Source organism: Serpula lacrymans, assembly GCF_000218685.1.
Source record: "Serpula lacrymans var. lacrymans S7.9 unplaced genomic scaffold SERLAscaffold_5, whole genome shotgun sequence".
NCBI classification, from domain to species: Eukaryota; Fungi; Basidiomycota; class Agaricomycetes; order Boletales; family Serpulaceae; genus Serpula; species Serpula lacrymans.
Window position 1 is genome coordinate 2123536 of NW_006763294.1, and position 227983 is coordinate 2351518.

A 227983-nucleotide genomic window follows, 5' to 3' on the forward strand; every position below is an offset into this window, starting at 1 on the left:
CCCAGAAGTTCTCAATTGAACAGAGAATCCATCAGATGGCAATAAAATCAACACACAGGTTGATGTCAGCCATGTGAACTTCTGAAATGTTGCACTCCGAGGGCAGCAGACAATAGTGTCAATAGTAGGACAACATATCCATCAATTCAAATGTTCCGAGCAAGGCTTATCAAAACTGAAGACAATGTTGGAGTTGAGGGGAAATTCTGAGGCACTATCCCATAAATGCAAGAGAACTTAGGATAGAGCACTGTATCAATAGCAAAAAAATGTGTATTTATATGTAAATCCAAGCCCGTTTTCTCCACGAGCAAAAAGCGACCTTGGGACTGCCCCAGACCCATTACACTGTAAGGGACCATTGCTACAACACCCAATATTGTCTTCACATCAATCACTTTGAGAAGACAATTGCCTTGTGGCTCAGACAACCAGACTGATCCTGAAGACATGTGGAGTAACTGTTGGTCTGGAGGTGAGTACAGTGACACCAATGCAACACTTTTCTGTATGCCATTGATCTTAAGCTGGAAATAGAATAGAACTTCCCCCACTTCTATATGATCACCCGAGTCAAACTAATGAGAAGTTGAGTGAAATCTTCTAGTAGGATTAAACAGGTGTATACCTTTACATTGCGAGAAACCCGTACAATTGTCATTCTATCCTCTTTCCAAGATGAACAAGCAACTTGGCCATTTGGTAATTGGATGTGTGCCCAACGAGTAGCTTTGTGATTAGCTAAAAACTTGTGGTTGAATGCCTCCAGTGTATACTTATTTACAACTTCAACTTGGTTTGGACAGAGTATATGTGGTGTTCATTCCATAGCTTTCAAAAGAACATACTGATCTCCTAGGTCTTTTCCACCTCTGGGTATCACTAGAAAATCCACTTCAGGCGGCCACTTTGGGGGGGCTCTTAGCTTGATCATCTTCACCAAAAGGATGGGGCTAAGAGCCCTCAATACCTTGGTTCTTAGAGGTGTTTAGGGTATTGGTCCATAGTTTAGGTCTATATAGTGGGGACTAAAACCAATTAAGGATAATACCTTGGTCCTTAAAACTGATGGGGGATTGGTCCATAGTTTATGACCATGTTCTAGGGTCTAAAATATATCAGTATAATACCTTGGTCTTTGGAGGTGAATGAGGGATAGGTCCATGGCCTGTAATTGATAATAAAACTATGTGAAAACTCAGCCGCTGCCCAAGAGGCTATAGAAACGACTTTATTATTTACCTATGTGAAAACTACAATGGATGTTAGTTTAAGGTGATCTCTAATAAATGTAATGTAACATACCTCAGCTGCTGCCCAAGAGGCTATAGAAATGACTGAGGTATTTCTATACTAAACCCCCTACTACTTATAGTCGGAGGTGCTACTCACTATAGTATAATGACTCCTAGGAGAACAATGGTGACTCCATGGAGTGGTGGCTATGCTCCATGGGGAACAATGGCTGCTTCGGCAGAGACCGGGGTTTATCCGGTTTTGTCACTCCCACTTGAGTGCAACCGTAGTCCCATAGCTTTAGAGAATTTCCAGTGTTTTTCATCAGTGAGGGGTTTAGTGAGAATTTCGGCAACCATATCTCCTGTAGGAACATATCTGATTACTGCCTCTCCCTTTGATACTAAGTTATCTTGGATAAAATGATATTTCCGTTGAATGTGTTTTGTGCGAGCACGGAACTGTGGATCTTGTGTAAGAATAATAGCTGCTTGATTGTCACAGTGCAATGTTTTAGGTCCATTTTGAGCATGTCCAATTTCTTCAAACAATGTCCGAAGCCATGCAAGGTGTTGTCCAGCATTGCTCAATCCAATGTACTCTGACTCCGTGGAGGATAAAGCTACTATGCTTTGTTTTTTGCTTGTCCAGGAGATTGCTCCTCGGATGGTGATAAAAACAAGACCTGATGTTGATCAAGACGTGTCTGGGTCTCCAGCCCAATCTGCATCCGAATATCCATAGAAATCCATGTCCATGGAGACATCTGTGCCATTATATCGTAGTTCCATGTCCCTGGTTGCTTTCAGATATCGGAGGACACATTTTGCAGCTTCCTAGTGATGGCTCCTTGGAGCTGAGCTATGTCTGCTTAGTATTCCAACAACGTAGGCAATTTCTGGGCGGGTTCCGAGCATGACATACATGAGGGAGCCTACAATTGAGAGGTATGACACTTGACGCCCTTCAATATGCATCTTGTGTTGCACAATATCTTCCCCTGGAGCATTTGCAAGCAGTTTTGATCCATGGGCCATTGGTGTCCATACTGGTTTGCAGTTTTTCATTCCAGTACACTCCAGGACTGTGTCAGTGTATTGGCGTTGCAATAGGGATATTGTTTTGTTTGAATAATCACAATGGATTTCTATTCCAAGGATGTATTTTGCTTCTCCAAGGTCCTGCATTTCGAATATGGATTCGAGTTTGACTTTTGTGATATCCATGAATTTTCGGGATGAAGCTCCTAGGAGGAGGTCATGTACATAGACAACAACAAAGCATATTTGTTTGTTGTCCCGGAATACATAGAGACATGTTTCTGCATTTAGTGTTGTGAAACCGAGCTCTTGGAGCTTGTGATCAAAGGTTTTGTTCCATGTACGACCAGCTTGTTTTAATCTGTAGATGGATTTCTTCAACCTCCAGCAGTATCCAGGTTGGATAGGAACACCCCCTGGAGGAAGCATGTACAGTTCTTCTTCAAGTTCTCCATTGAGATAAGCTGTGGAGACATCCATTTGATCAAGTTCTAGGTTGTACTTTGCTGCCAGGGCTAGAATAATTTGGATCAACTCTAAGTTTGCATCCGGAGCAAAAACTTCCTGGTAATCAATCCCCTCCCTTTGAGTAAAATCTCGTGCAACAATCCGGAGTTTGTATCTCTCAATGTTTCCGTTTTGATCAAACTTAATCCAAAACACAGGTTTTGATGTAATGGGTTTCACTCCCTTCGGAAGTGAAATAGTGTCATATACTGCATTAGTATTGAGACTTAGGAGTTCCTCCTCCAAAGCAGACTTCCATAATTCTCCATCCGGACGTGATAAGGCTTCCTTTAGTGTCCTTGGAAGGTCTGTGTTAGATGGACCGGTACTTGCTATTCCAGCAAAGAATGTCTCCTATGTATCAGATGTTTCTTCATGAACCTCAGGAGTGTTAGGTTTCTCCATGGAGTTGTCATGCTGCTCTTTTTGAGACTGTTCCTCATCTAGAGTCCTTTGATAATCCCAGTTTTTGTCTGCAGGACGGGTCTGGCAACTGCTTCTGCGTACTCCTAGGACTTCAGCAGGCATGACTGCTCTTTTAGGAACTTGTGCAGGTACTCCAGGGAGTAGACACATTTGTGTGTGTGTTGCCCCACTCACTCCTGAAGGTGTTGAATCACTCCTCGGAGGTGTTGTATGCCTTCCAGAAGCTGATCCAATGGACAGGCTGTCTAGCTGTATTCGGACTTTTTCCACATCAGCTGGCTGTATGTTGAGGGGCTGTCCTCCCACTGACTGTGACTCTACTTTGGGTTTCCGTTCTGAAGATGGCCAGTGTTCAGGTCTTGGTTATAGAGACTGTTGTGGAGGGTGTCTTAGCTGATCAGGTGCTCCCACTGCTCTCGGAACGTCTCCACGGAGGTATTGCCCCACTGCTCTCGGAACATCTTCATGCTGATATGGTTCCATTTGCAATTCATTTGGATCTTGGATCCGAGGGTCAGGATCATCCTCCTCCAATGTATTTTGGTCTGGATAGTGAGCATTCTCTGGAATGAGTCCCTCCCACTGATCTGTGCTAGTGTCTGTGTTCCAGGGAGCAGTGTCGTCCTTTTGTACCTTTCCGGATTCATTGAATATGACATGCCGACTGGAAAACACAGTTCGTTTTTCAGTGTCTAGGAGTTTGTAGGCTTGCTTTCCATGTGTGTAGCCAATCATTATGGCTTTGCATCCCTTGGAGTAAAACTTCCCTTGCCTTTTGTCTTTCGGAATCAAGGCATATGCTTGGCATCCGAAAGGGCAAAACAAAGTTGGATCAGCTCTCCTTTTAAACAGTATTTCATATGGGGTTTTTCCATGGAGTCCTGATTCTGGGCTGCGTGTTGTGATATATGCAACTGTTTGCATGGCATCTACCCAAAATGACTTTGGGAGCTTGGAATCATGGAGCATAGTGGTTGCTAATGTAGCCAATGTCTGATTCATGCATTCTGCAATGCCATTTTGTTCCGGAGTATCTGCAGCTGTAGTTTCTTGGATGACACCATCTCCTCGGAGTTGATTTTTTAATGCATTGCCAGTATATTCTCCTCCCCCATCACTCTGGAGGAATTCTGTGTACAGTGGAGTGAAGTTTTCTTCTCCGAAATGAGTCCAGAAGAATGTTTGGACATCTTCTTTCCATTGCTTGTATTGTTCCAGTGCTTCACTTTTATGTTTTAGGAAATATATCCATGGAAATTTGGAGAAATCATCTACAATGACAATCCAGTACCAAAAACCCTCCCTGGAAGTTGGTTTGATTTGTCCTCCAACATCTGTGTGCACAATTTGTATGGGGCGCTTGGCTCGGTTTCCTCCAGTGGACTTGAAAGGTAATTTCTTCATCTTTCCTAAAGCATAAGGTTCACAAAACTCTGGGGTTCCGGTAAGGGTGTCTATGTCCTGGAGCTGTCCTTTTGTAACCATTTGTTGCAAGCGGTCCATTCCAATGTGTCCCATTCTCCTATGCAATAAATTTACATCTACTGCTGCAAAAGCTGACTCCGGGTTGATTTTGGGTTTTACTTGGATGTGATAAAGTCCTCGCTTGTGTAACGCAGTGAGGATAAGTTCCTCCTTTTTCTGAACTTCACAAGTGTTTGACCCTGCTGGAAAAAGTGTTGATAACCCCGTTTTAGATAATTTGTGGACAGAGACGAGTGCTAAAGTGAAGTTTGGCACAAGTAAGACGTTTGACAGTGCAATATTGTAGTCCTTTTTGCCAACAGTTGCTTGTAGGATTACTGTTCCAATGCCAATGGCATTTATAGAGGATTCATCCCCAAAACTGATTGTCCTCGGAGGATGCGGAACATGGTATGTTCCTGGCTCAAACCAGGAGCGGTGAGGGACCATGTGGGATGTTGCTCTGGAGTCAATAATAATTGTTGTTTTGTGCAATATGACTCTGTTCCTCCTCGGAGTCAGATCCAGATGATTGCTCTGCCGTGTTTGCTTTTTCCTTCTCTTTTCCTTTATCCTTGTGTCTTTCCTTTCCCTTCTTGCTTTGACCTTTTCCAGCTGACTGAAGTGTTCAACACTCCGAGGTGTTGTGTGATTTGGCTTTGTGGAAGTCACACCACTTCTCCTTGGATTTGAGTGCTGATCCAGAACCTCCAGGGGCCTTCCCTGACTGTTGTGCAACTTTTGCAGTGATCCGGATCTCAACTGCATCAAAGGTAAGTTTATTTTCTTCAATCGTGTTGATGTTACAATAACACAATTTTTGGACCTTTTCTTTAATTTTCATTCTCCGCTTTAACCTTTTTACTATAGTTCACACTCCGTGCCATGCGGCACTTTCCTTTTCATTCTAAACTCCACCTTCTTGCGCAGCGCTGTTTTCATTCTTCTTTTAGACACAAACTCTCTCACGCAGTGGAGCTGGTCACACGGGCTGCACCCTCTGACATCATCAGCCACTGTTTTTATTAACTATACAGTATATAAGTACAAACACTCTGTATTAGTATAAATACCCCAATAAATCAAGGAGACTCCTCAGCGAGTCCTCCTGTTGTATACCAACAAACTCTCTGCAGCTTAAGGGGTAACCACTCCCTCATCACTACCTTTATAGTGTGTTCTTGTGTGCGCCAGAGTAACTAACTCTTGGTTGTAACATTAGGACTTGCTCTTCTACTCTCTTGCACGTTGTGCAAAAAGTCCCACTGGGCACCCGGACTCCAGGGTGAAGGAGATTTGGTTATTGTTTGGGAATATCCCGCATAGCAAATAGGTGCGCTCCTAGCGACGGCCTTGTAGTGTTTTGGGAGAAGAAACAAAACCTTTGATACGTGGCCCCCAGCGTTAAGGGGAGTACTATAGCTCAGCAGTTGGTGTGGAACCTCTGTTGATTAGATTTAGAAATACAAATTTTCCTCTTTGAATACCTCTGACCGGGCCGGGCACTTGCCTCTGCCACTCTGGAGAAGGGTTGACAGCTTAACAAGCGGACCACCCCCTGACAACTGTTCGGACCAGGGTTTATTACAAATACTTTTTATATAAATTTCAAATACTATAGTGTGGGTAATCGGAGATTGAGATCCAATACTCAGCTGGGAAGAGGTTGATCCGCAGATAGCAAGCGGGGACCCCCAGTTACCTTTTTTTTACATTACCAAAGAAAACAAGTCGACATGTCGTCGCAACCAGATATGAACACTTTGTTGCACAACATATGTGCACAGATCTTGGCGTTAACTACGCAAGTCGCCGAGCTACAGGCAAACCCCCCTGCAGCAACCCCCTCGGTAGAGAAAAAGTTCAATAAGAAAGTCGAAGTCGTTGCTGATCCTGGCGCCTTTGAGGAAGACAGAGCGCAATTTGCTGAATGGTGGATCAAATTCCTGATTTGGGTTAAGGCAAACTGGGACGCATTTGCCGATGACTTTGAGGTAGCCACTGTGGTGCTATCTCGACTAAAAGGACCTGTGGCGGGTCAATACGCCCAAGTTAGATTGCAGGAGTGCTACACCGCGGGAGTGTGGCCCACCTGGGACAATCTCAAAGTAGAGATCAAAAAATACTTCAAACCGCAAGCTGAGCGTGACTGGGCGCGTCAGCAAATCCATTCCTTTAAACAAGGCAACATGAGGACAGATGATTTTGTAACCCGGTTCCTGGCCCTCTCCATCCAAGGGGGTCTTGGTAATGAACATGCAGTAGAGCTGCTGGAACACAATGTGAACCCCCACATTGCAGAACAGCTTTATCTGCAGGATATAAGAATTTCTCTCAAGCAGCAGAGGAGGTTCGAAAAATAGGTAGGGCCATAGAGCTCTACAAAATGAACCAAGGTGGCGAGACCACCAAAAACAACCAATCCCAGAGGCGCCCTGGGTCATCAAACCACCATAATCACTCTCACGGGTTCAAGCCGTTCAGGCTGCAACCAGGGCAGGGAGCCCCTATGGATATTGGCGCGGTCCAGGGCGGACAGATGCGCAGATTCAAAGGGAACTGCTACAATTGCGGCCAAGAGGGACACATGTCCCGAGATTGCAGAAACAGGGTGCAGGCCGCCCAACAAAAAAATAATCAAGGGCACCAGGCACGCCAACTAGAAACTGAAAAACCGGACGATCGGCTCCAGACTCTGGCCGTTTGTTCGTACGATGTAATCCGGGCCTTCTTTTACAACCAGCAGGTCACTGAGATGAAGGTTCAGGGCAAAGAGTTCGGAGCTTAGGTCACTTGGGTGCCTTCGCTCCTATAAACAATGAAGTAAACCACAATAAGGTGGCCCCTGCTCCGGGGTGATGCACGAGCAATAAAGGAAAGATGGGGATGGCTCCCCAATTTGTAAATAGATTTAAAAATTTGTTACCGGAAATATGTACTTGTATGAAAACTTGTAACTGTGATATTTATAATACTACCGCTGCACCAGTGTCTCCTTCAAAGTGTGGCCCCAGCGAGACAAACACTAGGGTGCTTGATTGTGGTAAAAATAAAATAGAAAAACATGTTTCTTTTGATACTTCCTCTTTTTTGGAGCCACCCTTTCCCGGAATCCCAAGGCATGTGTTGATGCGCACATATTTATTCCAAAAAGAGATCCGCTTAGATGTTGGTGTGGAGGGACGCAGAGAACGAGTCACCGCCGAAGCTACCCAACTAGGGAAGATTAATTTAATATTGGGCTGGACCTGGCTATTTAAACACAATCCTGAGATCGACTGGCAGACAGGGGTTGTCACATTGTCACGTTGCCCTCAGGAGTGTGTGAATTTGGGTAAACTGAATCACATCCGTCACAATGAGCATCTTGAAGAAATAAATGCTAGTCACATCTATGAGCTCAAATCTCTAGAAAAGATTGATGATGACGATGACGAGGTAAAACCTGAGGAAGAGGTTAAGAGGCTGGTACCTCCCGAGTACCATGACTTCTGGAAAGTCTTTTCAAAACATAAATCAGAGCGCTTCCCAGAGGCTAAGCCTTGGGACCATGCTATAGACTTGAAGGACACTTTCAAACCGAGGGACATATGATACCACTCTCTGCTCCAGAAAGAGATGAGGTTTCTAGCTTCATAGATGAGCAGCTTAGGAAGGGTTACATCAGACCTTCCAAAAGCCCTATGACGTCCCCAGTGTTCTTCATTCCCAAAAAGGATGGAAAGAAGCGTATGATTATGGACTATTGTTACATGAATGAGCACACGGTTAAAAATGTTTATCCGCTGCCTTTGATCAGTCAGCTAGTAGACAAATTGGCTGGTGCCAAGATCTTGACAAAGATGGATCTCAGATGGGGGTACAATAATGTACAAATCAAAGAAGCAGATGCTTGGAAGGCCGTGTTCACGTGCCACCGAGGATCCTTTGAACCCCTTGTTATGTTCTTTGGGTTGACCAACTCACCGGCAACCTTCCAGAGCATGATGAACGAGATTTTTGCGGATATGGAAAACTGTGTCGTCATTTACATTGACAATTTGTTGATATTTACGAAGTCGGATGATGAGGCTGAGCATGACAGGATTGTGCAAGAAGTCCTTCGACTCTTACAGGAACGGGACTTATTCGTCAAACCCAAAAAATGTAATTTTAAGGTGAAGGAAGTAGACTTCCTTGGTATGATCATAGGCCAGAATGGAATCAGGATGGATCCTGAGAAAGTTCAAGCTATATTGGACTGGCCAGAACCTACTCACGTCAAAGGAGTTAGGGCCTTCCTTGGCTTAGGAAATTTCTACCGAAGGTTTATTGAAAACTTCGCAAAAATCACGAGACCGTTGAACAATCTCACTAAAAAAGACATTGTTTGGCACTGGGGCGCCAAAGAACAAGAAGCTTTTGATAAGCTTAAGCAGGTGTTTAGGACAGCGCCCATATTAGCATTTCCAGAATTAGACAAAGAGTTCCAGTTGGAAACCGACTCTTCTGATTTTGCTACTGGGGCTGTTCTATCCATTAAATGCCCTGATGATCTTTGGAGGCCTTGTGCCTATTTATCACATAGTTTGTTGCCTACGGAGCGCAACTATCAAATTTACGACAAAGAGATGCTGGCCATCATTAGAGCCTTAGAGCACTGGCGACACTACTTAGAAGGTGCTAGACACCAATTTGAAATTTGGACCGATCATAAGAATCTGGAATATTTTATGACGGCCCAAGACTTGAACCAAAGACAGGCTCGCTACACAGTGTACTTGTCAAGGTTTGATTATAAATTAATTCATAAGCCTAGAAGCTCTATAGGGAAAGCGGACACTTTGTCCAGAAGAGAGGATCATGCCAACGGTATCGAAGATGACAACAAAGGTGTTACCCTGATAGACCAATCAAGGGTTGCCAATGTTGGAATCGGGCAGGATTCCGATCTTCTGGAAGTTTTCAAGAAAGACATCTCCTCAGAAAAGAAGGCGCGCCTTGACAGCAATGAAAACTATTTATGGGAAGACGGGCTCTTTCATTTTAAAAACAAATCTATGTGCCTGAGTCCGCAAGGATCAAGGCAATAGATAGACATCACAACACTCCAGTGGCTGGGCACCCTGGGTGGCAACAAACAATGGAGTTGATCTCCAGAAACTATATGTGGCCTGGCATGGTCAAAGACATACAGGAATACGTAAAATCCTGTCTGAGATGCGCCATGGCTAAAAATTCTCATCAACCGCCGGCCGGTAAACTTATGCCAAATCCAATACCAGCTGGTCCCTGGCAGGATATATCGGTTGATTTCACAACGGATCTGCCCGAGTCAAATGGGTATGATTCAGTAATGGTGGTAGTAGATCACTTCTCCAAAGAAGTGGTATTTATACCCACCAACAAAACCATTACTGCTGCTGGTACGGCAGATTTATTTAAAGGTTTCATATGGTCCATCCATGGATTACCAAAGACGGTTATTTCCGATAGAGGGCCACAATTCGCTAGCGAATTTACAAAAGAATTATGCCGGATGCTGGGCATCAAACCTAAATTATCAACGGTGTTCCATTCGCAGACTGATGGACAAACGGAGAGACTCAACCAGGAGTTGAAACAATACCTCCGTATATTTATTAATGACAGGCAGACAGATTGGGCCAAGTGGCTAAAGATAGCCCAGTTCTCATACAATATCAAACAGTCGTCGGCTACAGGAAAGGCACCATTTGAGGTTACTAGATTGTACCTCCCCAGAATGGGTGTAGAACCTAGCAAAAGCAAGAACGAGGCTGCTGGGAACATGGCCAAAGACATGAAGTTTGTCTTAGACAAAACACGCAAGGCGCTATTCAAAACTGCAGAGCAGATGAAAGACAGGGCAGAGCATAGACGCTCTAAGGCCCCTGACTACAAGGTCGGCGACCTGGTTTGGTTAGATACCGACCACTTAAAGTTAAAAGATCGGCAGTCTAGAAAACTGACCAAAAAATGGATTGGCCCTTACCGGATTAAGGAAGTCAAACCCAACGCAGTGGAGCTGGAACTCCCAAAACAAATGAGGGTAGTACCCACGGTCAATATTAGCCGTGTGAAACCCTACAAAGGACCGCTGCCGGGACAGCGCGTAGACCGGCCCGGTCCGGTGGTAGTCACCCAGGAAGGTGAAGAAGAGTTCGTAGTTGAACGGGTGGTGGATGCACGCTTGAAGCATGGCAAATTAGAGTTCCTAGTCCTATGGAAAGGCTATGGAGACGAGGACAGAACGTGGGAACCAGAAGCCCACCTGGATAACTCCCGTGACGCTGTTCACAAATTTTATTCTAAGAATCCCTCAGCTCCTAGGAAGCTTAGAGGCATGGATTCAAAACTTTTGTAATTCTCTTTTTCAAACTATGCCCGAAAATTTAACTACCACCGCCGGTATTTGGTCTCGCCTCGAAGTCGAGCCTTAGAAGGGGGGTAGTGTTACGATAACACAATTTTCGGACCTTTCCTCCATTTTCATTCTCCGTTTTAACCTTGTATACTTTAGCTTTCACACATGGTGCCACGCGGCACTTCCCCTTTTGTTCAAACTCCTCTTTCTTGTGCCGCATTGCTTTCTTCTTATTTTTAGATACAACTCTCTCACACAGTGGAGCTGGTCATGCGGGCTAGGCCCCATGACATCATCAGCCACTGACTTTATCAACTGTACAGTACATAAGTACAAACATTCTGTATTAGTATATATACCCCAATATGTGAGGCAACGATAAACTATAACAAAAACAAAACCTGTCTCCTTCTGCACTTGCAGGGAGTAAAGGGTTCGATGAGCTTGAGGTTGACAGATGCTAGTATGTATAGCAAGTAGAGGACTTTGAGAGGTAAGCTTCAAAGGTTTTCGTTGAGGAGTAAAGCGGGTAAATTCAGTAATAGAAAACTAAGGAGCCATACATGAATAGGTAAGGCTTTATATAGTGAACTGTTTGTTCCTCAGACCGAAAGGAGAATATATGAAAAGTGGTCTGAGGAATCAATCGACCAATAAGAAAAAGGGAGAGTAACTATTGTACGACTTTTAACTTGATTAATCAGCAGGTGAGAGACTTGTACTAATAATAGAGGATTGTCACGTGTGTTCAGGAACCGTATCCTCATAATGAGGTACGATCCTGAATAAGGCGTTATTAGTATAACCAGGCTTTACTGAGGCTTGGAGCTGGTTGGCGAGATGCCTACTACCAGTCCTTACTCCGTGTGCTGGCTGGCTGGGAGCAATACCCAGTCTCTGATCTGTGATATAAAATGGTAGCAATGGTTAAGAAAGCCTGTGAGGGCTATGAGAAGTAAAACGGCAAAGGATACCTCTAGCCCTAGAGCCAGAGGTGTAACGGGAAAAGCGTTCGAGAACCAAGACATAGCGAAGATAAGAAAATAATGAAATGGTCCTTACACAATAGATCAAGGAGACTCCTCAGCGAGTCCTCCTGTTGTATACCAACAAACTCTCTGCAGCTTAAGGGGTAACCACTCCCTCATCATCACTACCTTTATAGTGTGTTCTTGTGTGCGCCAGAGTAACTAACTCTTGGTTGTAACAGCTATAGAAACAACTGAGGTATTTCTATACTAAGCCCCCTACTACTTATAGTCGGAGGTGCTACTCGCTATAGTATAATGACTCCTAGGAGTACAATGGTGACTCCATGGAGTGGTGGCTGTGCTCCATGGAGAACAATGGCTGCTTCGGCAGAGACCGGGTTTATCCGGTTTTGTCATGTACTACCTCAGACTCTTCTATGAGATCTGAGGTGAGACTCACTTATTTCCCCCCTTTTGAATACCTATCTGATCCCTAGTATAGACATCTTATCTTATTAGGTACTTACTTTGAATATAGCTCAGACTCTTCTACAAGACCTAAGACACCTTATTGTATTAAATCAAACCCAAACAACTTGGTATACTATGGTGTGGTGTTTTATTTTCTTATATGGTTTGTAGGGATAGCATGCTCAGAATGTCAGTACTGTTGCCACTTTTGCATGCATTTTATTATCTAAGACTTTGCAGCGGGCCGTACCACCCTTTTGGTGGTAGGCTGTACACGTCTATTCCGCTGGAAATTTGTCTGGTATCTGATAAATAATAAGAGGGCATGGCTTGGTACGTGTCGGGTTGGATCTAGGAGAGCATGTAACGAGAGGGGAGGTTGTTAGCCCCCATCACAATCACAATGCGAAGAGAGGAAAGTGTTGGGGGAGGACTTACCGTGGATGTGCATCCAGCCGATTTGGAGCTGCAAGGCTTCGTTGATCTGGATGTCGTCTGCTCCCTCCCGCAAGCCGGTCTGGATAGCCCGATGGAGCACCGCGCGGAATTTTGCTGTGATATTTGTGGGGCATGAAAAAAAGTGCATGGAAGTCGAGCAGAGATTAGAATGCAAGTCGAAGTCAGCCATATACAAAGCATGACAATATCCATTTTCCAGGGAGAAGTATTCCATTAGTCGGTAAATATTCACAGAACTACGCCATCATGAGATAGCACACTAACTTATGGTGAATGGGTGATAACTTAGCTTGACAGCACTGTTTCAGGGAGATACATTAGCCCCCGATAAATCACGCTGTCCACCCCTGCCATGATAAAGTGCTAAACAGTAAAGCGTCAGTAGAGAGCTTCTCAATTCCACGATGTGCTGGTTAAGGCTAAAACCTAGTACGTGCATCAAAGTTTTAGGGTGTGTGGAATTGATAGGTTGAACAAATCTTACCCTGTTCAAACTTGACTTCAAATCTGGAATGCTGTTGATACAGGCTATACGTTTATGCGAGGCTACGCTGATGAATCAAAACGCGTCATGATCCCAGCTAGCGGCACAAGCACAGGTACACCAAGCTGACGTCTCGGCGTATTGCGACAATTGCTTTCGTCCATTGACAGCTGACATTGCTGACACTGGAGTAGGATATTTCCATGCGCAATGAACGGTAGGGGAGTAACCGAAGTGAAATACACGTTGCTTGGGCCCTAAGGAGATGACCACGAACCGTCATCAGTGATAGTGTCCATCATGATAATGAGAATCTTCCCCTGATTTGGAAGGAGAGATACTTACGATTGTGACTCATGCGATGTGAGGGTGAAGGGCAAAATATTCCCTACATTAACCGTGATTTGACACGTCCGAGTCATACCTTCCCGCAGACCCCTGACTGGCTACGATGCTATTTGTTCACTGAGGGCCTCTGTAAACGAATCAGTGTTCTATGACTATAAGTTGATGTAATGAATGCTCGACTATTTCAGTCCATCGAGTTGATTGAGATGTCTGATGATGGTGACGTTATACGAGGGATTTGCTCTGATATGTATACCAGGCCACTTGTTCAAAAGCTGTGTGCCGCTCCATTGATTTACAGGTGACCGGTGAAAAGTTCAAGGTTATTTTTTTGGTAGCACGACCCAAGCACTACTCGGTTGATAATTTATCTTCTGGGTTTGAAGTGCACTGGCCATTGAAAGCGAGTATTCAGACTGTCATTCAAGCATGGACCCCAGGAGAATGATTGGTGTAGGGTGTACTGGATTACTTGCACCGAGTCCGAACAGGATGTTCAAGTTGCCCATATGTAGACATCGTGAACATTCTCACGGCAATTTACTGGACGTTTATGGGTGCTTATGGGCGCTTATGTACGAGACATGTGTAGTACACGAGCTTGTTAGAAGTTTGATTTGATAGACTGTCATATCATAGCATTGCCAGCGCCATTGAAGACGGTCAGACCCTCTGGAACTTGAAACACCCTCAGCCCTTACAGCCCTCACCAGCTACAGATTAAAGATGGGTTCAGGTCGTTTTTCTCTTATTCTCCATAACATCTACTCGACTCTTTTTCGACCACACATGCCTTATCCAAACGACATTTTTGGCATATTCCAGGAGGGCGTCATCGGGCCTATGGGACCTGAGTCATGGGAGCGGCAGCTTTGCGTAGACGATAGGTCCACAAATTGTTATATCGACCACATCGTGTTTTGTAAATGCAAAGACGACAAGAAACACGAATTCTTGTTGATTTCCGTTTGCTACCCGGACCCAAACATCACGGCCAAGGCACTTGTGGTCGTCGACCGTTCACCCTCCGCTCCGTCACCCAACTCGTCTGTTCATACCCCTCTAGGCTCTGCCATTGTGTCACCGTCAGTCTCCGATACTCCTGCCCATGATCGTATTGTCATCACCAAAGAAGACGATAAAACGGAGTTGACTAAACCGTATAAACCATACAGGGAGCTCTGTACCCTTACATTCTCCGAGTCTTGTCCCTCCAATATCACCGGAAATTATTTATCGCCTTCTGTTCGGCAGCTATGCATCCTGTTGAAAGTCATCAACAAACACGCCCCGCTCTACAATCTTTATGAGCACCAGTGCTACTGGTTTGCCAATACTGTGTTCGACATGTTGAAGAAACTATTTCCAAATGCAGAGGAGAAGTGTACTTCACACGACATACGCGGCAACTATCACGGGTTGAAATTCGACCATCGTAACAGTATAGAGACGATAACTGAAGAATATGACAGGTCATGGATCGAGGCATGTAACAGGGTGAGGGAGGAACGGATAAAACAAGAAGAAACTCGACGTAAAGTAAGTAAAATCTCGCTGCTGTTTTTTGCTGTCTATTAATCATTTTTTTAACTTGTCAAAAGCATGTTGAAGATGGGATGAAGATAGGTGAAGAAAACGGGATAAAGATAGGTGAAGAACGCGGGATAAAGATAGGTGAAGAACACGGTCGTGCGGAACGAGAGCAACTCAAGGCTGAAATGGAACAACTCAAGGCTGAAATGGAACAACAGAAGGCTGACAGTGCCCGACGCGAGGCTGAAAAACAGGCTGAATTGGACCAACTCAAAGCGAGAATGCATGAAGACGAAAACCGTCAGTCTGACAACGCGGCAGTCGCAGCCTGAAGAAGAGATGGAAAGTTTGTTCGTGAGTCCATTTGAGCATTACTACTTTCAAAACTAACAAGGATCTGTATGACAGTCCTAGCCAGGACGACAGCAAAGCTGTCAAACATGCAATATCTTTCCTATTATCTATTTTCACGGAGCAGAGCGTCTATTACTCGTCATCCATGTCTATGTATATTCTAGTACACTGTTTCAGGGGTAAGTACCATGCCGGGCGTCTACTGTAGTTATTTCATCGTGACGGTTCGGCGGTTCCAAAGCGGATAGTTTGGTGCGATAGTGCCACTGTACTCAGACTCTCATGCTGCTATGTTGTAATGATCCCCAGATAGTTGCCAAATGATTATGGAGAATGTCGCTGCGAATGATGATGAAGAAGTCTATAAGCATGATTCCGACAGCCTCACCGTGGTCCGCAATAACCGTTTCCCGAGTCCTGTGGAAGATCTTGCGACTCTTTTCTTCCATCCTCGTGAGCATCGTAGGCTTCGCTGCCAAAAATTCCATGGAATATATCGTAAATGCATTCTATGACAAGGCCCATATGATGCCTCGTGATCTCCATCCGAACATACACCGTGATCATCCAGTACTTGTGATCTCTTTTTACCTGCCAGCTATATAAATGGAGGTGGAAGGAGCGGCAGCGTTCTCGAGGGTCTCTCATCTGCTCTCTTCTGAAATGCTCAACGTCGCCCTTTTTCTTCTGGGCTTGGTGTTCAGCAGCGACGTGCTCGCGTCCTCTTCTTCGTCCGGATCAGCGCCCAACATTGTCGATGTCGGCTATGCGAGCTATCTGGGAAACCAGTCGTATCCCAACACGGTAGCCTACCTGGGCATTCCCTATGCCGAGCCTCCCCTGGCCGAATTACGATGGCGCGCACCGCTGCCTCTGAACACGACTCGCATCTCCCAAGAATCAAACAGACAGGTCATCAATGCCACCACGTACCCCATGTTCTGTGTCCAAGGTTCCATCGGAGGTATGTCCTGACGCGCCGCGTTCCCGTGTGTGTGGTTCTTGACCGGTGGCAGGTGGGGATCACGGAGGAGCTGGCTCGGAAGATTGTCTCAAAGTGAATATCTACGCACCTGCTGGAGCAAAGGAAGGAGATAACCGTGCGTGCGTCCTTGCCGTTCGCTTCGTCTCCGATGCTTAATCCAGAGGGCATACCGTAGTGCCTGTCCTGTTTTATATACATGGTGGAGGTACGTTGTATTGCTCGCATCGATGAGGCAGGTTTAATGATGTATACATTGAACTAAGGCTATGTCTACGGAAACCCACGCAATTGGCCATTTGACCCCTGGATCAACCAGAGTCCAAACATTGTCATCGTGTCCGTCTACTACCGCCTCGACTCCTTCGGCTTCCTGTCCCACCCCGACTTCGTGGACGCCTCCATAGGCGACTTCAACGGCCAGAGTGCTGGAGGGAGTTCTGTGGAACTGCACATGGTGGCTCATGAAGACGAAGGATTGTTCTCTGGTGCCATCGCACAGAGCGTGTTTAGGGGACCCGTGTCCACCCCCAAAGAACAACTGGTAAGCTGACAGCGCTCTTCCAAAAACAGTACACAGGAATCCTCATTGAGCATGCGAATATTAGCCCCTTTTTGATTTCTATTCCTCCTATGCAGGCTGTGGGGACGGGACAACCGCAGCGCAGATGACCTGTTTGAGGAATGTGAGCCAAGAGAGTCATAGATACTCTTGCACATATGGGCATATCAACATCTATGAATGCAATTCACACCACTATTTGATTGCTATCAATGGAGTCTCATCAAGCCCTTCAAGATCTTGGCCAAACCCTTTTTGCATCGTACACATATGACAATTTTGACGTCGATCTCAAAACCAGAGCTTCCACTATTGAACTTTCTACAGACAGTCTGAAGCACCTCACGTCTGGCCTGTTATTTCCGCTGCAACATGGGGTTTCTCAGGTCGACCTCAAGTGCTCACATGCCCTTTGGAAATAGTGGCACCTTAACCCACAGCTTCGTACCAAAGACCTTCCACCCAAGAAAACATTCAAAGATTTACTAACCCTCCATTCACAACCAACAGACATAGCTGGACTTAGCCCACGACAACAGTTCATCGCATGGAAGTTCCTGAGCGACCTCTTGTACTTCGGAGCATTGTATTTTTCAGGTTTCAAATCTCAGCTTGAAAAACCTTCTGTTATAGAACAAATTCCTCTCATCAAAACACCTGTCATTGCTGCCCGAGTAATGGATGTGAATAACTCAACCATTTCAGGTAACGTCCATGCTGTATCCGAGCATGTAGTCCTATTCCATGGGGATTTGGGCATAGGAGAGCGGCTGCAGGCCATTTAGGAGCAAAGGGCAATTGAGGAGACACCCTAGAACTGTTTTCAACACCTCATTTTTGTACCAGGTCTCTTCCATCTTCAAATGACTTGTGCTGATGCATTATGGCGCACATTCCTGCAATCGGCAACAGCAAGACAAGATGAAATGAGCTTGATGCACAATGTGTCCAAGTTGCGACCTAGAGAGACAGGTATATATGGCAGTAAGCCAGGGTTTAGGCGTATACATCAGCTGGTCAATCACGCTGGAATATGCCACCATCTTGATTGCTGGAGAGTTGAGGTGAAGACTCATAATTCAGCTCATTCTACTCTTGCCCTATTTGCGGCTTCAGCACCATTGTTTGATGAACTCAAGGCTATAGCTGCCTATCTAGCCAAGGCTTGTATTGCCAATCACAAGCTCACCTGACTATGCCAGCATCCTCCAGCATTTTGAGACCAATAATATGAAAATGGGCTACTACTCAATAAATACTTGCTACTCTATGATGAACTGTTGTATGCAATGAACAAGGGGGACATTGCACGCGTTGAAACATGCATTGTGTATTGGATACCCATTTTTAGGGCGACGGGAAAGCACAAGTACACTATGCATATGACCAATTTTTTGGTGGCTGTTCATTTTTCATACCTGATGGTTTAAAGTAAGTGCAGCGGTTTTCTTTGATTGATGCAAGCTAAAGCTATCCCTGTCATGTCCATACTAGAAGACAGAACTCCAGCAGTTCTGAAGGAGTTATGCTCCGGACCCAGAACCCCAGAACTGTCGGTATACTCAGGATTACGTTCCCCGGACCCAAAACCCTCAAACCATTGGTATGCTCGGGATTACTTTCCTCGTGGTCTGCCAATAGGCATAACTCTACGCTCCATTCCCACATGGTACTCCGGTTGACCGCTCCAATACTCCTGCACCAGACTTCTAGTCTGCCACACATTTCTCCTCGCACGTTCTAGTATTCCTCATGGACTCTGTAGTTAGATCTTATGATACACTCCTTGCGCATACATTCTTGCTAAATAATTGTCTGCATGGAACTCTGTACCTACATTATGAGTTACTCCTTACAAGCTCCTGCTCCCCCAACAGTATATAAGCTGTAACTCCTGTACTCCATTGCTTTCTTACCAGTCCTTTTTTAAGTCCTTTCCAATCCTTCTCTGAAGTATCTTTACTCTGCTCCCTTTCTTCCTCTACTTTTCCTCCGTCCACTTCCAACTTCCAACAAGTTAGGGACCAAGGTCTGTGGAAGGGTCTAGCACACAAGCTAAGCCAATTCCCCATCTTGTCCTCTGTACTCTGTTACTCCGTCCTTATACTTTGCAGCTCTGTTACTCCAAAGAGGCCATGGTTCTGACAATCCCAGACAAGCAGTTTGGTACCATACACTTGTTAACCCTACAGGAAAGCCAGGTAAATTCCGTGGTGTTGACTGGTGTATAGAATTATTCAACTTGTTCATCAAGGCTCAGATTTTACAATTTATCTTGTCTCACTTGATGAGCTCTCACCCATAGGTCATTAATGGAGGTGATGATCCCAATAGAACAGTGTCGAAGATGAGAACTGTTGTTAGAAAAAAACACACACAAAAACAAACTAACACACAATCCTCCCAGATTCCACGGAACTTGTGTATGGGCTTTGCATCCTAGAACAGTGGAGTGGTCTGGTTGTTCGTTGGGTGGTATGTATGACGATCTTTCAAAGTAAAACCCAGAGATGTATGGGTGTGGGTTTTGAGGAGGAGGGATAGTTGGATGATAAAAGATAGGGGCTTTGTGATGAGTATGAACAAGCACTACCTTGCTGATTGTAGCACAAGGTAGGTTTGAAAACAACAAGATGACAAGGTGACGAGGTTCCCAGTGATAGCAGGTTCCTGACGCACAAACTGTAGTGCTCAGAAAAACTCTAATCAAAAGGGATGGCAGTGACTTTCAAAAATAACAAGTGATGATGACAGCAGATAGCAGTGGTAGCAGTGAGAAGTATTGTGACCACACTGGATCACAAGTAGTAGTGAGTAGTGAACTTGAGATTAGAGAAGAAGTCTGGATTCGAGTTCTTGTTGTTTTTACAAGGTAAAATACAGGGGTTTATATAGTAAAAGAAAAGTAGGCTATGCACAGTATAGCTGTGCAAAAAGAATGAGAAAGAACATGAAGGAAGGAATGTACACTGACAAATCCTGCGTAGGTAGCACAGGATAAGATTGTCAAAAAAAGGAAAAGAAAGGGATAGAACAATGAATGCTGTGAGTAATGTCACAGGTTTGTACAGCCATAAAGTAAAGTCCAATAGCAAAAAGAGAGCAGGAAAATCATGATGTCATAGGAAGATGCAGTAAAAAAAGGGCAAGGCAAAACACTATCAGTATCAACACAGTTCCTTTATTGTCAGTCAGGCATTCTAAAAAAATATGTGTCCATAAAAATGATTCAAAAATCAAAAATAATTGCACTGCAAATGAATGTTCTGCTGAAAAAAAAGAAACTGGAGCCACCAGTCCACCACCTAGTCCAAATCCAACAGTTCCATGGCCTTACCAATGGACTGGTTGTGTTGGACCACCTGGTCAAACAAGGGAGGGAGAGGAGTAGTCCCAATTTGGAACAAGTGAGTCCCAGGCAGTGTGTGGTAGGTGTAGCTGTAGTGAAGACGATGGACAAAAGATAAGTGTACCCAAGTGAATGGAACAGCGATGAACATGGGCGACACAAGGGGATGAACCTTCTCCAGCTCAAAAACTACCCACCCACGCTCTAACCAGGCAAGATGAGCAACCGATGTTTTGATAGTATATGATAGTAGATCGACGTCATAAAGATGGACCTGTTGCCCTATTTGAACCGGCCACCGGGGCTTTGCTGATATCAGCAGTGGCACATGGTAGTTATCACAACACAATGGGATCCGCACCTGTGTACAGTGATTCTGGACCTTCTGGGCATGCAACCAATCAGTATGCTGTCCAAGTACGCCTTGGTAGCTTAGTTGGTAAAGCACCAGACCATGAAAGCTGGAGTCCCAGGTTCAAGCCCTGGCCAATGCATGTTTTCTCATACTATAAACAAATGTCATAATTTGTCAGTAGTCGACGGATCGGCAACGGAAGCGGATAGGAAGTGGTGACATCAGAAATGGTGGGGGAGCAAAGAAGACGAGGAGGAGGAGGCTGGAGGTGATGAGGAGGTGAACTAAAATGGGAATCCAGAAACGACCATTGGGTGAGAATAAAAACGAGAGTAAGGGACCCATGGTGGGGCTAGGCAAAGGAAGGGAAGTGAAGGAAACAACAAAAGCGAGGGCGCAATGCAATGTGTAGCCAGTGGCGACGTGGAAATTTGCCGAAATGCTGAAATGCGGAAAGTACCGAATGGAAAAGCAAAGGTGAGCGTGACTGGATTGCCTAATAGAGGTGGTGCTGATCAGCCACAAGATTGAAAAAGGCAATATTAATTACTATTCCATGTGCCACTGTGCCTGTGTGGCGCAAAGGCGAGTCTTTTTGAATATTCGCTTTGTTATTGACACCTGTTCATGCTACTAATCAACTTTGGTGCATGACACCGAATCGGTTGAAGTTGGCAGTGTGGGAGTCCTAGTGGCTATGCTAGCTTGAGTGTTCAATTGATGTCAACATGTACAAAGAAAGCAAAGAAGAAGATGAGACTAATATTGATATTAACACAAATAACAGTTTCAGTGATTGCGAAATGCAATACTCAAAAGAATATCTGTTTTTCAAATGAACTTATTATTGTTGGATATACATGGCCTGAAGTGTAACTAGATTCACTCTGTTGGTTTTACATTAATAGTTAATTTCTATCATATCAAATATTGATTCTACATACAGACAAGACTTACTTACAAGTATTCCTACACTGAGTTTTTGGATTCTCAACTATGGAAATCACCTTCCTTTTTAGTATTAAAACTTTGGAATCTTCCATAGATATTTTATGCTCGTTTTAGCTCTTTGACACCTCAGTCTTTTTGTTGCTAAACTGAGGTGAGTATTTACAGTAGACATCATTTTCCATTACTGACAAAATACCTAGACTTATCCTATTAGTGAAGAGAATAAGTCTAATACACTCAAGCAAACATAGATTATTTCACCAAATTTTGGCTTAGTCCCTTCTCATGCTTGGCAGTGAACAACTGTGACCTGCTATTGTGATGTCCACATTTCTCAAGCTCACAAAATTGTTAATAAGTTGAGCTTACATACACAGCTGGTCACGAGTCTAGGCTTGTCCCCCAGCCAAATCACTGGGCTTAATTTTGGTTTTTAGCCAAAATTGCCTTTGAGCAAGCCCAGTGAACAGCTGGGACCACTTGTTGCCATTTTGTGAGGACGCAAAAATCCTCACCAAAGATGAGGTGGGGACTTCATAGGGACTCAAAAGCTATAAAAAATATGTCCCCAAGTTAGTATACAAAAAGCAATTTTGTAACTAGTAGAACACATTATGTACAGGAAATTTTGGGGTTTTTTGCAAACTTCACCAGAAACTCTTGGTGAGAGCGACGACAGCCTCAGCTCAAAATGTTTGAAAAAAAAAAGTCTATTAACAAAATGTAATCTGCTGGTTCCAAAAATGCTTTTATGTATACTAAGTTTTTCACCCTTTTTTTTGACCTCCCAGTCCCTACAACAAAATCCCCACCTCATCTTTGGTGAGAAATTCATCCTCCTCACAAAACAGCAACAAGTGATCCCAGCCTGCTCAAAAAGCACCAAAATTCATATCGGCAAATATGATAAGCGCAAGCTAGCCGAGCAAGTTGGGGACAAGCCTAGTGCAGCAGTCACAAAACTGAAGCAGACTGAGCAGAGAGGATGTATTGTGAGTCTTCTATAAGCAGACCATCAATCTGAAAAGGAGATGTTCCAGAAAAGAAGATCTGCCACGGTTGGCGAAGGTGCAACTGTTGTTCAGGCCTTTAGTCTTGAGCTGTTGGCGATAACAGTTTTTTGATGTACTTTACCTTAGTTATACAATCACATGCTGAAATTTTTGATGTGGAACTGTGATAAGATCAAGAGATTAAGCTCCTATTGAGAGAATCTACTCTCTTAAAGAAACATGGCAGATAGTGCTCATTGCCTTGGTCGTACAATCTCAGTCTTTAATTTTTCCAGTATTCCACCATTCCCTCAGACACCATTATCAACCCCTATCAGCTTAGCTCGTAGCCACTCCGAGTCTCAATCATTGCCCCTATTCTTTCAATCAACTTCCCACCCATTCTTTTACCCATATATACATCCAGCAATCCAAAGACTTGCTCTCGTAGAGTTGAGCTCTATCAATGGAGAACATAAGTGTTATAATGTTCTCCTTCAATTTCCCTGGCCTGGTAGCTTCAATGTACTTGTAAGGACCATTTATTATTTTCTTATCTCCTCACTCTATGTCTTGGTTCTTGAACACTTTTCCTGTTACACCTCTGGCTCTAGGGCTAGAGGTATCTTTTGCGATCCTTCTTCTCATAGCCCTCACAGGCTTTCTTAATCATTGTTACCACTTTGTATCACAGATCAGAGACTGGGTATCGCTCCCAGCCAGCCAGCACAATAGGTAAGGACTGGTGGTAGACATCTCACCAACCAGCTCCAAGCCCCATCAATGCATGGATATACTAATAGACACTTTAGCCAGGATTGTACCTCATCATGAGGATACGGTTCCTGGACATGCGTGACAACACTTATTGTTAGTACACTTTCTTACCTGCTGATTAATCTTCAAAGTCGTACAATAGTTGTCCCTTTTTTTCTTATTGGTTGATTCTCCCCTCAGACCACTTTCCTTTTACTCCCATATCCTCTATCTGCTATATCCACTAGCATCTGTCGATCTTCAAGGCTCATTGTACCTTTTACTCCCTGCAAGTGCAGTTGGAGACAGGTATTGTTTTTTTTATAGTTTATCGTTGTCTCACAGTACTCTTCGCCATCAAGGAAATTGTTATGTGTCTGCTTGATACCATTGGTTTGTGTCAGCTCTTCAAAAATCTCTTGAGTTTTCTGGAGACAGTATCACATATTTTTTGCATGTCCAGGATCTCGATAGAGAGCTTGTAACTGTGATCCTATTGGTATTGTATGAAACTGTTGACAGGGTGTCTTGATTTTTCCTCCACTTGCTTGAAGCTTGACTTGGTTGTATCTTGATTCCCTGCATAATAGACATTTATTGAGGTCTGCAAATGGTCCTGTGTATGCAATACATGTATCAATATACATGTCATGGGGCTATAGATTCAACACATGTGAGTTCTGCTATCCTATTTTTGACTTGCCATAGCATGGGCAGGCCAATATCTGGAAAATGTTTTTGAATCACATGGCAAATGTCTGTATAGCTTTTCTCAGAAGAGTTACTGAGGGCCAAATAAAGTTCAACGGCAAGCTTGAGATCAGGATCTTCTATAGATAGCATGGCCTGAGGTGGGTTTTGAAGGTGGTAGAGTGTATTGTCATCAAAACCAGAATGAGGATTGTCAAGAAATGCAGCTTGGAGGAGATTGATGAACTGCATAGCAAGTTTGAGGTTGTCAAGGACAGCACTAACAGTAAGTTGTTGCAAAAGCTGCTCTTTGTGTGATATATGTGGTTGTTTGGGTTTGTTTAGCCCTGGTGATCCTGAGCCTGGTTTATGATTTGGGTGGCCAAGTGGTTTGGATCTGTCACAATTATAATTTACATTTTTTACAATAAAGTAGTAAGCAGACATAGCTCTAAGTCAACCATATTCACATTGCCTTAGTGATGAAGATCATGTTGATTTTGACTAGATCCTAGCTGAGGCTGCCGACTCGATGATGAAACTGGATTAAAGGTATTAGGCCATATTTTTTGAACAGTGACGTACTGTTGATAGGAATAAAAGCCTTTTTGTAGGATTTCTGTGGATTCTCTACAAGAAAGGCAATGTCGACTGTTACAATACACAATTTTGGGATCTTTAAATTTTATTCTCCACCTTAACTTTCTTTTGTAGTTTTCACACACTGTGCTATGCGGCACTTTCCATTCTGTTCACACTCCACTTTCTTGTGCTACACTGTTTTTCTTTACTCTTCAGTACAAGTCTCTCATGCAGGGGAGCTGGTCACACGGGCTGCGCCCTATGACATCATCAAGCCACTGCCTTCATCAACTGTATAGCACACATGTACAAATAGTCTGTAGATGTATATAAACCCCAATAGATCAAGGAGAATCTCCTTAACTGGTATTTTCTCCCACTCCACTTAAGTCCTTTCCCACAATTCATGAATCCCATTTTCATATCCTAAAAGCCTCTTTTTGAGATAACCCCAGAGATGTTTAATAGGGTTTAGGTCAGAAGACTGTGCAGGCCAAACCATAGTGTTGAATGCTTGCTCCTTTAGCCAGTCCTTGACCTTCCTGCAGGTGTGCTTGTGGTCATTGTCTTGCTGGAAAATGATGTCAGGAGGATTGAGACCATAAGGCTCCAGGGTTTGCTAGAACTCATCCTTCAAAATCTGTAGGTAAAGGTCCCCATCTATTTTACCACCAACCTTGGTAGCAAATCCAACTCCTTTCCAAGTCATACAGCCTCACATTATTAAGGAACCTCCTCCAAACTTGAGGGTTCCATCTACCAGCCTATCACTAAGCCCCTCACCTGCCTTTTTTCATGCCCATTTGCATCCATCTGACCCTAGGCAATTGATTTTAGTCTCATCAGACCATATTACTCTTTTCTAGTCCTCCAAAGTCCAACCCTTGTGGGCATAGGAAAAATACAAACGAGCTTTGCGTTGCCTAGTAGAGAGAAGGGGGTGTTTGGACTTCACCACAGCGTTCATACCAGATTTCTTCAAATGAGACCAAATAGTATTGGATAAGAGGGGCTGGTTGATGATGCTGGTAAGGGCTTTGGTCACTTCAACAGCATTTTCAGCTTTGCCAGAGGTAATAAGATGTTGGGCATGTCGGATATTGGTGGGTGAAAGCTTGGAAGGACGACCTCCAATAGCTTTAGGTAGGGTAGAATGCTCTTTGGAGCAAAGTTTGGATGTAGTAGAAGGGCTAACACCAGTCTGCTTGGCAATGGCTTCACCAGAGTAGCCAGCATCAAGCAATGAAAGGATGGAGCTTTTTTGAGTAAGCAAGAGGGATCTGACCATGATGGTGGTTGAGAATCAAGAAGTGTGTGAACTTTTTTGAGCTCAGACATACTATTTGTATATATATCTTTGTTTGTACCAACACATAATGGCAAACATTCAATGTTTCAACTAAGATTCTAGTCATCAGCTCAAAAGTGAAAAAGCCCTTTCCATGGTGTTGCTGTTTTAAGTTAACTGTATCTCTATAGCATGTGAACCAGATCACATGACCTATGGGGCAATTTTATAGCCAAGAGTATGTACTATTTATAATTCCACCAAAGCTAAGTGTAATACTCAAGCTGTTTGATGGTATGCTTCATGCATAACACACAGCATAAACATGGAAAAGGTTTTTGGAGTCACTGTATATCCAAAGATACTGATCTTGATCACACACTGATAGCCTCTGATGCCAGGCACATTTGTTATTTTAATTGACCACATACCAATATACTTTACAGATTGATTGACTATGAGAATGTTAGTTTTGGTGATTCTGCACCTAGTTGTGCTATCTATTTTCCCTTCTTTATAAATCACTTTCCTCTTTATTCTTTTTGCTGTATTGTTCAGTATTCACTGAGCATTCTATAATTTCGCCTTTGTGGCTGATTTGTTTACAAAACTTCGGACTAGTATTGCAGAGTCCAGTATTCCTATTCTTTAGTTACTCATACTGGACTCTAGGTACTGTACACATTCTGTACTCTCTGATAATATAGTTACTCATACTGGACTCTAGTTCTGTCCCTGTTAGCTCTCAGCAAGTGGCTAGATGTTACGATAACACAATTTCCGGACATCTCCTTTCCTTTTTATTCTCCGTTTTAACTTTATACTTTAAATTGCCACGCGGCATTTCCCTTTCTCACGCCGCGTTGCCTTTCTTTTACTTTTAGACTTAACTCTCTCACGCAGTGGAGCTGGCCATACGGGCTAGGCCCTATGACATCATCAGCCACTGCCTTCATCAACTGTATAGTACACAAGTACAAACAACCTGTAGTAGTATATAAACCCCAATAGATCCAGGAGACTCCTCAGCGAGTCCTCCTGTTGTATACCAACTAACTCACTGCAGCCCAAGGGGTACCCACTCCCCATCTTCCACTACCTTTATAGTGTGTTCCTGTGTGCGCCAGAGTAACTAACTCTTGGTTGTTACACTAGACACTTCCCAGAAGTTCTCAATTGAACAGAGAATCCATCAGATGGCAATAAAATCAACACACAGGTTGATGTCAGCCATGTGAACTTCTGAAATGTTGCACTCCGAGGGCAGCAGACAATAGTGTCAATAGTAGGACAACATATCCATCAATTCAAATGTTCCGAGCAAGGCTTATCAAAACTGAAGACAATGTTGGAGTTGAGGGGAAATTCTGAGGCACTATCCCATAAATGCAAGAGAACTTAGGATAGAGCACTGTATCAATAGCAAAAAAATGTGTATTTATATGTAAATCCAAGCCCGTTTTCTCCACGAGCAAAAAGCGACCTTGGGACTGCCCCAGACCCATTACACTGTAAGGGACCATTGCTACAACACCCAATATTGTCTTCACATCAATCACTTTGAGAAGACAATTGCCTTGTGGCTCAGACAACCAGACTGATCCTGAAGACATGTGGAGTAACTGTTGGTCTGGAGGTGAGTACAGTGACACCAATGCAACACTTTTCTGTATGCCATTGATCTTAAGCTGGAAATAGAATAGAACTTCCCCCACTTCTATATGATCACCCGAGTCAAACTAATGAGAAGTTGAGTGAAATCTTCTAGTAGGATTAAACAGGTGTATACCTTTACATTGCGAGAAACCCGTACAATTGTCATTCTATCCTCTTTCCAAGATGAACAAGCAACTTGGCCATTTGGTAATTGGATGTGTGCCCAACGAGTAGCTTTGTGATTAGCTAAAAACTTGTGGTTGAATGCCTCCAGTGTATACTTATTTACAACTTCAACTTGGTTTGGACAGAGTATATGTGGTGTTCATTCCATAGCTTTCAAAAGAACATACTGATCTCCTAGGTCTTTTCCACCTCTGGGTATCACTAGAAAATCCACTTCAGGCGGCCACTTTGGGGGGGCTCTTAGCTTGATCATCTTCACCAAAAGGATGGGGCTAAGAGCCCTCAATACCTTGGTTCTTAGAGGTGTTTAGGGTATTGGTCCATAGTTTAGGTCTATATAGTGGGGACTAAAACCAATTAAGGATAATACCTTGGTCCTTAAAACTGATGGGGGATTGGTCCATAGTTTATGACCATGTTCTAGGGTCTAAAATATATCAGTATAATACCTTGGTCTTTGGAGGTGAATGAGGGATAGGTCCATGGCCTGTAATTGATAATAAAACTATGTGAAAACTCAGCCGCTGCCCAAGAGGCTATAGAAACGACTTTATTATTTACCTATGTGAAAACTACAATGGATGTTAGTTTAAGGTGATCTCTAATAAATGTAATGTAACATACCTCAGCTGCTGCCCAAGAGGCTATAGAAATGACTGAGGTATTTCTATACTAAACCCCCTACTACTTATAGTCGGAGGTGCTACTCACTATAGTATAATGACTCCTAGGAGAACAATGGTGACTCCATGGAGTGGTGGCTATGCTCCATGGGGAACAATGGCTGCTTCGGCAGAGACCGGGTTTATCCGGTTTTGTCACTCCCACTTGAGTGCAACCGTAGTCCCATAGCTTTAGAGAATTTCCAGTGTTTTTCATCAGTGAGGGGTTTAGTGAGAATGTCGGCAACCATATCTCCTGTAGGAACATATCTGATTACTGCCTCTCCCTTTGATACTAAGTTATCTTGGATAAAATGATATTTCCGTTGAATGTGTTTTGTGCGAGCACGGAACTGTGGATCTCGTGTAAGAATAATAGCTGCTTGATTGTCACAGTGCAATGTTTTAGGTCCATTTTGAGCATGTCCAATTTCTTCAAACAATGTCCGAAGCCATGCAAGGTGTTGTCCAGCATTGCTCAATCCAATGTACTCTGACTCCGTGGAGGATAAAGCTACTATGCTTTGTTTTTTGCTTGTCCAGGAGATTGCTCCTTGGATGGTGATAAAAACAAGACCTGATGTTGATCAAGACGTGTCTGGGTCTCCAGCCCAATCTGCATCCGAATATCCATAGAAATCCATGTCCATGGAGACATCTGTGCCATTATATCGTAGTTCCATGTCCCTGGTTGCTTTCAGATATCGGAGGACACATTTTGCAGCTTCCTAGTGATGGCTCCTTGGAGCTGAGCTATGTCTGCTTAGTATTCCAACAACATAGGCAATTTTTGGGCGGGTTCCGAGCATGACATACATGAGGGAGCCTACAATTAAGAGGTATAACACTTGACGCCCTTCAATATGCATCTTGTGTTGCACAATATCTTCCCCTGGAGCATTTGCAAGCAGTTTTGATCTATGGGCCATTGGTGTCCATACTGGTTTGCAGTTTTTCATTCCAGTACACTCCAGGACTGTGTCAGTGTATTGGCGTTGCAATAGGGATATTGTTTTGTTTGAACAATCACAATGGATTTCTATTCCAAGGATGTATTTTGCTTCTCCAAGGTCCTGCATTTTGAATATGGATTCGAGTTTGACTTTTGTGATATCCATGAATTTTCGGGATGAAGCTCCTAGGAGGAGGTCATGTACATAGACAACAACAAAGCATATTTGTTTGTTGTCCCGGAATACATAGAGACATGTTTCTGCATTTAGTGTTGTGAAACCGAGCTCCTGGAGCTTGTGATCAAAGGTTTTGTTCCATGTACGACCAGCTTGTTTTAATCTGTAGATGGATTTCTTCAACCTCCAGCAGTATCCAGGTTGGATAGGAACACCCCCTGGAGGAAGCATGTACAGTTCTTCTTCAAGTTCTCCATTGAGATAAGCTGTGGAGACGTCCATTTGATCAAGTTCTAGGTTGTACTTTGCTGCCAAGGCTAGAATAATTTGGATCAACTCTAAGTTTGCATCCGGAGCAAAAACTTCCTGGTAATCAATCCCCTCCCTTTGAGTAAAATCTCGTGCAACAATCCGGAGTTTGTATCTCTCAATGTTTCTGTTTTGATCAAACTTAATCCAAAACACAGGTTTTGATGTAATGGGTTTCACTCCCTTCGGAAGTGAAATAGTGTCATATACTGCATTAGTATTGAGACTTAGGAGTTCCTCCTCCAAAGCAGACTTCCATAATTCTCCATCCGGACGTGATAAGGCTTCCTTTAGTGTCCTTGGAAGGTCTGTGTTGGATGGACCGGTACTTGCTATTCCAGCAAAGAATGTCTCCTCTGTATCAGATGTTTCTTTATGAACCTCAGGAGTGTTAGGTTTCTCCATGGAGTTGTCATGCTGCTCTTTTTGAGACTGTTCCTCATCTAGAGTCCTTTGATAATCCCAGTTTTTGTCTGCAGGACGGGTCTGGCAACTGCTTCTGCGTACTCCTAGGGCTTCAGCAGGCATGACTGCTCTTTTAGGAACTTGTGCAGGTACTCCAGGGAGTAGACACATTTGTGTGTGTGTTGCCCCACTCACTCCTGAAGGTGTTGAATCACTCCTCGGAGGTGTTGTATGCCTTCCGGAAGCTGATCCAATGGACAGGCTGTCTAGCTGTATTCGGACTTTTTCCACATCAGCTGGCTGTATGTTGAGGGGCTGTCCTCCCACTGACTGTGACTCTACTTTGGGTTTCCGTTCTGAAGATGGCCAGTGTTCAGGTCTTGGTTGTAGAGACTGTTGTGGAGGGTGTCTTAGCTGATCAGGTGCTCCCACTGCTCTCGGAACGTCTCCACGGAGGTATTGCCCTACTGCTCTCGGAACATCTTCATGCTGATATGGTTCCATTTGCAATTCATTTGGATCTTGGATCCGAGGGTCAGGATCATCCTCCTCCAATGTATTTTGGTCTGGATAGTGAGCATTCTCTGGAATGAGTCCCTCCCACTGATCTGTGCTAGTGTCTGTGTTCCAGGGAGCAGTGTCGTCTTTTTGTACCTTTCCGGATTTATTGAATATGACATGCCAACTGGAAAACACAGTTCGTTTTTCAGTGTCTAGGAGTTTGTAGGCTTGCTTTCCATGTGTGTAGCCAATCATTATGGCTTTGCGTCCCTTGGAGTAAAACTTCCCTTGCCTTTTGTCTTTCGGAATCAAGGCATATGCTTGGCATCCGAAAGGGCAAAACAAAGTTGGATCAACTCTCCTTTTAAACAGTATTTTATATGGGGTCTTTCCATGGAGTCCTGATGCTGGGCTGCGTGTTGTGATATATGCAGCTGTTTGCATGGCATCTACCCAAAATGACTTTGGGAGCTTGGAATCATGGAGCATAGTGGTTGCTAATGTAGCCAATGTCTGATTCATGCATTCTGCAATGCCATTTTGTTCCGGAGTATCTGCAGCTGTAGTTTCTTGGATGACACCATCTCCTCGGAGTTGATTTTTTAATGCATTGCCAGTATATTCTCCTCCCCCATCACTCTGGAGGAATTCTGTGTACAGTGGAGTGAAGTTTTCTTCTCCGAAATGAGTCCAGAAGAATGTTTGGACATCTTCTTTCCATTGCTTGTATTGTTCCAGTGCTTCACTTTTATGTTTTAGGAAATATATCCATGGAAATTTGGAGAAATCATCTACGATGACAATCCAGTACCAAAAAACCTCCCTGGAAGTTGGTTTGATTTGTCCTCCAACATCTGTGTGCACAATTTGTATGGGGCGCTTGGCTCGGTTTCCTCCAGTGGACTTGAAAGGTAATTTCTTCATCTTTCCTAAAGCATAAGGTTCACAAAACTCTGGGGTTCCGGTAAGGGTGTCTATGTCCTGGAGCTGTCCTTTTGTAACCATTTGTTGCAAGCGGTCCATTCCAATGTGTCCCATTCTCCTATGCAATAAATTTACATCTACTGCTGCAAAAGCTGACTCCGGGTTGATTTTGGGTTTTACTTGGATGTGATAAAGTCCTCGCTTGTGTAACGCAGTGAGGATAAGTTCCTCCTTTTTCCGAACTTCACAAGTGTTTGACCCTGCTGGAAAAAGTGTTGATAACCCCGTTTTAGATAATTTGTGGACAGAGACGAGTGCTAAAGTGAAGTTTGGCACAAGTAAGACGTTTGACAGTGCAATATTGTAGTCCTTTTTGCCAACAGTTGCTTGTAGGATTACTGTTCCAATGCCAATGGCATTTATAGAGGATTCATCCCCAAAACTGATTGTCCTCGGAGGATGCGGAACATGGTATGTTCCTGGCTCAAACCAGGAGCGGTGAGGGACCATGTGGGATGTTGCTCTGGAGTCAATAATAATTGTTGTTTTGTGCAATATGACTCTGTTCCTCCTCGGAGTCAGATCCAGATGATTGCTCTGCCGTGTTTGCTTTTTCCTTCTCTTTTCCTTTATCCTTGTGTCTTTCCTTTCCCTTCTTGCTTTGACCTTTTCCAGCTGACTGAAGTGTTCAACACTCCGAGGTGTTGTGTGATTTGGCTTTGTGGAAGTCACACCACTTCTCCTTGGATTTGAGTGCTGATCCAGAACCTCCAGGGGCCTTCCCTGACTGTTGTGCAACTTTTGCAGTGATCCGGATCTCAACTGCATCAAAGGTAAGTTTATTTTCTTCAATCGTGTTGATGTTACAATAACACAATTTTTGGACCTTTTCTTTAATTTTCATTCTCCGCTTTAACCTTTTTACTATAGTTCACACTCCGTGCCATGCGGCACTTTCCTTTTCATTCTAAACTCCACCTTCTTGCGCAGCGCTGTTTTCATTCTTCTTTTAGACACAAACTCTCTCACGCAGTGGAGCTGGTCACACGGGCTGCACCCTCTGACATCATCAGCCACTGTTTTTATTAACTATACAGTACATAAGTATAAACACTCTGTATTAGTATAAATACCCCAATAGATCAAGGAGACTCCTCAGCGAGTCCTCCTGTTGTATACCAACAAACTCTCTGCAGCTTAAGGGGTAACCACTCCCTCATCACTACCTTTATAGTGTGTTCTTGTGTGCGCCAGAGTAACTAACTCTTGGTTGTAACATTAGGACTTGCTCTTCTACTCTCTTGCACGTTGTGCAAAAAGTTCCACTGGGCACCCGGACTCCAGGGTGAAGGAGATTTGGTTATTGTTTGGGAATATCCCGCATAGCAAATAGGTGCGCTCCTAGCGACGGCCTTGTAGTGTTTTGGGAGAAGAAACAAAACCTTTGATACGTGGCCCCCAGCGTTAAGGGGAGTACTATAGCTCAGCAGTTGGTGTGGAACCTCTGTTGATTAGATTTAGAAATACAAATTTTCCTCTTTGAATACCTCTGACCGGGCCGGGCACTTGCCTCTGCCACTCTGGAGAAGGGTTGACAGCTTAACAAGCGGACCACCCCCTGACAACTGTTCGGACCAGGGTTTATTACAAATACTTTTTATATAAATTTCAAATACTATAGTGTGGGTAATCGGAGATTGAGATCCAATACTCAGCTGGGAAGAGGTTGATCCGCAGATAGCAAGCGGGGACCCCCAGTTACCTTTTTTTTACATTACCAAAGAAAACAAGTCGACATGTCGTCGCAACCAGATATGAACACTTTGTTGCACAACATATGTGCACAGATCTTGGCGTTAACTACGCAAGTTGCCGAGCTACAGGCAAACCCCCCTGCAGCAACCCCCTCGGTAGAGAAAAAGTTCAATAAGAAAGTCGAAGTCGTTGCTGATCCTGGCGCCTTTGAGGAAGACAGAGCGCAATTTGCTGAATGGTGGATCAAATTCCTGATTTGGGTTAAGGCAAACTGGGACGCATTTGCCGATGACTTTGAGGTAGCCACTGTGGTGCTATCTCGACTAAAAGGACCTGTGGCGGGTCAATACGCCCAAGTTAGATTGCAGGAGTGCTACACCGCGGGAGTGTGGCCCACCTGGGACAATCTCAAAGTAGAGATCAAAAAATACTTCAAACCGCAAGCTGAGCGTGACTGGGCGCGTCAGCAAATCCATTCCTTTAAACAAGGCAACATGAGGACAGATGATTTTGTAACCCGGTTCCTGGCCCTCTCCATCCAAGGGGGTCTTGGTAATGAACATGCAGTAGAGCTGCTGGAACACAATGTGAACCCCCACATTGCAGAACAGCTTTATCTGCAGGATATAAGAATTTCTCTCAAGCAGCAGAGGAGGTTCGAAAAATAGGTAGGGCCATAGAGCTCTACAAAATGAACCAAGGTGGCGAGACCACCAAAAACAACCAATCCCAGAGGCGCCCTGGGTCATCAAACCACCATAATCACTCTCACGGGTTCAAGCCGTTCAGGCTGCAACCAGGGCAGGGAGCCCCTATGGATATTGGCGCGGTCCAGGGCGGACAGATGCGCAGATTCAAAGGGAACTGCTACAATTGCGGCCAAGAGGGACACATGTCCCGAGATTGCAGAAACAGGGTGCAGGCCGCCCAACAAAAAAATAATCAAGGGCACCAGGCACGCCAACTAGAAACTGAAAAACCGGACGATCGGCTCCAGACTCTGGCCGTTTGTTCGTACGATGTAATCCGGGCCTTCTTTTACAACCAGCAGGTCACTGAGATGAAGGTTCAGGGCAAAGAGTTCGGAGCTTAGGTCACTTGGGTGCCTTCGCTCCTATAAACAATGAAGTAAACCACAATAAGGTGGCCCCTGCTCCGGGGTGATGCACGAGCAATAAAGGAAAGATGGGGATGGCTCCCCAATTTGTAAATAGATTTAAAAATTTGTTACCGGAAATATGTACTTGTATGAAAACTTGTAACTGTGATATTTATAATACTACCGCTGCACCAGTGTCTCCTTCAAAGTGTGGCCCCAGCGAGACAAACACTAGGGTGCTTGATTGTGGTAAAAATAAAATAGAAAAACATGTTTCTTTTGATACTTCCTCTTTTTTGGAGCCACCCTTTCCCGGAATCCCAAGGCATGTGTTGATGCGCACATATTTATTCCAAAAAGAGATCCGCTTAGATGTTGGTGTGGAGGGACGCAGAGAACGAGTCACCGCCGAAGCTACCCAACTAGGGAAGATTAATTTAATATTGGGCTGGACCTGGCTATTTAAACACAATCCTGAGATCGACTGGCAGACAGGGGTTGTCACATTGTCACGTTGCCCTCAGGAGTGTGTGAATTTGGGTAAACTGAATCACATCCGTCACAATGAGCATCTTGAAGAAATAAATGCTAGTCACATCTATGAGCTCAAATCTCTAGAAAAGATTGATGATGACGATGACGAGGTAAAACCTGAGGAAGAGGTTAAGAGGCTGGTACCTCCCGAGTACCATGACTTCTGGAAAGTCTTTTCAAAACATAAATCAGAGCGCTTCCCAGAGGCTAAGCCTTGGGACCATGCTATAGACTTGAAGGACACTTTCAAACCGAGGGACATATGATACCACTCTCTGCTCCAGAAAGAGATGAGGTTTCTAGCTTCATAGATGAGCAGCTTAGGAAGGGTTACATCAGACCTTCCAAAAGCCCTATGACGTCCCCAGTGTTCTTCATTCCCAAAAAGGATGGAAAGAAGCGTATGATTATGGACTATTGTTACATGAATGAGCACACGGTTAAAAATGTTTATCCGCTGCCTTTGATCAGTCAGCTAGTAGACAAATTGGCTGGTGCCAAGATCTTGACAAAGATGGATCTCAGATGGGGGTACAATAATGTACAAATCAAAGAAGCAGATGCTTGGAAGGCCGTGTTCACGTGCCACCGAGGATCTTTTGAACCCCTTGTTATGTTCTTTGGGTTGACCAACTCACCGGCAACCTTCCAGAGCATGATGAACGAGATTTTTGCGGATATGGAAAACTGTGTCGTCATTTACATTGACAATTTGTTGATATTTACGAAGTCGGATGATGAGGCTGAGCATGACAGGATTGTGCAAGAAGTCCTTCGACTCTTACAGGAACGGGACTTATTCGTCAAACCCAAAAAATGTAATTTTAAGGTGAAGGAAGTAGACTTCCTTGGTATGATCATAGGCCAGAATGGAATCAGGATGGATCCTGAGGAAGTTCAAGCTATATTGGACTGGCCAGAACCTACTCACGTCAAAGGAGTTAGGGCCTTCCTTGGCTTAGGAAATTTCTACCGAAGGTTTATTGAAAACTTCGCAAAAATCACGAGACCGTTGAACAATCTCACTAAAAAAGACATTGTTTGGCACTGGGGTGCCAAAGAACAAGAAGCTTTTGATAAGCTTAAGCAGGTGTTTAGGACAGCGCCCATATTAGCATTTCCAGAATTAGACAAAGAGTTCCAGTTGGAAACCGACTCTTCTGATTTTGCTACTGGGGCTGTTCTATCCATTAAATGCCCTGACGATCTTTGGAGGCCTTGTGCCTATTTATCACATAGTTTGTTGCCTACGGAGCGCAACTATCAAATTTACGACAAAGAGATGCTGGCCATCATTAGAGCCTTAGAGCACTGGCGACACTACTTAGAAGGTGCTAGACACCAATTTGAAATTTGGACCGATCATAAGAATCTGGAATATTTTATGACGGCCCAAGACTTGAACCAAAGACAGGCTCGCTACGCAGTGTACTTGTCAAGGTTTAATTATAAATTAATTCATAAGCCTAGAAGCTCTATAGGGAAAGCGGACACTTTGTCCAGAAGAGAGGATCATGCCAACGGTATCGAAGATGACAACAAAGGTGTTACCCTGATAGACCAATCAAGGGTTGCCAATGTTGGAATCGGGCAGGATTCCGATCTTCTGGAAGTTTTCAAGAAAGACATCTCCTCAGAAAAGAAGGCGCGCCTTGACAGCAATGAAAACTATTTATGGGAAGACGGGCTCTTTCATTTTAAAAACAAATCTATGTGCCTGAGTCCGCAAGGATCAAGGCAATAGATAGACATCACAACACTCCAGTGGCTGGGCACCCTGGGTGGCAACAAACAATGGAGTTGATCTCCAGAAACTATATGTGGCCTGGCATGGTCAAAGACATACAGGAATACGTAAAATCCTGTCTGAGATGCGCCATGGCTAAAAATTCTCATCAACCGCCGGCCGGTAAACTTATGCCAAATCCAATACCAGCTGGTCCCTGGCAGGATATATCGGTTGATTTCACAACGGATCTGCCCGAGTCAAATGGGTATGATTCAGTAATGGTGGTAGTAGATCACTTCTCCAAAGAAGTGGTATTTATACCCACCAACAAAACCATTACTGCTGCTGGTACGGCAGATTTATTTAAAGGTTTCATATGGTCCATCCATGGATTACCAAAGACGGTTATTTCCGATAGAGGGCCACAATTCGCTAGCGAATTTACAAAAGAATTATGCCGGATGCTGGGCATCAAACCTAAATTATCAACGGTGTTCCATTCGCAGACTGATGGACAAACGGAGAGACTCAACCAGGAGTTGAAACAATACCTCCGTATATTTATTAATGACAGGCAGACAGATTGGGCCAAGTGGCTAAAGATAGCCCAGTTCTCATACAATATCAAACAGTCGTCGGCTACAGGAAAGGCACCATTTGAGGTTACTAGATTGTACCTCCCCAGAATGGGTGTAGAACCTAGCAAAAGCAAGAACGAGGCTGCTGGGAACATGGCCAAAGACATGAAGTTTGTCTTAGACAAAACACGCAAGGCGCTATTCAAAACTGCAGAGCAGATGAAAGACAGGGCAGAGCATAGACGCTCTAAGGCCCCTGACTACAAGGTCGGCGACCTGGTTTGGTTAGATACCGACCACTTAAAGTTAAAAGATCGGCAGTCTAGAAAACTGACCAAAAAATGGATTGGCCCTTACCGGATTAAGGAAGTCAAACCCAACGCAGTGGAGCTGGAACTCCCAAAACAAATGAGGGTAGTACCCACGGTCAATATTAGCCGTGTGAAACCCTACAAAGGACCGCTGCCGGGACAGCGCGTAGACCGGCCCGGTCCGGTGGTAGTCACCCAGGAAGGTGAAGAAGAGTTCGTAGTTGAACGGGTGGTGGATGCACGCTTGAAGCATGGCAAATTAGAGTTCCTAGTCCTATGGAAAGGCTATGGAGACGAGGACAGAACGTGGGAACCAGAAGCCCACCTGGATAACTCCCGTGACGCTGTTCACAAATTTTATTCTAAGAATCCCTCAGCTCCTAGGAAGCTTAGAGGCATGGATTCAAAACTTTTGTAATTCTCTTTTTCAAACTATGCCCGAAAATTTAACTACCACCGCCGGTATTTGGTCTCGCCTCGAAGTCGAGCCTTAGAAGGGGGGTAGTGTTACGATAACACAATTTTCGGACCTTTCCTCCATTTTCATTCTCCGTTTTAACCTTGTATACTTTAGCTTTCACACATGGTGCCACGCGGCACTTCCCCTTTTGTTCAAACTCCTCTTTCTTGTGCCGCATTGCTTTCTTCTTATTTTTAGATACAACTCTCTCACACAGTGGAGCTGGTCATGCGGGCTAGGCCCCATGACATCATCAGCCACTGACTTTATCAACTGTACAGTACATAAGTACAAACATTCTGTATTAGTATATATACCCCAATATGTGAGGCAACGATAAACTATAACAAAAACAAAACCTGTCTCCTTCTGCACTTGCAGGGAGTAAAGGGTTCGATGAGCTTGAGGTTGACAGATGCTAGTATGTATAGCAAGTAGAGGACTTTGAGAGGTAAGCTTCAAAGGTTTTCGTTGAGGAGTAAAGCGGGTAAATTCAGTAATAGAAAACTAAGGAGCCATACATGAATAGGTAAGGCTTTATATAGTGAACTGTTTGTTCCTCAGACCGAAAGGAGAATATATGAAAAGTGGTCTGAGGAATCAATCGACCAATAAGAAAAAGGGAGAGTAACTATTGTACGACTTTTAACTTGATTAATCAGCAGGTGAGAGACTTGTACTAATAATAGAGGATTGTCACGTGTGTTCAGGAACCGTATCCTCATAATGAGGTACGATCCTGAATAAGGCGTTATTAGTATAACCAGGCTTTATTGAGGCTTGGAGCTGGTTGGCGAGATGCCTACTACCAGTCCTTACTCCGTGTGCTGGCTGGCTGGGAGCAATACCCAGTCTCTGATCTGTGATATAAAATGGTAGCAATGGTTAAGAAAGCCTGTGAGGGCTATGAGAAGTAAAACGGCAAAGGATACCTCTAGCCCTAGAGCCAGAGGTGTAACGGGAAAAGCGTTCGAGAACCAAGACATAGCGAAGATAAGAAAATAATGAAATGGTCCTTACACAATAGATCAAGGAGACTCCTCAGCGAGTCCTCCTGTTGTATACCAACAAACTCTCTGCAGCTTAAGGGGTAACCACTCCCTCATCATCACTACCTTTATAGTGTGTTCTTGTGTGCGCCAGAGTAACTAACTCTTGGTTGTAACAGCTATAGAAACAACTGAGGTATTTCTATACTAAGCCCCCTACTACTTATAGTCGGAGGTGCTACTCGCTATAGTATAATGACTCCTAGGAGTACAATGGTGACTCCATGGAGTGGTGGCTGTGCTCCATGGAGAACAATGGCTGCTTCGGCAGAGACCGGGTTTATCCGGTTTTGTCATGTACTACCTCAGACTCTTCTATGAGATCTGAGGTGAGACTCACTTATTTCCCCCCTTTTGAATACCTATCTGATCCCTAGTATAGACATCTTATCTTATTAGGTACTTACTTTGAATATAGCTCAGACTCTTCTACAAGACCTAAGACACCTTATTGTATTAAATCAAACCCAAACAACTTGGTATACTATGGTGTGGTGTTTTATTTTCTTATATGGTTTGTAGGGATAGCATGCTCAGAATGTCAGTACTGTTGCCACTTTTGCATGCATTTTATTATCTAAGACTTTGCAGCGGGCCGTACCACCCTTTTGGTGGTAGGCTGTACACGTCTATTCCGCTGGAAATTTGTCTGGTATCTGATAAATAATAAGAGGGCATGGCTTGGTACGTGTCGGGTTGGATCTAGGAGAGCATGTAACGAGAGGGGAGGTTGTTAGCCCCCATCACAATCACAATGCGAAGAGAGGAAAGTGTTGGGGGAGGACTTACCGTGGATGTGCATCCAGCCGATTTGGAGCTGCAAGGCTTCGTTGATCTGGATGTTGTCTGCTCCCTCCCGCAAGCCGGTCTGGATAGCCCGATGGAGCACCGCGCGGAATTTTGCTGTGATATTTGTGGGGCATGAAAAAAAGTGCATGGAAGTCGAGCAGAGATTAGAATGCAAGTCGAAGTCAGCCATATACAAAGCATGACAATATCCATTTTCCAGGGAGAAGTATTCCATTAGTCGGTAAATATTCACAGAACTACGCCATCATGAGATAGCACACTAACTTATGGTGAATGGGTGATAACTTAGCTTGACAGCACTGTTTCAGGGAGATACATTAGCCCCCGATAAATCACGCTGTCCACCCCTGCCATGATAAAGTGCTAAACAGTAAAGCGTCAGTAGAGAGCTTCTCAATTCCACGATGTGCTGGTTAAGGCTAAAACCTAGTACGTGCATCAAAGTTTTAGGGTGTGTGGAATTGATAGGTTGAACAAATCTTACCCTGTTCAAACTTGACTTCAAATCTGGAATGCTGTTGATACAGGCTATACGTTTATGCGAGGCTACGCTGATGAATCAAAACGCGTCATGATCCCAGCTAGCGGCACAAGCACAGGTACAGGTACATCAAGCTCATGCTGACGTCTCGGTGTATTGCGACAATTGCTTTCGTCCATTGACAGCTGACATTGCTGACACTGGAGTAGGATATTTCCATGCGCAATGAACGGTAGGGGAGTAACCGAAGTGAAATACACGTTGCTTGGGCCCTAAGGAGATGACCACGAACCGTCATCAGTGATAGTGTCCATCATGATAATGAGAATCTTCCCCTGATTTGGAAGGAGAGATACTTACGATTGTGACTCATGCGATGTGAGGGTGAAGGGCAAAATAAAAATATTCCCTACAGTTACCGTGATTTGACACGTCCGAGTCATACCTTCCCGCAGACCCCTGACTGGCTACGATGCTATTTGTTCACTGAGGGCCTCTGTAAACGAATCAGTGTTCTATGACTATAAGTTGATGTAATGAATGCTCGACTATTTCAGTCCATCGAGTTGATTGAGATGTCTGATGATGGTGACGTTATACGAGGGATTTGCTCTGATATGTATACCAGGCCACTTGTTCAAAAGCTGTGTGCCGCTCCATTGATTTACAGGTGACCGGTGAAAAGTTCAAGGTTATTTTTTTGGTAGCACGACCCAAGCACTACTCGGTTGATAATTTATCTTCTGGGTTTGAAGTGCACTGGCCATTGAAAGCGAGTATTCAGACTGTCATTCAAGCATGGACCCCAGGAGAATGATTGGTGTAGGGTGTACTGGATTACTTGCACCGAGTCCGAACAGGATGTTCAAGTTGCCCATATGTAGACATCGTGAACATTCTCACGGCAATTTACTGGACGTTTATGGGTGCTTATGGGCGCTTATGTACGAGACATGTGTAGTACACGAGCTTGTTAGAAGTTTGATTTGATAGACTGTCATATCATAGCATTGCCAGCGCCATTGAAGACGGTCAGACCCTCTGGAACTTGAAACACCCTCAGCCCTTACAGCCCTCACCAGCTACAGATTAAAGATGGGTTCAGGTCGTTTTTCTCTTATTCTCCATAACATCTACTCGACTCTTTTTCGACCACACATGCCTTATCCAAACGACATTTTTGGCATATTCCAGGAGGGCGTCATCGGGCCTATGGGACCTGAGTCATGGGAGCGGCAGCTTTGCTTAGACGATAGGTCCACAAATTGTTATATCGACCACATCGTGTTTTGTAAATGCAAAGACGACAAGAAACACGAATTCTTGTTGATTTCCGTTTGCTACCCGGACCCAAACATCACGGCCAAGGCACTTGTGGTCGTCGACCGTTCACCCTCCGCTCCGTCACCCAACTCGTCTGTTCATACCCCTCTAGGCTCTGCCATTGTGTCACCGTCAGTCTCCGATACTCCTGCCCATGATCGTATTGTCATCACCAAAGAAGACGATAAAACGGAGTTGACTAAACCGTATAAACCATACAGGGAGCTCTGTACCCTTACATTCTCCGAGTCTTGTCCCTCCAATATCACCGGAAATTATTTATCGCCTTCTGTTCGGCAGCTATGCATCCTGTTGAAAGTCATCAACAAACACGCCCCGCTCTACAATCTTTATGAGCACCAGTGCTACTGGTTTGCGAATACCGTGTTTGACACGTTGAAGAAACTATTTCCAAATGCAGAGGAGAAGTGTAGTTCACACGACATGCGCGGCAACTATCACGGGTTGAAATTCGACCATCGTAACAGTATAGAGACGATATCTGAAGAATATGACAGGGCATGGAGTGAGGCGTGTGACAGGGTGAGGGAGGAACAGAGAAAACGAGAAGAAAGTCGACGTAAAGTGAGTAAACTCTCGCTGTCGTATTTTGCTGTCTATTACTTAATTTGTTTAAACCCATCGACAGTTGATTCAAACTGGGAGAGACGAAGGTAATGCGGAACGAGAGCAACTCAAGGCTGAAAGTGCGCGCCGCGACGCTGAAAGACTGGCTGAAATAGCCCAGCTCAAAGCCAGACTACGTGAATACGAAGACTGTCAGCCTGACAATGCGGCGGCCCCGGCCTGAAGAAGGGATGTCAAGTTTGTTCGTGAGTCCATTTGAGCATTACTACTTTCAAAACTAACAAGGATCTGTATCACAGTCGTAGCCAGGAAGACAGCAAAGCTGTCAAACATGCCATATCTTTCCTATTATTTATTTTCACAGAGCGGAATCTATGACTCGTCATCGTTAACATGTCCATGTATATTTTAGTACACTGTTTCAGGTGTAGGTACCGTGCCAGGCCTCTAGTGTAGTTAAATCATCGCGACGGTTCGAAAGCGGGTAGTTTGATAGTGCCACTTAGACTCCCATGCTGCTATGTTATAACGATCCCCAGATAGTTGCCAAATGTTTATGGAGGATGTCGCTGCGAATAATGACAAAGAAATCTATAATCATGATTCCGACGGCCTCACCGTGGTCCGTAATAACCGTTTCCCGAGTCCTGTGGAAGATCTTGCGACTCTCTTCTTCCATCCTCGTGAGCATCGCAGGCTTCGCTGCCAAAAATTCCATGGTTATATCGTAAAATGCATTCTATGACAAGGCCCATATGATGCCTCGTGATCCCACCCGAACATGCACCGTGGCCATCCCGCAACTTGTGATCTCTTTTTACCTGCCAGCTATATAGATGGAGGCGGAAGGAGCGGCAGCGTTCTCCTCGAGGGCGTCTCATCGGCTCTCTTCTGGAATGCTCAGCTTCGGCCTTTTCATTCTGGGCTTGGTGTTCAGCAGCGACGTGCTTGCGTCCCCTCCTTCGTCTGGATCAGCGCCCAGCATCGTCGACGTCGGCTATGCGGGCTGTCTGGGAAACCAGTCGTATCCCAACACGGTAGCCTACTTGGTACCGTTATTTCAGCATATGTAGGTAGTGTTTGAATCGAGTGGAGCACAAAGGCATCTGGCGTAAGCGGTTTGACTGTGAGATGCGATATCTGATACAAGCAGCGTGACGCCCTGAATAAAGAATGAGAATATCCTGAAAGCCTCAAAGTTCGAATAAAGTCTATAATGTGTATACAGTACGGTATGATCACAAGGTGAATCGAATGCACGTATGAATAGGACTTGAGCAGAGGGGCGAAATGGGAACAGCAACAAATGCCAAACGACATATCAATCATGGTTATTGCTCGGTGACTGCGTTTGTGACCGCGCGCTGTAGCACCTGCTGGCACTCGAGGCCAAGTCACAAGGAGCATGGGTGAAACGTAATGCATGATCATTGAAGATATATAGCCACTGGCCATAAGTACATTCAACGAGCGTATGAAATCTATATTAAATGCGTATGTCTCGGCAGGTTAGCTGCGCTGCTCCACTGCTGCCGTCTCCTCCAGTAAACGCTTTAGCTTGAGTGCCAGTCCGTCAGTGAGTTGAGTTGGGCCATCGACGGTGCATAAACGATAAGAGGGCATGGATTGGTACGTTTCGGGTTGGATCTGGGAGAGCGTTCAACGAGAGGGGAGTGTGCTGCTTCGAGGAAACTTGCCTTGCTGTCCTCTACTAAGACGGAAGCCAAGATGTCATCCGGGTCGCCGACGCGTCCGAGTGCTGGGACGTTCCTTTCGTCTTTCATCACCACGAAAAAAAATGATGAGGGTTGTCAGCCCCAGTGAGACTTGAAGGAGAGGGAGAGAGGGGCGTGTTAGGGGAGGGAGGACATACCGTGGATGTGCATCCAGCCATTTTGGAGCTGCAGGGCTCCGTTGATCTGGATGTCGTCTGCTCCCTCCCGCAAGCCTGTCTGGATAGCTTGGTGGAGTAGGGCGCGGAATTTTGCTGGGACACGGTAAGGAACGAGTTGGTGTACAGCGACGAAAAAAAAGACTAGCCGACTCACGGTTCTCCTGAAAGTCATTCAATCCCGCCTCTTGGTCGCCCCCGTCTGCAACTGCGGGTAGCCAGCCGAGGACGGTGCTGGAGTGGGGTGAGGGGGGCGGTGTGGGTAGGAAGGAGATGGCGTATGCGGGGACGGAGGGCGAGGAAGAGGGGGGGAGGGAGACGAGGTGGTAGAAGATGTCGGGGCGGGTGGGGTCTGAGGTGGTTTGGCCTGGGTCGTGTGGCGCGGGTGTGTCGCTGGCGGAGGAGTAGCATCGGGAGATGTGGGAGCGTATACAGATCTGGGCGGTTGTCCGAGGTAGTAGTGGGCGTGCGTGGTTGCTCAGTATCGCGGTGGGACGTGACGAGGTGGAAATGGAAATGGCACGCGCGGACGGGGATGCGATGCGAGACTTGGATAGTTTTGAGAGTGCAAGGCTGGATTTGAGTAGTTGCATCGTGACAGCGCCAGAGTCGGAGTGGTTTTGACCTCAATTCATGCGCTAGTTGACGGTCATGTGATAGCATCTTCTCGATATCGATGGCCAGTCCAGCCATTCTTCTCACAAATCCACCACCTCCCTCAGCTCCTTCGCTTTCTGACGACCCCATCTGCGTGCTCAGAGAATATAATGATCCAGAACCCATGCGCGACATTTTCTCAACTCCCCTTCACCGAAAGTCTTTTACTGCAGTGAGGGTGGTCAACGTTCGACGAGGGGTGCATGGTTGTTAATTGCAATCTTGCACCACTCGTCAATGTTAATGACCACCAGAGCTACTCTTTTGTCAATACCATCTTTCACTCCTTGAAGAAACTCTTTCCAGCTGCAGAGAAGAAATGTACTTCACTAAAGGCTCATCACACACGTTCACAGTACTTTGGAGACAAATTGGACCATCTGAACAACGTAGAGACCGTATCCGATCAATATAACTGTGCATGGCGCGTGGTGTGTGAAAGGGCGAGGCAGGAAGAGATACTACGAGAATACATGGAGACTCGACGTGTAGTGAGTACAACCTCACTCTTTTCTTTTGTTGGCTATCAGTGTCAAGCATGTCATATCCTATGTACAGTGCATCAGTACCATCTCAACATTATTTAGATTGTATCAAGTTCCGTGGATTGACACATGGCCGCTCATGAACGCGAAGTGTTGTTCTCGGGCGCCATTAGGACACCTGTGGTGGTTTCTGTAATACAGCGTTACACTTGAGAAACTTGAGGTCGGAGTGGTTTTTACGGCATCGAGACGTCATCTCATAAGCGATGTTCATGCTTCACTGCCATCATGAGTTCATCCCAGGCCACATCCAGCTTCAACAAGACTTGAAAACTCGCCTGCAGTATGCTAACGCTTTTTCAACATGATCCCATCATTATATGTTAGATCACGACCGATCTCAAGACCGGTGCTTGTGGAAGTCTTCAAGTTCATTTATCTCAAGGCTGGATCTATGAGGGTACGCATTCAGATTAGTTACCGTCTTTTTCGATTGTAACGTTACTATTCCGAAGCTGCATGCAATCTACCCTCCGCTTATACTCTCAGTGTGACACTGGGATATGAATGTAGCACATTTGGATCGCCGTTGTCCGTTGCGGTAGGTACTATGAACCCTGTCTATCCGTGAGTCACTGTATTCGCTAACGGGACGATCACCATGCATACCCCTTAAGAGTTACATCGTGTCCCGGACTCTGCCGCTTGCCTCATGGTTCACAGCTGGCAAACCACGTCGCAAGTTTGGCATCAAAGTCCTAATGTCCCTATCCAGCGTTCCCCCCCTCCCGTCATCCTTGCTTATAACCCCATGGCTCATCCACTAGTCTGGCCCGGCAAATACTTCTTCTACGCTATAGGCAATACTAGCGCTACTTGCTTAACAAGGGACCTTCCCCCTGAAGCGCCCGCCAATATCTTACTGCTAGGTTGTGGTGATGCACGCAACGTCTTGTACACCATTTATTGTGACACCGCGCACCGTAAGTGATAATAGAGAAGTCCATAACAGAAACTGACTCAGATACAGTCAGTCGTAGGCTTGACTTCACCTGCTGTGACATAGATCCAGCTATATTGGGTACATGCAATGCTCACACTCCATTTTGTGCCCTTTGACACGTCTGTCCATTTTAGCCCGCAATGTTATCCTATTGACGATGGTGGTGGATAACCAACCTTGCACTATCATCTGGAACATATTTTTCCACTTCCGTTTGGACAAGGACTCGCACTCGACTCTGGTAAAGCAATGCAAGAAGCTCTTGGGACTTTCCAGCACCCTCAAGGACTGGAATGCTTCCTCTTATGGTCGTTGCATCAAGATGTGTACTCAATACACCCTCAAAGAACTTAGGCGTCACTGGTCGCTCTATGTCCAGATGCAGAATTTACCGCGAAAGCGAACCCAATCCATCAATGACGCTTTCACCAGACAATCGCAGAAGATATTGCGTATGAGCGGAAGGCCTTGCAATGCAGCACGTTCTTCGGGCCCGCTGATGATGAAGGCGACCAAGACCATGTCTGACCAATTCCAGAACTATTGGAAAACAGGGGTCACGTTCACCCATGCGCAAGCGATCGATGCGGCCACGATAATCAACCCCACCTTTGTCTATTCTTTAGCTGGGGAGGGCTGCTCTGTTCACTATGGAACTGATCCGTTGACTCCTTTTCATCTTGCCGCTTTGTTCGGAAGCGCAAATGACGAGGTGGCCGTCGAAGATGCTGTCAAAGCTGCCAAGACTGAATTCAGTGATTGGTGCTTCACTTTCCTCACGTCCACCTCCTCCGCTTCTTTTCCCGTCATTCGCTTTATTGTCGGAGATGCCACGGTAATATGCCGTGCCCTCCGAGCTTTTGCGATGACAAGCACCTGCGACCTAGACATTCCCCTTGCGCAATGGACAACGCAGCACATCGAGCTCAACAGAGACGAATACATATCTGGCGGTGCTCCTTCCACTTTTGATGTCATCGATACCTCGAACATCGAAGACCATGTGGGACTTTTGAATATTCTAGTTGCTTCCGTCCCTTTGCTATCTTCCGCCCCTTCTAGCGTTCTTTACACCGAGTCTCTTTTTTCTCACGGAGATGGCTTGGAGAAGGACTTCAGAGAGCGTTTGTATGGAGATATAACGGTTATGGGCCTTCTCCTTGGGTTGTGCCCCTCTGACTATCTTTCAGGCTTCACTACTCGATATAACGCCCAACAGGTGGGCCAAGTAACAGCATGGAAGTCACCTAGTTCCGTCGATCGCATCGCCTCTTCCCAAGATGCAACTGCCCCACCCGTCTTCGACCCATCCCAACTGGGGACCATCCTCTACGACATCTATCGCAGCATGTTCGAAAAAGAAGACTCTGGGCATTTTTGGAGACTGAATCAGGGGAATCTGGCAGAGGCGGTCAGTGGCTCGAACATCATTCATTGCACACGGGAGAGCTTCGTGTTGTTCCTTCGCCTCGTTCGAGACAGGCTCGGCGTATCTGACGGAGCATGGCTACAAGTCATGGATCGTTTTTTCGTCTTGGAGGACGCGGACACCTCGCTTAAAATGGACACGCTTCATTATCAAGACTTGTGCGGGCTGTTGCACCTCCATGGGGTATACACTGTTCCCATCTATCACAACACAGTCCCGAGTACCGGTCGGTTCTCGAGTTGGGATACCGTCCCTCCTCTCGTCCGCATCATCTTGATTATCCCGAGGGAGAGGATATCTGCTCTAAAGAGCTCGCTGGACGACGCTGGCACGCCTTTATTGCAGTGCGACATCCAGGGAAAGTGGTCTCAGAACACGTTCACTGCCGTCCACGTCTCGTTTGGGAACGTCGTATCATCGGGCAGCGATGCCCACCCACAGGTGACCATAGAGCAGGACCCGAAAGGCTGGACGGGAAGCTCGCCGCTCGTGGCTTCGTTTACGATACCCGCCAGGCTACTCACTGATATCGAGTCCCCAGACGCCCTCAGCGTGTGTCTCTCGGTCAGAAGCACGCCCGCGGCGGTGCTTCTCATGAGCAAGCTCGGGATGAGGCTCGTCGTGTTCAGTGCGAAGCTGCTGGACAGGCGTCAGGTGCATGTCTTGCCTGGACGACCCGTGTCGCGCGTGAGGCCTGCGTCGCCTCTGCCCCCTCCTTATCCCGCGGTCGCGGGTGTTGTTGATTCAATCGGGCTGTCCGGCGCCATATCGGTTGAGTTGGACGAGCGGCGCGGGGTGGTTGCTTTTTTGACGTGTAGGATGACAGTTCAAGACGAGGAAATTAAGAACGTGTTGGCGTTGGGAGCTAAACCCCTCGTCGTCCAGATTTCGCCCTGCGTTCTGAGAGTCACCGTCGGTAGCGGTATACAAGATATCATATATCCATTCCCAGTCGTAGGGAGTGAGCATAAGCTCCGAGTCGGGTCTCCATCGTATATCGAGGTAAGTGGAGTTGAGCCGCCGAGTTTTTTTCCAATATCTGAATATGTGTATGCTCATCCTTGCAGGTTGCGGTTCCTGCGTCTTGCTCGTCCAAGCCCGATGGTATAGGGTTTGATCTGCTTCCTATGATTCAGACAGGAGAATGCATCAGTCCCTGGAACGTCCATCGTCTTGATCTGGCCCGTCTTCCCAGCCTCGACGTGTATGGATCCAAGATTGACCAATGGCTGCAACCGCACATCGCTTCCATGGCATCTCCTCGCGAGAAGTCGCCAAGGCTCACTTGTGCGAGGGATGCCCTACAGCTCCTCAACAACACCCTGCACACGATGCTCGTCCACTCGAGTGGTATCCAGGGCAAATCGGTGCAGCGGCTCTTTGCATGGCGAGACAAGGGCGCAGGCAATCGTGATCAAGGAATGGTTTTCTTCATCGACGATCTGAAATACGACCTAGGCTCTCATACGGTAGTTTGTGACGGATTTGTGCTTCCGCTAAACCCGACAATTTCGAAAGAGCTCGCAAAGCCCCTCGCAGAACTGACAGCTCAAGGAAACATAGAAAACATATCAGTCTCCCCGCATGAAATGAAGATCTGGAGGCAGGCCCTCCCAGCCTTTGTCGAAAGATGCCGCTCGTCGTGGAAGCACGCAGACCATTGCGAGTATCAAAAATCTCAAGCGAAAATCCCCCCTCTCGGAAACGCGGATGATGCCGATTCCGATCCGCTGTGCCATTGCGGAAGAGGGCAAGATGTGGATGGCATGTACAAGATGGTTCTGTGGAAACCGCTGGCGCCGTATGTGACGAGGGTGGCGTTGTCCCCGCTGTTTGCGGTTTCGTACGTGGACAGGACGGCTGGTGAGCCGGCTGCCTATGGAGGTTTGCAAAGAGTAAAAGTGGTTTGTTCCACTTCGCTTAAATTGGCATTTTTGGGAGGAATGTTGTATTGTCTCTTACGAGCTGTAGGATGATAAAAATTTGGCATGCTAGAGTACATACCTGACAAGTCTGCTGTTTGTAACGATGCATCGACACATATGATATACTAACTTATAAACGATCCAGCTGCTCTGGGCTTGTGACCAACCTCGAGTCTGAACCATCTTATGATTGGAAACAGACATCCTAGAATACACTGCGCATATCATTAGAAATACAGACAAGGGGGCGTTCTATGTCAACGGAAGAAGAGGTGGTCTAGTACTCACACTGAAACTAATAAATTATGAGAAATATTAGTGCTATGTTAATTCACCGTCTATGGAGGCCAAAGCCTCGTTCCTCTCTTTGGCACTGGGTCCAGATTCGTCGATGGTCGATACTTCCATCACTGTGTCTATCCATGCAAGTGCCCATGCACCATTGCCAGCCTTGGTACCGCCTAGCACACGTCGTTTCTCAGAAGAATCAGGAAGAGCTTCCCAGCGACATCGAGATGGCTGCGTGTCTCCGCGATCTACAAACCATAAGTGACATATTAAGATTGATGAAATCAGCAAACTCACAGTGCACTATCCCAGAGTGAGGTTCGTAGATGCCCATAGGCAAGTCATCTTCGTCGCTTCGCACTCTCTTCTTCTTCCTTTCCCCCTCAGTCTCTTCAGTCGCAGCCCTCTTAGAGGTCTTGTTTCCGTTTCCATCATCATCAGGCTTCTGCTTTTCCTTGCCTTTACCCAGAGTCTCTGCCAAAATTCCTCCGCACACCTTGAGAGTTTCTTTCCTTATCTTTGCCCACTCCTCGCTGGCCTCCAGCGTTCTCTGGGCAGCGATGAGCATCCAGTTCTCCTCGTTGAGTCCATCCCTATTCAGGACCGACTTTCGTACCGCATTCAGCGGACCATCGCTATACGGCCCCCAGCCTGAGCCACCGAATATCGTCGTAGGTCCTCCTGCACGATATATACCCAGTCCACCACCTCGGTCAACCTTCGCTTGCATAGTCGCAGCGAGCGTAGCAGCCTCGTTGGTGTTGGTTTGGGGTTCTGTCAAGTCGCCCACCAGATCACCAGGTTTAAGACCCCTCTCTGTGATTTCTTGCAGTACTTTTTCTTCGTAGTAATCGTCGTCGATCCATTTGCCCTCTGGCCACATTGGTGAGTACAGAGGCGCATACATGCACGACATGAATGATTGACATACCTAGAATCATCTTCGCGCCGTGTAGCTTGTATGCACTTCTGGCAGTGATGAGGGTGACGCTTCTCGTACGTAAATGTGAGCCTAGTTTTCCTGCCTCGATGAGGTATTCCTTCTCTGGTTGTGTAGCATTGAGCTTGAGCGCAAGCAGATTTCGACGGAAGTAGTACAGAGAATCGCGAAAGCCAGAAGACCGAGCAGCATCGATAGCTAACATGTATAGTCGATCGGGATGGCGACCTGGAAGACTAAATGTCTGTGCTTTGAATCGACGTCCTGTGACACGAGATTTACCGTTAGAAATGGATCATATAAAACGCGCTGTAGTAAGAAGCGTCAACCCACCTCCCAATAAATTGCCATTCACGTCGATTTTCGTATCGCCCTTGGGGTCATCTTCTGTGACGATCTCGTCATTATCGATAATATATATTTTTCCTTGTATCTTTTTGAAAGGCTTTCCACCGCCCATGATTTCGCGCTCTTCCGCTTCAAGAGCCTGGCCTTCCTCTCCGATGTCCTCTAGACCGTCTCCTTCACCTTCACCCTGTCCGTCTTCGTCCCTCCTTGGAAGCTTAATCGTGAGTCCACCTCGCCCACGACCCCTACCCCTTCCTCTCCCTGAACCGCGTGGGCGGCCCCGCGCTCGAGGAACAGTTGGCGCCGCTCCCTTTCCCCGTCCTCTCGGCCTCCCTCTCGGTCTCGGCGCCGTTGTTCGATCCACACCATCCAACTCACCCTCATCCCCAGCCTCAGTAGCGTCTTCATCCTCTTTCTCAGCCTCACTCCCCTCCATAACATCATTCGTGCCCGCAACGCTCTCAGCGACATTCATTTTATCGTCTTCTTCTGCGTCATTGGATGGGGAGTTGCTAGCTGTGTCGGACGGGTTTTCGTTCTCTTGGATTTCTCCTTCTTCTTCTGAGGAGCCTGGTGGTGGGGCTACAGGGGTGCGTGACTTTCGTGAGACCCCCCCTCCTCTCCCGAGGCGAGGTTTGATGATGATTTTGGGTCCGGCTCCCTTCATTGTGAGTGTGTCGCTGGCGATATCGAGGCAAGGATGTTCTAAGTTTCAAGCGTAACCCCAGACTCTGCTCTTGAGATGATATGTATTGAACTGGAGGATTTGTTGAAAACTCGAAGCCGCTGGTGCGAGCGATGTTGAGCGTGAAGAACTGGTTCAGCAACAACTTATGCAAGGTGCTGTTCTGGCCAGCAAACAAAATAAAGAGAAATAAAAAGAATAGAGAATACTGGTAGCAAAGCGCGCTATGAAGCTCTGGTTCCGAGTGAAATGTATTGAGGACGCGTCTCGGATAGCTATCGAGTCGGATGTCGGATATACTACGGTCACGCTTAGATATCCAATATTCAACTGAATATACACATTGTATTTTGCACTAACAAGTGTACTACGTGCTATAATCACCTTATATTTACGACGACCATTAACGTAACACAGGGAGAAAACTCAAGGGACAATGATCGCCAAGGCTCAGCTAGTGGAACACTGGAACGAAAGAAGCGATATTTGTTGTGCATTTTTATCAAGTACATGTTACTTTGAGACCTAAAGGTAGCTTCAACAACGGAACAGTTGAAGTACATGCACCCCCACGGCATGGGAGAACTGCACGAGGCTTTGCAGCCGGCCAGCGATAGTGCGGAGATGACAATGTCGTACGGCGCATGAACATTGCATCGTTCCTGTATTTTAAGACATCCTGGCTTTCGCAAGCTCGGCAACCAATAGGGCGTTTACTCTGCAAAAGCTATTCTCAGCAAGGCAAGTACAAAAAATAAACTGAAACTGAGTACGCACTGGAACGGGCTCTCATCTTTCTGCGTTTGCGTCTGAGCCTGCGAGACCTCTTTTTCTTCCACTTCTCTCTCATACTGCATGAACAGATTAGATTAACCAACCGAAACGATATCTATCATTTCAACTCACCTGTTGTATCGTAGAAGTGACTGAGAGATTCTAGGGAAGTGGTGTGCAGGTAATGAGGCTTGGTGGTGCTGTATAGCAGGTTATGTAATCAGTCCCACGATTTAATAGGTCCGTGCACATTCTATTTCTGAGGCTGTGCATCTTCCGTCCCGTGCGATGGCAAAGCGCAAGGTTGTGCCAGTTGCTCTTCATTCAGAGCTTTCTGAATATTCGTCCCTTCTGCGCGCATTACGGACAGAGAACACGCTCGATATCGTCTCTCACCTTACAAAAGACCATTCATCAGTATCACCCTACGACAAAGGCGACGAAACTGATGAAGATAGCCCAAGTAACACCAGTCGCACTCCGGTCGAAGGTTCCTCTCGTGGCCCGACTCGAAGTGTGTCGCCAAAGTCCGGGGAAACGAGAAATGGCCCTTCTACACAGACGACTGGGGATACGTGGACTCGATGGCCTATGCTTGCGGGTGACGTGCATGTACCAGAATGGAGCTTCCAGGATGAAGTCAAGCTATTAGCAATACAGGCACTTCAGCAGCAACGCAAAAGTGGTTCCGAGGGCGACCAAAGCCCTTCAGACGAAGAAGTAAAAGAAGAAGATATCTTTGACTCTTCCTTCTTGAACGCCCTTACAGTGGCATCTTCAACGCATTTGTCACAAATACTCTCTCTTCTAGCCGCTCATATTCCCCAAGCCGAGAAAAGCATGCAGAACAGGATAAAGCCATTACGATGGGAAAACGTTCTCGACATAATGGCCACCAGTGGATTCGTCGATGAGAAGTCGGTCCATCCTGTATATAGCCTGTTGTGGTATATTCAATTCATTTTGTGATATCATTTATGTAGAAGTATTGAAAATATTCAGAGCCGACTAGAGGCTATCTACGGCCCATCTGAGAGCGCAGGTTCGTGTCTTGGGTATTATATTGTTATGCAACTAATGAGTTTGTGATTAAGCTGTTGAAAGAGCGCGCCTGAATACCCTCATGAAAGATAAACTCGACGATATGTTTTCTGGAAGTACCTCTAGCTTACTGGAACCTCCACCGTCTCCTCCACCGCGCCCAAGGAGTGAGTCACATATATTCCTGGCATTCCAGTATATTTGCTGATACCTATACATTCAGAACGTCGGAAAAGGACTGGAGTTGAGGTCAAGATCGAATCATCAGGTGATTAGGGATGTGCGTGATAACCAACGTGCGTGTGACTCTGGTTTTGTTGTATATTTGTGCCGCTGATTTTTTTGCATCTAGCTTTTACATCGTTGTGTATATCATTTAAACACCGGAAACATATCTGTGAATAGGAATAGGCTGATATGGTTATCTGCCCAGGACACTAGTTCTAGTTTCGTTATATAGCTTTTCTCTTTGCATGCGAAACCCCAAGTAAGGTCTATCAATTTGCATTGTTAATGGCTAGCGTATTGAATATCTACAGTGCATATAGGCCGGCCGAACACACATTAGGATTTATGGTTTATGCACTTCTCCAGCAACGCCTGTCATTACTTCATATAGTCCATTCCCCTGCCTTCTACCAAGCTGCTCGCTCCAAAATCGCATAATGGGCTCCCACTCATCTCTCGACCGTGGCATACCTTCACCGCTCATTTTAACTTCCTTAATACGACCAAACGCCCTCCCAAAAGCGGTCATCGCACTGCTCGGCAACGCTGATTCAGATGGCGCAGGACGGTGGAACACTAGCACCGGAGTAGAGCATGCTTTTGATAATGTCGGATAAGATAATAGAGGCCCTGACACTGTGACGAGGGAGCCTAGTGCTCGGATAGGTGTTCCAGGGGATTTAACGTGTTTCTCCGCCTCCTGTTTCCACCATTTGATGCAAAGTTCTGCTGCTACGCTTCCACCCTGTGCAAATCCGAATAGATGTATTCTATGAGGGGGCCACGAGCAGTCTTGGATGAGATGGTTGAGGACCTTCAGGGTTAGATCGAGAGCAGGGGTAGGATTAGGTCTGTCGATGAGTTCTCCAAGAGGGTCGAAGGATGGGTACCACTGAAATGCTTGTTCGTACAGAAAGGGGATCCTGGAAATGTTCACTTTGTCTGTCACTCAAAAATATCATTTTTATGGGATAGACTCACTGTTCTGGTGCTTGCAAAGCTAGCGTCGCTGTCTGAGGAAGCTTTAACTGACGACCCAGCTTCCCAAAAGGTACATGAGAGTCTCCTGTAAATCAAGATCAGAATTAGAGAATCTGGTGAGATAACGATAATATTAAGCAGGCATACCAAGGCCATGGAACAAAATCAAGATATTCTCATCTGTGCCATCGTCGCTGGGAGTATAAGAAAATGGTACTGGGATTAATGACTTCTTGGGCGGTGGTTTTGTCTTTCCAGTGGACGGGTCAGATGTATCCCGAAGATGTATGTCGACGCCAGACTCGCCTGGGAACATCGCGACTTGGTCGTCTGAGTTCAAGCGGCACTTCACTATTTCTTATTCCACATTCAGAGTGACCCAGAGTCGCAACAATTCGTAGATATATCCTGGGTGATCGATTTACTTTACAAACTTCAAGATGCGTCTCAAGGTTGTCAAAGATGGCTCATCTGAACCTCAGACTTGGCTAATATCCTGAGGTCAGATGTTCAGATAAGGATGTGGCAAAACCTCGATGACCCGAAGGATTACGAAGATGCCACGCGAGGTATGTCTTTTGAGTTTATCTTGACCTTCAGGCTATCGTCCTGATCTTGAGGCCTTAAGGTCCCTCGTACAAGGCTTTACCCTCTTTGAGTTCGAACGCTGAAATTCAAATGGGAGGGGGTAGAATCAATTGCACAACGAATGCGCTCAATAGGAAACCGAATGAACTTGCACTCAAGCTTGTTTCTCATTGTTCAGAGGTATCGTCGTTCGTTTGAATACCGCATCTGCATTCGAACGTAATCGGTGAGATGAACAAGGAAGGTTATGCATATATTTCTGTTTCTTTCAACATATCCAGGCAGCTGCGGCACTTACCATATACCATATTTCGAACGTTGCCTGTAGCATGATAAGATTGCACTTGCCAAAATTTAGGTCTAGGCTATGAGCAAGATATAATAAATAAATAGAGTACGAACGTAGACATTTCAAGAAATATAACAACGTCCTCTGGAATGTGTATAAACTGGATATAACAAAAATAGCAAAAGAGCGGAATATAGGATTATCATTGGTGAAGGAACATCTCTACTTCTAGCAGGACCTTAAACTTTAGGATGAAAAAGATATGTCAACCTTGCCACTCAATCTTCCGTCGAACTTTGAGACAGGATCGGGGGTGGTTTGATTATTATGACTTCAGATGCCTGAAAGGCCGTGCTTGCATCTTCGGACTGGTTTTCGTGGTAAACAAATCCTATACCCTCGTTCTCTGGGAAAGGGACCAGCTCATATTCTGAGCTTGGGTTATAGGTGGTTGTCCGACTGCGGCACTGTTGTCCTTCCGATCGAAAGTGTAGTGATGAAGTGGCGGTTCGATCTATGTGTGGAGGCACAAAGAGTGCTGTTGCAACTTGATCAGTCTTGTCGTCACCGTGTAACACCAGTCGAGTGTTCAGGGTGGCCATCATACAGTTGGCATATCTACACCGTGACACAACATTAATGAGTTTGCTCATAACGATGAATATATTATCATACAATTTGGAAAGCGAATAAAATCTGGAAGAGCAGTAAGAGATCAGCAAGAACTTGATTAAATTTGAAAAGAAATGGTACATTAGCAAGTGGTAATATTGGGGTAGTGTTACCGCCATTATCAACTCTACCAGTGTGGCTACACTGGTGACCATTCCGGTTTCAAACGTCAATTTAATAAGCTTGGACAGAAGTGATTTTGTGTTCTTTATTCCTGAAGCGGATTTTAATTTGAAAAGCTGGAGATGATTGCATAAATTAGAAGTTGGGGAAGTATGTAAGGAATGCACTGACAAGACGGGTTGTTTGCACAGTGATTATTATGTCGCACACAAAACTGCTACCTAGCCACAACTGGTGTAATGAAGATGTTTCTTGTCAGAATAGCATATCAATAATGCGCTTTGACACATACATAGTCGCTCCAGGCAGCTGAATCTCCACCCAAAGAGATTGCTTGTGGGTTGGCGGACTGCAGGATACAATTCCGCTCAACAGCCTCCATAAGCAAAATAAAGGATACTAACATATTCCTTTTGTGCTGTAATATTGCCAGTGGCATCATATATCACTATTATACATTGAAGCAAGGATATCTAAAAGCTTCATCATGAGGAAGGCGACGTTGATTTTGTTAACCGCTCACCATCATGACCACACAAGGTACAATTAGCGACTTATTGATGACCCAAAGTCTCCAGCAAAAGAAGCCATGTACCATAGATGAGACTAGCACCATTGATGGGTAAGCATGCCACATATTGTAGGAGCGACATACTCAGCCCTGTGAGAATTGAAAGGACCAGGAAGGACCAGGCAGGTGGCCCCTCCCCTACAATACCGGGGGGAAGTATACAGGAGAAACCCATATACAGCGGCCACTGTGTCGGATTGACGGCACATGCAAGACACGCAAGAGACAGCCCTTTTCCAAATGCAATAAGAGTAAACACGCAGCTCAATGCTTCTAAAAGTAAGACTGCCCAGACTAAAAAAGTTCATTCAAAGGGAGAGAATATATTCGGAAGGGAACACCTACTAAAATACCTCATCACCATCCTATCATTGGGAAATCTTGTTTGATAAATAACTGTGACATAACATAGTTTAAAGCAGGTAATGGGATATAGGAGTGATATCCTTACAGGTCTGAACGACGAGGACTCCAAAGAAAGCAAAGCTGAGCACATAACCGAAACCCTGCATATCCAACTTCATCAGTTGTTCAATTAAATTCTTAGATGGCTGTTAAGGCCGCTTACAATCAATATATCCCTACATTTTTAAAATTCAGAAACACGTCAAAAGAAGGCAGAAAACAAGCTGATGTACGTACGCATTTCTTGGAACGTTTCCAGAAAAATAATAGAGTGGTGAGGAATAATTGAGGAGAAGAATTTTTATGTTTATGCTGCCACTCATGGGTTGAATAGCGTCGAAGAATTTGGTAGCGCTTGAAGACATGAGCACATGATTCCATTGTGTAGAAGTTAGAGAGGCTTACTTAGTGATACATAGCACCGCTAGTGATGAAACATCCATCGTAAGCTTGGTTTCAGGTGGAAGTGTGGGGAGGAGTGATAGAGTAAAGGACCAGTCCAACGTGTCGCATTTTATAGCTGAATTGGCGCCAGTGTATTTATCGCAGAGCCAGTGATGAACTGTACTCGTTTGCCGGATCAGAAGGACTTGACCTTGAGAGTATCTGTAAGTTGGTCATTCAAGTTTGCCCATCTAGATGTCATGATCTTCACATTAAATGACACTGTCTCGCGCTCAAAAATTACAGCCACTGAGAACATATCACAAGATCGTATCTGTTGCCAATGAAAACCGTCAGCTCATCAACAACACTGGGAACATGAACTTGAACTAATTATATACGATCAAGGGGTCACAAGGCATGATTTCCGGCATATTTCCTGAGACATAGGAATAGGAGTCGGCCGTCATAGCCATCATTGTGAGAAGCTTTGAGATGAGATAACGGTTGACTCGGAATTAACATCAGGGGCGCTCGGACATCACCTATCACTTTTAGCTACGTTCACTTGTCACCGCGGTCTTGTCTGAGCCTGCGTCATCCTCACTCTTATTAGTCGTTAATGCACGAAGCATGTAACGCTTGAGGTAAGACAATCTTGAAATGTACTTGGATTTGCATAATTATCTGTACAAGTGTGTGACAATGGCTTGATGCAAACTCGACCTCCATTGTGGTCGCCTGCGCTTATCCAGTGAATATTATGTTGGGAAGATCACTAAGAAGCGGTATGGCTTACCGTGTTTAGGAGTTCGGGCAACATTGCATTACGCCAATATAATAGGATAAATGCAATATGTCAGAGTGGGGGACATTATTGACTTCAAGCATAGTAGAACACTGGATTTGAGGATAAAAGAATATGTCAACAACATCACTCAATCTTCCGTAGAGTTTTGGGCCAAGATGGGGAATAACGTGCTTATCAAGACTTCAGATGCTCGAAAAGTCCATCTTGTATTTTTCGAATCGGTTCCCCGCTCTCTGACAAAGATTCAGGACCTCGAGGGCTAGATCGAGAGCGGTGTAGGATTGGGTCTGTCGATGAGTCCTCTGAGGGGGTCGAAGGATGTGTACCACTGATTAGCTTCTTCGTACAGTAAGGGGATCCTAGAAAGGTTCACTTTATCTATCGCTCAAAAATATCATTTCTGTGAGATGGGCTCACTGTTTTGGTGCTTGAAAAGCTAGTGTTTCTGCCTAAGGAAGTTTCAATTGGTGACCTGGTTTTCCAAAAGGTACATGAAAGTCTCCTGTAAAACAAGGTCAGAGACTCAAGAGTTCGAGAATCTGGTGAGATAATGATATAACATTGAGCAGGCGTACCAAGGCCATGAAACTATATCATTGTTGCTGGGAGTAAGAAAAAGGTACTGGCATTGGTGACTACTTGGGCGGTTTTGTCTTTCCAGTGGGAGGTCAGATGCCAGTGTACCCACAGACTCCAAGCCTCAGACTCGCCTGGGAATATCGATCGAGACTGGGTTGTCCGTCAAGCGGTACTTCACACTATTTCTTGTTCCACTTCAACGCATTCACAATGACAGCCGCGACAGATATCTAAATCTCAGGCTTGTCCAACCTCCCGAGGTCAGATGTCCAGATAAGAATGAATTAAAACCTCGATTAGTCTGCTCTTTCTTTTCCTCTTTTGAATCATAGGACATGTCCCACATGCCCGGGCCTATACATAGACTCCTATATATCTGTTCTCTGTGGCGACCAGCTGAACCATGACCGCTCGAGAGAGGCGATACCATCATGTCCTTCGATTATAGCTATCTGAAATTCTCGCAACCTGCAAGTCAGGTCAAGACTATCAACGTTGAGCCTATTCCACAGCGTATATTCAGTGGTATGAAGGATTACGAAGATGCTGCGCGTGGTATGCCTTTTGAGTTTATCTTGCCCTCATGCTATCGTCTGATCTTGAATTCCCTCTCACAAGGCTTTACCCTCTTCGGGTTCGAACGTTCTGTCGAGACTGCGGATGGCCAGAAAACCCCAGACCATCTCCTCGTATCGCACAGGCCAGCAGATGCCCAAGTTGAGCAGATATATCGAGTGCCCACAGACACACAGAGCACCGACTTACAACGTCTCACACACTTTGATATTGGTATTGGAAGAAACATATTCGACTTTTTTCCGATTAAGGGTGATGATTGGAGAGGCGTATGGAGAGGTGGGGGAGCTTTGATGGTGATGGATTTCGACGGGAGTGAAGAATACCAACTCTGGTATGTATCTACTCCATGCAAATGAAGTTTCCTGCTTAAACTGTTGCCTCGTCGTTTAGGCGTTACTGGGAAGATGCTTATTCTGCGCATACACTGCCAAAAATCGAAGGAGAGCTTGATAATCACCCTGGCACAGGACGTATCGAACGGCTAACCCACGATGGATTCAGGTACAACAATCTCATCATCTCTCAATCTGACAGGTGGGGTTTCTTGATAACACAAACATGACTTGCCATAATTTACATCTTTTTCTAGGATCATGGCATTTTCGTCTAACAAAGAGAACAAAACTGATACTTTGATTTATATAATGGATTTGATTGGGTCAAAGACAGGAGCAAATGCAGACGCTGCTCCATTTCATTTACCTTCAAAGTTAATCACCCCCACTACCGGCCAAGGCACCTCGCGCTGGGTTGTCGAGAGCATCTCAGTTGATGATCGATACATTCTCCTGACAAAACAAAATAGCTCAGCTTATCGCCCTTTATACATCGTCGATATATCTGGTCCGGGTCCATACGCACCCGACCTTATCACTCTACCTCAGTCGACGGAAAAGGAAGACGAGACGGCCTATACACGGTCTCTTTTTTCGCGTGACCCAAGCAAAGCCTCGTCAATTTTCATGATCACTAATGCCTATGGTGATTATAATGCGGTTATTATGTACGACATTGAAACAGGTTCGGTCACGCATGTTACTTCACCTGAGCCCCACTTGTACGCCCTGCGGCCTATTTCATGGGAAATATCAAGTATCGAGGTCACGCGAGACAGGATATTCTTTTGTGCCAATGTAGAAGGCTGGAGTAAGCTCTATATGATGCCTTTGAGCGATGCTCATAAGGATACTGTCATCGAAGTTCAGTTGGAATGGGAAGGGGGTGGAATCAGTTTCACAACGAATGCACTCAATGAGAAGCCTGGCGAACTCGCGCTCAAACTGGTTTCTCATCGTTCACGAGGTTTTGTCGCTCGTTTGGATATCGCATCTTCACTCGAACATGTTCAAAGAGATGAACAAGGTAATGCATATATATCTACTTCTTTCTCAGAATACAGCCAGGCAGCTGCAGCCCTCCTCAAGTTCCGAACGTTGCCACCCAAGTTGATCAAGTTCAAGAGCTTTGATGGGCTGGAGATTCCTGCGATGTATTATCATCCGTCTGAAGAACAGTCTGTGGCCCCGGTCGTCATCGGAATTCATGGAGGCCCAGAGTCCCAAGCTACGGCACAACACCGAGTGTTTGTGAAAATCTATTGCATGCTTATCTTCTGCTGAAAGTCTTTAAAATAGCCCTATCCACGGATACTTGCTCAACGAGTTAGGCTGCGCTGTTATTTATCCAAACGTGCGGGGAAGTTCGGGGTATGGAAAGAAATATATGGCAGCAGACGACGTTGAGAAGCGAGAAGATTCGGTAAAGTATGTCAACGAACTGCTTTTCTCCTTTCCTGTTCACTCAGATTCATGATAGGGACATTGGCGCGCTACTAGATCACGTCGATAAAAATATGAAATGGCTGGATTCTAAGCGGATTGCTGTGATGGGTGGATCATGTAAGATTCGCTAGGTTTAGCTGTGGCCATTTCTCACTGATAACCCTTGTTTCCCTTGCAGACGGAGGTTATATGGTGTTCGTGCGTAATCTCACTCTACTCTTGAAAACTATCTCAATAAAATGTCTATTCTTATAGGCTAGCTTAATACATTTTTCTTCTAAGCTTACTTGCGGCGTTGCAAACTTCGGTATTGCCCATTGGCCATCTTTTCTCCAGAATACCGCTGCTGTTCGTCGCGCTGCCCGGCGACGCGAGTACGGGGACGAGACCATACCGGAGATCAGAGAGTTCCTCGAAAGAATATCTCCTTTGAATAATGCATCAAAGATCACGGTCCCTCTTTCGATCGCACATGGCGACAAGGACAGTCGCGTCACGGTGGAAGAAGCAATCCGCATGTGGGAGATTGTATCAGAGAATGTTCATGCAGAGCTGATGGTCTGCGAGCAGGAGGGTCATGGTGCGCTGTCGTCTGCTGCATGTGCTACGAACTGATTACTGGAAAGCTGATTTTGTTTCTCTTCGTAGGTTTCAAACAGAAGAGTGTTATAGAGTATACAAATGCGGCGAAAATATTTTTCTTGGAGAGGTTCCTCCTTTCCCGGCCGAGTTGACTATCCAATCACCTATGATAGTGTGGATGGTGATTAAACAATGCAATCGCCTTGGGTATAACTTATTCTCTTCCAGAAAAACCTAAGTATGAACGGCTGAGTCATCGGTAAGATGTGAAAACCTATAAAATCCAATACTGCAGCAGCTAGATGGCTAATATTCGAAAATAAATCATCATTTGGTTGGATTGCAGCGATGTGCCAACACTCATGGTATCCCGATTGTGGTGAGTTTTGTATTTATCTAGCATGGTGAGGTTCAACTCTGTTGCTGCCCCGTATCCTACTAGGTCAACGTCCCCGTGAGTTAACTATACCTGCTTCCCTGTCTTTTTTCATCCATGTTAGATGCAACACGAATTCAACCAACCTCTTCTATCCAATACTATACTATTTCGTATTAAGTTCGGTCAGGTGTGGCACTCTGGTTCATCCCAATTTGGAAGGCTACCACGAGCGACGACAATTAGGAATATTGGCTATAGTGAAGAGATTGATCGAGGACATAGTATGGGCAGTGAACTACGATTCTTCCTATTACATCGCTGTACTATCTACAGCGATGGTTTTGCGTCTGCTCTCTTGGCTCTGTTCCTTATTTTGGTGCGTAAAAACATGTTATACCAACTTAGGACATAAGTGTAACCAATTTATAGGGCCCAGTCAAACCATGTCGTACGCCATTACACTGTCTTCCAACTTGTTGTATTGTATCATACTTATCAGTGGGTTATGTGTCAATAAGTTTGTATCGTATAGAAGCCATTGATTTTATCTTCCAGAAATGGTAGCGCATTAAAGGCCATCCAAGCTAGTACTGCAATAACTGCAATAACTGCAATGACTTGGTGCAATGACAGCAAAAAAAAAAAAACAAGCTTCCTCGCCCGCCAATATTACTAATTCAACGTCTTCATCAAACGTTGTGGCCCAGGTGCTAGCCATGCTATTCTTGTTACACCACACGAGTGGCTGCATACCTCATGAAACTACGATTCAACGCTCCCTCCCAGAAGTGTATTGGAACAGCACTTATCATGCACGACTTGACATTTTCAGACTTCAAATCGTTCTATTCCTTTATGTGCTATGGAAATAACCAGCGTTCATTCATTTCTATGTCAGTGCTACACGCGGAAATAGTATTCCGGACCTTGGCCTACTTTAAACTCCATGCAATCTGGAAGAAGCAGGACGACAACGTGCAGCACACACCAGGAACTAGGGTTCAATTTGCATCAAGTCCATCACGAGGCTGCGCAGTTGAGCGTTTATTAAAACACTATTTATGACCCATGCATATTCCACCCACACTTTTCTTCCCACTTCATCGTCTTCTTCGACTTCTCAGCTCGCATGTCCACTCACAATCGACCAAGTACCCATAACACACGAACTGCAGCCGTAACTTTCGATATCAGATTTGGAGGTGCCATGCCCACTACTGGCGTACTCAATGGGGCCAGTAACGCCGAAAGCAGCGCGTTCAGCGATTTTTCTGGAAGTTTTGAGCGCGTTGAACAGTACACTAACGTCATTGATAGTATATTTTACCGTCTGTGATTTTCACCTGTCTTCGGTCATCATGGTCTCAGTTCTTTGTGATTAGCCGGGCCAAATTTACACCAGATGCTACAATCAGCAAACGCTTCTTACAAAGACTGCTCAGGGGAAATGGCTCGGTGCTTGGTAGCCACTCGAAAGGGGGTCTTGAATGAGCTCAAATTACTGGGGATAGATAGTACTCGCCCAATTTTCTGGTTAAATGGACCGGATGGGAAGTCTACCCTGGCTCAGACCGTAGCAGAATGGCGTGCAGATGAAGGGAGGCTTGTTGCCAGCTTTTTCTTCTTCCGGGGAACAGGAAACCGAGACAAAGTATCTCGCTTCATTCCTACGTTGACATTTCAGCTGTCCATCACTATCGAAAATATGGAGCCATTGGTTAAAAACTTCATTGCTAGAAAACCCTTCCTCGCCGATAAGGATGCTCGACTCAGTTATCGATTTGACAAGTTAGTCGTGCTCTCCCATGCATATTCAACCTTCACATACAGTGCTGCCGTACGAAAACCGACGGTGATACTAGTAGTCATCGATGCTTTAGACGAATGCGAAATTAGGGACGGAGGATCAATAAACCAGTCCCCCAACGCTGCAGTTGAAGCATGCATAGTTAGAGGAGACCAGGTCCCATTTCGTCTATTCATCACAAGCAGAGTCGAAGAACATCTTCGTACTCGGAACTATAGATGCCAGGCAGGTCTCGCTTCAGTTGAAGCTAGAGCAATATAGCGCTACAGAGGGTATTCGCATGCTTTTCCAGTCCGAATTCAAAAAAATATATGCAGCCAATCACCGACTTATGATTATAGATGGTATACGAGAGCCTTGGCCTTCGTCGAAGGTCCTTCGAGTCAACACTAGTTAAAGTTGTTCAGGAAGAAGAGGGCATGCCGCATCAAATGCTTCTAGGTGCATTACAGACACATGGCCTGGATCCTCTGTATATATGTAAGTAATTTCGGTACACTGTTACATAAATGTCCAACCACAAAACCTTGTCAGGTCTTTCCTCGTCATTCAATCCATTCTCCTTATTCCCGAAACCAACGACAGTCCGGTTCACTTAGTCCATAAATCGCTCCGAGATTTCTTAACGACACAATCACGCTCAGGTCTCTATTTCACAGCCCTCCTAACTGTCACGCTTCCATTGCAATTGATTGCCTAGAAAATAATGCAAAACAGCACGTTCACAAACGGGCTGCACTGCCTTCAAGTTCAACAGGCTGTCGATGGTTGAAACGATCGTCATCCAGATCCATTCCTATACGTTTCTTCTATGGTGGACTTCACTGGCAGCGTCTGTGACTCTCGGGGTACATTCTGTAATCCGAAATGGGTCTCTCAGCAATGATGACGCTGTTAAAGGTAGGCTGGAATAGCGATGTGAAATGCATCTAACATAAAATTCGTGTAGGCTTTGTCGCGATGCCCCAAGATTTACGGTGGGCACTACGTAGTCTCAATATCACACATGCGATATACTCTATCAATAGCGAGTACGTGAACTATATTTTAATTTTTTCAAACGACATCTCTGATATTTCCTGTTACTCCAGCAAGAGCAGCAAACGGAAGAGACAACAAATTGAGCAGTTAAGAACTTCAAACCGTCGCGTGCAAAACTGGCCAGGCTTTGATGGTTGATTTCCAGCATCAGCCAAGTGCTCACCTAACCCTCACAAACATCCACAGGAGGGACTTGACGAGTTTTCAAGATCCTCGTCTTGGGCCAGAAGGACGTTTCAAGGTACCTACTCACTGTAAGCAGGATGTGGAATACGACATTTACATGGTCATTTCCGTATCTTTAGGCTTTATCATCTTGCCAGTGCCGTTTCGTGAGGGGGCCGGGTTGGGTTCGATGGTCTTGTCTGGTTGCTGGGAGTTTGGGTGAGGTCAAAGCTTGTGTACAATGAGTGATTGGATGGAAGGGAAGATCAAGTAGGGCGAGAAGGAGGGGATGAAGGGTATAAGGAAGGGATTGGGGACTGACTTAGGCGTCTTTTCTTTGCGCATTTTTGAAATATATTCCTCAGGCTCATGCCACGATGCACGTGACTAGCGTCAGATATGGGTGATTGCATTTCTACTACTTCTGAAAATTCACTCAGGCTTTTCTCGAGAAATCATGATGTCCCAATCAGCAGATGCAAGGAAAACTTCACTTTATCACGAGCTTTGCGCTTTGCACGCTCAATTACAAGAAATCGGACAAAACATGGCGTCCTACGAGCCCAGAATACCCAAGTTGCCTATCCTCGACTCAGCTGTAGAATGCGACGCAAAACCTCGCTCCCAGGAAGGAATACCGGGTCTCAGAATTCTAAGAGAAGAAATAAAACGGGACTTGGATGTACTAGGAAAGGTACGGTTTCTTCATTTGAATTCTTGAGCTACTGTCCGTCAATGCCTAAGCTGAACTCTGGCGTCCAGTAGTTTCTCGAGGGCACCCAATCATCGTCTAGTCCTGCAATTTCCACCAATGCACCCTATCTGATAGCAGTATGCCGCGAGGTCTTGGCGGCTCCTCCGCCATTAAGTTCAATCTACCGAACATTTTTTGTGAGCCACGGAGGAAAATCAAGTACGTCGCGTCGAGCGAAATCTCAAAAAGTTCCAGGTACGAAAGTCGATGTAGTTGCCGACAATGGCCGGCGATGGATCAGAGTCAACACGTACGCCCTACAGAATTCGTCCCATCTGCGCTATAGGAATGACGTTGATCCATCAGCATAAAGAACTCACGAATCCTTGCAGAGTTTCGCGAAATTGACTCATACTTTACGAGCTCTGAAGATGACTCTGACGTTTCTATGGAAAATAGAAGACCGAGTTTAGCTCAGAAAGAGTTTGACAATTCCGTTTTACGGATGGGCAGAGCACTGTTAGCAGCAGCGCGTGATAACCCCGTCTCTGGCTCGAGCGATGCACCTCAAGTAACTCTACGTTTGACTCGACTCGATCCTTCTGAAGTTAACGAATTTGGAGAAGAAAATGATGAACGAATAGCTAAGACTATTGCTGCTTTACGCGAGATGGGTTTGGACGTAGAGCTAGGAGAAAGGGATGACATACAAATCCCAGCATTGCCGTCTCCAGAACACGTATTCACTACAACGACTTGCATCAATCTTGACCTATCAGCGCTAATAGCGCTCGTGTCCGACATTACGCATTCTCCACTTCCAAAATCCATTGAAGAAGCCAATGCCCGTTTTATCCCTTCCTCGCAATATCTCGAATGGAAGAAACAGAGAATGCAACATTTATCGAGTAAAACTTCTTCTGCAGCTGATAATGAAGAAATTTGGGAAGATTCTGGGCAACACTCTAGAGCCCTGGCCAACCAGGTCATGCAAGAAATGAGACAAGGTTTATTACAGGAAACGTTCGACCGACTTTCTTCGCTGTGCCCCACGCCTGCACTTGAGTTTTGGACGACTCCAGAAGCTCGAGATCGCTGTCTCCGCATTATATCAAAGATAGGAGGTCCGCGAGAACGTCAACGTGCCCATGCATTATTCTCGGATTCTCAGAGGCAGCATCCGGCGTTATTCTGGGAGCATTCCCGGTATCCCTCGGGATTTCTTCCACTATTACCTGTTCGCGTGTTCCCGTCCCTTGAGCCGGACGAAGGCTCCCTGAAATCTTTCAACAACATCTCTCTACCACCTTTCTTCACTGTACTTGCTTCCACAAGTAGAGAAGTCCTTTCACAGGATGTAGCGATGTATCCCAGAGCTATATCCACAGAGACTGATCACGACGGCCAAGAAATACAACGTGCAGCAGTCACGAAGGCAAATCCGAAGCTCACCGCTCATACGGTACAAAGTTTGCTGTGGGGAGCAAGTCTTGGGTGGACAACGTTAACGGCTAATCGGTCTAGTGTGAAAGCGATACTGAAGGAATTGAAAACTTCTGCTCCACTTTCTTTTCTCCACGATCAAGACTCGTCTGGTGGACTCGATACTGGCAAAAAAAAGGCAGCGATCTGGATCGTCGACCCGAGGAGTTTGGCGGAAGGGATGAGGTCAGACTACAATTATTAAAACTGATTGTCCATGCATATAATCACTATACCCTTGTTTCAAAACTTCGCTACAGGGACCGTAAAGACGATAGCGAATTTTGTGTGGATGAACAAGAACGAATTGTACTGTAGCGTCCCATGTGTAAATATCAAGATACGACGTGTAAATAACAAAAAAAATAGTAAGCCTACAAGCCCAGCGGTTCATCAAAAAGCAACCTTGATCAAGACGCAGACACAGCAGAATCGGGAGGAGAGTTCGTAATCGTGGGAATAGTAACGTCAGTATTTTTATCTTGAAGGTGGTGCCCTGAGGGCGTTCGTGCAGTTGGGGTCGGTGGTTCGAGCTCAGCATTATCTGTCCTGTCATCCAGATCCTGCGATGATGCCGCCGTTTCTACGGCCGAAATAAACGACATGGCCGAACTAGCTCGGGAGTCCGGGGCGGCATTTGATTGCTTGAATGACGAAGGAGGATATAAGCCCGCGACGGTCGGTATTTCGGCGGGCTGCACTGGCGTTTCTGTAGGCGATGATGACTCTGGAGCTGACTCTGGGTGGGTTTGTATAGAGTCAGGCTTATGTGTGTCAGACACTGACGAAACTGCGGGATCGTGTCCTTCTTGTTCCGTCGGGGTCTCTGCATTGGATTGATGCTCTGTAGTGCCGGCAGATGATGGACTGTGGCTGTCCGATGCCGGGGACTCCCCAGAATGGCTTTCAGAAGGACTCGCATCTGTTTGCAGGGGACCGGGCGTCGACGTGCTGTCGAAAGCGGGCGGTGGCTGCATGTCAAGTCTTGACGCTGAGAACGCTACCGCATCGGGACCATATGGCATACCAAAGCGTCCAAATGTGTCTCTTGAAGTGATGAGCTTAATTTGTTCAGCTGTGAGGCCCCCTTTTGGAATCTGAAACTCTGAACGCGTCACGGTGTGGGTAAGTGGCGCAGAGATGGAGTCGAGGGATATCGTGGACGGTGAATTCATGTGGTTCCTTGAACGCGAACGCGTAAGGGCCCGGAAGGCAGAAGGAGTAGCTGATATCGACCCGGACGCTGAATGGGATGTACCATGCGACGCCGTGCGGCCGTGCGTACTCTGAGCCGTTGACACAGCCGACAGGTTACGACTGTGCGTAGGATCATTACGCGGGGCGCTGCCTTGTTGAGCTGGAGGTTGTGCCCGGGATGTAAAGACACTGAAGAAACCCGATAGCCTTGACTGCCTTGGGCGTTGACTTGCATCCGCGGGAGGTGATGAAGTAGCATCATTTTGTGGTAAATTTGAAGTCCCACTGCCTCCGACTGCGGACCGTTGGGGGTCGTTTCCATCAAATGCAACAACCTCAAAGTATGGGGGTGCCTCCCCTCTCGGATCCTCCAGAGTTTGCTGCTGATGAGGCGGCAACAACGATGTACTACTTTCTTGGGAATTATTCGTCGAGTCCATGCTTCGCACATCCACGCTTCTCCTCAGTGGCATATCTCTCGAAGCGGTAGACATGAGATGTGCCATTGAAGGGTTAGCTAGAGTGTCGTTAGATTCAGCTCTGTCGAGAGGTATGTCGTGATGTATGTCGTCGTGCGGAACGGGTGAATAGAGCGAAAGTTGCGAAGGACCTCTATCTAAAGATTCTTCGCCATGCTCGTCGAGGACAGGCATAGCCATTGCTGCATCCTCCATATCTGAACGTCCCCTGCATAAATGATAATCTGTGAGACGAGGGACGCCTGAGACTACTGAGACACACACCTGAAGATGACCAGTTCTTGTTCACCCGGTTCCTTCATGTATGGAGGCAAGGAAGTGGTTGAAATCTGACTGGGTGTTCGCCTGGGCCTGCGAGGTCTGCGAGTCTGCGAGGTCGTATTGGTAGTGCCCTGGGCGCCAGCTGCCTGACTACCAGAGTTCAGCGCTGTACGACTAGGCATGGCAGCATCCTCGCCGACCAAGGCTAGGTTTCGACGAAGACGACGCCTGGCGCATGTCACGGACGCAACTGCGATCAGGACTACAGCGATAACTAGTATAGGTATCTATAAAATTGCCCTGTCGATTGAGACTCGAGCTGGGTGAAAGTAAAAGCGACAACCACATACCCATGTCGAAGAAGGAATACTCGGTCCTGCGCCGTCGCCGTCTTGACCGATACTTCTGGCTACGTGCGTATAGTCATTAAGAGGCCTCGCAGAGACCTTGGTAAAGCATGCTGCCTGCGCAGTAAACAGGAAAGTGAAAAAGCGGAGGTAAAGGGAGAATATCGTTCGAGCCACCGCAGGATGCTGGTAAACCTCGTTGGTCATGATGGCAAGTCTTTCAAAACTCTTCAGAGTCTCCGCACATAAGACTCACAGCAAGAAGAAATATAAGGACGTGCAAGGTTTTGGAAGGATAACAAGAGCGTGAACGAGATGACCAAGGATCCGGGGAGGCTGTACTGGCTGCCGCCCATAGCGAGGCCAATTTGACACTTGCCCCTTGAGGAACATCTGACGTTATTTATTATTGTCCTTATATCTTAGATCCGCTCCAAGCATCATCCTTATCCCCTTCCCCGCTTTTTCAAAAGGCTATTGTGTATTATACGCGGCCGTGTTTCTAACGACGTGCACCACTATTGTCAGAACATGCAGCACAACTCGGTAATATCTAACATCATAACTGAGCCTTCATACCAGTAGTTTTATACTTTCGTCTCAAAAAATCTGAAATATCTTGCGCTAGTCAAACACGCTGCGTCAGCTAGAAGCGCAAGGAGAAACACATAGGAAGGCACCTAGCTCCTGTGGTGATTCCTGTACGACCTATTTGTAGAAGCGCAGTGAACAATAAGATCCGCGACAATTATGCACAAAACATACAAGGTGTCCTGCAGAATGTATCACAATATTCGACGAGTTTGCAGGCCTTCGCCACACCCTAATTCTTGTCGCTTCTGGACTTTGCATACTGCTTAGAGGACATTAATAAACGAGTTCACCAAGTAGATTAGCCCCGACGTACCTCTTATCAGTCGGCCTCCCAGGAACAATCCATCTCAGCTCAATTTTCTTATCTAGCTTCTCGAGCAATTCCCATGTTTCATTCGAGGCCAGGTCGTTGGCAAAAGAGAGTGCCTCATGCATGCCAGACATCTTCAGCTTCACCTCGCCTTCTGGAGTATCCGTTAGTCCATAATCAACGTAAAGCTGTAAAACATCAGGATGCCAGGCGGCAAAAAGGGGGCTTGCTTTAAACGTCCGCAATGCCTCCTCACTACGGATACTCAATAAACTGTACTAGGTTAGGAGGGTAACTTACCGAGATGACCACCTGTCTCGTCTTTGAATAGCACCGATCACGTATGCACGAAAGTTGTCGCCACGGTATTGGTGTGACTGAACGATAACGGGATCTATGAGTATCATCGAAGAGAACAGAGCTGGAAATTTCAATGCTGCCATGACCCTATTCATGTAAACAAAACCGATGAGCATTAATGTCAAGTGCAATGAGGACAACCGACTCACGACGAGCAGCCTCCAAAAGAGTGGCCTACAACCACCAATGTGCGATGCGTGAAACCATCACGTGTGCGCGTCTCACTCACATCATTAGAAACACGAGGCAGATGAGTGGAAAGGACCGTATTGGAAACTGCGGAAGGGATATAGTTCAATAAAAAATTTGCTATATCCCGTGCATTGTCCATCCATTCGTCTACAGTACTGCCATTAGCCATTGGCACAGAAAGCTCAGAAATAGCATCGTACATATTCCACTGAGGCTACTGGCGTTCAGGAGCGCAGAATCGCCGTGTTGCACAGCTTCAAAAGACCAATCTTCATCTATCGGAGGTCCTTCCGAAGAGGAGAATAGACACCGTAGAGTTGTCTCCCATATCTATGTATACATATGAGGACACCATATACACGTGTCGTACTTGTCGATCACTTACTTCCTTGGGGAATCCATTCGCATGGGCAAGAAGCAAAGTGACGCCCTTTGATTTGTTGTCTGTGCTGTGTGTATTCTTCACGTAGCGATTGATACAGTTCCAGAGAACCTTCCGACTAGGTTCGCCTGGTAGCTGACCGCGTCCGAAGAGCTCCTGCCTCTCTGCTATCTCACCTCCCAATCGTTGGACATGGCGTTTACGTTCCTCTTTATCTGTATATTGAGAGGGTGCCTCTGGAATTGGGATATCTGGGACCACCCGTGGATATGCTGCTGGGATGATATGAGTGCTGAGTGTGTACAAGTCATGAAATGCCGGCGGTCGAGGCGATGAGGGTAGTTGAGGATACGCGAGAGATGCTGGGTGTTCATGCAGAGGATAAAATGGCCTGGGATGCACGGAAGTCCATTGAGGTGAGGGCTGGTATAGATATGTAGAGGTCATGCGAGCTAGTGGGTATGAATGATGGCGCCTCAGCCATGGCATGGCTTTAGTAGTCTCTTCATGTGAACCGGTTTTGAGTGAACGCCACGATCCGCCAGTGCTATCACAAGCTTCAAGCGGTGGGAAAATAATCCTTTGACAGTTGCGAGAAGTCGGTCTGTACTATGCCTGGACAGAAGTTGATGACGGTATGAGTTCATAATGTCCTTCCACAAGCTAAAACAACAAGCCCCACCAACCTAGATTCTACTGGCAGCAAGAATAAATATATATAAAGTGATCTGTCAAAAAATTGGGGTGAAACTGCACCTGCAGCGGTGGAGCCAGACCTGACACCATAAAGTTGAGGTCAGAGATGGTGATTTTGGAGGTAATGATGGGCAGATCTACCCCGATCCTGTGATTCCAAAAACCTCGGCTCAACTGCACCATAAACTCAAGGTATCTCCCCAGGATGCCAGGGACTTATCTGACTCTTTGGTGGGCTTCAACGTCTGGGGAAAGGAGGACAAGGATGCAGGCATGATGGCATTGTCGAACTGGCAGAAATAGGTTTTAGCATATATGGCCATGTCGCAGCCTTTTGCACCTTTGACGAGTTCCATATATGGTAGAACTGATTTCTTGCTACAATGCCTCGGAAATCACGCTCAAATATTCATCCAAACCCCGCACCCTCCGCTTCGGCAACTGCCTTAGTTGTCATTTGATGACCCGTGCAAGAACCGTGCCCACATGAGGGATTGTTCGATGGGTCTGATTAGATCCAGGCACAAATTACAGCAAGCATGTTGTAATGTCTACAGGTGGGTGGGTCTCTGCCGACCATTGTTCGGCATGCCCCACCGAGGGGCTGCAAGCCGGGCAAAAACAATTTATTATATTCAAAATTCAGTATAGTATTTTAGTAATTTAGATAGTGTTACAATCACACTAAGGTTCAACGGACTTGCTATCTCTCGTAAATGCTCTAACTGTCAATAGCTAGTTTCAAAATTTTTTGAGATGCACAGTTGTGAGGGATGTCCTTCCAAAAAGCCCAGTGGTGGACCCAGTATGATGACATAGACTTGTAAAAATTTCAACCTGCTGAAATATATAAATGATTTATGCTTAACCTCAAGAGCTTCCAATACCCACACATCAATCTCTGCAGCATGAACAACTTGGATCTGAGCCCTATCAATACTGGTCGAGTTTCTGCCTTCAGTCTAGCTGTTACAAACCTCCATGCGACCTGTGCCTGCATCGGATTCTTGCACTTTCCTGCCGATGATAAGCGTGTATGGCACCATTCTGGGGAAGAGAAGTTGGTGTAACAACCAAGAGTTATTTACTCTGGCACACACTATGAAGAAGATGATGGGGAGTGGTTACCCCTTTGGCTGCAGTGAGTTAGTTGTGCTAGACAACAGGAGGACTCGCTGAGTCCTTCCCCATGTATTGCTCTTTGTATATATACCAAAATACATGAGGTACTGTACAGCTGTAAATAAAGTTCAAAGTCCGATGTCTAGCATGTGACCGGTCACATGATGAGTCTAGACACTGGTCAGGTGATATGTCACATGACTGGTCATGTGACTATGAAAAGTTGAAAATGTAAAGTGAAGTAAATGGTCACATGACTGGTCATGTGACTTGGAAAATAAAAGTAGAAGTACAAAAGTGAAGCGTAAGTAGATGCTGGTATGTCAATTGTAACAGTTGGTCTTCCACTAGCTGCCAGAGATTCTAGAGGTAATATGGGAGCTAGCTCATGCAAGGCATTACTGGATATAATGAGGTAGATTCATGATGCAGAACTATGCTACATACATGCGGTATATATACTGTTAGTCTACTTCAGGGGAGGCTCGTAGATAAGTTAAGAGGAAACGGGTGAATACAAAAAAGGTAACATAATGAGCCAATAGTGATAAAGGCTGTTGGTCATGAGGTGTCCATGAGGTATGATATAAATAGATACCAATGGCAATAAGGGCTTATAGTCATATGATGAGCTATAAGGAGAATCCTAGGAGAAATGGCTAAAGATAGATCAGAGGGTGGTCGGATGATCTAGTAGAAGCGCAGATAGGAGAATCCTTGGAGAATAGCTAAAGATAGCTGATAAGACGATAGTGTCCAATAGGATAGGAGGTCTAAAGATAGAATGTCTGTGTGGCAATGCAAGGTAAGATAAGATAAAGGTAAAAGATAAGAAAAGATAAGATGAAAGAAAAGAAAAGAAATAAAAGGTGTAGATAAAATTGTAACACCAGCTGTGTTACAACTAACGTACCAGTACCTACTTACACTTTACTTTTTCATACTTTTACTTTTATCTTTCCAAGTCACATGACCAGTCATGTGACCATTTACTTTACTTTACATTTTCGACTTTTAATAGTCACATGACCAAGTCATGTGACACAACACCTGACCAGTGTCTAGACTTAGCATGTGACCGGTCACATGCTAGACATCAGACTTTAAACTTTATTTACAACTGTACAGTACCTCATGTATTTTAGTATATATATCCTGTTGTCTACCAACTTGTTGAAACCTAATGGGTAACCACTCCCACCTCTTCCTCTACTTCTGAGTGTTGTTTTTGTTGTGCTCCAGTGCCCCAAGACTGTGACTTGTTGGTGTTGTCACAAGCTGACCCATATGGGTTCCTTCCTCTTATGTGCCGCATTTGTCAGTATGCCTCAAAAGGTATTATTCTGAAATATAATCAAGCGGAACGGAAACTTTAAGTATGGCACTGGTAAGTCAATATTTTTACTATGATACAATTTAAATAATTATCTTGAATCAGGCCTATGAGTGAAACAGAAGAACGGGTGGTCCCATCTGCTCTTGAAGATCACCAAAAAACCCATCATATTCAGGCACCAGTCTGCGTTTGTGCATTGCAAGACTCTGATAACAGGACTTTCACTGAGGCTGCAATTTTTCAAGTCACATTTGGCTGATTTTCTGGTGAATATGTTGCAACATGTGCTCAAAAATGGTGCAAGTATTGAAGTGAGCATTTTTCTTGAAATATATATATATAACATTAATATTGAGGTGTTAACTGATTGATTCCAGTTTTCATAGAGCATCTTTACAGTAAGATTGGTATGCCTCTCAAGGTATACCCACAATGTGGTATAGTTACTGTCATTACTGCTCTGACTGGCTTTCAGCACCCGATGAAGTATTGCCTAGGCCCATACTCTATGCAGATACTGCAGAAGGCCCTCCAACTCAACCCAATACTCCAAGCTTAAGTGTGCTTTCAAGTCCCTCTCTATGTGGAGCAAGACACCTACATTAAGATTTCAATTTACTGGATTTTCAACATGTTGTTAAAAGGAGACAGGTTAGTGACTTTTTCATGCTGATAAAGTTAGACACTCTTGATGCTGGAGGCCTCACTGCTGAGGAACTTAAGTGTATTTTGGTGCAGTGTGAATGTAGTTTGCTCATGACTCGGTGGGTTTTTGATCACCACACTTGTACAATTGATCTTACTTCAGAGCAAGAAGTTATTGATCTGTCCTATTCCCTAAGGTACATCTATTCTTCATCCATTGTCTTCACTACAGCTACACTTACCATATGCTGCTTGGGACATACTTGTTCCAGATTGGAACTACTCCTCTCCCTCCCTCATTTGACCAGGTGGTCCACTACAACCAGACTATTGGTAAAGCCATGGAACTGTTGGATTTGGACTAGGTGGTGGACCAGTGGCTCCAATTTCTTTTTTTCAGCAGAACATTCATTTGCAGTGCGATTATTTTTGATTTTTGAATCATTTTTATGGACACATATTTTTTCAAAATGCCTAACTAACAACAAACAAACTGTGTTGATACTGAAGTTATTTTTGCCGTGCTTTTTTTACTGCATCTTCCCATGACATCATGATTTCCTTGCTCTTTTTCTGCTATTGGACTTTATTTTATGGCTATACAAACCTGTTACATTACTTACACAGCATTCATTGTTTTATCTCTTTCTTTTCCTTATTTTGACAATCTTATCCTGTACTACCTAAGTACTGTATGATTTGTCAGCATACATTCCTTCCTTCATGTTCTTTCTCATTCTTTTGCATAGCTATACTATGCATAGCCTACCTTTCTTTTACTATATAAACCCCTGTATTTAACATTGTAAAAAAAACAAGAAATTCAATCCAGACTTCTTCTCTAATCTCAAGTTCACTACTCTCTGCTACTTGTGATCCAGTGTGGTCACAACACTTTCCACTGCTACCACTGCTACCACTGTTAACTGCTGTCATTATCACTCATCACTTCCAAAGTCATTGTTATTCCTTTCAATTAAAGTCCTTCTGAGCTCTACAGTCTGTGCGTCAGGAGCCTACTATCACTGAGAACCTTATCACCTTGTCACCTTGTCGTTCTCAAATCTACCTTGTGCTACAATTAGCAAGGTAGTGCTCGTTCATACTTGTCATAGAGCCCCTATCTTCTATAATCCAACTATCCCTCCTCCTCAAAACCCACACCCATACATCTCTGGGTTTTACTTTAAAGGATCATTATATGTACCACCTCATGAACAACCAAACCACTCCACTGCTCTAGAAGGCAAAGCCCATACACAAGTTCCATGGAATCTGGGAGGATTGTGTGTTAGTTTGTTTTGTGTGTGGTTTTTTAACAGCAATTCTCATCATCAACAGCACCAGAGTATTCAAACTTTGGTTATAACAGTGTTGGAGAATTTGCAAGACATTTTGATCCATAGGCCATTGGTGTCTATACCAGTTTACAGTTTTTCATTCCAGTTAACTCCAAGACCATGTCAATGTATTGGGGTTGCAAGAGGGAAATTGTTTTGTTTAAATGATCACATTGGATTTCTATTCTGAGGAAGTACTTTGTTTCTCCAAGGTCCTGCATTTTGCACATGGATCCAAGTTTGGCTTTTGTGATATCTATGAATTTTGAGATGAAGCTTCTATGAGGAAGTTATTTACATAAACAACAACAAAACATATTTTTTAGTTGTTCCAGAATACATAAAGACATGTTTCTGCATTTAGTCTTGTGAAACCAAGCTCCTAGAGCTTGCAATCAAAGGTTTTGTTCCATGTACAACTAGTTTCTTTTAATCCAGAGATGGATCTTTTCAACCTCTAACAGTCTGTGAGGCAATGTCAAACTATAACAAAACAAAACCTATCTCCAACTGCACTTGCAGGGAGTAAGAGGTATGATAAGTCTCAAGATTAATAGATGCTAGAGATGAGGAGTAAAATGGGAATTCCAAGTAACAAAAAGCTAAAGAATTATACATGAATATGTAGGGTTTTTATAATTACATAACTGCCTATCTCTCCAGACCAAAAGAGGAATAAAAAAAAGTGGTCTGAAGATGGGACTGACCAATATGAAAAAAATAACTATTGTATGACTTCAGAGATTAATAAGCAGGTGAAAAAATGTGCTAATAATAGGTTTGTCAGGTATATTCAGGAACTGTATCCTCATGATGAGGTACAATCCTGACTAAAGCCTCTATTAATATATTAAGGCACTAATGGGCCTTGGAGTTAGTTAGCAAGATCTCAGCCACTAGCCTTTACCCATTGTATTGGCTGGCTGGAAGTACTACCCATTCTCTGATCTGTGATATGAAGTGGTATTGATGATTAAGAAAACCTATTAGGGCAATGAGAAGGAGAATAGCAAATGACACCTCCAGCCCTAAGGCCAAAAGTATAACAGGAAAGGTGTTTGAAAACCAGGACATAAAAATGAAGAAGTAAGGAAAAGTAAATGGTCCTTACACAGTCCAGATTGTTACGATAACACAATTTTTGGACCTTTCCTTTGATTTTCATTCTCCGCTTTAACCTTTTACTGTAGTTTTCACACTCCATGCCATGCAGCACTTTCCCTTTGTTCAAACACCACTTTCTCGTGCTGCGCTGCCTTTCTTCTTATTTTAGATACAACTCTCTCACACAGTGGAGCTGGTCATACGGGCTAGGCCCTATGACATCATCAGCCACTGCCTCTAACAACTGTATAGTACATACGTACAAACCAACCTGTAACAGTATATAAACCCCAATAGATCAAGGAGACTCCTCAGCGAGTCCTCCTGTTGTATCCTCACAACTAACTTGTTGAAGTCTCAAGGGTAACCGATCCCATATCATTCTCCTTATAGTGTGTTCTAGTTGTGCGCCAGAGTAACAAACTCTTGGTTGTTACATCAGGACTCGCTCTTTTTACTCTCTCACACATTGTGCAAACCCAGATCCCAGGGTTAAGGGAATATAATTGTTGTTTGGGAATATCCCGCATAGCAGATAGGTGCGCTCTTCGCAACGGCCTTGTAGTGCTTTGGGAGAAGAAACAATAATTATTGATATGCGGCCCCCAGCGTTAAGGGGAGTACTTTAGCTCAGCAATAGTGTGGAACTATTGTTGATTAGAAATTATATACAACTTCTTCTTTGTTTTCCTCTGACCAGGCCGGGCGCTTGCCTCCGCCAGTTGGAGAAGGGCTGACAGCTTAACAAGCGGGCCACCCCCTGACAACCGTTCGGACCAGGGTTTCAATACAAATACCTTTTATATACAAATATCAAATACAATAGTGTGGGTAGTTGGAGATTGATATCCGATACTCAGCTGGGAAGACATTGATCTGCAGATAGCAAGCGGGGACCCCCAGTGACCTTTTTTTTACTTTACTTTACAAGAGAACAAGTTGACATGTCGTTGCAAAGTCAACAACCTGACGTCAATACTCTGTTGCACAACATGCGTGCACAGATCTTGGCATTGACCACACAACTTGCTGAGCTGCAGGCGAACCCCGCCGCAGCAACCCCCTCGGTCGGGAAAAAGTTCACAAAGAAAGAAAGTTGAAGTCATCGCTGACCCTGGCGCCTTCGAAGGAGAAAGATCACGATTCGCCAAACGGTGGATCAAACTCCAGATTTGGGTCAAGGCAAACTGGGATGCGTTTGCCAACGACTTCGAGGTAGCTACTGCGGTGCTATCTCGGCTAAAAGGACCTGTGGCGGGTCAATACGCCCAAGTTAGATTACAGGAGTGCTACACCGCGGGTGTGTGGCCTACCTGGGATGATCTCAAGATAGAGATTGAAAAATACTTCAAACCACAAGCTGAGCGCAACTGGGCGCATCAGCAAATCTGTTCCTCCAAACAAGGAAATATGAGGACTGACGACTTTGTAACCCAGTTCCTGGCTCTCTCCATCCAAGGGGGCTTAGGAAATGAGCATGCAGTAGAGCTGCTAGAACAAAATGTAAACCCTCATATTGCAGAACAACTCTATCTGCAAGATATGAGAAGCGACAACCTCTCCCAAGCAGTGGAGGAGGTTCGGAAAATAGGTAGGGCCATAGAGCTCTACAAGATGCACCAAGGTGGCGGGTCCACCACTAAAAATAACTTTTCCCAGAGGAGCCCTGGGTCATCAAACCAAAAATCACATCATTCTCATGGGTTTCAGCCTTTTGGATTGCAACCAGGTTGGGGTGCACCAATGGATATTGGTGCGGTCCAAGGCAGACAGAAGCACAGATTCACCTGCTTCAGCTGTGGGCAGGAGGGGCACATGGCCCAAGATTGCATAAACGGAGCGTGGGCCGCTCAACAAAAAAATAACCAAGGGCGCCAGGCGCGCCAACTAGAAGCGGAGAAACCGGACGATCAGCTCCAGACTCTGGCCGGTCGTTCATACGACAAGATCCGGGCCTTCTTTTACGACCAGCAGGTCGCTGAAATGAAGACTCAGGGAAAAGAGTTTGGAGCTTAGGTCACTTTGGTACCTTAGCTCCACAAAACAATGAAGTAAACCACAACAAAGTGGCCCCTGCTCCGGGGTGTTGCATGAGCAATAACGGAAAGAAGGGGATGGCTCCCCAGATTGTAAATAAATTTTTGAACTTATTATCTGAAGTATGTACATGTATGCGTAGTTGTGACTGTGGATTTAACCTGGACACATCCAACTATATAGCTGCTTTGAGCGCTGATTCAGTGGGTCAGGATAATAAAGGAGTTAGTACTAGAAATACGTACAAAACCACCGCTGTACCAGCATCTCCTTTGGAGCATGGCCCCGGCGAGACAAACAATAGGGTGCTTGATTCTGGTAAAAATAAAATAGAAAAACATGTAGCTTTTGATATTTCTTCTTCTTTGGAGCCACCCTTTCCTGAAATCCCAAAGCATGTGTTGATGCGCACGTACTTATTCCAAAAGGAGATCCATTTAGACGTTGGTGTGGAAAACCATGCCTGGTGTCATGCACCAAAGTTGATTGGTAGCATGGACAGGTGTCAATAATGAAGCAAATATTCAAAAAGACTCGCTTTTGCGCCACACAGGCACAGTGCCACGTGGAATAGTAATCAATATTGCCTTTTTCGAACTTGTGGCTGATCAGCATCACCTCTATTAGGCAATCCAGTCACGCTCACCTTTGCTTTTCCATTCGGTACTTTCTGCATTTCGGCATTTCGGCAAATTTTCGCGTCGCCACTGGCTACACATTGCATTGTGCCCTCGCTTTTGTCGTTTCCCTTACTCCCTTCCTTTGCCTAGCCCCACCATGGGCCCCTTCCTCTCCTTTTTATTCTCACCTGACAGTTGTTTCTGGATCCCCATTCTAATCCACTTTTTCTTCACCTCCACCCTCCTCCTCCTCCTCATCTTATTTGCACCCCCACCATTTCTGATGTCACCACTTCCTATCCGCTTCCGTCGCCAATCCGTTGACTACCACGTGCCACTGCTGATATCAGCAAAGCCCCGGCGGCCGGTCCAAATAGGGCAACAGGTCCATCTTCATGACGTCGATCTGCCATCATATACTATCAAAACATCGGTCGCTCGTCTTGCCTGGTTGGAGCGTGGGTGGGTAGTTTTTGAGCTGGAGAAGGTTCATCCCCTTGCGTCGCCCATGTTCATTGCTGTCCCATTCACTTGGGTACACTTATCTTTTGTCCATCATCTTCACTACAGCTACAGCTACCACACCCTGCCTGGGACTCACTAGTTCCAAATTGGAACTACTCCTCTCCCTCCCTTGTTTGATCAGGTGGTCCAACACAACCAGTCCATTGGTAAGGCCATGGAACTGTCGGATTTGGACTAGGTGGTGGACCGGTGGCTCCAGTTTCTTTTTTTTCAGCAGAACATTCATGTACAGTGCAATTATTTTTGATTTTTGAATCATTTTTATGGACACATATTTTTTTAGAATGCCTGACTGACAATAAAGGAACTGTGTTGATACTGATATTTTTTTGCCTTGCCCTTTTTTTACTGCATCTTCCCATGACATCATGATTTTCTTGCTCTCTTTCTGCTATTGGACTTTACTTTATGGCTGTACAAACCTGTGACATTACTTACACAGCATTCATTGTTCTATCCCTTTCTTTTCCTTTTTTTGAAAATCTTATCTTGTACTACCTACGCAGGATTCATCAGCGTACATTCCTTCCTTCATGTTCTTTCTCATTCTTTTTGCACAGCTATACTGTGCATAGCCTACTTTTCTTTTACTATATAAACCCCTGTATTTTACCTTGTAAAAAAACAACAAGAACTCCAATCCAGACTTCTTCTCTACTCTCAAGTTCACTACTCTGCTACTTGTGATCCAGTGTGGTCACAACACTTCCCACTTCTACCACTGTTAACTGCTGTCATCGTCACTCGTCACTTTTTGAAAGTGATTGTCATCCCCTTCGATTAGAGTCCTTCTGAGCACTACAGTTTGTGCGTCAGGAGCCTGCTATCACTGGGAACCTCGTTATCTCATCATTCTCAAACCTACCTTGTGCTACAATTAGCAAGGTAGTGCTCATCTATACTCGTCAATAAGCCCCTATCTTTCTATATTCCAACTATCCCTCCTCCTCAAAACCCACACCCATACATCTCTGGGTTTTACTTTGAAGGACCCTTATACATACCACCCCACGAACAACCAGAGCACTCCACTGTTCTAGGAGGCAAAGCCCATAAACAAGTTCCGTGGAACCTGGGAGGATTGTGTGTTAGTTTGTTTTTGTGTGTGGTTTTCTAACAGCAGTTCTCATTATTGACACCGGCAAGCCGGGAAAATACCGCTTGATCCAGAACCTATCATTTCCTCACAAACCGGCAGCAGGCACCACCTTTGTCAATTCTTACATAGATTCAGATAAATTTCTTTCCACATGGTCAACATTTTCGATATTTTCCCTCTTAATCGTGTGTCTCCCACCAGGGACTCAAGCAGCTGTTTGCAATGTTGCAGAAGCTTACCAAACCATCCCCATCACACCCTCCCAGTGGCCAGGCCTCGTTGTTCGTCTGGCAGGCGAAGATTCATTCGCAATTCACACATCAGCGTGTTTCGGCCCCACTTTTTCCGTAGGCATCTACGGTATTATAGGAGATGCCAGGACCAATATTTTCCGTTCCAAAGGAATCAGCCCAATCTCTAAGTGGGTCAACGACCATGTATTCATACGTGTGCCTGTATCTTACCTAGAATCTTACAATATATTGTGTTCTTCTTGGAAAGAAGCCATAGTGAGTAAAGGAGGCCGCATACAGAATGAAGGACAATTCTTGTACTTTGGGAACACTCATGCTAACAGAAAAACAGAAGAATTTGACGAAGACATGTGTTTTTGTTCAATTGAGAACTTCTGGGAAGTGTCTAGCCACTTGCTGAGAGCTAACAGGGACAGAACTAGAGTCCAGTATGAGTAACTATATTATCAGAGAGTACAGAATGTGTACAGTACCTAGAGTCCAGTATGAGTAACTAAAGAATAGGAATACTGGACTCTGCAATACTAGTCCGAAGTTTTGTAAACAAAGGTAAACAAATCAGCCACAAAGGCGAAATTATAGAATGCTCAGTGAATACTGAACAATACAGCAAAAAGAATAAAGAGGAAAGAGATTTAGAAAGAAGGGAAAATAGATAACACAACTAGGTGCAGAATCACCAAAACTAACAGTTTTCATCTCAGAGATCTTTCTGACGCTTCCCCCTGTGCAGATGACGACAAAGTCTTTGCATATAACTTACAAGACATTGACGCCATCTCATCTCAACTAGGCATTCCATGGGAATGTTCAAAAGACCTACCCTTTGCTGATGAATTCCCATTCATCAGTTTCATGTGGTCCATCAGTCGTTGCACAGTATCAATCCCACCCAAAAAATGCAAAAAATATTGTGACGCCATCAATTTCTGGCTATCCTCCACCCAACACACACTTGAAGAGGCCCAATCACTATTGGGCAAACTTCAACATGCGGTGTTAGTGATCCCCACCGGCTGAGCTTACCTAACTAGTCTTGAAGCCTTCACTGGAATCTTCCATAGCGAACCTTTTAAACCCCGCACTCCCCCACGAGACATTCTTAACGATGTTCACCGGTGGAAAGAAAGACTTACAGCTGAGTCCCCCTGGCGCTACATCCCATTTCCCCAGCCAATTCTAGATGTTAATATATTCTTTGATGCAAGCTCGGGAACTGGCCTCGGGATCGTTATCGGACACCATTGGAGAGCTTGGTTACTCAAGAAAAACTGGCAAATACCAGGTAGAGATATTGGATGGGCGGAAGCCGTTGCCTTTGAATTGGCTGTTTGATCCACACTCCCGGTCCTCCCTTGACGCACTCATATTCTCATCCGCAGCGACAACAAGGGTGTCATCCAAGCCTGGCCCAAAGGCAGGAGTAGGAACAAACAAACCAATAGAGTATTCCGCAGGATTAGCAAGTTTGCAGAGCCGTACCAATGTGTCATCCACATGGAATACGTCAACACTCACATCAATCCTGCAGACCCGCCTTCCAGAGGATTGTACCTGGCTTGCGAGCTCACTCTCCCTAGATTCAGCATTCCCGACGAGATCAATCAAGTCATCTATGAACCACATGACATCAGCAGCACTGGCTTTTTCCCTCCAAAGCTTAGAAGCACCATCCGCGACCACAATGTCTTTTTCCCTGACCCTTTCCAGAGCAGACTCATGTAATAGCAACACCCGAGCGCTCCCAGACAGTTCCCGCCCTTTCAGCCCTTGCTTCCTACCATTAAACCCGCCCAATCCACCGAACACTACAAACCTCCACGCATCCCATCGCCCCAATTGCCTCGCAAAAGACTGCCTCACTGCTTGGACCCCCATTACTACCCGCCCTCATCCTAATGCGCCTTCACACTGTTTCATCACCCGCTAAGACTTTGAACGCATCACTTCGGTAATAGTCAACGCATGGTCATCTTCCATGCGCAAAACTTATGGCTCAGGACTTCTCATTTTCCACACATTCTGCAATTCACAAAACATCGCAGAGGCAGACTGGGCGCCTGCTCATTCAGATCTTGTCGCATCCTTTATTGCCGCGCTTGCAGGCCAGTATTCCAACAAGACAATTTGGAACTATATCTACGGAATCCGGGCTTGGCATATACTGCATGGCCTGGAATGGCGCATGAATGAACCAGAAATTCTTGCACCATATATTCAAGACAAGCCAGCTTTACATGCGGCTTTCATTCACTTTACGTCCCGGAAAGAGGCGCCAGCAGTTTTTCAACCTTCTTAGTATGGTGAGCACATTGTTGCGCCTCCTATTTTTGCGGGTTAGTGATGCTCTTGCATTGTCGCTCCTACCTACCCTGGGTATGCAGCTCGCTAACCATCAAAACATAGGTCCCCCATTCTTTTTCTTTTCTCTCCCCGTTCTGCCTAGGGAGGGCAGCATGTTACGATCTCTATTGGACATTTAAGGACTACTCATTTCTTTTTACTCATCGGTTATACCATCGGACCAATGACTCATTTCCTTCACGTACACTTCCGTTCCTCTTGCATTCACAGTACCTATTATAGTACTTAGTCCTCAACGGACGGACCTGCCCTAGATAGGGCCTAACTCCTATCACCGATTCCTTTCCATTATAAATACCATGTAACAGCAGTAGTATTCTCCAATACGATTCTACGCAGTTTATGCTTACAAAGCTAGACTCCTAAGATCAAGACTTCTATTCAGAAGAAGACCAACCCCCGACTCCTCGAAACCGTCAAAGATTGCTGCAGACGCCAGCAAACACGCCACAGGAGCTGTACTAATGCAACCCGATGACCAAGGACAATGGCATCCATGTGCATTTTTCTCCAAAACTCTATCCCCCGCTGAAAAGAACTACCAGATCTACAACAAAGAGTTATTAGCGGTAATGAGAGCTTTGAAAGAGTGGAAACACTTACTTTTGGGAAGCCCCCACACGATCCAAATCCTGACAGATCACAAGAACCTGACGTACTGGCAAGAAGCCAGGAAACTGACACCGCGACAAAGAAGATGGCAGCTGGAACTGTCACAATACAATTACACCTTGGAACACGTACCAGGAACCCACATGGTGGTACCCAACGCACTCTCAAGAAGACCTGATTTATACGTCGAAACAGAAGGAGACGACGATGACACGCCAATGATACCCACGTCAGCGTTCCTGTATCACACACGAACGATTAAAAACATAGTTGAGCAAGCCATGCTCACAAACAATAATTATCCAGGAAGAACGAAGAAAGACGATTGGAGAAAAGAAGAAGGACAGTTCTTTTATCAGAATAAATTACTGATTGACAAAGCAGAAGAACAAAAGACGATCATCAAAGATCATCACAATTCCCTGTCCGCAGGACACCCAGGAAGGCTCAAAACCTACCAGTTGATCAAAAAGGCCTATTGGTGGCCAGGAATGATGAAACGGAAGAATACGTGAAAGGATGCGCAACTTGTCAACAAGCGAAAGTAAGCACGCATCCCACCACCGTACCATTAATCCCAAACCAAACCCCAAAAACCGCAGGACCAATGAAGTACCTATCCGTAGACTTCATAACTGATTTACCAGAATCTTCAGGATACGACAGTATAATGGTCGTGGTAGACCAAGGACTTAGTAAGGGGGTAATCCTCTCACCTTGTCATAAAACCATCGACGCACTTGAAACCGCACGAATCTTTCACGATTCCATCTTCAAATGATTCGGATTGCACGATAAACTCATATCCGACAGGGGACCACAGTTCGCCTCTGAAGTATCCAAAGAACTCCACAAACTCCTGAACATTGAAACCGCACTCTCCTCTGCGTACCATCCCCAGATGGATGGACAAACAGAACGATCCAATCAAGAACTGGAGATCTACCTCCGCATATTTTGCCAGAACCAACCACACAGCTGGGCAAAATGCCTTACTACCACCGAATTCTGTCACAACCAAAGACCACACTCCACAAACAACCAATCACCATTCTACCTCCTCATGGGATATGAACCCCGAGGAATCCCGACTAAACACAGATCCACAAATATCCCATCAGTGGAAAAACGATTATCCGAACTACTTAGGGCAAGGGAAAACGCCCTAAAAGCACATGAACTTGCGAGAAGCAAGATGATGAAACGAAACAATGGAAAGTTCACGCGATTCTCCGAAGGACAAAAGGTGTGGTTAGAGAACACCAACCTGCGAGAAAAAGCCACCGAATACAAGAAGTTCAACATGAAACGCATCGGACCTTTCCGCATCCAAGAAAAGATTTCCCCGGTGAACTACCGACTATTACTGCCTCCCCATTGGAAGATACACAATGTTTTCCACGCATCCCTTCTCACGCCGTATACGGAAACCAACACTCACGGCCCGAACTTTATCCGACCACCACCTGACCTGGTCAACGAAGAAGAGGAATACGAAGTAGAAAGTATTCTTAGACACAAACCCTGGAAATGCGGGCGCCGCTACCTGATTAAATGGCGCCATTACCCTCATTCCAAAAACTCATGGGAACCGGAAGAACATTTAACCAATGCTGCGGAGATATTGGAAGCCTATAAGAAGGACCACAAGCTGCGTGGAAGAGACAATCACCCCACTACCAACAATCCTCTGTCTCTCAACACAAAACATGTCTACTTCTAACTCCACCGGCTTCCCTATCACCACCTACTCAATACCCGGCGACGCCAACTTGCTAGCCGACGAATGAGTGTCTTTTGCCTGTGGGCAACGACACAACCAAGCCGACGTCACTGACGCCATAGAATTAATGTCAGCAAAAAACGCCTATACCTATCTCTTTTACGAGACCGAAAAACGCTGCCCCCATGCGTACCACACTCTTTCTTCCATGCATACCTTCCTTGCCATAGACCTCATAGCTGACAAACTCCTAAAAGCCATAGACTCAATACATTCGTTGGAAAACGAGCATTCGTGGCTCAACAGTCAGGACTTGAGTATCTGTCGGGCACTCCGGATGGAAAAGTTAGTTTTGGAATCTTTGGAACGACACTTGAGGATGAGCTCCTCGAATGGGCAGATGGACTCGGCAAAGGAATGTTTGGAATCAGGCGGGAGGACATTGCTAAACGAAGCTTGCACGTGGATAGAGCGAGACGGTTGTACGAGTACTCCTCCACCCGGTTTGTCCCTCCGGTCCCTGTCGCACCCAGACCAGACCAGTGTTACCCCGGAGTGCACTTACCACATCATCACCCGTCGACCTACGCCCATCCCGTCGGGGGAAAAATATATTCCCACTGTCCCAACCAGCCCGATCTCACAAGAGTCGAGCCACTCCAGTCCCCGTTCCATTGGGTCGAACCCAAAACCACTGTCTCCCCCATCATCTCCACCTCGACCAGTACCAAACGCCCAAACCCGTCGCCTGACGAACCGACGAGGAGCCCGACGCGGCCGGCAAGAGATGATACTCCAGATCCCCGCCGCCAGAACTCCATCAAAACGGCAGTCTCGTATGTCGAAGGGACAGAAAGACAGTCCGCCTGGCGCAATGCACAGGCCTGAGACTGACTCTCCCTCTAACCCAATCAATGTAGATGACGACGCAGCCATGATCGATCAGTTGTACGCAGGAACGTACGACCTGGGAGATGACAATCCAACCACTCCCCAATCCGACACCTCATCCAACACCCGACGAAGATACCATGAAGGTGTTCGTAACAACGCTCCATACTGCCAAAACTGCGGTTGGAGCGATCATCGCACATACTATTGCAAAGCCTACTATTGCCCCGACTGTGACCGTTGTGCACCGGGACATAGTTTCAATTGGTGCCCCATCCGTAGGGAAGACGAGGATAGGATTCTGATGGAAGGATTACATGGAGATGTCAGCTAGGACGACAGTTACAATATGGACGGCGAAGGTACCAAATTTTGGTGAAACTCGGAGCAAGTAAGGGGGTAATGTTACAATCTCTATTGGACATTTAAGGACTACTCATTTCTTTTTACTCATTGGTTATACCATCGGACCAATGACTCATTTCCTTCACGTACACTTCCGTTCCTCTCGCATTCACAGTACCTATTATAGTACTTAGTCCTCAATGGACGGACCTGCCCTAGATAGGACCTAACTCCTATCACCGATTCCTTTCCATTATAATTACCATGTAACAGCAGTAGTATTCTCCGATACGATTCTACGCAGTTTATGCTTACAAAGCTAGACTCCTAAGATCAAGACTTCTATTCAGAAGAAGACCAACTCCCGTTGGAAAACCTCCACTCAGAACTACGTTCTTGAACTTGTCTTTGGATAAGTCTCTTTACAAAACTCGACGAACCCTCAGACTTTGTTAAGCACTTCGTGCATAACACAGCACGTTCTTGCCGTCACCCATTCCCGCGTCGGATCATTCAGTTTGCTTTTTTGTGCACGATTGTTAAATCTGTCTGTAGTGTATCCATACATACATCAATCAACTTTTTGCGGTTTATTCGAGTGATTTAGACAAAGATTGGACATCTATCATGTCACAGCTCACACATGACACAATAGAGGTAAGTCTTTGGTGCTAGCGAGAAATGCAGCTAGCACCTTTTTCTCCTTCTGACTTCAACAAGTACAGATTCTATACATCCGTGTTCTCTCAATTTCAGTACATCGAGTACATTTTTCGCACCCACCCACCCTTCCCTATTGAGACACCTTTTTGTTTCACCGAAAACTCACTTCACGTGCGGTAGAAATTCTCAAATTATGTACCCTTATGCCATTGCGTTTACCATACTTAATCATCACATGGAAGAACCAAAGACTTCTTCTCACTAAAATTAAAGCGCCTCCTCAACACTTTTCTATAATAAGATAAAAATCCAAAGCCCAAGGAATTGCCCCAGGATAGTTCTCTATCCACTTGATACTTTCTGTTTTGTCTACCAAACTTGTCATACAATGTCATCTATGTTGGAATAGTCAAGGTCAAAGCCTGTTAGCCTTGTTAGACAACACATGTCATGAGTTGACATTAGTACAAGGGCTGGTAGCTCAGTTGGTTGGAGCACCGCCATATATAGGCAGAGGTCCTGAGTTCAATACCTGGCTGGTCCACTTTGCTTTTATGCACTCCCTGTGGTCAGGTGGCTATGTGAGGTCACATGGCTAAATCCAATAATCTAACATTCCTTTGTTCAAAATCCACACCAACCCCTCTTTGCAGACCCTTGTCCCAAGCGCCTTTGATCTACAAGATCAAGAGGATTCCTATCCCAGAGAATTCCTCAATCTCATACACAACCCTCTCATTGCAGTTCCCAACCACCGGCACTGCCCCAACCTCTTTTGCAAAATCCCTTGTCCTCATACATTTGAACCTCTCCCTGTCATTGCACCACCATCAGACATTCCAATCATTATTATAGAATGCGACATGAAATTGGATGCATGCCTTCCAGGGCTAAACATCTGGATAGTACAATCACAACCAGAAATTCCCATTTCCAATGGAGTATTCTTCTGGATGCGTCTCTTCAGACTCGTAACTTTCGTTACATCCCCTACCCTAATTAATCCCATGACTACCCTGGTTTGCTGGAACGCCTCTTCTGAATTGGTAGCGCTCGTTTTAACTCCAAACAAATGGTACGGAGAAGAGCTTCCAGTGAGGGAGAGTGCTTTACCCCAAAAATCATTTTTTTAACGTGTTTTCGAAAACAATTGATGGCATTGATCTTTTGATCGATTACCGGTTTGGCATTACTTCACTACCGGTCAAACCTCGTACAAGAAACTCTATCATTATAAATCTGAATTACCTCATTGACAAAATATTCCCTTCAGAACTCTAACAGACCTTTCTATCGCGCTGCAAAGTGGCAGTCGTCCCACCCACCCTATGCAGCTTGCTAACCATCAAAACATAGGTCCCCCATTTTTTTTCTTTTCTCTTCCCGTTCTGCCCAGGGAGGGCGGCATGTTCTTGCCGTCACCCATTCCCACATCGAATCATTCAGTTTGCTTGTTTGTGCACAATTGTTACAGCTGATTTCATAACGATAGACCTATTTTATGAGTTAGTGTGCAGGCGGACTTTAGCGGAGTGTATATTTTTGGGAAGAACCCGAAGTGTCTGGGAGAGACTAGTCAACCCTCAACCAACATGCGGCGCCATATTCCCAAGGAGCAGAAGATACTAGTGTACAAATTGTCTTGCATCCATGGCCTCTCGGACAGACATGTTAGCCATTACCTAGGAATCAGTCAACAGACCATCAGGCGCATCCGGAAGACCTTCCGGGACACTGGTGAAGTGGGACACCAACTAGCTTGTCAAGGACAGTCTTGTGCCCTTGATGGCTTGGAAGCGAGTGTCAGTCTTTTCTTTTATTCTTCTGATGTGCTGATAAAACAAGTTTTTGATTAGTTCCTTGAAGGCTGCATTGAAAGACAGCCTGATATGATCCTCTCAGAGTTTCTAGATTCCATTTTTTTTCTTTGGCGAGCACTCCACCGAATAGTCTACACCAATTTTTTCAAAGACTTGGGCTATCACACTTATCACACCAGCCACACTCGGTACTGAGCCAAATATTCTAGTCTCCCTAAATTTTAGATTTACTACATTTTAAGCTCATTTGTAGTTCCGCTCATTCTGTACACTAACTCATTGGATAGGTCTATCGTTATGAAATCAGCTGTAAATCTGTCCGTAGTGTATCCATACATACATCAATCGACTTTTTGCGGTTTATTCGAGCGATTTAAACAAAGAATGGTATTCTCGCGGTTTTGGGGGTCTTCATACACATACATTTTCGGGCCGGGGTAGCCCCTCCCCCGCTTTCTCACAAGACGACGTGTATTATACGCGGCTGTGTTTCTAACGACGTCCACCATGAACCCTGTACTACTTAACATCACAGCTGAGCCTTCATACCAGTAGCTTTATACTTCCGTTTCAAAAAATCTGAAATGTTTTGTGCTAGTCAAACACACTGCGTTAGCTAGAAGCGCACAAGGAGAAACACATAGTAAGGCACCTAGCTCCTGTGGTGATTCCTGTACGACCTATTTGTAGCAGCGCAGTGAACAATAAGATCCGCGACAATTATGCAAAAAACATACAAGGTGTCCTGCAGAATGTATCACAATATTCGACGAGTTTTCAGGTCTTCGCCACACCCTGATTCTTGTCGCTTCTTCACCTTGAATGCTACAGTGAATCAATAAACGAGTTCACCAAACAGAGTAACCCCGGCGTACCCCTTATCCTTTGGTTTTCCGGGAACAATCCATCTCAGCTCAATTTTCTTATCTAGATTCTCAAGCAGCTCCCACGTTTCATTAGAGGCCAGGTTGTTGGCAAAAGAGAGGGCCTCATGCATGCCAGACATCTTCAGCTTCACCTCGCCTTCTGGAGTATCCGTTAGTCCATAATCAACGTAAAGCTGCAAAACATCAGGATGCCAGGCGGCAAAAAAGGGGCTTGCTTTAAACATCCGCAATGCCTCCTCACTACCGATAGTCAATAAACGACAGTACTAGGTTAGGAGGGTAACCTACCGAGATGGCCACCTGTCTCGTCTTAGAATAGCACCGATCACGAATGCACGAAGACTGTCGCCGCGGTATTGGTATGGCTGAACGATAACGGGATCTATGAGTATCATCGAAGAGAACAGAGCTGGAAATTTCAATGCTGCCATGACCCTATACATGTAAACAAAACCGATGAGCATTAATGTCAAGTGCAATGAGGACAACCGACTCACGACGAGCAGCCTCCAAAAGAGTGGCCTACAACCACCAATGTGCGATGCGTGAAACCATCACGTGTGCGCGTCTTACTCACATCATTAGAAACACGAGGGAGATGAGTGGAAAGGACCGTATTGGAAACTGCGGAAGGGATATAGTTCAATAAAAAATTTGCTATATCCCGTGCATTGTCCATCCATTCGTCTACAGTACTGCCATTAGCCACTGGCACAGATGGCCTCGCAAATAGCATCTTACATATTCCACTGAGGTTACTGGCGTTCAAGAGCGCAGAATCGCCGTGTTGCACAGCTTCAAAAGACCAAACTTCATCTATCGGAGGTCCTTCAGGAGAGGAGAACAGATACCGCAGAGTTGTCTCCCATATCTATGTATACATATGAGGCTACCATATACACGTGTCGTACTTGTCGATCACTTACTTCCTTGGGGAATCCATTCGCATGAGCAAGAAGCAAAGTGACGCCCTTTGATTTGTTGTCTGTGCTGTGTGTATTCTTCACGTAGCGATTGATACAGTTCCAGAGAACCTTCCGACTAGGTTCGCCTGGTAGCTGACCGCGTCCGAAGAGCTCCTGCCTCTCTGCTATCTCACCTCCCAATCGTTGGACATGGCGTTTACGTTCCTCTTTATCTGTATATTGAGAGGGTGCCTCTGGAATTGGGATATCTGGGACCACCCGTGGATATGCTGCTGGGATGATATGAGTGCTGAGTGTGTACAAGTCATGAAATGCCGGCGGTCGAGGCGATGAGGGTAGTTGAGGATACGCGAGAGATGCTGGGTGTTCATGCAGAGGATAAAATGGCCTGGGATGCACGGAAGTCCATTGAGGTGAGGGCTGGTATAGATATGTAGAGGTCATGCGAGCTAGTAGGTATGAATGATGTTGCCTCAGCCATGCCATTAATATTGCTTTTGTCTCTTCATGTGAACCGGTTGGTATCCGCTAGCGCTATCACAAGCTTCAAGCTGTGGGAAAATCCTCTGGCAGCCGCTTTTGGTGAATTTCTATCACACATACTAGTACTGGCCCAAAATTTGCATCAAATGTAAGCTCTATATTGTCTGCAAGGTTTTCTACGGCGCATAACACACTCTGGCGAGAGAGTCCTAGATGTGCTGCGCTCACGGATCCATTGACATTCAAGGCTTTGCCACTCGTAGCCTTGGAGAGAAATGCCACTGACTCGGAATGTACGATACCAAGCAACAGTTTCAAGCTTTTGCTGTGATATTGCGTGCTGAACAGGGCCAAGAACTTGAGGCTTGTTGTCGTGCTGCATGGCATTTCTGCCTTTTCGGTGTCGATTGTCTTCTGCCCAATCGCTCCTCGCCGGACCATAAGGTACGTCGGTTGCAGGCTGTTACGAGTTGCATAGCCTTTCCCGTACTTTCGTCTCCCTGAAACCGTTCAAGTTGGGGACGATGTCTGCAACTTATTTTATGGTGTTTTAAGCCCCTCATGCGGCGGCTGACACAGTATTTCTTTTACGGTTCCGAGCTGAAGTGGATTCCAGGTATGTTTTATCTCGTTACATGCTTGGGATAGTACTCAAATTTTTATCTGATTCCGGTCGGTATCTCATCTAAATAACCTTTCTCCAGGATTGTCAGCAGATCTTGAATAATCTCAAGAAAATCTTGGAAGTTTGTGCCGATCATCGTGGCTATTCGCTGTTCGACAAACGTAGCCGCGGTATTCACACATAATACTCACTTACACAGCACCTCGATCCCGCGAATCATTAGAATTATCAGCCCATCGTCAGGCAGCCTCGAGTCTCGCAAAGCTGTCCTCGCTTGGCTGGGTCGGATCCTCATCCTCGTGCAAGAAATACCAACTGTAGGCCCATCATGTTAAACGCTACCGGCACCGAACGTCACGTCCGACTCGTCATCGTGATCGCTTCAGCTCTAAGGGGTTCCAGCTTTCTTTCTTTCTTGTCCTCACCCTCAATTCATCGTTGCGGTACTTGGCTAGTATCCAGGGCGTACTAAAATAAGCCAGGTCCACCAAGTTGACAGTGTTACGTTCCTTAACAGCTCGAATTCCGAATACAATCCATTGTCACAGTACTCGATTCAATGAATCTGATATATTTCTGACGATCGCCCTTTCGTCCGTCTTTGGATAATATAGCCGCAGGGTCACTGCAAAGTCTCGCATTAGATCATGTGTCGGTCACAACATCAATAGGCACATCCAAGCAAATATGGAGGAATTTGAAGATCGTTGGATTGCATAGTAGACATTGAAAAGTACGTGGGTTACGATTGCATTATTGCGATGCCCGTACCACGGTTGTCATAGCTGTCTTCCGCATGCAAAAAGAAAAGGCTCTTGTACTTTAGAGTTGTGGAAACGGAACTGACGCGACTACTTGAAACTTACCAGACCACCCGACTGCGATCTACTGACGCAATTCGTATCAATTACTGTACTACAGCGAAGATGCGTCCCACCGCCGTATAACCAACGGTACGAACCTATACGTACAGCATATGGCGGCGGCCATATTCGGTTGCGAGGTCGTAAACCTGCCATATCAACTGTATATCACCGCTGTGGGTTGAGGCCAGGCCAAGTGGGTGGTAACCCTGTCTTATCTGCGTTAGAGGCGCAAGAGCAATTCGTGGAAACTGTAGAGTGCACTGAACGTCTTCACTCTTGAGATTGTCGATGGTTCGGAATTGGAGGCAAATAGGCTCTGACATAGGGAGATGAGTCGGCCAATAGCGGCAAAGTCCTCCCTTTCTACCTTTCTAACCTTTCAGTTCCTCTTTGGGTTTGAAAACAAAGGAATAAGACAGTTGCAGGTGTTTCCATTCAATGTTTTCATTCCGAAGTTGTTGTGCAAACCCGCCTTTTTTGTAGCGTGAAGCCCAAGGTTCCACTTGCATGATGAGTAGGAAGCCCATTGTGATGAGCTTGATCGCAATTAGCGTATGATCATTAACACTTTCCTATTTAGGTTGTCTCCAAGGGAGGCCAAGGGTCGGCAATTGAAGCGGTCTGCCCTTTTTGTCATTTGTCGCCTCGAGTGTCTTATTGAAATCGCAAAGGCTTTATATGAGTAATGATGCGACCAAAGGCCCTATCACGACGTTCATGTCTCCCTTAGCCGACCGTATATGATACGACAGTCGATATGATGAGTATACTGGTTGTTCATCCCACTTCATCCAGCTCAATAACCCATCCTTTCTTTACCACAACCTCTTACCTCCAGTCTGACTTGACGCTTGCGCATCGGGTGTATCGGTGGGTCCTCCCAGAAGTTTTATTCATATAAGTTCGCTTCTCACATTCGTCCATATCCTTCCTCAGGCTTAAGATGTCACATTCTCACTCACCTTCCTACGCGGAACACTGGCAGGAGAGATCATATCACCTGTCTGGTCAAATATCCCAAGCCTCTAGTTCTACACATGGCTGCGGTTGCTGCGGCTGCGTAGCAGCTCCAGTTGTCCTCGTCTCTTCAGTTATCCCTTGTGGCGAGTGTGCAAGACCATGTCATCCTTCTGTCCACCGAAGCTTCAGCTGCGATCACATGCGCCCCATAAGCTCAAGCTCGTACACCTCTGCTCCTTTTCGCTCTCCCTCCACATGTTCTCTGCCACAACAAAGTAGAAAATTCCGACCGTTGCCACTCGTTCCAACTCCTTTGTCTATAGCTATAGCCACTGAGGATAGCGATTCATCACGCCCCTCCTCACCACGGCCCCTCCCTGTACCTCCCACCTATTCCTCACAACCCTCCTCACCTTCACAGTCACCCCTGTCATCACCCCTGACTCCATATAGTTCGCGTTCACTCTCGCTCTCGTCTAATACACCCCGTGGGCCCAATTCAACACGTTCCGACCTCCTCACTCCGCTAAAGATACCTGTGCTCTGTCGTTCGTCTTTATCATCTGTATCCACTGGCCAAACGCTGGTCACCCCAATCAGTCCCGCGTGTCCTTCGCCATTCACGACGAAGCGCAGACGGTTCTCCAAGCTTCGCCGGCATTTTGGCGAAGCACCGCCTTATGACCTTGTTTTTCCGTCCGATGGCGGACCCGCTGGTGTCTCTTGTCCTGATACAACGTCCGAAGGCATCGTTGACATCAAGCCTCCATCTCATCATCCATGCTATGAAGGAGGGCAGAACATTGATGTGGGTAACGATGGATGTGAGGGCGAGAGCGAGAGCGGGAGTGGGAGTGACGGGGGAAATGACGAAGAGCACGGGGACGAGTGTTGTGAGATGGGCTATGTACTGGAATGTGCGAACGAAGCACCGCAGTGCACGACTAAACGGTTCAGCGCGAAATGGGTGCAAGAAAAAAAGGGACGACGTTATACGGAGAAAGACTACGACGGTCTCCTTCATCGCTTGAGGAAGCTCTGAACCACGCCAGTGTCGTGGCTACGACAGCCACGATTCCCTCACTCCTTTTCAGATGGCTATTTCGTATGGTGTTTATATATGGTTCTGCTTCGTTCCCTCGTGTGTATGCATGTTCGCTCTGCTTTCAGTTCTCACCGTTCTGCACATATTAATTATCATAGCCCTCTGGTTGAAGGCTCATATATGCATGTGTATGTATATATTGCTTAAACCCTTATTTCGAGCTATAGAACGGCTTGTATATTACATAGTATTTAATTGTATAGTTTATGTACTTTCCACCAGTCTATAGCTATTCAAGCTAGGATTATTAGATGCTATTTAAAAATAATTATTTGTTGATATGATCATTCGCCGAGATCACGCATCGTTTTTGGGGAAATGGACTGTCGAAAACGTTGCAAGTCGACAGATGTGAGGTTACGATCCTCAGGATGATTGCTGTGTAGGTGAAGCCATGAAAAATTCAAGGTCTGGACAAGGGCTCACTGAAGGAGTTGTCTTATTACTTGATGCCATGAAAATACGATACAAAGGAAGCGAACCTAGCAACATGGGGAGCGTCGTCGAAATAGAAAAGGTACTCACGAACTGCGATGATGCGACCGTAGAGAACATAGATTGCAATCGAGGGGGAACGCAGACTCTAGAGCTTGATGCCGATCTTGACTCCTGAGTGTAGGGCTGATGAGTTGTTACAGTGCAATCGAGAATGTTTTGATCGTTGATGGTGAGGGACCAGGAACAGCGAAAATGACAAGGAAGGTGATAACAAATCCCGACTTTTCCGCAATAGCGTTGGCATATGATTTCGATGCAGGCCCAATCCTAAATGACAGCGTGGAAGACATCGGAACATGTTGAAATGAAGGGGTGAATGTTGGATGTACAAGGAGGAGCATGAGCCACGCAGTAAAAAGCCGAAAGCCTCGAGGGTAAGCTCGTCTGCCACCGCCACTTTGCTGGTAAACTCCGAGCGCTTTTCTCTTCCCCCACAGAATCATGTTTGCGGAAACCTTCCATCGATAAATGGCGCTGTAGTTCCTGGTCAGATTGGGGTAACCTAGGTGCGAGAAGAGATAATACTGGAAGCGTAGAACACGATAACCTGGACAAATGTCGATGCGTTCAGCTTCAACTTTCTTATGCAAGTTTTCTATGAAACCACTCGCAACGTTGGCATTCGGGATAGGACTGGGTGAGGGTGGGGGTGGCCATGAGAGTATAAGCTGTAGTAGAGGTTCTGTAGTGATTGTCGTCGTCGTGCTAGCGAAAAAGAGGAAAAGTGTGAAAAATGAAGCTGGATTGAGGTGTGTTTGTCCGAGTGAAATAATCGAAGGACCGCCACGCGTGTCGCCGTCGTCTCCCTCTTCTGCCATCGTCTCCCCCGTCTCCTGTCCACCCTACAAATATCTCTTGTCGTCGTCGGCACCGTCGTCGACAACGTATTTTATGTTGTTAGCTTCACAATGTCTGGTAAAGCTCCCCCTCGCGGGCCTAGGGCGTTATTGAGCTCGTTGACCGCCGGCTCGCCAACGCCTGTTTCACCACAACCATCTTCCTCCATCCTCCCAACATCCTCTTCACCAGGCTCTGTGAATAACAGGTTAGGTACTGCACCGCCTACAGGACCTCGTAGTCTTTTGAATGGTTTTCCAAGTCATACATCTTTCAGACCAAAATCGAAGTCTTTTGTAAACGGTCACACCCTTCCATCGTCTTCTGCGCCCACTTCGATACATACACCAACAGCCCCTAGTGCCCTCCAAGGAAGGTCTCTCCAAAAAGGTAAACAAGTAGAAGGAGGATGGCCAGATTCAAGTGGTGTAAATGATGTCTTTACAAGTCGCGCGAATATCTAGCTTACTCTCCATCTTCCTTCACAGTCGCAATTCTTTCAGCCCAGTCCTCCACATGCCCACACAAATGGGTTTTCAGAAAATCAAGCTTCGAGTAATGGTGCTACATCTGCTAGTTTAGCCTCTACTTCTGATGGTCGAACTATTGCCGGCGGAGTCAGACCTCATGAACCTGTGAAGATATCTTTTTCAGTCAATCGAAGATCGTCTCTAACGGAATCTCGACCACCACCACCTCAACCGTTATCTGAGCCGCCTCCACCACCACCGCCCTCACATACGCCTCCTCCCCCTCCCCCTCCTCCATCCGAGTCACCTCCGCCACCTCCTCCACCACTGTTCGCTACCCCTCCTCCAATACCTTCAGATCCATCGATAACTACTACGGTGATAGAGTCGTCATTTTCTCGTCGTTCAGACGTAGATCTACCATCGATACTACGCCCTCCATCACCGAAATCACGAGCGTCTCCTTCGCACTCGCATCCTCCTCAATCGACACCACCACCATACCCTCCACCACCGCCTCCCTCAGAACCGCCGCCTCTTCCATCTTATCACTTCAATGCTCATGCTTCCTCCTCCTCTCACCCTCCAAGTCAGCCAGCGGAAGCTCCCCCGCCCCTTCCTTCAGAACCTTCACCACCACCCCCAGCACCACCACCGGAAAAGTTGTATTCCCTCCCACCTCTTCCTCCATGGCCAACTTCTCGCTCCGAGTATCCACCAGAGCGAAATTTCAAGGTCATTTTCGACCCTCTCGTCGATAAAGATCGCGATGGTCGGATACGGCAGTTGATGCAGAAAGTTCGTGCATCATCTCCATCACCTGTTTCTTCTAGCAAAGAGCCGCGGATTAAAGATACGGGAAAAGGGAAAGAGATTTTTCTGAGATATGATGGTGAAGTGGTGGATGGCGAGTCAGAAGTGGTGATCAGTGATCCCAGAAAGGCCGCTGGATTCAAGAAGATGGTAAATCTAAGACCAGCGAGATCAGAGTTGTATGAGGTCAAGTACGAGGTGCGTTCGATACTCAGATATATCTGACTTGTGTATTGACCGAGTAAATATATTCAGTACGACGTTAACTCAACAGGTCCACCCCCGCCGACTGCTGTCCTCATCACCCACATATCTCCACTCATGCCTCATCAGCAGATTCGTCGACATTTTAGTTCCCATGGAAGCATCAAATCTTTTGAGCCGCAAATTGACAAGGAGACTGGCGGTGCACTTGGGATTGTGTTTATCAAGTATGGTACGCACGAAGAAGCCAAAAAATGTGTCGAGCGAGAGAATGGTAGGAAGCTCGGTGCAGGCATCGGCTTGGGTATACCTGCTGGGTTGAGCGAGGAAGAGGAGATCAGGGTGGTATTTGATGGAGAAGCGCTGAAATTGAAGGCGGTGCTGAAAGAACTAGATGAGCGGAAAAGAAGGGAGTGGGATGAGAAGAGGCGGAAAGAGAAGGAGGCGAAGATGAAGGAGACAGCTTCGGCGACACCCAATTCGTCGAATACACCACAGCAGTCGTGGCGGGCGCAACATCCTACACAGCATTCACGGCCCTCGCAGGGCCCCAATGGATCTCAATCGCATGGCGGACGTCCATCGCATCCACCATCGTCTGATGGTATGCCACCGTCAGAGCAAGGACGCCCTTTGCCTCGCCTCAAACGTCCACATCCTTCCTCATCGAAACCGCGGCCGATGAACTCCAGTTTATCGAATAGCTTCCCTATGTCTCATCCACTCCCTCCACGACCGATCACCCAGTCATCGTCTTCTACCCCAATACACCCCCTTAGCCGTTCATCACACCTTGCCAATGGCCACAGCCATCCTTCACCAATGAACCCGCCCTCACGCTCACCATCTCCCATACTCCGTCGGCCTGGGCAATCAAACAAGCTCGCGCGGCAAAAAGAACATGATGCTGTCGTCGAGGAATTAAGAGCCAGCGGGTTCGATTATGTCAGGATTGATAATAGCGACTCGCTTGGTTCCGTTAGAGAGGAAGACGTACGGTTCTTTTTCAAGGATTTTAATGTTAATAAAACTTTGCGAGATCACTCTGGCTGGTATGTCACTTTCAATGCTGCAGACTCGGCTAGACGGGCAGCTATGGTCCTGAGCTCTCGTACTCTGGCATCCTATTCTGTGGTTTTGTCAGCGCATCCGGCACCTCCCCGTGCACCTCCACCCGTTCCAGTGAAAACGGCAGAGGCGCAGGAGACGGCTGAGGAAGCGAGCGTGCATGAGTTGAAAAACCTGTATCAGATGGATGTCACCGAACGCGCGGCAGCGGAGGATATGCGCAGGCTGGTCGCTGAGCAGAAGGCGAAGATTGCGGAGGCGAGATTGAGGGAAGGTAGAGACGGCCAAGATGCAGAGAAGAGAGGGTTGAAAGGACTCTCGTTCAGGAAGCCAAATAAGCGTGTGAGGGAGATGGAAGAGGAGGAGGTAAAGGAGGAGGATGTAGAATCCCAATTGGCGGAGGTGCACGCTACAGATGAAGTACAGGAAGAGGTTCAAGTGGACCCACCAAAGAAGAAACGGAAGAAGGAGGCTGTCAGGAGAGTTCGCAGGGTTGTTGAGGAGATGCTTGAGTCGGAGGATGAAGATGTTCCGGCAGCTGATGTCGTGCCTTCCGTTCAGATACAGAAACGGTCTGTGTCTATATTAGAGGACCAGGTTGAGGAGCCTCTCAACAAGAAGGCCAAAGTTGACAGCTTTGTCGAAGAAGAGGCACGCCCCAAGAAAGCCCCTGCGAAGAAGAAACCTTCGAAGAAAGCTTCGCGTGCCAAAGCTGCCATCGTTGTGGAAGAGGAAGTACTACCCGTTGACTTGGACACCTTGGACCCTAAGGCCCCAATAACGGAGGAGATTCGTGTGGATCAAGGCTTGGGTTTATCACTTTCACGATCGCGGTCGCCTGTACTGGGGGCGAAGGTGTCCAGATCGCCAAGTCCACCGCTTGATCCAATAGCACTAGGTATCTGCAAGGACGAGGAGGACCTCTACTTCGCTAAGATTGTGTTGCAACGCATGTTGAACATACAGGATACATCGCGTGCACCCTCTCCTGTTCCTGATGCACCAGCTCCCATTCGAAAACATATAACAGGTTCCGCACGGACAGAGGGTTACTACAAAATATCCCATGCCGAGAAATCTGCTTATGTTGCTCAGTATGCTCTACGCTCTACCAACGCCGAGTCAACGGTTGCACATGAAACTCCCCAGCCTCAGCATGTCACTTCTTCACGCTCAAATCGTGCTAACGCTCGACGGCGTGCCCAAGGACTGGAAGAGATTAACCAAGTCCAACGTGCAGTGGCACTTTCCAAGGGCGAGACTGCTGCAGCGGAACTGAACCTAAAATTCAATCAACTTCAGACCAGGAAGAAGCACCTGCGGTTCGCGCGATCTCCTATTCACGATTGGGGGTTGTACGCAATGGAGAGGATCTCTCGTGGGGAAATGGTCATAGAGTACGTTGGCGAAGTCATAAGGGCCCAGGTTGCAGATAAGCGAGAGAAAGTATACGAGCGACAAGGTATTGGTAGTAGTTACCTCTTCCGGATCGATGAAGATCTTGTCGTGGATGCTACTAAGAAAGGCAATTTGGGGTAAGTGATCGTCGTGCCTGAGTCAGATATGTTATACTGACCTTTCCCGGCAGACGTCTTATTAACCACTCCTGTGATCCGAATTGCACAGCGAAAATTATTACGATCAATGGCGAGAAGAAAATTGTAATTTATGCCAAACAAGATATCGAACTCGGCGAAGAAATTACTTACGGTCAGTCTTCTTGTTTCATGAAATCCCGTTCTGCCCACTTAAGTATTATATCCTACAGACTACCACTTTCCCATCGAACAAGATAAAATTCCTTGTCTCTGCGGTTCTGCTAAATGTCGCGGTTATCTCAACTAGATCGTTAAATCCGTATTTTTTATCCCGTGTTACATCCTTGTTCCTCATAGTTGCTCATACCCTCCCTCAACACCAATATTGTTGTCATATATTAATCATTGAATCCCCCAAACTGCACTCTACCCACTGACGCTATGTATTAGTTGATCTTGTTGCACGTCCTTCCCCCTCGCATCGCATTGTTTAAATATAACTTGCAGGATTTGTGTTATGGACATTGGCACTGCAGCACCGTCCACATTTCTTCTTTATGGAGTCCTAACATACATTCTGGGAAGAATTCGATCTGGTTTAATGGGCGACCCTATTTCTGTTTTCCTTCTAAACAAAGCACCGATGTTGTAGTGAATCTAACATATAAACAGAAAATTACATCCTGTACAGCAGACTTCCCGTTCCATTATCACCTAAGATCTCGGCCATCCTTCTCACATCTCGAACCTCTATGCTTGCTTTTTCTGCAATCCTTTGGGTAATTCCTTGACCCATGGCAAGAAGTCACGACCTTGCATATACGGCCGAAGGACCTCGGGTATTACCAGCCCCTGAATCCAAGTATGGTGATTAGATAGAAGATAGTACAACAGAAAGATGATCACGTACATCAGGAGTCTGATAGTTCTCAACGAGGCAGCATAAGGCACGCTCAGTTGCGCAGAGCGTGCCGTTGAGCATATGAACGTACACTTTCCTTTGTTGATCCTTCGACTTGAGTCCACACCGAACTTCAAGCCGTCTGCTCTCTGCTCACATTCCAAAAATCAGTGACTATTCGTCCAAGAAGAGCAGCTTTCGCTCACGATAATCCGTGCAGTTCGAGCACGACACCAGCTCCTTATATGCGCCTTGGAATGGGAACCAAGCTTCCAAATCATACTTCATCGCCGCCGCCAAGTTCAGCGCACCACTGACTATCGCCACTACGCGGTAGGGTAGCCCAAGACTCTGATAGAATGCTTCGCTGTTCCCCAACATCCTATCGAGCATCTCCCAGCTCTCCTCGGGCGCCGTCAGCACAAACTGCTCAATCTTCTCAAACTGGTGCACACGGAAAATACCCCACATATCCCGTCCTGCTGAGCCTGCCTCTTTTCGGAAACAAGTCGAATAACCGGCGTAAAGGAGCGGAAGTTGCGTTTTTGGGTCCTCGAACCACTCATCCGAGTGGAAGGCCGAGATGGGTTGTTCCGAGGTGGCAATGAGGTACTTCTCGTCTTCGCTCGCGATGACCTGTGGGGAATGGTTTCGTACATATATGCGATAATTGACAATGCTCATACCTTGTACAACTCCTCATCGAATTGGTCGAGCTGTGCGGTCTTGGCCATAACGTCCTTGTTCATCATGAAAGGTGGCTGTATCTTTTTGTACCCGCGCTTTCGAAGAAAGTCGAGTGCATACATGATCATGGCTTGATTTAAGTCAATACCGTCATCGGTCAAGAAGTAGCCTCTGTGTCCCGCGATCTTGGCACCTATGGAAAGAGGCGGTTAGGACAGGGCATCCCGGCAATCAGAAAAGACATACCTCGATCAAGATCCATCGCATCTAGTCGTAGTAGGACTTCATGATGGGGCATTATGTCAGTCTTTTTCTCCACTTGTTCATTTGGACCAGCGGGATGCCACGTTCGTATCGTCACATTATCGTCCTATTATTGCTGTCAGTTTCCGCTTGGCAAAGGTTGTGCAAACCATGCTGACCTCTGTTTGGCTGACGGGGACGTTCCTGCCAACGATGTTGCCTACAGTACTTGCTTTCTGTCGCATCCGTAGTTCGAATTCCTTCGCCTCGCGACGTCTCGCCTCTACTTGCGCGTCCAGTTCTTTTTTAGCGGCTACCAGCTCATCTGCAGGTTCTTTTGCCTATTATTACGATAGACAGATTTTATTAAAGGTGCCAAAAGCGAACATATACACTAGCCAACCTTCTTCTTAGCAGCGATATCTTTTTGTACTGCATTTATATTCTTTCTTAGTGCATTGGTTTCAAAATCCACTGTTCAACGATCGAGGCTAGTCAGCAAATAAATGAAAGTGCAATTGAACTGAAAGGTTGAACGCAAAGATACATTCTCCTCGCTGGACAGAGAACTAACCGCAAACCAAGGGAATATCAAACAAAGTAGATACGCACTCTTGACCCAATCTGCATACATTTGTATCACTTCATCGACAAGCTCGACCGATTCGCCGCGTTTTCTCTGCGATTCCCTAATCTCCTCCGAGTTTCCACCCTTGCCATCTATGAAACTGGTCACGTCGAGAGTCATTACGCTTTACTTAAATGTGTATCGCGATATCCAGGTTTACTTCGAGATCGAATACACTTTCAAAGCCGAGATTGTTTTCAGGATATTGTAGCTTTGGACCGGGATAAAGGATGACTGATGGTTCTGAGGATTGCTTGACACAAAAAGATAATCACCTTGAAACTGACTTTCCGAGTCATCGATAGGTATGCTTACGTAATACATATAATAAAAGACCTTTGGACTCAGGAAGACTCACGCCGACTCAGTGTGTCCAAATTCAGCTCTCAAACATATCTTATCGCCCTGATGTCCGTCTCAAGGCGCGTTAGCATGGCATGGGGCGAAGGGCCACCATACGAAGACACTGACACAATTGTCCTCACTGGACACACATACTTCGTAGACGTACGCGTAAAGAAAAACAGCGTGCCAGACGAGTTGGATTGGGCATCTGCTGGTATAAAGACTAGCAAAGACCTTGGGGATGGATCAGCACATTGTACATGGAAACATTTCGTGGACTCACGGTCTCGTAATCCTGACGTAGACGAAGGCATCGTTGTCATTCGTCCTGAAGATCCTTTGAGATGTGTCGAGCGAGGACGCATGAAGAATCCTGACACAGGCTGCGTCGAGGAGTATGAGGAGATCTGGTTGGACGAGTCCATTCGGAAGGGAACACGAGTCGCAATTTTGGAGAGGGATGATGGGGATGCATTTGTGGCTATAATCGGACCGTGGAAATTGGGTGTAGGATGGGACTGGGCATGGAGAACTGATGGGGGTAAGGTGATTTATACTATAGGTGATAGTCTGGAGGGTTCAGAAATCAAAGTGGAAGGGAACGTACGTGTTGGTGATAAGATAGGCAAATGGGTTATCAGAGAATTCTGGTCAACATAAAGGACGCGAACCTCAGGGGCTTAAGAGAATGTACTGATGGAAGGCCAAAGCTCCTTGTTCCAACTTTTTACATGTATTCTCTGCATAGAATTTGACGTGACATCTGAGTCGGAATCCTGGCAGAATCCCAACGAGTCGTGGTCAGATAGAATATCATTATCTACATGTCCTTGAGACGTATATTAGGGCTTGACTTCTATTGTATTACATCCAGGTGCAAAAATGGTAGGACACTCACATGGAAAAGTACTGGATAGTTATACAGTGATAATTCAGTCTATGGTGGTTCATGCGTTGATTGAGCCCAAAAGATCCTAGAGAATAGACATAAAAGAGTGGTTGGCCGGTCAAGTTTCATCACCGGTCTAATGGCTGAAACCGAGTGTAGTATTGCTTCGTCTGGGCTTCTACCATCTCTTGCGTAGATTCGGGTAAATCTTCCATAAAGCGACCTGCAAGAGACCAAGAAAGATTAGCCGCCACAAGCATTCTTAGATCTCGGACAAAAAGGTGACCTGGTGAGCCTGCAAAAAGCGACAATGCAGGGATGACTGTGTTGGGGGGTACGATTGTGTTGTCCGCGATCTGCGCGCAATCCTTGATGATCGTAAACTTTCCCTGCGAGAGTTTTCGGCCTTTGTCAAATGCCAAATACATCGGATACACAAAAGCGAGAAACTGACGATGACACAGTTTTTACCAATGACGACGTGACTCCCAATAGTTGCGGCTTCGACGATGGTGCTAGTGCCGATATGTACGTGGTCTCCAATTTTCATGGGATAATAGTTGAAGTTACCGCGATATGTTTTGTACGGAGGTCTACACACAGCATTTGCTGGGCAGGACAGGTTGGAGACAAACGTAGCATACCTGACAATGCATCCCTCTCCCACCAAACAATATCTGCCTAGAGAGATTACAACTGCATGACCTGGACCAGTTCGTCTCAAGTCTCCCCTTATGATAGCCCCGCTGGATATGATAGTTTTGCCTCCGAGTATGATATTCTGAGGACCAGCTATGGTAGCACGTCGTGAAACTTTGTTGCCAGTGTCCTTGGGTGTATGTCAGATATGCTGCAATGGTGTGCTTGTGAAAATTGTACCGTTTCGATAAACTCTGCCCTTGAATAATACACTGGAGGCTCCATGCTGGACAGCGCCGGACAGAGAAAGAATAAAAGGATAAGTTCGGGAATTGCCATGGGTGTGGCAGTGAACTGCTGATTGGCTCTCGGTAAAGTATAACCTATTGACGCCTTTATCGTTGTCATTCTCCACACGCACGTATGTTATTCCATGAACATGCATGTTCAGGCATTCCCCGGACCTGCCCCTTTCGCTGAATGTTTAAACAGCCAATGATGTTGAGTTCCATCTCGACAAGACGTCAGCATTCCTTTTTATTCATACTCCGGCCTTTGGCATTCACAATTGGTATCCTATATTTTACATATAAACAAGACCCCTTTGTAACTAGAACCTCAGCGATTCTGTCACCGCTGAGATCATTCTCGTGACTCTCTACAGGTTATGAGCCTCTTTGTACACGATTGAACTCACACGTGACCTGATCAGCTACATTATCTTATCAGATGGGCAAGTACAATCATATCCCTGAACTCGCCGGTTCCGATAATTACCTTGGATGGAAGCGCGTCATGTTCCTCGCCCTCTCAGGCGAGGGCTACTGGCGTCTCATCTCCTCTGGTTAGGACCCTTCCAAACCTCGTGAATTTGCCAGTTATTGTCCCGTCGCTGTGGATCCACTTCGTCCCACTGCCTCAGAATCCAAAATCATGGACGATTGGATTCTCCGCGACTGTGCTGCCAAATCCCTTATTAGTCGGAAAGTTTCGTCAACTGTCTCCAAATTACTTCCCGATGATGTCAATTTGACTGCTCGGGATTGTTGGAACACTTTGGCTGCCCATTTCCATCACAATGCCTCTTCTCTCCAATTTGAACTGCACTCTCGCATGTCGCTGCTTCACATGAAGGATCTAGATGACGCCGAGCGTTTCCTTTCTGAATGGAAGGACATTGCCCAATGCTTCTCTGACCTCTCTGCTGATTCTTTATCTGATGAAGAGGCCATTTTCAATTTTGTGGGGGGCCTTCCTGCCACTCCTACTTGGGACACTTTCAAATCTCATCACACCCGCTCTCTACAACGCGCTTCTCGCGGTATTGTTGATATTGGTGGTGTCTCCACCCCATTCTTTGTCCTCGCCATTGATCCTTCTTTTGATCTTGTTCTTCGCAATTTCAGCTCTGAGGTCTCCCGTCTGAAAGGGGAGCGTCTCTACCATCACTCTACACCCAAATTTGTGCACACTGGGATCACCCACACCTCCAAACCTTTCCCTTCTCACTCTTCTCAGCCCCGCATCCATAAAAACAACCCTTCCCTGCACCAACCCCGCCTGTGCTTCTAATCCCAGGCACAATGGGCACGACCTCTCACACTGTTTCCAAATTGGTGGTGGTATTGCCGGACAGGCCCCTTGGCTTCAACGACCCCCCCTCACCCCTTCCGTTCTTCCTCCTGTGGCTGTTCCTCCTGTTGTTGCCCAGTTGGCTGTTGCTTCCTCCCCAGCATTTCCTCCTCACTTTGGTGATCTCTTGTGCGCCGTCATCCAGTCTCTCGACTTGTCTCACCTGTCCTCCAGCACTATTCTAGATTCCGGCACCACTTCCACCCTCATTATGGACCGCTCAGTCTTTTGGTCCTACCAGATTGACCCCTCCATCAGCATCAAGACTGCAAATGAGGGCACTCTTGCCTCAGCCGGGCGCGGTGATTGTCTTGCCATACTCACTCTAAATGGCACTCGTCATCGTCTCCGTCTTCGGGACTGCATTCACGCCCCCGGTGTTGATGATGAGAACTGCAGTTAGAAAACCACACACAAAACAAACTAACACACAATCCTCCCAGATTCCACGGAACTTGTTTATGGGCTTTGCCTCCTAGAACGGTGGAGTGGTCTGGTTGTTCGTGGGGTGGTACGTATAAAGATCCTTCAAAGTAAAACCCAGAGGTGTATGAGTATGGGTTTTGAGGAGGAGGGATAGTTGAATTTATAGAAGGATAGGGGCTTTGTGACGAGTATAGACGAGCACTACCTTGCTAATCGTAGCACAAGGTAGGTTTGAGAACGACAATATGACAAGGTTCCCAGTGATAGCAGGCTCCTGACGCACAAACTGTAGTGCTCAGAAGGACTCTAATCGAAAGGGATGACAATGACTTCAAAAGTGGGAAGTGACGATGACGGCAGTTGACAGTGGTAGAAGTGGGAAGTGTTGTGACCACACTGGATCACAAGTAGCAGAGTAGTGAACTTGAGAGTAGAGAAGAAGTCTGGATTGGAGTTCTTGTTGTTTTTTTACAAGGTAAAATACAGGGGTTTATATAGTAAAAGAAAAGTAGGCTATGCACAGTATAGCTGTGCAAAAAGAATGAGAAAGAATATGAAGGAAGGAATGTACGCTGACGAATCCTGCGTAGGTTGTACAGGATAAGATTGTCAAAAAAGGAAAAGAAAGGGATAGAACAATGAATGCTGTGAGTAATGTCACAGGTTTGTACAGCCATAAAGTAAAGTCCAATAGCAAAAAGAGAGCAGGAAAATTATGATGTCATGGGAAGATGCAGTAAAAAAAAGGCAAGGCAAAACACTATCAGTATCAACACAGTTCCTTTATTGTCAGTCAGGCATTCTAAAAAATATGTGTCCATAAGAATGATTCAAAAATCAAAAATAACCACACTGTAAATGAATGTTCTGCTAAAAAAAAAGAAACTGGAGCCACCGGTCCACCACCTAGTCCAAATCCGACAGTTCCATGGGTGCAAATAAGATGACGAGGAGGAGGGTGGAGGTGACGGAAAAGTGGATTAGAATGGGGATCCAGAAACAACTGTCAGGTGAGAATAAAAAGGAGAGGAAGGGGCCCATGGTGGGGCTAGGCAAAGGAAGGGGAGTAAGGGAAATGACAAAAGCGAGGGCGCAATGCAATGTGTAGCCAGTGGCGACGCAAAAATTTGCCGAAATGCTGAAACGCAGAAAGTACCGAATGGAAAAGCAAAGGTGAGCATGACTGGATTGCCTAATAGAGGTGATGCTGATCAGCCACAAGTTCGAAAAAGGCAATATTAATTACTATTCCACGTGGCACTGTGCCTGTGTGGCGCAAAGGCGAGTCTTGTTGAATATTCGCTTCGTTATTGACACCTGTCCATGCTACCAATCAACTTTGGTGCATGACATTGGGCCACTGCTATGCCTTGCATGAGGATCAACCAGAAGTCAATGTGGCTGCACCAGGCGAAGAGGCAGCAAATGCCTCCATGCATGATCAGCAAGCCCAAGGATATGTGCCTTACGTCTGCCCTGCAAGTGCTGCAAGCAGCAATTGTATGAGTATGGATAGTGTCCGCTCACGCGCGTCCTACAGGTTGTATATGATAAAACCGGATAAACCCGGTCTCTGCCGAAGCAGCCATTGTTCTCCATGGAGCATAGCCACCACTCCATGGAGTAACCATTGTTCTCCTAGGAGCACAATTGTACTCCTAGGAGTCATTATACTGTAGCAAGTAGCACCTCCGACTATAAGTAGTAGGGGGTTTAGTATAGGAATACCTCAGTCGTTTCTATAGCCTCTCGGGCAGTGGCTGAGGTATGTTACATTACATTTATTAGAGATCACCTTAAACTAACATCTATTGTAGTTTCACTTAGGTAAATAATAAAGTCGTTTCTATAGCCTCTCGGGCAGCAGCTGAGTTTCACTTAGTTTTATTAGTATAATGGACCGGTGCCTCCCTCTTCTATAACCTCTGGTGGGAGGCGAACATTTACTGAACATTCCATGCCCTTCCTTACAACAGGTAGTTGCCTTGACACATTTTCACTGGATTATCTTATTGCATTGCCAGCGTACAATAATGAACCCGGACACAAGGCCTCTATCATAGATTATACCTGTGTCATGCCAATGTCGACCCATGGAATTTTCAGATACCAACCAAAAAAAGTGTCATGTACGTACATAACTCTGGTTTTCTGCAGCTTCTTCTAAGTAAATTTCAATCTGGGGATTGCAGATGGAAGGACATATTTAACCACATGGTACCTGCACTTATTATTGAATATCCTGCTCACGAGTGAGTCATCTTTATCAGGAAAACTCAACCTGCAGAATAGTTATGCCTTTCAGTGATTCAGCACCAATCCCTGTTGGCTGGACTGCGCCATTTCATCCAGAAGGCTCGTTTTATTTTATGAACAAAGAAAGAGTAAGCTACATCAGTAAAATGTCAACTTTCTTTGAAGACCTTAACTCAGCTTAAAACGATTTTAAGAGTGATTAAGATCGTTTTGGTGCCAAGGGACCTATGGATTTTCAAGATGAGAAAAGTTTGATTAAGGACACTCAATTTCTTGAATCTCACTGAGTACGACTTTGAACAAACTTGAACAACTCTTAAATTTTTATTAAGGCATTAAGAAGTAACTCCTAAGATGAAAGCAAGATATTTTTGAGAACCGGAACAAGTAGCATTAAATGAGAATAAGAAAAAGTCAGTGCTCTAAGTTGTAAAAGACGAAACACAATTCAAGACACAATTATCACCAAAACAAACTGAGCAGGGATGTGGAAAGAGTCTACAAGGAATTCATGATAGCTGGGGAAAACACTAAATGTATTTGATCATCTATGCACCCCAACGCAAAAAACCTGTAATGAGCATGAATGCGAGGGCACACATACAAGGAACACTTACACAGCCTAAACATCAGCTAGACGGGCTCGAGGGTCAGCACCTCCATCTGTACTTGTGGCCGGCTGTTTAGAGCGTCCTTTTCCAACAATGTAGGTGCTTGCTTTTGCCACTATGTTGTCCATCGTCTCTTGTTTGAGTGCTTTGATTGATGTAGCATAATAGCGAGTAGCCTTGCCCCAGTTCGTGTCAGAGAACGGCGCATGGCTACCGGTTGTTTTGCCAGTAGCCCTGTTGAGCTCTCGAACCGGCTTGACTTTCCGAGCTATGGAACCTACTTGGGATTGCGTTACTGGCGGGTCCCAGGTGATTTTTCTCTCAGCCCACATAGTAAATGCACGTTCAACCTATATTCAGGCTTTAGTAGAGACCTCGAAATGATGCTGGTTTTGTACTCACGGCTGCTGCGCTCATCGCTAGGGCCCCTACCGGTGGATACTTCTTAGTGTCTGTGGCATTACTAGGCACACTGACAGCTCGCAATACCTCAACATCGATAGATGTGTTAACTGCCGCAAAGTGGGCCGCAAATGTTTGCAGGACAAACGGCGACCGAAAGAGACCACAAAATCCCTAAAAACAAAATGTGAGCCAAATATGATGTATTATGAGACCACATACCAAGGGATCATCCCCTATTTCTTCGTAGAGGTATGCAAAACCAGTGAGAACTTCACTAGCAAATTCTTGACGGGCGTGATAAGTTGTGTAAGCGGGATCAGATTCAAAGAAGTGCTCCACCATGGCCATGGCAGTAGAACCAAAACCACTTTGCCATTCCGAAAGACGTTGAGAGGCCTAAGAGCTAGTGAAAGAAATAACAAGACAAAAGACAAAATAAAACTCACCACAAGATAGACTGGGTCTTGTACAGTGATAGTGTGGCAAATGTTGGGATAGATAGCATCCCAGGCCAGTTGCATGGCCCAGACTGCCTTGGTGTCACTAATGTTCCAGGGATTCTCACAGGTCCCAACCCACTTCTCATACATTGTGATAAAAGTGTTGCACCAACGGCCACCCTCCATGCAACCCTCCGGGAGGTCAGAGTTTGTGATTCTTGTCGGATGTTCAACTTTGATGTGCTTTAAGGGAGGCTTAACACCATCTCGAAATTCAACGAGGTTCTAGAGAAGAATAAGGTCAGTAAAAAACAAACTTGAATGGTTAACTCACAGTGCTTATGGTACGCTTTCCCTTAACAGCCTCTATGTACTCTTCTATCTCAACTTCATCCTCAAGTCCACCCGCCCAATATCCAATACCAGTGCCTTCATTTGTAGCTGACCACGTATTTGATGTGGATTGTGAAGAGAGCACCCGTTTTTTGTTGTTCGGATGAGATGTGCAAGCAGTGGAGTCTGTAGTGATGGGAAAGAGTGATGAAACGTCCTGCGAGTTTGTGCTGAGTTCATCTGCTTCGTTTGTTGTAGCATAGTTTGGCTTGTGAACATTTTTTCTCCATGAATTGATGCCTACAGATCTGCTATAGGATGGATCCGACACATTTGAATTGAGGCGTTGGTAGAAAAATAGAGTTATTTCATTGAGGCAAAGCAGTTGATCAGTCATTCTGTAGAGATCAGATAAAAGAAATGTGCTGACCTTCCACGTGGTCTTTGCGCACCATATTGGGGCTTAGCCAGCGTCAGGTCGGAAGCTGCACTTCCTTGTTGCCTTAAGGCTACAATGGCACCTCGAATGCCTGAGTTGTTGCCTGCTTTCTTCTTTTTCTTGGAAACAAGCTCCTCTATGTCACTCTCTTCCAAACCTCCATTGTTGTCTCCATCATCAGCTCCATCATCAATTCCTCCATCAAGTCCATCATCAGCTTGGAAGTCCAGCTGAGAAGAACACATCATATTGATGTCTCTATCATCAATTCCTTCATCAACTCCATCATTGGTTTGAAAGTCCAGCTGAGAAGAACACATCATACCAATAGCTCCATCAATTCCTTCATCAACTCCATTATCAACTCCATCATCAGCTGAGAAGAACACATCATACCTTGTTCGTCTTTTTTGCTCTCTTTGCTGCCTACTGATTCTTCTTCATCCTCGCTATCTGGGATGACCTTCAGGCTGCTTTCACGGCATGCAAGACGGGACTGGCGCCACTGGGAAGGAATAGGTGCCACAGAATCTTCCCTGCCATCCTCGATGTCAGGGCTGTCTTTCTTACTTACCTGATGCCGTTGGGAGGGAGGGAGCATAGGTATATTGTCTTCTATGTCTTCTCTGGCATTTTTATTTTCAACCTTTGCTGCAGCAGCAAGACCAAGCTTCATAGCTTGCACCAACTCCTTTTTGGTGAGTTTAAACTGTTCTTTCTCTTGCGCTACCTCCGCTCGAGAACGACATTTTGGTTCCAGGTCAAATAGAATTTTCCTGGGGTGTTGATGGGCATTTTTAGCACGCGTTACTGGGCGAGACATGGGGAGAAGATGGATGGACAAAGCTTTACGTGGAAGAGAGAAAACGGAGTTTAGGACTAATAGTAGGTAATTTTCAAATGAAATTTTCTGTGTTACTTCGGAACTAAAGCTTTCTCACACATAGTATGATTGCTCTTACGTTCTTTACTAGTAGACTCGAACAACAATGCCTCCCCAGATATATCATCACAAACCCGCCCGGCCACACCACAGCAGCTTAACTATACCCTGCGAGAATTCTCAGTGCAACCGCTGGTTTCGCAGTGTCTCTGGTTTGAAAAAACATGTGCGCTCTTGTCATGTCAGCGCCCCCAGCCATCCACTTCCTCCTGAGCACCCAGCACTTTCACCACCAGCTGAAAATGAACTAGAAAGCAACTTCGAACCATTTGACGGACAGGATGAGCAAGAAAATCCGCTATCCAATGAGCCATTAGAAGATCAGGCTCAATGTGAGATTGAATACCATCCTTTTCTAGATGGTATGTTGTCTATGTTTTCTAATGGGCGTTATTCCTGCTGAAAACTCACAGGACGGCCTTGTGATGAAAACGGGAACTTTCTACCTCCTGGAGCAAAACCTGTACTACCCGAAACCCCGTCAACCAATGATTGGTCCCCATACCGGGATTATGTTGAGTTTGAGATGGCGGAACTCCTCTACAAAAAGGTACAGATGTCTGGGGGAGATATTAATGCCCTTGTAGATCTGTGGAGGGCCTCGTTCATCAAAAATGGTCTGGCTGATGAAGATGTCCCTTTTGCAAACAAGGACGACTTGTACCGAGTAATTGACTCAACTTCCGGCAGTGATGTGCCATGGGAGTCTTTCTCTCTCTCATATAATGGCGAGCTTCCCGGAGAAGACCCCCCAGAGTGGATGAAACAGGAATTTGATGTTTGGTTTAGGAGTCCGCGTGCCATCATTCAAAACATGCTATCTAATCGAGACTTCTGTGGTGAAACCAATTTCATGCCTTACCGGAAGTTTAGCAAGAAGGGAGAGCGAGAATATAAAGACTTCATGTCAGGGGAGTGGGCCTGGAAGCAGGCCGACAAGATCTCCGTGGATCCAACAACCCATGGCTCATCATTCGTGCCCGTTATTCTAGGCAGCGATAAGACCACAGTGTCAGTTGCGACAGGCCAAAATGAATATTATCCAGTGTATATATCCATTGGAAACATTCATAATAATGTCCGACGAGCACATAGGAATGCTGTTGCATTGCTGGGCTTTCTGGCCATTCCAAAGAGTTTGTTCTATTCAACAATATTTTTTCTTTGCGTATACTAAAGCTAACACCTTCTCAGCTGAGAAGAAGTATGCAAATGACGTCGAGTTTTGCAAGTTTCGCCGACAGTTACTCCACACCTCCCTGGCTTGCATTCTTCAAGATCTCAAACCCGGGATGCTAGTTCCGGAGGTTCTACGATGCGCTGACATGCATTTTAGGTGTGTTATCTATGGTATTGGTCCATACATAGCTGATTATCCGGAGCAGGCTCTTCTTGCATGTATAGTTCAAGGGTGGTGTCCTCGGTAAGTGGCTTTCTTATACGGTACTATTCAGACTAATATCTGATTCTCATAGCTGTATTGCCTGGCCTAACAATCTTGATGGCGAAGGTGGTCGGCGCTCAGAAGATCATACAGAGGTTCTTGCAAACTTCCTCAGTCCAGTGGTTTTGTGGGACCAATATGGTATTGTTAGTGACATAGTAGTGAGTCTTTTACATTCGAACAAATCCTGTTCTTTATCATACGCCAACCCTTTTACATTCAAACAAATTTTGTTCTTTCTCATACGCCAACCCTTTTACATTCGAACGAATCCTGTTTTTTCTTGTTCACCAACCCACACTCAAACAGCCATTCACACATGATTTCCCTCGTGCCGACATACATGAAATTCTGGCTCCTGATCTTCTTCACCAAGTCATCAAAGGTACTTTTAAGGATCACCTTGTGACTTAGGTAGAGGATTACCTCCATCTAACATATAGCAAGAAGCGGGCTGACGAGATTTCGGATGACATTGACCGACGGATTGCAGCAGTTCCCTCGTTTCCTGGCCTTCGACGATTTCCTCAAGGCCGTGGATTCAAGCAGTGGACCGGCGACGATTCAAAGGCTCTCATGAAGGTGTACCTCCCCGCTATTGAAGGGCATGTCCCCCCAGACATAATACGCACATTCTAGGCTTTTCTCGACTTCTGTTACTTGGTACGGCACGATACTCACAGTGACAGCACCATCCAGAAAGTGCAAGATGCCGTCAAGGATTTCCACCACAGCCACACCATTTTTGAGACACTAGGTGTCCGACCAACAGGGTTCTCTCTCCCACGACAGCATTCACTACAACATTATCCATGGCTCATTCGAATGTTTGGGTCTCCAAACGGCCTCTGTTCGTCAATAACGGAATCACGACACATTACGGCTGTAAAAGAACCATGGCGCCGGTCAAGCAGATTTGAAGCACTTGGTCAGATGTTGCTGATCAACCAGAGGCTCGACAAACTTGCGGTCTCTAGGGTGGACTTTACAGCCCGTGGGATGCTTTCAGGCAGTATCCTAGACTATGTAAAGAATTATCACAATGATGCAATGGAGGCTACAAGAGCTCTGGATACAAGAGCGGAGCACCACAACACCGAAGACAACAACAACGGGGATAGTGGGCCGGTCCCAGGTCCATTGACACCTGGCTATGTCAAACCATCGGTTCGCCGTTGTACGTTTTATTTCACTGCTATTTACATGTATATTATACTGATGGCTATCTTTTTAGTGCGTCAATATTCAACAAACTGCCACAAACTCAGTGTGCAGCTCAACCAACCCCGCCTTGTTGAGTTACTCCGACGCTTCCTTTACAGCCAAGCGCACATGAACGACCATGACGCGCCCTCAGCCTTTAATATACCCCTGCACCAATGCCCCATGTTCAATTCGAGGGTAGTTGCGACGCACTCGGCAGTCGCATATTTCTATGCGCCAAGCGACTGCAGTGGAACCGATGGTATGCGCCGAGAAACAATTCGTGCCACGCATTTGTGGCGAAAGCATGCGGCTCGTTACGACTGTGCTTTTGTCGAGCGCGATCCTTCAATTCCAGGAATCCGAGGACTCGATGTCGTTCGCATTTTTGCATTCCTTTCTTTCTCACATGATAATACTACTTATCCATGTGCTCTTATACAGTGGTTCTCTCATATTCTGGATGAGCCTGATGAACTCACTGGGTTGTGGAAGGTCCAGCCTGATACAAATGACAATGGATCACCCAGTCTCGAAATTATTCATTTAGACTGTATCTTTCGTAGTGCACATCTCATGCCTGTATTCGGCGATTATGGTCATCGGTTCATCCCACCTGACATTGATTTCACTAACTCACTAGATAAATTTCCTACGTTCTACATTAATAAATATATAGACCATCATGCCTTCGGACTTAGCCAAGGATGATTCATAACTTGTCAAACTTGATTTTGTACTTCATGTACTTGGACCACGCTTGGATAACACTTTGCTCAAAATGTCTGAATGCTTCTACTTAGACCAGCCTACGTGTCTAAACGAAGTTGAAGGTGAATTGGCTCGCTTTCTTGTTCACTTGATAGAGCTTTAATTCCTTATATTTCTTGAACAGTCTTGAAAGTCAGCAAAGCGTGACCAAGTTCCGTCAAGAAATTTGACACTTTACTGATGCTATTGTCCCTTTCTGCAATTTAAGATGATGGTTAGATTTCAAGGACCTTTCCAGAGAATTTCTACCGAGGCTGACATCCGAATTACTCATGTCTTTACCGATATCTCTGGATTTGCTGATCATTTGCAGAGCGAGCTTCGTCATATGATAGATCGGCACAACCTGCCATTAAATTATCAAGAAGTGGAACTCGTGATTGAACCGCAACAGGGCCCCAACTATGAGACTGTTGGCCGGTATTACTTTGTGGACCCAACACAATCGTGCAACATTGCAAGGTGGTGGAATTAATGGCTCATAAAAGTGAAGCAGGTGTTTCCCTGTCGAAATTTGGGGTTAACATTACTCCTTCCTATCTCAGGGTTTGCAGTGCATGCTGAATACTGGTAAGCTAGTGACTCTTCCGGTCCTTGTCGAGGCTATCTGAACAAGAGCCTAGGCACCATTGGGTACTGTTTCCAAATCTATGTTACTTGACACCAGATATCCTCCATTACCTCAAACAACTAATGTTGCAGGCCCGGTGTGGTGAGTAGTGTGGCTCACATGGGTTTCGTCTATACCCCTATTAACTTATACGTTGCCGATGAAGATCACCTGACATCACAGCAGTCTACAGCACCATATGATGCCGACCAACTGGAAAAGTTATACTCCGTAGTTGGAGAAATTAAAATCAATTGCAAGGTTACCTCCTAAGATACCTACTTTTTTCTGACATTTCTATACCAGCCCATTCTGTCAACCCTCTAGAATGCCAGCATTCAGTATGGATTGTTGGTAAGTTGTCCGTCCACATGTGACACTGTGCCTATTTAAAATGTTTCTATAGGTAGAATAATGCATGAATTTGTTAGTTTTGGTGATTCTGCACCTTTGTGCTACCTATATATTTTCATTCCTTTCTCTATCTATTCTTCTATCATTCACTATTGATTGTGTTCTCTATTATTTCGCCTTTGTGGCTGCTTTGTTTACCTTTGTTTACAAAACTTCGGACAGTATTGCAGAGTCCAATGCTTCCTATTCTCTAGTTACTCACATTGGACTCTAGGTACTGTATACCTGTCATACTCTCTAATAATAAAGTTACTCACATTGGACTCTAGTTCCAGTCCCTGATTGCTCTCAGCAAGTGGCTAGACACTTCCTTCAAGCTTTGTTCTTAATAGGTTATGAGCCCTGTGCTCTAGCCATCTTCCTGACCTCATATCTCACCATCCAAGCGTCCTACTGCTTATCCATTGTAACCATTGTCTTCTGGGACTCTTATTATCTCATCAATCACCTCAGATTACTCTGATCTCATCTTGATCTCCAACAACAACTCCTTGTTGCAAGTTACCCCCATTTCGGACGCTTTTTTGGTCTTATCTGCACCATATCTCGCCCAATCCTTATCTGATCGTCCTGTAACTTCTACCATCGTCTTTTACGGCCTAAATAACCCTAGGAGACCTGTCAGAGCGGTTGAATTTGAGCTGGATCTTTCTGTGAGCCTTCATCATCATTTGATCACCTTTTGGCCCCCTATTCCATATCTCCACATCCTGTGCTCGGATCTTGGCCCTATTTGAGCCATCTACTACCCTATACTATTGCACTCTACACCGTCAATTTGGGGGCAATCCATCCACTCCATCATCCTCTGTGAAGTTCGCATTTTTGGCACTTTCACCCCTATTGGACTCCTATTGCATATCTCCACATCCTGTGCTTCACTTCTTGTGATATTTGGGCCATCTATTACTCTATAAAAATGTTCCCTATACCTCTGATTTGGTGGCAATCCATCCATCTTATCTGTCTCTGCATCAATTTCGACTTTTTGCCCTATTTTTCGCTTTTTGGCATATCTGGTGTGTGCATAAAGCTCCAATCTTCTCTACTCTGTCTATTATCAGATAGAACAAGCCTATAGACTGTGAAGCTCGCCTGCATTGCCTCAGTTTGCTGTTGCCTAGAGCCTCTCTCAGTCTGCGGTGTTTGGGGAGCTTAAGTCACTTTGTTGACTCATATACAAGCCCTATTAACCAACACTGTCTCGAGGCGATTTCTCTGTTAATATCAGTGTGGAATTGAAAGGGGAACACAGGCGTAACCCTGTAGCAGCACTAGGAAGCCTTAGCACCCTCCTGGATCGCTTTTGGACGCTTTTTGGACGCTTTTTGGACCTATCCTTGCGCTTTCTGACCCTCTCCATATCCTCTCTCTACCGCCTCACCATCTTATCTGCTCGCCTCCTACTGTTGCCCATTGTCTTTGCCACTATTCCATCGCCTATAGCCGTCTCCTACATCATTTATCATTGCTCTATTGTCTTATACAACACCCATCATGTCTGACTCTGATCCCAAATTCCATCCCTTGTCTGGCACTAACTACCCCCAGTGGAGTGGTGAAATGCAAGCTTGGTTGATGACCAAGGGACTGTGGAGGCTCGTCTCTGGCGCTGAAAAGTGTCCTGGGACTGACGCTGAAGCAATGGAGAAATGGGAGTTGAGAGCTGAAAAGGCTGCTGGTGCATTATATCTCAATGTCACCAAAGAGCAGCGCATCCATCTTGATGGCATCATTGATGATTCTGTCAAGATCTGGGAGAAACTGGCAATTGTGCACGTCTCTAAGAAGCCTGGGACGAGATTTAATGCCTATGACGACTTCTTCTCTATCAGAAAGAAGGAGGACGAGTCCCTGCAGTCTCTCATGACCAGAATTGACGAAGGCATGCATCAGATTCAAAATCTTCGTCCTACTGGCTTCTCATTGTCTGAATTGGACGATGAATTGACATGCATGGCCATGATTAGGGCGCTTTTCGATCAATATGCCCACTTCACTTCATCTCTACTACTTCTGGGCACCTTGGACAAGACCCAGCTCAAGGATGCTTTCCTTGCTGAAGAGGTCAATCGCCGTCGTCGTGCTGAAGTCGATTCTGCCTTGCATTCTTCGTCTACCACTGCCAATAGCACCTGCACCCATCCTAACTGCCATCATTGCAACCAATCCACCACCTCTACTCGCGTTCAGTGTGATTTCTGTGGTTTACTTGGTCATACCCAAGACAAATGCCACAGATACATTGCTAGTCGCCAACAGGCAGTGGAGGGTGCTAAGAATCGCTACAAGCGTGGCAATAAGGCTCAGGCAGGCTCCAGCAACTCTCAGAATACCTCTCAGCAGCCCAAATCTTCGCCTAACAATGCCAATTCATCTACTGTGGTCACTGAATCAGCTGGGAATGCAAGTCTTCGTTCTATTCATCCCTCTGATCCTCATTGCCCTCTCCAACTTGATGCTGACATTGATTGGAATGCAGACACAGGCGCCACTTCTCATATGACACCTCATCGTCATTGGATGCACCACTATACCCCATATCGTGTGCCAATCAAGCTGGCTGATCACACTGTTGTCTATTCAGCTGGTGTTGGTACTGTGGTGTTTAATCCTGTGATGAATGGCAAAGTGGCTAGGGCTGTGGAATTCTCTAGAGTGCTCCATGTACCAGATCTTCAAAATAATCTCCTCTCAGTCTTGTATTTAACTCGTCAAAGTGGTTTCAATGTCACTATTTCGTCTCATTCCATGTCCTTTATGTGTGACAACACTCTCTTGTTCACTGCAACTATCAATGACAACAATGCAGCATTCCTTGATGGATCTACTGCTGCTTGTGTTGAATTGGGACATTTTACTGCGACTATACCACTTGATTTGATGCTCTGGCATTGCAGATTGGCTCACCACCATCATGCTGATGTCAAGAGACTGATACAGAGAGATCTGGTCACTGGGCTTACACTGGAATCCAAGGCTGCTCCTGATCCTGTCTGTGAACCGTGCTTGTCTGGCAAGATGCATGCCAATCCATTCCCCTCATCTGATACTCGCTCTGCTCATCCTTTGGACCTCATCCATTCTGATGTACACCAAGTCTCTTCCCCCACATTCTCTGGTTATCGCTACTGGGTCACCTTCATTGACGATCACAGTCGATTCCGTGTTGTTGTGCCTCTCAAGGCCAAGTCAGATGTCTTTGATGCTTTCAAGAGATTCAAGGCTTATGCTGAGACTCAATTGGAGCGTAAAATCAAGGCTCTGCGCGATGACAAAGGGGGAGAGTACATGTCCAAGGAATTTGAGCAATTCACAGATGATCATGGGATTGTCAGACAGCATACCACCAGGAATCGTCCTCAGCAGAATGGTGTGGCAGAGCGAGCAAACAGACTTCTGACTGAGCGTATCACTGCCATGTTATCAGAGTCTGCATTGCCTAACAGCTTCTGGGGTGAATGTCTGTCCGCTTTGGTGCATGTCTGGAACAGGTGTCCCACTGATGCAGTGGCCCATGCCACTCCATTTGAGTTGTGGTATGGACGCAAGCCTGACATGTCTCACCTTCGCGTTTGGGGCTGCACTGCCTATGTGCATGTGCAAAAGGACAAAAGAGGCGTCTTTGGCTCTCATATGGAGAAATGTGTGTTCATTGGTTACCCTGAGGGATACAAGGGATGGAAATTCTACAATCCTACCACCAAGCACACTGTTATCTCTGAGAGAGCTGATTTTGATGAGCGCTACTTCCCTGGCTTGAAGAGGTCTTCTGACGATGTCCCGCCTCCACCTCCCACTCCACCTTCGCTATCCATGCCATTGGGCCTGATTGAGGATGTCCCTGCACCAGGTCCAGGGGGAGATATGGGCCCACCAGCTGCGCTTCAGCAGTCTCAACCATTGCCTGACAATGGGCCTCATTTGGACCTTGATGCAAAACCACCTGTGAATCAACCTCCTGAGCTTCCAAATCACCCTCCTCATCGCTCACCTTCTCCTGACTTGCCTATTGCACTGAGACGCCCTGTAAGGGCTAGGAGACCACCTAGACCATGGTGGCTTCAACACAGACAACCTACTCCTGCCATTGAGAGTGATGACAGTGATTCTGAGGCAGTTGATGATGAAGTGGCACACTTTGGAGACTCTGCTGAGCCTAGGTCGTTTGCAGATGCAATGAAGCGTCCTGATGCAGATAAATGGAGAGAGGCAGCCATGGAAGAGCTTCAAGCTCATGAGCGCAATGGTACTTGGTCACTAGTGGAACTACCTCCTGGAGTCAAGGCTATTGGTGGCAAGTGGGTCTTCAAGATCAAGCGCAACTCAGATGGCACTGTTGAGCGCTACAAGGCCAGATATGTGGCCAAAGGTTATAACCAGCGCCCTGGCTTTGATTTCCTCGAAATATTTGCACCTACTGTCCGCATATCATCCATCAGAGTTGTCCTTGCCATTGCAGCCATCCACAACCTCCATTTGCGCTCCATTGACATTTCCCATGCATTCCTGAATGGAGTCATGGATGTCAAGGTCTACATGCATCAGCCAGAGGGATTCCATCAGGGTCCTCGCAATCTTGTTTGCCAGTTGGACAAGGCCATCTATGGGACAAAGCAGGGAGGCAGAATGTGGAACCAGAAGATGCACACTGTGCTTGAAAAACTCGGATTCAAGCGTACTTATTCAGACTCTGCCATCTATGTCTTTAACAGAGCTGATGTGCGCATTATCCTGCCTGTCTTTGTTGATGACATGACACTGGCATCCACTTCTACTTCTGCACTTGACCAAGCTGTCAAGGACCTCTCCCTGCACTTTAAGCTTCGTGATCTTGGCCCTACTTCTTACCTACTTGGCATTTCCATCACTAGAGACCTAAGTAATCGCACCATCTCCCTCTCCCAACATCAGTACACTCTGGACATTCTGGAGCACTTTGGCATGAAGGACTGCAAGCCTATGTCCACTCCCATGGATCCTGGTTTGCGCCTCACCAAGGACATGTCTCCCAAAACATCCAGTGATGCTGCTTTGATGAAGGACATTCCCTACCTTGCTGCTGTTGGTGCTCTGATGTATCTGGCCACTACCACTCGTCCTGATATTGCCTACACTGTTGGAGTCCTTGCCAGATATAACTCTAATCCTGGTCTTACTCACTGGAGCGCTGTCAAGCACTTGTTCCGCTACTTGCAAGGCACCCTTAATCATTCCCTTGTCCTTGGTCCTGATCCCAATTCCACTGAACTCTTCACCACTTTCTCTGATGCTGATCATGGTGGTGACAAGGACTCTGGTCGTTCTACTGGTGCCTATATTGTCAAGATGGGATCTGGTGCTGTCTCCTGGAGCTCCAAGCTTCAGAACATTGTTGCTCTGTCCACCACTGAAGCAGAATACATTGCTGCTGTTGAGGCTGGCAAAGAGATTTGCTGGATGCGAAATTTGTTGAAGGAAATGGGCTATCCTATCACCTCTCCTTCCACCCTTCATATTGACAACCAATCTGCCATCTCTGTATCCAAGAACCCTGAGCACCATGGTCGGATGAAACACCTTGATCTGCGATGGCATTGGTTGAGAGATGTTGTTGACTCTGGGCAGATTGCTCCTACCTTTGTTCCCACTGCTGAAATGCCTGCAGACTTGTTGACCAAGGCTCTTGCCAAGCCTAAAGTGGAAGTGTTCAGGAAGATGATGGGACTTATTAGATCAGGGGGGAGCTGATGCTTGGGAGGTGCAGCATCAGGGGGGAGTGTTAGTTTTGGTGATTCTGCACCTTTGTGCTACCTATATATTTTCATTCCTTTCTCTATCTATTCTTCTATCATTCACTATTGATTGTGTTCTCTATTATTTCGCCTTTGTGGCTGCTTTGTTTACCTTTGTTTACAAAACTTCGGACAGTATTGCAGAGTCCAATGCTTCCTATTCTCTAGTTACTCACATTGGACTCTAGGTACTGTATACCTGTCATACTCTCTAATAATAAAGTTACTCACATTGGACTCTAGTTCCAGTCCCTGATTGCTCTCAGCAAGTGGCTAGACACTTCCTTCAAGCTTTGTTCTTAATAGAATTCGGTATGTAATGCTTTCCTTTTGCTCGTGTTGAGTCTTAATAACATAAATCAAGCACGAGTTCAGTTTACCAACTTTCATGGCATTCAGGGTTCTCGGCTTATTTCTTACCATTCAATTCATAAACAAAAGTTTACCCGGTCAACTTTGTTGTCCATTTTATCCCCTATATTTTTTTACACGCCAGATGTCCACAGAAAAGCGCTGCACAAGCTCTTTGTAGACGCCGCCATCACAAGTCCCCTTGCATGGAACAAATTCATCGATAAAATCAGTAATGAGCTGCAAGAGCAGAACCTGTTGGTAAGCATCGGATTTAAGAACTTTATTTTACTATGTAACTAAGGTCTACTTATAGGCAACTATGTTGCTCAATGCCAATGTAGGGTTCCTAGCCATCCAAACAGTCGACAATGGCAGCAACATTGGCGTCAACGATAACGTCACCCGGTCACCCATACAGGTTGCTAGTTATGTGTTGCTTGTTGCTAGTGTTGGGAGTATTATCCTTGGCTTGATACTCCTCCGTCACAATCGTACAGAAGTACGAGAGACTGTCGAGGAGGCGGTGAGTCTCTGCATGATTAGTTTTTGCTGATTTTGATCTGCATCCTGATCTCGAAAACTGTCATGCACAGGTAATTTTCTTAAACAAAATGGGCCACGAAAAGTATGGTCAGGAGGCACTTCCACTGATCTGCAGTCTTCCCTATGTGTTACTTATGTGGGGGTGAGTTACGATAGGCATACATCTCATTGCAGTCTGGCCCTGATCATTGTTACAGAATGCTTCTTTTCCTTGTCGCGCTCCTGATGGAGTGTTACTACCCTCGAGCTGAAGCCCCAAGCCTAATTGTAGGAGTAGCTTCACTGACGGTATTTGTACTCACATCAGGGTGCATTTACATTTTGAATACTGAACAAAATGGACGACCAAAGTGGTCGTTGAAGATTTTTTTTGATGAACAACTGGAACTCACATCCATGGCTGATATACCTGTGATAGATGGTTCAGATAATGGATCCCCACCACCGAGCTTGCTTTCATGTTTCTCCAAGAGGTGCATGGCGGTATTCAATGGTCAGGCCAGGCGAGAACAAGGAGCAGTGATCGAGCTGCTACCTGCAAATACTGTTCAAGGACAGCCTTCCATTCTAGGAGAAGCTTCCCTGCAGCCAGACCGTGAAACTTATTTTTTAGGGAATAGGTCGGAAGTATAGTTTGAGGATGGGCGGGAGTGCTCAAAGTTGAATCTGTGTTTGTCGAACAGCGATATCTCCTACTAAACTTACGAATGGTAGTTTTTGCTGCCAGACTAACTAGTTATAATACATCGATCTGGAGGGTACAGGAAATACTTGGCTAGTCACAGAGTCTCTCTTTTCATCCATTAGTTCAGCGGCAAAAACTAGAGTACTGCAGCATGGAGAGCATAGAAGCACCGAGACCCGATCGTATATTCTTGCAATTGATACAGAAAACTTAACATCGGGATTAAACCAAGCATACAACAGTCGGTATTATGATAGCATCGTAGACTCGAGCTCGTGATACCACCTGCATTGTGCAGATCTCATTGTCAGTAAGACAAGGTAAACGTACGGCTGTTCACTGAATTACAGCGCTCATCCGTTAGTCCAGAATGGAGTACCTGCCAATCTCTTCTACTATGCCGGCCCAGCGTCCGCCGTTCCAAGACCTCATCTCCTCGTCATTATCAAAAGAGACGCTGAAGCACATGAGTTATATCACTTCACAGGTCGGCTTTCGACGTATTGGAGGTAGCCCAATCTTTGCATACTCGCTGCACGATACGGATCATCCCTCGCGCCATTTATCTATTGCGGACGATGCAGCAAGGACGGATGTCATAGGTGAGTGCGCTTGATCAACAGACTTTTTTCCTGATATATGTACTGTCTCGCTCTAGGCCTGCATGAAGACGCTCATGACGCGCAGAACATCGTTCTTCTAGCTTACTTTGGCTCAACGGCTGAAGCTGCAGATAATGATGCTCCATAGCTGTACGATATTTGTATGTTGTTGTAAAGCGGTATCAGTGTGTGTATGCTATAAGTAGGCACCTGAGGCTGCCTGAATGTACTTTCAATCTTTTTTCCTATTTTGAGTCTTGTTGCAACTGCGATTTGGATTGTGGACAACAACCTATCGTAAGCGGTAGAACTGCGAGGAGAGATCCCCCCTGGCAGCATTGATATTCTGACACCATTAGTCGAGCAGTATAACGAAAACTCGTCTTGCCAAGATTTATTTCCCTTGGTCGCTTTCATTTGGCACATGTACATGTTCTTCCTAATACCGTGTACGGTTAGTATATTATACCAGTATTGTAAAATGCTCACACCGTGTAGCGCATGAACGTGCATGAACGTTGAATATATTTTTCCTCAAGCTGAAGGTTATAAGTCCTGAGATAAATTTTACAAGGTGGGCATAATTGAATATGGGGTAACTAGATCCTTCAGCCAGTACTCATTCGCTGGTCCGATAACGCCTAGACTTGCTGAAATCGATTTCTTCCCGGGCATCCATACAACAGCAGCAACGAGTAAGGAGCCAATACCTTCGAGAAACGATATGCGCGTCAAGTGCTAGGACAATCGCGACACCGCGATGCAAAGTCAAGGAGGAACGGGAGGCTGACGGTCATTGATTGTTAACTTGTGGGTTCAGTGTGGATGACCGCTCGAATCCTGTCTTGGCTACAGTGATGATTCCGAGATGAGACGTGCCAATACGACGATAAGCACCAATGATAAGTGTTTGATATGACTGCGAGCTGGCCGGGAAGATGCCCACGAAGGTTAACGTTAGCCCAAAGCACGATGACCACGATGCAAGTTCTCTATCACCGCATCCAAAATTAATTCAAAAGAACTTCTAGACAGATGTCCCGTGCACGCCAAATTGCAAGCCAGGCGAAACGATATGAGATGCTAGCTTTCCATTGCCTGGCCTTGATGTTGCAAACGCAAGAAGAGTGTCGCTGTCGATAACAAGGAGCAGCTCGAATGTGGTCGTGGCTAGAGAACATGGCCATAGAATGTGATGGTCATTATGGCATGCGCAAACACCCACAAACACTCATTTGGTTCTCCACACGGTCTTCACGAAAGTCGCGTCGACGTGTAAATCTGTCACATCAGTACCCTGTATTATACCCGCGTGCCGTCCCCAGATTCTCTGCCACCAGCACCATTGTACGCTCTAACTTATGTTCAAATTCATACGGCGCATATCTACCTCTGTCCTCCCTCGCCCAGACCGGCCGTGGAGAGATGATGGTGAGTACTTTCGAGTTTTATGTTGTGGAGCTTTTTTTCCTGTTCTCGAGTTGTGATTTTCTCGCGTAACTTTTCAACATATTTGCAGTGGGCTGACTTTACCTCATTATCTCGATAGCCACGTCCAACGCACCGACGATAGGAAGGAAACGACGATACAGCGCGACAGAACGCGAAGATGATGAGGAGTCAGTGTCGAGATCGAAGAAGGCGAGGGGAGACTCGATGGCTGTTGACGAAAATTCACTGAACGGTGAAGCATCTACCCCAGGATCGCGAGAGGAGGATGCTGAGGAGAAGGACAATGTGAAGGATAAGGATGGCGAAGACCTCAACGCTGTAACACGCGGTGTGAAGAAAGTTGAGCTCGAAGATAAGAGTCAGGGCGACAACTCAAAACTCAAGCCTGAAGGTGTACCTCTACCTGAGTCGCCTGGAGCAACACCCCCTCCTGACTCGCAACCTTTGGATGAGACATCGGAAGAGGCTGAGGAAGTGAAAGTGAAAGACTCAGAGAACGCTGATGCCCATTCTGTGGCTTCGGGGTCGGGAGAGGAGGATGCTGCAGAGAGTACGCGCGATGATGCCACGTTACCGCAAGATATCCCATCTGAGATCGTTGAGGACACTACCAATGCAGGAGAGGCAGCTGCAGCTGTCGATTCCCCATCCAAGCCTGATGCTCCAGATACTCAGGATACCCCAGAGACAGAAGAATGATGCATGGTGTGGAAAGGCCAAGGTGGTGGGACGACATATCTATATCTACAGTATTATCACGATATCATGGATGAAGAGAAGGAACGATTATGGTTAAGTATACGATACCCGGATGGCTGTAATTCTGGCTTGTTTGTTTTGTTGTTGGTGGGGATAGCCGTGATACGCTGAATGCATTAAATTTGTGTATTAAAGCTTGGTGGGCTGAGGGCACGTATGTATATTTTAAACAGATCTGGCCCAGTTTCTTTTCCGCTGTTCACGATTACAATTCAGACGCCTTAGCGCTATCAAGACCATGTCAGTAAGTATACGTTTCGCTGGTTTGCACCCCACACCGACAACCCCATGTAGCCTATACGTAAAATTGCATGTCCTTAACAGTTCGTTCTGATGTTTGATTGCCGCAATGCTCGCCAATCGACGTGGGGCGGCTAGTTAACAATCTGCATTCTACCACCACACGCGAACCACTACTGGACCAACATAATGCCGTCGAGATCGACTATATGCGCTCGTCTGTCCACTTGAACGCCTGGGAACCATGTTATCATGAATACATGAACCACGAGGTGGCCGCCATCATGGTCTTGACGATCATCAAATGCCTTGCTGCGCCTCCATATCAGGGCACGATCATCGCGAGGCCGCCAGGAAGACAGACAGCATGTATCATTGTATGCGTGTCGAGAGGCGTGGATGATTATCATGATGTTGTCGTACTGCAATTACAGATCCGCTATCAACGAAGGCAGCGGACGGCGTCAGAATCTATGCGACATCGTTGGCACGAGCTCGAAATCACATCTGCCAATGTTCCTTCGTATCGTCTGGCATAGACCGCAGCGACGTTGGGAAATTCGATAGAGAAGCATATCTGCAGAGTGGCCCATAGTCCGATTGCAGACTGCACGGCAGCTTGGTCAAAGCTCCTGCATTCTCCGATTTGCTGGCACCACCGGAGATATGTTTCGCGCTCGTTCTATCTCATCTGATCAGGCTAATATGCCTACTTCTTCGGCGCATACAACCAGTGTCATTACATTGAAATGCGTAGCCGAATTATCCTGACGCCTGTCAGCCGCTCTCGTGGCTTCCACGTCTAGCCAGCCCTCAACTATACCACGCACAATGCAGCCAGCCAGCCAGCCCCTATCGAATTGGAAGCCTACGGACCCTGCACCTCCTCCCTTACCCCACGTCTTATGCTCTCACCCTCGCCCTGCACACGCTTGTGAACCTCTCCTAGTGCACGTATATATATTAGGTGAGATACTTGGAACTTTCACTGGCTTTATACTCATAACTATTTGCCTGGGGCCCAATCCTATCTAGCGCTTCCTTTGTCACACGCGTACAGCTACCTCGAGGCTTTCGAGGTCGCATTGAGGAAGGGAGAGTGTATTCGACGTTTTGAAGTCTACAGACGATCCACATCTATCTTGAAGCAGGAAAAACGAAATATTAACACATATGTTCAGTTTTCTTGGCTCGCAGAAAGATGTTACGGGAGGAAGCACAGAGGGAACCGTAGGAGCGGAGGAGAAGGGCAAGGAACTGGAGCCCGAGCTTTACACCTACCCGCAATTATCAGCGCATAGTCTACCAGGCTTCTTCTCCGATTCCCCTCCTCAACTTCAAACACAGCTCCCGCAACAAGAATATTCTAAATCCCAGCCCCATCTCCAACCTCCCCCACCAATTCAAACGCATACACACCCGTACACCCCACAACGCTCTTCCACTCTTCCGCATGCCCAGCCTGCAAGTCTGCGTGTGCCACCCACTTATCCATACTGGTATCACCACCATGCCTCTTCATCTGCTTCTTCACAGAGTAGCTTGGACTCGCCCACAACTCCGTCAAATATCGCATGGCTTAGCAATGGCAGTAGTAGTAGTCTTGCTGGAGGTTCAAATTCACAAGTATCAAGGCAGACGAATAGTAATACACACATCAGAGCACCGTCTATGGGGAGATCCTTATCGTCGCCTGCTTCCTCACCCCCTACGGCTCCTCCGCCTATTTCAGCGCCGACACTCAAAGCATCATATTTTCCTCCCCCACCCCCATCGTCGCCCTCTACTACGGCTCCCCCTGTATCACTACCCGTCCCGCCTGCTTCGAGCCCTTTGACCACACCTTCCATTAGTTCCGGACGTGCAAAGCTCTATGCACATGCCCCTGGTGTATCAGGATACACATATGCGTCTGGCTCCAAGAGCTCTTATTCCCTTCGTCTCCCTGGCCAGGAGGATGTCTTCCCAACCCACGCTCCGCTTTCCCCGATCGTCGAGCAAGATTATTTATCCCCTGAGAAGCGTCCTGTGTCTCTGCCAACTTCAACCGAAGGTAGCTCGAATTCACCATCAACGCCTACCATGGTCACTCCGGTGAGCCAGATGATGATGACGCCCATCAGCCCCATCTTGGTGTTGTCCCCGGCTACGGCATCTGCTTCTACACCGATGCTCACACCAGTGAGCCCAAACCGAAGAAGTGCACTCCCGAGCCCACTGAGTATGCGTGGATTGCGGGACGAAGACTCACCTCGTGCGTCTCACCATATTTTTATTTTATCGTTTTGCATCTTGATGTATTTCTTCAAGGGCCATCTCCTGTCTTTTCTTCATTCCTGTCGCGCCCTCTCAATCGTTCACATAGTTTATCCTCGACTCGAACACAGACTTCTACTTCTGGTCGCACACCTACGTCCATATCACCCCCTGTCATTCCGCCACTTGATCTCCGTCCTTCATTCCCCGGACCTATACCTCTGAGGACCCCAACACGTGGATCATCCTTGGGCTCGTCGTCTAAAGATCCTATGTCGCCAGCATGTAAGGAACCATCGACTCCATTGCACAGGGAACCAGCACAACCATCAAAAGACCTGCTATCGCCATCGTCAGCTATGAACAACGGTGGTGATGACGATGGGTCCTCTTTCCGTGCCGACAGTTTCGTCACTGCTCCTTCTATTCAGATCAATGGTGATGGGAAGACCAACAACAGAGTCTCGGTACTACCTGACAGCGCGAAACCTCTGGAACTCGACTTTGAACGCGACTATCCACAATCGATACAACCCCTTCTCAATGACGACTTTTTCTACTTTCCGCTTCCACCTGAGGCTGCACACATTAACTTACCTCCACGTTTCCGTTCGCCCTCACACACGAGCTCCTACCCACCATCTTACTCTCACCCATTCGGAAGCACGCATGACTTCCAGCCAAACAAGTCACTTGCTTCAGCTCCAGCCGCCAGCTTGCGTTCAACGTCAACTACAAGCCTTCCCGTCCGTCCACCCTCAGCTTCTTCCTCCTTCATCGACCGTCGCTTTGCATCCAACAATGCAAGCGGTGCCTTGTTTCCCCTTGTGCGCAAACATCGAGAAAGCGGAAGACCTAGTATGACATGTATCATGTTCTGGCTTGGCTTTGTGGCACCTTGGTGTTGGCTCATTGGTGGATGGCTTCTTGGCGCCATGCAGTCGGACAGACCAAGAAAGCCGGCTACGGTTCCGTGGGGTGCATCGAGAAGCAAGCACTTGTTGCCATTATGGACCCAGGGAAAAAGTACCGTCACATTGAATTCTTATAGCGGTCTTATTCACAACGGCTACCCATTCGTTGCTCCCTCCGTTGCAAGCCTCGCGCCCCCATTAAACAGTACCGCTGGGCTCTCATCCACTCCAACTATCTTGAGGCCGAACGTGCACAAGCCTCTGGACCCATGGGTTAGACGTTGTAGGGTGGCAGCTGTGGCAGGTGGTGTCGTGATCGCTGTGGTGTTTGTTATCGCTTTAGCTGCTGTTGGACACAATTAATTGTGATGGGCAGCTATGACACTGGACTTGGATTATCTGTAAACAAATGAACCAGCAGGACAATCGGGATCGTGTACATTACTTTTTTCGTTTTTCATTCATGACGATTACGCATGATTGATTTTCTTAGTTTTTCCGGGCCATGGTTTGGAGAACTTCTATTGTATTGTTTTTATAATGATATTCGTCGCATATAGTATAGCAAAATGCAGAGCAGCAACATACAGATACAACAAGTGTTTAGTTAGAGAGTACAATAAATACTAGTGAGTCCTACCACCGCAATCAAGTCCTACAAGACCTATAAACATGCAAAGCAGATCAGTCAGCCAACTCGAAATATGATCTAAACATCGATTCGTGATGCAGTGACGTCTCAGAGATGACGCTGTGAACGTGTAGGAAGAGGCGAGGAAAACGACGAGTAAAGTACGATAGGAATCCCTCTGGCATAGGGCCCAGACTCCGCTTGACATTATCTGGCAAATCCTGATAGTGATGTTTCTGTTAACAGACCATAACTGTCAACGGCTGAAAAGAAGATGGAAGCAAGTATATGCCAACCTTATTTCGTAGAGCCCGTAATAGATCTTGTACTGATTTGCCATCGTACTTTCTAAATTTTCCAAGGTTCTCGATAAACCCTTTATCGAGGCGCGAGTGCCAGTCGTTGCCAACGACGTCGAACGCGCCGGTTTCGAGAATGATAAGATTTTGATCTCGTGGATCACGACACATGATCTCAAACCGGTCAGAAGCATCCTGCAAGAAAGTCAAACGTCGTGCAGGATCCCAGAAGAACGGATGGAGGAGACATGTCGTCGTGTCTGGCCTACAAAAAAAATTGTTCAGCTCTCTGATCTGATGACTGGTGAAGTAAAGCAAGTACCTTTTGTAGGCTTCAGGGTCTAGCATAGACGAAATCAGATCTACAGCTTCTGACCCTTCCTCCCCAAAACGTTCCAGTCCGTCAAGACATTTTGAATTTTTAAAGATATTGCTTTCTCGCTCGAAGCGATCGCCAAAGGGATGTCCACCGTTAGTGAGTGTATAAAAGAACAGGCATCCCAGCGCAAAGATGTCCACAGACTTTGTCAATCGTGTCGGTTTTCCGGTAGCAGTACCATTGGATGACGTCCCAACGCTACCGCGAGACGACTGCGAATGATCGTCACCCATAGTATCATCCAGTTTCACCTCGCCACGTAAAATTTCAGGGGCCCGCCACCCGACTGTACCGGCCGCCATCGCGCCATGAGCCGTTGGCAAGAAACTCGTCTGGTCTACATCCAGTTTTTTACACAGCCCAAAGTCCGAAATAAGCATGCGGTGTCCACCATCCTTGCCTGCACCTTTTTTAGGGCCGGATACCAAGATGTTTTGTGGCTTGATGTCGCGATGGACGATTTTCAAAGAATGAAGGTGGCGCAATCCAGACGCAATTTGTCGAAGTGCACGCTTTGGGTCGAAAGCGATGGCGATGTCGCGGAACTGGTCTGGGCTTTCAATGATGTCCGCCAGAGAAGCTGGACACAGCTCAAGTGCGATATAGAGAAAGTTGGCATGAGTTTCTTGGTAATAATATCGAATGACGTTTGCATGATCGTCTGATTCCTGGAGAATGCTGACTTCTCGTGATGCAAGCGTGACAAAATCTCGGAGTAGTCGCTTCACAGCTACTGAACGACCTTGAAGTGATCCTTTGAAAACCACGGTACCATGAGATCCAAAACCTGGGAAAGAACGATTAGTTACATTTTAAATAATGAAAAATCGGCCCACCAAGAATTGTGTCTGATACGACTAATGAAGGCACGGTGGAAGGAACGTCCGGGGATTGCGTTATCACCAACGTCGCAGGCGGCAATCCCCCGGCATCCCTCTGTTCCAACATTATCCCGTCCTCCTTTCCACGTCCTTCTTCTGGTATCTCATCCTTTTCCGTTTCATCAATGTTCCCTCCGTTTGCTGCAGAGGTGCCTTTGCCTTTCTTTCCCCTCTTTCTCCTGGGAGGCTTCCGCTTCTTGGGAGTAGCATCCACTTCCCCATCTCCTTCCCGTTCGCTCTCTTCTGCATCTCCATTCTCTTTTTGGGATTCTGCAACGCCATCGATCAGTTGAGGTACTTCCGAAGTCTCGGCAAACTTCACGGCAGGTTTGAGGGAGTCTGCTGCGATTGATGGTGGCTCCGTATCAATGACAGCTATAACTTGTTGGGGTGTTTTGTTCTCATGCGATCCATCTTCGCGCACATCCTGGGTATTAAGGGGTTCCTTTGGTATATCAGAAGGAGCTGAACTGGCCTCAATGATAGACGCTTGGGGAGGAGAGATAGCAGGGCGTGTTCCGACAGGTGTCTGAGGGTGCTTGATTTGTTCTTTGGGCTCCAAAGCAACGTATATGCGGATAGCTTTGGTCTTGATCACCCAAACCGTGCCTACGACTAAAGCAAGCAAGAAGGATACCGCAGCAGACAACTGCCAAATGCTGTTCAGCCCGAGTGAGTTACTAACTCCTGTTGTTGAGTTTAAAGCGGAACGCCAAGGCCATGGTGTAACGATTGAACTGTTGTCCCTACTATCGACCAAACGAGGCAGTGTCCCGTCGGTGTCGACACTATTATCACTATCTGTGCCTTGCCCTGGTGGAAGAAGAACGGAAGGAACACCTGGGAGTTGTCGGCTACTGTGACCGGATGAATCGAGAGGACGCTTGCCAGTCAAGCATTTCCGATTATAAGGATCGCTCGCACATAGCTCACGATGTTTCCTCGACTGCGTAATAGCGTCGATTTTATCTGGTAAATCCCTGATTGTATCGGAGTCTGATGGTGGATCGATGAGTTTGAGGCCAGGACTATAATGTGTGTCACTAAATGCGATTAGGGGAAAGCGCTCAGCGCTCATGACAAATAATGAACCAGTCTCTTCCACTAGGCCCACATAAGCTGCATCGGGGTCAAGTATCTGATTAAGCGTCAAAGCTGAAGCGGGATCAACGCCACGTAAAACATCTTCGATGGCAGGGCGAGGTTGGAGCAGCACAAACGGTTGGGGTCGATGAGGGCTAGTAAGAATGTCGAAAACGGCTACACTATATGCGTCGTCAGCGAACAGTCATGGGAAAGAGAGTTCAAGGAGGAATGAAAAGCACCGGAGAACATGTAAATGAGGAAAGTGGACATAAAAAAAGCACACAGAAGAATATACGGGGAACAGCTCAGACAACCGAGACTTACATAGGATTATCAAAAGACAGCCCCCAGAGAGCTTGCGGGTCTCGTCTGATATATGATTCTGGGTTGTCCGAATTGCGAGCCTTGAAAGAGAATATTCGTCCATTTGGAAGTGAATCTATGTATGTATCGTCGGCAGTCCGACGATACAACGATTGTAGTGCGTTGTCCTGGTTGTTGGGGCCGTACGTTGAGAATGAGAGATTTTGGACTGGAGCCCTGCGCCCTGAAGGGTTTAAAGGGCGCGTATATATGGAAATGTGATAGTCTTTGCGCATATAATGTCTATTTACCTTGAGCCATATAATGTGAAAAAACACTCACCGGTGCGTCCAATGAACACTTCGGTTGAGCCTGACTTTGGTTTGGGAGGAAGGACATCCTCCAGTTCGTCTAGATCTACTTCCAAATCGTCGTGCGAAGTAAGATCCTCGAAGGGGTCCCAGGGACACTCTGAACTGATAGCTCTCACTCTACCCGTCTCCAACTCTACCGAGAGCAAAGAAGTTTCTTTCTTTCCAACAAAAACGCGTTTATCCTCTTCTCTTGCGAAGCTAAACGGCGACATGTCAACGAGCTGGGACATGGAGAAGGACAGACGCTGAAGAGGGCTGGTGGGGGTTGCCATAACATATATGTCTCCAGTCTGAGGTTCGATGACATAGAGTTCTTGGTGGTCGAAATCATCGTCTGTGAGGTCTGGGTCGACGGTGGCATGTGTTGTGCGAACTAGGGGTGCGAGAGTGGAAGGTGCGCCCAGTGGGGAAGACGACATTGACCAGAGTGTTTGGCCAGAAGATCGGTTCAGCGCATGCAGTTTCCCGTCGACAGAGGCGACTAGAACGATGTCGAGGAGCTGTACGTCTTCAACATCGCTATCTTCTCCAGCAACATGGTTCTTTGGGGTACGGAAAAGGCGGTGACCAGCCTTGGCTCTGGCGTCGATGTGGGCGGAAAGGGCATTGTCGCGCACGGCTGGGCTTCTAAGGGTGATGGTTTCAGCAAGACATAGGGCAGCCAAAAAGACTAGGAAAGTCGACAGCAACCACATTGGCCCCATGGATATTCATCCATTCATAAGCTCTACTATACTGCAGCTATGCTTTTCGACCGTAAAGCGCGCACCTCCTCGCTGCGGCGATGCTCGGCTGTTCCCGGCCGAGTCTCGGCCCGCTCCTGGTTCGTCGCCGTGCCTCCCTTCGATCTCATCAGGCTTTTCCTTGCTGAACCTCAAATCCTCATTACTTAGGCAGCTTGATGCCGGACATTCCTGTGGGTGCTCAGATATTCGACCTTGCATTTCATCCATCCCACTCCACCGTTTACGCTGGTCTTCTCACCGGCCAAGTCAGCGCATTTCGATACGACGAACAGGGCCAACATGATCTAAGTTTCTCAGTCAGACCTTCAAAGCGGTCTATAAGAGGTCTGACACTCAATCAAGATGGCTCCCACCTGTGGGCTGCAGGAAAAACAAAGGCTATGTTGTACGTCCCATTTACTCACACCGTTCCATTCAATTCCAATATTGAACATCACAGTACCATCGATACATCAACAGGTACCCTTCTTGAAACGCGCAAAGACGCTCACGAGTGAGTCACATACGCGTATGCCCTGTTCATGTTATTGATAGGTATAGTGACCGAGAAGAGCGCCTATCAATCGAATGAAGCATTTAATGCCCCATTTGCTAGCATCCGGAGACGACGATGGAGTAGTCAAGGTCAACAATTCACAAAAGTAACCATACCGTCGGCTTATCTTATGTTTGTCCAGTTATGGGATCCCCGCAAACCCGATGCACTACGGGCTTATAATCACCATTTCGACTTCATTTCTGATTTCCTATGGCTGGGAGACAAGAAGCATCTCGTCGTCACTAGGTGAGCACTCATAGCAACACTAAAATTCTCATGTGTCAAAATAATTTGATCTCCCAGTGGAGACGGTACACTCTCCGTGATCGATATCCGTGGAAAGAAAATAGAACCGTTTGCTCAGTCCGAGGATCAAGAAGACGAACTACTCTCCATCGTTGCTATCAAAGGGTTAGTAACATCGCCCCCGAGATTACCGTTAGATTGACTGATGCTGCTTGATAGCGGTTCAAAAATTGTGGTTGGTACTCAATTGGGTATCCTCTCCGTCTTTAACCGAAGTCACGGCTGGGCAGACTGCGTTGATAGGGTACCAGGGTATGTCGTTGATTTACGGCCTTTTACTTTAAATTGCTGAAGTAGGGACGTAAAGGCATCCGCAGTCAATCGACGCACTATGTTCCTTACCATCATCATACCCTTCATCTCATTCTACCATTCTAACGGGATCTTCCGACGGGCTTCTAAGGGCTGTACAATTGTTTCCTACGAAGCTTCTTGGTGTAGTCGCCGATCACGGAGCCTGGCCTATCGAGCGTATTGCGGTTGACCAAGGTGGAGAAGGTAGATGGGTCGGTAGCGTCGGCCATGAAGATATCTTGAAGATGACAGATCTAAAAGACGTTTTTGAGGACGAAGACGGGGACGAAGAGAAGGCTACAGATGATGAAAACGAAAGCGTAGCACAAGACGAGGACGATGGCAAGGATGGCGGTGGCGGCGCAGAGAATGAAGATGAAGGTGAGGTAGAAACAATACATTCGTCCGATGCTGTCCCGGAAGATGCACAAAAGTCCGACAAGGATAGCTCTGGGGATGAGGGTGAGGGTGAGGACTCTGATGTCCCAAAAGAGAAAAAGAGGAAACGGAAGCCCGAAAAGAATCCTCTAGCTGGGAAGAAGAAAAAAGGTCGCAACCAGATCGACGCTGATCCTTCGTTCTTTTCTGGGTTATAGACTTTTGTCAAGTGACGATAGTATCTGGCGTTGCCGCTCAATCGCCTTACTGTTCCCAGGGGTGACTCGAATTCAGCGACTCGGTAAACGAGTACTTTACAAAACTAATGGGCGCGCGCCAAGTCTAGGCCCCGAAGGATGATATTTACCTCTTGATGAACCCACGTCAATCTATCTTGACCGACTGCTCAGGTTACACGGCCTCCTGGATTGATGAGAATTACATAGGATGTTGACTATGAATACCGATTTATCAAGATATCAAATTGGATATGCATGTTAACCAAAGATCCGTGAACATCGTTGCGGGGTGTTGCAAATGGGTCTGCGACTAAGCTATTTAGCGGGCATCCTGACAACGAAACGATGTGCTAATTAAGACTTGACATGTCTCGACAGTGCAGCTGGCGATACAGAACACATGTCGAGTTCTTGTAAATATATACTTGTGCAATCCAGTAAGCTTTGCGAGTCAGCGGCACCGACGAAGCGCCTAAACACGTGGCGGCCTATGCTGATGGCAACTTCAAGGAACCGACCGCCGGATCATGAGCAAAGGATTCTCAGTCACTGACCTGGCTCAGTCTTGAACTTGCACTTGCATGTTACCATAGTCTATTTCATCTTACTACATCTCAGATTATCATAATGCTGTCGTCGTCCAAGAAAGCTGTCACATCACTTCGCAGTGTACGTTTGACGCGACACCTGTCCAGCAGAGCATCCACCATCTTGTCCTCGTTGGAGATCCCGACATCCACGGAAATACCTGGTGTCTTTGACGGCCAATGGAAGGGAACAGGCGATGTTATGGAGAGCGTATGCCCTACCACTGGTGAGGTACTAGCTCGTGTCCAATCTGTAAGTTCAAACCTGAGCTCCGGCCTTGCATGATCCGCTGTAACGAGTCTATTCTTTTCAGGCGACTCCTCAGGAACTACATGGCACGCTGGAGAGAACCAAAGAAGCACATCATGTCTTGAGGTCCATTCCTGCCCCTCGTAGAGGTGAAATTTTGAGACAGATCAGGGAAGCTCTGGCTGCTAAGGTATGTACCGCTCACCGGCGCGAAAGGTGCTCGATGTAAAGCGGTTAACTCTAGCGAGATGTCCTTGGCGCACTTGTGTCTTTGGAAATGGGCAAAATCAAAACCGAGGGAATCGGTGAAGTCCAGGAGTTTGTGGACATTGTATGTCTTTTTGGCACTGTCTTCAGGGTCACAGCCTCACAAAATTCCAGTGCGACTATGCTGTAGGTCTGTCGAGAATGATGAATGGAAGAGTAGTCGCTTCCGAAAGGCCAGGGCACTCTATCCTCGAAGGTAAATTGAGCTTTTGCTCCTGTGTTCCTCTCTCCTGACCGGCCCCCAGTGCCGAATCCCCTGGGAGTGGTTGGCGTATTAACCGCTTTTAACTTCCCTGTAGCAGTATATGGATGGTATGTGTGCTCAAGATGCTGCTATAACCTTATCTATATAATCAATTCCAGGAATTTCTCTTTGTCGTTTGCCGCAGGTAACGCTAACCTTTGGAAGCCTTCTCCCAGCACGCCGCTGTGTGCGATTGCTGTGACCAAAATCATCGCTAGTGTTTTAGAGAAGAACGGTATTCCGGGCGCCGTGTCTAGTCTCGTTACGGGTGGCAAGGACGTTGGAGAAGCTGTCGTAGAAAGTCGTGATGTAAATTTAGGTAAATCCAAATCTGTCAAAAAGATGTACCTGGGTCTCACAAGCTTGTCGACAGTTTCTTTTACAGGTAGTGAGGCTGTAGGCCGCGTTGTCGGTAAGGCTGTCCAGTCTAGATTCGGCAAAAGCATCCTTGAACTGGGCGGGAATAATGGTGACCCTCCATCTCCAACAGTGGTTAGAGATTCCAGCTTTTAACACTTTTATATTAGCATCAATCATCATGCCGGATGCCGATTTATCTTTGGCTGTTCCAGCTGTCTTTTTCGGTGCAGTGGGGACTGCGGGTCAACGATGCACCTCAACTAGACGATTGTATCTTCACCGCGCTATTGCCCAGCAGTTCCTTTCTGAACTTCAGAGACTCTATGGTACCGTACGGGCCGGCGACCCTCTTGTAGATTCCACACTCCTAGGCCCCCTCCATACAAGCACCGCATTGGGGATTTACAGCAACGCCGTTCAACATTTACGAGATACGGGTGCCGAAATCCTCGCAGGTGGCAACAGATACGAGGAAGAACACCTCAAGAATGGCAACTTTGTGCAGCCCACAATTGCGATACCCAAAACTAATGATCCAACAGACCCCATTTGGAGCACAGAGACGTTCGCTCCCATCCTAAATGCGGCCATATTTGATACCTTGGAACAGGCTATCGAATACAACAACGCTGTTCCGCAAGGTTTGTCTAGCAGCATTTGGACTAGAGACCTGCGAAATGTCGGGAAATGGATAGGTCCGGCTGGGTCTGATACTGGTATCGTAAATGTGTGTACAGTTGTTACTTGACTTTGCAGGTGACTATTTATGAGTATTGACAGGTCAATGTGGGTACGAGCGGTGCTGAAATTGGGGCCGCTTTCGGAGGCAACAAGGTATGGTAATCCATGCCAGCAACGTTTATTCATCAACTGATATAACTTTGAACTCAGAGCACTGGATGGTCAGTGACCAATTTTACAGGATACTTTCCATTACTGACTTTTGTACCAGGGGCCGTGAATCTGGGGGTGACGCTTGGAAACAGTACGTCCGCTGGAGCGCTTGCACGATCAACTTTTCCGATGCAGCACCGTTGGCTCAAGGTGTCAATTTCTCTACATGATCAGTCGTAACTTGATCCAGCCGGTTATCTTGTATACTGCCGTGTCTCAATTGTTGGCACCACTGCAGCATAGCTTGCTAGTGAACTCATCATCGAGATCCACTAAATTTGTACTAATCAGTCTAACAACCCATGTACACACAATCATTATATATGCACGATTGCAAGAATATAACGATAGAATTGCCGTGAGCTGACCAACGACGGCGTTGACCCGCCACCACTCGAACATACAGTACGCATCAGTGCATCATGATATATAGACGTGGGAACGCCATCTCATGCCAACAATCTGACCTCGGCCCTTGGGATTGCATGTTCCCAACAAAGCCTCGAAATTTCTCGTCAGCCATCATGACATGAGGATGTTGACATGTCAGGCAACAGGAGTGATTGGATTCTGAGAGGCAGTGCCCTTGCAGAAACTCATCACTAGGGAACGTACAGCGCAAATGCTCCTTACAACGCCAATAATAAGAGCATCAGAAGATTATCTATAAGAGTTTTAACTCCACCCTTTCGACCCCTACTAATTTCGTCGCTCTTCGATTGCCTCTGGCATAATTCCTATTCATTACTCTTCATTTCATGCTAACTGACGACCTCCCATGGCCAGAGCTCGGCAACGTCTCGCGCGGCGCCACGCGAGGCAACCAAGGGCAAAAAGGTGCACTAGGTCCAGCTGACCAAGAAGGTCGCTGCGTATTACAATTGCGGGTCCAACCTGGAGTGCTGGCTGTACGGCTGAACCGGCGGTCCAGTGAATGGTATCGCACCCTTGACAATGAAGTAAATCGTGCCCTAAAGTTGACAAAGACGTACTGGAGGAAAGCCCGCAGACGGCAAGACTATAGTGAGCTACTCGATCTACCTTTTCGATTGCCACTGAGTGGAAGACTCAATGTCCTTTTTTGCTGTCGGATTTACAGATGCTCGTGCTGACCAGGATCACATGGAGTTGCACGAATGGTTGCAGCAGCTCAAAGACAAGACGATGTCGCATCTAGAGGTGTTGATGCAGAAGGGCGATATACAGGGCCCTCCATACATCATGCCTGACGATATCGAACTGGTATTTCTAAGGAAATTTATCGAAAGACATAATGCTGGCATTCCTCATAATCCCCGCCTACGGCACCTGGGCCCTAACTCTCAACCCCAAGTCACCGACGACCAGATGGAGGTCTCTACACCTGAGCTGTCAGACGCCGGCTACTCTGCCTCCAACCTGGGTGAGCAGGCTATTCGTATACAAGGAGGTAAACACTATATGTTTCCGATCATCTGGGAACTGGCTGAGTCTCTTGTGTGTTAGAAAGCAGTTCAAGCAAACCGAACTCGAACTTTGCCCATTCACCCAGTATTTCCAATCGCGTAAACATCGTTCGGACTTCGCCTGTTCCATCTACGGTGACCTATGAAAAGCTGGTACAGGAAGCTCATTCATCAAGTGCGGCATCTTGACAAATTGGTATCGCACTATCGTTGTTAATATATCCTTTCTAGGACAATTACTGCAGGAAGCGCGCGCGAACTTGTCCAGGTCCCAAACTCAGACTCAGGAGGCGTTTCAGAGGTACACAGCCTGTCTTGAGGTGGAGACTCGTGCTAGGCGAGAAGTCCATGTAGCTGAGCAACATCACGATGAACTAAGTAGGCATTTTTTGGTTTTATCTTTTGTGCTAGAAGCTCATCATTGGGCCTTTTTCAGTGTTTGCCCTGTTGGCACGGAATCGATCTTCAATTGGTACGTGCACTGCTCTCCGTTGGTCGTATCGGTCTTTATAATATACTCAGATGGATACTCAAGACAATCGTCCTTATCTCAGGACGAAGTTAGAAATTCAGAAGTAAGCAAGGAAGTAATACACGCCTCGCATAACCTTACTCACTTCCGAGATCAGTATGTATTGCAAGAATCCTCGGAGCGGAGACATTCTACAGGAATGGTGACGCCAGCAACGAATAGCCCCAAAGTTATGGAATGGCGGCAACCGGAGGGGACTGGTTCGTACTCGGGTGGGCCAGAGACGATGTCGCAGTTCGATGTAGGTCGTTTTACTCAGAATGATTTGTATGATTGATGTGACTTACCGAATAGATGCGATCATCGAGCGATCAACCCTTCAAGCCCGAGCGCAAGCACTCGCGGACTTGGGACCAGGCTGGTCAACTTGATGCTCGCAGTGAGTTTCCTTATTGTATTCCTAGATCCTTAATTTTGATAGACTTGATAGACGGGCAGCTAAACTGCGGAGTGCGTTCTTTACAAAATTCTCCCAATATGGTGTTCTTTCAAGCCAGCTTACTGTTCATGCAGGATATGGCTAACCTACCTCCACGCAAACGTGCTCATCACATGGTAGAAAGATATGATCCATCAAGTCACAGCGGGTCTCTTATGTCTCAACCTATGCCATTGCCTCCATGATGGTCGAAGTAAAAGAGTGTGTTATCTATGTGGCTATTGTTAGTCATTTAAGGTCTTATTTTTATTAGCATTATGTCCTTTTTACACTGTCGTTTGTAATAATCGTAGACACGGACAGTGCTGATGTAGTGTTGGACAAGTATTATTATTCTCCTGACTCGCATTGTGTCTCAATTGTATTTTATGACACGCTTTTATCGTACAAGATATGCAATAAAGCTCCATAGGGATGACAAAGATTTGAAGAACCACTGACTACATTTTGCAAGAATCAATCATGATTGGTTGCACAAGGAGGCCATACCGTGATGAGGGTTTGTTCGTCGGATGAGTGCCGTCAACAGACTTCAGATATCTAACATCGAAGGTCAACTGAATCAGACATCTTTTCGAAACCTAATCCAGTGCATGATCATGGGGTTGATTTCGAGTTAAAGTGACATCGCGCTTCGCACGGACTGGTTCCGCTCAGGCTGCTTCAGGGGCGTTGGTTTTGGTCAATATGATGCCATGCTTTGGATACCCCGTCGGAAATGAACTTGTAGGTTTGACGAAGTACGCTATAATGTTTTATGCTGTCACAACATTGGCTGTTGAACTGGCATATTAGAAATAGACAAAGCGGTGTGTGCGCTGCCTTGGATGTGCCTCTTTGGAACATTTTATGATGTTAAATCATTGGCGACCCGCGTTCCTAAAATACTGGCATCAGTGTCTGTGATGGATAGATCAGGGCCAGATAACAGATGGAAAAACTTGACATACCAGCATGTAATTTATCCCCATTGTCCTAATAATACGTGTCCACGGAGTTTCAAGGGACATGAGCGTGGTCGCGAGAGTTTTGACTTACAGTCATGGTCTTAGCAACCACGGTCTACTTACACTGCCTTGGGACGCTTTGTTTAACCTTCTCCTTATGTAATCAGATGCGTGGATCAGTGACAAGATGGTAGGTTCGCACCTGCGCGAGGAACATGAACAGCACTCTCGCCTATCTTTTGGAACACATGGACCCACTGGTGCCATCTGGTGCCATCGTTTCTGCGCACAGTTAGTGTATTTTCGACTTTGTTGTCGAGAAAATCGAGCATATGGTTCAGCTTGATTGCAGAGTAAATCAATTATCGATTTCTAATGAGCCGCGAGTCACTGATGATGCCACAGTCAAGCAATGCCGCTTTGACAAGATGACAGTTTGGTGCTTCTGGTCTTTCTTGTCGATGTGTTTTATGGGCCGAATTTACTGTTCTCTGCTCGTTGCCTATTGTCTGTGGCCGGCATGCTTTGTTTCAGTGACAAGCTACTCGAAGAATGGACGGATTTTTCCACATCGGATAGCACACGTGCACCACCCACTTTGTCCTTTCATGCAACCTGAAAGACCTTTGTGTAATGCCCCTGTCAGACAACCAAAGCGTCTTCTGCTCATCTATTTCAGAGCTTGCTTTCACTTTGTGGTCTTGCACCTCCCCGAAGAACCTCCCCGAAGAAATCCTACCGCTCACTGGCAAGAAGAGATAGCGGCCAAAGTAACATAGTATTCGTCCGTCTACAACATCCTCGTTGAAGATGCTCGTTAAACGCAAATATTCCAGAGCCAGTGAGTTTTCCTTCAGAGAGAGAAATCCTAACAGCCCGCTGAATCATTTTTCTAGCTGGGTACTGTCAGAACTTCATTCTGGACCAGTGTGCCCTTGGTGAAAAATGTAGATACATACATGCCGTCCCGCTTGTCTTCCCATCTTACAGCACAAGCAGCCCATTTGATCGTGCCCCCGCAGTATTCAGATGGCCGATACCACTACCCTTACCATTTACATCATCAACCATGCCCATGGCACAGCAGTTCCCATTTCTGATTCAAGAACAGAATAACGAAACCCCGCAGCGTCGTACATCGCCGCCTCAACCTGTGTCGGCGCCCTCAGGGCCGACAAACAACAAGGCACCTACAACAACGCCGCTAGATCTAGTATCTGACTCTGCGCTCTTTCGCCCCTTGACATGGAAAATGAAACCATGTAGGTACTACATCAAAAACAAAGGATGGTGTCCTCGGGGTGAATTTTGTAATTTGTGAGTATTTTCAATACTTATATTGAATTATTGCGTAATGAATATGCTTCTTTACCAGTATTCACGATCTCGCGCTCGTACATTCATCATCAGAGGCTCATTCTCATTCTCTGGCTGATAAAGAAACTGAAATAGCCAGGCCCCATGAGAACGATAATAAGTTGAACGCAAGGACCATCAGCGGTGGCGTTCGTGTAGGTTCTCAGCCAACGCACTGTTGGGCCTTCGTCCAAGGCCACTGCCGCCATACGGCTTGCCCATATTTGCACCCAGAAGATATCGAGCCATGTACGTTCATTTCACGATTGTTCTAACTCGCAATCTACCCCTTGTCCTGAGTGCTGATGCCTAGTCGGTTCACCTCAGATATGGCTTATACCCCTTGTCCAGAATGGCCGACTTGTACGAGAGTGTCTTGTCCTTTCAGACATCCTATTCCGACCCGCCCGCCCGGCCATGTATTTCCGGTATGTGCACCGTCTTTATACGGTTTCCCACCGTCGGTGCCGGGCTCCGGCCATAACACCGCCCTGCCTTATGGCGCGTACGAAGTCAACGGGACGACCTATTTCCCGATCGACACTTCCACTGACATAAACCCGCCGGTTGTGTATAACCAAGCCGCATTATCCGATGACATGTACCCGTTATCGGATCATTACAACAACCACTACGGGGCGATGCATCCGCAGTGGGGATGGAGCGAGATATCGCTGCAAGATCTATCTCAGGTTGAAGCCGATAGTAATACAATGACGCGGCCTCGGGCGGATGTGATGAATGCTGGGCCGGATGGGCTATTGTCGTTGCGAGACGACGAGTATGCGTATAGTAACACTCATACAAATCAGCCATTAGATACACTCAGCATTCTGTCACCGGTGGGGAAGGTCGAAGACCTCTTGGAGAATGTATTCTCAAAATTGTAAAAAAAACCAAATCCGACTCGTGTTGTGCTCTTTTTGCATTTGTTCATTGATGTACCTTCCTTGGGCCTAATAGCTCATTCACATCGTTAACAGAGTGATTACAGGTTAATTATGCGATTTAATTCACTGGTATGAGCTCTGCCAAATTAAATCAGTCAGTCTCCGGACCATTTCAGCGTTGCCGACCCCCCTGGTCACCGACGCCACATCGGGCACAACACTTTGTATAGACGCTTACTGTCCGAGGAGTGGAATAAATAATAAATCAAGTGATATTATTTATTGAATATTGAAAAGATTAGTATTTTTTACTGAATATTGAATAGATTGAGAGACAAAATATGATCGATAGGCTCGTCCCCAACCTGCTCGGCTAGCTCGCGCTTATCATATTTGCCAATATGAATTTGCAAGCTTGCGAGCAGGCTGGGACCACTCGTCACCATTTTGTGAGGAGGATGAATTCCTCACCAAAGATGAGGTGGGGACTTTGTCATAGGGACTCAGAAGTCAGAAAAAAATGTCAAAAACTTAGTATACAAAAAAGCATTTTTGTAACCAGTAGATCACTTTTTGTTAATAGATATTTTTTGGAACACTTTGAGGTGAGGTTGTTGTCACTGTCACTATCATTTTCTGGCAAAGTTCACTTGCAAAAAAAGCCGCAAAAATTTCCTATATTCAATGTGTTCTACGAGTTACAAAATTGCCTTTTTGTATAGTAACTTGGAAAATTTTTTTATGGCTTTCGAGTCCCTACAATTAAGTCCCCACTTTCTATCCGTTTCCATCGCTGATCCGTTGACCACCACGTGCCGCTGCTGATATCAGCAAAGCCCTGGCAGCCGGTCCAAAATGGGCAAAAGGTCCATCTTTATGATGTCGATCTTCCATCATATACCATCAAAACATTGGTCGCTTGTCTCACCTGGTTGGAGCGTAGGTGGGTAGTTTTTGAGCTGGAGAAGGTTCATCCCCTTGCGTCGCCCATGTACATTGCTGTCCCATTCACTTGGGTACACTTATCTTTCGTCCATTGTCTTCGCTACAGCTACAGCTACCACACGCTGCCTGGGACTCACTTGTTCCAAATTGGGACTACTCCTCTCCCTCCCTCATTTGACCAGGTGGTCCAACACAACCAATCCATTGGTAAAGCCATGGAACTGTCGGATTTGGACTAGGTGGTGGACTGGTGGCTCCAGTTTCTTTTTTTTTCAGCTGAACATTCATTTACAGTGCGATTATTTTTGATTTTTGAATCATTTTTATGGACCCATATTTTTTTAGAATGCCTGACTGACAATAAAGGAACTGTGTTGATACTGATATTTTTTTGCCTTGCCCTTTTTTTACTGCATCTTCCCATGACATCATGATTTTCTTGCTCTCTTTCTGCTATTGGACTTTACTTTATGGCTGTACAAACCTGTGACAATACTTACACAGCATTCATTGTTCTATCCCTTTCTTTTCCTTATTTTGACGATCTTATCCTGTACTACCTACGCAGGATTTGTCAGCATACATTCCTTCCTTCATGTTTTTTCTCATTCTTTTTGCACAGCTATACTGTGTATAGCCTCCCTTTCTTTTACTATATAAACCCCCTGTATTCTACCTTGTAAAAAAAACAAGAACTCCAATGTAGACTTCTTCTCTAATCTGAAGTTCACTACTCTGCTACTTGTGATCCAGTGTGGTCACAAAAATTCCCACTGCCAACACTGTTAACTGCTGTCATCGTCACTTGTCCCTTTGAAAAGTCATTGTCATCCCTTTTGATTAGAGTCCTTTTGAGCACTACAGTTTGTGCATCAGGAGCCTGCTATCACTGGGAACCTCGTCACCTCAATATCTTGTCGTTCTCCAACCTACCTTGTGCTATGATTAGCAAGGTAGTGCTTGTCCATACTCATCACTAAGCCCCTATCTTCTATAATTCAACTATCCCTCCTCCTCAAAAGCCACACCCATACATCCCTGGGTTTTACTTTGAAGGATCGTCATATGTACCACCCCACAAACAACCAGAGCACCCACTGTTCTAGGAGGCAAAGCCCATAAACAAGTTCCGTGGAATCTGGGAGGATTGTATGTTAGTTCGTTTTGTGTGTGGTTCTCTAACAACAATTCTCATCTTTGACACCGTTCACTGGGTATGCTCGAAGACAATTTCAGCTAGTAACCAAAATTAAACCCAGTGATTGTCAGGCAACAAATACGAAGCTATATAACAAAGCACAATGCCTGGTCAAGTCCTTGCTGGAAGGCGGTGAATCAGGGTATGAGAATGAAGAGTATCGGTATGAGCGCAAATCCAAACTAATATTGAACTAGAGAACAGTACATCGAGTATGTACCTCTTTATATAGTGAACGGCGATGGTCAGACCGAGAAAGGGAAGAACTGAGAAAGTGGTCCGATCTATCGTATTTACTAATCGTATGAGAAAACGTATTGGTAAGGGATGTGCGATTGGCTGTATCAGTAAGCCCATGAGAAGGCGCTGACTCACAACCTTCTTCGCTTTATCAATATTCCTCCGAAGTATTCCCAGACATAGCACTGGATCGTGGCTATGTCATCTGGATATCTTCTCAAGGGTTGACAACAAGTCTACCTCATTGTAGGTACGATAGGACGTGAGTGTGAATAGAGAATAAGAAGAAAAAGGATAAAAGTAATAAGACACCTGCTGTAATCTCTAGTCCAAGGGCAAGAGGAGTGACGGGGATCGAGTCTGCTAACCACAACATGACGGGAATGCGATAAGAAAAATTGATTCTCCACATTAGCTCCCCTTTTATAAGACTCGTGTCCTCATGAGTCCGGATGCGGCACTCTGGAACTTGTTGGTAATCCAGTCAAAAAGCATCGGAGGTTTAGAAGTGGCGGTGTAGTTTTCGTAAGGACGGAAGTGAAGAGAAGCGGTAATAATCCGAGGAACGGCTGGATTCGTTTTGTGAAAAGCGGCGAGTAAATTAGCGACATGTGTAAGATTGGTATGGGGTTCCCAAGTGCGTTCGGAGACTGGATAACCATGCCAGTGAATTAGGTAGTCGAGTTCACTACCTTTCAGTTTGGTTGGTCTGGAGGCGATTATACTCTCTACTTCGTATTCGTCTACTCCTTCCACGATTCCGGGTGGTGGTCGTGAGGAAGTCGGTTGATTGAGGAATTCGGGAGCGTGGTATGGTGAGAGGATGGCTTCGTTGAATATGGGATGAATGGACTTCCAGCTCTTAGGGATATTGAGTTGATAGGCAGAGGGTCCGACCTTTTGGGTGACTTTGAAAGGCCCGAAGCGTTTATCGTCTAATTTCTTCATTGGTCTATCCGTTGTGATGTTATGTCCTTCTAACCAGACTTTATCGCCAGTTTGATATTCCCGGGAGGGGGATTTCTTACGGTCGTAATACTTTCTCAGATTCTCGTTTGCTAAAAGAAGGGAGGATTTTGTGATGTCGTGGAGTTTTTTCATTTGTTCGCCAAATTCTGCTGCAGAAGCGGATTGAGGGGACGGTGTGGTGGTGATATTTGTTCTTGGGTGTAATCCATAGTTCAAAAAGAAGGGCGTTTGATTCGTTGCGGTGTGGAGATGGTTGTTGTATGTAAATTCAGCAATGGAAAGCCAGCCTGCCCAATCATTTTGTTGATGATTTACAAAAACGCGGAGGTAGTGCTCTAGATCCTGGTTGATCCGTTCGGACTGTCCGTCTGTTTGAGGGTGGTAGCCTGTAGAGAGGCCTGGTGTTATCCCCATTAAATCATAAAAGTCTTTCGTAAATCAAGACATGAATTGAGGACCTCAATCCGAGATGATCTTTTCAGGGATTCCGTGGAGTCGTATTACATTGTCTCGGAGTTGACGTGCGTAACCAGCAGAGTCGAGGGTGACAAAGGTAGGGACAAAATGGGCCATTTTGCTAAATCTGTCAACAAAGACCTGAACGGCGGTGTAGCCCTTGGACTCCGGTAATGCGCCTATGAGATCGGTGGTGATAATCTGCCAAGGCTAATCTGGTATCAGGTTTGGGTGTAGAGGGGCGTTAGGCTTTGTCCAATGTGCTTTGGTGCGCTGACAACTCTCGCACCCTCGTACATATCGTCTGATATCTGTACGAAGACTCGGCCACCAGAGCTCTTGGTTTACTCGTTCAAACATTGTTCTTTCTCCTGGGTGTCCTGCCAGGACTTCGTCGTGATGATCTTTCAATATTCGTGCCCGTAATTTGTGGTTTTGGGGAACGTATACGCGGTCAGCTAATGGGATCGGGTAGAAACTCGTCGCGGATTCTCTCTTGATCCAGACGATCCTATCCTTCATCTTCCAGGTATCCGGCTTCTCTTTCAAGTTCTTCTTTACTATGTCGTCTGTTTCTGGAAGCTTCGACGTATATCTGGTAGGTATCCCTTTGTTGGTGGTCAAGTACTTCAAAATGTACGTCCGGGAGAAGTGTCTGATTCTCGTTATCGTTTGTGCCTTTAGGATAATTGATTCGTCTGCTTAACAGGTCAGCCTTTGTATTTTGATTTCCTTTGACGTGTTCCATTTTGAAATTATAATCTGCAAGCTGGGATGACTATCGAGCTTGGCGTCGATTATATTTCTGAGGTTAACGGAAGTAAAGGAGGTTTTGGTGATCTGTGAAGATGGTGAAGGGGTGTTTCGATCCTACAAGGTGATGTTGCCATTCATCTAGCGCCATCATGACTGCAAGCATCTCTTTATCGTAAATTTCATAGTTTCGTTCTGCAGGGGTAAGAGCTTTTGAGAGGAATGCTATGGGTCTGAATTTATCATTTTGTCTCTGGGATAGGACAGCTCCTACAGCGAAGTCAGAGGCGTCGGTTTCTAGTTTGAACGGGTCGTCATTATTTGGTATAGCGAGGGTGGGAGCAGTAGTAAGTGTTTTCTTCAACGTTTCAAAGGATGTCTCTTGTTTGTCTTTCCAGGTCCAGTCAACTTTTCCGGTGAGCACAGTGAGTGGTTTCGCAATTTGTCTGTAGTCTTTGACAAATCGTCGATAGAAGTTGGAGAACCCTAAGAATGATTGGAGTTCTCTTTTATTCTTTGGTGCGGGCCAGTCAGCGACCACTGCGACTTTTAACAGATCCATACGGATAGTGTCTTTGGAGATGATCATGCCTAAGTACTCGACTTCCTGTTTCTCGAATTCACATTTCTCTGGTTTAAGATACAACTGGTTTTGTTGCAGGATACGGAGGACTTTGGTGACTATTTGGCGATGTTCCTCAAGTGTTTCCGTGAAGATCATGATATCGTCTAAATATACAATAACTTTTTCTTCCGTGATCAGTTCTCTTAGGAGGTGGTCCATCATGGTCTGGAAGGTCGCTGGTGAGTTGGTAAGTCCGAAAAACATGACAAGGGGTTCAAACAGGCCGCAATTGGTCCTGAAAGCGGCCTTGTGTTCGTCTCCTTCTTGGATTCGGACGTTGTTGTATCCCCATCGTACGTCTAGTTCCGTGAAGTAGTTGGCACCTTTGAGTTTATCGATGAGTTCGGATATGAGGGGGAGGGTGTAGCAATTCTTTATGGTAAGCTCATTCAGCTTGCGATAGTCTTGGACAGGGCGTAGTGAACCATCTTTCTTTTTGATAAAGAAGAATGGTGATGCATAGGGTGATTTGGATACTCAAATCCGTCCACTTGTTAGGTTTTCGTTAAGGAATTCGTCTAGATGGTGTTGTTCGTCTCGGCTAAGAGGGTACATTTTGCAGTCAAGACCATTAGCCTCGGGTACTAACTCAATTGCATGGTCCCAAGGACGTTTTGGGGGAAGTTTGTCAAATGATTCTTTGGTGAAGACGGGTTCGAATTCATGGTAGATTGGGGGAACGACATCTCGGAAGGTGAGCTTTGACTTTGCCTTTTCGGAGGATTCAGCGATTTGTTGCCTTTTAGTGGCAAAAGCATTCAATTCTAGCTGTGTTATCTCCATGATTCGTGTTTCAAGATCAACGGCTAGGATTTTATCCCCTTCTTTAGGATGATACTCCGGATCATCGGCAGGGAAGGTAATCTTGTTGGTCCGCCAATCAATTGTTGGATTAGTAAGTATCAACCAGTCGTATCCAAGCAGTATGCGCGGTGAAAGTAGGGATGCTACGATGACATCTATCAAATGTTCTTTCCCTTTCACATTGATGTGAAGAGTGACATAGTGCGTTACTTTCTGGGATCGACCATCGGCTCCTGCGGCGTCAAGAGGGACGGGCAGGGGCGTAGTATTGAGGGTGTACTTGTCAATCAGGCTTCGATCAATAACTGAGTTGGTGCAACCAGAGTCGATAAGGGTTGGGACGGTGAATGTCTGTCTGTCGTCTGTGGTAGTGACTTGAGAAATGACATGGAGGCTTCGTTTTGGCATGGGGTTGTGCGGCGAGGTGTAAGCATGGATGCGTTCTACAATATTCTCTTTGTTGTGGTTCTTGAGTATCTGTATCGCTTGCAGGGTGATATGCTCGTAGTGATCTTTATGGGCCCAGTTCCGTAACAGAGCTCTTGCTCTTTCTGGTTTCTGGTCTTTGATTCGTCTGGCCAACCATTCCGGTGAATGTGGCTTTGCGTAGGTTTTGGTTACAGCACGTAGATGTTGATCAACTCGTTTCATTGCAGTCGTTGGTATCATACGAGGGTTAAGTACAACATTACAGGTCAGAGAGTCCGTGCTTACTCCTGACCTTTCTGAAAATCCTTCGGAGGCACTTCAATTTCTTTTAATGACGATGTAGTGGGAGTGTCTCTGGTTTCCTCCGTTTCCATATATCGTATTGCCATCTTTCCATGTGGGCAATTTCTAGCAATGTGGCCTTGTTCGTCACAATTGTAACAAGTAACGTTCGGGTTGGGCCGACATTGTCTCTGCGTGTTGGAACTCCCAATCTCCATAGGTACACCTGATCCTCCAAACGTTCCTGCTGTGTTTGGATGGACTGCATTCTGGGGCAGTGGTCTTTGTGATGGAGTATAATACAGTTGTTGTTGGATATACCGTGGTCTTTGCGTCTCTGTTCACGGTACTGTCTGTCGATGCTGTGGTGGGGGGTAGTTTTGGTTCTGTTGATAATGTGGTTGATATCGTTGGTACTGAGATGGCAGCCTCTGTTGAGGGGGGTTTATCTCTCCTCCTTTCCAGATTAAGTTCTTCGTTTCGCTGTTCCCATTTCCTCGCTGCTGCCTTCCATTCTAAGTACGTGGTGGGTAGGTTTTCCTGCTGCGAGATACAATCATGAAGGAACTGAGAGAGGTTGCGGCAAAGGATACTGTGAATGGACGGATAACTTTCATCTGCGTCTGGTGGTAACCCTGCTTCCATAAGTTTGGATTCGAGTCCTCCAAAATATGCGTCTACCGTCATTTCTCGCTGTTCGTAATCATGAAGGGCAATCTCTGCTTTTAACTTGAGATGGGGATCCAGGAATCCGTTATCTAATTCCTTGATGAATTCCGAGATAGTTCCCCAATTCCGTGGTGCAAATAGGTCTCCTAGCACTGCAGTTTTGTTGTTGAAATTCGCCTTCCATGTGTGACAGGCATCATTGGCTTTATCGGACGAGATTCGGGATAATGCGAAGCGGATTTTGGAGGAGTTGGTTTGGAAACTTCTGGGATAGGCGAAAAAGTAGTTTGCTAAGGTGTTCTTCCAGTCAATGTATGTTTCCTTTTTACGGATGAATTCGAACGGAGGAGTGGCAAGGACAGCCTTGCTACCTTGATTTGTTTTGTCGGTAATTGCTGCTGCTAAATCAGGCTCAAGATCTAAAGATTCCTGATTGAACCAATTGTCGGGTTGGTTTTCGGGTTCTGGAGTCGGGGGTGGAGGAAAATTTTCTGGTCCTGCTGATTGATACAGATCGTCGGGTTCTAGAGCTTCCGCAGCAGCTCCTAGAGATTGTGGGGGAGGTGTGTCAGGAGTGACCAGAGGACGGGGTTCTCGATAGGGCTCCAGGTTTTTAACAGGTTAGATAACGGGTCTTGGATAACGGGTCTTAGATAACGAGTCTTTTTTATTTAATTAAAGTCCGGGTCAAACTCAAAGTTACTAGGGAAGTCTCCTCCTTCTGCTTCCCGGGGCCTCCAGTACTCTATGCTTTGAGTAGACTCTTCGCTTTCCGACTCAGTTTTGCTGCTAGATTCTCCTCCAACTATGTCTGTTAACAAACTTTCTGTTTCTCGTTCTATCCTTTCTGCGCAAGGTGCAAAAAGCTGTTCAACCAACGGGATGAGCGGTGCTTCTCCTCTTCGACCTTGGTAGGTGTATGAATACTGTGAATAGATGCGAGTTCGTGGGCTATGATTAATAACGGCCCAGAAGTCGCTTTGGAGAACTGTAACAATGAAACATTCGGGGTGATCAGATTGTTGGTTGACGACAAATTGGGTGAGGATTTCTAAGATCCAGTAATATTCGTCGACGTATTCTGAAACGTGTCGAATATCGTCGATTTTGGTTGTGTAGTCTTCTCCGTCATGGGATTTCCTCTGAGCGGTTGCGATGAGCTGATCAAATTGTGCTAACGCAGCAACAACTCATCGAATATGATCTTTGGTAGAGGGTGTGACAATTACAATAGAAGTGCTGTGTTGAAGACCAAACTGTGGTCTGAATGTGTCAAAATCTTGGATTTTGGGGAGGTAGAGAGTTCGGCAAAGTTGTGTCAGATATTGGACAATAGAAAGGTGGTCCAGATGATTGCCGATACAGAAGTATTGGATAGGTTGGTAATTGACAGGAGAGGCGGAGTAGGTGTCGTAGTAGTCAGATGTAAAAAATGAGGATGGGATATTGTAGGTAGGTTCCTCGTGAGGCCTCTTTCTTAACACAATGCCACAAAGCAAGGTGTGTTCAAAGTCGTAAGGGAGGAGGCGGCTGGGTATGTCAGGAAAAGAAAGAGGGCGGATTCGATAAAGGTCGAGGAGGTCTGGAATATGGCTCTGCAAAATAAGTTGCAGGTTCCGCTCTTGTACGTTGGCTACTCCCTTTAAAAGCTTAACCCTCTGAGTATTCTCGTAACTTGGGCGTACTAGGCTCTTGAAGTAGCAGGTTTTTAAAGAGGCCAGCGGTACCGCATCAGCCGGCTGCGCCTAAAGACAATGTTTTGAATTGTTTTTTCCCCTTGTCTGTGGAAACATGTGATTTACCAGATAGTAGTACAAAAAATAAATCTATGGAAAACCCACAAACAAAGAAGGAAATCAGAAACAAACAGAAAGATGCCATCAAAAAAGAAAGGAAAGTACAGCCGCAGCAGAGGCAGCGGATACTAAACCTACACCCAATACAGCATGCTCTATAGAGAAAAGCACAGTAGAGACTGTAGAATGGAGGTCAGAAACCCCTCCAAGGAAAAACCTAGATAAAAAAGAAGTTTGGACCCCAGAGTGGGTTGTGGACAGGCTAAAAGACCAACAGGAAGACAGATCCATTGGAATCTTGAGCACCCGCACACATAACAAAAGAGGTAAAGAGGTAACCAGAGAGACAATGAAAGAAGTCAATCAGTTACCAAAGGAAGAAGCAATACTAGAAATCATTGGTGTCCTCCCCAAAAATATATGTCAGTGGCACCCAAGAAAATCAAATAAACGTGATGTGTAAGCTTACAACCTTGGACACCTTGAAGTCAAAGATGGTCAAAGCACTATTGGACAGTGGATGTACCAGGAGTTGCATCAACTTACAATTTGTGAAAGACAAAGACTATGAGACAAAAAAGATACCAAGACCCATACTAGTATACAATGCTGATAGTATTCTTAACAAAAATGAAGCCATCAGAGAGTTTGTAGAACTACTAATAGAGATAGATTACCATGTCAAGAGAATTTATTTTGCGGTTACCAACCTTGGAACCAGAAAGATGTTTCTTGGACACAAATGGTTAAACAAACATAATCCCATTATAGACTGGCAGAAGTTGTAATAAACCTAAGTGAAACTACAATAGATGTTAGTTTAAGGTGATCTCTAATAAATGTAATGTAACATACCTCAGCCGCTGCCCGAGAGGCTATAGGAATGACTGAGGTATTTCTATACTAAACCCCCTACTACTTATAGTTGGAGGTGCTACTCGCTACAGTATAATGACTCCTAGGAGTACAATTGTGCTCCTAGGAGAACAATGGTTACTCCATGGAGTGGTGGCTATGCTTCATGGAGAACAATGGCTGCTTCGGCAGAGACCGGGTTTATCCGGTTTTGTCAAGTTGAAGCTATCTTTTGAAAGATGTCCAAAAGAATGCAAACCAAAGATCAGAATCTTTAACCCAGAGGAAGATCCAGATACATTCTTTGAGGAGTTGAACAAAGAAGAGAAAGACAGATTAATGCAGTCAACATTTTAAACTTCAAAAACACCACCCTAGACAATTATTACTATCATATAAGGGCCCAAGGCACAATGGCACAGCAACTAGCCGAAGCTGCAGGTAAAGATAGAAAAGAAGGCAGATTTCAAAAGATAGTGCTGAAACATCTTCATCAATACAAAGACATATTTGATAAAAAAGAATTTGATGCACTACCAGAAAGAAGACAATGGGATTATGTGATAGAGTTAGTACCAAGAGATCATTCTCTTGATTGCAGAGTCTGTCTGCTGGCGAGAGGACAGCAAAAAGTGCATTTCTTAAAGAGAATCTTGAATCAGGAAGGATAAGGCCATCCAAATCCCTGTTTGTATCACCGCCATTCTTCTTTATAAAGAAAAAAAATGGAAAGCTGAGACCAGTGCAGGATTATAGGAAGCTAAATGATATCACAATCAAAAATAGATATCCACTTCCATTGATCAATGAACTTGTAGACAAACTGAGTGGAGACAAATACTTCACAAAGTTAGATATTAGGTGGGGATATAACAATATCTGAATGAGAGAAGGGGACAAACACAAAGTGGTGTTTAAGACAAATTGGGGGTTATTTGAACTATTAGTGATGTTCTTTGGACTCACTAACTCCCCTGCAATATTCCAAACTATGATAAACGCTGTCATGCACCAAAATTATTGGTAGCATAGACAGGTGTCAATAATGAAGTGGATATTCAAAAGACTCACCTTTGCGCCACACAGACGCAGTGCCACATGTAATAGTAATTAATATTGCCATTTTTGAACTTGTGGCTTATCAGCACCACCTCTATTAGGCAATTAAGTTGTGCTCACCTTTGCTTTCCATTTGGTACTTTCCACATTTTGGCATTTTGGCAAATTTTTGCGTCACCACTGGCTACACATTATGCCCTCACTTTTATTGTTTCCCCCTATCCTTTTTCCTTTACTTAGCCCCACCATGGGCCCTTAACTCTCATTTTTATTCTCACCAGGCAATTGTTTCTGGCTACTTATTCTAGTCCACTGCTCTATCACCTCCACCCTCCTCCTACTTGTCTCCTTGCTCCCCCACTATACCTGATTTCACCATTCTCTATCTGCTTTCGTTGCCAATCCGTCGACCACCACATGCCACTTTTAATATCAGCAAAGCCCCAGTGGCCAGTCCAAATTTGGCAACAAGTCCATCTTCATAATGTTGATCCGCCATCTTCCACTGTTAAATCATTGGTCGCTGTCATGCACCAAAGTTGATTGGTAGCATGGACAGGTGTCAATAACAAAGCGAATATTCAAAAAGACTCGCCTTTGCGCCACACAGGCACAGTGCCACGTGCAATAGTAATTAATATTGCCTTTTTCAATCTTGTGGCTGATCAGCACCACCTCTATTAGGCAATCCAGTCACGCTCACCTTTGCTTTCCATTCAGTACTTTCCGTGTTTCGGCATTTTGGCAACTTTTTGCGTTGCCACTGGCTACACATTGCATTGTGCCCTTGCCTTCATTGTTTCCCTTACTCCCCTTCCTTTGCCTAGCCCCACCATGGGCCCCTTCCTCTCCTTTTATTCTCACCTGACGGTCGTTTCTGGATCCCCATTCTAATCCACCTCTTCGTCACCTCCAGCCTCCTCCTCCTCATCTTCTTTGCTCCCCTACCATTTCTGATGTCACCACTTCCTATCTGCTTCTATCGCCGATCTGTCAACCACCACATGCCACTGCTGATATCAGCAAAGCCCCAGCGGCATAGGGCAACAGGTCCATCTTCATGATGTCGATCTGCCATCATATACTATCAAAACATCAGTTGCTCGTCTCGCCTGGTTGGAGTATGGGTGGGTAGTTTTTGAGCTGGAGAAGGTTCATCCCCTTGCGTTGCCCATGTTCATTGCTGTCCCATTCACTTGGGTACACTTATCTTTCATCCATTGTCTTCGCTACAGCTACAGCTACCACACACTGCCTGGGACTCACTTGTTCCAAATTGGAACTACTCCCCTCCCTCCCTCGTTTGACCAGGTAGTCCAGTACAACCAGTCCATTGGTAAGGCCATGGAACCGTCAGATTTGGACTAGGTGGTGGACCGGTGGCTCCAGTTTCTTTTTTTTCAGCAGAACATTCATTTACAGTGCGATTATTTTTGATTTTTGAATCATTTTTATGGACCCATATTTTTTTAGAATGCCTGACTGACAATAAAGGAACTGTGTTGATACTGATAGTGTTTTGCCTTGCCCTTTTTTTTACTGCATCTTCCCATGACATCATGATTCTCCTGCTCTCTTTTTGCTATTGGACTTTACTTTATGGCTGTACAAACCTGTGACATTACTCACAGCATTCATTGTTCTATCCCTTTCTTTTCCTTATTTTGACGATCTTATCCTGTACTACCTACGCAGGATTTGTCAGCGTACATTCCTTCCTTCATGTTCTTTCTCATTCTTTTTGCATAGCTATACTGTGTATAGCCTCCCTTTCTTTTACTATATAAACCCCTGTCTTTTACCTTGTAAAAAAACAAGAACTCCAGTCCAGACTTCTTCTCTAAATCTCAAGTTCACTACTCTGCTACTTGTGATCCAGTGTGGTCACAATACTTCCCACTGCTACCACTGCTGTCTGCTGTCATTGTCACTCGTCATTTTTGAAAGTCACTGTCATCCCTTTTGATTAGAGTCCTTTTGAGCACTACAGTTTGTGCATCAGGAGCCTGCTATCATTGGGAACTTTGTCACCTCGTCACATTGTCATTCTCAAACCTACCTTATGCTACTATTAGCAAGACAGTGCTTGTCCATACTCATCACAAAGCCCCTATCTTTTATCATCCAACTATCCCTCCTCCTCAAAACCCACACCCATACATCTCTGGGTTTTACTTTGAAGGATCGTCATATATATCACCCCACAAACAACCAGACCACTCCACTGTTCTAGGAGGCAAAGCCCATACACAAGTTCCGTGGAATCTGGGAGGATTGTGTGTTAGTTTGTTTTGTGTATGGTTTTCTAACAGCATTTCTCATCATTCAACACCGGGACAGCGCATGGACCGGCCTGGACCAATTATAGTCACCCAGGAAGGTGAAGAAGAAGTTGAAGTTGAACAAGTGGTGGATGCACACTTGAAGCGTGGAAAATTAGAGTTCCTAGTCCTATGGAAGGGCTATGGAGATGAGGACAAAATGTGGGAACCAGAAGCCCATCTGGACAATTCTTGCAATGCTGTTCGCAAATTTTATTCTAAGAATCCCTCAGCTCCTAGGAAGCTTAGAGGCATGGATTCAACACTTTTTAACTCCCTTTTTCAACTGATGCCCAAAAATTTAACTACCACCTCCGGTACTTGGTCTCGCCTGGAAGTTGAACCTTAAAGGGGGGTAGTATTACAATACACAATTTTCAGACCTTTAATTTTCATTCTCCTCTTCAACTTTCTTTTATAGTTTTCAGACACTGTGCCATGCGGCACTTTCCATTTTTGTTCAAACTCCACCTTCTCGCACTACACTGCCTTTTTCTTATTTTAGCTACAAATCTCTCACGCAGTGGAGCTGGTCACACGGGCTGCGACCTCTGACATCATCAGCCACTGCTTTCATCAACTGTACAGTACATAAGTACAAACACTCTGTAGCAGTATCTTAAGGGGTAACCACTCCCTTCATTACTCTTTGCTTGCCTGAGTTGTGCGCCAGAGTAACTAACTCTTGGTTGTTACACTGCTCATCCTAGAGTATATTCATTTTGATCTATTTTCAGTCAGCCTACATACTGTGGGTGTGAACAGATAGAAGTGGTCATTCTGGGTTTGAGTTAGATATAAAATTTTGTGTTTGTTCTATATTGGCCTGTATTCAGCTGAGCATCAAGATCAGTGCCAAATATTTCAACTGAGCCAACCTCACCGCAAAAAAAGTCGGATTTTCAACCATGGATATTTCCCGCCAATCTCCAGATGTTCTGGTGATATCCACAAAATATTGACCGGATATCCAAAGGTTGATATCTTCTGAGAATATGCTCATTTTTGGTGCATATTGACAAGATACCCATTGAGGACTTAGGCATTTTTCCATTTCAACTTGTAGACCTGTAAATCTTGAAATAATACATACTTATCTAGATGACTAAGTCCTGTACAGTAGAAGATAAGTCAAAATCCAATGCAATACCGCCATAAGATAGACTCTTCTTTTAATCATGAAGACAGTATATCAACTCAGTCAATTGCACCTGGCTTCAACTTTATCTATAATGTTGGCCTCTGGAATCTTAGTGGGTGCATTATCCATGACCCAGATCTCTTATAGAGACTCCGCATTGGTTGGGTCATCTGCGGTAAGTGCCCAGTTGTAATGATGATACAGTTTCTGAGTTAAGGGATCCTTAGGCCATGTTTGGTGATCTTTGGATATGCCGAATGGGAAGGCAGGTAGATTTTTTGGCTGGACATTGCTTATCCCCATGTAATGGGAAAAAGCCTTGAGGATTGCATCCTTGTTAGGTTATTAGTGGGTGAGTCTTTTTTCTATCACTCTGACAGGCTTTGACAAAACAGCATCAAGACTCTTCTGTGCTTGGTCAGTGGACATTGCACTGTTGTTAGGAATCTGGGACACTCCCTCCGGCAGATCACTGGAGCCCTCTAACACTGTCCTGTCATCACTATCCTTGCCAGCATTTTTGTTGTCAACATACTGAACACCTAATATATCAGTAAGTACATTGATTTGTTTCTTAAGGTCTTGATTCTCATGCTTCAGATGTTTGTTGTTGGTCTGTAGGAGTTGAACCTTGGCACTCAGAACCTGGAATCGTTTCGCTACAAGTCCTTTAAATCCTTTGTGGTCGGCCTTTAGCTCTTCAACAAGCTCAACTAAAGCATTCAGCCATTGGATATTTTGGTTTGGTGTGGAGGACATGGGGTTTTTGCAGGCTGGGGGTTTTTTTCTTGTCAGACTTGTATATATAAAGGAGAACAGATTATATTTTATTGCCTGCCATTGACGAGGACAACAATCCCAAGCTAGGGACAATTATAAGAACATTTCTGCCAACGAAAAAGCAGTATATATAAATAAGTATGGTAATTTGATAATTACATAATATGTACAATATTATTCAATAAATATAATGGAATTCCGAGATATTTATGCATGAATAGACTGTCAAAATGTGCTTGATATCTCATAGATATGTGGTGTAATATATGCCCATTTTGATCACATTTCAATCCTTCAACATCTGATTAACATCCGATCAACATGTGGCGAAAATCTAGACATTTTCACCACATGTTGATCATGGAAAATTCGACCTTTTCTGCGGTGCGTTGTGCTCACCTGAAGTGCCATGCTACCATCTGAGGCTAACTAAAGTAAGCCTTGACCGTTACCGGAATGAGGTCCAGCCCATGGCTCTGCCACTGGTGCAATGTTTTTGTGATATAATAAATAATAATAATAATACCACTGTTAAGTGATCAAAATGTTAAGTAAACTTATGCTGTCTGTAATGTATGTTAAGTCTTTGAATCCTATGATGCATGTTTGACTTGCAGTTCTGTCGTTGAATGTCCTTATAAGCCTGCCCTAAACTTGTGCACAGTATACTGAATTCAAGCAGATAGTTCATTGAACCTTTACATACATCAACATATATTGTAACGTAAAAAGTCTGTGGTATTACATTGATAAATTGATGAGAAATAAAAAAAGAGACTACTAAAATGGTAAAGGACGAAAATATAATCTGAGAACAAAAACACTCTCAGTAAAAAGGGTGAGAATTGGGGAAAAATCTACTTGCCAGTGATAGATAAAGCCAGTCAGAATTTTGGGATACACCACATTGATGGTACATCTGTCATTTGAACCATGTGGAAATAGCACTTTCATTTTCTCTCCTGAAGTGCAGCGAGACAATGCAACATAACATTGCCCATGTGAAAACACTGGAACATGTAAATCCAGCCCAACCTGTGTCACTGATTGACCTTGAGACTTGTTGATGGTCATGGCAAAGGCAGCACGAACAGGGAATTGACGACGTGATAGCTTGATGGGCAATTCTTCTGATGAAGGTTCCAATGTGAGGCGTAGAACAAAAGCTATCTTTCCTGCATGTTTTCCTCCCAAGACACGGCACTTCAATGCTCTTCTCTTCATCTCTATCAAAATCATGCGTGTTCCATTACAGAGTCCATTTAGGGGATCAATATCACGGAGGAGCATAAGCGGCAGGCCATATACTTGCAAGGAGTTCAAGAATTCCACAGGATAATATTCATGTCCCTCTCCAACCACTTACAGAGCTGCTAACTCTTCTCCAGGGAATTTTGTGAGCATTTCTGAATTAAGGTCACTAATATCATCATTTTGACTAATGAGTCTATGGTGTTTTCTGGCATAAGCATGTTGGCGGGAAGCTCAATAGTTCCATCTCCTGCAATTCTACAACCACCACCAACATCCAGGAGCCAGCTAGCAAAGGCTTCACTTTCTGGAGTACGGTCCAGGCGCATGTTCTGTGTGAGATAGCAGACATGGATATTTGTCCACAGTTGTGACTTTCTAAGAGAGGCAGAAATAATGTGTTGCCTTGACCCTCTTGGAACAACAGGTATTGTTTGGTCGAAGTCCCCTCCAAAGACCATTATAATGCCTCCAAATGGAAGCTGATTATCCAAAATGCCCCGCAATGTACAATCCAATGCTTCAATCCCATGACAGTGTTGCATTGGTGCTTCATCCCAGACTATAACTCCAGTATGTCTAAAAACCTCATGGAGGTCAGAGTTTTTTGGAATCCTGCGTGTGGATGTTTCATGTACAGGAATAGGTTAGTTACTCCGGTGCACACAGGAACACACTATAGAGAAGAGAGAAGGAGGGATCACCCCTCAGGTTTCAGTGAGTTAGTTAGTATACAACAGGAGGACTCGCTGAGGAGTCTCCTGGATCTATTGGGGTATATATACTGAATACATGTTTGTTTGTACATATGTACTGTACAGTTGCTAGAAGCAGTGACTGCTGATGTCATGGGGTCTAGCCCGTGTGACCAGCTCCACTGTGTGAGATACTTGTATCTAAAATAAGAATGAAGGCAGTGCCGCGCGAGAAAGGTGGAGTTAGAACTAAAAGGGGAAGTGCCACATGGCACAGTGTGAAAACTACCAAGGTTAAAGCGGAGAATGAAAATCAAAGGAAAGGTCCGAAAATGAAAAGTAAGGTAAATGGTCACATGACTGGTCATGTGACTTGGAAAAAGTAAAAGTAAAGTACGAAAAGTAAAGTGTGAGTAGGTACTGGTATGTCAATTGTAACAACCACTGTCCCCTTTGTTACTGTTGTTCCCAGTCAGTTCATATTTGAGGTATAATTTGGACACTATCTGAAAACACCATATAGCACTTAGTACTTACTTTAGTTATTTTACCCAGTGAATTGAAAGACCTTAAAAATCCCTCCCGAAGTTTTTTCAGCTCGAAATATCAAGCCATTCTTCTGTCCCTTCTTTCAAGCCATTTTTCAACCTGTAACAGCTATGTAACGCTCAAACAATAGAGCGGAAGCTCCCGAAAGTCAGATTCAGACCCAGGTGTATGTGCGCCACAGGCTGTCGAATAACGTGTTTGACACACTTCAAGAGTCCTACAATGGCCCGTCAGCAAAAAATAGCAGCAAAATGTCCCTACTGAGTGTTGAAGGACCTGGAATACGAGAATAGGATACAGGCAGCGATAGAGGGCTATAAACGGGGGCTCTACAAGTTATATGCAGAGGCTGCAAGGTTAAAAAATGTGAGTGCTTAGATTTCTGATTGATTGATCAGATGAATGTGATCTGGAGTTTAGGTTGCCCGTCAAACACTTCATGATCAAGCGAAAGGAGTGCACAAGACATACCAACAAGGTCAAGAAAAGAAACAGCTCCTATCTGCAGCAGAAGAATCGGTTTTGCTCGATTGGACACAACACTATGACACCATGGCCAACCCCATGTATCCCAAGAAGCTTTGGTCGTGTGTGCATGATATGTTGGGAAAAATCCCTGGAAAACATTGGCACTACAGGTTGATTAGCCATAATCCATCACTTGTTCTCCGAAAGCCGCAGAAACTGGACCCGAAGAGAGCGAAGAACTTCAACCAGACAGTAGTGGCTGACTACTTTGCACAGCGAAAACAGTTGAATGATATGTATGGTGGGATTCCTCCGGAACATGACTGGAACATGGACGAGAAGGGGATTCAAATGGGAGGAGGCAGGAAAGGAGACGGGACAAAGTACTTTTATAATAGGAAGCAGAAGGGATCATACCGCATCTCAGACAACAATTTGGAGCTTGTTACGGTGATAGAGTGCATTAGCGCTGCTGGAGTGTTGATGAGGCCTGGTTCCGTGTTGAAGGAGGGGCCACTGCCTGATTTAAGTGCCGTCGAGGTCATAGGAAGGTCTGTTTTCTCCAATCCTCTGCCCATATCATTTTACTAACCTCCTCTTCCAGTATATCCCATACAAAAACTGGCTGGACAAACCGTGGAATATGTGAGGAGTGGTTCAACAAGACATTTATCCCTGAGTCCCAAGTTTGCCGCATTGATGACAGGTCGGTTGTTCTTACTTTGTATGGCCATGACTCGCATGAGCAACCTGTCCTTCAAGCTCTAGCTTATAAACACAGCATCATTATCTATCGCCTCCCATCAAAAACCACTCATAAATTACAGCCACTGTCAATGATGAGAACTGCTGTTAGAAAACCACACACAAAACAAACTAACACACAATCCTCCCAGATTCCACGGAACTTGTGTATGGGCTTTGCCTCCTAGAACAGTCTGGATTTGAGTTCTTGTTTTTTTACAAGGTAAAAGACAGGGGTTTATATAGTAAAAAAAATGTAGGCTATACACAGTATAGCTGTGCAAAAAGAATGAGAAAGAACATGAAGGAAGGAATGTACGCTGACAAATCCTGCGTAGGTAGTACAGGATAAGATCGTCAAAGAAAGGAAAAGAAAGGGATAGAACAATGAATGCTGTGAGTAATGTCACAGGTTTGTACAGCCATAAAGTAAAGTCCAATAGCAAAAAGAGAGCAGGAGAATCATGATGTCATGGGAAGATGCAGTAAAAAAAAGGGCAAGGCAAAACACTATCAGTATCAACACAGTTCCTTTATTGTCAGTCAGGCATTCTAAAAAAATATGGGTCCATAAAAATGATTCAAAAATCAAAAATAATCGCACTGTAAATGAATGTTCTGCTGAAAAAAAAGAAACTGGAGCCACCGGTCCACCACCTAGTCCAAATCTGACGGTTCCATGGCCTTACCAATGGACTGGTTGTACTGGACTACCTGGTCAAACGAGGGAGGGAGGGGAGTAGTTCCAATTTGGAACAAGTGAGTCCCAGGCAGTGTGTGGTAGCTGTAGCTGTAGCGAAGACAATGGATGAAAGATAAGTGTACCCAAGTGAATGGGACAGCAATGAACATGGGCAACGCAAGGGGATGAACCTTCTCCAGCTCAAAAACTACCCACCCACACTTCAACCAGGCAAAATGAGTGACCGATGTTTTGATAGTATATGCCGACTGCCCAGTTTCTCACTCATCCTGAATTAAAGGCCGTGTTCGAACAGCAGGAGATCGAGCGGAAGGAGAAAGCCCACATAGACACAGAAAATGAGGCAAGTAAGCAGCAAGAAAACACCGCTCATAACACATGAATAACAATAGAGACTGTGATGAAAGTCTTTGACAGATTGTAACGACCAAGAGTTAGTTACTCTGGCACACACAAGAACACACTATAAAGAAGATGTTGAGGGAGTGGCTACCCCTTAAGCTGCAGAGAGTTTGTTGGTATACAACAGGAGGACTCGCTAAGGAGTCTCCTGGATTTCTTGGGGTATATATACTAATACAGAGTGTTTGTACTTATGTACTGTACAGTTGATAAAGTCAGTGGCTGATGATGTCATGGGGCCTAGCCCGCATGACCAGCTCCACTGTGTGAGAGAGTTGTATCTGAAATAAGAAGAAGGCAATGCGGCGCGAGAAAGAGGAGTTTGAACAAAAGGGGAAGTGCCGTGTGGCACCATGTGTGAAAGCTAAAGTGTACAAGGTTAAAGCGGAGAATGAAAAAGAAGGAAAGGTCCGAAAATTGTGTTATTGTAACACAGATCTCTTGCATCTTACAAGCGCAAGGAGGACCTCATTGTTATAGCCGGTGCTCTTGGTTTACCAATTGATGGGACAGTCAAAGCCCTCATTGAAAGGATCAAGTCTCACCTTCAAGGACATAAGGAGTTAGCGGATAACCCCCGGTTTGCTGGCCTTTTTGGCCATCGTGTTCAGGCCCCTGAGGGTTCTAGTCACTCCGGACAATCATCCCAATCACCCTTATATTCTAGTGTCAACTCATCTACTGCGTTTTCCCCCCAGTCTGTCCAGACTCCATATTTTTTGGCCACACAATCGCAATTTCCTGACCCCACATTTTACAACAGTTTCTCTGGCCCAGGCTGTAGTACTCCTGGGCCCTCATATAACTTCAATATCTCTGAGCGTGTTTTACCTCCCCCAACTGATGAAAATGGTGTGACAATTACATATTATAATGAGTTGGGTCAACCGTACTATGTTTTGTAGTTAAATATACTTTGAATCTGGTGAAACTGTTGTTTTGATTTTGAGTCAAGCATGAAAGCAATGCCTACTATTCTACTATTATTTCTTAGCAGTGGGACTTCGTCATTTTTTGAGGCTTTCCTCTGCCAGATCGGTGCTTCAATCCGGCATATGTGGCCTTAGTGTTAGTCTCGAGCCAGCCATTTTGGGAAGGCGCGGAATAAACCGTGCTGGAGCCACTTCCCAAACGTCTGGAGACATTTGATGGGCGACAAGTGCATCGTGTCACACCGGGACTTATTGCCTCTATCATTTGATTATCTTATCTTATCTGTCGGTCCTTGTACATACTTATACAGTTTCTCCGAGTTGCATTTTGTGATCAATGCTGGATAACATGAGTGAAGACCAAACATCCGATGACTCCCTCAGCTTCTCAGATGTCAATGAGGATACTGACTACAATCCTTTCATTGCTGATGGTTTGTTTGAGCCAGATTATGATCCACTGGCAGATAGCAACAGCTCGGAGTTCCCTTCATACACATCATCCCCCATTCAACTTGCCAACACTCACCGTTTAAAGGAGAACCTAACAGGAAGTCCCGCAGCCAAAGTTCGAGCTATCCTGGACTACATGAATTCAGTAGGCCTTGACTTACCATTATTTTTGGATTTACTTAGTTGGGATGATCACGAGTCTATCATTGACACAAAAATCTGGTATGCAAGGACTTCGTTGATGGTCAGTGCTGAGCTTCCAGGGATTTTAAAGTGGTGGCACAAACCCCCACACACAAAAGGGACTCGCAATTCCCTTGCTCATGGAGCACAACTGGTGCTCGAAGAATTTTCCTTGTCATGTGTTGCAGACATACTCGAGGCTGAGCTGGAATCCATCAAGGACATGTGCTATTGTCCCCCAGAGGATGTTTCGGAAGAAGGCCTGACAAGCCTTTACATTGAAGACATATTGTTGAAACTGTGTAGTCCTGGTTTTGGAGGCACCCCAAAATTCTGAGCCTTGCTTCAGCGACTCAACAAAACAGCTGCACAAGAGAAACAAAACACTTTGAAGAATCCTGACTTGGTGCGTAGTACAATCATCCAAAGCTATTACTAACACTGAATTCCCAATCACCAGGTCAATATTTCTATTACATTTCAGATCATGTTCTCGCGCTCTCATCATCACAGCCACTGGCCAAAAATGTTGACAACATTCCTTAAGTCTCAAGGCATCTCTGCAAAAAGCCTCGACCTCCTACGGACATTTTGCCTGACCATGAGCCATAAATGGTCTGTCCGGGCCATCAGTTCTATTTCTAAGAACAAGATGGATGAACTCTGTAAAATAATCCACATCCATCCCTTTGTGATATCTCACAACAACCTTAATATTCCCTTTCGTGTCTTTTCACAGCGAGTTGACAACAAAAGCCATTTTGATTCGGGAACTGCAGCTACCGTATTTTTACAACCAGGCGCTCCTCCAATTAAACCACTCTGCAACCGTACACTACAGGAGTATTGAGCAGCTGGACGGAAGGTTCCACTCACAGTGCAAGGCATCCTACTCCTTGAACAGGCTGCAGCCTCTTCTCGTTATTCCCGTGATCTCTACCATGTTCTTCAGTGGCTCATTACTTCACCGGAATTTTCTTTTGAAACATATCAACACTGTAATGATTCAGTGTTCAACCCATCTGCTCCTGTCCAAAGACTACCATCAGGCCAACAATATATCACAAAGCAGTACATGCTGGGAACAGTACATATTGAAGAAGCCAGCTACGAAGGCAATGAGATGCTTTTGGGCAAGTGGCTTTCCCAGCTTCGGCTGGACTCTCTTGACAAACAAAAGAAGACTGGTCTTGAACGAGTAATCCCATGGGTTGGTGACCAGCTAACAGTGGAGCGGCTACGAGGACTTTTTAGGTTCTGTGCTCAGGATCACAATTCCTTTGACCGTTTGGACTGGCTCGTACCCATCTTTGGGTGGTTTCATTTACAGATGGCATTTGCTAACTCACGGCACAAGCAGTACTTAGGGACTACAGCTGGCCGGGGCCTTATGCATACTTTCACTTTGCTCGAAAGAAAAGGACTGGGTTTTGTGCAAACCCGAGGGCCTTTCCATCAGAATCTGCACGATGCAATCACTCAAGTTGCTGAAACACACTTTTGCGCATGTTGGACAGTTGTGGGTGAAGTAGAGACCCTGGCACATCTCCGTTGCAAATCCCCAGGCCAACTTGTCCATCTTGCAGAAGAAATTTTGAAGACACTCGCATCTAGTACTGCCTTAGAGGCCATTCACCTGCAAAGCAAAAACACACAGGACGAAGTCTTGCGTCAGAGCATCCTGTGGAATTGTGATGTGTTGAGGTATATAGATTTAGAGAGGGCCATGGAATGCGGTGATGTGGGAATAATGGAGGAGACTCTGCCCCATCTTTTGTATCGTTTTGCGGGAGGTAATAACAAAAGGTATACTATTGAAGTGCTAGAGCTACTACAATGTCTGCAGCACAAATGGCCACCAGAACTAAAGTACAGTTCTCTCGCATTTTGTTGGAATTTACTAACTTGTACTTGACAGAGACTTTGTTCTTCACAGTTGCTGGTTGATGAACACGACCGGCCACCCCCTCGGATTTCTGCCTATAGACAAAGGGCAGGAACATAATATCAAGGACACAAAGGTTACATTTGGAACTGGTGGCCCAAATGCATCTTGGGCTCTTATGAAGAAAACTTCCCCAGCCATTCCCGCACTCAGAGCTGTGCACAAGCATACAGAACTTCAAATTCGGACGCTTTGACGAGGCCTACACCACTCTGACCCACTCAAGGAGAATGATATCGAGATCCTGCATAATGCATACATTGCCTCAAATATTCACACACAGCAGGATGGACGAGAGGTGAAGACTAAAGCAGATGGGACTATGGATGTTGTGACAAAAGGATCTTTCAACATACTCACAAAAGGGACATTGGCAAGATGGTGGAATAATAGAAGTTATGTTCGGGCAACACAGGAGATATGGTAGGGTAGTGACAAATGTACTATAACGAATGCCAGAACGTATTACCTGACCCACGGAGGATGAAGGAAGTCCATGAGTGTATTGTCTGTCAGTAGCATGGGAGGGTGAACAACTCGAGGCTTGAGGTAAGCGGTACTGAGAGATATACCAGAATGTATTACCTGACCCACGGAGGATAAAGTGAGTCCTTAGTATATCATCTCAAGGGGAGCAGCACTCTCGAACAAGAGGATAAAAGATAAATATATATAATCACTTGTTCTATATACAGTACTATAGTCCAAGGTATTGCACCTCCTGCTAGCCCTTGTAGGTCTCCGTATTGGGCTGAAAAGAACTGGCAAAAAATGAGGGAGTGAAAGGCGAAAACAACGGCACAGCAGTGGAGGATGAAGGCGTTAAGGTCCAGGTGGCATACAAAGTTTGAGTTGCGTCTAGCGGGACTAAGGGTGTGTTGACATTTACTTGGAACCTTACAAGAAAGAGTATCAGTGGTATCAGCCGGTAAGTGAAGAAATAACTTACTCTGAGGTACCAGGCAGTGGTACATTTTCTTTACCACTTGCGCTGGAATTGCGGACTCGGTGTGAGCTTCGTTTCTGCACTTTCAGCTCCCTTCCTATAGCCTTCTTCTCCTCTTTCACGGCCTCCCTTGCAAGCTTCTTTGCTTGGCGTTTCTCGACTTTGGCCCCTTCACAAGACTCTCGCACTTTGTCGTCCAACTGCCTCACCAAGTCCAGAACCTCACCACCATATACATCAACTAATGGCTATGAGGCCCCGAGAGATCCGCAAAGATTATTGATCGTTTTCCACAAACAATTAGAGGCTATTGATTTTGGAGTGAGATCGGGGAGAAGGGCGAGGCCAGTAAATGAGCAGTGGGGATAGTCACGCTGGCGGATCGTCACACGCCAATGGTCCAGAGCATCCTTGATGGTTTGGAGATGTTGGCCTGTGCGTTGAGTGAGTGGGGAATTCTGATCAGCAGTTTTCATCACACGCTTGCCCATTGCATTCTGTTCATGGGTAGGTGTGTCTTCCTGCTCCTTGTCGCTAGTTTTGGAGGATGTGTGAGCAGGACTGAGTGGAGGTAAAATAATATTGGAGGGCATAAGGCCCGTCGCAGTTCTGTCGCAGTTGTCACAGCAGACGCCGGTAGGTGCTAGGTTCAAACATCAGAATCTCACGCTGCCACAGAAAATGTGCAACCTACGTGTACGGCTGGGTGGATTATTGTAAAATGCATCTGCAATATCACGCCGACAACCTGTGGTTTCAATCCAGGCTCGAAGAGGCTCTTCTATTTTCTTGCAGTACGTTGGATCTTTCTGTATTCCAATCTCGTGGTCTGAGTCTTCAAGCTCATCTTCTGACTCTAAGTTCTCTTCTCCAGTTCTGCCTTTCTTTTTTTTACTAACGCGTTGAAGCACTGACACTTCAACCATCATTATAGCACGTCCTTGAAGACTGAAGTTGCGGACAGCTCGGCCTGCTCTTTGGAGCCATACTGACAGTGATGATGGGACTCCAAATTGGATCACCACCTCGACATCTGGTATGTCGAGTCCCTGTTTAATTATTAGACAAAGCAAGCTTATTAAATTGCTCCGAATGCTAACCATGCCACCTATTTTGGTCACAAACATAACCCTTATTTTTCCTTCACAAAAGTCACGCAAGACAGTTTTCCTGGTGCGTGGCGAGCGCCTGGCATTCAAATAACTGATTTGACTCTTTAGTTGGTCAGATACAATTCCATGGAGTCTCCGAAAGCCAGCCTGGGACTGACTAACAGTGTTAACAAAGATGAGTGCCCGTGGTATTTCATTGGCAGCCTGTGCATCTTTGACAATGAAATCAAGGGCCGAATAGTCTGTGGAGCCAGCGATGATGCAAAGCTCCTGCGTTACATTAGGTCGGTTGTTTCCCAAGTTCAAATGAAAGGATTTTGATGTGCTAATGTGCAGTGTTTTTTGAACCTCGGCCAAGACAGCAGGGGACATTGTAGCTGACGTTGCATATATAGGTGTGCCTAGAGGCACAAATGAACGGAGCCTATCTAATTTAGCATACACTGGCCAAAAGTCACCTCCCCACTGTGAGATACAGTGGGCTTCATCAACTATGTATCCAAGTACACGTTTCTGAAAAGCAGGTGAGCACAACAATGCATTGAATTGGGGGTTTTCAATTGTCAATTCTGGTGATGCTAACAATATTTGATATTTAAGGTCCTCGAGCTCCTACACATGCCGACGAGTTTAAAGCAACATAGAGACTCAAGAAATAGACTTACATTGTGTAAGTCTTGATTATATGTGTCTCCATTTACTGCAACTGACTGTATGCCCCATGCACGAAACTGATCGGCCTGTTCCTCTTCTATAGTTTTCAACGGCGATATAACGACTGTCATGCCATCCTTCTGTATGAAGGATGGCATGGCATAAGCCAAAGTCTTTCCAGATCCTGTGCCAGCAATAATGGTGCAGTCGAGTCCCAAAGTAAAGGCCTCAGCAGCGTCCACTTGCCATGAATAGGGGGTGCGGCCATTGCATTGTTGGCGGACAAAATTTCGAAGTGATTCTTGTAAGTCTGCTTCTTGGCCTGCTGCTTCAGCTTTCTGACAAGCCTCTACAAGGTTGGTATAGGATTTCTTTTTGATGGCTTCATGGGATAGATATTCTGTAGGGACAGTGACCATTTAATGAAGCATGGAGAGTGACGAATAATTGAATGATCATTGAATATGGGACTCGTCAATATTTTCTGATTTCTGTACTACTAAGCATAATTACATCATGATAATCGTAGTCTAAAAGCGGCAATCGTTGCCTAAAAGAGTCGAGTGTCTGTGACACTGTGACTCGATGCACTCGTCCTAAGACGAAAGTCTCCAGACGTTTTGGGAACCTCTCAGCGCGGCTTATCCCGCGCCTTCCCAAAACGGCTGGCTCGAGACTAATGTCCTGCATAGATGGACGGCCATTTCTTCCGCGATGTAGTCCTGGATTACATATCAACGACCCCCGGATGCATCCATGTCGCCGAGGCATGTGCTTGGAGCATTGGAAAGTGCTGTAGAAGTACAATGTTAATGATGTAGCATAGTAGCAGCAAGAACGGTGCAACGGTTTGGTTTGGTCAAGTTTGTTCGAGTTCAACGTGCGAATGTCTTCAATGCGGTTCGTATCTCATTATCACTGACACTAGCTCCAGTGCGTATACTACTTCGGGCACCTTAGAAGAAGTAAATTCAACCAGTTCACCTAGAAGTACCAGATAGTTCAGTGAATATCGAACCGTGGATGAACAAGCTCAAGAAGCAACAGTCGGTGGCTAGCTCAGCTCAACCGCTCAGTGGCTCGAGTAGACACCCCAGTTCTCCTACTACGACCGCAATATACAATGGAAACCAAAATGCTTATACATATAGAAGTGGATCGACGGCCACAACTCAGCCATCTATTCCAAGCTCTAGTGCTATTGTCATGGATCTCGTGCCTAGCAAAAATATCGCAGAGGTCTGGAATGCTGCAAGTTCCCCGGCGTCGATGAAGCCACGAACTTACGTCGAGCAATACTGGGCTGCAAGAGCTCTGACAGCGGAAACTATGCTAACCGCACGGGCTTCACACCAACGTGAGCTAGCAAGTCTCAAATTCTCGGAAGAATCAAAGCGCTCGGTGAGTTCATGTGCTCTACTCACATGCTGTTTCTCTCACCGACAACCAACCTGGGCTTCGTGCAGCGAGAAATAGCACTTTTGGTGCGGGCTCACGAGACCAGACAAGACAAACTTGAGAAATGTGTAGTAAGTCCAAGTTTAGGTCATATCCATTTGATCTATATCACGAAGGTACATGTTTAGGTTGCTCTCATAGCGTGCATCATGATACTAGCTGGTCTGGTCACATATATGATGATGAAATCAGCTAGTCACGTTTCCGCGTCTGCCTCTTGGTGGCCTTCCCCTTCCCACTTCACGATACCAATTTTGTCCCCTTTTACTAACGTGGTAGGTGCCTATCCTTTTGGGATGGGGTATTTTTGTTTTACTCACCCCTACAACGTTTACGATGACTCTCAGGTGGAGCAAGAAACCAGTGTTGTGGGTTCGAAAACGGTGGCAACTATTGTCGTTGTCCTTGGTGGTTTGGCGTATGCGATATTTCGACACTGGTTCGGACAAAGATAAGGCGTGCGCTGGTTCGTGGTAAAGCCACACGATAAGTGTACTACATCGTGCCACGGTACGATAACTTCTACTCCTGTACGTTGGCACGTCGATTTGGAGCCTACGATCTATATTTGACATAGGGACTGATGACATTTTGGACATAGGGATCGGAACACGGAAGCAAAGCTACCGTGGTGAATATGGTCCGCCGGATTGCCGCTTTTTCGTCGATGAGCTCGGCGTGATGACGGTATATGGGGCAAGCAGGCTCATGTGGTTTGTCTTGGGTGCTCGCGAGAAGCTTGGAGGTGCTGCGGAGGAAGGAGGGGGGTATAGTGCTGGGGTGTTTGCAGGTATGCATGCGCAGTGGTGGTGAAGTGATTAATGTACATATCGTGCTAGTATAGTGAGTGGTATATGGATATGAAGTCTGTTTTGCAAGGGCATGAGACTTTTTCGCGGAGTCTGGGCTTTGTGAACCAAACCGGTTTGCGGTCTGTGAGACCGCGCCCACGAGGTGTGTCCTGGGAAAGCCCGGTGGCAATACACAGCACGGGAGTCGCAGCCCACGACTCTTTCAAACCTCGCCCCTTCGTCATCTCCGCCAACGACGACCAACCTCGAGGTCTCTTCTTGCTTGTCTTTAGACTTCCACCATTACCTGTTGGCTCAGGCCAAAGAGAAGAGGCCCCATGTATCCCCATTCCTCGTCCCCAACAGGTGATCCCAATGATCCTTTCAGCTCTGCTGCCGCTGTTCCTCGCAGATACGCATATGACAACGATTCAGACAATGTAGACTCGTATGGACGCAGAGACACCTATGCCTCAGACAGTAGTAATAATGGACTAAACGACGACCGCTATTTCGACAACAGCCCTTACGATCCTTACAGTATGTGGAGCCCACTCTCACTCCCTTTCTCATGCTCATACATCTTCTTCGCAAGCCCATCCAGACACAGATTCAGATGTCGACGTCTACGGACAGCGTTATCATCCTTCTGCAGAGTCTCTGGGTGCCTCCCGTGTAGGCATGTCGGACTCGGTTGCTACAACGTATGCCGAATATAGTGGCCCCCCTGGTGCTCGTGAATCGTACCCAGCTTGGACCGTAGAGCGTCAAATTCCTCTTTCAAAAGAGGAAATCGAAGACATCTTTTTGGACCTTACACAAAAATTCGGTTTCCAACGAGACTCCATGCGTAATATGGTAAGGAAGCTTCTCATTTAATCACTGCATAGATACTATCGCTCTAACTCATCTTTTTCAAGTTCGACTTCCTGATGCAATTGCTTGACAGTCGAGCATCACGTATGTCACCAAATCAGGCATTGCTTACGCTTCATGCAGACTATATCGGTGGCGAACACGCCAACTACCGTAAATGGTATTTTGCCGCTCAACTGGACCTTGATGATGCTGTAGGCCATGCCCAAAATCCCGGCATCCAGCGATTGAAATCAGTTAAGCGCAAAGGCGGTCCTCGCACCGCAAACGAAAAGTCGCTTCAGACTGCGATGGAAAGATGGCGTCAAGCAATGAACAACATGAGTCAGTACGACAGGCTGAGGCAGATTGCGCTTTATCTCCTACTATGGGGTGAGGCAGCCCAAGTTCGCTTCGTCCCTGAGTGCCTATGCTTTATCTTCAAATGCGCCGATGATTACTATCGCTCGCCCGAATGCCAAAGTAGGGTTGATTCTGTCCCAGAAGGTCTTTATCTTCGTTCTGTGGTGAAACCTCTTTACCGCTTTATTCGAGATCAAGGATATGAAGTCATCGATGGTCGGTTCGTGCGGAGAGAAAGAGATCATGCAGAAATCATTGGTTATGATGATGTCAACCAGTTGTTCTGGTATCCCGAGGGTATTGCTCGCATTGTACTCACTGATAAAGTGAGTAGTTCCTTCGTATTTGGAAAAGCATGCTTGACACTAATAAATTGGTGTTCAGTCGAGACTTGTGGATCTTCCTCCCTCTCAGCGATTCATGAAGTTTGACCGGGTTGAATGGAATAAAGCTTTCTTCAAAACATATTACGAGAAACGGTCTTTCGGCCATCTTCTGGTCAACTTCAATCGAATCTGGGTTATCCACGTATCTCTCTACTGGTTTTACACTGCGTATAACTCGCCTTCGGTTTATGAAATTATCAGGCCAGACAATACAGTGGTAAATTCGACGGCACTCTCATGGTCTACAACAGCGCTCGGTGGGGCTGTGGCATCTATTATCATGATCCTCGCCACGCTCGTGGAATTTTCGTACATCCCAACAACCTGGAATAACACGTCCCATCTTTCTCGTCGCCTTCTATTTTTATTCATCACGCTCGCATTGACATGTGGTCCCACATTTTACATTGCCATCGCCGAGAGTGCATCGCCTGGCGGCTCTTTGGCACTTATTCTTGGCATTGTCCAGTTTTTCATAGCGGTCGTCGCTACATTGTTATTTGCTATAATGCCTTCCGGTCGGATGTTCGGAGACCGAGTGGCTGGAAAGTCTAGGAAATACCTGGCCAGCCAAACGTTTACTGCGAGTTACCCTGGTTTACATCGGCAGGCTCGACTGGCGTCAATTGGTCTTTGGTTCCTCGTGTTCGGCTGCAAGGCGACCGAGTCTTACTTCTTCTTGACTCTGTCTTTCCGTCAACCTATCCAGGTCATGGTCGGAATGAAGATACAAGGCTGCAATGACAAGTACTTTGGCAATGATCTCTGCACCAATCAAGCCGCTTTCACGCTGACCATCATGTACATCATGGATCTTGTTCTGTTCTTCCTGGATACTTTCCTATGGTACATCATCTGGAACACGGTATTCAGTATTATACGGTCATTCATGCTCGGTTTGTCTATATGGACGCCATGGAAGGACATCTACACTCGTCTCCCTAAGCGGATATTTTCCAAAATGCTGGCAACTCGGGACATGGAAGTCAATTATAAGCCCAAGGTAAGCAAGTCAGGCGGTAACATGGTACGCAAACTGAACCACTTTGTATCAGGTCTTGGTGTCACAAATTTGGAATGCGATCATCATCTCGATGTATCGAGAGCATCTGCTATCTATCGAACACGTGCAAAAGCTGTTGTATCATCAGATTGATGCTGGTCAGGAAGGCAAGCGGAGTCTTAGGGCGCCGCCGTTCTTCATTTCGCAAAGTGACAAGGGCTTCAAGGGCGAATTCTTCCCTCCTAACAGCGAAGCAGAGCGTCGTATATCTTTCTTCGCTCAGTCACTCACGACTGCCATACCCGAGCCACTTCCGGTTGATGCTATGCCCACGTTCACGGTCTTGACACCGCATTACAGTGAGAAGGTACTGGAATTTAGTCATGTCTTGTGATGTGTTGGCTGATGTTGTTCGCTCTAGATTTTGTTGTCGTTGAGGGAAATTATTCGTGAAGAGGATCAGAACACTCGTGTAACCCTTTTGGAGTACTTGAAACAGCTTCACCCGGTCGAGTGGGACAACTTCGTCAAGGACACCAAGATTCTCGCAGAGGAATCCGCTATGTTCAATGGTACCAGTCCATTCGGGACAGACGAGAAAGGCCAGTCGAAGATGGACGATCTTCCATTCTATTGCATTGGTTTCAAGAGTGCTGCACCTGAATTCACCCTTCGAACAAGGATTTGGGCTTCCCTTCGCGCTCAGACTCTTTATCGCACGGTATCTGGTATGATGAATTACTCCAAGGCGATCAAACTACTCTACCGAGTAGAGAACCCCGAAGTCGTGCAACAGTTTGGCGGAAACACGGACAAATTGGAGCGTGAGCTCGAGCGCATGGCACGACGCAAGTTCAAGTTTGTTGTATCCATGCAACGTTACTCGAAGTTCAACAAGGAGGAGCACGAAAATGCTGAGTTCCTTCTGCGTGCTTACCCGGATCTCCAGATCGCGTACCTTGAAGAGGAAGCTCCACGGAAGGAGGGCGGTGACCCCAGATTGTTCTCCGCTCTCATTGATGGTCATTCCGAGTTCATCCCAGAAACCGGTCGTCGTCGCCCTAAGTTCCGCATCGAGCTACCCGGAAACCCTATCCTTGGTGACGGAAAGTCAGACAACCAGAATCACGCTATCATTTTCTACCGTGGCGAATACCTACAGCTCATCGATGCCAACCAGGACAATTACCTCGAGGAGTGTCTGAAAATTCGTAACATTCTTGGCGAGTTCGAAGAGTATTCGGTGTCGACGCAGAGTCCTTACGCACAATACGGGCACAAAGAGTTCAAGAAAGCTCCCGTCGCTATCGTCGGTGCTCGCGAGTACATCTTCTCAGAAAATATTGGTATCCTTGGTGATCTTGCTGCTGGAAAAGAACAGACATTTGGAACCTTGTCTGCCCGTGCCTGGGCTTGGATTGGTGGGAAACTCCATTACGGCCATCCCGATTTCCTCAATGGCGTATACATGAACACACGAGGAGGCATCTCAAAAGCTCAAAAAGGTCTTCATCTGAACGAGGATATTTACGCTGGTATGAATGCTTTCGGTCGCGGTGCTCGTATCAAGCATACCGAGTACTATCAGTGTGGAAAGGGTCGTGATCTTGGCTTTGGTACGATTTTGAACTTCCAGACGAAGATCGGGACTGGTATGGGTGAACAAATGCTTTCGAGAGAGTACTACTATCTGGGTACTCAATTACCAATTGATCGATTCCTGACATTCTACTACGGTCACCCTGGTTTCCACATTAACAACATGCTCATCATCCTTGCCGTTCAGTGCTTCGTAGTTACAAGTAAGTTTTTCCTTTGTTACTGAGTAGCTTTGCATTAATTGGTCTTCAGTGGTCTTCCTCGGAACGCTCAACTCTTCGCTCACTATATGCCAGTATACCTCAACTGGTGGCTTTTTGCCTGATCAAGGAGGATGTTACAACCTTGTGCCTGTGTTCGACTGGATACATCGTTGTATCATTAGTATTTTCTTGGTGTTTATGATAGCTTTCTTGCCTCTGTTTATCCAAGGTATGGAGCAAGATTGATTTCATTCATCTCTACGATTCTGATTATTAATAACTTTGGCAGAATTGGTGGAGCGTGGCACGGCTAGAGCTATCATTCGCTTAGGCAAACAGTTCATGTCACTTTCCCCAGTCTTCGAGGTGTTTTCAACTCAGATCTACACGCACTCTATCATCAGTAACTTGACCTTCGGTGGTGCTCGTTACATTGCGACGGGACGTGGTTTCGCAACGACGCGTATATCTTTCAGCATCCTGTTCTCTCGCTTCGCCGGACCGAGTATTTATCTTGGTATGAGGACCTTGATTAGCCTGTTATATGTTACAATGGCTCTGTGGACTCCATACTTGATTTACTTCTGGATATCCATTCTTGCGCTCTGTGTTGCTCCTTTCTTATTCAACCCTCATCAATTTTCGTTTGCTGATTTCATCATTGACTATCGGTAAGTAATCAAGTCATATTTCTTTGGGTTGCTACTTATGCAAACATATAATAGGGAATTCTTGCGCTGGATGTCTCGTGGTAATTCGCGATCTCATAACAACTCGTGGATTGGCTACTGCCGTATCTCTCGTACTATGATCACTGGATACAAGAAGAAGAGGTTAGGCCTTCCATCCGAAAAACTATCTGGCGATGTTCCTCGTGCAGGATGGCGCGCTGTCATTGTTTCTGAGGTTATCTTCCCAATTGTGATGGCAATCTTGTTCATCATTGCCTACATGTTCGTGAAATCGTTCCCGGACTCCACAGGAAGATTGCCACCCAGCCCGCTGATTCGTATCGCTGTTGTTTCACTTGGACCCATCGTGTGGAACGCAGCTGTTCTTCTGATTTTGTTCGTGATATCAATATTCGTCGGGCCTATCGTGGATCCGAAATGGCCTATGTTTGGTTCTGTCATGGCATTTATTGCTCATCTCCTCGGAGTCATCGGCATGCTTGGCTTTTTCGAATTCCTGGTTAGTTATTCCAATGCCTACTTTATCTTATCGTGTTACTCATCTTCGAATAGTGGTTCCTTGAGACATGGAATGCATCACACGCCGTACTTGGTCTGATAGCCGTGATTGCAATACAACGTGCCGTTCACAAGGTACTTATTGCGGTGTTCTTATCGCGTGAGTTCAAGCACGACGAGACGAATCGTGCCTGGTGGACAGGCCGATGGTACGGTCGTGGCCTTGGCTCCCATGTCATGTCGCAACCTGCCCGAGAATTCATTGTCAAGATCATCGAGCTATCGCTGTGGTGCTCAGACCTTCTGCTGGGTCATTTCTTACTTTTCATGCTTACACCCCCGATCTTGCTCCCCTACGTCGACCGCCTACATGCCACTCTCTTATGTAAGTTTTCTCAAAAGATCTGTATTTGCTGCCATTCAACAGTTTTTAGTCTGGCTGCGTCCCTCCAAACAAATCCGTGCTCCCCTTTACACTCTCAAACAGAAGAAGCTACGTCGTTGGATAGTAAGCTATTTTCTACCTACATGATGATGCATGCGTTGACAGTATATTACAGATTATCAAATATGGATTCTTCTATGTTCTTGTCATCATCGTTTTCACTGCGCTGATAGCCCTTCGTGAGTATCGCCCTTGTACTACTGCATGAGGATGTATGTCCTAACTCATGAATTATTTAGCTGCTGGCTTCCGTAACAGGATTTACGTTGAATGCTCGCTTTGCAATAATCTCTAATGGTATCAATCTCTCCAATTCATATCCACGACATTTTATAGACTATCCACTATTACTTGTACTCTTTTTCGTCTGGTAAATTCTTGCCACTTTCTGCTCTGGACACTTTCATGGACAGCTTCCCACAAGTCTGGAGATGTTGACATCATAAATCTCTTCGTACTGCATGGACATCTACTGTAGTTTACGGATACGAATGAATTTTACGAAGTTCTTTCATGCCAGTGGTTGTGTGCTGAGTTTTGCAGGTTAGTCCTCCGTTAAGTTACTTTCGCTCGGGCTTGCCGCGGTTCGACTCAGGTTTCAAGTCGCGTCATGATTAGCAACAGTACTAATGGACTGCGGACCTCTATGTTGTCATTTCAACATATTGACTTTATCAATATGCATTGTGGCTTAGTCTCCCCTAGGCATACCATTTAGGAGGAAGACAGTCGTTCCTCCTATCAATAATTGTGGCTCGACAAGTTGATCATGCATTCCAGGCTGTTGTACCAGGTAATGCAAGAAGTGTGCCATCGTTCCCATTCTCCAGAATCTGACGACTAGAGACATAGAATGTTATTTACAGTTACATGGTATTCGCACGGTGGGGTATAATATCATATCATGATATCAAAAATCCCTGTTTGTAGTTGATGATTGCCATACAGAGCAAGCGTTAGATGTCTCGAAATTCAAGCATACTATGAAAAAGATGCTGGCAGTAAGCCTTTCTTACGCCAGTACGCGAGCCAACCTTTAACATCTTCAGAACCTAGCTGAGGAAGCACAGGGTCTGCCAATGTTGGTGATAAAGCAACCGCTTCTGCAATATCCAGTGAGTCAAAACCCATTGCTTCTGAGCTGGTTTCCTTCGCAGCAAGTCGCCTGAATAAGGGAAGCAATCGCTGAACACGTAGGTGTGTTGGGAGTCCGGCTTCGGCAGGAATTTGCTTATTGTCTACGTTCTCCGATAGTATGACGGCTTTTTGCTCAAGCGCCGCCAGCCATTCAGCATAGGATACGAGTGACACAGAATATTCTGATGATACGACACTAGCCAGAGAGGACCGATGAACAGGGTGCGGGTGAACTAGGTGAACGATATGGTCTGGAGGCAAATTCAGAGACATGCAAAATTCCACAAGCGACGAAGCTGCAATATCGAGTGAAATCCACGACACTGGCTACACATGACCATCCTCAAGACTTGGATAGTAATAATTGGGTTACATAGACTTACTTTGTGATCGTCGGGTAAGAGCCCCAGTATACTACCGCTCTGAATGAGTGCAGGCACCCATTCATTCACATTCCAGGCGCCATTCAACCCCCCAGATAGCTGCCCCACTCACACTACAAGTACTTCTATTGCTGTATGTTCTGCTGCTGCGCATAATATATTCTCGCATACCCATTTCGACTCGGTATAGCCCGTTCCGATAGCAGCTTCGGGCTCGATAGGTTTTTCTGCAAGGACGCTGTTACCATGTGCATCCGTGTCTGTCAGCATAGTGAGACACATTAGTGAACTGGCATAACAACATAACGATGGCAAAAACATGGAAAACACACGAACTTTGAAAAACACCTATTGAGCTGGTGTACAACAATCGAGCTGGCCTTGACAGAGTTGACGACAATGAGAAATCAATTAAATTTCTCAGCCCCTTAATGTTACTCTCGAACGTCTTCAGAGTGAGGTTGAAGTCAACACTCCAAGCTTGAAAGGAAGGTAATATTAAACTTGGGTACAAATATTAACATAACAATAGTTACCATTGTGAATGATATGGGTCACCGAGCCTTGCATCTAAATAGGGGTGAGTGGTATATTCAATAAGCTGTGCTTAATCCAACCTCTTGATAAGAGGCATGAGGAAGCCCAAAACAGTCAGCGGCAAGGTCTGCCTCACATAGTATGATTTTCTTTGATTGCAATATTTCGCTATTGAATCCACCCTCAAGTAACGCCCCTTCTTGTCGTTGGATCAGAGTTTTTCCGTTAGGACTTTTCCTGTTGAGAGCATACACGCGCGAAACGTCCAGATGTGAGATGAGTTGAACGAGGAGGTAGCAGCCGAGAGCACCAGTTGAACCTGTTAATAACACCATGCATCCCCCAGACCTTTCAGCACTGTGGCTCGCTTCATGGCCTTTATGACAGTGATCAAGAAAGTTTTGTGAATACTTTGATACCATTGTACGCATTTCGTCTACTATCCGGGCATGGGATATATCGCCGCCATCATCGTTTCCAGATAGTAAGTTGGTGATAAACGTGGTCAGAGTTGCTATAGTGGGATAGCTGTACATAAAGTTCCCAGCAAACTTGCGAGCGTCGAATTGAGTCGTGTCACGTATAGCTCTCAGAAGAGAATTTCGAATCCAGGTCGCTTGGAGACTGTATATGATCACAGTTAAGCTCTTCTTAGTTAAATCATATTCGCAGTGAGTACCTGTCACAGCCACGCTGGAAGATGTCGTCGTCGTCGGAAACGTCCGTGGACATCACAGCAATAACGATCTGCCGGATGAACTTGACGACCGTCATGGTGATATCCCATTGAGGTGGTGGAGGGATAGCGGTCTGCGCACTCTCTTCAACCGTATCATAAAGAGCACTGATCTCTTCATCGTAGTCGGAGATAATGACTTGCCTGCGAGCTGTGCTCTTTGCGGTATAGGTAAACGGTTTAGAGAGCTTGGAGACTAATATCATCTTCATATAGGGATAAAATTAGCAGTATCGTGACCAAAAGAGTGGTATAAACGTGCCTCCTTGAAGAGTCTTGAACGTTGAGGTGCGTATTCGTTCATATGCTCAACTGTTGGCCTATACAGATCGAGGAGTTCGTAAATCCTGTGGTCGCATCGGCTAGATATAATCACTCACCAGATTTTGTTCCTGAACTCAGAAAGTTTAAGTTCATCAGTTGGATCAAATCGATAGTCAGGTTTCGGATCCACAATCACACCGACCTGAAATCGTCCACGACCAAAAATCACCGAAGATAGGACAAGGGGATTTTGATTGAGAATATTCTCTGAATGTTATCTATTTAATTATGCCCGACTGGAGTAACGCGAGGTGATACCTTACCCAGCGGACCTGGATTAGTCTTCAGACTAATGTTAGATCGACGCACATTAACGTGTTTGTAAAGCTAACCTTCTCCCCTGTAGAATGCATGATTTGGTCATCTGTGAGGCCATATACTTTCCAGTATCCACTTTTCGTGGGATGCGATTTGAAAAGATCCGAAGTTGAGTAGGCGTCTATCCCACCGACTTTGGTATTGAGTACACTTGGCCGACAAAACTCGTTTGCCTATAATTTCGATAGTACTCCTTCAATGCACAGAAATATCGTATGTTAATGTTTACGACCATAACAAGTTCGAATGTGTTGTCATCGTTGGGTATCATTTCGGGTGTAACAAGAGCTGGAAAGCGGAAATAATTCCAGTCGCGGCCGACCTCAGCTGTAGGGTAGCAGGTTACAGTGACCATGTATTCCTCAAACAGGACTGCTAACCCGGTAACATAGTGCTCATGATTCCACCTTCGGTACTGACAGACTATAATTAGTGCAAAGCTGCTGTACTCGTGAGGATGAACTTACGATCCATAAAGGTTGAATATGCTGACTCCTGCTGCCGTTAAGCTATCTCCTACTTCCTGATTCAAAGGTCCGCCACCAAAGAGCTGCTCGACATTATATCAGCAGTAACTCGGCTGGGTTTAAACTAAGATATGTACCACTCCTCCGCGAGTGGCGAGCCATTTGACATATTCAGGACTACGAGACCAAACCTTGAAATGGGTCGCATCAGCAATCAGAGAAAAGATTAAATAGAAGATATTTGTACCTCGATGAAAGTCAGAACGCAGAATATGACATCGCTGTCCGTAGCCTTGGCAGCCCTGAACAATCCGTCCGGCGTTGGCATCGGCGTTGGGAATTTGGGCTCGAAAGCACTCACGACAAGTCCGCATGATGCCTTGAAAAGATGCCATCAGATCCCAACCTAGACGCAGTCATGTGTCAAGTATAATCATACCGTCCAACACAGCTGGAACACCCCCATTCCATGGTACATGGGCACCATGTAGCGAGAATACTTTATCCGTGAGGTCACGCTCTCCGAACCACGGAATTAGCGACAACTGCGCAAAGCGATGATTAGTCCAGAATATTGGCTTAGGATGCGCTGTGGAGCCTAGTTAAAAGAAAAGGAAAGAAACAAATGATTCTTGGACATTTTAAAGTGTTTCAACCACTTGTATACAAACCTGATGAGTGCAAGATCATAACAATTGCATCAGGTCCTTGGGACTCATAGGGAAATTTCTTCATTGGCAGTTGCTTCAGTCCATAAGAAAAGGTCTTCGAAAAGTAGCATCGGAGACAGCGCAGGCGCTGGGACAGACGGGTACTGGGATTTCAATATCTCAAGTGTATCCCTGATTAGATCAAGCATCGACTGCTCGCGCCCAACAAGGATATGTTTGACTCCGACTGCGTTGATGAGGTGGGCTATAGCTGTGGCTGAATTACGGGGAGAGATGGGGAACGCTATGTAGTTAGTGCACATGATACTCGTAAGCGTAATGAAGTATGGGATCGTATCTGTGATTTAAGATCAGCTGGACAATATTCAACGAAGTGAGAAGGCCATATACCTGAAGCTGCAAGAATCGCTATTACAGGTCTCTCCGACGTATACGAAATCCACTGTATGCGATTCCCGATGATATGCGCTGCAGTGTAAATGGCTTTTACAGCCTCAGGCCAGTAAATAGTCTTTACACTGCCATCCTCACGAACGTAGACGAACAGACGGTAATCGGGTGTATGTTCGAGATGCCAAGAATACATTTGCGGGAACGTAAGAGACCCATCTAAAGGAGGAGGTCGGAATGTCGTGCTTGAGCGAGCTTGGGTCTGAGGAGGAGGAGGGAGTAGACAGAGACTCGGAGCAGCAACCATAGCTCGTTTGTTGAGAATTGTTACTATGGCCCTGCAAGTTTATATGCTCCTTGGTACAGAAATAGCACAGATATGAACTTTAAGCCTATGTATACTGAACCTTGGGGTTTGATTAATAATAGTAAGTGTTACTATGAGGTATCTCCACATTTTGAACTGGTATTGTAGCATTTTTCACAGCGACATGTACAACGTCTAGCCTGAGAGCCAATGAACAACAACAGTGGTCATATTAGAGATTTGCATGAAGCGATCTGAGTACTTACGAGATAGACACAGACGTATGTAGAGATAGTGGTGTGAATCTGGGAAGTATATAGTATGCAACATGGTCAAGGCCCACAGGTGACAGTGTCGCGGAGTTTCCCGATAAAAGTAGGTTTGGTCCCGTGTTCCTACCAATTTCCTGCGCAAACCATTCAGCGGACGAAAAAATATTCACCAGAGGCGTTGCAAGAAGGCACATAGCAATACGAAAGGTAGTACAATATCAGCTACCGAGTCAATTAATTTCCAATTTATATAATTATGACCTCCTATAACTTGCCTTACAGTTCCATCTCACTCTGTATGCAACTCAAGTATTCCATCGCCTCGGCCCTATAATCATCCAGAGTAATGTTGAAAATACTGAGATCCCAGAATGATAGTAATTGCCCTGAGACGAACTTGAAGGAGTATATTGGGGCCATTTCAATCTAGAAAGTACGCCCATCGTCGCACCCGCAGGAAGCTCGTTGGAAGAAACATTGGGGTCAACATCGTATGCAAAGTTGACTATTAGAATCAGAATGACGTATCAAGGGATAACACATCCAAACTTACTGAGCGCATCAACTCCAACGTAATCCGAGGCGTTAGTCGACTGATAAAATTCACCAAGATCAATTTCATGCAATGATCCTATTCCAGGAACGTATATGTAGCGCCCCCAGACTGTAGCAGAGAGCTGTGTGAAGGAATGGTAACGATGCAGTGCATATGCGTGACTGACTGTAATTTTGTACTTTCTGTCAAGAAACTCAAAGCGTGACGACAAGGGCCCTGGAAGTAGAAGTCACCCTGGAAGGCAGAGATGCGTCTGTATTGAGGACGGTGGATAGAGAACTGATTACCATATTGTACCACTTGAGCCGACAAGAAAGGGAGAGCCCTGAGATGAAACGTTACTCTACCAGTTACGCAGGTTACGAAGAACTTCTCGAGGGAGTGACATTTCCACGATAGGATTTTCCGGGTACAGTTCTCCGACCCTGTCAATCTGGTCCTGTCCAACGCCGACCAAGAAGCTACAGAATAAGTAAGACCCAGGCTTTCTGCGAAAGGGAAACAGCATACTTGGAAGATACAGAATCCAAGAACACTTGGTCGGTTCTGTGATATTCATTTAGTTATGATTTTTCCGTTGACAGAGATATATTCGCGTTACGTTGAAGCTGTACAAGAAGAAAAGCCTTTGAAGGATATGTATCAACGATTGTAGTATACGGGGGGAATTTACGTGCCTTCATCGTCTACATCGCCAGTAATGACAGGTATCTGCTTAATGGATTCTAGATTACCCTCCTTGGTATGGTAACTTACCTTGGCATATGTTCCAGTTGGAAGCGATTGTCAAATTGATCTCCTCAGGAAAAACGCCGCCTACTGTTGGTCCCCAAGTGGTATTCAGAGGTTGGTATGAAAGTAGGAGCGTGCTTCCAAAAACTCCGTTCAAGAGTGTTTCATACGTGCAGAACGATGGCAGTCCAAGGTATTATCTGAGGAAGTACAAGTTGCTGCAGCAACTAGTTTATCGTACCCCTGAATGTATGATACGTCATGGAGAGGTGAAGCGGTTCCAGACTCTTAAGTTGAAGGCAATGAGCTCAAGATTGGTCTGACATAAAATAGAATATAAATAAGTTCAACTATGCTGACCAAGAGAGAAGCCGAACTTTGGTGGGGTCTCCGCCGAAACTTGAGATATGTCTTTGGACCCACTCCAATGCTAAATGTTCTAAATAAAGTGGTATTATTCAGAATCAGTAAATGCCCGCTACAAGGAGCCGAATGCGAAATCGACATACGATTGTAGAGTCCAGCATTACCAACGCCAGCAGCTTTGACCTCTTCACCGGCGAGAAAACCAAAAGCTATAGGGTTAAAATGGTATGACGAAACGTTGGGCGAACCACGTTGATATATGTCTAACAATGAAACACCGATAATGATAGCAGTTGAGAGCAGTGTAGAAAATGCAATGTTTGTCTCAATTTTGCTGTGTAATCTGAGGGAAAGGTATGAATAGGTTCAAACAATGGCACAAACGAAACACTAACAAGTGAAAAAATAGCGATGAGTTGCCATGATTATTGCTCGAACGGATATCGCCCACGCCGGCGCAATAACTTCAAACATACAGCTCTGAGAGGGACAAATAAAAAGGAACACACAGGGAGTGAACTAGATGGATGACAATGATATCGTACCGTGACTCACAAACCGGAAATCAGGCAAGAGATGAAATACGAGATTTATCACAACCAGACAGACAATTGAGGTACCTCAGCATTGGGGTGAATCATTGCTACTTGAGACGTTTGATGAGGGCTTTTCGGGGTGTGGCATAGAAAGATCCAAAAGACGATGAAAAACAGAATCATGGCATGTCGCCGACCTGAATGCTTGCATTTACTCTGATACTTATCCCTTAAACTCCGGGCTGATGAGATATTCGGGCCACTGAAGTTATTGGCGATATATCACGGGGAGAAAGAGCTGTCCTACACAGGGGTTTTACATATAGGGCCTTAGTGAGAGATGCATTAAGATATGGACATGCAAGTGACAATAGTGTAAACCCACAGTGGGTCTCTTCTTTCACCACAATGGAATCCTGCTTACTGTCACGGTGACTGAGTCGTTCTTAGTCTCCCACAGTCAGACCAGATCGACGAAAGATAATCGTTCCTTCCGCTTGTTCTTTATAGTTCCAATGTGGAAGATTAACCTTATTGGGTAGACTCGGACGTTGAGCGACGATGTGGGACATTGAAATGCTTTGGGCACTATTGAGTGTACGGAAATGTACAGACCATACAAGGGATTGATCTGACAGAGTAAAAGGCGCCGGATGCAATCATCAAAAAGCGGAAGCTGATATGGTCGTGGTACTTGCGGCTACGATATACGGCCCGAGCCTGTGACACTGCATCAGCAATTTTCCCAATGTGCTGAATCATGTATAGACCAACGTTATCCTTGTTGGCGTCGAAATACGAGCGCTATGAGAACTTGAAGGGCTTCTTTATCCCACTCAAGCCGAATAATGGACCAACCTCGCTAGATCCCCAATGCACCCCATGAGACATGCATGAGACCTCACGCACCTCAAGACAAGGACCACGATATAGCCATATTGGCTGTGCTTGCTTCTATGATTAAAGACCAAGTCAAAATGTTGTCAGATTAGGGAATGGATGGCGTCACAGTGAATTGACGGGGTGTTCCGAGTCCGCGCTTCATTGAACCAATCGCTTCCCTTGACAGACAAAAAACTTCCGAAAAGAACTCGGAGAAGTTGCAACTCATGATGCAGTCATGTCCCTCTTATTCGCCTCCCCTCCATATATCAGCCAGCCCCGAATCCCAGGTTGGTCTCTCCCACCCCATCAACCATGTCGTTCGTGTCAAGGATCCTCTTCAAGATTGCGAACGCATTTCTCAACGCTGGGATCTTCGTTTGGGATATCATCATTACCCTCTTGAACCTGGTTCTGCCAAAGAGGGCAGTGGGTCATGTCACCCCAGAAAGTCACCCAGGATATCATGGGTACTGGCCCGAGTACAAGCCCGCACAAGAGGGCGACAGCAGATGCTCATGCCCTGCTCTCAATGCAATGGCCAACCACGGTACGTCACTTGAAAAAAAATAATAAAAAATAAGTTCCATTTTTGCTTATCCCCTGCTCCAGGCATTCTTCCTCGCAATGGCCGTGGAATCACATTCAAAGAAATGAATGCGAAAATCCGTACCACATATAATTTCGCACCTACCTTCTGCCTATTCGTACCCAACTTCGCTGCAAACATGTTGAACAAGAGCTATCGTACAGACACGTTTGACCTCGAGGAACTCGATCTACACAATGGAATTGAACACGACGCCTCTCTCACTCGTGCGCACTTCTTCGCTTCTACTTATCTGATAGCAAATTTAAACTCTTCTCTTTAGGTGTCGACACTGCCGCGAACCCAAATCAGTCCGTAATCCACGCTCCATTTGTTGAGGAATTGCTGGGTTCGGCATCAGGAAAGGCTGCCGATGGGCATCAACTTCTAACTTCTAAGGACTTGTCAAGAATATCCGGAAAGCGCCGCGTTGAAGCACGAGCCAATAACCCCGACTACACATTAAGCTTATTTCATAAGATGTTTGGCAGCTCCAAGTAAGCATCCGCAGCCGGGTGGTAAATTTCATTAAAGTGGGCGCAATGCTGATCAGTTATGGCTAGCTCGTCAACTCTTTTGACCATATTCGGTGGTAGGGTGGAAGACCTCAGATCAGTGCTGCTCGAGGAGCGCCTTCCTAGCGGATGGGAGTCGAGAATCAGGCAACCGTATGGTTTGACGATGTGCAACTTCAACAAAACCGTGTTGGCAGTGGAGTTCGGAATCAAGGAGAAAGATCACCCTGTGCCAGACAGTAACAAACAGGACAACGTATGATCATGAATCTGATGACTTTCCCCTATTACATTAGTGACAATCCGCTTAAAATAACGATGATTATGATCTGTGTTTCATTCCCGAAAATGTGCGCAGTGTTTCACATTAAAAGAATGCCTTTGTAAATTGCAATGACATAGTAAGCTGAGTACATGCATATCAACTATGAAAGCATTTTGGCTAGCAAAGTTGTAGCGTTGGTAGGTACCTCAGCTAGGGGGTCCTTTCCAGGCCCTATCTCTGCCACTACGTAGTAGCTGAAGAACAAGATCTTGAACGTGAGAGCTACCCCAGCATGCAGAAGTGCTACAACGATAATGATCAAACGTGTAGCTTTGGCCTCAGCCTGTAATCGGAAGTAAGCAACAACTCTACGAAAATAGGAGAGAAGCATACAGTTGCTAAGATTGGGTATACGTTTGCCACCAAGAAGTAGCCTGACAACGCGAAGGCTACGCCGACAAGGATCCACCGCACGATTGGAACAGGGATGACGCACAGTATCTGCGGTATAAGCGCATGAATAAATGTAGCAACATGCACTTTCTCTTACACGTACCGAAACAGGTATCCAAACAAATTGGCCATAGCCCCACACAGCTACTGCTTCCACCACACTCCACTCACCGACGCCCAAGTAGCGCAACGCAATCCATAGTAATACAGGCAGGCCGATACCGTACGAGTAAACGAGGGTGACCGCGATGGACAGGAGTTGGAAATCATAGTCGTATGCTGAGCCTGGAGCAGAAAGGTATGCGGAAATGGAGGACGCAAGGGAAGACGAGAGATAGAGTGTGAAAATTAACGTGGTAAGTGTCCAGAATGGACCGTATAGATCAACAGAAGGAGTAAGATGCTCGGAGAGGTAATTTTTGGAAGTTGGGAGGAGTGTGGAATAGCACCGTTTCAAGACCTGTGGTCATGAAATGAGTACACGTTGGGACAAAAGACAATGTAGACTTACGGCGGAGGTATCGATGTCAAAGTATGTTTGGTAATAATCGATAGTCCAGAAGCCAGACGGGCCTTTGCTCTGAGTCTGATCGCTCAAATAACCTGCGGTAGAGGCGTGCATCAAGCAGGAGTTAACCGTTACTTGCTTTACCTACCTCGGTTCAAATTTGATGACGCCGAACGAGTCCTGCCATCACTTCCTGCATCTGCCCCGAGGAAAGCTGAGGAATCATCAAAGCGAATTAAGATCAAGCGTCACTGATACATTGTAGTATCGCGCTCACATTTGAATTCCAGTCCTTCAGGACCCTCTTCCAATCGCTATAGATGGCTGAAGTGAAGGCAAGAAACTGAAGAATGTAAGCTACGTACATCGTCGGATTCTACAGAGACATATGCCATGGTGATATGACAGTTTTGAAAAGCTTCTGTATGACCGGTGAATATTTGCTTTGAAAGGGGAGACTGCGTTTACTGACACGCCCCAACTTGGCAGCAGGGCTTGGAGACCGTCGACGTCCGGAAATAGTATACATATAGCCGCATAGTTCCGTATAGCTACTATTAACATAAATTAATCTCACCACAAGTGCGGACGTTTGAAGTTCAAATTCGCAACTGTGCGCGCCATCATAATGCTTCATTATATGATAAACCAACGGGAACCCAATGATATCCAACTCTCTGAGAGTTGTAACACGTCAAATATAGGAGATTCTGTTCCAAAAGGTGGTATGTCTCAGGCCTCGGAATATTTCATAGCCACGTTCAGCAGGCGGAGGAACAAATCAATTCAGCCTTTGTCCGTGACGAAGAACCTTTGTTTTACAATCGGTCTACTCTTTCGAGCTGCACGGGGATTTGAGCTTCTTGCACATGTTCCTGTGTACATCTGGTTGCCTGCTACAGAAAATTTCAGGAAATCGCCGGGAAAGAGGACCTATTTCTACTTCAAGAATTTCTCGCATCCCACAAGACGTTTCTGCTCTTGATTACCTTGTATTTCAGGAATGGCTGAGGCTTTGAACAACACGAACACACCGTGGATTACCATTGGAACCCCACGCAACGCTGGTGCTTTCCGGGAACATCATGATCCTGAAGGTGCGCTGTTTGCTCTGTGACTTGCTTTTAGGTTTTGTCTTGAGCTGCCTCTCCAGGCCAGTCAAGGGTTATTTCGCAGGTGGAGGCGTCGGACCCTCCTTCGTTTGTAGAATCACAGTTCGATGATATTGTTCGACGTCAAAGAAGGAGGCCGAGAGGCGGCGGAGGAATAAAATTGACGGGAATTCCTTCAAGGTTTTTGAATCTTTCCAACCAATTCCTGTTTTCTGGCTGGGGTTCCATTTCTCATATCACGCTGTCCACCGAAGACCGTGCACAAGGAGACGAAACTCTTCAGCAGTTCCGTCGACAGGCAATTCTGGGTCAGTTCACTGCCAGTGCCTTGGCCGGTAATGACATTCTTGGTGGAATTTTTTATACACTCCCGGCAATCGTAACTGTCTCGAGTGTCTAGTGAGTTTTTATTTTTGGAGCATGTCGCGTTAGCTTATCTTAGTGTGCATACTGTTCTCCTATTTCTTTGTTTATCGCTACCCTGATTCCATTCCTCTGGCGCCCGATTATGGAAGAACTAGGATCCGCATTGCCTGCTAGTGGGGCGCCATATACTTACCTGTGTGTCTTAAAGTAATTTCAATTTATATCCACTCCTTGACGCTAGTATTTCAGAATCAATGCTTCTACGAAGTCACTGGCCTTGGTAGCTGCTGCTCTCTTAATATTGGATTTTGCATCTACCTCGGTAGTATCAGCAGCTACCGCCGCTTCTTATCTGGCCGGAGAAGTCACTCTTCCCTTTCCAACGTCTGCTGGGGCAATTCTGCTTCTAGTCTTATTTACCATAATCGGCCTTTGTGGTATGAAGGAAAGTTCACGCATTGCATTTGGAGTGTTAGCCCTTCATGTAAGGTCTTTTTCCTTTTTTTTGCTATGTGTATGCTCTCATCGAGTGTTTCGTAGCTCGTGACAATGGCAGTACTTCTGATTGCATCAGCAGTTCAATGGGGACGGGTTGGAAGTTCACTTCTAAAGGAGAATTGGGCTTCCGGACAGGCCCCCTCTTCTAGCGCCATCGCACGTGATATCTTTAATGGAATATGCATTGGCATGTTAGGTTTAACAGGGTTCGAATGTACGATTGGAAGTAGAGTATATATATTGAGGTTTGCTCATCACTTCTTTCTCGTAGGTGCGCCTGCGTACATTGCCAAAATTCGACCCGGGCGTTATCCATATGTGCTCCGTAATTTGCATATATCTAGCATAATTCTCAATGCCGGGACAATGCTTTTAGTTTTGGCCCTCGTACCTCTAGACGTTATATTGAACGGGACGAATGTACTCAGCATCCTTGCGCAAACGGTTTGGACCAGTTTCACCTCCTGATCCCACATCTTACTGACTCACGCGCATCAGGTTTTGGGACGCTGGTTACGTATCTGGGTTGTGGTGGATGCCGTTGTGGTCCTCTGTGGTGGAGTGCTGACAGGTATAAATCAGCTCTAATCTCATGCATACACCGTATTGAGCTCAATGACAGGCATTCTGAGTGCCTCTGAACTTCTCGAACAGCTCTCGCGAGATCGAGTCCTTCCACAGATGTTCTTAAAAACGATGCCGTTCACTCATTCGCCTTACCTTGCCGTGCTCTTGTTTTCCGGTTTCAGTGCTATTATGTACGCTAGTACGGGTGCCCAGCTTTCTATTATATCCAAGATGTAAGTTTTCCCCTTATTTTTGCCTATTGACTTGCGGGTTTTTATATATGCCAGGTTTTCTCTCGTCTGGCTTACCGTGATGACGTTGTTTCCTTTGTCCTTGATTCTACTACAGTTTAATCGAGGCAGAATACCGCGTTCATCGAAAACATCACTCGCTTTGATTTTGACTACCTTTGCGGTCGCCATCACCGTTATAGGAGGAAACATAGCCATTGATCCTTTAATTGCCGGGTACGTTACTTTCTCGGTGTTGAGCTGTATGATTTATTGATAGGCGTATTATATATAGTTACTCTGCTGCATATTTTGTAGCTATCATTTCTATCCTACTTGCGACTCAAAACAAGACACGACTTCTCCACTGGACCTATTGGGCATATGATCAACATCCCATTCTCCACAAAAGCCGCTGGATTCGACAGTGGAGCAATAGCCTTATCAAATATATGATCCATCTACGGCGCCAACCTGTTTGCATCCTGGCGAAAACTGATGAGGTCCGTGCTGCACCTTATGGATATTGCAGATAAGCTTCTCTAACTGGGCAGAAACACAGATAAATTATTTATTCCAAATGGTCCTCTATGTTTGTCAAAACGAAGAGACTTCTTGTTTGAAAATTGTACACTTTTACAACGAGAAGGAGAATATACCCTCAGAACTAGAAGCTAATTCTAAAAGTAAACAAAATCCCTATCATCTTCCAAAGAAAAATGTGCTGACAGCTACCTATAGTCCTCGACGAAGCTTTCCCAGAAATTACCATTGACTTGGTTCGTAGCCGTTTCCTTCATTATTGCCGCGGTGTCCTTTGTTAAGCCTATTGCTCGTGTAGATGCTTGTTGAAAGTCCGTTTGATCCTTCAACAGTTGCAGCTCTTGCCCATCACCTCAAAATCCCCCAGTCTCTGATGTTCATGAGTTGCCCTGGGGTTAACTTTTCTCATTCGGTGGCAGAATTTGGAACACGAATTATTAGCCTATAAGTCTAGTGCCTTTGCCATTATCTATAAATTCTCAACATATGAATGTACTGTATACCAAGGGACTTCCAAAAAGTAGTCCCTGACCCCAAAATGTGTAGTACCATCCCCGACTCTTCCGAAGCAAGGGAGGGTTCTGTCGGACAGAAAAGTGCAGCTCTGTATATCGCGATATGCACGGTAACTTGCAATTATAAACTGTACAGCTCCATAATCTACATGTACTATTTAACCAGTGTGAACTTCTTTTTCTCTTTGACTGCTTTTATCAGTCTTGTTAAATTTAGGATGGTGATTGAATAATGAAGTGTTAACTTTAAGCCATATTCTCTAATCTGTGTTTTAACATGGTCCTTTTGATCTGATCTAATGTTTATCAATAAGTCCACTAGCTCCAGTGCCCCAAGACTGTGTCTTGTCGGTGTTGTCACAACTGGTGGCTTGTATGGTACTTCTTAAGAAATCTTAGTGAAACTCAGCTGCTGCCCGAGAGGCTATAGAAACGACTGAGGTATTCCTATACTAAACCCCCTACTACTTATAGTCGGAGGTGCTACTCACTACAGTATAATGACTGTGAGCATTCTCTGGAATGAGTCCCTCCCACTGATCTGTGCTAGTGTCTGTGTTCCAGGGAGCAGTGTCGTCCTTTGTACCTTTCCGGATTCATTGAATATGACATGCCGACAGGAAAACACAGTTCGTTTTTCAGTGTCTAGGAGTTTGTAGGCTTGCTTTCCATGTGTGTAGCCAATTATTATGGCTTTGCGCCCCTTGGAGTAAAACTTCTCCTTTTAAACAGTATTTCATATGGGGTCTTTCCATGGAGTCCTGATGCTGGGCTGCGTGCTGTAATATATGCAGCTGTTTGCATGGCATCTACCCAAAATGACTTTGGGAGCTTGGAATCATGGAGCATAGTGGTTGCTAATATAGCCAATGTCTGATTCATGCGTTCTGCAATGCCATTTTGTTCCAGAGTATCTGCAGCTGTAGTTTCTTGGATGACACCATCTCCTCAGAGTTGATTTTTGAATGCATTGCCAGTATATTCTCCTCTCCCATTGTTCCGGAGGAATTTTGTGTACAGTGGAGTGAAGTTTTCTTCTCCCAAATGAGTCCGGAAGAATGTTTGGACATCTTATTTCCATTGCTTGTATCGTTCCAGTGCCTCACTTTTATGTTTTAGGAAATATATCCATGGAAATTTGGAGAAATCATCTACAATGATAATCCAGTACCGAAAACCCTCCCTGGAAGTTGGTTTGATTGGTCCTCCAACATCCGTGTGCACAATTTGTATGGGGCACTTGGCTTGGTTTCCTCCAGTGGACTTGAAAGGTAATTTCTTCATCTTTCCTAAAGCGCAAGGTTCACAAAACTCCGGGGTTCCGGTAAGGGTGTCTATGTCCTGGAGCTGTCCTTTTGTAACCATTCGTTGCAAGCGGTCCATTCCAATGTGTCCCATTCTCCTGTGCAATAAATTTACATCTACTGCTGCAAAAGCTGACTCTGGGTTGATTTTGGGTTTTGCTTGGATGTGATAAAGTCCTCGCTTGTGTAAGGCAGTGAGGATAAGTTCCTCCTTTTTCCGAACTTCACAAGTGTTTGACCCTGCTGGAAAAAGTGTTGATAACCCTGTTTTGGACAATTTGTGGACAGAGACGAGTGCTAAAGTGAAGTTTGGCACAAGTAAGACATTTGACAGTGCAATATTGTAGTCCTTTTTGCCAACCGAAACGGACGAAATTATGATGTTTGTGCATGGATATTGCATGAATCACCACCCTACCGGCTTGTCTGCTATCCTTCCATGTCTAGCCGCGGGTTGTGGCTGGAGCGCATCCAAGTTTGGGTGGCCAGACCACAGCTTAGCTATGAACGTTCTATCTACCTATTCTCACCGCACGCATATTGTTGCAGCTGCTTTAACAGCATCTCTGGTTACATCTGGTATATTCATCACCTATAACTCTTATACCAGGCGAGCAAAACGGAAGGCTCTTAATGAGGAGGTCATTAAATCTATAGCGGCGCACAACGATGATAAACGAGAACAAGGCGCCGTCGAGAAATCTGTTGATTTCGCGGAAGTCGCCCACATAAGGAGTGCTGGATATGACGAGGAGCTCATCAGAGAGCAGTTGGCGAGAAATTACGCGTTCTTTGGCGAGGAAGGCATGACTCATATTCGGGCTGGCACAGTGGTCATCGTGGGTTGCGGAGGCGTTGGTAGTTGGGTTGCTGTCATGCTCGTTAGATCGTGCGTTACCAAGATCCTCGTCTCCAACTTTTAATTAGAGTTCCATCCCAGTGGAGTGTCAAAAATACGACTCGTTGACTTTGATTATGTGACGCTATCGTCGCTGAACCGCCATGCTACTGCAGGGCTTTCTGATGTAGGGACACCGAAGGTGGCATCCATGGAACGAACTTTGAAGGATATTGCACGCTGGGCTGAAGTGGACTGCCGAATAGATATCTGGAGAAAAGAGGATGGTGGTCGATTATTAGAGGGTGCCGATTGGGTTGTCGGTAAGTTATCCCATTTTAATAACGTGCTCGAGAGTCAACACAGATGATCTTGATCTTCATTCAGACGCGATTGACAATATAACCACCAAAGTAGATCTGCTCAAGTACTGTCACGACCATGGCATCAAAGTATGACTTTGTAGAATTCGTGTCACTAATATTTACGGTGGATGATTGGTTACGGCTCAACTTTCGAGCCCGGCCAATGTCCGGCATAATATTTTTCAAAATCCGATGTACCTTCAGCTATTATATTTGTATTTAGCAAAATTCGAGCAAGGCCTTTGATGGGCGATCAACGAAAATACATTTTAATTAATTTCTTTGATCCAGCGAGTGTGATTTGGGCAAAAGCCAGTGTGATGAGAGATCGAGCGAGCGTGCAATTCAACATGTCAACATAGGATTTCAAGCGATACAGTAAGTACATGTCATGTAAAAAAAAATCCCTCTCAGCCACGAACACGACTGGACATGATGTCAATCTCTTGTGATGTTCTCATCTTTGTAGCCGAACTCTGTGAAAAAAGAGGTGACATGAGATGTAGTAGAAAGGATCCATCAGAAAAAGAAAACATACTGCTGTCTGCAAGGAAGGGAGTCCGAAATATACACAATACTGGTTGCATTTGTGCAACAAGGGGAAGTTGTCTAACGTCGCCGTCCAGTTTCCTTCGCCAAAATTATCGGCAAAGTCTCTGGGAAAGGATGAGAACCAACCACATGGAGGTAATAGAGCCTTACTTGGTAGTGATAACCTGGCAGTCAGTCAATATTCCACCGGACCCTGACAAGTCAAATGTAAGTACGAAAAGGAAAGCAAAAGAGACTAGCTTATATTAACTTACCTTGAAAATCTGAGATGAACACAAGGCCTTGCGAGAAATGATATTGAGTGTGTTGTGCGAAGCATAGGAAGGTTGCAATCTCCAGTTCAGGCGGAGCAAGTTTGTGCCGAGGAGCTGCACTATTGTTATTGATATACTTCACGAAGTTACCGTTTATCTTCTCCTCGAGAAGATAAACGGCATTACGCAACTCTCTGCTGTCTTGGGGGATGGCCAAAGCGGCGTGGACGACTCGAAGTCGGGGGATTGCCGGGGGAGGACAGTCAAGGGGCCTTCGAATAAGCTTGTCGTCGACGAAGTTATAAACTAAAGCCAACAGGCTTGTTGCCCAGTAAAGGCAGTTAGCCTCGTCGAGCATCTTCATTAGCTCATCCTTGATGGCCAGTCGTTTGCGCCCGCCTGAAGGACTTGATGGTGTACCACTCTTTTCGGCTCCCTGTACTGTTTCTCTGTAAAAGCAACGTTTTGCTACTATAGCCTCTACCTGTAGAATATTTTCCTCTGCTGGCAGAGCTTCAGTTAGATCATATGACGCTGGGTGGCATGTCTTGAAGCTACCGGCTGGCCCCAGCATTGCTTTTGAGCTGCAGTCAACTGTTAAAGTGACTAGAGGGCGATTGACCTTGCTCATGACATCGAAAGGGACCCGCTTCTTTAGAAGCTCAGTGAATGGGATCGAAGGGACGAGGAACAGGACATAGATTCCTATGTCCGTATTTACTTCACTAGCACGTTAATAGATGTTTTAGATAGAAATATAGGTTGACTTACATATCGGCTTTGCTAGGCGTCGAACATCTCCTTGTGCCTTCATGACACGCTCAAGAACTGCCTTGTCAGGCATGCTGAATGGCGGGATATTGGGATTAGTAGCAGCCTTGGAGAAAAGTCTTGAGGGCAGTGATTGGCTGCTAGAGCTTGAGGGAGTGAGGGGGCGTAGTTCAGACGTCTTGATGGAGTGTTTGCTGTGGAATAGGCTTGACATTGATGCTGTGCTGCGTGTATTGTTACTACGACTGTCATATTCACCCTACATGTGGTAAGTATCGTCTCCAATAATGTGAGGGCCATTGGCATACCTCCTCTGACACTGGTGCTTTTGAACGCACAGATACCGACTCACGTGCGGGGATGGAAGATTGGCCTGGCGCCTTTCGCACACGAGTCTTTCTAGCTCGTTTCCCACCACGTGTTGCTGCAAGGAATATCTAGTAAGGCCAGTTGCTGTAAGTATAGCGCAGTAAAAGTAAGTAAAATGTATAACCTTGTCCATCGGACCACCAATATCATCATCGTCTGACGATATTCCGGGGCTCTGAACCTCTTCATTGCGTGAGCGTGCTTTGGCATGCCTATCTTCTTCCTTCCATAGCAAGACATCTTCAAATTCCTCCTTTGACATCAAGAGAATGATGGGAACTTTCACGTTTGGTGAAAACTTGGGCATGTTGTCCTTTGCTGATGTGCGGAAGAAAAAATCGTGAAGGACCAGCCGCTCAGAGTATTGATGAGGCTCTTCGGGGTCGTAAATGAGGAGTAATGGAGCCTTCAGCATCTGTAAAGACTCGAGTGCCAGCTGATGGTCACAAGACCAGACCACCCACAAACGCTTCAGGTGTTCAATCACTATGTTGCGTAGTTGGCCACATTTAATAGAGAGCGGTACTGTAATGTCTCGTTCAATATTCTCAAATAATAGTACATGTGAGTATCCTTGAAATATTGAAGTACCCAAAGACTCACCCCAACCAGCTCTGTTCCAGATTTTCCTTCGTCCTTCACATGATGGAGAGCTATCCGGATTGTGACTTGACGTTGAGGAGCTACTGTTGATGCTAGCATTTTCGTGCGGTGGTGGGCGTGGAATGCATGGTTCTGAGTATATCCTATGGCTTGGGAGACGCTATCAGCACTGACACTAGCAGACGAGGGGATAAGAGGGGGAGGCATAACGCTAGATGTAGCATGTCCCACCCCAATATGCTGCCTAGGGAATGACTGTTCTGGGATTTCATAATGTGTGTTTGGTAAGTAACTTGAACACGCACAGGTGAGCTGGAAATTTTACTCACCGCCACGTTGTGCGGCCGAAGAAGCCTTGACAAGAGCCTGGCGCGAGTCGGCATCAACACCATGTGCCCGGGAAGCCACTTTCGTGAAATCTAGATTTGATCCTTAACATATACATTGAATTACAGAAGACAATCAGACATACCGACAATTTCACCAGATATTGCACTGGTACTATGACCATGACGTTCTCCAGTTTCCGCACGCTTGCGCTGATAATGCTCGACGCAATCTGAACAGCAGTGGCGACCGGTCCCATCCCTACCCTTGATATACAAGAACCGGACAGACTTATCAAATTCTGTACGACAACGATGACAACTTTTAGTTGGTGGGCCTTCGATAGTGGGTGTGAAGTCCATGGCGGCTAATTTACTTACTGTTCTCCCCCCATTCCTGGTGTAGTTTATATGGATCCTTGAAGATGAGTTGTAGTCCGAATGGATTTGGGTCGAGTCGAGTCAAATTTGAGAACTCCTCGGCACAAAGATAACAATGAGGACTTTGCCAATCTGAGTGGCTGGCGACTCACCAATGGGCCATCCTCGAACAACACGCGGACAAGGATCAATATGGATATGTCAAAGCTGGTGATTGCAAATTGACATGAGGAGATGGGAGATCTTTGCGGAGATAATGTCAGTGAAAACAAATGAGGAAGAGGCAGGCACCGGTTAAATGAATTGCGTGCAAACACGATCTGATTAGCCTTACGGTTTTGTCTGAAGTGCGTATCCAAGTGTCTATTGAGCGGATCTTCCATATCCTTTCTGCCCATAGGATCACTTGAAGAACTGACTCCACTGCTTACACTGAACAGGCTGTGGATCAAATAGGAAGTGTACTATTGGACTGTGCATCCTATAGGTGAGTGTTCAAATTGCAGTGCCCCACGTGCATCAGCCAAGTGCTAACGCTATCCAGGACTGTCAACGCCCTGCAGGCCATGCCTAACCCTCAAGGTACCAATGGGTATAAGGTATCCCCTGGTAGGCTTGCATAAACGACACTCCAAGGGTGTAATGCTCACTTTCTGTCCTTTTCTCACAGCTCCAGACATTTTAATCCGACCATTGGTGGAACAATTCGTCGCAGATGGATACACAAATCCAGAAATTGTCACTAAACTCAAGGACTACTATGACACGGACCGCTACTCATTTTCGTAAGCCTTCTAGCTGTAATACTACAATACACTGACACATTTGATTAACTATAGTCTCGCTTTACTGAAGAAAAAACGGATGGTTTGGGGCTTGAAGAGTGCTCGGGGCCAGGCACACTCAGTTGATAGTGTGGGGCCTACCATTGAACGTGTTCGTGAGCGGTTCCCTCACCAGGGGTCACACGATATGAGAGTGACTTTGCGACAAGAGGAAAGGGTGATGGTGCCTCGGTAAGTTGTTTCACTTTTCACACAGTGGCAGTCACAAGGACGTTAGTATACTAGGCAGGTAATACTAGACTACATGAATCTACACCATCCAGACGAAGTAAAAGGACGTCGAAAACGCCGGCTGAAGCGTAGTTATTTCTGGACAGCAGGTGTCAATGAACTGTGGTGTTTTGACCAGCATGATAAGTGGAGACGCTTTCAGCTTTTTTTTCACGTTGGACTCGAGCCCTTCTCCGGCTATGTACTCTGGCTCAAAGTCTGGTGGACTAACCATAATCCGCGTCTGATATGTGGATGGTATTGTGATGTCGTGGAGAGATTGGGTGGTGAGTCTCTTTCTCCGGTGTTTCAACTGCTTGGCTGCCAATTGCTGACTTATACTAGGGATGCCTCTAATCACACAAAGTGACCCCGGCACTGAAAACAATGGTATCGCAAACGGCCATACATTACTTCGTCATATGCAAGACCCGGCTTTAGACAAGACCCTGCAACATACGTTCAAAGGATCTCACCGGAACATTAAGCCTGAGATCTTTTGGGGCCAATTTCGAAGACGTTGGGCGCCGGGATTTGAGGCTCTCCTTGACTGGGGGGTCAACGAGGGCCTTTATGATGCTGACGATGCTCTTCAACGGTTGCGTATATCCATTTACCTAAGCAAAGCGGCCACAACTGACACAAACCTGTAGACTAGTCTTCCACTATGTATTTATCCCCTGGATACAGCAAGAACTCAACTGCTTCATTGAGAGGTTCAACGGTTCAAAGCCCCGACGAAACTCACACAAGTTACTACCTCATGGACGCCCTGTAGATATCTTCAAGAACCCGGAGCTTTTTGAGTCACGCAATTTTGCTGTAAGTTCATAGTATCATTTCCACTTTGTCATATACTTATAATACATACATCTACAGGTTAAGTGCATCCGCCGTATCTAACAGGAAGTGGCGAGACAAGTATGCACCACCCGATCACCCTGTTTTCATCTGGTCCCGCCGGCCTTTTCGTTACAGGCACGCACATTCTGGGATGCTGCCAACTACCCTCAAGTTGGCCGAGAAAACATATGGGACATCTATTTACACTTACTCCAGCAGTTCCGAGATCAGCCAAACAACATGGAGTTGCGTACTGTGATGGCCCTTTCAGTGAACTCTAATGAGGAGGATGAGTCCGAATTCATGCCAGTCATGGAGCTTCCACCCCACCGGCAACGGAGGCGCGTTGTAGGAGATGCACCACAGAACACCGGGGGCTACTCATCTGACGAAGCTGATACAGATTTTGAGTATGAGTGGACAGACGACTCGGATTAGCTTAGGCCTTTTAGTATGTGTTCTGGTCTTTCTTGTTTTCTTGAAATGCACTTTGGATATCAAATCATTGTATTGTACATAGAATAGCTAAATACAACAATGAATGTTTCTATGGAATCATGCTTTGGGCCCGAGAACTTGAGTTCTGGAATGCACAACTGTGCAGATGCTGTAAGGAGCAACTCACACCGAGTTTATTTGTAATTTAATATGGGAATTGTACCTTCCAGTCTCTTTGAGATCTCCTTGATCCTCCAAGCATGTGAGTACAATGGGATTCCATTGTGCGTCGGCGGAGACCATTGTTTTGGCTTTGCGTTGAATCATTTGGTTAGTGCGGGCTAATATGAGACATATGACCACAAGAAAGAGCTGGAACTGACTGTGCATTACTGTATTGGCGTGAGCATGTGGTTGACGCGAAGCTCTTCAAGAATGTGTCGCCAGAATTGCATGAAAAGATTTACAGTGCTGTCTGAACAGCTGATTATTCCGAGATCGTGAAGTACACACGTGATGTTGATTTGTTGGACCTTAGCTATTGTTCTCACGCATGAAAATTCTGCAACTCTGTCAGACTGCCGTGTTTGTAGATCTCAATAATTGTCAACTATGGGCTGTAAGTCTATGCTGCCTCAAGCAAACAGCTATAAAAGGTACGGGTGAGTTCACAATTATCATCCAGACATACTTACCTCCTCCTTCCAAATTGCAATGACTCAATCTCCTCCCCCTGGTCGTTCAAACTCTTCCAAGCAGCCTGAACGCTCCGTGAGTGAAGATTGCCTCAGCGACGAGGAAGAAACTATGAGTAAGGCCTTCTCATGTTTCTGATTATTGCACTAACTTACGTGTACCTCCAGACATCCTCCTTTCTCTCCTCTCATCCGTAACCTTGAGTAGGAGCAACGCTATGCTCATGATGTCCGCTGTTCTTGGCAGTGCCCGCCCTTCAACTCCATCAAGTCCCATATACACCAGCTCTTCCCCATCTTCCTCAATAGTTCAAGGGTCGCTTGCCGCCAGCTCTACTGTGGTATCTGGTCCTTCAGCTGCTGCTTCTTCACGCACTCCTGCTTTGGGTGCCGCCTCTTCTCCGCTTACTCCTGCTTTGGGTGCCAGTGCTTATGCGACAGTTTCTCCGATCACCACCAGCTCTCCTCTTTTCACCACAGCACTTGGCTCGCTCGCTACCCCTGCCGCTCCACCTGGAGGTAATGTGCCAAATGCCTCACAGGCTATCACTCGCACATACCTCGGCCAGGTTTATGAGGTTCCTGATGCTGGGACAGCTGGTCCCTTCTATTTGGTCACCAGAGGACGTAGAATTGGTATCTTTGCTGCGTGGTAAGTGACCTTTGACTCGTCGACTTCGAAACTGTCTCATCTCTATTTTCTCAGGCAGTCTACCTCTCCTCTCGTTATCGCTGTCAGCCGCGCCGTTTTTACTCGCTGTCCTTCTATTTCCGCCGGTATCACAGCCATGCAGAACACAATCGAAGCGGGTGAGGTGGAGATCTTACCTTGAGGAGAGGGGTTGTCAGTATATGTGTAATACTTGTAATTTCTTGATGTATTTGGACGCTTGAAATCCTATGTTGACATATTGAATTGCACGCTCGCTCGATCTCTCATCACACTGGCTTTTGCCCAAATCACACTCGCTGGATCAAAGAAATTAATTAAAATGTATCTTCGTTGATCGCCCATCAAAGGCCTTGCTCGAATTTTGCTAAATACAAATATAATAGCTGAAGGTACATCGGATTTTGAAAAATATTATGCCGGACATTGGCCGGGCTCGAAAGTTGAACCGTAACCAATCATCCACCGTAAATATTTGACTGAACATCGTGTATTATAGGTGTTTTCATCAATGGGGGCAAGTGCCAAATGCGATCCGACTCGTATACAGATCAGTGACATCTCTTATACGATTTACGATCCATTAGCCCGCTCAGTCCGGCGACGTCTACGTCTGCAAGGGATATCTTCTGGCATACCTGTTGTTTACTCGACGGAAGTTCCAGGAGACGTCAAATTGCTGCCTTTACCGGAGGAAGAATTTCAAAAAGGTCCAGTGAAAGAACTTGGAGTTTTTGACGACTTCCGTGTTAGGATACTACCTGTCCTAGGTAAGCGAGTTTGTAGTTTGCATATATTTCGGTTTGATCAGTGTTGAGACTGAGTATGTCACTGATAGGACCTCTCCCCTCTATTTTCGGCCTACACATATCGACTTATATTCTATGCGAAATGGCCAAGAAGCCTATCCTGAATCCCTTACCCATAAAAAATCGTAGGAAGCTCTATGAAAGACTTCTAAGAGACCTCTTGCACCGTGAATCAAAGTTGACAGGTCAAATCATTAAGTGAACTCTACACTCTGTTTACATTGTATTTCCTAATGACTTATATTGATATGCACAGCAAACTTCCAATTGACGACGATGACGTTGCGCTGATATTCGAGGACCTCCATCGCGGTCGCTCTGTTGTTCCTCCTCATCCTGTGCCTTCACGGCCGACTCTTATGCGCTGGGATCCTGCGGAGCCACTCACTCTTGAGAATTGCGTGGTATTCGAATTCGCAGAAGCAGAAAAACATGCACGAGAGTGTTATGGCATGACTGGGGTATCCCAGGAAGGTGACATTGATATTCGGCACCCTCGGAGTCCAGTGAATGTCTGGGGGGAAGCAGTACAACAAGTTGTCGATAGAAGGAGCAAGGAAATTATTGGGTATCGGGAGTGGACGCTTTAGCACATTCAAGACATTGTGCTACCAGCATCATTTAGCTAATTCACCTCCACATTCCCTTACTGCTTCATATACGTTTGGATTATGCGTTAATACTACCATCAGCTTCCACACTCAGCTTATCTCTCTCAAGTCTCATAAGGGATCTAAAAACAAACACATCTTTAATGACGAGCGTGATGATTCTATGTGGAGGTAAAACCTGATGGATCGATCATGCATATCTTCGCATGCGGTCTACTGTGGAATCACCTGCCTATCATGATACAGACCTCCCTGCTGAGCCAGATCAATCTTTGGGACTGTTGGGACCATTGCCTGTGTATCCACCAGCAAGAGCCAGTACCAAACCCAGTGTTAACTGTTGAAAGGCAGACCTGTTAACCTATGGTACCAGGAATAGACTAGATAGAGTAAGGAGTCTCGACAACGTTGATAGCGCAGTTATAGTTATGTACACTTGGAGCATCATATCGAGAAAGCTAACTTGTTAGATAACGCAAGCGCGTGGTGCAACCAACCCATTCTATACAGAGTGCAACGGCTCCTTGTTAATGACTTGAGTGAAGATAGCTAGGGCAGCTGCGGGTTGGAAAGCAGCCTTTGTGTGTCCTGTGAGCTAAGTTCGAGTAAAGAGTAAATATATCACCCACCACTTCGTGTCCAGCCTCGTATACGCGTCTGATAATGAAGATAGGTTAGAGTAGACTTTGATCTGACGCATTAAACGCTTACGCGAATGTAAAGTTATCTACATTCTGGACGGCTGCTATTGGCTTTCCGTCCAGTGTCATATTTGTAAACGGCGTGTTATGGAGAGTCTCGTTGCCATACCAATCCATAGCGAGAACTGATGCATGACCCTGCCGAAAATATACTGTCAGTTTTACGTTTTAATACCTCTTCACAACTTGACTGACACCTAACCAGTTACAGCTAAAAAGCAAGTTGATCAGCAAGTAAAAGATAGCATTGGATTATATATTACTAACTTAATATCTGCGTCACCAGCCTGTAGACAATGTGAAGTAGATTAGAAAATATTCGGGGAAGGTAGTAGAGATAGCTTGTAAACCATACCCAGATCAAAATCTTGAGTCCTGAATTTGCTAGTGCAGCGAGCTGAGGCAACCATGTCCTGGCATCCTACACATAGCGCGAGTCTGCATTAGATCTATTTACAATTATGTATAAGGAATCCAACTTACATCACCCGTCTTCTCAAATAGGTTGTATGGCGGGTTGGGACACTCGGCATACCTAGTTAAAGCGCCAATCTTGTCAACGATGCGTTTCTCGTGAAGGAAGTGCGTGTAGTATTCCGGTGGGAAAAGGGCAGATGCATTCTGCCTCAGGTCATACGAATCACGGTCACCAACAGCTGGTACAAAGACATAGTCAATCTAAGATCTCACTAATTAGTCTTCGTAGTGTGAAATTTTGTGACGACGTGCTAACACAGTAGTTGTCAGCCTTCAGGCAAATCTTGTTGGATTCAGTGGAGTTGCCAGCAGCATAACAAGCTTCTTCCTGAACCATGCATCCATCAGGTCCATAGAACGCTTCAGATATATTCTTGAGGACCGTGTCATTCTGTAGCTGTCCGTAACCAGGTGCGTACGTCGCAAAATTGACATAAGCTTCATTCTGAATGAGAGGGTCATACCATCCACTGTGATATTACAACGTTAGTAGTTGGCCTACGGGCTCAGTCGTGAACTCACTTGTTGATCATTAGTGCACTGACTACGACGGGTTCGCCCTCTAATTCACCTTGTGCAATCAGTTCGTTCTGTTGATCGAAATATGTGACGAAGCTAGGTCCATAATGACCACCGTAACTTTCCGTTGCAAAGATGAACCTAGACGTGCTTTAGTACCAACGAAGTAAACCATACGACTGTGTGTTCCTACTCTCGGCTTGCATATTTCGAAAACTGCTTGCTCTCGAACAGTACTTGGAATGCGGTCCAGACGAAAGGTGCAGCTGATTGAGTACTATTGACAGTGTCATTCCCGTAAGAGAACCCCGTTCCAATTGGTTGGTCGATGTATATGACTTCGAAGCCTGTGAGTTAGCCTTGTCAGTGATTCGCATGGAACGTGGAACGCACTGTTGCTGACATTGTTCCAACTGCATATATTTTCTTCAGCGAAGGAATTTCAGTCTAAAAAATTCATTCGTCACCTGTAAGGGTTCAAAAACGTCGCATTTCCATCGGGGGTGACATGGCAAGGTCCGTTCTCTGTATTTCATCGAGAATTAGTTTACTGTATTTGTAGCATGATTTTAAAGTAACTCACCTTGAAAGAGCCCAATCATGGAGGAGCAACCAGGACCACCATTGAGCCTACAGAGGTCATATCACGTCAATAGTCATTATATAGCACGTCAAAAACAAATATCGTACCACAGGGTAAAAGGTGCGGTTTCAGGTGAATTTCGAGCTTCGAAAAACCAAAACCACTACAAGTACATGAGTGATGAGCGCGACAGGATATATGAGATACATACCATAGACATGTTGGTGCCGACATCAATGTATCCTGAAAGCTGCTCTACGCCCGGTGTGGTCTCACATATACCTGAGTTCTTCACATATCGCAATCCAGTTTCATTGTGAATCTTCGAACGAACTTCGATATGAGGTGTCTCGGTGAGGAATGTACTTGCGACAGAAGCGCCTGCAAGGACGGTGAGGCCTGTACGGAAGATGGACTGCAGAACCATGACCACGGCCAAACTTGAACTGCAAATGGAGGATACACTGAACCCCCAACTGGAATGCCATTTCGTACTTATAGATCCTCGTTTTCCCAGGAGATGACAACGTTCCTCCACATGGACGCTGAGAGATAGAGGAAAGGAAGCTTGGTTTGATAGAGCGCGCAGACAGAGACGCGTGGACACAAGCGAACATATTTTTGTCTTTGTTCCTTTCGTGCAATCTACACTGTTCTAGTCTCTTGCAGCCCTAGGCCAGCCCTCGAAGGAACAGCAACAGCATTGGCTACATAGTCACAGCTGCAGCGTCGGGGCGTGTCTGGACGGTCTGACATACTACCTCAGACTGTCCTGCTATGTCACCATCACTTCAGGTATAACTCGGACCATGAGCTAGCGCTCACCTGCCCATCATTCAGGACGCAGTTATTTACGGTCAGAAAGACTTCCATTGCAAGCGTTCTCCAATGTTATGGAACAAATTGGAGTGCAGGCTCATTAATTACTCCAATGGTCGATCATCCGGAAACCAATACTGTAGCGCCCAAGGCGACTTCAATAGGCAGCCTTCGTTCTTCCAGCTCCTGACTGCGTCGGCTTACGATTCTCAACTCGTCAAACTGTCAGAATGACCTCAGTAACCGATTCAGTGATATTCAGGAACATTTTCTCCAGTCCTGAATCCTCAGCGATATGGTCAGATACCACTCGCACATCCTATTACCTTCTTTTCGAATCGTCTCTTGCAATCGCACAAGCCAGACTCCATATTATCTCACAGAAAGCTGCAGATGAGATCGTGAAATTTTGCCGGGTTCAGAATATTGATTTCGAAGAGCTGAGAATACAGACCGAACAGATAGGATATCCCGTGCTAGGTGTCGTCAAGCAGATTGTGCACAATGTAAACGCAATTGAGCCTAGTCTTGGGGAATGGGTTCATTGGGGCGCCACGACACAGGTACGTTCTATAGGCCTCATATCGTTTAGTAAACTACCCCTAGACACTGGTAATAGGACGTCACAGACACGGCCACAGTTCTGCAGCTTCGTGACACCCTCAACCTAGTATCTGAAGCATTGGACAAAATCTGTGATAGTCTACGCCTCTTGTGTGAAACACACAAAGCCACCCCGATGGCTGCTCGCAGTAATCTGCAGCAAGCAGTACCCATCACTTTCGGTTTCAAACTCGCACGGTTGTTGTCTACGTTCTACCGCCATCGACAGCGTCTTGCAGAAATCCGCACGCGACTGCTCGTGGTCCAGTTTGGTGGAGCAGCTGGAGCATTGGCAACCATTTCAGATGGTCGTGGTTTGGAATGTCAAGAAGAATTGGCAAAGGAGCTGGGATTGGGAGTACCTGAGATAGCATGGCATACGGAACGTGATCGCATCGCAGAAGTTGGCGGATACTTCGCGCTGCTCACAGGGACGTGTTCGAAGTTCGCCTTCGATGTCAAGCTCATGATGCAAACGGAGGTAGGAGAGGTCTCTGAACCGTACTACCCACACAGGGGTTCATCTTCGACGATGCCCCAGAAGAGAAACCCAATCTCATGCGCCTATATCACGGCCATGTCAGCCACTGTTCGTCAGCTGTCTACCGCTTTATATGAGGCCATGGTCGAAGACCACGAGAGGTCAACCGGGCCTTGGGAGATCGAATGGATCGCCCTTCCACAAATTTGCACACTGACCCATGCAACACTGGTAAAGACAGCCGAATTGATTGCCGGACTTGAGGTTCATCCTCCAGCTATGAAGAAAAATCTCGAGATCACCAAAGGCGCTATAGTATCTGAAGCTGTGATGATGGGTCTCGGGCCAAGCCTTGGGAGACAGGTTGCACACGATCTGGTGTACGATATATGCAGGCAAAGCGCACGACGGGACGTACCTCTGATTGATCTTCTATTACAAGATGACAAAATCAAGCACAGTGGTTTAACGCGCTCTCTGCTAGAAAGCTTATGTGACCCTGAAAATTACCTGGGATTGTCAACCAAAATGGTGGAACGCGTATTGAATAGGTCTTGAAGTCCATTCACTTGAAATATTTCACGACAGTCTTCAGTACCCCAAGTTTCAAAGCTTAAATCCATCTATATAGCACCCAAAATATATCATCTCGATCGATGAGTTTCCAGGCCTGTGTTTACGCATAGAGCATCTATCTGGTATCCACAACTTGAACTTGTAACACTATTAAGCTGTTCATGAATGTACAATCCGTCCTCTACGATCAACCGTTGTACCGGGTATAGATGAATATTAATATGCCAAGGAAGACGACTGAGCCAGAGCTGAACATCTCCCCAAAGTCACTCCAGAAGGAATTGACTTGGAAAGCAGGTCTGGGAGGAGGCTTGATTGAAACTGTGACTTTGTGAGTCTTTCCCGGCTTGAAGTCATGGGGGACGATATACAGCGTTTGTCGGGCCGGGTCATAAAAGTATTTGTCCTCGGGCTCCAGTCCCTCGACCAGAAGTTTCCTTCCGTGAGTGAGCAGGGAAGGAACATAAATTTCTGTCTCTCGAGCGTTGACAGCAGGGTGATCCGAGAGCGGGGGGCGTGAGACCGATGCATTACTCTGGGAGTTGCCTTTTGTGCCCTTACTAAAGTTTTGATCGGATGTATCAGGGACAGCCCACTCATATGTGAATACTCCTGTGGTCATCTCGTAACTGAAACCAATTGGTATACCTGCAGTCTTTGCAGGGTAGGGACGCACTACGGAGGGCAAAATTCGCGCTCCGTTATCCAGCGTGAAAGATGTCTGATCAAAATCCAATAATATCGGAGGCATGGCACGGCGACGGCTGAACCACGAGAAGTTTTCGCCATTCCAGTCATCACCCTTCTCATCGTCGTTGTCAGGATTATAATTCCATAGGCTAGAAAAGCATCAGCCATGCACGGTGTATTGACATGCAGGTGGTTTAACATACGTAAAGCCCACTAGAGCCTGCTCTAGTCCTGTCATCATCGCGTCCATCATACGTGCTTGCCACTTGAAGTCGTCATCCATAAATGCCTCTTTGTGACTAAAGAATGTAAGACTTAGTGCACTGGTTTAGAACCATGTAATCAAAAAAGTCCTACTTCATATCCATGGGTATGCCACACTCTCCGATTAGGACAGGCTTTTCTCCTAGTGCCTTGTACCCGGCTTCTACTATGTTGCGTAATTGCAATGAAAAGTTGTCTCGAGCACCTTGCTGGCCCCAATAAAATGCCTTCAAGGGAAACATACCCTATAAAGCGAGGGAAAATCTCAAACAAAACGTTCGATGTAGCTGATAATTCCATACCCTGGATAAACCTTGAACATTGACCGTAAAGTCCCCGAAGGCTTTTGCAAATAAGGCGTTCAGGTCATACCTATCATATCGACATTAGAATCGGAATATCTGATAGCGTGTTTCGCTCACCAATGAGGTGAAAAGACCATGTTCGGTAATTGGCGCTCAGGTGTCCATGAAGAGGGACAAAACTAGACGAAAATCTTAGAGTGCCTTCCTGAAATTGGAAATCAACTTACTTCGTTTGGTATAGGCTCAACGAACAGTATCTTATCATTAGGAGAAACACTTCTGACACGATCCGCCCATCTTCTGAGAAACGGGTAGTAGAAATCGGTATACCAATCAACCTGTGGTTGTCAACATGCAATCTCTGTAATCACTAAGAAGTATGTTACCTTGCGACCCGTCATTGGATCTTTGACGAAGTAGTTTTCTCGCAGCACCACACCTTCATTCTTGTCGAGGTCCCAGCCCCAAACGGTGTGCATTTCCCAAACACATTTGCCTTGTGTAGGGCCATCTGTGCGCCATGCCTTCCTGCTAGCCGAATTCAAGACAGTGTTAGACGTCAGGCGAGTGGGCATAGGAAAGGAGCGCGTCCAGTGGCCAATCTCTGTAGGATAACCCGACCCGAGCATAAAAGACTGGAATGCAGAAGCTATGGATTGACATGGGCGGGCATATGAGCAACGAGTAGAAATAAAGCTGGAGTACTTACGAACGTGGGATAGATGCAAATCTGTATTATAATCGAAAGCATACAGCGAAGGGAGGTCTATGTACCCTCGATGAGGTTCATTCATAATCTTTCACAGCGCATATTAGCTATGAAACGAAACGAAAAAAAAGGATTGTAGCACCTCAAACCCAAGTACACCATCTAGATCCCCTAGTCTCTGCGCAACAACCGTGTACATATCTAGAAATGCATCTTGGAGGTACTGCTGAACAGATTTTAACTGCCCGTCTGGAGCCTGGATTTTCAACTTGGGTGCAAAGGTATCACCTGCCCAGAAACAAGTGCTATAATCGTGCATGAGCAAGGTCCATTTCTTCTAAACATTGTGAACCTACGCCATGGTCGCAGCTGCCAATTTCTGGTATCCACAAGGCCAAATCCCGCGTTCTGCCTCGACGTGTCCACCACCTTTCACCCCCAACAACCACGCAGCACCGGATTCCTCCAAAGCGTGAAGGTCGAAGCCAATGGATTCAAGAGTCCATGCTGGAGCCCCTGAACCGCCCGAATACCTGGACCATACGTCTTGATGAACAACAATGAAAGCAGACATCCCGTATCGAGGAAGAAGTGACAAGAGCTCATGAATGTAAGTGAGATATCCGTGATCGTACAATCCCCTGCATATGAACAATTAAAGAGGAGTAGACACGCGTATAAATTATCAACGTACGGTCCTGCGTGTTCAACTGCCTCCCAAGTCACGAGAAACCGAACTTACAATGCAAAGATCAGTTTGACAAGTAGAAGCAAGGAAATGCATAAGCTTACTAAATGTGAGCCCCCATCTCCTCAGTCGAGAGAAATGCTCGTGTGCTTCTTTGATTGGAAATGGACGTCCCACGAAAGTCACTGTATCGTGATTGGCAGGGAATGTACCATTGTCGTGGTTGGCGGGGCTTTTGCGAGGGCATCGTAAGTTTCATATACGAATGACATATGATGATTGATACATACGCTTTACTAGAGCCCGACACATTGACACCTCTCAAGCTGCACACTCTACCGTAACTATCCAGGAAATGTCTACCATGTGTCTTTAGCTTCCCTCCCGTGCCAGTTGCAGACCAATCGTGCGCAAAAGAAGCTGCAGACCCAGGGCAGTACGAGGGTTCGCACGACGGATGAATAACTGGCTAAAAACATTGTGTAGTGTCAAATGCATGAGCGTAAGGATAAATTCAAGCAACTGAATACACAAACGTGTGAGACCTCGTCACTAACATCACTAGAGGAAGTCTCCGCTTGTAAAGGCCTGTTTACCACGTCTCTGGTTGATCCATCTCCAACAAACACGAATGAAGCTTCTGAACCTGAAGGACTGAGCATTCTAGGAACTCGTTGCTCAGACTTCGTTTGGCTAAAACGTTGGTTATCAGTTGTCGTGTTTACCCAATTTAGTGAGAACGATAAGTACTTGGTGATAATAGGATGCTAGTGGTCACGTTACAGTCTTTTTCACTTTGAAAGACGACCTTGATACCTTTAGTGTTATGAAGACAAGCCAGTGGGAGACACGCGCAGTTTCCAGATTCATACTCCGCGGCCTTGAACTTCTAAATTTGGTACTTAGGTATAGAGTACTATAGCTATGGGTGTACGACGTACAAAGCGAGAGCGACCTGTGAATGCATCAACTAATCGCTAGTCGTCAACTTCTTAGAAGAAAGTGTATCGAGGCCTCATCCTGAGTCTCTACAACCTCCTTACTCTATAGTCGCTATATCCAAGCCACGAACTTCAAATACCCCCCCTCCCCCTCGCGCACACGCACTGAGACTCGGACATACTTTGTGCATGCCCGCTCTGCCTTCCACGGCTCGACTCCTTTACCAACGATTGAGTGTAAGACTTCCTGTGGTAAACCGATGAGGCATTGTTCCGACCCCACCCGCTCTTCCATATTTTCTTCAAAATCCGATACCTAAAATGTTCCAATGCACCTCTATCTAGTTTCTCATGGCTACGATTCGCAGAACTGCTCACGTTTCGGGGCGTATAATATCAAGGGCCTGACTTCAGACCCCTCCCAGTCCTACACTATCCCCATCACCCTGGACTGACTGACCATTGCGTATCGTTTAATTATACCGTCTAGCCTCTATTCTAGCGTAATTCCAACACTTGTACAAGGACAGGATCTTAATTGTAATATCTACTTATACCTCCTTACTCAGAACGCAAAGCACAAAGCACCATGAACGGACTCATCAGAAAGGAGATTTTACGCGGTCGCCACCAGCAAAGTTAAACATTATCTGGTACCCCGAGTTTGACTGCCTAGCTTTGTTGTGACCGCATCTTTAATCTTGCAATGTTTTTGTACCATGCACGACCATCAAGGTCTAACGATTCAGAATACAAAGGCAGCGGTCAACATACGAAAAATCTGGCATGATGAAATACATAGCAAAAGAAGAAACCAAAACACGCCTTAACCCCATCCTCACACCATCTTTCCATCTCCCTCTCCCTCTCGCCCTTGAAATCTGCCCATTTATCAATCATTTCACCACCCAACGTCTATCAGCTACGACACGTCCAACAGAAACCCCGAAAAAGACCCTAGATCGCTTCTAATACGAAATCGCAAGATGATGATACCTAAAAATCTGAAACCGGGCACACAGGCACCACGAGCCACATCCTGCTCGCCCACCCACAATAAGCGGGTACCTTAAAGTGCATTTCAGGCATGTCTCTGCCTTTTCCGTAACGGCTCTCCTGGCCCTTCTGTGGTGGAATGGTGATATATGAGAACTTGCTATGTCACAGCAAAGCTCGGGCTGATATCAGGAACTAACCTTCAAAGACCGGCGGGGTGCGTGAAGCCTTCATCCGTTCCGTCTGTAACTGCTCCTCGTGACGCGCTTGCTGTAGTGGTAGGGGTTTTAGGGACACGAAAATTAAAGAAGTAAAGTTCACATACTCGCTATCGATCGAGCGTATCACGTGTATGACATTGAACCAACGTTCATGAGGTCAGGATGAAACGAGCTACATACCCACTAGAAGTAAAGATGATTAGCAGTTCAAAAGTAGTTCAGATCGGTGTGTGTACTTACTTTCTGCAAAGAACGTGAAGGATAATGTATATATTAGTGCTGAACGTAGAAAGACTATAAAGCAAGCTGATTTCGTACAATCTACATATTTCCGGTCGTAGTGCGCAAAATGAATATGTTCGTAACTTTTGACGAAACGTAATGGGAAACAACAAAACATACAATCTGCGGTGCGAGGAAGTTGGTAAAAATGCTTTCGCACAATGTAAGGAATATTCCTAACCATCTTTAAGTTCAGGTTCACCGTTCACATGTAGTCAGTATTGGCTGTACGGCACGGATACTGTATGCAAGATGGGAAACTTGTGAATGAAACAGGTCCGCTGACAAGAAAAATATGCACTTACACTAGAAGATAACACACACATTGCGGGTCTTCTGATGACATGAATACAGAAGTAATGATTAGTATGCAGTCAGGAGACGACCACCAGCTTACATCCTGGAGATCGAGCAAAAATGCGACCTGTGAGTGGAAAGAGAATTTGCTAATATAAGAAGAAAGCAGCGTACATCCTGAGGTCATCAAAAGAGCAGAAGAATATATAAAAGGCTTTAGGGAGAGCCAAAGCACAACATATAAGGCAACGAAGTGACGTACACCCTGAGAATATCAAGGTGGGCACGACAATGAGTGCGAGGTCTGGCTAAATAAGATCGAGGGCGACGTACATACTGTGAATGTCAAGGAAGGCATGACAGTCAATGCCAATTCTGGCTAAAATAAGATCGAGAGCGACGCACAGGCTGAGAATGTCAAAGAGGGCATGACAGTCAGTGCCAAGTCTGGCTAAATAAGATCGAGAGTGACATACTCCCTAGGAACATTAAGGAGGGCATGACAGTCAGTGCCAAATCTGCTGGCTAAATAAAATCGAGAGCGACGTACTCCCTAGGAACATTAAGGAGGACATGACAGTCAGTGCCAAATCTGCCTGAATAAGATCGAGAGCGACGTACAGGCTGAGAATGTCAAGGAGGGCATAACAGTCAGTGCCAAATCTAGCTGAATAAGATCGAGAGCGACGGACTTGCTGAGAATGTCAAGGAGGGCATGACAGTCAGTGCCAAGTCTGGCTAAATAAGGTCGAGAGCGACGTACAAACTGTGAATGTCAAGGAGGGCATGACAGTCAGTGCCAAATCTGCCTGAATAAGGTCGAGAGCGACGTACAAACTGAGAATGTCAACAAGGGCATAGCAGTCAGTGCCAAATCTGCCTGAATAAGATCGAGAGCAACATACTCCCTGAGAATGTCAAGGAGGGCATGATAGTCAGTGCCAAATCTAGCTGAATAAAATCGAGAGGGACGTACAAACTGAGAATGTCAGGGAGGGCATGGCAGTCAGTGCCAAGTCTGGCTAAATAAGTTTGAGAGCGACGTACTTCCTGAGAAGGCCACCATGAAATCGTGGAGCGGTTAGCGGACAGTGTTCAAGTGTATTCAACAAAGATCATCACAATGTCAGTGGCAACCCTTGCATAAAGTGGAGAATGGCTACACACAGGCTATTGATAACGCATAGTAGGGCAGCAATGGTGAGCCACCTGGAAAATTTCCAGTGGAAGAATATTGGGCACATACAAGATTGTGAAACTGTCGAAGCATAATGCCATGATCAGAAAATTCAGCAAGAAATCCAGCGTATATAAACACTTACGTTCTAAAGGGTAGAAAGCACATAAAGCCTCAGTAGAAAGCCTTACAGGAAGAATTCATTTCTTGAGTAACGCACACACTGAAACATGGAATTTCGAAACAGCAATATTTTTGATAACCGTGCAAAAGCAGATCAGAAGGTAATATGATTAGATGACTGGACAACGCACAAACTGACTCAGTAGACTCATTAGTGTTCCGCCTTTGAGATATTTGCTATGCAGATAGTACTATGTTACTTACGTCCTGTTTGCGCAGTCATCTCCTTATAACATGTGTGTATATTGAAAATGACATACTTTCTGTGTATAGTGGATGTACATCAGCTCAGTTTCAACGCCCTTGTTTTCAATTGACTCACTATCTGCCGAGCCAATGCACCAATAAAAATGTTGGGTCAATAATCATCTATCGCAAAATATTACCACCCACATACTAGCCACATGCCGGAGTCAAACAAAGTGGGATATCAGCATCCTCTAATGTAAGGTATAATATACGCACATTCTGAAGTGTTGTGGGTTGGGGAAAAAGATTCTCAGTGCTTCGTCATCATGAATCAGAAACAATTTCGTACTTTTGCATTCTCAATCATGTTACTGAGACTCCCTAGAGCCAAACATGAATTCTGGCGGCGTCGCAACAAGTCCTGCACCGGATTTGCGTTAGATGCATTTCACACAAGTGTTCTAACTTACCTCAATCCGTGTCTGTAATTCTGAGCAGCGGGTTGGTAGCCCATATCGGATGGCAGTATGTATCCAAGAAGTGAATACATTGCTACTTGTGGCGAAGTTGGTTAGAGAAATGCTCAGTAAAACAGAGAAAGATGACTCGGAATGGTAATTCTCCCAACCATCAACAGCCTTTTGGAGATGGTCCAGACAGTTCTGGAATGCATACCGCAAGGGCGCATTTGTAAACCAAAAGAGGTCCCCGTTTCTCTGCATGATATTCAGGCAACATATTGCAATGGAAGCATGACAATGAGAGGGGTTAGTGAAATAGACACCCGAGCGTGATTCTGTCATTAGAAAATCTCGGAGCGATATGTGGGTTAGGTGCACCGGACTGTCGTCGGCTTCGGGAATAAGGAGAATGGACTGAATTCCGAGAAAGGACCTGACAAGGTTTCGTGGCGGTACATCCATCAGGAGAGCAAGGTCTTGGATGGACAGCGGGTATTCAAGACATAACAGGAATCCCATTGCCCACATGAGGTCAACCACAGTTCCAGGTGCAACTTCCGAAAATAAAGCCTTGGAGAAAACTTGCTTATACAGAGGATCCAGGCCATGTGCCTCCAAGGCATCTAGAAGTCGTTGGTTCGCCATCCCCCCCGCTTGCTGAACAAAGTTGACGAATGTCGATGCATAGATATAGGACCCATTAGCTTTATGGACCAGGGTGTTAAGGACGTCCCAAGAAGGCCAAGGCTCTGATACACAATCCGCAACCATGAGTAGGCGATTGGCGGCATATATATTGGCAAATTCAGACTCAAAGAACATGTGAATGTCCGCTCCAGTGTTGTAATGCTGCAGCTTCAGCTGAAGGGAGACCTCCTTGGCATCTATGGTTTCAAGTTTTAACCGAAGATGTTCTTCGACTCTACTTGTGATGAATAATCGAAACGGGACCCGGTCTCCCTTGGACCTGCATGCCTCAATGACAGCGTCGATAAACTTATCCATTGATTCTCCGTCCCCAATTTCACACTCGTCGAGGGCATCAATAACTATCACCATGGGTTTTTGTACGACACCGTTCTGCGTGGATGTTGAGCGTGCATGGGAAAGCATGGGGGCCATGATCAATTTATCAAATTGATAGCTGAGTGAAGTATCCCGATGAGTGAGAAAGGGCTCTTCAACGAGGGCATTTTCTATCAGCGGCTTGATGGTTTTGATACAGGTCGACAGCTGAAAAGTCAGAGTAGGAATTAAATGGGATATATTATCCCGGTTTCCTGTTCCCCGAAAGAAGAAAAAACTGGCGGCAAGCCTCCGTTCCCTAGCACACCACTCTGCTACGCTCTGCGCTATGGTCGACTTCCCAAAGCCAGCCGGGCCATTAAGCCAGCATATTGGGATAGCACCATCTACCCATGTTTTGATGTCGTTTAAGACACATTCTCGAGTGCCTACCAAGCATCGAGCCCGTTTACCTGAGCGGTCTTCGTACGAAGCACGAACCGGCTGTAGCAGGTCGTATAAGCGTTGAGGAGCTAATTACGAAGATTGAACTCGTGGTCATAAACAGATAAATCCCACGCACGGCCAGAAGCAAAACTATTGTTGATATTGAATCTCAGTCCCGAATTTCCAGAAGTATCGATGAATGTGCCATATGGAATGTGGGTGTTGTTGGCCCCAGTAAATATGCCTGGACCAATAGTGGGCGGTAGAGAGGCATGGCCATTGGGATGGTTAGGACCTTCGCCGTCATTGGAAGCTGTAACTGCGGCTTGTGTTGATGACACTTACCAGGAGAGGACATTGGAGCTGAGAGAGGGAGGCAATGAAGCGGGGAGAGAAGTGTGGGTTGGCTTGGAGTGGACATGGGCATAAATAGTGCATTGATGATGGTAGAAATGGGCGCTCAAAGAAGTCGATGATAGTGCATGCACACACGAAGGAATAGAATAAGACTGGAAATCGAAGAACGTCAAGTCGAACATGATAAAGGTCACTTTCATATGGACATGTCCGGAGGGTTTCATGGTTTACTTGAAGCGAAATCATAATAAGTATCAACAAAACGAAATGAGTGTAGTCAATATCCATATTCGTTCCTTACCATATTTAGATATCGACCATTGTGGGGGATTGTGAATCGAGGCGATCATGGTATCCACTCGCAATGCTCCTGTCATCAATGAACCACGTTCCAAGCCGTTATCATTGCATTACCAAAGTTCGCCACTCATCACTACAAATATTGAACCATACTATCGTCGGACACCGGATGCAACCGGTAAGAGACATGCACTCGGGCCTCCAGAGGCTCAACAATCACCGTACAGGTAGCTAGAAATTTGTCAGATGTAGAATAGAGTAGAGAGAATATAACTGTGAACGAATTTAGTGAATAGCTTATCTGTAGCAACAACGACAGACCTGACACTACGCTCTTGAACCCCAGAAGTGTGAATTTTGAGGGAAAGATGGCCAGATTTGACCAGATCTCGTTCTGGGAATATTGCAATATCTTTCTAGAAAACGTCAATAGGTAGGCCCCTACAATGCCAGATACTTACTGAGCTGATTGGGGCCTCAAAGCCTCTGGAGAAACAAAAACAATGATGAAGTCATGACTAAGCGACCAAAACAAGCAATCACGCACCAAGATAATCAATCAAAGACCGCTAGCTCTGCTTCAGTACGTACCTAATCTCGAACCAGACGTTTTGGGAAGGCGCGGGATAAGCCGCGCTGAGAGGTTCCCAAAACGTCTGGAGACTTTCGTCTTAGGACGAGTGCATCGAGTCACAGTGTCACAGACACTCGACTCTTTCAGGCAACTGATTGCCGCTTTTAGACTAAGATTATCATGATGTAATTATGCTTAGTAGTACAGAAATCAGAAAATATTGACGAGTCCCATATTCAATGATCATTCAATTATTCGTCACTCTCCATGCTTCATTAAGTGGTCACTGTCCCTACAGAATATCTATCCCATGAAGCCATCAAAAAGAAATCCTATACCAACCTTGTAGAGGCTTGTCAGAAAGCTGAAGCGGCAGGCCAAGAAGCAGACTTACAAGAATCACTTCGAAATTTTGTCCGCCAACAATGCAATGGCCGCACCCCCTATTCATGGCAAGTGGACACTGCTGAGGCCTTTACTTTGGGACTCGACTGCACCATTATTGCTGGCACAGGATCTGGAAAGACTTTGGCTTATGCCATGCCATCCTTCATACAGAAGGATGGCATGACAGTCGTTATATCGCCGTTGAAAACTATAGAAGAGGAACAGGCCGATCAGTTTCGTGCATGGGGCATACAGTCAGTTGCAGTAAATGGAGACACATATAATCAAGACTTACACAAGGTAAGTCTATTTCTCGAGTCTCTATGTTGCTTTAAACTCGTCGGCATCTGTAGGAGCTCGAGGACCTTAAATATCAAATATTGTTAGCATCACCAGAATTGACAATTGAAAACCCCCAATTCAATGCATTGTTGTGCTCACCTGCTTTTCAGAAATGTGTACTTGGATACATAGTTGACGAAGCCCACTGTATCTCACAGTGGGGAGGTGACTTTCGGCCAGTGTATGTTAAATTCAATAGGCTCCGTTCATTTGTGCCTCTAGGCACACCTATATATGCAATGTCAGCTACAATGTCCCCTGCTGTCTTGGCCAAGGTTCGAAAAACACTGCACATTAGCGCATCAAAATCCTTTCATTTAAACTTGGGAAATGACCGACCTAATGTAACGCAGGAGCTTCGCATCATCGCTGGCTCCACAGACTATTCGGCCCTTGATTTCATTGTCAAAGATGCACAGGCTGCCAATGAAATACCACGGGCACTCATCTTTGTTAACACTGTTAGTCAGTCCCAGGCTGGCTTTTGGAGACTCCATGGAATTGTATCTGACCAACTAAAGAGTCAAATCAGTTATTTGAATGCCAGGCGCTCGCCACGCACCAGGAAAACTGTCTTGCGTGACTTTCGTGAAGGAAAAATAAGGGTCATGTTTGTGACCGAAATAGGTGGCATGGTTAGCATTTGAATCAATTTAATAAGCTTGCTTTGTCTAATAATTAAACAGGGACTCGACATACCAGATGTCGAGTTGGTGATCCAATTTGGAGTCCCATCATCACTGTCAGTATGGCTCCAAAGAGCAGGCTGAGCTGTCCGCAACTTCAGTCTTCAAGGACGTGCTATAATGATGGTTGAAGTGTCAGTGCTTCAAAGTGTTAGTAAAAAAAAGAAAGGCAGAACTGGAGAAGAGAACTTAGAGTCAGAAGATGAGCTTGAAGACTCAGACCACGAGATTGGAATAGAGAAAGATCCAATGTACCGCAAGAAAATAGAAGAGCCTCTTCGAGCCTGGATTGAAACCACAGGTGGTTGGCGTGATATTGCAGATGCATTTTACAATAATCCACCCAGCCGTACACGTAGGTTGCACATTTTCTGTGGCAGCGTGAGATTCTGATGTTTGAACCTAGCACCTACCAGCGTCTGCTGTGACAACTGTGACAGAACTGCGACGGGCCTTATGCCCTCCAATATTATTTTACCTCCACTCAGTCCTGCTCACACATCCTCCAAAACTAGCGACGAGGAGCAGGAAAACACACCTACCCATGAACAGAATGCAATGGGCAAGCATGTGATGAAAACTGCTGATCAGAATTCCCCACTCACTCGACGCACAGGCCAACATCTCCAAACCATCAAGGATGCTCTGGACCATTGACGTGTGACTATCCGCCAGTGTGACTATCCCCACTGCTCATTTACTGGCCTCGCCCTTCTCCCCAATCTCACTCTAAAATCAATAGCCTCTAATTGTTTGTGGAAAACGATCAATGATCTTTGTGGATCTCTCGGGGCCTCATGGCCATTAGTTGATGTATATGGTGGTGAGGTTCTGGACTTGGTGAGGCAGTTGGATGACAAAGTGCAAGAGTCTTGTGAAGGGGCCAAAGTCGAGAAACGCCAAGCAAAGAAGCTTGCAAGGGAGGCCGTGAAGGAGGAGAAGAAGGCTATAGGAAGGGAGCTGAAAGTGCAGAAACGAAGCTCACACCGAGTCCGCAATTCCAGCGCAAGTGGTAAAGAAAATGTACCACTGCCTGGTACCTCAGAGTAAGTTATTTCTTTACTTACCGGCTGATACCACTGATACTCTTTCTTGTAAGGTTCCAAATAAATGTCAACACACCCTCAGTCCCGCTAGACGCAACTCAAACTTTGTATGCCACCTGGACCTTAACACCATCATCCTCCACTGCTGTGCCGTCGTTTTCACCTTTCACTCCCTCATTTTTTGCCAGTTCTTTTCAGCCCAATACGGAGACCTACAAGGGCTAGCAGGAGGTGCAATACCTTGGACTATAGTACTGTATATAGAACAAGTGAATATATATATTTATCTTTTATCCTCTTGTTCGAGAGTGCCGCTCCCCTTGAGATGATATACTAAGGACTCGCTTTATCCTCCGTGGGTCAGGTAATACATTCTGGTATATCTCTCAGTACCGCTTACCTCAAGCCTCGAGTTGTTCACCCTCCCATGCTACTGACAGACGATACACTCATGGACTTCCTCCATCCTCCGTGGGTCAGGTAATACGTTCTGGCATTCGTTATAGTACATTTGTCACTACCCTACCATATCTCCTGTGTTGCCCGAACATAACTTCTATTATTCCACCATCTTGCCAATGTCCCTTTTGTGAGTATGTTGAAAGATCCTTTCGTCACAACATCCATAGTCCCATCTGCTTTAGTCTTCACCTCTCGTCCATCCTGCTGTGTGTGAATATTTGAGGCAATGTATGCATTATGCAGGATCTTGATATCCTTCTCCTTGAGTGGGTCAGAGTGGTGTAGGCCTCGTTGAAGCGTCCAAATTTGAAGTTCTGTATGCTTGCGCACAGCTCTGAGTGTGGGAATGGCTGGGGAAGTTTTCTTCATAAGAGCCCAAGATACATTTGGGCCACGAGTTCCAAATGTAACCTTTGTGTCCTTGATATTATGTTCCTGCCCTTTGTCTATAGGCAGAAATCCGAGGGGGTGGCCGGTCGTGTTCATCAACCAGCAACTGTGAAGAACAAAGTCTCTGTCAAGTACAAGTTAGTAAATTCCAACAAAATGCGAGAGAACTGTACTTTAGTTCTGGTGGCCATTCGTGCTGCAGACATTGTAGTAGCTCTAGCACTTCAATAGTATACCTTTTGTTATTACCTCCCGCAAAACGATACAAAAGATGGGGCAGAGTCTCCTCCATTATTCCCACATCACCGCATTCCATGGCCCTCTCTAAATCTATATACCTCAACACATCACGATTCCACAAGATGCTCTGACGCAAGACTTTGTCCTGTGTGTTTTTGCTTTGCAGGTGAATGGCCTCTAAGGCAGTACTAGATGCGAGTGTCTTCAAAATTTCTTCTGCAAGATGGAAAAATTGGCCTGGGGATTTGCAACGGAGATGTGCCAGGGTCTCTACTTCACCCACAACTGTCCAACATGCGCAAAAGTGTGCTTCAGCAACTTGAGTGATTGCATCATGCAGATTCTGATGGAAAGGCCCTTGGGTTTGCACAAAACCCAGTCCTTTTCTTTCGAGCAAAGTGAAAGCATGCATAAGGCCCCGGCCAGCTGTAGTCCCTAAGTACTGCTTGTGCAGTGAGTTAGCAAATGCCATCTGTAAATGAAACCACCCAAAGATGGGTACGAGCCAGTCCAAACGGTCAAAGGAATTGTGATCCTGAGCACGGAACCTAAAAAGTCCTCGTAGCCGCTCCACTGTTAGCTGGTCACCAACCCATGGGATTACTCGTTCAAGACCAGTCTTCTTATGTTCGTCAAGAGAGTCCAGCCGAAGCTGGGAAAACCACTTGCCCAAAAGCATCTCATTGCCTTCATAGCTGCCTTCTTCAATATGTACTGTTCCCAGCATGTACTGTGAGGCAACGATAAACTATAACAAAAACGAAACCTGTCTCCTTCTGCACTTGCAGGGAGCAAGGGGTTCAATGAGCTTGAGGTCGACAGACGCTAGTAAATATAGCGAGTAGAGGACTTTGAGAGGTAAGCTTCAAAGGTTTTCATTGAGGAGTAAAGCGGGTAAATTCAGTAATAGAAAACTAAGAAGCCATACATAAATAAGTAAGGCTTTATATAGTGAACTGTTTGTTCCTCAGACCGAAAGGAGAATATACGAAAAGTGGTCTGAGGAATCAATCGACCAATAAGAAAAAGAGAAAACAACTATTATATGACTTTTAACTTGATTAATCAGCAGGTGAGAGATTTGTACTAATAATAGAGGTTTGTCACGCGTGTTCAGGAACCGTATCCTCATGATGAGGTACAATCCTGAACAAGGCGTTATTAGTATACCCAGGCTTTACTGGGGCTTGGAGCTGGTTGGCGAGATGCCTACTACCAGTCCCTACCCAGTGTGCTGGCTGGCTGGGAGCGATGCCCAGTCTCTGATCTGTGATATAAAATGGTAGCGATGGTTAAGAAAGCCTGTGAGGGCTATGAGAAGTAAAACGGCAAACGATACCTCTAGCCCTAGAGCCAGAGGCGTAATGGGAAAAGTGTTCGAGAGCCAAGACATAGCAAAGATAAGGAAATAAGAAAACGGTCCTTACAAGGATGGGTGAAGACCCGAAGGGTCTTTCGGTTTGAAACATGTCCTAGATCCTAGAGTCTCGAGGTGAGCTGGGGGCAGGCTGGGTACCAATCAGCTTCACTGTTTTGAGAGATTTTTGGAGTCTGGGAACAGTGCGTCAGACAAAATTTGAGTGAATTCAAAATTTGACTAAGTACAGGCTGGAATGAATGATAATCTTTGTCTGACAGCCTGAGAGAGGGAGAGGGGGGTGGGTGCAAAAGAAACAAGCTAGCTAGCTATTATGGAGGCTATGACAATAGCGATGATGTGGCAGCGAGGGAAGGAGAAACGCGTGCCACATCACTGTCTCCTCCATAGACTAACTTCTACGCGTGCCTTGCTTCTCGGCATTGCTTAGAATATCATCTATGATTTTTGACGTCTGTTTCTAGTAGTAGAGGAAATAAATTAGTGATTATTGGTTTTGAGAAAAGGATGGGTTAAGACCCAAAGGGTCTTTCA

At 45.8% G+C, this 227983-nt stretch overlaps 61 protein-coding genes across 61 annotated transcripts; 33 read left to right on the forward strand and 28 right to left on the reverse strand.

Annotated features, from left to right (window-relative positions):
- Positions 1-12631: 12631 nt before the first annotated feature.
- Positions 12632-14249, reverse strand: SERLADRAFT_464090 (uncharacterized protein; the record flags this gene model as incomplete). The annotated part of the gene is made up of 5 exons (XM_007316837.1): positions 12632-12830; positions 12918-13364; positions 13423-13679; positions 13768-13897; positions 13951-14249. 2 exons carry the CDS (start codon positions 13150-13152, stop codon positions 12706-12708), a joined length of 360 nt encoding a protein of 119 aa, XP_007316899.1.
- A 1125-nt stretch (positions 14250-15374) lies between these two features.
- On the forward strand, positions 15375-15734 carry SERLADRAFT_385764 (uncharacterized protein; the record flags this gene model as incomplete). The annotated part of the gene is made up of 2 exons (XM_007316838.1): positions 15375-15653; positions 15712-15734. A coding segment is annotated over one exon (227 nt), but the record flags the coding sequence as incomplete, so codon positions are not given.
- Positions 15735-16090: 356 nt separating this feature from the next.
- Positions 16091-18156, forward strand: SERLADRAFT_464104 (uncharacterized protein; the record flags this gene model as incomplete). The annotated part of the gene is made up of 5 exons (XM_007316839.1): positions 16091-16621; positions 16674-16757; positions 16818-16847; positions 16906-17183; positions 17248-18156. The coding sequence occupies 5 exons, from the start codon at positions 16264-16266 to the stop codon at positions 17473-17475; spliced, it is 978 nt and encodes a 325-aa protein (XP_007316901.1).
- Positions 18157-25315: 7159 nt separating this feature from the next.
- On the reverse strand, positions 25316-25492 carry SERLADRAFT_338262 (uncharacterized protein; the record flags this gene model as incomplete). Its single annotated transcript, XM_007316840.1, has 1 exon — positions 25316-25492. A coding segment is annotated over one exon (177 nt), but the record flags the coding sequence as incomplete, so codon positions are not given.
- Positions 25493-39955: 14463 nt separating this feature from the next.
- SERLADRAFT_464107 (uncharacterized protein) lies at positions 39956-41597 on the reverse strand (the record flags this gene model as incomplete). The annotated part of the gene is made up of 4 exons (XM_007316841.1): positions 39956-40154; positions 40242-40688; positions 40747-41015; positions 41104-41597. 2 exons carry the CDS (start codon positions 40474-40476, stop codon positions 40030-40032), a joined length of 360 nt encoding a protein of 119 aa, XP_007316903.1.
- A 107-nt stretch (positions 41598-41704) lies between these two features.
- Positions 41705-43256, forward strand: SERLADRAFT_464109 (uncharacterized protein; the record flags this gene model as incomplete). Its single annotated transcript, XM_007316842.1, has 4 exons — positions 41705-42651; positions 42716-42899; positions 42954-43015; positions 43058-43256. 2 exons carry the CDS (start codon positions 41839-41841, stop codon positions 42875-42877), a joined length of 975 nt encoding a protein of 324 aa, XP_007316904.1.
- Positions 43257-46399: 3143 nt separating this feature from the next.
- On the forward strand, positions 46400-50095 carry SERLADRAFT_436555 (uncharacterized protein; the record flags this gene model as incomplete). The annotated part of the gene is made up of 4 exons (XM_007316843.1): positions 46400-46670; positions 46718-46768; positions 46825-49121; positions 49187-50095. 4 exons carry the CDS (start codon positions 46400-46402, stop codon positions 50093-50095), a joined length of 3528 nt encoding a protein of 1175 aa, XP_007316905.1.
- A 77-nt stretch (positions 50096-50172) lies between these two features.
- On the reverse strand, positions 50173-51859 carry SERLADRAFT_464112 (uncharacterized protein; the record flags this gene model as incomplete). The annotated part of the gene is made up of 4 exons (XM_007316844.1): positions 50173-50580; positions 50630-51205; positions 51264-51536; positions 51606-51859. 4 exons carry the CDS (start codon positions 51730-51732, stop codon positions 50366-50368), a joined length of 1191 nt encoding a protein of 396 aa, XP_007316906.1.
- Positions 51860-52633: 774 nt separating this feature from the next.
- Positions 52634-53242, reverse strand: SERLADRAFT_464115 (uncharacterized protein; the record flags this gene model as incomplete). Its single annotated transcript, XM_007316845.1, has 3 exons — positions 52634-53023; positions 53081-53155; positions 53212-53242. The coding sequence occupies 2 exons, from the start codon at positions 53153-53155 to the stop codon at positions 52808-52810; spliced, it is 291 nt and encodes a 96-aa protein (XP_007316907.1).
- Positions 53243-53554: 312 nt separating this feature from the next.
- On the forward strand, positions 53555-54598 carry SERLADRAFT_464117 (uncharacterized protein; the record flags this gene model as incomplete). The annotated part of the gene is made up of 5 exons (XM_007316846.1): positions 53555-53996; positions 54063-54121; positions 54174-54287; positions 54344-54416; positions 54473-54598. The coding sequence occupies 4 exons, from the start codon at positions 53671-53673 to the stop codon at positions 54394-54396; spliced, it is 552 nt and encodes a 183-aa protein (XP_007316908.1).
- A 93-nt stretch (positions 54599-54691) lies between these two features.
- Positions 54692-55645, reverse strand: SERLADRAFT_368254 (uncharacterized protein; the record flags this gene model as incomplete). Its single annotated transcript, XM_007316847.1, has 3 exons — positions 54692-55271; positions 55330-55414; positions 55477-55645. 3 exons carry the CDS (start codon positions 55643-55645, stop codon positions 54692-54694), a joined length of 834 nt encoding a protein of 277 aa, XP_007316909.1.
- Positions 55646-55849: 204 nt separating this feature from the next.
- SERLADRAFT_385779 (uncharacterized protein) lies at positions 55850-56140 on the forward strand (the record flags this gene model as incomplete). Its single annotated transcript, XM_007316848.1, has 3 exons — positions 55850-55898; positions 55958-56017; positions 56052-56140. 3 exons carry the CDS (start codon positions 55850-55852, stop codon positions 56138-56140), a joined length of 198 nt encoding a protein of 65 aa, XP_007316910.1.
- Positions 56141-56428: 288 nt separating this feature from the next.
- SERLADRAFT_447867 (uncharacterized protein) lies at positions 56429-59273 on the reverse strand (the record flags this gene model as incomplete). Its single annotated transcript, XM_007316849.1, has 16 exons — positions 56429-56824; positions 56882-56902; positions 56960-57117; positions 57173-57232; positions 57294-57350; positions 57406-57474; positions 57525-57607; positions 57657-57866; positions 57918-57968; positions 58024-58078; positions 58141-58153; positions 58215-58331; positions 58383-58583; positions 58633-58695; positions 58763-59102; positions 59161-59273. 13 exons carry the CDS (start codon positions 58418-58420, stop codon positions 56485-56487), a joined length of 1272 nt encoding a protein of 423 aa, XP_007316911.1.
- A 909-nt stretch (positions 59274-60182) lies between these two features.
- SERLADRAFT_436559 (uncharacterized protein) lies at positions 60183-62726 on the forward strand (the record flags this gene model as incomplete). Its single annotated transcript, XM_007316850.1, has 8 exons — positions 60183-60306; positions 60370-60661; positions 60721-60864; positions 60920-61912; positions 61965-62093; positions 62146-62228; positions 62290-62309; positions 62367-62726. 8 exons carry the CDS (start codon positions 60183-60185, stop codon positions 62724-62726), a joined length of 2145 nt encoding a protein of 714 aa, XP_007316912.1.
- Positions 62727-64201: 1475 nt separating this feature from the next.
- SERLADRAFT_414651 (uncharacterized protein) lies at positions 64202-66246 on the forward strand (the record flags this gene model as incomplete). The annotated part of the gene is made up of 8 exons (XM_007316851.1): positions 64202-64378; positions 64475-64860; positions 64903-65020; positions 65221-65359; positions 65414-65779; positions 65829-65910; positions 65971-66161; positions 66226-66246. 5 exons carry the CDS (start codon positions 64202-64204, stop codon positions 65476-65478), a joined length of 885 nt encoding a protein of 294 aa, XP_007316913.1.
- A 277-nt stretch (positions 66247-66523) lies between these two features.
- On the forward strand, positions 66524-70146 carry SERLADRAFT_447871 (uncharacterized protein; the record flags this gene model as incomplete). The annotated part of the gene is made up of 3 exons (XM_007316852.1): positions 66524-66779; positions 66851-67089; positions 67146-70146. 3 exons carry the CDS (start codon positions 66543-66545, stop codon positions 68464-68466), a joined length of 1797 nt encoding a protein of 598 aa, XP_007316914.1.
- Positions 70147-71104: 958 nt separating this feature from the next.
- On the reverse strand, positions 71105-72830 carry SERLADRAFT_436563 (uncharacterized protein; the record flags this gene model as incomplete). Its single annotated transcript, XM_007316853.1, has 9 exons — positions 71105-71169; positions 71226-71253; positions 71311-71398; positions 71453-71704; positions 71750-71896; positions 71955-71983; positions 72039-72148; positions 72202-72331; positions 72387-72830. The coding sequence occupies 9 exons, from the start codon at positions 72828-72830 to the stop codon at positions 71105-71107; spliced, it is 1293 nt and encodes a 430-aa protein (XP_007316915.1).
- A 4769-nt stretch (positions 72831-77599) lies between these two features.
- SERLADRAFT_347709 (uncharacterized protein) lies at positions 77600-77764 on the reverse strand (the record flags this gene model as incomplete). The annotated part of the gene is made up of 1 exon (XM_007316854.1): positions 77600-77764. A coding segment is annotated over one exon (165 nt), but the record flags the coding sequence as incomplete, so codon positions are not given.
- A 1806-nt stretch (positions 77765-79570) lies between these two features.
- SERLADRAFT_436564 (uncharacterized protein) lies at positions 79571-80642 on the forward strand (the record flags this gene model as incomplete). The annotated part of the gene is made up of 2 exons (XM_007316855.1): positions 79571-79721; positions 79756-80642. 2 exons carry the CDS (start codon positions 79571-79573, stop codon positions 80640-80642), a joined length of 1038 nt encoding a protein of 345 aa, XP_007316917.1.
- A 3776-nt stretch (positions 80643-84418) lies between these two features.
- SERLADRAFT_436565 (uncharacterized protein) lies at positions 84419-85039 on the reverse strand (the record flags this gene model as incomplete). Its single annotated transcript, XM_007316856.1, has 1 exon — positions 84419-85039. The coding sequence occupies one exon, from the start codon at positions 85037-85039 to the stop codon at positions 84419-84421; it is 621 nt and encodes a 206-aa protein (XP_007316918.1).
- A 100-nt stretch (positions 85040-85139) lies between these two features.
- SERLADRAFT_436566 (uncharacterized protein) lies at positions 85140-85460 on the forward strand (the record flags this gene model as incomplete). The annotated part of the gene is made up of 1 exon (XM_007316857.1): positions 85140-85460. One exon carries the CDS (start codon positions 85140-85142, stop codon positions 85458-85460), a length of 321 nt encoding a protein of 106 aa, XP_007316919.1.
- A 3076-nt stretch (positions 85461-88536) lies between these two features.
- Positions 88537-88833, reverse strand: SERLADRAFT_385803 (uncharacterized protein; the record flags this gene model as incomplete). The annotated part of the gene is given in 2 exon segments (XM_007316858.1): positions 88537-88579; positions 88595-88833. Coding segments are annotated over 2 exon segments (215 nt in total), but the record flags the coding sequence as incomplete, so codon positions are not given.
- A 2494-nt stretch (positions 88834-91327) lies between these two features.
- On the forward strand, positions 91328-91891 carry SERLADRAFT_464142 (uncharacterized protein; the record flags this gene model as incomplete). Its single annotated transcript, XM_007316859.1, has 2 exons — positions 91328-91555; positions 91616-91891. The coding sequence occupies 2 exons, from the start codon at positions 91352-91354 to the stop codon at positions 91772-91774; spliced, it is 363 nt and encodes a 120-aa protein (XP_007316921.1).
- A 53-nt stretch (positions 91892-91944) lies between these two features.
- SERLADRAFT_464144 (uncharacterized protein) lies at positions 91945-93940 on the reverse strand (the record flags this gene model as incomplete). Its single annotated transcript, XM_007316860.1, has 8 exons — positions 91945-92173; positions 92232-92259; positions 92317-92404; positions 92455-92706; positions 92755-92901; positions 92964-93153; positions 93208-93337; positions 93393-93940. The coding sequence occupies 8 exons, from the start codon at positions 93876-93878 to the stop codon at positions 92109-92111; spliced, it is 1386 nt and encodes a 461-aa protein (XP_007316922.1).
- A 1183-nt stretch (positions 93941-95123) lies between these two features.
- Positions 95124-95772, reverse strand: SERLADRAFT_385811 (uncharacterized protein; the record flags this gene model as incomplete). The annotated part of the gene is made up of 2 exons (XM_007316861.1): positions 95124-95233; positions 95371-95772. One exon carries the CDS (start codon positions 95687-95689, stop codon positions 95462-95464), a length of 228 nt encoding a protein of 75 aa, XP_007316923.1.
- Positions 95773-96525: 753 nt separating this feature from the next.
- SERLADRAFT_436571 (uncharacterized protein) lies at positions 96526-97368 on the forward strand (the record flags this gene model as incomplete). The annotated part of the gene is made up of 1 exon (XM_007316862.1): positions 96526-97368. The coding sequence occupies one exon, from the start codon at positions 96526-96528 to the stop codon at positions 97366-97368; it is 843 nt and encodes a 280-aa protein (XP_007316924.1).
- A 695-nt stretch (positions 97369-98063) lies between these two features.
- Positions 98064-98747, reverse strand: SERLADRAFT_436572 (uncharacterized protein; the record flags this gene model as incomplete). The annotated part of the gene is made up of 1 exon (XM_007316863.1): positions 98064-98747. One exon carries the CDS (start codon positions 98745-98747, stop codon positions 98064-98066), a length of 684 nt encoding a protein of 227 aa, XP_007316925.1.
- A 3530-nt stretch (positions 98748-102277) lies between these two features.
- SERLADRAFT_385814 (uncharacterized protein) lies at positions 102278-103375 on the forward strand (the record flags this gene model as incomplete). The annotated part of the gene is made up of 3 exons (XM_007316864.1): positions 102278-102856; positions 102910-103031; positions 103090-103375. The coding sequence occupies 3 exons, from the start codon at positions 102708-102710 to the stop codon at positions 103164-103166; spliced, it is 348 nt and encodes a 115-aa protein (XP_007316926.1).
- Positions 103376-103450: 75 nt separating this feature from the next.
- On the reverse strand, positions 103451-105579 carry SERLADRAFT_464149 (uncharacterized protein; the record flags this gene model as incomplete). Its single annotated transcript, XM_007316865.1, has 8 exons — positions 103451-103711; positions 103770-103909; positions 103967-104396; positions 104447-104640; positions 104694-104817; positions 104870-105031; positions 105094-105164; positions 105303-105579. The coding sequence occupies 8 exons, from the start codon at positions 105436-105438 to the stop codon at positions 103610-103612; spliced, it is 1359 nt and encodes a 452-aa protein (XP_007316927.1).
- A 95-nt stretch (positions 105580-105674) lies between these two features.
- Positions 105675-107518, reverse strand: SERLADRAFT_464153 (uncharacterized protein; the record flags this gene model as incomplete). The annotated part of the gene is made up of 5 exons (XM_007316866.1): positions 105675-106492; positions 106562-106775; positions 106839-106941; positions 107007-107381; positions 107432-107518. The coding sequence occupies 4 exons, from the start codon at positions 107474-107476 to the stop codon at positions 106681-106683; spliced, it is 618 nt and encodes a 205-aa protein (XP_007316928.1).
- Positions 107519-107920: 402 nt separating this feature from the next.
- On the forward strand, positions 107921-108763 carry SERLADRAFT_436577 (uncharacterized protein; the record flags this gene model as incomplete). Its single annotated transcript, XM_007316867.1, has 2 exons — positions 107921-107983; positions 108041-108763. The coding sequence occupies 2 exons, from the start codon at positions 107921-107923 to the stop codon at positions 108761-108763; spliced, it is 786 nt and encodes a 261-aa protein (XP_007316929.1).
- A 3042-nt stretch (positions 108764-111805) lies between these two features.
- Positions 111806-112466, reverse strand: SERLADRAFT_414658 (uncharacterized protein; the record flags this gene model as incomplete). The annotated part of the gene is made up of 2 exons (XM_007316868.1): positions 111806-112053; positions 112123-112466. One exon carries the CDS (start codon positions 112446-112448, stop codon positions 112128-112130), a length of 321 nt encoding a protein of 106 aa, XP_007316930.1.
- Positions 112467-114722: 2256 nt separating this feature from the next.
- On the forward strand, positions 114723-118098 carry SERLADRAFT_447880 (uncharacterized protein; the record flags this gene model as incomplete). Its single annotated transcript, XM_007316869.1, has 8 exons — positions 114723-115038; positions 115090-115812; positions 115871-116099; positions 116152-116281; positions 116430-116505; positions 116539-116729; positions 116760-117132; positions 117355-118098. 8 exons carry the CDS (start codon positions 114723-114725, stop codon positions 118032-118034), a joined length of 2718 nt encoding a protein of 905 aa, XP_007316931.1.
- A 3183-nt stretch (positions 118099-121281) lies between these two features.
- On the forward strand, positions 121282-121740 carry SERLADRAFT_338129 (uncharacterized protein; the record flags this gene model as incomplete). The annotated part of the gene is made up of 1 exon (XM_007316870.1): positions 121282-121740. A coding segment is annotated over one exon (459 nt), but the record flags the coding sequence as incomplete, so codon positions are not given.
- Positions 121741-121815: 75 nt separating this feature from the next.
- On the forward strand, positions 121816-122271 carry SERLADRAFT_338884 (uncharacterized protein; the record flags this gene model as incomplete). Its single annotated transcript, XM_007316871.1, has 1 exon — positions 121816-122271. A coding segment is annotated over one exon (456 nt), but the record flags the coding sequence as incomplete, so codon positions are not given.
- Positions 122272-125280: 3009 nt separating this feature from the next.
- On the forward strand, positions 125281-126422 carry SERLADRAFT_414660 (uncharacterized protein; the record flags this gene model as incomplete). The annotated part of the gene is made up of 5 exons (XM_007316872.1): positions 125281-125332; positions 125389-125504; positions 125560-125769; positions 125840-125931; positions 125987-126422. The coding sequence occupies 5 exons, from the start codon at positions 125281-125283 to the stop codon at positions 126420-126422; spliced, it is 906 nt and encodes a 301-aa protein (XP_007316934.1).
- Positions 126423-128343: 1921 nt separating this feature from the next.
- SERLADRAFT_385824 (uncharacterized protein) lies at positions 128344-129464 on the forward strand (the record flags this gene model as incomplete). The annotated part of the gene is made up of 2 exons (XM_007316873.1): positions 128344-128507; positions 128626-129464. The coding sequence occupies 2 exons, from the start codon at positions 128438-128440 to the stop codon at positions 129225-129227; spliced, it is 672 nt and encodes a 223-aa protein (XP_007316935.1).
- A 219-nt stretch (positions 129465-129683) lies between these two features.
- Positions 129684-130118, forward strand: SERLADRAFT_464158 (uncharacterized protein; the record flags this gene model as incomplete). Its single annotated transcript, XM_007316874.1, has 1 exon — positions 129684-130118. The coding sequence occupies one exon, from the start codon at positions 129737-129739 to the stop codon at positions 130064-130066; it is 330 nt and encodes a 109-aa protein (XP_007316936.1).
- A 647-nt stretch (positions 130119-130765) lies between these two features.
- Positions 130766-131022, reverse strand: SERLADRAFT_464159 (uncharacterized protein; the record flags this gene model as incomplete). Its single annotated transcript, XM_007316875.1, has 2 exons — positions 130766-130917; positions 130943-131022. The coding sequence occupies 2 exons, from the start codon at positions 131020-131022 to the stop codon at positions 130830-130832; spliced, it is 168 nt and encodes a 55-aa protein (XP_007316937.1).
- Positions 131023-132761: 1739 nt separating this feature from the next.
- Positions 132762-137354, reverse strand: SERLADRAFT_447884 (uncharacterized protein; the record flags this gene model as incomplete). The annotated part of the gene is made up of 7 exons (XM_007316876.1): positions 132762-133564; positions 133625-133892; positions 133950-134793; positions 134843-135536; positions 135645-136152; positions 136298-136562; positions 136619-137354. 7 exons carry the CDS (start codon positions 137352-137354, stop codon positions 133382-133384), a joined length of 3498 nt encoding a protein of 1165 aa, XP_007316938.1.
- Positions 137355-139732: 2378 nt separating this feature from the next.
- SERLADRAFT_464165 (uncharacterized protein) lies at positions 139733-142020 on the forward strand (the record flags this gene model as incomplete). The annotated part of the gene is made up of 11 exons (XM_007316877.1): positions 139733-139991; positions 140053-140178; positions 140233-140319; positions 140370-140451; positions 140501-140567; positions 140619-140818; positions 140873-140968; positions 141027-141586; positions 141640-141693; positions 141751-141761; positions 141813-142020. The coding sequence occupies 11 exons, from the start codon at positions 139779-139781 to the stop codon at positions 141931-141933; spliced, it is 1617 nt and encodes a 538-aa protein (XP_007316939.1).
- A 307-nt stretch (positions 142021-142327) lies between these two features.
- SERLADRAFT_464169 (uncharacterized protein) lies at positions 142328-144565 on the forward strand (the record flags this gene model as incomplete). The annotated part of the gene is made up of 11 exons (XM_007316878.1): positions 142328-142776; positions 142853-143182; positions 143239-143373; positions 143430-143576; positions 143635-143670; positions 143721-143773; positions 143828-143971; positions 144025-144109; positions 144161-144180; positions 144244-144370; positions 144423-144565. 10 exons carry the CDS (start codon positions 142512-142514, stop codon positions 144352-144354), a joined length of 1326 nt encoding a protein of 441 aa, XP_007316940.1.
- Positions 144566-145287: 722 nt separating this feature from the next.
- Positions 145288-147507, forward strand: SERLADRAFT_464172 (uncharacterized protein; the record flags this gene model as incomplete). The annotated part of the gene is made up of 5 exons (XM_007316879.1): positions 145288-145469; positions 145522-145957; positions 146013-146433; positions 146492-146721; positions 146800-147507. 4 exons carry the CDS (start codon positions 145927-145929, stop codon positions 147360-147362), a joined length of 1245 nt encoding a protein of 414 aa, XP_007316941.1.
- Positions 147508-153982: 6475 nt separating this feature from the next.
- Positions 153983-154378, reverse strand: SERLADRAFT_385844 (uncharacterized protein; the record flags this gene model as incomplete). Its single annotated transcript, XM_007316880.1, has 1 exon — positions 153983-154378. One exon carries the CDS (start codon positions 154329-154331, stop codon positions 154110-154112), a length of 222 nt encoding a protein of 73 aa, XP_007316942.1.
- Positions 154379-155903: 1525 nt separating this feature from the next.
- SERLADRAFT_385845 (uncharacterized protein) lies at positions 155904-156433 on the forward strand (the record flags this gene model as incomplete). The annotated part of the gene is made up of 1 exon (XM_007316881.1): positions 155904-156433. One exon carries the CDS (start codon positions 155932-155934, stop codon positions 156166-156168), a length of 237 nt encoding a protein of 78 aa, XP_007316943.1.
- A 5816-nt stretch (positions 156434-162249) lies between these two features.
- On the reverse strand, positions 162250-162663 carry SERLADRAFT_436595 (uncharacterized protein; the record flags this gene model as incomplete). Its single annotated transcript, XM_007316882.1, has 1 exon — positions 162250-162663. One exon carries the CDS (start codon positions 162661-162663, stop codon positions 162250-162252), a length of 414 nt encoding a protein of 137 aa, XP_007316944.1.
- Positions 162664-165797: 3134 nt separating this feature from the next.
- Positions 165798-166477, forward strand: SERLADRAFT_337707 (uncharacterized protein; the record flags this gene model as incomplete). Its single annotated transcript, XM_007316883.1, has 2 exons — positions 165798-166147; positions 166195-166477. Coding segments are annotated over 2 exons (633 nt in total), but the record flags the coding sequence as incomplete, so codon positions are not given.
- Positions 166478-168777: 2300 nt separating this feature from the next.
- SERLADRAFT_407431 (uncharacterized protein) lies at positions 168778-171205 on the forward strand (the record flags this gene model as incomplete). Its single annotated transcript, XM_007316884.1, has 6 exons — positions 168778-169366; positions 169430-169470; positions 169549-169679; positions 169804-170015; positions 170075-170870; positions 171001-171205. The coding sequence occupies 6 exons, from the start codon at positions 168778-168780 to the stop codon at positions 171203-171205; spliced, it is 1974 nt and encodes a 657-aa protein (XP_007316946.1).
- Positions 171206-171733: 528 nt separating this feature from the next.
- SERLADRAFT_436598 (uncharacterized protein) lies at positions 171734-174140 on the reverse strand (the record flags this gene model as incomplete). Its single annotated transcript, XM_007316885.1, has 6 exons — positions 171734-171905; positions 171959-172196; positions 172254-172598; positions 172650-173004; positions 173056-173679; positions 173733-174140. 6 exons carry the CDS (start codon positions 174138-174140, stop codon positions 171734-171736), a joined length of 2142 nt encoding a protein of 713 aa, XP_007316947.1.
- A 168-nt stretch (positions 174141-174308) lies between these two features.
- SERLADRAFT_464176 (uncharacterized protein) lies at positions 174309-176061 on the forward strand (the record flags this gene model as incomplete). The annotated part of the gene is made up of 6 exons (XM_007316886.1): positions 174309-174601; positions 174656-175122; positions 175188-175250; positions 175308-175454; positions 175527-175709; positions 175781-176061. The coding sequence occupies 4 exons, from the start codon at positions 174745-174747 to the stop codon at positions 175632-175634; spliced, it is 696 nt and encodes a 231-aa protein (XP_007316948.1).
- A 247-nt stretch (positions 176062-176308) lies between these two features.
- SERLADRAFT_360841 (glycosyltransferase family 48 protein) lies at positions 176309-182533 on the forward strand (the record flags this gene model as incomplete). Its single annotated transcript, XM_007316887.1, has 13 exons — positions 176309-176510; positions 176566-176828; positions 176891-177514; positions 177573-178577; positions 178630-178944; positions 178999-180379; positions 180429-180608; positions 180669-181050; positions 181105-181570; positions 181624-181954; positions 182004-182077; positions 182130-182193; positions 182254-182533. The coding sequence occupies 13 exons, from the start codon at positions 176309-176311 to the stop codon at positions 182307-182309; spliced, it is 5343 nt and encodes a 1780-aa protein (XP_007316949.1).
- Positions 182534-182781: 248 nt separating this feature from the next.
- SERLADRAFT_407434 (uncharacterized protein) lies at positions 182782-189851 on the reverse strand (the record flags this gene model as incomplete). The annotated part of the gene is made up of 32 exons (XM_007316888.1): positions 182782-182854; positions 182997-183478; positions 183535-183633; positions 183706-183794; positions 183883-184014; positions 184071-184104; positions 184152-184695; positions 184751-185003; positions 185066-185154; positions 185188-185273; positions 185464-185622; positions 185679-185856; positions 185917-185999; positions 186054-186107; positions 186164-186295; positions 186393-186514; positions 186588-186730; positions 186780-186924; positions 186978-187307; positions 187417-187484; positions 187551-187679; positions 187837-187942; positions 188008-188061; positions 188110-188187; positions 188292-188437; positions 188460-188573; positions 188623-188658; positions 188786-188798; positions 188869-188981; positions 189205-189283; positions 189354-189553; positions 189820-189851. The coding sequence occupies 32 exons, from the start codon at positions 189849-189851 to the stop codon at positions 182782-182784; spliced, it is 4395 nt and encodes a 1464-aa protein (XP_007316950.1).
- A 941-nt stretch (positions 189852-190792) lies between these two features.
- On the forward strand, positions 190793-192085 carry SERLADRAFT_464182 (uncharacterized protein; the record flags this gene model as incomplete). Its single annotated transcript, XM_007316889.1, has 4 exons — positions 190793-191178; positions 191241-191444; positions 191501-191714; positions 191781-192085. 4 exons carry the CDS (start codon positions 190944-190946, stop codon positions 191992-191994), a joined length of 867 nt encoding a protein of 288 aa, XP_007316951.1.
- On the reverse strand, positions 192055-193437 carry SERLADRAFT_464185 (uncharacterized protein; the record flags this gene model as incomplete). The annotated part of the gene is made up of 7 exons (XM_007316890.1): positions 192055-192340; positions 192391-192498; positions 192554-192910; positions 192962-193053; positions 193107-193172; positions 193236-193272; positions 193324-193437. 7 exons carry the CDS (start codon positions 193351-193353, stop codon positions 192158-192160), a joined length of 873 nt encoding a protein of 290 aa, XP_007316952.1.
- A 524-nt stretch (positions 193438-193961) lies between these two features.
- SERLADRAFT_447894 (uncharacterized protein) lies at positions 193962-196996 on the forward strand (the record flags this gene model as incomplete). Its single annotated transcript, XM_007316891.1, has 14 exons — positions 193962-194055; positions 194112-194115; positions 194251-194464; positions 194513-194631; positions 194686-194920; positions 194977-195148; positions 195206-195378; positions 195433-195505; positions 195557-195734; positions 195789-195968; positions 196027-196234; positions 196294-196417; positions 196473-196510; positions 196573-196996. 14 exons carry the CDS (start codon positions 193962-193964, stop codon positions 196720-196722), a joined length of 1962 nt encoding a protein of 653 aa, XP_007316953.1.
- Positions 196997-198585: 1589 nt separating this feature from the next.
- Positions 198586-207771, forward strand: SERLADRAFT_355419 (uncharacterized protein; the record flags this gene model as incomplete). Its single annotated transcript, XM_007316892.1, has 6 exons — positions 198586-198982; positions 199034-199254; positions 199319-199383; positions 206753-207023; positions 207092-207260; positions 207319-207771. 6 exons carry the CDS (start codon positions 198597-198599, stop codon positions 207650-207652), a joined length of 1446 nt encoding a protein of 481 aa, XP_007316954.1.
- Positions 207772-207921: 150 nt separating this feature from the next.
- On the reverse strand, positions 207922-210419 carry SERLADRAFT_464203 (uncharacterized protein; the record flags this gene model as incomplete). Its single annotated transcript, XM_007316893.1, has 15 exons — positions 207922-208250; positions 208303-208330; positions 208385-208512; positions 208570-208585; positions 208642-208661; positions 208730-208795; positions 208858-209052; positions 209108-209321; positions 209374-209511; positions 209564-209708; positions 209764-209783; positions 209838-209895; positions 209954-210000; positions 210061-210116; positions 210165-210419. 15 exons carry the CDS (start codon positions 210378-210380, stop codon positions 208176-208178), a joined length of 1422 nt encoding a protein of 473 aa, XP_007316955.1.
- A 569-nt stretch (positions 210420-210988) lies between these two features.
- Positions 210989-211464, forward strand: SERLADRAFT_464204 (uncharacterized protein; the record flags this gene model as incomplete). The annotated part of the gene is made up of 2 exons (XM_007316894.1): positions 210989-211335; positions 211392-211464. Coding segments are annotated over 2 exons (405 nt in total), but the record flags the coding sequence as incomplete, so codon positions are not given.
- A 6-nt stretch (positions 211465-211470) lies between these two features.
- SERLADRAFT_447899 (glycoside hydrolase family 5 protein) lies at positions 211471-217854 on the reverse strand (the record flags this gene model as incomplete). Its single annotated transcript, XM_007316895.1, has 14 exons — positions 211471-213271; positions 213326-213421; positions 213480-213631; positions 213689-213758; positions 213809-213870; positions 213919-214029; positions 214078-214340; positions 214401-214488; positions 214543-214705; positions 214757-215041; positions 215095-215137; positions 215193-215320; positions 215379-215508; positions 217851-217854. 14 exons carry the CDS (start codon positions 217852-217854, stop codon positions 212620-212622), a joined length of 2247 nt encoding a protein of 748 aa, XP_007316957.1.
- Positions 217855-218350: 496 nt separating this feature from the next.
- On the reverse strand, positions 218351-221645 carry SERLADRAFT_436613 (uncharacterized protein; the record flags this gene model as incomplete). Its single annotated transcript, XM_007316896.1, has 7 exons — positions 218351-218378; positions 218447-218516; positions 218589-218662; positions 218731-218804; positions 219845-221373; positions 221424-221582; positions 221633-221645. 7 exons carry the CDS (start codon positions 221643-221645, stop codon positions 218351-218353), a joined length of 1947 nt encoding a protein of 648 aa, XP_007316958.1.
- A 3856-nt stretch (positions 221646-225501) lies between these two features.
- SERLADRAFT_407446 (uncharacterized protein) lies at positions 225502-226750 on the reverse strand (the record flags this gene model as incomplete). Its single annotated transcript, XM_007316897.1, has 2 exons — positions 225502-225937; positions 226005-226750. The coding sequence occupies 2 exons, from the start codon at positions 226748-226750 to the stop codon at positions 225502-225504; spliced, it is 1182 nt and encodes a 393-aa protein (XP_007316959.1).
- Positions 226751-227983: the final 1233 nt, after the last annotated feature.